At 36.1% G+C, this 274,089-nt stretch overlaps 2 protein-coding genes across 6 annotated transcripts; one reads left to right on the top strand and one right to left on the bottom strand.

The window, feature by feature from the left end:
- Window positions 1-59,485: 59,485 nt before the first annotated feature.
- PHF14 (PHD finger protein 14) lies at window positions 59,486-219,386 on the bottom strand. 5 transcript variants are annotated; one of them, XM_053938971.1, is made up of 19 exons: window positions 219,303-219,386; window positions 218,706-218,816; window positions 206,124-206,770; window positions 201,716-201,860; window positions 192,285-192,444; window positions 186,743-186,854; window positions 184,309-184,446; window positions 182,593-182,739; window positions 179,745-180,015; window positions 179,068-179,174; window positions 177,654-177,749; window positions 176,009-176,112; window positions 174,452-174,583; window positions 165,922-166,090; window positions 152,337-152,387; window positions 152,058-152,179; window positions 113,173-113,290; window positions 92,255-92,368; window positions 59,486-60,271 (listed from the first exon to the last, which is right to left on the bottom strand). In XM_053938971.1, coding segments are annotated over exons 1-19 (2,820 nt in total). In that variant the 5' UTR covers window positions 219,304-219,386; the 3' UTR covers window positions 59,486-60,196. The 5 variants fall into 5 exon arrangements, with proteins under 5 accessions (XP_053794946.1, XP_053794955.1, XP_053794929.1 ...); XM_053938963.1 differs by lacking the exon at window positions 219,303-219,386 and adding an exon at window positions 90,515-90,597 and having other exon boundaries at window positions 60,187-60,271; window positions 218,706-218,853; XM_053938980.1 differs by lacking the exon at window positions 92,255-92,368.
- Window positions 219,387-236,917: 17,531 nt separating this feature from the next.
- Window positions 236,918-240,886, top strand: NDUFA4 (NDUFA4 mitochondrial complex associated). Its single transcript, XM_053938999.1, has 4 exons — window positions 236,918-237,165; window positions 237,767-237,855; window positions 238,171-238,231; window positions 240,667-240,886. The coding sequence occupies exons 1-4, from the start codon at window positions 237,121-237,123 to the stop codon at window positions 240,721-240,723; spliced, it is 252 nt and encodes an 83-aa protein (XP_053794974.1). The 5' UTR covers window positions 236,918-237,120; the 3' UTR covers window positions 240,724-240,886.
- The last annotated feature ends 33,203 nt before the right edge of the window (window positions 240,887-274,089 follow it).

The following is a 274,089-nucleotide window of genomic DNA, read 5'->3' as shown; positions in this document are numbered from 1 at the left end:
AAGATTTAAACACAATTTTGAGAGACATTTCAGGATTTTCACAAGTAATTCCTACCTACATTTTCTCCTACTGGAACCCATAGAAAAACCACAGAAGTAGTGGTCTTGAATTCCCACCTAAAACCTAATAGAGGAATAGAGGAATTTTTAGATAATTTAAATGTGTTTAATTCAATACAGGCAAAAGTTTTGTTACCAGTTAAAAAACATCTGAGAGAAGAAAATTTAAATTCTCATTTAAATTTAGAGAATTAGTTGTGGTATAATAATGAAGATGATAGAGTCTTCACATTCAGTAAAGAAAATGTGGTGGGATTTTGGCAACTGTTTGCAAGACTTTTAGATTAATGGGAAAGAGTCATCTTTATTTTAAAAAGAATCCCAAAACATTAGAGAAAAGTATGATTTTCTAGTACAAGTGTGACAAAAGGGCATGAAGTGAAAGGTAAATCAAGAGACTTAGGTAAGCTTTGTAAATGTTTTAGCCTTCTAGTAATGTGAAAACCTACAATATTGAAGAATCTAAAAAATCTAGAAAGTCATCCTGCTGAAACAGTCATTCAGGATCTGCTTGGCATCACTACCAGTTTAGCTACGGAAAATGTCATCTCTAAATCTTCTGATTGGGTTTTTTGGTTTTGTTTTTTGTTTTTGTGGGTGGCTGGTTTTTTTGGTTGTTTTTTTGTGTTTGGTTGGTTTTTTGTTGTTGTTTGTTTGTTTGGTTTTTTTTGTTTTTTTTTTTTTTTTTTTTTTTTTTAATACAGGAAAGCTGGCTGTCTGTCCAAAAGCAGGTAATGACCAGGCAGATGAGCAAACACTTGCATTTTTTTATGGAGGTAGAATTGGGTTGGGTGTGCATGTTTGCCCGTTCATTTATTTTTCAGCAGAGGCTGAGGGTGTGTCATTTTGCTGACCTTCATTTGGGCAGTGCCCCTGGCTTTGGAGGGCATTTTCCATGGGGACATTCTGGTGAAGCATCTCTACATCCTTTTGTAAACAGGCATCTTTTCTAAGTCCTGCTTAAACAGAAAATTGGGAAGGCTAACTTCATGGCACATCTTAAATGGCATTGGGCATATGCCATTCCTCTTTCTGCTGTCAGGCAGCTCTGCTCTGGGACAGGACTGAGCCTCACGAGAGCACAGCAGTGTCAGGGTGACAGGTTGTTAACCCCAACCTGTGGCTGTACCCACACCCCTCACCCTTCCAGCCTGACCCTTCCAGCCTGGAGAACAAGCCATTGCTGGTACTGATATTCTGACCTGCCTTGGCAAGCTGATGCTGTTGGATGCTGCCTAATCCTGTTTGTCCTAGTTTGGTTAGGTAACAGCTCTTCTGGAAAGGGGGTGGGTGGACAGCGTGCTGGGCACAGCTCAGCTGCACTTGGCACTGAGGGAGGCAGCAGCACACCGGCTGCATGGACAAGAGCTCGAAGGATGTTATTATACCCCCAATCCCCCCAGCCTTCTTAAGGCTCTGCTGGGAGTCCCAGGACTGATTTGGACCCCTTCTAGGCAAGGGAAAAGTCCTTTGATTTGTAACTATGGTGAAGATAAAACTTAACCACAGGATCGTAATCCATGATCATAGCTCTTGTTGTTTTCCATTTTCAAAGAAATCTCATGTCAAGCAGTTCAATTACTAAACCTATTTGATTATCATTATGAATTGATGTATCTAAAAATATTTGTCTTTTCAGAGAAAATAAAATTTGGTACTTGTCCATTTACAGATGAGGGGTTAGAAGGTCCCACATATGTTCTAATGTTTTGTGGATTTTATTCAGAACCTAGCCCTTAAATTTATCAGAATTATATTCTGAAATTGAAATTATAAAATGAATGAGTTTTTTTTTTATTTTCAACAATACCCTTCAGAGTGTCATATAAATCTTTAAAATGGTGGAAAATTGTTTCTCAATTAGTTTTGTTTAGCTTACAAATAAAAAATATTTAATCACAATTTCAGTGTTACATTTCAAAACAAATATATTTTTTTATTCTCTGAATAATTATAATTAGAAAGCAAACCCTCTTTCTTACCTATACATAGCAAAATGTGACTTAATTCTCAGCTTGTTAACTCCTTCCAGTGCTGCTCCTTAAGATATCTATACGGAAATAGCAATATGATTTGAGCTCGTGACCAAAATTTAGTTAACAGTTCTGTAACTGGACAGTTCAGTTTGTTGGTGGTCCAGTACTGACAGATTATTTTTAATGCACTGCCTAATGAAGTCCCACAAAAACCTCTCCCAAGCTGAACCCAAAGTAATTTACACAACTTGTGCCATGTAAAAACTATGAAATTTTCCTCTAAGACAAAGGGTTACATATTGTGTCGTGCTTTCATGCTCTAACTGAATTCCCTTCACAGCTTTATTCCTGTGCCCCCATTGTGTCTTGGTGCTTGACACAAATGCCAGATTTCAGCCTTATGTGGAACTTTTCTGATTTGCACTGAGTGCTATCATAGCCTTAATTCTCTTTTGATGTGTCTTCTCACTCTTAAGATCGCAGTGAGACAACAATAGTTGCCAGTTGACAACTTACAAGTACATGAAGGCATACTGTCAAAAGTAAAAATATGCATATTGAAAATGTGGATTTTGAGGCTGAAGTCATTTTTTCCTCTCTTCCCGCAGCTAAAGAAGGAACTTAGAAACCTTGAGGATACCTAATTCTACATATTTTAATCATGACATTCTATTGTTGTTACTTTACATTTTTCTCTACTATTCCCTTTTTATACTAATTTTGTGTAAATTTTAATTGTAAAATCATAGTAAGGGCTCCCTCTTTTGTGTGTATAATCACAGAAGAGAGAAGTCTCTCTTTGAAGTCCTGACTGTGATATGACAATAAACAATCATTAACATAAGCCCAAATTCTCAATACCTATTATTTTTCCAAGAATTCTGGGGTGAAATCTTGGTGTACTAATTTGGAAATATTCTTAGGCTGTAACATCCCTAAAGAGTAAATAACCACAGGAATCAAACAAAATCTCTATTCCATGAGCAGCTCCATGGCAGGAGGCTATTCACATTTCCTGTTTCAGAGTGTTATTTTAAACACACACAGATGCTCTGATTTTAGTTACTTTATCTATAAACTATATCAACAACTTAAAGTCATGGGTAGTACAGGTACCCATGTACCTGTACTTGAGGTATGTTTAAAATAGTTTCTAAGAGGTGTCTAGCATCATCCATGTGTTAACAAAGCTGTGCTCAGGTAGCTATTCTGTATGCAAGGTCAGGAGTGACAGCTCCATTCATGTATCTTTGATACATGTTTTGGATCTCATTTTCAGTTTTGATATTCCACAAAATGAAATTGTCACAATTTGATATGATTTATACTGAGATAACAGAGATTAAAACACCCCATGTACTCAGTATTGAGGAAAATTACTTCTCAGCTACAGGCCTGCTCCTTTTCAGCCAGAGGGCTGAACCCATGTAACCTCCAATTTGGTTATCAGTCCCCAAAACATAAACTAACAGTTACTAATAAAGGCCCTGTGACCTACTAGCAAAGAATCAATTTCCCATACAGAGACTGACTCCCAAGATAGTCAGAAAAACTGGTAGGAAATGAAGTTCCGTTGATTCAGTCTTACCTGTTTTTAACAGAATTATGTTGGTGGCTTCCTTACTGCTTTGTTTCTTCAGTCTTCAGAATGAAGAATTCTGTAGCTCCATTTTTGTGAGAGGAAATTGGTGACACCAGGATTCACTCAGCCAAGGAAAGAAAAAAATAATTAGGTGGCAGTTTTGTGACTGCCTGAAGTTGAATTTAATGAACTGCAGCAAAAGCTTTCTGCAACATTAGAGCAGCAGCTGGAGCTAAATCCTACATTTCTGTCTTAAATGGCCTTCACTTACAAGTTGATGAGCAAAACATTAGTAGCAGTCATTTGTTCAGTTTTACAAAAATATAAAAGGAAGGTTTGCAGCACAAGTGAGAGGTTAATTATCAATCTCAAACTGAGTCTCCAATCCTATTGCAGAACTGCAGTGCTGAAGAAGCCAGGACAGAAGTCTAATGGCCTCAAGACTGCAAATGGGCTCCTTCAGAAAGGCAAAACATTATTTACATTAAAAATTGCCATAGTCCATCACTGTAACTGCATTCATTTTGAAATGAGCTGGTACTGTGGCTGACAAGACTTTCATCTGCCGCCTTAGATCAATGAAATGGCAGTAGAGTATGTTTCTCCAGAATACTTCATGGGTCTCATCAAAATGCTGTGCCATGACATATTAAAAATTGTCTTTATGTTTAACAAATTCTTATGGGCTATGAAGCTGTCTGCTATTATTTAAGGATTTATATACCAATAATAATATTATAGAGATTATTAGAAAATAATGTAAGTGATAATAACATTTATTATTACTTGATTTACATTGTTTAAAGCTTTTTATGTTCTATTTAAGCAGTTGTCAATTAACATGCAAAACATCCTAAGCAGCATCTGCTTAACTGTACTGAATTATGTGCATAACAAGAAATCACATATGCAGCAGGATTGAGAGGGATATTGGTTTGCTGGGGTTTTTTTTGTTTAGTTTTTGTTTTTCTTTTTTTTTTTTTTTTTTTTAGTAGGGTCACAGGACAATTAAATAAAAGTACACTAAATTGCTTCTAAAGAGGGAAAAATATTATTTTAAAGAATTCTCCAAATCACTGTATTTTGAAATTTCTTTTCAAAAAATCCTCCCAGATCTACCATTTACCATACAATTCCTAAGGACAAAGAAGTTCATTGGGGTCTCAGTTTCTCTGTGGAGAGTTTGCACAATAAATTGCTTGTGCATGTCTTCAAATCCTTGGATTTTTTCTTTTTTTGTTTTCGTTTTTTGGTTGGTTGGTTGGTTTGGGTTTTTTGTTTGTTTGTTTATGGGGGTTTGGTCGGTTGGTTTAATTTTGGAGTTTTCTTGTTGTTTTGCAGATGCTTTTTTTGTTTTGGGTGTGGTTTTTTTGGGGTGTGGGAGGGAGGAGAATCTTTCCCGTTGTTCTTTTCATCAACACTGTACACATGTATCTACATGGATACATAGATACATGGATGTATCTACACCCATGTGGGTTTTTATTATTTATTATTTATTCTGAAAGTCTTTTAACCCAGGTGAAATTGTTGCTAAGAACATCAACAGAGGAGAACAAGTCAGAATAGCAGGGAGGGTACCACATGTCTACATTTAATTTGCCTTTGTACAGTAGGACCATAGTTTTATAAAGATAACAGTAAGAAGCAGTTGTTCTGTGCAGAATAGTGTTTAAGACTCTAACATGATGATTGCAGACCTGGAGCTGGACTGAACTGGTTTTAGAGATAACAAAGAGATAGTGTCTAACATACACAAAAGACACCATATGTAGTAAATCGGGTGTAATATGGAACAACAGACCAATGCAGACAGAGCAAAGGTGTAAAAGGTTTTTGGCAGACACTTAAAAATGGCCCTAAACTGACCCTAGAGTGAGGATTAACACAAAAATCATATTCCTTACACTGAAAAGCTCCAGAGGCTGGAAATTCACTAACACCCCACCACTGCCACCAGTATGAAACCCCACCAATCTCAGCACCCAGAGGAGCAGTGGAGACGTCGCTAACACTGGGAGATAGGCACTAGGAGGTGTGTGTAAAAACATTTTAACTGCATTAACCTTCTTTTTTAAACAGTTAGATCTGGACTAGTAGTGGTTAGAGTGCTTCACTTCCAGTTACGCTAATAATTTTTTAGCTTTACCCATATAAGCAAGCAAGATTTTGAGTGTAACACTCTATAGCAGCAGAGAGAATTCTGGGGCAGATTGATGAGAAAAAAGGATAGATGACTTTTTGAGTTATATGAATAGAGATACATTATTCTTCTCTTGGTACAAGTTCTGAAAAGGAAATAGAAAACCTTGAAAGCTAGATACACTCTGGCTTCAAATCTTTAGAAAAATGTGTAGAAATTAAAGAAAAGGTTGTCATTACCTTGGAGGCATTTCTTGTTATTTTTAATTAAGAAATTCAAGCTAGTTTTGTAGGATAGTTTTATTTAGAACAGAAGCAAAAATCCTAAATTTAGTAAAACTGCACTATGTGCAAAGCAATGTGATTAAAGAAATGAATCAACAATTCATTTATACAAATGAACTATTATACAAAATATTTAAGTATTTATGAGCATGAATAAAATTTTTATCTGAACCATAATGGCAGAAGTTGTGTCACAAGGGTGACCAGTTGCACTAATTTTGTCCACCTAATATTCCAATGAGCTAGAAAACTGTTCCATGTGGACAGACAACTGGTTAATGCTAAAAAAATACTGACTGAGCAGACATGGTAAAGAAGCCTGTGGGCTAGTTATGGAAAGTATTAAAATTATGAGCAACTGGAACAAAAAAGTGCCTGAAATGAACTAAAAAGTCGCTAGAATTAACTGCAAAACACTGTAAGATAGAAGTAGGGGAAGAAAGAAAAGCAAGGGAAAATATGTCATAAAGCAATAAGCCACAGCAAAATCTGATATGATCAAGAACGTGACAAAGCATGTGCTGTGAGGCTTCCTCAAGAGCAGAGCAGAATTATTTCAAAAATACCTTACATTGCGATAGTTAATAGACAAATAGTGCCTTTAACTAGAGCTCAGCAAATGACAGGTGAAGACAGGGACAGAGTAAGCAAAGAATTGCTTAGCAGTTGTACAATGTCTTAAAAAACAACTTACTAGCAAAAGATGAGTGGAAAATTGAAATTAATCTTTAAAGAATAATAAAAAATGCAAAGCTTTCACAGCACCCTGGCAGGCTTTTTTTCTGCATTTACACTCTCAAGCCAAATATTATTTTTGTCAGGACTCCCTCGGCCAGCAGTTGTCCACCAGCCACTGTATCTGGCAGACTTCAGTGGCTTTAACTTTTATGATGGGGACCAATTTGTTTTTGAAATTGTGTCATCTCTTAGCATCTACTGCCCTTCTGGTTCCAGGGTGGTAGGTTAGAAGCAGATCTAAGGTAGGGTCTACAGGAGGTACCGTTGCCAGAAATCATAAAAGACAAGAAGCAGAGGAGCTGGTCGACCTTCATTTTCATCAGTGTGACTGTTCCCTGAGCAGTGAGGATCACAGCACACAGAGAAGCACCTGAAACATGCCTGCAAACCCCACAGCATGGAGAAAAGAGTCTTGACCTGAAGAGAGAGGAACAAGATTCTTATGAAAGGAGGATTTGAAGGAATGTAAAGGTCATCATGTAAATGAGGGGAAATATGAACAGTCTAAAACTCCAACAAATTCAGATATTCCATGTTCCTTCAGAATAAGGCAAGAAAAGCATGTAACTCAAGTGCATGTAGACAAAAACACACTTTGATATATGGTCAGATATATGGCCTTGAAGAGTGTCAGGGCAAATTTCAGCTCCAATATTCATGATTCTTACAATTAAAGCAGACCCCCTCCAGGCAGTAGAGAAAAGAAAGCAGTAGAAGTCCCATCTGGCAAAGTATTCAAAACAAACTGCCTACAGCAGCAGAACATTTGCAGAGACAAACAATCCTGCTGGCCAGGGAGGGCATCCAGTTCCTTTCCATTAGGGGGTGCAGTGCTGCTGGTAGGCCAGGTGGTCTGGGGTGACACCTTTGCAAAACTTGCCATCATGACAAATTGTTTTGCTTGCTTATACTTTCATTGATCTTTATGCTATTTAATATAGTTTTAAAGCTTCAGCTAAAATTGGATGCCATATATTTACTTTCTAATTAAAAAAAAAATCTGACAGTCCTTTGGTAAAAAGCCTTATGTTTTCAGTTGTAGGTCCATATCTTCATCTATAAGAGTCATGCAAATTTTCTGTAGACTTTGGTGCTGTAGTTGCACCTGGATGTCTTCTTTAGCAAAACAAATACCTATTTCATAATCTTTCAATAGCAAAGAGAATCAGGTTTCTGTTTCTTCTCCACAGAAAATCACTATATTGCTGCAAGATGAAATAGCTCAACTACCAGGTTTGGCTTCACCACCTATAACCAGAGCCTACAACATGACTTTCCAAAACCCTCTTTAACACAGGATTCTCATGCACTGGACTCCCAGGCAAAGTACCTCGAGGTAAAATTATGTCTGTAGCCATAAAACAGGTCCAATCAGTTTTGATTCCCAAAAGTTCCCCTATGGTTTAATGAGAACAGGGCCAAGGCACAAGGCTTGAGCACCAAGTTTTGTGTATGTGTACAGTGATATAGCTGTGTGAGCCCATGAAAAACAAACCACAGCCACAACAGTGGAACAATTTATAAGCAATCGTGTTGTTAGGAAAGGGTAAAACAATTAGGGAAAAGCAGCAAAGCTTATTTGCATAGCAGAGGGCCAGAGCAGCAACACAGCTCTTCTGGAAGCATGTAATAGCAAATGATTCAAAGGATAAAAAAAAGGCAGCTTCACTGAAGTGGGTATAAAAATAACTCACTGGTCAGCCTGACTCACCAAACTAGATGAGACATTTAGGTAAACATATAAACTTTACAAAACTTCCTAGCATTAAACTCACTAATTATTGCAATTTCTTCTGTTTCAAAAATAAAAACTGGAAAAAAAAGTCTGGGTACATGGCAAAACAACAGAAATTACAAAAGCAATGACAGGTTGTGAGGACCTTAAATGACTCAGGAGATCAATTAATAGACAAAATGTGAAATGAAGCAATACAAAATAATCTTTTTCACAGTATCTGCTTTGATCTTACAGCTTGCACTAGAAACAGCAGTTCCAGTGAGTACTGGGCTATGAAGAGCAGAGAGCTGCTACAGCATTATGAGATTGTGCAGCAGCAGCAAGAACAGCCAGGCAGAACAAGCTCCCACATTTGCATGTTTTTTTAATGCAATTCTAACAACTGTTGAAGAAACAACAAAAAACAGAAAGAAATGAGAGCATTCACAGAACATAGGCAAACAGGTGTGAAAACCCACAAGCATCTCCTCCCAGAGGCAATACCAGAGAATTTCAGATTCATTACAACGCAGTCCACGAAGAATGCTATGGTATCTTGACAGCAGTTTAATTTGAAGGCAATAAATGAAGTATTTATTTCAACTACAAGGGGAGAAATAGAAAAATATCAAGGTCATAGAGGATCTGATATGTCTGATTTCATATCATCAGTTGCAATTCTTAAAAGACTTAAAATTTTACAAATAAATGAAACATGCCTCCTTGGAATATACGTACAGTAACATAATATTGTAAATATTTTTTTTCTGCTCACTTTTACAGAAACATTACCCTTGCTATGTACAACAAACATTTGCACACCACCTTGTAAGTGAAGTGGCCATGGCCTGAATGCCAAGGATGGCTCACCCTGCAAGAGCTGGGAATTTCCCGGGCAATGCACAGATGGAGGCATTACAAGGCTTCTCGGGGCACTGAGGGGTGTTTTGTGCTGGCTAAAGGAGAGACAAAGGAGAAGTGCAGCTCTGTTAAGGCCAGATGTGCCATGTTAGTTGTTCTCAGTTCTGGAGAAGACACTAGTCCATGGGCCATCATTAATGCAGCTGTATCCACAAGGGTTCCAGAGGATGCTGTTAATGACTTAACTACTCAGGGAAATGCACCTATGCTTCTAGGTGTCACTGTGGTACTTGAGATGCTGCAAAACACAGACAGTCTGTTAATATTTTCTTAGAACTTCATATATAGAACTGTTTGACTTTTTGAAAATAACATGTTTATACTTCTGTGTGCTTTTTCAAGTACATGTTCTATGGAATTGCTTAGTTTCCTTTTAACCAGTCCAGTAAAACCAGGTGCCCCCATCTTTTTCACTGCTGTGAAGGTAACAACATCGGTTACTAAAATCCCATTGTGTAGACTCCCAATGTTCTTACCTTAGAAAAAGAACAAAGACTCAACAGTTTCAAACATTTTTCCGTCTTCCATTAAAAGCCCCCTGGTAGTCTGAGGTAAAAGCAATTTAATAAAGCCTCCTTCTGATGTTTACAGCTTTAAAAAGAAGAAAGGATTAACTTTGGAAAAGTTTAAAAGAACACGAAAACAAATTGGGGGCATGTTTTTCTGTCACTTTTGTGATGTCCTCTAAACACTTTCACATGTCATCAGACCAATTAGTCAAATGGAGACCTATCAGTGAAAAAACTGAGCCAGAATGACTTCATTATTTAGCAGGAATAGCACCTTTTCAAACAATACTATCCAACTTTCATTTCTTTGAATCAAAGAGGGACTTCAAACATGTTAGATTATCAGCAAAGAACCATAACTGACAAAAAAAAGTGATGGACCAACAAAAAAGATTAATCAAACAGAGGTGCAAATGAAAGAAATGAAGCTTTGGCAGATTTTTTTATTACAAACATTAGTCTTTGCATGTCCAAACACGAATGACAAACAACTTCACAACATTTTTCAAGTGCTAATTATCAAAAACTTTAGACTCCTGAAAAATTTACTGATAATTTAAAACTGATCTGCTTGTATATATATAGAGTTATGTGTGTGTGTATGTATATATGTGTGTGTGTGTGTGTGTGTGTGTGTGTGTGTGTTAAGACATGTATGTGTGTTACTGGAACTACCAGTGTGTTACATTGTCTTGGTACAAGACCAGGGAGGAAGAACAAAGTGTTGCACCAGAAACCTTCCTACAAATATAAGGTGGTTTTAGTTTGTGTATGTCCCACATCCATTGCTGGGGGCCTAGCTCTGGAAACCATACTAATAGTACCATTAATAAATTATAATAAATAACTATTACTATTAATGACAAGTGGATATAGGAGCAACTGCACACAGGGTACTGGCTATCTGAGTAAGGCACCAGTGAACCCAGACATACTTTTAAGCCCAAGATATAAGATAATTTTTGAATGTGTAAGGCCTGAACTTGGATATATGGATTGACAATATATTTTCAAAGTCTTCCCCTTTGATGTCCTGACTGTAACAACCACATTTTCACTCTTACAAAAAACCAGAGAGAATTCAACACCTACGAACCCCCAGGAGATATCCAGGTGTCCAGTGCTCTGCCTTGCATTTTTGAGGGGCTGAAAAAAGTAATGACACCCTCTGGATAAGTCTTTGTTGAAGTGAAAGATAATTATTACTTTTTAAGCTTAATATTATCCATTACGAGTTCTGTTTGTGTTTATAATTATTTTCCTCTTATCTTAAAAATCAAATAACATCTCTCTCAGAAATTAAAATACATTCACTACCAATAAAAGTAAGATCTCTTTTTACTATAAATGCTAAGCACAGTTCAACTCAGTGTGAAACCTCCCAAGAACAAAGGTGAACACATTCAAATGCATTACCAAGTTAAAGTGAAGAAGGAGACACCTCCCTTGGAACAAGTGGTTCCTGTGGTATCCTGGGAAGGTGAATTTTCCAAGTCCAGGCCAGTTAAACCTGTCCTTTACCAGAGGTTAGTCCTAGGAAAGTTAATGTTGGACCTGCAACAGAAACCCATGTACAGAAGAATAACTTTGATACCTTGTTTATAAAACCAGGTTCTGCCCTATTTTGACATTTGGAGTCTACAATTATTAACAATATTGCCAGAGGTTTTGTTACTCTTTCTTCACGCCAGTGCTCCTACAATGCGACAAATACTTCCAATTCACTCCTCAGTAACAGATGGGTATGAGAGCTCCTGCACTGAACACATGAATAATGAAGAAGGCATACTTTTTGGACCAGAACTACACAACTGAAGTGTCTCTCCTGCCCTCTGCTTCTTTCTGTGTTGATGTTATTCCTACTTTATTATTGTCCTTGCAAAGATTTTCTTTGGAGAGAACACTGGAATTAAATTACTTTACTTTTGGCTGGCTGCAAAACTGCTGTCAAGTAACCAGTGTCACCAATCTCCCTCACAAACTAGATAGTAGATAAGGTAAACTTTGCCCAGCTGATTTTGTCTAGCAGTGCTGATGCTGAAATATGCACTGGACTCATATAGGAGGAGAGAAGAGTATTTGGCAATAGGTATTAAAATGAAGAGACATTCTAGCCAGTGAGAGCTTATATGTTTTGAGAATGAAAAAAGATAGAAAATGAAAAAGGAAATGAACACATGGGTAATGTCAATATTTCATATTTGGTTATTGGATGGCCTCATTACCTGAAAAGTATTGAGTCTTTTATTGTGAAAACACCTTGGCTGGCTCTGAAAAATCTTATCTCTGTATCCATCACAATCTTTAGGTGATGAATATTTTGGAAATGACAAAATTACTTTTTTTTTTTTTTCCTGGCAAAGGACCCACCTAGTCTAACCTACTTTTTCCACCTAGACACAGTACCTGAGTTCTTGCAACCCATTCAGCATTCATCACCTTCAGCATCAATGGCAAGCTGTGGGTCTGGCAAGAGCAGGACAGTGTCTTTACTGGAGCATTGGGGAGCTCTTCATTTAATGACAGAGGAACTCTGCTGCTGTAACATCCTTCACTGGTAACTGTGGTAGGCAAGATGCAAAATAAAATAAAATAAAATAAAATAAAATAAAATAAAATAAAATAAAATAAAATAAAATAAAATAAAATAAAATAAAATAAAATAAAATAAAATAAAATAAAATAAAATAAAATAAAATAAAATAATAAGAAATAAAATAAAATAATAAGAAATGAAATGCAATATGAAATGAAATTAAGTCATTGGATAGGGAGAAGGAGGACATATCAGCTAGCTCTTTCCCTGTAAGAAGACTGCCTTTTGGAAAATCAAACAGGATGCACCATTCGGCAGATCCTGTAAGTTTTAAAGAATTGTGATTTTCCCCCGAGCCGGCGCTCCCGGCAGAGCGCCGCCAGCGCGGGGCCCTCTGTGCCTGCAGCAGGCGGGAGCGGCCAGCAGGCGGCGCTGCGCCGCTCCTGCCGGAAGCAGCGGCGCTGCCGCGTGCTGGAGATGCGCGTCCCGAAAATCCTGGCGAGACGCTGGCTGTGTAGCAGACGCAGAAATAAAATCAGGGCAGTGTGGAGATTTAAAGACCCGGATTACTGCACTGGGAAGGTCCCAGCAGAGACCAAAATTTGCTTTTTCTATTCCTTCTCTCATTTGCATCTCTTTGTATACAGCATTTCACTATTCACAACAGTACATCTGGCACATGCCTGCTCTGCCAAGGTATTCCCTGGCTTTAGCTGTCACCGCTGCCTCTGCCCCAGCCCTTTGTGCTGCTTTTTTGCTGATTTAGCACTCCTAGAAACATGGACATGGAAAATTGCAGGATATAGATCTCCCATCTGATATCAGATAAAGTTATGAATTCAGGGCTGAACAAAGGGGACTAATGACCTTTAAGTTCTTATTCATGCAGCCCCGTGTCTCTCTCACTGCCAGCATCTGCAGCTGAATCGTGACACATGGTAAAAGTCTGATGAACCCACAACAATTTTGAGGAAAAGTTTCAGTGCTATGAATAAGCTTTAAAAAGAAGCTGAAAGTAAAGTGATAAGACAGAAGGAAACAATACAATGACGTTTTCTGATGAGATGATTCAAAGCACGGTTCATGCTGCTGATGAAGAGCAGGTACAATCACATGCACCAATGTGATGTGCACACATGCAACATGTAAAGAAATGGAAGAAAGGAACAAGAACCAGAAGTTTAATAAATTTTTTGATCATTTTGGGGAAATGGAGTCATAAAGGCAAAAGCGAATCCTGGGTAAAAAGGCCAATCCTATGAAGGGAGTAGCATTCTTGCAGAAATTAAAATCTGCAGAGTGATTTTGTTGCTCTTACTCCCTGCAGAAGCTCAGCAAAGTGGACAAATGGTACAGGAAAGAAGCTTAGACACAACCATTTACTACACATATAACAGTGAGGCCTTTCAAAACAAGTGTCTAGGTTTCCATTAAATACCACATCTGTCTTTTGGGTGTTAGGAATGATACAAGTGAAAGACAATTGCTCCATTATACACTGATTTTTGCCCCCTTTGGATGAATTTTCAATGGAGTTTTATCAGAAATTCAGGGTGCCAATGCCATTTTCCACTTTATCTTAATGTTCCTCAGACCTCAGCTGAGTCACCACAGTTCTGAAGGATTAGAAGTCTCTAGCCCAATTCGTACAACATGAGGCAATTCTCTTCTGTTTCTTGCCTAAAAAGCTTATGGTATAACTACTGTGTACAGAAGTCAGGATTTTTTACACCCTCAAGTAGGCAACAGAGAATATATGCAGTAGCTTTTCTTTATTCCTATCCCTTCCTGGACAAAATTAACAGTCACCACTTGCTAAACTAGTTATATACTTTGCTGGATTATTTCAAAGGTGAAAAGAATTTAAAGATAATTAGAAAAAAGATAGAAACCAAAAAATAAATATTTCCTTAAAAATATTGCAGAGAGAATACAGAGGTGCTCAGATGGCTTGCAGGTCTAGAAATGAGTCCTGGTGGACAACACAGTGACCATGCCTCAGCTGCAGACCCTGGCAGAGAAGCCAGCTGCACATAGGGCTGCATTAGGAACAGCTTGAAGGAGGTTATTAGCCTACTCTTCTCAGCCCTGAATTGATCTCTACCAGCTTCTCAGAATCAGAACCTAAAGTAGTAAACAAGAATGGCCCCTGATTCCCTAATAGTAATAAAGAAACATATTCTTCTATTCTATTGCAATCTGCATGGACTAAACCAGATTATTATCATGATTACTGGTGTTTTTTGCTATCTGTATTAGGTAATTATATTGTCTTTACCTGTCATGAAGGGCTCAGCTTTCAAATATTTCATTAAAACCAATAAACAAATATTACAATTTTAAAAATTCTGTAAGTCTCTTGAGAATAAATTCAATATTACTCTTTTCACCCTTAAATATACATTCAGAAAATGCAGGGGATGTAATAGACTCATGTTAATCTTGCTGCTAGTAAAGCTGATTATAGCCATGATTAAGCTGTGATACTTATTTATGTGTCATGAATACTGATACTTCCATGTCTGAGCCTTCTCTGGATGAACGTACTTCTAGAAAAGGCAAGAGAGACCTTTTCCACATCATGTGTATACCCAGTACCTTACCCTTACCTCCCCACCATCCTCCTAATACATATTGCTTAATTTTTTTTTCTTTTAAAAGTCCTTGAAAATAAGCTGGACAGGGCTGAAAAGTCCTCTAAAAAGGAATGAACAGTCATTTTGGTAAAAACTCGTAGCTTCTTTGCACTGTTAAGCCACCTGGAGCTCCAAGGACAAAAAAGCTGTTCTGATGGTCAGCTTGTCAGCCCCTATCCATCCTGTGAACAAATAGCACATTGGAAAACTATTCCTTTGGCACTGGCTTAGCCTCTCTCTAAAGAGGAGACATAATAGAATATCATAAAAACACCCTCTCCCAACCTCTCCTGAAATATTGTACAATCAAAATCGACTTGCTTTTCCTTCGTAGCTCTCACTCTGTTTCACAGGACTCACAAAAGCATACTGATTATGAGTTGATTCTTCGTACTCCTTCTTTTCACCAGGTAATACCCTGTCTACAAGCAAGAGAATACAAGGCTTGGGTACACAGAGAAGCTGGTATGCAAGAAGCCAGAGGCTGCCATTTACAGTGCATTAGCCATTGCCTCATGGAAGGCCAGTTTGCACTAAAGATACCTTGAGGGCTTTACTTACTCCGCTTTGAAAACAGGCTGTGCTCCTCCAAGGGTTAGAGCAGACCATAGGTCTGAATCCTTCCTCAACTTACTGGACAAACTTACTCAGAAAGAGTAAATTCAATTTTTTTGAAATTGCCTGTGTGATTTTAATGATGGTGGTGCTCTGACATAACTTATCTTCAAAAATTGTTGCTTACAAGGATAGTAATCACACTAAGAAATTTTTTTTTTTCCTCAGAGGTGGCAGCAAGTATTTATATGGGGGAATAAAGTGTTTCTTTGTAGTTGACCATTTTGCTGTGTGTGTGCTATATCAGTGAACTCAACCAGACTTTCCAGAAACAGGAAAAATAAAATATCAGGTTTGCAGTAGAAATTCTCAGGGGGAGGATGCTTATCCTGTATATTGCTTAAGGATTCTACTGGATAAAATATGCTGCAGAACATGTAAGAATGTCGGGCTATTGCTTCAAATACTTCTTTCTTGTAATGAAAGCAGATGTCAAGGCAGAAAGGTGCTCTTAATGACATAGCAACAGCCATATAAACTCAAATACATATATATTTACACTTATTCCTTGGAAAGAAAAGAATCTCACCCTGAAGACATCCACAGAAAACCAGGCACCGAAAGCTCTCCTGCTTGTGGAGCTCTTTTTTCCCAGAGCCTCAGTGAGGATGGCTCTGTGACTATACTGTCTCCATTCTTTGGCTGGACTGTGATGAAACATTATTCTAAAAATTCTACTCATCACTCAGTTTCATAATACACAAGAAAAGATTAGAGAATCCATGATTTGTACAACATCCCCCACAAAAACAAACATCATGCAGACAGATACCCAAGTTTTCATTCTCTTTTTTAAAGCACTTCTTTTCTTACTGAGGTTAATTGAAAAAGTGAACCAGAGAAAACTACAGCTGCACTTCAGCATTACCTAAACAGTAGAAGAGGCAATTTTCCAGTATTAAAAAATGTATGTTTATTTACAAAACAGCACAAATCTAATTCCAAATGCAGCACACAAATCTATGTCAAACAATGGATGCTGACCATCAAAATGGAAAAAGAACAACAGGACAATAATAGGAAAAATTGGTATTTGTATTTAAAAAAAACTGTTACATCATATGTACTGAATCTGTCTTAGCAATATACAATAGACCAAAATAAAAGTCAGAAAACAAGGACACCTTTACCTAATGCTTGTAACTACCAGAGAATTTCCACAAGAGAGCAGCATCTACTTGAATTTGAGAAAGAAATGACATAGAACTGCTCTTTTCCCATCCTTTCCCCTCTTCCATTATTATTATTCCACTGCAAAATGATAATGAATGCAAACACACCCAGGCTGTTGGTAGGACAGCAGTCCCTGAATGTCAGGGAAATGCCATCTCACTCCAAGCTGACGAAGTAGAAGGTGGCCACATGAAACATGATAACTAATAAGAAATTTTATATTAAAAATTATAAAATATGGCTCACCATGAAGCTTCTAAAGAACATATTCATTTATAGTAAAGGGATATATTTTTGTTAATGGATCACAGATATATCATGGAACACTTAAATCCATCTTTAGGGATATGTATCTGAAAATATTTTGAGGTGGTAAGACTCATTATTGTTTCAAGAGCATTGGAAAAACTAAGCATGAGTAGAAAAAATTTTTTTTATCTTAATTTAATGGAAACAATGCTTTTTCCATTTTACTATGCTGGGAGTTTTACACTAGTAGCAGACAAAAGTATGAGTATTTCTATGACCTTTATTCCTAAAGAAAGAATTTTTAACCTCTTGGACATCAGAGGTTTTTTTCCCCTGAAAATTCTGGAAAAAATTTCCACGCTTTTATAGATGTCTTTAGCTGCATGCTTTCCACACTTCCATAAACCCTTTAATTCAGGTGAGAACATTACTGGTCTAAAGAAACAATCATAATGCCTCCAATGCCCAAGCAGAACTACAGAAATTCAGCTGTTACTCTGCAAAAAGAGGGACCAGAATTTTCCGTGTTAAAGCAGAAATAATTGCAGTAGCATTGAGGAAGAAAATAAATATTTTGGAGGACACATATCTGTTTAGGTTAAAAAACTTGATTAAAACTCTTCATTTAAGGAGGAGTTTGTGTGGAACACAGACACTTTAGCTGGTCCTGTTAAAGGGGCCATGACCAGCAGTAGGCTAAAATTCTTTCTATTTATAATTAAGAAGCCAAAATATCTGACTGCTCCCATTAGCATCTCCTGCCAGTGAATTCTTTGCTGAATGTGGTTTCCACCAGTATAACACTCTGTGAAAGGCAGGCCTCATTCAACAGAGATTTAGAAAATGCCAGGAGGCCAAAGAGAGAGAGAAAAAACACCAGGCACACACTTAAATTCAAGCAGTGCTTGGATGAGAAGGATATTTGTATAATTTTGAAAGTGATGTAGAAAACAGCTATCACAGATGTCAATTAACATTAAATCAGTTGCAAAACATCTACAGATATCACACAGGCTCTTCCTTCACTTCGCTGCATTCGGAAATCACAGTATTTCTCTTTATTTGGGCATGATGCTTGCTCTCCCCTCCCTCCTGTCCCTGCATCTGGGGAGACAAGCCTTCTGTTATACATGTCTTTCAGATTCTGTCTTTGATATTAACTTACAGAATAATGGAAAGAACTACGAAGGGACAATCATACAGGAAACAAAACAAGGATTTCTGATCTTTTTTTCCCCAAAAGTAGCAAAGAAATTATGCTACAAGAGGTGGGTCATCAATAAAGAAGAAGCCATCTGGATGGCTCTAGCTGTTTGACTAGCTTTTTGTCTTTCTGAGGCTAAGTCTCAGAACCTCAGAGACAACCCCATGAAAGAAATTTGTGGCAAGATTGATACTTGAGAAGAATGCCTGTCACATATAATCTTTTTCAAGAAACCAACCATGCAAACAACTGCAATTTGCATCTTCCAGTCTAGAGATTGCATTTAACTGTGCCAGAGCAGCTCATAAATGAACAAATAGTCTTAATGTATGATTTTGTTTTCTTGGTATATCCTAAATATTTTGGACTTCAGACTTCAGTAAATGCTCACTCTCCATCAGTCCAGGATCACTAATGTGACCCAGAGGACTCGTTAGTCCTCAGTTCTGTGGGTAATTAGGCTGTGTCAGTCTACCAAAGATAAAGAGCAGGAAAAAGAACCCAAAAAAACATTTACAAATAAGGCCTTTGGATACAACTGCATCAGAAACTGAGGGTTTTTTTTCCCTTATAATTGCAGGTTATTTAAAACAACAATGACAAGGATATAGCAATGATTCATGTAATATGTCTTCCTATTCCTTAAATCAATTCAAAGATGCAAAATTCAGCTGTTCTTCATGTGCAAAATAATAGGGTCCTAGAGATTTTTTTCTTTTCCATTAATCTTTATAAATGTAGTTTTATTAATATCTGATAAAGAAGCACCGTTTTTTATTAGCATCATTTAGATGTCCTTTTGTGCTAGAATGGTTTATCTGCAAATGTAATCTACTGCTCTTAGAAATCTTGTGGTTGGTGATGATCTCTGCTCCTCATAATCCTTCTTTTTGCTGAGAAGAGCTCCATCACAAATTCTAAGGAACTTTATATGAAGGGTTATAATGGTTTTGCAGTCATTAGTAGTTTATCTCGCTATGCTATTTTTTATAACAGACTGCAGGCATTTGCAAAAGATGTGAGTGCAAGAGAACTTTGTTAGTTCTTAGGAAATATATGAGGCTGGTAGGTCGAGACTCATTTCAGGACAATCTATGAACTGGACAGAGTATTGTAGGACAGCACTGTGTCTTTGACACTTATGAAATTGCATTTTAGGTAATGATACACTTCCCACCTGCCTAATATCTATTTTCCAATCAATTCCAATCTGCTTCCCAGGACAGTAAAAAGGTTTGTTTCTTCCTAACACATAGCTTTCTCTTACTCTTACCTTTCTTGCACATAATAGGCTGCAGACACATAATTTAACCATACCAGTGATCAATTTTAGTTTTTCTTTAAAAAAATTCTCCACTCACAGATTGTTATATAAGGAATAAAAATAAACAGCAAAGATGATAAGGGAAGCTCATAGGAGGAGTGTCTGAAGTCATGGTCTGTTTAGCCTGGAGAAGAGGAGACTGAGGGGAGATCTCATTGCAGTTACAACTTCCTCGTGAGGGGAAGACGAGGGGCAGGCATTGATTTCTTTTTTGTGGTGAGGACCCAAGAGAATGGCCTCAGGGGAGGTTTAGGTTGGATATCAGTAGAAGGTTCTTCACCCAGAGGGTGGTCACTGGCAGAGGCTCCTCAGGGAAGTGGTCACAGCACCAAGCCTCACAGAGTTCTAGAAGTGTTTGGACAACGCTCTCAGGCTCATGGTGTGATTCCCAGGATGTCCCGTGCAGGGCAAGGACAAATGGACTTTGATGATTGTAGTTCCCTTCCAACTCAGGATATTCTGTGATGATTCTATGATTCACAAATAACAGAAAGTTTTTATGACTGCATATTATAGAGTTTCAACTTAGCATAGTGTTCAAAACCTGGAAATATCACTACTTTATATAATACAAAAATACTCCATTAAACTTTTTTCAAGGGAGTCTCATCTGAGTCATTTATTCTTGTGACACTTTTGAAAGATAAGGACTTGAGGACACTAATTTTGGTCCTGTATTTTACACATTTTGACCGCTTTTTTTTAGGGGAGATGTAAAAAATGTGCCACATTATATAAAAAAGCATGGCACATTCCCGGGTTTGGACACAAATGACAAAGCATATTTTACATATTGTTCATGCATAATTTATATTATTTTGAGAAACTTGGTTCTTTTCCTTGATACAGCATAGCTAGGTTATATGAACCATAAAAGGAAACTTTAGTTATCATTCAAATACACTTGATGTCCTGCTAGGTGGGGACCTTATCTCTCTGTCCTCTTTGGCCTCTCAAGGTTAAAGTCCTGGGGATTCTGCCAGAAGGCAGGTGCTGGGCTGGCAGACGGTGTGGTGTGTCCTTTCAGTCGTGGGGGTGTTGTCCTTCACTTCTTCTGAAAGAAAAATCTTTTTAATAACTGTCAAACAAACTCTTTTTACTTGCCTTTTGCGACTGAACAAGGCAGTAATCCTGTAAGAGGCCAACAGTTCCTTTGGGATCCATTCCCACTCCGCCCTGCCCAAGGTGGTTCATGGTCTTTTGACCATCATGACTTTAACTTTTATTCTTCTTTATGAGGAATAGCAACAGAATTATGCTACGTTCTTGCTTCATCCCTTTGACAGAGTGAAGTATTCCCCCATTTGATCTAATACACTAAATTTTTGTGTTTCCTTACCTCCCATGCCACATTCCTGATCCGTGTATCTAACTGCTAATCCTAGCCAACGGCAAACAATGGTAACTCTGTCAGAAACTGGATTAGCAGCAAAGCTCTGAGCTTGGTTTGTAAGGAGATGCTGCCTAACTGATCTGCACACTTTCCCTGCCCTATTTAGTTTTTCAAGTGTGATACATGAGAACAAGAACAGATGTATGAGCTGCGCTGGAAGAACTGGAAGGGGCAACATCATACAAAAATCATGGTATTGTGTAAAAAGAAAAATTACGTGAAGAGACAGAATACAAAATATTTTAAATTATTGGAGAATCACTTTTTTTCTCTGCTTGTCAAAATTTTATATTTTTTATTCGATCTTACATGTCTGTTAGGGGACAGGGACTGCAAGGCACCATGGGGACTATGGCAAGACAGGAAAACACAGGACTGTCTTTGAAGTTTCAACTGTTTCATTTATAAGGGGCTTTCTTTACCATCATAGTGTTGTTTTTATGGAAAGGAAAAGAATTTCATGCCAAATGATTTATAGATGGAATTATTTCTACTTGCAGAAATGTGCATTTTTAAAGTGGATCTCTCTGATTTTCCCATTACATCTGCCATTTCAGTACAACTCCTGTCCTCTGTAACTAGACCTCTTGTTAGTATGGCAAGTAGCCTGAGAGCAATTTCTGTCTTTTTCCCACTATCTGCTCTCACCTCATTGATTTCTGCTTAAGGCAACAGAACTACCTCAGCTGTTAAAGACAGATGCTCAAATAATCAAATACCTAACCAGTTATACAAACTAATTTCATAAGCAATCATAATTTCCACCTCCTTTTCCAGAAACAAGAGGAAAAACGTATTTTCAAAATGGAAATGAAATTGCCTGGCCATGTGCATTTTCACTTTTCCAAAGTAATTATTAAACTGCTTAACTCTGGCAATTTCAAACCTCCTGCTGTGAGAAGCAGGTATAGAAAAAGGAAGAAAATTCTATTATGAGTTTCTAAAAGGACAGGCTTGAAGCAAAATCTGACTACAAAAGCCTGCATTCCCAGCTGATTCTAAGCCATGATGGCTGTGAGGCTGCATCTCCCTGATGCTGATCTGCCTACCACTGATACAATATGTACATCCAGAAGTGCCAATGGTATATAAAAGAGTGATTTCTGCAATGTTGAAACGAAATAAGTCTGGATACCAGAACTTCCTTTTTTTTTTTTTCTTTTTCTTTTTTCTTTTTAATAAGCACATTATAAGAAAAATTCTCATAAATAAAACAAATGAGAACTTAGTAAATAGGCCAACGGTCTCTCTTACATGGTATAATTATCATCTATCAGCAGCAAAAGAGAACATTGTTCAATTACAAAACAGTCCAAGAATTTGTAGGCACTTATTTCACAAGCCCCCAAATACTCCAGCATATTATCTCTTCTTATGGGTAAGGATTGGTGTAAGGAAGACTAAGTGTCTTACCTTTGGAGACAGAAGATGGTTCATAAAGACTAAGAAAAGACTGATTTTTCCTACTGTCTGAGATTTTTTTAATAGGGGCCATTTTCCCCTCTTCATTTTGCATTCTTTTTTAGCAAGTCTAGTTATCATCCTTTGGCTAACATTATATTGAGTCAAATTAAAATGAAATTAGATTGGACCTAAATATTTTTCTTACTTCTTTTTCAAAGATAAAAATTAAATTAGGAAGATACAGATACTGAAAATACAGGACAGAATTAACATCCTGAATTTCTTTATATCTCATAAGACAACGAACATAAAATATTAAAGATATGCTTAATTTTCTTTTACAATATATGTTTTGGTAAGTACATCTTGTCAGATTTACTTTCAAACAGGAAGTTCAACATGCTTGCAATATTCTCTACTGATTTACACGGGGCAGTGAAAACTACAGCCAAAGAAAGGACTTCTCTAAAGTCAGGATTTTGGCTCATACATAGACCAATTTCTGTTCAAATGTTCTTTGTGAATAATAAATCATGTGAATAGCATAATAAAAATGAGTCTTCCTCTGGAAGCACTTGTATACTATAATTTCTTTCAGAGAAAAATTAGTTTTCCCTTTGTGAATCTGGTAAAATAAAGAAAAATAGTTAATATTTCTCCCCATCCCCACATATTTTAAGGCTAGCAATTTTAGTTTTCATAATTGATGACTAGAAATATTTAATGAAAAACAGCTTCTTATTTCACAAGAACCATTTGGAAGATAAGCAAATCAGAACACTCTGCTGTAATCAGAATGATAAGGAGAACTGGCTCTGAAATTGTTTTTAAAAGGGAAGTCAATGAATAGCAGTGATCTTCCAGATATTCTCTTGAGAAAACACCACTGTACATTGTCAACACTGTATAAATCTACCCAATAGACACGGGGTAGCAGGAAGAAAGTAAAAAGCAATACCAACGTTACAGTCAATGTTGGAAGGAGAAACTAAAATTACTAGAGATATGGCAAAGCTCACCAAAATGCAACTAAAAACCTTGATTGCTTATAACAGAAAATTGAAAGAATGGGTACTATCACACTGGACACCAGGAATACCAAGGGCATTAGCTCCTTTTATGTTGCCATGGAAAAACTGTTTGTTGCTAAATTGTCATCTCTGTTAGTGGAGCATCACGTGCCATTTCTATAGAAAGCTAAAAAAAAAAAAAAAGAAAAAAAAAAAAAAAAAAGCAGCACTACAAAAAGGGTGAATATGCAAACTGTGGCAAAACCAGTTAGCTGCCAGCATGACTGCTGCATGACAGAGCTAGGAAGCCGCCCATAAACACCCAGTGGGTCTGGCTGAGCCACCAAGCACATTCATTTCTTGGAAAGACTGTGTAGATGTGAAATGTAATTCATCATTGCTGCCTGTTTCTCGGGAGAAGAGAAAGGAATCCAGGCCGGTAGGAAGCGGGGAAGGTGTGCAGAGGGACAAGCCCTGGAGACCTTCATGAGAAGTTAAACTGGACAGCTGGAACTGTGTTTTCTGTTTCCCTTTTTGTAACCTTCTCTTTCCTAACTTGTACTTTTCAAACTTAGACCTGTAGACCTAAAAAACTAATTTTTGATTTACAATTAAGCCTGCCTGGTGTTGGAGGCAGTGGACATAAGTCTGAAACCTACAAACTTCAGTGTTTCATACAGATGAAGCCAGAAGGAAGGAATGTGCTCTCTGCAGCCTTTGCTTTCTAATTGCAATGAAAGACTTTAGGGACCTGGCATGATGATTAGGAACAAGTGCACTCCAGCAAGCACAAACCAGCCCCTCCCTCTGCCATGATCAGAGAGCTGAGACAAATCCCATCGCTCTCAGGAAATCCTGAGGCATCACAGCAGCAGGGGCAGGCAAGATGATAATGAGTGGTGTAGAGAAGAGAAGGTGGCAGTTCCTTGTTAACAGAAAAGGGGAGAGATCGTAAACAAAAGGAAAACATGGAAAAATTCAAATCTGAAAATGATTTTTGTTTCTTCACACTGTGTTTTTAGGCAGACCTGTAGTTCAGGCAAACTTGTGTCACTGATTTTTGACATTAAAGGTGAAAAGGAGAGATTTGGGTAAATATGTTAGATCATTTTACAGCCACAAAAATAAGTTAATGGTATGAAAAGAAGAATGGAAAAGTTATTTTATTAGGATTATGTATTTATGAATCCTTCTGTTATTGAATTGCTTTGTTTGGGGTTTTTTGGTGTCAAATTGCAAAGTTCAACATTTATGAGCATGTAGTTACATGTAAAATTTTGCTGACTGTTATTAAATAAGCTGCTTTTAATCTTCCATATATATTCAAACTACACAGTCTTCCAAAGACAAATGCCTTAAAAATAAGTTCTCTAGTTTGTCACTTATCAATACAATTACTCTACTAAAAGACAAAAATAAAGGGGTAGGAATTAACTTGTCAGCCATACTATCTACAAATAACAATATACTTAGGAATATAATCAGGAAATAATATAGATTAATATTAATAGCATTAAAAATTAAATAAAACTCTATTATGATTTTTCAATAGTAATAGCATAAAAATATGAGAATTCTGATTTGGAAGATGGGTTTCTTAATAATGCAGTGTAAAAGTTAATACAAAGGCAAAACTGTCAGACTTCTGCATCAATATTTAAATTCCTCTTAAGAAGCATTACTGACTTCAGTAGTCAGTAGTAGCCACATTTTAATAATTTGACCAAATTATCTTTGGTTACGTAAATAATCTCAGAATTTGATATTATTCCTATTTTTTTTCAAAAATGTAAATATGTGACTTCAAATTAATGAACAGCTGTCATAACTCAGGTGTAAGAGGCTGAAAAGCGCAATACAGGATTGTGCCTCACAATTTTCATGAGTGTTCCCAACATTACTTGCATTTACAGGGAACAATGCTCTTGAAGAACAAGAGATTTGGCTTTACAAGCCAAAATTACCTGTAAAGCAATATCTGAAAAATTCTGAAGGACTCTTATAAACAACACAATCACTTTTTAAAGGCAGAACAGTGGATACTTTAAAAGGAATATATTTAAGATATAGATAGGTTTCTCAATCACTGGACCAGTCCTCAGTCATTAGGATATGAAAATAGGAATGGAAGCTGCAAGCATGTAATGAGCCTAGAGACCATTGCCACAGGTGCTTTGAAAAATACATAGGAAAAGACCTTAAAAAATAACAATAAATCTGGGAAGCATATTTTGTTTACATTCATTTATGGCTCCTAGGTTCTTGAAAACAGGTGGTGTGATAGACATCGAGTTGCATTTTATATAAAGGCTGACGAATTTTCTGGTCTTTACACCTGTTGTTCTGAAAGCAAAGAAATGAATTAAACACCATGTACATGTAAGAAGAACCTGTATTAATAACGGTATTTTATTTAACTCCTACTGATTAGTTGAACTAAGGAAACTGAATTCTGTAAAGAAAAAAGTATTAATTTAATATGTGTGAAGACCTTCATTTGTGGTTCTTCAGAGGAAAAATACATATAAAGGATGAAAGCAGTGATTCTATAAAAATGCTAGGATACAGAAAGATTTGCTGAATAATGTTCCATTACCTATGAAAGAAAAAGAATATTCCCTTCATGACACATACCCAGTGAATTAAATTACTTCCAGTAAAGGAGTCATACACAATACACAGTCCTGGACAATGCTGAATGCAAAGACTCATGACATAAATCAAGAAAAGATACTTGGTGAACAAGAGCATCCTAAAGATTAAAGAAAGACAGAAAGACACCTCTAGACAGACACTTCTAAAGAAGTGCTAGGAAAGATGGTGAAAGTTTGGAATTCAAATAAAATTATATGAAAACTTGTTTCAAAGGGAGAAAAGGTTTTTTGCTCAGGAGTTAGCAGGGCTCATTGAAAGAGCTTTAAACTAGATTTGAAAGAACAAAGGGATAAAATAAGGCTCACCAGAGATAAGCCTGGGGGCTGCACACCAATATTTGAGGGACAATATGCTAGCAAGGTCCTTTTCTCCTTCTCACTGTCCTGTGATATGTGATGAGAAAAGACTATTACTGGTTAAAAAGGATTCATTTTCTAATGAGGTAAAAACATACTGATAGGCTCAGCTGGGACAAATTTATGGAAAAATTAGTTCCCTCTTCATTACTTACTGTGATTATGCAAAACTTTGACTGTTACATAAAAGTGTGAAAACGAAAATAAGTTTATTTATTGACACTAAGAATTTCTATGTAAGGATAGGAGATTAAAATTGCAATTCCACCCCAAGCTTGTACATGAAATATCTTGTATTACTTTCCTTAAGTCAAAAGAGCCATTATCAGGAATGCAGCTCTTTGTGGGTAAGAGTGGCAGATGGTGCATAGGAGTAAGTGGTGAGCAATTTACAGTAAACAAATTCTTTATCTCTGACGGGTCATGGGGAGAACTAACATGGTCCCCAGTTCAATCAGGGAATTGTCTGGAAAACGGTGGCATTCAAATGTACTAATCATTGAAAAGAAAAACAAAGCCAACACAAAAGCTTTAGATTACCAAACTGAATCTTATATTTTCTACAGAAATTTGTCATTATTCTGGGAGTGACAGCATGATGCAATTTGTAAAGGTGCTCCAGTGTGCTCAGCATCTACTATTGAGAGCACTGTTACAGGCTTAGCATGACTGAAGCAGTCAAATTTAATCCAGGTGTTTATTGGCACACCACAGCCATTGTTAGTAGCTTTACAGATGGGCTATCATGTGCAAATAAGAATTTATAACAGCTTTAACCAGGAGTCTTGCAAGGTGGCACTCAGCACAGATCTGGGTTTTCCTTATCTTTTGAGAAGATGAGGAAACTTTTGTCAAAAAACACATCTATTTCTTGGAGTAAAGCAACCCTAGCTAAGGGTGTGCGAGTGAAGCACTTCTGGGATTTTTCATTTGCTGTTCAGACACAATGTATTCATGAGCCCATATTACCTGTGTCCATCTGCAGTGGAACTCTGAATGAATTGTGGCAGAACTATAGTTACCAAATGCATCTTCCCTGTGTTTTAAATTTGGACTCAAACTCTGTGCCTAGGTAACCAGTGCCACTAGCTGGGAGTGGAATATGTACGTGCTTTCTTAAGCAGATTATGGGTCTGCCAGGTTGCAAATGTTACAAAATGAAGTCTCAGTCTTTAAAGTAGAATTAGATAACTTTGCATAGAAAAATAATCTATTTATTTTTAAAATTAGATGTAATTACTCTGGAGATGTTTTTAGCTTGAAAGAGAAGTTGGTAATTCCATCAGTTATCTTCTCTGTAATTCCATTTATTTTTATGAAGGAACAATTCTAACGTTCATTGAATAGACACTAACAAACTAGAACACATTACTTCTCAGTTTATCTCATACACTTTTAAAAGTCTCAACTCTTCCTGGTAATAAAACAACCATCAAAGCTTTTGTAGAATGTAGTTAGCCATTTCCCCAGAAAAATTACAGTGCCTATCACTGGCATCAAGACCAAAAAAATCACTTGTCTTCCTTCCCCACCACCTTGAGCAATGAAAAGGTATGATGAGTTTTGAGTAAATAAATATTCAATCCAGTACTTGAATTCCAAGCATCAAAAAAACTGTCATCATCACTGATTTTCTCCATGTACAACAGTGACAGAAAAGAAAATTCAGCAGCAGGGTTGAAGAAATATCTTGGGTTTTAATCCTTTGGGTTTTTTCAAATCTGATGCAGTAAAAATCATCAATAAAATAACTCTCATTATACTGGTTGATTTTGAATCTGAGTTTTCCTGTACTGTTTCAGCCTGAACTGTCCTTTATCTGTGTTGTTTTTTCACATTAAAATATATAGATTTTTACATTTTTAACACTCCTTAACCACTTTGGATAATCCCACTTACGGCATTTTTAGCAAATTAAATTAAACTTATCCATCTGCATCTGTGCTTAAAATGAAGGCAATCATCATTGAGATTCATGTTTCAGACTAGGCTGACATACAGAGGTAATACTCTATGGACTTCAACACCTCCAGTGGTTGTGGAATAATACTGTGAGAAGCACCACTGTGAAACAGAATCTAAAAGCTGTGTCCTGGTACTCATTTAACTCAGCAGATCTTGAGTGCTTGAGTTCTTGTATGTGCAGTGCAACAAAAATATTGTCTTCAGAGAGGTCTGGAAGTCCTATCTCCATGGAAGTTTAATGTTTGTTTTCCAATGTCTGAATAACACAGCAATGCCGAAGAAAAAAAACAGTGCAAGATTTATTTTCCTTTTAACTAATACCTGCTCAAGAGAGGTTTGGAGGGTTTAAGACATTGCAAAATATGATCTTTGTTTTAAGTTACCAGAAATAAATGCAGGGCATCACGCAGAATTTAGATAAATTATTGCACTTTTGAATCACCTGCATATAACACAATTCTATATGCCTTCTGGGAAGTTATTCAATAGTTCTTTATGAAAATTGACTTACACTGTTTAAGGTTTTCTTGGTCTTTTGTCAGGTACTGATTTGGTATTTCCTGATATTACAAATTACAAAATAAATTATGTAAAACACTATGTGAAAAATAAAGCTAATTTTTATTGGAATAATTAATTAACTGCTAATTGGAAATAATTATCCAGTTGCATTCCATTCTTGGCTAGAAAGTACTAAATAACTTTGGGCAATTAACTAGAAAATATATGAAATCATTGTTTATTGAGGTCAAAGATGAGAAAAAAATAGGAAAAAACAGTGAAGGTTATTTAAATGAACAACCATTACTGATATACCAGATTCAGCCACACAGCTGTTGTTTTGAAAATTCTAGGAAAGTGATGAAATCTCTTCATATGACCTTTGCATCCCATAAAATAAAATAACATTTCTTTTTCTGACAGAACATTGTCCCTAACAATCTACACAGCAGTATTTCTATATATTTCTATATATTTATTTATATATATTTCTATAAGGAAATGCTTTTGTTTACACAACTTCAAGAGAATATGTAGGCAAACATTTCATCATTAGTGGGGTTTTTTTTACCATGATACACAACAACCCCTACTAGTGGTAGCACTGTTTGTGAAATACAAATTCTATTTTTTACATAAATATATTTATTCTGTGAGTTGGAATTATTGAAACATTATTCCAAATGAGATTTCTGTGTATTTTAAGTTCTGTAATTCCAGAAAAACACTGAATCACATTGCAAGAATGAAAGCAGGTAAGTTTACTTCAGATTATAGCTCTTGAATCCATAGATGTTTCACAGAGAAAGTTCTGTCATGCCCATCTATAACTTTTCTTTTTTTCCTAACAAAAAACATGATACATTTTCAGGTTCAAGAACATGAATTTCAAGATTTCTTTGCCTGTATCCTTCTTATTTTTTTTTCCTTTTTATTTCATTTTTGGGCACAGCAGCCAGGAATCTTTGCCACTTAATGAATGATCAAGGCCTTGTAAAATACTCCAGATTAGTTGCCATAGAAATGGAAGTGTTCAAATTACATCTTAAAACACTTGATTATGACATGCTTCCATTTTATACCCCTGTAGGTCAATTAAATTCTTCATGTGGGTTTTTTACTGAATAACAAACAATTTTCATTAGGCTTAGGTTTTTGCTTTTGTTCTTTTTTAGAGAGGATGTTCATAACACCCCTATAAGTAAATCTCTAAAAATGAATTCCTGTTGCTCTTTTTCCAGTTGTGTACTGTAGCTCAAAGCAGTTGCAAAATGCAAAATGCAAAGCAGTTCTGCTTCTCTCTCTCTCATACACACATATTCACATGAATATTTCTGCCTCTTTCTCAACAACTAGAGACCTATGCTATAAAAAGAAAAGAGGGATTCTGAAATGGCTTGTTATCAGAAGCAATCAGATGAACTTATTAATATTATTTATAATTGCTGCATTGTTGCCTGAGGAGCCAGTTGCCAAGGGAATTATTAAACCCACTGATTTCCACTTTTGTAGAGGATTTGAGAAAATTGCTTTTAAAGGAAACATCTTTCATTTTATCCACAAAGTAGGAAAAAAGCTAGAGTAGGCAGAACAAATAGGAATTCTTTAAGATATCTGATAGAAAATTCCCCTGAGTGGAAGCTTCAAATGGATACAATAAACCTTAATTTTTAGAGGGTTTTTTGGAATCCATATGCTTCAAGGGAAGAAGGATGAGGGGTTTGTGTCCCCATCTTGCTAATATGTCTAAAACAGAGTGCTAACAATAATCAGAGATATTGTAACTGGCTTTTCAGGAGGAATAGCAAAAAAAAAAAAAAAAATCAGTGTAAATGTGCTAATTCATTACTGACATACAAATGGTTAGAAATATAAAAGACAAAGTACACCATACCAGCATCTTTTAACATCCTCATTAAACTCTTGCCTGTGCATCCTCCGTGCTGTCCTCTATAGACTCCATGTGTGCTACACATTTGATTCAGGTTTTTTCTGAAGCTGCTCCTAAGGCACACAAACTGGCCCACACCAAGATTAAGTTTCTCTCAGTCTACTAAGAGCCAAGTTAGCAAAGAGCAGCTTCCAAAAGCACCCTTCGGTTAGAACAGCAGTCCCATCAGACACTGCTTGCAGTCACCATTTTGTCTTCATCCTCCTTTGTACTAAACATTAATGAATCCTTTCCTCAATTCTAGTCTCAATCCCACCTCTGACCCTGAGAAGGCACTACTGAATTAGGATTGGGTACCAAACTGTCTGGAACTGAACAAATGTCAGTTCTATTATTTTAGTGAAGGCACTCAATTTTGAAATACTCCATTAGCCCTAGAACACATGTCACAAGAAGCAAACAGTTTCAATGTAGTGCAACATTCATCCTTGTGTGCATCTAAATCCTATCAGCTACTGCCTCCAAAGGACCAGCTATTTTAGAAAGAGTAAATGATGAAGCAGAATATAAAAACACTGCAGACATGATTAGCAGTATGAACATTGCTGAGGAGGTTGAATCCAAGAATCAATGCATTCAGTAACAGGAACAAGCACAGAAAGGTAATTTTTTTCCCTTTGTAGCCTTTCTTCTATTTTCAGCATTCCTGCTTATCTTTCCACACTCTTTTCCAGTCTGTGGTTGACTTCCACTTCAGATCACCTTTTCTGCTTCAAAATTGGAGGTTCTAACATAAAGAGCTTTTGTTTGGTTTGGGAGGGGATTTGTTTATGAGCAGCTTAAAATTTTATTCCCATTTAAAATTCTAACTCTTCAAATTCTGACCATGTTTTGACCAGCAGTTGCCCTTCCTGAGAAGATATTTCACTCTGCTCCACCCAGATTTCCACATTCTAAAATGGAAGCAGGCTCTGCATCTCTACATTGAAACATTTGATTTTTGCCAAAAACTGATACCCTTTTCCTTTGTCTCATGGTTAGATATAATGACTTGAAGCATGGTCCAACATTAGGTCTCCTGGTGAATCATTTCCATACAAGAAAGTGGTATAATTTCTATCTGGAAACACCCAGTCTTAGCAGAAAACATGCAAAATAAGCCACAAGTATCTTTTCTTTAAATTGTGTACACTACTGAGTGATAACTATTATTAGCAACAACTGTGTGGAATTAATTAAAAAGTATTATAAGAGTGGATTTACTAATATGTAAATATATATTTTCATCACACCATAAAGTTGTCATCATATTTTATCGTTGAAACAGACAAAACCAGTTCAGGCAGGTTTGCAAATGTAACTTCTCTCATCTAGCTATTAATTTTTAAAATTTAAAAAACTGAAATGTCAATTATTTCATTTTGTTAAAACCGTTGCAATAAGCAGTAGGAGTATGTTAAAACATATTACTCAAGCCATCTTTGATGAATGCCATGTTAATCCACAAATATCTCATGTCTTATTCTATAATAATGGAATGGTTCGAGGACAACAAGGATTAAAGTTTAAAAAATGACTGCAAAAGCATTTGAAATTGTGGTAGAGTATAAAATATTTTGAAGTTATGATAAAATCATGAATTTTAACCTAAAGAATTATTATAACACAGAATATGCAGTATCACCAAAGGAGAAAAGATTAAGATATTATGCTTGACAGAAAACTTAATATTTTCACAAAGACTTGATAGTTTGTGAAAGTCAGTGAAACAAACACTGATATTCTTTGTCCTTTTGTAAATTAACATAGTATTAAAGATGTATTTATTTGCCTTCCTATCCTCTTCCTTATATCAGCATCACTGAAATGTAATGTAAAATCTTTGTTCCATATTATGAAGCATTAAGCAATAAAAGGATATAAAACTTCTCTGCTCTTCATTCCATAAATTACATAAAGAACATTTGCACCAAAAGGTAAGTTTGTATTAGTCCTAAGATGGATCATAACAGAGGAACTGTGCTGAAGCATGGATAAAAAATATCTATAAAGACCACAGGCAAAGTAGAAAATTTTTTCTGAAACCTTGAAGTGTGTAGAGACTTCCAGAGATCAATTTCACTATGTCCTAGCTTAGATCTACATGATGCAAAATCTTCATTATTGCTCTGAGATGGCCTCAGCAGTTTACAACATTTAGAAGCTTTTTAGTTTTAGCCGTAAAAAGTTTCTTTTTGCTCGTGGCTTAATGGCAAAAATGGTCCTTGGTAGCTGAAGACTTCAAAGAATATCCTTCTATGTATGTGCTGAACTTTCTTTCCTCTTATATATTTGAACTTTCTCTTTTTTCAAATTTTTGAAGCTGAAACCTCATTAAGAAAAGACAATTTAAGTACTTCAAAAAGACAAATGTTAAATAATTCTCACTGCTCTCAGAATCTTCTATTAACACAGTTATGATCTCTGATTGCTCAAAGCCAGATGTTTTCCAGTTGGATGAGGGTGAGCACAAAGCAGAATTTGATGTGACTAATTAATCTTAAGGAGAATATTTCTAAATCTTCCAAGATGCTGAGGGAACTATTTCAGTAATTTAAATAATTTCAACAATTCAATATATGAAACAACTTCTTTGCATCTGCTTCCCCTATAATATTTGACCTTTTTTATACAACTCTTTCTCCACTTCCAGTAACATCCCTCTACAGGGCAAAACACATACCTCATCAGGGCAGCACATGACTTACTTAAGTAGGATTTGTGTCACCACATTTCTGTTTTTGCCCCTATGTTGGGCTAGTGATATTTCTTGGCGATGAACATAATTTTCTTGGAAGTTTTTGATTTGAAATTTCTTTATCTGATAGGAAATTGTCAAATCACCTAGACAAAAGTTTCAATAGAAATATACTGGTTTTGCCCAAGACTGTGTAGGGAATGCTCTCAAAGTAAGAAAAGATAGTAAGCAGATTTGGGTTATTCAATTATTTTGTTTTTTCCACTGGATTATCAGAGAATGGATGTAAATTTTTCACAATTCAGACTTTTATTGAGGTTATTCAGATTATTCACTTTTGCCATTAACTGTCCTGGACAGTGAGTGACTTTTTCCTACCACCACCTGAAAAGACAAGTAAAGTTTCACACTGTTGTGGGACAGACTCAAACAATGAAGCCCACAGCAGGAACCATTGAACTCCTGTTTTCAGGTTGCTCCAAGCAATAATTGCTAATACCAACTATTGCAATTTCCTATTGGTCACTGGAGCAGTAAGCTCAATGCTTTGTTTTTTTGTCCTTTTCTCCAGCAACATGGACTAGAACTTTGTCATATTTCTAGCCAACAGCCCAGTGACTCTCATTCTGAGGTACATTTTGTGTAGCTAAGGCAAGTTTTTGTTTTCTACTTCCATCTGGCTAGAAAGTTTCATGAAATATTCATGCAATAGGAATTTGTTTCAAAGGCAGGCTACATGCCTTATTTCTGAGCCACTAATTTTAGCAGAAGCTGGAGTGCCATAAATGAAGCCTTCTGTGTATAAAAGCTCTGCCTTAAGATTATGCTATTTAAGAGTGCCATCTTTGTTGCTACAAAAGGAAAAGCAGTGACACTCCTTACAGTTATTTCTTATAAAATGGAATTTCCCTTATTGTCTCTCATTTTCTTTTGTTGTTTTTAGCCCACAGAGCAGAAAACCAGCATTATAGGTCATCTGAAACAGCTCTTTGTTAGGGAAAAAAATGCATAATCCTGAGTAAACAAGAACACCCTCTCTGTTTTTTCTGTTGAGCCTTTCACTGTATGCCAGCATGAAACCCAGAGGACAAGTGATGACTTTGCTGTACTTACTGTGTACACAAACTTATAGAGTTTCCTCTGTTACAGACCTTTTATAAAAGTTTAATTCCACCAAATTTCCTATGTTTATTTCCCATAGAGTGTAATCCAGGTTTGGAAAGAGTACAGATGTTACCTCTTCTATCACTTAATCTCAGTGGGTAAAATGCCAAAGACCAAAAAAGAAAACAGATGGGCGGAAAGCCTTTCAAATCTCAGACTGAACAGGCCTGTTTGTTGGAACCAGCTAAGAGAAAACTGTCTTGACCATTTTTAATTACATTTCAGATATTTTAGAGAATGAGCAAGGAGGAAATTAAAATACTCCTAAAAATTTTAAATTATTGATTTAAGAAAATTTAAGCAAATAATTACTGTAACAATAGTAAAGGCAATCTACAGGCCCTTATATCTTCCAACATTTTGCAGAAATACACTACATTTTTTATTCTGTCAACAATTATGGAATTTTTCCATATTCTGAAGAACAGGATTTATCCTGATAAGCTAGAGAAACATCCATTCTATTAAGTGAATGTTTTAGAGTGTCTTTTATGTAAGAGCCCTTGACCGCAATTAAAACAAACATGAAAATACTAGTTTCATAAAATATTTAAAACAACCTGTCTCTTAAAATGCATTGCTTACTATTTTCATCAAAGTAGCCCCAGAACACGCTGTGAACATAGAGGTTATAGCTCATTAGTTACAGCCGTTTGTGTGAGGCAGTCCATAAACACAGAAAAATACCTTCAAAAAACCCCTGACACTTTCTGATGGTACATGGCAGATTGCAGTATTTCATTTCAATAAAACACTGACTAAATTAACAATACACGTTCAGGCTTGGCAGTGTATGTTTTGTACATGCCAAGTTGAAGAGGAGATTTTAACAGACCTGTGCAAGCAGCTCCATCTAAAAAGTGTCTTACAGTGTGAGCTCACCAAGACACAAGCGGTGACTTTATGTGCACCTCTTGTCTTGCATAGCAGGCTCTGAAACTGCTTAGACTCTTTTAATGCTTTCTGACAGCATGATGATCTCCCTGGCAAGCACATTCCTGTGCTGCTTATCTTGTCAGCAGCGCTAAAGGGAGAAAGGTTTTCTGTTTCTTCCATCAGCTTCTAGTTGTTTTGCTGAAAAGTGAGGACTGCATCTGCTGGCTGGTACAACACCCGGCTCGGCAGCACGCGGGCTGTGGCAGGGAGAGCCGCTGGCACGGCTGCGGCTGGTAGGATCACGTTTTGTGGGCTTGAGGGGAAGTCACTGGTGACTTGCTGAGTACGACGATGAGCCTATAAATCAGTAAAATCCTCTTCAAATCTCTTTAAAAACTGAAAAAGTTTAATTCCCTAACAGAAGAATTAGGGCCACAGATGTTAGAAGACTGCCTCTGGGAATAACAGGGTTTTTTTCTCCTGGGCATCATGTAAACTTGCAACATCTCTTCAGCCTGGGCACTGCAGGTCTTTCTAATATGATTGCTCTTATCTCCCCCACATATCAGCAGCAAGCTTTTTAAAATGTATATACACAAAACTGATCTTCTACAGGGATTTCTTTGAAATCTGACACTTTTCCTGGAGGGTCATTGCACTGAAACAAAAGACACATACACAAATTCCTGCTGCTCCAGTTTGACAATGTTGTGCCCCTTCTGTGACTGCTGATTCTTTGTGATGTCTCTGAAACAGCACACATGGCATAGTTTGTGCCATAGCAGGCACTAAAACATGCAGGAAAACAAAACCCAGACCTACTCTAGAGCTTATTATGCTGACCTAAAAAGCCTCCTGCTATGTAGTTCTTACATTAAGATGTAACTTTTCAAAAATCATTCCTGCTGGGTTATAATATGCTTATTTTTTATTATTATTTTTTTAATCTCCCACTTGTCAGGGAAAAAGCCATGATGTGGATGTTGGAACATTATGAAAATGGATTCATAGGCCAAGTCTATCTGCCAGACTGTTCTTGCTAAATTCTGCAATGAGTGAGAGACTCAGCATGTAGCCAACAAAAACTGCTTCAAAAAAAGAAAATAAGAAAAAAAAAATCAAGAGAATAAGGGAGAGAAAACATTTCTGATATCTATTTAATGATCATGGGATTACATAAATATAAAATCCCCAGGGCCAAGACAAGGTCTTGATTCAAATGAGTATCCAGTCTGGTAAAGCCAAGACAAAGGGATTCATATCAGTCTCATGGTCTCCCCACTACAAACACCAGATGAGAGCAGGCCTGTGAACCATCAGCCCAGAAAAATGTTTCATCTTGTGTACTCACTGCCAGCATCCATGACTGCTAGAGCCTGGGCAAGGGTAGGAAAGGTAAGATACAGCCATAACTGTGTTCACAGTGTCAGCAAGGATCCACGTGACCTTAGACTGACTATAAAACCAGGGGTAGAAAGCCTTCTCTCCTAAAACTCACTGCACTCCTTTTACACTTCATTTATAGCTTTTCTGATGGGGTCGGTGAGCTTCATCTCTGAACCCTCCTCTCTTGCACAAGGGACCTGCTGCCTAGTGGCAGAGCACTCTGCAGCTCTCTGTCTCTCACAGCTGATTTTGTACTTCTCTTGTAGAACACTTTGGCAATCTATTCACTCTCCAAAACTGTATCAAAGCAATTAGTCCCTTCTTTTACTCCTTCTCACAGCAAAGGCTTTGGCATTACTGCATTGTCTCATCTAAGGCAAAATCCTGGTCTTACAGTGACTGCAAAGAGCTTTCTTAATTCTGAAAGTTGCTCTTGAAGCGTTACTAATTTGTCATCCATTTACCTTCAAGCAGCTAAATTTCTCTATCAAACACTACAGTACAAAGAAAAGTAGATTCTTAGATCAATCTTAAACAAGGAACAATAAATCCAGGGGTAGAACTGAGACTAGATTAAAAAACACTTTGGAAATTGAAACTGGACCAATGAGTTGGCAAAAGATCAACATAAATGCCCACTGGATCAATTTACAGGACACTGGCATGTGTACAAGAAGATTTATAATGCCTGCTGTGGCATAATTAATAAAGTATGCCTGGAGTAAAAAGTAAGATATAAAGAAGGGCCACTCCCTCACAGTTAGGTTGGAAATAAGCTGTGTAATATGCTGGAAACTGCAGAGTACATCTTCAAGCACAAATATTACGAAGTGAGGAGAAACTTTGCACTGCATTTGAGCTCTAAACCTCAGTGAAATTCTAATTAGACAAACCCTAATGTTCTAAATATTTTCATTCTGTGTCTTAAGTGCTGATTTGCATTTTAGCACAGCTTTTTGGGTTCTCTTTCTCCTCGTGAATTCCCTGTTCATAACTCTCCTTCTTCCATAAAAAGGAAACTGATTACTAATGATTTGCTAGCAATGTCACAGAGCTGCCCATTAGCCATTTTCCTCAATGGTAAGACACTTCCACAGACATGGCAATGTTAGGCCTTACTGAATGCCACCCAGGTGTAAGTCAGTCCTGTAACTAACAACAGTCCCTTTTCCATTTCCTGAAGATACTTAAGAGTAGAAGCTGGGAGAGAAACACAACAGTGTCACTAGCTGATTTTTTTTTTTACCCCAAAGTAAGGAACCTAAACCCAGAAGCATGAGTGACTGTGCCATTCCAAGATAAAGTAAGAAAACTGGGGTCACCACTCACAGAGAGTAGTAGTGGTATCACTGCTTTAAACCTACCACCAAGCCTTCCTTATGGCCCATAAGTTCTGCATTCTTTGTGTCCATTATCAGTGATTCATTCTTCTCCCTCAGCTTTGTTAACCTCCCTCTAGGTCTGAGATGACACCCAGACAATAGTACTACCTTTATCTTATCTCAGGGTTCCACTGTGGGGGCTTGTCTTACAGTCCAAGTTCCAGGTACCCAGGGAGGCATATTCAGAGGGGGCTGTGGTGGTCTTTGGTGATTGCTAATGCCATCTGTCTCATAACTTGGGGTGATCTTTGTTTGACTGGTGAGATGTGTGTGAGCAGTTGCTTCTTTACACTGCCACTGTGGGAATTTTTGTCTGGATGCATTACCCAGGATGTGCTAGCCAGACCTCACCTCCACCAGGTCTGGAGTTAGTGCCAGCCTGTGGCTCTATTCTATGCTTATCTCATGGCAAATTTCTTCTGGGACCTTAACAGTGCTTGAGACAGACCACTGTGGTCTTTATGTCCTCACACTCTGTGCAAGTTGTAAGCACTACTGTCATCTGCCATCCATCAACTGTGTCAGACAGGAAGACGAGGTATCAAGGTGGAAAGATACTTCTCTGCCACAGATCTTAGACACACCATGTTAAAAGACACTTAAATACAGACTTGTTTTATACTTCTTCTCATCATACTATTTTACCAGACTTCACTACATAAGCCCTCCATGCAGACCTTCAGAATATGTGACATTGTACCTCCACTGAGTTTTACGACTTCTTTATCTGTGTATACTCTGATAAAAAATGCTAAAATGTCTTATCAATGTGTCATTGAGCACTTGCCCCATTCCTCTGCCAGCAAGTTTCAGAGCAAGAAGACACAGCCTGGTGATCTGCCAGATGGGAGGCATGTTAGAGGAGCACCTACGTCTTTTCATTGCCCGGGGTCAGACTCCTCTCCCAGGACCACCACCAAGAGGTGAATGGTTACCCTAGGTTGTTCAATTCACAGTCACTCCACCACAGCACTCTAATTATTTCTCACATCCATCAGTTCAGTGGCATGTCAGAGAGTACAAGTACCTCCATACTCCAGATACATCACTAGCCTTTACCACCTCTTTGTTACAACTTCACCAAAATTATCCAGGATCATGCCTGAACTGCCTGTCTTGTGTATCATGAATTTGGTTTTGTGCAACTTGGTAAATGGCATAGAATTACCTCAAACCATTTTAATTCTACATTAATAAAGTTAGTGCTCATCTAGGACTAGGCTTTCAGGGTTCTTTTCGTATTTGTCTGTTCAATATAATATTCATTTTATTGACACTAGAGAATTTTTGTCATCATAATAATCTTCAAATGATTTTTTTATATCAAATAATCACTTTCTAAGAATTAAGTTGCCCACTTTTACTTTTTTTAATGTCCACTGACATCAACTTTTAATATATATTACTTACGATCAAGTATTCAAAGTTCTTTCATGTAGTCTCAAGCTAAAAGCCCTGAGCAGAGCTACTTATTCAGAGCATTTTGCACTGAGGGCATAGACAAAGTAGCATAAACTAATTCAAGTACTCAGAAGTGAGATGAAAATGCTTGTGATGACCTTTCACTTTGTACAATAATTTATCTAAAACAAATGTTCCTTTAATTTGCATTATAATGGCAATCACAGGAAATGACTGGCCAGCTCTCAGAAGTTTATCTGCAGTAATTAAACATTTTCTACCCCAGAATTTCGCATTTCATTGACGAAGCTAAAAATGCAATTCACTTCATCTGGAAATGCACTTCAAGAAGGTCAAAAAAGAAACTTGTGCCATTTCCTACACCTTCTATTAAAGATGTATCAAACTACCCATGAGGTAGATGTATCAAACTACCCTACTATTCATACTGAATATCATTGAACACGAATGGGCTCAATGACCTGTGCAAAATAAGGGTATTGAGCAACCTATTAGACATGCTGACAAAAACACAATATTTGGGTCATATTATACAACATAAAAACAATTACTTCAAAGTTACACTCAAAGATACAGCTTAAAACTGCAGACAACTTTTGTTCTTCAGGAGTCATTTTTCTAATACAGAGGGATAAATGAATTTTTGTTGGGTTACCATTACATTAAAACGTAGTCATGAAGTCTGCCTTATAGCATTGAACAGCCACAACCTACAAGCTGTATTTAGAATTTAGAAATAAAAGTGCCCACAACAATTATTGTTGTCTTTTTTTTTTCATTTTGCCCTTTTTTTTCCTATTCAAGAATATTCTGAGTATTTAAACCTTCCAATAAAGCTTTTTGCTTTTTTTTTTTTTTTCTGTATTGAATTTTCAGATTAAGCAGCAACCTGATATTAGGGAAAAATCTAGTTTTCTCATAATTTATGACAGAAACTTCATCAAAGAAAAAATTACCAAAAAACCCCCAAAGAAATGTTCTCCATTCTAATCAGGATCAGACAAGGTTTGGGACATGAACAGGCCCCACTCTACAAGAATTTTGCATTTAAGAATCTCTTTCATGCCCATATATCTCAACCTTTACCAATCTAACTGCTGAAGGACATACTAGAATGAATGAAAGCAAAAAGAGCAATCTCATTAAATGTTCCCAGCAGTTCCAAATAGTTATGAATTTTCCTATACAGCATCTGATAATTATATTAGCTTTCCAATAATGTAGTCAAATGTCTCTCATTACAACTAATTGAGAAAGTACAACAGATTACCCGATCTAACTGTTTTATGAAAAGAAAATCTTGTTTGGTCAGCTCTGCAAACTGTTGAATGTATTGACATACACAAGAAGTCACAAACATGTCAGGACTTACATTTCTGTGGGTTGGAATTCTGTTACTGGATAATTCTTCCTATATAAACTTCCAAAACTGACCTACAAAACGTTCACAAGGCTTTATATCCCAAATAATTATTTTATTACAATTTTAAATATTTCTAGTCAGCAACTCTAAATACATTGTTAATTTTCTGTAAGCAGCAAGCTCAGAAATTTTACTGGTACTCCTGATCCTTAAACTATCTCTGACCCTAAGGGCCACAGTTCTCATGACAGCCCCATTAGCTGCATACAAACATCTCTGACAAAACCTGCAGGCAACAGGATAAGGCACATTCAGAGCTGCACAGTCTTTACCACTGGCATTGAGGAGCATGGCATTGTGGAGGAAATCCACGTGAAACTTGTAGGGTTGGAAGCCAGTCTTGTTTCTCCCTAACAGAACAATAAAATTCACATTACTACTGTTATCATTATTACTGTGGTTATCCACCTAAGTAGAGCTATAGCTTGTGTGAAGCACTGGGGTGGTAGGACAGAGCTCACAGAACCTGCTGTGCTGGTTGGGGCAAAGCTGCCCTTTCAGCCTGGACATTGGGTGTTTCTGCTCAGCAGAGCATCAGCATTGTGAAATCCCATCAGAGCTATGAAGCCTATTTGGAGGCACACAGCTAATAGCCATTTAATTCTGAACTGCCGTATAGTCCTCAGCAGTTTATTTTTACATGATTAAAAAACAAATTGACAAAGAGAAGATGAGGCGATAAATGAATATGGGGGTTTAAAATGCCTATAATATGCCTTCACCCAGAGGCTCCAAACTCATAATCGTTTAAAACCAGGCACAGAGGGGAGTTGCAATTCCAGGTGGGATTCAATTATTCACGGTAGCATTTGGAGTCATAAGCATGACACCAAAGGCCTGCAACCAGAGAGAGTGTACAATTACTGCTCCAGCTCTGTTTTACACCATCTCCTGGACATTGCCCATGTGTTTCAGAGACTTCAGGGCTGGAGGCCACGAGTAGCATATGCTTCCTATTGCTTCACACACTTGTGCCTATGGGCTAGAGAGCAGTGGGGTCACTGTGCTCAGCTATTTGGTGCTGAAGCCCTACCCTTCATGTGTAGGGCAGCAGGAATATCTCTGAGCAGCTAAGTCCAAATATATCTCACTGTTTCAAGTACTTGGCAAAAAAGCTGTAAAAACTTTGCTTTCACCTGTGAAACAGGCTCCCATCTAATAAGCACAAAGCTACAATAATAGGATGCCCATAGTAATATCAATAACAATAACAATTATGTTGATAAAGGAGACAGTTCTGCAATAAATATTACAATGATTAATTTTTCAGAACTTTCAAATGGCCATTTCAGACCACTGTCTTTATATATTATGGATGCTGCATATATGTTATCATTGATTTTTTTTTTAACTTTGAGCTTTTGAAATATTTATGGCTTAAATCAGCAGCAGACACAAAATATGCATGGAATAATATAGCACTAGGGATATATTATCTGGTGCAACTGGTGATAATTTGAGCAGGGCTTCATAGAAAGAGGTACAATTATTAAAAGAGTGGCAAGACATGAAGACACCACAAACATAATCACACTCAGTGAGAAAAATATTTTGCAAAAGATCCAAAAGAATTTATTTTAAATCTAAATTAAGCCTTCCCTTCTACACATCATTCATTTCTGTCCTGATAGCAACTCTCCTACTTTCCTGATTAGTAAATAGAGCATGCAAAACAACAAGTTTATTTAGAAAGATGGGCAATGGGGAAGGATAACAGCCCTGCAATGAGGCAAAAAACTATAATTGTGTCATGTCTCCCTATTAAGGAACCACTGTTTGCCATCCTGGCTGCTTCCATACATGCACTACTTGGTTAATATCAAGTGCAAATATATCATTCCGCAATAATCAATACCCTAAGAAACTTAAACCTGGAATGGCTTTTCAGTGACTGGCTGGACACATCACTCAAAGTTCTTTTGTGTCTACACCCAATGTAAATGTTTTTCAAATTCTTGAGAGAAAATGGTAGTTACTTAAAGGTCAGGTAAGTAGAAAATTAATGAATATAGTTACGAGACCTGAAAACCATCTAAATGAAGCCGGAACAGAAAAGGTGGCCTACTAGAGCCATAGTAAGAACAGAGTTAAGCTTCACTACTAAATATGAAAAGTTACTGGGTCCCTCCCTTCTATGTTTTAAATAATTCAAGCCATTTGCAATGACCAAAACCAGCATTCAAAATGATGGAGTGTGTATCTGTGCACATGCATGTTTGTGATTCTGGGGGAGGAAAAAAGCTTGAAATAAAAAAAAATTACTTTGCTCTCTAATTTGGCATTTTCTCTAAGTTGGGCAGAGAGAGTCCCAGGAGTAGAACAGAACCTGCAACCAATAAAACTTCAACTAATACAAAAAGAAAATTTAAATTCTCCTTATCGTGAAAACAAGTGATTTAAGTGTTGGCAAATATAATTATTTATCAACAGTTGCATGGCTTCACAGAATGAAACCTATTTCAATGCTATTCTCAAAGAAACCTTATCCCTTTCTTTAATGCAAAGATGGGAATGAAAATGAGTACTGTACTGACTGATAAAGGGGAGCTATTGCTTTCCAATAAGGTAAATGGCACAAGCCCGATCCCAGAGTAATTTGGCATAAAACTGGTTTTCTGGGTAACATGAAAAGGACATTGTGTATGGAGTCTCTTCTCATTGATTCATTCCCTCTTTTCAGGCTCCGGTGCTGCTGAAACAGATTGTCTGCTCTAGCACAAACCCAAGTGACATCTGATTCACACACTGGCAGCCATTCAAGCCTATCTGGTCGAGCAGGCTTCCGTGAACTGGGGACTTCAGGTTTTTTCCACAGCGTTTATCAGCAGTTTTCATGCTGTTGAAATGATCTTGGCAGTGCTGCTCACAGTAATCCCTCACCCCTTAGTGCCACTGCTCTTTGCAAATGCAGCTCTCTGTACTTCTAGGTGTGTTATCTCAAAAGACTTCAGCCTAGGAAGGCTGTGCAAATGATCAGTTAAGTTGGGAGTCCTCAGACAATTTGGATGGTGTGCAAAATCAATGTCCTGTAAAAACTAATATAATTTTTTAAAACGCAATTAAAGTTAACTACCTGCCTGTTGAACCTGAGCATTTAAATCCCCCAAGGCTTTGGAGCCTGTAAATGGTCAAACACTTCAAGCATCACCTAAATATATTTCCTCTGGGTGTTAGCCATCTCCTAAGGTGCCAGGAGCCTCTTTGAGGGTTCAGCTGTCAAAGAAAACCCAATATGTTAAATGCATGTAAGTAAGATGAGCCACATGCTTAAACACCTGTTTGGGGTGATGGTCTGCAGAATAATGGAGCGATTTGTTGTATGTATGAGGGGAGAAATATAATTTATCTGCACCTACAATTGTGTCCAGAAGCTGGATAAAAAAAATGCCAAATGAAACAAATTGTGTTAACACCATGCCTCAAAATATCAGTGGGTTAGTGTCTTGCAACTTATTCCCTGAGGGAAGAAAAAGAACCAATTCATATCTATATATAACCATCAGCACATGGTACAGTGTTTTGCATCATGAATTAGATGCTGTCCAATAAGACTCATAAGAATAAAGCAAATTTAGAGCAAAAACAGAAACTCTAGGGAGTCCTGGAAGTAACTGAGGATGAAAGCATAGCCCATTCTGGGCATTTATTAAAGCATTTATCTATTTGATACATAAGCATCAGTTCTACAAAGCCAGGCTAAATCACTGCTACAACCAAGATGTAAGCAACCTTAAACAGGACCAGACAAACCCATTCAAAATTACAAAGGCTGGATGTAAAAAAATCCCCATGGGTCAGTGCCATGTCAGAAGGAGAGGAAGGATTTGATATGACTATGCTGAAAGATACTCATGCTCAATACACATCAAAGAACTTCACAATTCAGCATTTTGTATCAAAATGGCCAGAGCAAAAGAATGAAACCTGCTTGAAAAATATTTCTACAGATGTTCCTTGAATGCACATCGACAATTTTATGATCTCTTTAATAGCAAAAGAGCTGAAAGAAAAGAGGTAGAGTAAGTCCAGCCTTCAAAGTAGAAAATGCTTCCTTGTTAAACAAAAGATAGTACATACAAAAAGTCTCTTTGAAAATAACCCTTAAACTCATTAATATTGAGCCATTTAAAGATCAGTGAAATATGAAAAAGGTGATGGCAACGTTCTACCAATAAGAGGAATTAGGTAGCAAAATTCTATTTATTTTTCAATAAGGAATAATTTATTGCTAAGACTAAAAAATGAACAGAAAATAATTTTTATACCTACCAGTACAATTCTTGTGATCTTTCAAACATGTTCTTTAATGTGGTATTATTCCAGATATAAGACTCATTAGATTTGTCCTATTATCAATCATTATGGGCAGATCAATTGGTTTTTCCAACCTTTGAGAAGATACAGGGAAAAAAAAAAACCAAATATTTATCTTTATGCATAAAATACACATGATAATGTAGAGAACATTTTGGGAATGAGTTTGAGATCTGATATAGTAACACTTTGTATTATCTAGTAAATGTAACAAAATGAGTACCTATGGGTTACATAAAGAGCCGGTGTGACTGTGTGGTAAGGTGTCTTGCTATGTCAAGAGAACTCTTCAGCAGTTGCAACTACTTGAATTCGGCATTTTGGTATTGAAAAGAGAGTCTTTAGATGATGGAGAGATTATGAAAGCAAGTTCACTAAGTCCTTTCATTTCATCGATTGATTTACCAGACTTTTTGGCATGGAATCCAGCATTTCTTTGCTGTAATAGAAACATGCACCCTCTTGTCATCTTTGCAAAAACATAGCTTCTTAATCAAAGCCTTCTTTTACTTACTGTAGTAGTAATTTAAATTTGGAATTAAAATTGTCACATTTTATATTAACTCCGGATATGTTGACTTAAAGCCTGCCTCCAGTCTGAAACCAGAACACACTGCTATCCATCTGCATATACAGTATTTTTTTAACATTTCTAGTTTCTTCTTGCCTCACATAATCTCCTGGTATACTTACCTGTGGTAGTCTGTTATTTTACAATTTGTTCTTCTATAGTAGGTTTTAATATTCCTTGTTATAAGTTTGAAATGGTTCATTTTATGTACCCCATTTGGCTTCCTAATGGTTCAGTCCTGAGTTGTTTACCATAGTTTTCCCTGCCAAAATGTATGTCAATCCACATGTCAATCCACCTGTATACCTCCCTTGTTCCCTTGTCTTATCCCTGCCTGTCAAAGACAGCACACTCCTTTGGTTCTAGAATGTTCCCTGTCTTTCATCCCTTCCTCAGGGCAGAATTGGGTTGTAAGGTTTGGTCCCTCCCCATGTTGGCTTCTATTGGGGAGCCCTTACCCTGCACCCCTCCCCTAATGCCCTCCTATTGGTCAAAGGTTGTGTCCTCCCCGTGTTCCCCCCATCCCTATAAAAGTAGCCCCTTCAGGTTCAGATTTGTCACTTGCTCTGCCCCAACTTCGACATTGAACATTTGGAGATTCAGCCAAGTGTCCTTCCCTTATTCCTTTGCCTCAGTTTCCTCATGCTCTGTGCCTCTGCTGTGCTACCCACACCACAGCAATCACCGCCACCCGCAACAGTCTCGGCAGAGACTCGGGGGCGGCCACGCGTGTCTGCCCTGCGGCCGCAAGCGGGACAGCGACCAGCGAGCCTCCATCCCGTGGCCGCTGAGAGCCAGGTGCGGTTACTGTATGAAACAATAAATTGAAAATTATGTGATTTTGATGCTATTTAGTATAAAAGAACTTGGGCTATAAGGCATAATCACAGTGTGAACATAATCTAATTTAATACAACGTCCCCATTATGCAAATAGCTTTTTATTTTGTACTAAATGCATGATCCTGTGTAAAAACCCTCAGAAATTAATCATTAATCAATATGGAAAATTGCTTGGATTTTTTATATGTTATTCACTTAAAAACATTGTCTTGGAATGGGTTCAAATGCAAGCATACGTTTTCACCATTTAATAATCAAAACCTGACTACAGACTTTGTATATGAGTAATGTGGCTCTTCATGCTATGCTATTAAACAAACACCCAAGTGGTAAGCCAGAAGGCATCACTAGACTTGCATTCCTATTGCAGTTCCAGGTGTAATTACATTCTGCGTACATGTGTACATATTTACAGGATAACAGGCATTATGAGAATGTGGACTATAATTTACTAGTTTTTAATGGAAAATATTCTTTATTTGAGAGTTTGTTTCCAGTCAAGTTCTCTGTGAGAAACTTAGACCTCAGTGACGATAAGCTTCAGGGAAGTGGTACAGCAATTAGCAAGTACAAGAGCTAGTTCCATGGGGAATTCAGACATAAGAGCTTTCCTGCTGGGATAAATAGAGGCAGTATTGAAATCAAAATGTTTTGTTATAATACTTGAAGCTATTAAAATCAGTCTCTGCTGAATTCTCTCATATGGGAATGAAAATTCTTTTGTGTGTAGTGACTCGCAAAATTAAGAAACATCTAATGTCAAAATAGAAGCCTGAAGTAATTTTATGGAATAAAACTTTTAAAAAAATCAGAATCACATCAGGAAACAGGTACTGCAAATGTTTCCCCAACATTGCAAGCAAACAAAGTTTTCACATCTTCATAAAATTTATGTGGAATTTAAATGGACATTTGCTATATGCAACAAACAACTTGATGTTCATTTCTCATTACAGCAGTCCTATTATTGTATAGAGTGCCTATGGACAGGCATAGTAAAAATATGTAAATTTACCATTTACATACCAAAGAGAGTATGTTCTGCCTTTAACCATTATGCACCTGTTTGCTTACTTTGTATAATTAGCATAAAAATTGTGCTAAGTCATGTTTATTTACTTGCTTTGCTATAAGTTGAATCAACAGGTTAAATTAGGTTTTAGACAAGAAAAGAAATGGAAGCAGCAGTTTTTAAATATAGAAGAATTTTTCTGTGGCCATTGAACAGCTAGTACTATGCAGCGATCTTGAAAGACTGATTTGGCAATACAAATGTGCTTTGCATATCCTCTAAAGGACATACAAACCATTTCCTTCAATTAGAAAAGTTAAGTTGATAAACAGCAAGAATTTGTAATGTCTTTTTATGCTAAATGAAAATAATTGTAATTTGATTAGAGTTCTATCATAGTACAACTTCATTTTATGACATAAATGTCTAAACTATTTTTAATGGGAATTTTAATAGGTTGGATAAGTTGTAATGAAATACCTACTTTTTCTTACTATTAGAAGTCTACATTACCATCTCTGCAGGAGCAGAACACTAAAACTTTTCCCAAGTTCAGTGTCCCCAAAAAGACAATTGTATTAATAAACTAAGAACTTTCCTAGGTAAAGCCTATGAGAAGACATATGACTCACACCCTTCTGCCATGGTGATGTACTTACAAAGACATTGGAAATTAGCTTTTTGCAAAGGACATGGGCATAGAACAATTTAGAAAGACAAAATGGGACATCTGGTATAATAATTTGTCATATGAATGGCTTTGTTGCCTGCCATATCAACACAGGGTAACTCACTGGAGTTCTTGGTTTGATCATTCCCCTGTGTTTTTTTTTTTTTTTTTATCACAGCACCTTTCTTGACATCAGCATGTCCATTGTACTTTACTTCACCACAGATCTCTTTTCCCTCAAATTCACTGCTTCTATTACCTGTGCCCACATAACTTACCTCACTCTGGCAGAAGGGAAAAAATATACAGCCTCTTCCTCATGAGGTAATCAATAGTGCTTCAAAGATAAGCCAGCTAGCAAAGGCTTGTAAATGCATGTCACTTCTGTCTTCAACAGCCCTCAGTATGTGACATTTGCAATGCTTTTAGTTTCAATTGACCTGGCCCAAAGGAAAGACGTCAAAAAGCTTCTGATGAATTGGTGCTCCTGAAGTTACTGGAGGATTACCACCTTGTGCCACACTGCTTTCCTTGCATAAATACTACACCGTTACTCGTTATTAACATGTTATATACATCGTGGATGAACTGTCTAATAAATGATCATCTAAAGGTGAAATATTATTTTTTGTTATAAATTTATCCTTTTTTGTTTGTTTGTTTTACTTGGTATTAATCATTTGTTTCATCTATGGTGACAGATAAAATGGAGATGCAAAAATAATTACCTGATGGAAGTAAAACAAGAAAAGAACAAAGCAAGAAAAAGAAACCTTTAACTCTGTTCTCTTGCAAACTGGTCATAAACTCAGAAATACTAATCCCTCCCAAGGTTTATCTTGGAGACTGCCATGTATGTGTATCATCTTGCAAGTTTAAGCTAGTATGGTTTGTGATAAAGTCCAGAGGTCAGTGACTTTTCAAAAATACTGGTGGTCAGTAGAGCAGGACTCGAGCACAAAAGTATTGTGAAAAGTTCTTGAAGTCCTTATCACTGCCAGAGCTTAGTGACATTTAATTGTGTCAGCTTGAGCTCCACAAGCTCCACCTAAGTCTGTATATGTTTGAGTTGAAAATTTAAGGAGAGCAGAAAAATAGTTCAGAAACATCTGAACTCAAACCCCCAAATCTATTTCCATTATCAGGTATTTCTGAAGGCCTAAAAAAATGAATCAATAAACACAAATACCCAAATTGCTGGTGCACTCTGAAACGGAGTAATAAAATCTGCTATTAATTTTTAGAAGCAGGAAAGTTGCACTCTAAGTCATATTTTAGAAGGCAATATCTGTCTGAGCCCCAAGAGCCCTGGACACGCAGAGCCCAGGGCGGTGCCTGGCTTCTGCTCAAAGCTGGGCAGCTGAATGCACTGTGAAGCTCAGGGTCTTGCACTGGAAAGTGACATCTTCTCTCACATTCCCAGATGGAGAACAGATACTCTTGGACTTTAAAATGGAACTGTTTTATTACCTTCTCTATTTGCACATTCAAGCTGCTAAGCATATAAACATGAAGTACTTATCACAGACTCACAGAAAAATTGGGAAAAGCAGCTCAGGAGGTCTCTAGTTGAGCCTCCTGCTCAAAGATGGGTCAGCTTGAGATCAGACGAGTTTGTTCAGGACATTTTCTAATAAGGATGGAGACTGCACAAACTATAAAACTGAAAGAAAAAATATAGATTTTTTTTATATGTGTATATACAAATAATACTATATTTAATTGATACCTAGATTTAGAAAAGCAGTTGATCATTTTCAGAAAAGGCTTGAAAATCAGGTGTTAGGGGATACATATGCTAAACAGGCCTGTGATGCAAAATTAGAATTCATTGTAAAAGAGTCAAACAAAAGTGATGTTTGTCTCCTTGTGCCATAGATTAAACACTGCTCCTAAAAGCAAAGGAAAAACAATTTCTAAGTGAAATGTAATTCACAAATGTTATAATGACTTGACTTCTAATGGCACTTTGCTCCTGCTAAGAAAATACCTCTACTTAAAAAAATCAAGATCGTTAAAATGTACAAGTTCTTGTGGTACAAATTCAAAGGCACTGATACCAAAGCTGTTGCTTAATTGCTGCAACTCTCTAGCTCTTCATTGACACTTTGGGCAAACAGCAAATTGACTGGTCCATTTTTAGGGGCCATGATCATGAGGTGCGGGGGTATTTCTAATGATATGTTTGAAGTTTGTTCCTTCTGATTTGCGCCTCTGAGATTTCAAAATAGCAAAGATGCAGTTGTTTTCCTTGTTAAAAGGGTTATGTCTTCAGTCTTCTTTCATGCCTGAAAGAAGGTGAGTTTTGCCCTACTGCAAAACTCTGCTAATCTCTGATGGTTAACAAGCACTGGACAGCAAGACGGTAGGAAATAATTTCAGCCTCAGTGTCCTCTCAGAAAACACGTGGAACTATAATCTTTTGCAGTAAGGGAACCTAAATCAAGTGAGCCTGAATGATTTCAGCAATGGCAGCATGCCCAGACAAGGAAATCTTTGCAAAAAGGACAGTCCCAGGTTACAGGGCAGAAGCAGTGTGGCTGTTCAAAAAACTGTATTTAAATTGAGACCAACAAGAATGAGAGCTTTGTGTGTTTTTCCTTCTTAGTAAGACTCTACCTTTACTTGAGCTTCAACCAGTTTTGGGGTCTAATGTTACAGAGAATTATATCCCTGAACAAAAGTGGAAAGATAACAGGTCTGATGTCCACATCAAGAAACCATAACTTCCAAATCAGGTGTGGGCAGCAAAGTCTGACCAGATTGAGAATGGAATGATGAGATGACCAAATGTGGGTCTAAAGACATAGTTGCCAGTTATTAATGGAAAAACTGATAGTTCTGTTTAAAGGACTACTATTACTTCTGCCAAATTCTCTGCTGATGATGCCGGACTTTCACCATTAAATCAGTCCTGCTCTGGTATAGGTAATTCACAGCTATTGGTGCTCTGACCACCGTTGGACTCTGGCTGAGGTGCTGAGTTACCATACAGGTCAGCAGGCTGCCTTACATCCCATACACTCCCTGGTTCAGGATAACAAAGTATCAGTCATGACAGGGCCACAGCACTGCACCTTGCTCCAGCAGATCCAAGAGGAGTTACTGCCCACAGCCACCCAGGGAGACACTCCTGGGGCTGCAAAGAGCAAAGCTACTGAAGACCACCAGCCTAGTCCACTCCTCAGAAAACATCTGCAAGGCAGGAGTACCTGCATATAGGTGGCACTGAAGTTACTTAATAGATTTGGTTTGTCTCTGAAAATTTCTTCATTATGAATAACTGTGTAGGGATGACCTACAAAAAAACCCGAAAAGATTATTCTAAGAATCTTTCTTCACATCTGCACAGCTGCTATACAAGTGTGTGTCAATTACTGTGTGTAGCAACAAGCAAAGCAGTGTTTGCAAGCTCCCTCCTGGGAGATGAGCGGGTCATAAGAAATTTTGTAACTGCTTGGACCCAAGGCCAGTATTGACTGAGGGGAGGTCTGTCATTTGTGCTCCAGCGTGGCTGCAGCGGGTTGACTCTGGCTGGATGCCTGGTACCCACCAAAGCCTCTCTATCACTGCCCTCCACAGCTGGACAGGGGAGAGAAAATATCCCTGAACAAAGGGTTCATGAGCTGAGATAAGGATTGGGAGAGATCACTCAACAAATACCATCACTGGCAAAACAGACTAGAATTAATCTATTACTAACAAAATCAGAGCTGGATTAAGAGAAGTAAAATAAAACATTAAAAACACCTTCCTCCCACCCTTCCCAGCTCTACCTCCTACCCCAGTGGCACAAGGAGACAGGGAATGGGGGTTATGGTCAGTTCATCACCTGTGGTTTTGGCCTGATGCTCAGGGAGAGGAGTCATTCCCATGCTGCACTGTGGGTCCCTCCCATGGAAGACAGCTCTCCATGAAAACCTCTCCAATATGAGTTCATCTCACGAGCAACAGCTCCCTGTGACCTGCTGTGGCATGGGTCACTCTTCCATGGCATGCAGTCCTTCAAGGTCAGGATGCTCCAGCATGGGCTCCTCTCTCCAGAGGTCTCCCACAAGGTCACAGCCTCCTGTCAAATATCCACCCACTCTGGTGGGAGTCTCCTCCAGGGGCTGCAGGTGGATCTCTGTGTCCCTGTGGACTTCCATGGGCTGCAGAGGCACAGCTGTCTCACCATGGTCTCCACCACGGGCTGCAGAGAAATCCCAGCTCTGGTGTCTTGAGCACCTCCTGCCCCTCCTCCACTGATCTTCATATCAGCATTGTTGTTCTTCTCACATATTCTCACCCTGCTCTTCTCTGGCTGCAATTACAACTGTGCAATTTTTTTCTTTTTCTCCTTCCTAAATCTCTTCTCACAGAGGCTTTACCACCATTTCTAATTGGTCTAGCCTTGACCAGCAGCACATCCATCTTTGGAGTTGCCAGGGATTGGCTCTGTCTTACATGGAAGAAACTTCTGGCAGTTTCTCACAGAAAGCTACCCCTGTAGCCCCACCACCACCAAAACTTGGCTATGCAAAGCCAATTCAATGGCCTAGTAAATAACTCAACCATTCAGCAATGCAGTTCTGTATTCCCTTCTCTCTTAACAAAGGCCAAAAAAAAAAATACAGTTGAATATGTAGGGATGTGCTAAAAAAACATGATCCAAGCTATATCACTTCAGCCTGGCTTTTCAGGCTGCTGTCTTCTGTAATGAAAACAAAGCTTTGGGGAAGAGGAATCTTTTCTCTGTGCTGCTGTCCCATACTGCTGGCAGCTGCCTCACCCTGCTTCTCTGAAAGGTGACAATTCCCCTGGCTGGTCTAAAAAAGGTTTTATCTACAAGGAAGAAAAGGTACAAACTGTGGATATTCTCAGCTCAGTCAGACAGAAAGAGAAAAGTGTTTTCTAACCAGGCAAGAGCCTGGGAAGCAGTTGGGAAAGAATGTAAATAATTCTCTAATCTATCTTGTTATTCACATTGTTTATAGATATGCTCTGCCACTGTGCATCATTCACTGCACACCAATGGTGTGACATGTTTTTACTCTAAGACCAATGAAATCAGTCTTCTCGATGTTCTCTATAGAGCGGTGCATTTGAAATACATCAGAGTTCATTTTCTTTGCCTTCTGATCTGGAGTTCTCTGTTCCCGTCCTGCTCAACGGTGTCAACAAACAAAGAAACAGTTTTGTTTTGATCCCAAATCCTTAAAGTGGTAATCAATGGTGTGATTTCACACAGATTTACATAGGCAAGCTACTTAGCAATTAAAGACAATTCCATAACATGAACAATGCAGCTTAAAGGGGGAGGGTTAGCAATGCCATGTATCTATACTCTGCTTGGATTCAAAAAAGAGTCAAGATACTTTTATGGAACAAATGTGGGCCAAAAAAGGCATTTTTCACCTAACCACTTGGCATTAAGTTAGTAACTAAGAATGAATATTGCATTCCTCTTCAGGGACAAAACATTTCATAATACTGCAGGTGATTCAATATTTGAAAGAGTTTGATGTATGAAGATATAAAGACATTAAAAATTCAACCGATCCCTAAAATATTTAAGAAAAATGGTTATTTCATAATACATCTTTCACAGCAAGATGTTAAAATAGAAGTTTGGAGTTTGAGTAAAAAATATTCAGATACTGGTGACTGAAACAGTGATCCTTAAAATAAATACCAAGAAATTGCATTTTAACAACTAAAATGAAAATATCCTGAAATCTTTGTTCCGCGTATCTTTCTATACATCCTCTCTCCTTAGGTGCTAATTAGTGTTTCTTATTCCACAAGGGTTTTAAGCTCTTGCAGAATATTGTCTCATGTAGCCTTCCCAACTTCTGATGATTCAAGTTGCCTTTGTATTTTATTCTTTCCAAGCCACTGGAATTGGCTGCTTTTAACTCAATGCTATAGCCCAAATCTGCAGACTATCTCTTGCCAGAACTCCCACAGGTATCCCTCCCATGTACAGAAATGAAAGCTCTGACACTGATCTGGGGAAAACTTTTCAGATCAAAGTAGTAAGTAATTTGCCACAAGTTATTAGACTTGCTACATTGGTGCTTCTCCAGACTTCTTTTCTCCATTATGAGAATAAAGATGTTTCTCCCAAACTCCTTCCAATTATTCAGTCACAGGCCGAAAAAAAGATGATTTTTCTTGGTATCTCTCTCTGCAAATTTCATTTGATACAAATGGTATGATATCCACTGTAAAACCTGCACAACTTTATGCTGTAAAGTGATACACTTTGTTTTTCCAACAGAAACTCACAGAATATGTAGCAGAGCAGTGAAAACCCAATTTTTTTTTAGTTCTGTTTCCTTTTTTGTGACTTTGAACTGCTGGTGCCTTGCTAGAACATGACAGTCTGCACTGCTTTACCTGAAAGAATACATGAAATGAGGTGCTATCAGCTTGTTCTGACACACTTCTCTTCTACCATAAGATGGCAGACATAGTACATAAATTTTCAGTAATATACTGAAAATTACAATTATTAGGCCAATATGTATATGATGTTCCCTACTGTCCTTACTGGCATGAACCAGAGAAAAAGTGGTCTCACTGTACCATTATCTGCTACTGCATTCATGGCATGCTATTAGTTCATCACTGCAGCTCTTTCAAAACAACATGACTTGGCAAGAAAAATAAAATAATAAAAATTTGATCAGGCATAAAATTACTGTATTTTTGGTTAAAGTGCATGACAGTAGCACAATATAGGTAAGATACAGCTTTTGCTTTATTCAGCTGCTTTGTATGCTGTAGGTATAAATGAGACTTAAACCAAGCATCAAAACTAAACCTTTCAGACGTTAATGTGATGATAGCTGTGTTATTATGAGCCTAATGATATCTACTGCACACAAGAATACATAGGTATCATGCTGGGAAACCAATGATCTAGCTCTCATTCTGACTGCAGGCAAAGAATATCTCATCAAAGCTATAAATTTCATGACTCTGTTCCCAAATTTAAAACCCTTAAGGAAATGGCTTTCATGGTTCAACAGTTTTAAAGGGTTGCTCTTACTTGGCTTTGTAACAAGGAAATTAATAGTTCTTCCAAACAAATCAGAATTATGCCATAGCTCTGTGCATTTTCATGCTGTTGCCTTCAGCATTTCACTTCCTTCCCCAGATAACATCACTGCAGAATCCACACTGAATTCACCATGGGGAAACATTTATTACCTGCTATGATTTCACTCTATAGCCTTAGATATGTGATAGAAGTTGTTTGCACATTGTAAAAATTGTTTTCATTAGGTCATGTGAAACAGAGTCCGTTTCTAATCAATCTTCACTTTTTAGACTAAAACCAGGGTAAAACCTATCCAGCCTAATGTCAGGGAGAGTTAGTTTCTGCAGTGTGATGCAGAGCAACCAATCAAGAGCTAGCCTGCTTATGGGACTACAATAAGCACTGAAGTGAGATACTTCTCTGTCAGCATGGTTTTCTCCCTTCAAAAATTCCTACTGTGCAAATATTGAAGCTTCTGAGAGGGAATAATCATGTTAATTTTTTTTTTTTTAATTTACAGGTTTAGAAATGCTTTCTAATGAGCAGAAAATGAATATTGTATTAGGATTAGACACTGTATGTGACACTTTATGCACATAAAGCACGACAGTTTGTGCTGTTCAGGAGAAAGATCCGAAATGTGCACCAAATGTTCAGTGTAGCAATACATTTCAATGTATCATTAAGACAAAACCGAAATACTGTGGATTCTCATTAAGTCATAAGAAGTTACATATACACTGGAATTAAAATACCAAGATATATTTGCTTTTGTCCAGAATCCTTATGACTGCACAACATTTTAGATCCAAGTATTTCAATGCCAGTGAAGCAACAAACAGGAAAGTAACAGCACCTGTTTCAAAAGCAGCTTTGATTTTTTTAGCTCATGCCAATCTTTTGGAGCCCTATGTTTAATGTAGAAATACAGCATTCAGAGTAAGAATCCTTGCATGACAACAAAAATTAAAGACATTCATTTAATAACAAACTATTGCATGTATATCTACAATACAACAGAGGCCACAATCTCATAAATCAGAAATATTACCCTATGTAAAGAACTTTCACACCTCGAATTTTTGATACTCCCATGAGGGAGTGGAAAGGTTAGACATTTTTTTTTAAGAACAAAAATTATAGAGGAATTTGCTCTTCTTTGAGGATGAAGCGATTGTAATAGAAAACAGTGTTGGAGTCCAAAAAATTCTCTATATGCCACTGTTCCACAGGAGGGAAAAGAGCAAACATGGAGGACTGAACAAAAACCAACAGCAATCCAACATTAACTGTACAAAAACAGTGAATTTGCTTTAATATGAGGAAAATGACAGTTTCTCCTCAAGCACAGAAAACATAATTATCCCCTAAGCCACCCTAAATAGCTATCACTAATGCAATCCAGAAAACTGCAACTCCCAACTGGAGAGCATCATCACTGTCATGCATGAGAGGGATGCAGTGGGAAGTAAGTAGTTCTCCATCTAGACTTTCAGAGCAGCATGTAACTCTTAATATTAAATAACAGAATAGAGGGAAAGAGAAATAAAAAGGACATTATAACTGGCTGCTTGGGCACATGTGCAGAGGGGTGTCTGGATATATTTGCATACAAAGGATATACTGCTCCACAAAAGTGACTGCAATCAGCTGAATTAAAGCTGTCTGGAGTTTTGCTCTTCCCATCTCTAAGTTGAGAGCTTTTTAATCTGAGCCTTTTCAGATAAGCTTTGAACTTAATTCTGCAGGAGCTAGGATATTTTCAGTATCCAAGCTGGCTTGTGTTTGACTGCAGCCTTTAATAAAAGTCAGAATATTCTGCGTCAGGTTTACACCTTAATTCTGCTGAAGAGTAATACTCAGAAGTATCATGTCACAGCCATGTAGCAGTGCTGCAGCCATCTGCTTCACCCAGTGCATTGTATCAAAAAATCCTCTGGACACTGAGGAGAAAAAATATATAATGAAAGTGTATTTCATACTGATAGTTTGAAAACTCAAGAATACACAAAAAAATCAATTCAGCTGCAAATTTGAACTAGAACAGAATCAAAATAAACAAAGCTACCTATTTGATATAGCCTTTATCTGATCCATTTGATCTTTATCACTTAAACATTTCTCCCCCTTTGTTAAGTAAACATGTCTACAAATAAGTTATCAAAATCAGTTTCCTTCATTTTTCTGGCAGGGATGAAGATAGGACAACATTTCAATTCAGCCACATTTGTCTCAATCTCCACCACAGCTCATTATGGTAAAAGTACTGGTTATTATTTTTCAGTGAAAATGTCTAAATTCCCATGTTTCAATTTTGAAGTAAATAACCAAGAGACAGATTATCAACACTGACTGTAGACTTTTGGTGACGTACTTTGGAGTTAGCAAAAAATATGGCTTATATAATTATACTTTCACAATTGATTTTTGAAGAACTTACAAAAGATACGGAAATACTCCTTTAAAGCTCATTAGAGTAATGCATCAAATGGAAGCAAATGGTATCTTTCAATGTCTGAACTGTTGTTCTCACTCAGGTGTTCGAGAGCCAAGTAATGCATTTTCATACAAAACCTGAACAGTAAATAACCACCCATTTCTTCTCCCGCACCTGTACAGTGCTGGGGTGTCACAGAGCTTAGACTCCAGCAAAAGGACAAATGTGCTACCATGCACTGAAAGGAAATAAGATTATATAAAGATTCAAATATTTGACACAACTGAGGCCCTATCTGTTAATTTCAGGCAGGATAAACCCAAACACCAAGTGCATCACATGCAGGCTGAAAGGCCAAGGCATGTCCAGGCCAATTCATCTCAGTCAGTAACTCCCCCTGTCATTACGCCTCCTTTGTGTAACCCCTATGTAAAATTTCATTCTCTTACCTTTTTTTCTAAGTTACTAGTTCTGTCCTTGAAAGTTCAGAGGCCTTTCAGCCTGTTCCACTGGACACCCTGCCCCTTCTTCAGATCCTGATGAGCACTAAGCTCTGAGAACCATGATTTTTGGGTTAGTCTGAAAAAATGAAAAGCATTCCCTTTGTTTTCACCTACCTTGTGATCCTTCACGTCGCTGCACAGAGAACAGTCCCTAAGGTCCTGCATGCTAAAACTCTGCTTCTGTCTTTCCTAAATCTGTCTCTTCCACTGCAGTGAAGAGAAAATCATATTCCCCCGCTCCTCTCTGAGATGGCTACAGTGCTTGATCTGCCCCAAACTGACCAATGCTGAATTTATTTTATATGTTTGTTTGCATGATAGCTGCATTCGTTAAAATGAGATCTAGTGTTATTAAACTCTTGTAGAGTAATTGTGATTAAAATTTGTCCATGAGCTACACACATTTGAACCTCATAAACCAGGAAAGAATTCATAAAAGATACTGCTTAAACACAGGCATGTTGTTTTTAAAATATCTGAAAATATAATTTACACAGAAAGGATAAAATTTGGGATGGATACTATTTATAATCTAATTTAACACTCAATGAAAAAGTTAACAGTAAAAGTATAGCGGAGTGGGAAAAGAAGTGAATTTTTTTCAGCTGAAAATAATTTATTTCTCTAGAGTATGATAAACTTCACTGAAGGGATTCCAGTGAGTGTTGTTTTAAACCCAAGAGAGAATCAGTGAGATTGTTTATTTTTTCATTGCAATCTGTGAAACTATCAGACTATAAATCTACCTCTTGAGTTTCTTGTACTTTCCCATTTAGTGACCTGCACAGGCTAAAAAGCAAAGGTAAATTGGAAAACAAAATTAGGACTATAGAAAGAAGAGTTATTTTAGATATTTATTACTCACTTGAAGGTCTAATGACACAGAAAGAAGTTATTTTATTTTGTTAGAATGAAAAGAATGGCATGAGGGAATTAGACCTGGGTAAGATGGCCTAATCAAGACAAAAGCTTGACATTCATTAAAAGACAATGATCACATTAAAATGGAAAAGGTTTACATAAGGAAAAGTATAATGCAGCAAGAAACCGATTAAAAATCACAATACAAATGTAGAAGTAATCACTTCTGAAAATGTACCATACATATAAAAAAATTCTAGCCTCTACCTACTCCTCAGAAACATTTACTTTAATCACTGATCAGAAGAAATTTCAGAACTCCTTTAGTAGAACATATTTATTTAACTTTTAAGAATCAAAGCTCTTGCTCAGAAATACCAAAATACGTCTGAGTTATAACTATCCTTTAAGGATAACACTGTTCTGCAAAGTAAAACATAAAATTGCCCTATTTGCTTAGTAAATGCTACATGTGATGAATAACCCATCAGCTTTCCATAATGTGTTCAAAAAGCTTTCAGAATTTTATTGGTAAAGTACTCAGTTCTGATAATTCAGCTTTTAATGTAATCAAGAATATCACCAGGAGCTACTTAATTAATTCCCCAGTGCACCATGAATTTAATTTTCAATGACTTTATTGAGAACTTTTTTTCTTAATTTTACAATGAGAAACTATAACCACTGTTACACAACTTGCAAATATTTCAAACAAGACAGCAATCTCCTATTTTTTTGATTTTTTCTGTTCCAAATTCAGCTCCTGAGATGGATTTTCTGCTTCAGCTTCATTTTCATCTTCCTGTAAAAGAAAATGAAAACCTGAACATTAATCAATTTATTAAAAAAGTATACTTTTTTTCTGCTTATGCAGATGTATGGAATTTGGTACAGTCTTTTGCCTGACTAATGAGAATAAGCAAAAAGTCATTTATTGAAGTGATTGATTTTGCTCAAGTGTTGAAATAAAAATGATACAAAATTTAAACAAATCTAATTGCCTACATTTATAGCAGAAAAAAATTAATGAGTAAATATTTTACTGATCATTTTACTGGATAGTTACATGAAGAAATTATTAAATCACACGCAGATGACAATATATACAAACGCCTACAGCAGAAAGTATTACACACCTTTCCTTTGTTCTTGACCAGAGGTTCCCACTAAATAGATTTTGAATGCAAGAACTTTCATCACTGTACTAAAAATTACTTTTGAAAAGCATCTGCCATTGAAAAGTGTTTCATTTTTTTGTGACCAGATATGTTTACTTCACCATTTGATAAAAGACAATAAATTTAACTTCAGAGACACTTTATGTGCTGCAGCATCGTATTTTTGTCCCATCTAGCATATTTTCTTGACAGGTCTGCCAATTTTCCAATTACTTGTACCACCATATGTTATCTGAAGATCAGTCAGGTCTAAAATAGGAAACATGAGCATGTCAGGCAGCAGCATGCTTACAATATTCTACAGCTTCAGCTCCAAGAGTAAGGCTCATAATTCACTGTGGGTTCCTGTTCTGAAAAAATGAAGTGACATCATAATGCCTGTTTCCATAGGAATGGACACTATTTCGTGTCCTGTACAAAATCATGACTTCCAAAGTATAAATTATGGAAGAGTGAGAAAACTGCTTTATAAGGCAACTTGCAAGTCATCACATCATGAACAGTCCTTATCACAGCTTCAGAGTATGACCAGTTTTCTAGTCTGCATTTTAATTCAATTTACAGAGAATCTTCCACATTCCAATAACACAAAAAATAAATGAATAGATATTTTGGAATGAAGAAACATCCTGGCTGCTGTAATGGTACTCATCACAAGCCAACAGTTGAGAGAAAGGAAACACCAGGGACATTTAGGTGGGACCCAGTAACCCAGGAGATGTATTTTCCTGGTTTAAAAGAACTTTTTCATTCTTGTAGAAAAATAACTTTATTCTTTTGCATCCTAGCCCTTCGTTCACCATCAAAGCATGCTTTGTAACAATAACTGTAATATTTAGAGGTAGAAAATACATAGGAAGATTACATGGGCAGCACAAAATAGAATAGCAGTAGAAAATCTCATTTAAAAATGCGATCTCATAATATGTTATGTCCAACTGTAATAAAATGGAAAAGCTAGTTGTTCTATTAAAGTAGCAGATACTCCAGATACTCCATCATGCCTCTGAATCTTCCCCCTTTTCGGGACAGTCATATTTACATGACTGACTGCTAAAAGCTTTTTTTCTTCTCTTTCTGGACCGTCATCTCTTCAGTTACCTTTAAAACATGTAGTACTCCCTGTGGCTCTTTTCATTTAGCTGAGAAAACATGTCTGTGCATGTGTGTGAAACCAAACACTGAAGATCCATTGAAATTAGAAGTGTAGAATATATTAAAGAGAGTGAAATATATAGTATACATACAGAGGTCAAACTTCAAATAAAAACACACAGGGCAGAATCAGAAACAACAAAGGAGTAAGGTGTTACCAGGCTTACTGTTTACAGGTGACAAAGAGTATTGTGGAATAAAAAAATACTCACAGAAACTTTTGCCTGCTATGGAAAACCTGCCAGGTTATTTAATGAAGAATATGTTAATAAAAGAACAGCAAATCTACATATTTCTGAAGGTCCCTATCTACAGCAGTTGTATTCCAGCTGACCTCAGTGGCAACTAATTCACCTTCCTCGCACTCAATTTGACATCATTCTGATGTCCTGACTTGTGCTCCCTCATACAGGAATATAAACCCTACACTATCAATCTTTCCCAGAACTCTTCACATATTGCTTAGGGCTCCCCTCCTAATAGATGGAGCATGCAAATTTCAGAGCCAACAGGGCCATACCTTCAGTGAGGACCACAAGAAGGTTGAGGCACATTAGGCTCAATACTGAATATTGGCTTCCTGACTCTTTTGATGGAAAAAAAGGTTTTATCCAGTGAATGAGGTTTTCTTAGAAAATCTTCTGGCCTTCTGTAAATTTGAAATGTTTAATTCTGTGCTCAAAAGGTCATGCTTGCACTCTGGCAGAATTCCCAGGTTACAGCAGCAGCTGCAGTGATCAGTGTATTCTGAGATGCAGAAATGATGGCAGCTCCAGGATTTGCTTGGGTTGAATATTCCAGATGGAAGCACCAACTTTGGGATATTTTGCAGAAGTAATACTTTTCCTTTGTTGATTTCCCATTGCTTCAACCAAGTAAAACATTTTCAAACAGGTAAAATCTACCAGCAGAACATAAATTTGATTTATGTGGGCAGATTCCAATGCACAAGTCATCCAGATGCCTGGCTGATTTTTTTAATGTATTGGTTTCTTTGCATTTTTATGCCCAAAAACTGTCTGACTAGCATTGCACTGAACCATGCTCCACATAAAACATCTTAAATCTGTACAAGGGTTTTCACTCCATCTTGATTTCCAAGAACAGAAACACACCTCATTTGGAAATAGAAGTTTGGTATCTCTGAACACAGGTGTCTGCTGTACAAAGCTCAGAGTAATGGTGTTTGATTTTTCTCATAGCATGAACTAGCAAAGGGAGAAAACTTTTTCTTTGTTAGACCTGCCTTGAGCCAGATCAGTTCCCAGGCCTGTGCACTGCCACATGAACAAGAGTGCCAGCACAAACAAGATGGAAGAAAGGATTTTTGGGGAACACTGGAAAGTATGAACCACCAGTTTTGGCACTCATGTGGCTTTGTGCCAGAAAAGAAGTGACAGCAGAGGCCTCAGAATGGCAATGTCAGAATAATTTGGGACATGAACCTCTACAAATTATAAGAAGTGTTCTATTACTGCCAGTGTGCTTGGGGAAGATCTGAACTGGCAATTTAGATCACATATTAACCATACTACAAGATGTGAAAACTCACTATTCAGTCTGCTGACAATGCAAGATTTCTATGAAATGCTTTATCCTTTTTTTTTGTAGCTCAAGAGGCAGCCTGATGATTGCACACAGAATACTGAAATGGTTGGAGTTTCTAATGTCATTAATAATGTTTGAATTTTCATCTACATAGCCTATATAGCCTAATTATCAAGAAATTATGCAAAACAGAGTGCAGATTAAATATATTTAATATATTTGTTTTACCAATTACCACCAATCATTATCATTATTATGCTTTTAATTCTGATTAATAGCAAAGGAAAATTTTTTATTTTCATGTTATCTGTTAAAAACCAGTCTATGATGGCAGTGTGCAAAGTTTCTATTACCAGCAGCTACACAGCAGACAAAATACTGAATTCTGGTTTCTGCCCACAGAAATTCAGTTCACGTTATTTTTATTAATACCTCACATCTCTTTTTTATATTATTATTTATTTTTCTTCCAACCACCTATGACTCTAACATCTAGTGCTTTCTGCTCTAAAAATCCTAAAATCGAAGTAGATTTTCCTAGGAGATGTCACAAGTCAAACTTTTAAAGCAGTTCTTGCCATCGGATGCCAAATATCAAATTTGTCTCAGTATCTTTTGTGACTACAGACAACCACAGACTCAAATATCATACAGCAAATACACTCACCAGAAAGATGCCTCTGCACAGATCTGGTGACTTGTAATAGCCAAGGGAGGTGAATCCCTCAAGACTGTACTACTACTCCTACTGAAAAAGTGCACTCAACAGCCCAAAGATTATTTTAATATTGAAATAAATGAAGTTTACTAGTCCAGAATTTACAAAACCAACAGGGATAAGGAAAAGTACAAAGAGCATTACAAAGTGCTGCTAAACCCAACACTGAACTGAAATGCCAGCTCAGGAGCTCTTCAAGCCACCAATGACTGGAGACCTCATCTGCATCCTGATGACACTGATGGAGAGATGGACCTTCCACATTAGTTTTCCTACATGCTTTGCCCTGGCATCCCACCTTTTCTCTGATGGAAGCAAGGTACTGGATTAAAGGGTCCTTGGGGTGCTCTGCAGGTGTTTTCAAATGTCCCATGGACATCTCTTCTTTTACACTGCTTAGACTATACTTGGTAGCTGAGCATTTAAGAGTCACAGTGACAGAATAGGGCCAGGAATTTAGAAACAAGACCCTAAAATCTGCCACATAATTGTTTGATTTATTGAAATATTAAGCACTCAATAGTTTTTCTGAAGTTAATGAGAACACTTCGATATTTAGATATCTTTAGGTGACAAAAACTAACGGTAAGAGTCTGACTTTTAAATTCTATTTCTAAAGTTTTGAGCTGACAATTCAGAAAGACTGTGATACAATTTCATCTCATTTGAAAGCATGTTTAAGGTCAACCACATTATTCTCTGACCAAAGAATAATGGGTCTAACACAGAAAGTTAATTTAGTAGTAATTATTCCAGAATATTCCCCTGTAGACAAATTCTGGAATAAAAAAAAAAAAAAAAGAAAAGCCTAGAAATAGGGGTTTGAGTATCCCTTTCTCTTTTTACCCCTTCCAACCAATTTCCTTCAAAATGTCTGAGAATTTATTTTTCCTACATTAGTTAATAAAATGAAATCTGGAAAATGACAGTGAATTAGACAATTCTTAACACTACAGGAAATCTGACACTTCTGCAAATAGAACAGATCACACATTAATTAACTGTGCTAGGACACGCATCAATTCCCAGTTCTGTTCACTGCACCACACCTGTAATATCTGGAGTTGCATTACAATGTTGTGTATTTTGCCAACTGCAACTGATATTCTAAACTTAATAAACAGCTATATATTACAGGATTATGTAAAGAATCATCTGAATAATAAGAAAGTATGCAAACCAGAAAAATGCCCTGCTATAAGGAGGAATGGCTAAAGGGTTATCTCTGCTAGTACATACTCTAGAAATAGCATGTCAAAAGCACTCAGGACCAAATTCTGATACCAGTACTTTCTAGAGTATCTTAACCCAAAAGACCTGTAATATGACTAACAGAGTAAATTATTAAGGATGCCTAGGTGGCATTTCATGTCTTGCCTCACAAAATCTAGCTAGGAAAACACCAGTTGGAAGTAGGTAAAAATACTTTTAATACTCTTAAAAAATACATCAAGAAAAAAGGAATTTATTATATATTAGAGCTTTTGTTTGTGTATGCGAAAGTCTAGCTTCCAAAGTCACAGGCCAAATTTGGAACAAAATGAGTGTCAGGGAAAAACTGGGAGCTAAGATAGTCTCTGTTAAATCACCAAAAGGAAAGCACCCATCATAAAATTCAAAAGTTATTTTAATTCTAAAGCCTATATTATCTTCTTCAATAGTATTACTGACAACCCTTGCAATGAACAGTGGAGCAAAAATAGAGTACAAATGGAACAGTTCTTTACCAATGGATATTAGAAGCAAATATAAATTTCTTGTGATAGCTGACAGTTTTCTGTAACCACAGCTCTGCAGTGATAAGGCAGCTGTTTGTTTCCCAAGAAAAGGAGACCCTTGCTACATGGATCATTTTCATAGTGACAGCCTTGACAAGTTTGACATTTGCTTCATGAAGAATTCTAAAGCAGCCATCAAGAAAATGCCCCCTTTGGGACCACTGGATATCTGACAGTTGTACCTTTTAATGCTCATTGCCATTAATTCTTACTGTCAAAGCCCACCAAAGTCCTACAGCACAATCTCTGCTGATCTGGTACACTATAAAATGGAGGCTGTGAAGGGATTAACCATTACAATGTAAGCAAACATGACATCAATTAACTGGAAGCAGCTCTCCACTCCATTTTATTCAGGGAAAAGAGCAATGGTGCAGTGTTTCCTTACCAAGCAGTACCAACTGCTGAGCTCTAGGTGGCAATGCAAGACCAGCAGAACTACTTTTACACTGAAGCTCCTCTTTAAGAAGCTACAAGCAGCTGCATGTTTATCACAAACTCCTTCTTTTAACTCACACTGCTACAAGAACTTTAAAGTCTTTTTGAAATGTTTGTCAGTGTTCTGTATTTTCTATTTCCTTGTTGCTAATTCTGATTATACAGATAAATGTACCATCGCAAGAGCCCTTACAGTCAAATTTCATTTAACGCTTAGTACAGAAGTGGAATTTCATGCCAGATTTCAAATCTTCCATCTGTTCCTCTCCTTTTTAGGAGGCAACCATTCCACTGAGTGGTCCCTTTGGCTGACTGCCACTACAGTTGAGATCCTCTTCAGGGCAGGTGGTGCTTGAAACCCAACCATTGTTTTACAAGTTCAGCTGGCTCTCTTTGAAGAAAGTAGAGGAAAATGTATCCTCTTTAAGAATTTGAGTCTCTGAAGGTTCAGGTTTATGAACATTCAACTGCACCTATAAATGCTTAGATATCACAAACCTGCAACATCAACTAAGAAAGAGATGAAAAGCAGCTTTAACAGGACTGTACCGTGCCCACAGGGGACAAGTGGTCTTAATTTCCACTCCAGTGTGAGAGGGCACTTTAGTTTTCAAATCTGACACTGTCATGAATAAGATAATTTCTGAGGCAGATTTGTCCTTCAATTACAATAATTACATCTGTGCATATATAAATGCATACATGGACACCAAAATAGCACTTTCTACTTATGTAGCAACATAATAACTATTTTTATGAATTGTAAATTTAAAACAGAAAGTTCTGTTTTCTATATACTACTACATATATACTATATATGTATATAGTAGTAGTATAATATATATACTATATAGTATATATATAGTATATAGTGTATATATATACTATATATACTATATTCTGCAATACTACTACAGAATAATATTTCATAGCCTAGAAATGCATATTATAATTAAGATAATTTTAAATATTTATGGTTATACTCTCACCATATTTACATTATACATTTACTAAATTATAAGAAACAAACCTTATTCGTGTTTGTATTCTTTATGCTGGGAAATAAAATGGCTTCTTCTTACAGTAGTTACATAACAACAAAAGGTGCTCCGGCCAACAATAAGGAATGAATAGCTCTATTTCTTAGTACCATTTAATTAAAAAAAAAAAAAAAAAACAACTAAGAAGCACAAGTTTAATTTTTAAGAGCTCAATTGTTAGGCTATACATGTATCTTGGTAGGTACTAAATGACAGCTGAAGATTTCTTCATGCTTTAACTGCTTTCTCAAATAAGTTTGTGAAATATAATCTGCATATAATCTATATATGTATGTATAGCCCTTTATCAAGAGGTCTGAACATTCTTTGCTTCAAAAATCACTAACAACATTAAATGGAAAAGTATTAATGTACTTTAATATAAAAACTGACTTATACAAAAATGCTTCTGGAAGCTACTGTCAAGACAGGCTGCCCAAAGTTGAAGGCAGCTGAAAAACATCACTGTAAACATCACTGAAGAACACGTTTATGACAGAAAAAGACAGCACTACTATATGAAAAGAATAAATTTATCTCAATAACAGAGAAAATACAGACCCTAATGAAAATGTTTTAGGAAAAATGAGTGCATTGCATGCTTCTGACCAAAATTAATTAGCGTTTTAATGTTTTACATTGCCACCATAATTCTTTAAATGGTGCATTTATTTCATAGTAATAAACATTCGGTTCATTAGGTAAAGTTCAAAATCTGTGTTACTCGCTACATTTAACAACCTTTGGCCTTCTTCTTCTGTATTTCTTGATTCAGGTTTCCAAAGCATTGAATAAGCAATTGAGGAACACAATTAAATTTCATGACTCTGCATATTTAGGATTCTTATTTCATCGAAGACAAAGGGCAATTAATCTACCACTCTATACTGAATTTCAACTTTAGTGAGCCATGATAGATACTGAAATGAACTTACAGGAAATGCTTAATTAAATTACTGTAAAAAGCATAACTAAAGTTTTTTCCTTCTTTATGGCAAAAGAAAATGAACATTTAACTGGAAAAACCTACTGCAGTATTATAAATTTAATAACTTGGGAATTCATGAAAATATTGCTATAATGTGACAGATAGGAGGAATTCAGCAAGCTTTTTTCTTATTATTTCATCGGAACATTTCACCTGAGTACAGCCATGAAATTCTGTTCAGGTTCAAGGCATAAAAGCTGGAACTTTCAATTCAGTTAATATGATGACAGTGCCTTCATTTTTTCATTTATTTTCCAAAATGTGATATAAGTAAATGTTGTAGAAATTATTTTATATTTGCTGTAATACTGAACAATATTTAGTCACAATCCATGAAGTTGTCAACAAAACAGATAGAAATGAATGAAGCTGTAGAAGTAGATGAAGGCTAGACTGTGAGAGCAAACAGAATCTGTGCTACTTCTGAAGCAATTAAAAATGAAAAAGTCTTTTGCTTAAAAAAAAAACAAACAAAAACCCTCAAAATTCCTTTCAGCAGGTCCCCCACACACATACTGATATTGAAATTTGGAATCCAACAACTATAACTGAAACTGAACAAATGTTTCAATTATTTCAACAACTTCAATTAAATAAAATTCCCAAAAGAGCATTTTAGGACTAGATCTGTAGTATTGTATTAGCAGTCCCTTCCATCTCTCATGGAAGATCTACTCTTTTCCTACTGTCCTCATTAACTGAATCTGAATTAACATAAGCATTGCACACCTACCCAAAAGTCAAAATCATTGCTTTCCAAGATGTACAAACATACTTTTAATTTCACTATATAGAATCATAAAATTATTCCCTTCATCCATTTGGCCATGGACTTGAAACCTAACAAGACAAGAAATCTATGGCTTTAAAGGTTGGACTTCAGTTGGTTTGATGGCAAAGGAAGTGTTTGTTTTTCTATTTTGACTTTATTGCTCTATTTGAAGGATCCTGTTCTGAGCCTGTAATCATGCCTGAACAGTCCTTTCACACATAGTTTAGATCAGTTGCCTTAAAAGCATAAAGCGTGCACTAGTAATAAACACATAGTCAATTTGGAAACAAAGTTGTAAAATTTAATATGTCAAGGTTTTAACAGTTTCAGACTGATCAGTTTCTAAATAAAAAAAAAAAAAAAAGAAAGAAAGAAAAAAATAATGTATTAGATTTAAAAGTAGATTTCCTCAAACTCATTTCCTCTTTGCATTTCCAATTGAGGATTGAAAGCCAAATGTTATTTAATTCAGTGGGTATACTGAGGAATGTTTTGGTAATTTGTCATGACAGTGATATTGCTTCACTGTAATTTTTTGAAGTCAGAACCAAATGAAATTCTTTCAACTACAAATAATGCTATGTCCAACCATTTAATGCTTCAAATATCATCAAAAGGAACTTTACAAAAAAGTGCCCTGTAAAAGCAGCATCTGCCTTCAAACATACCCTGAAATCCTTCCAAAACCTTATAACACAAGGTTATAATTTAATATCTAACAATATTTATACACTTAATGGAAAAAAAAAATAGTTGCCTTTCAGAAAATTAGAATCAAATTGACAGACCTCATCGTGGTGCTGGTAGTCACTACAAATAGGGCTTCTTATATGTTCATTGTGCATTGCTTTCTGAAAAATTTGTAAGTCACTGTTTCACTAAACCACATCAAAGTCATCTTCTGGTTTGTCAACAGCTTGCTTCCTATCTCTGCCTACCCTCCAACAAATCACACATAACACTCTTAGAAGAGTGGGAGAAAAAATACTTTGATGTGATTCAATTACTGAAAAGCTATATTCCAAAAGATTCCCAAAGCTAGGGAAATTTGGCTATAACTAATTAATGTTTTGCATATTTATGAGAGAAGAGCTCATTACAGAGCTTACATTATAAATTGTTGTTTATGTACTTTTTCCTTGACAGTCTGAAGTCACTTAATATCTATCATGCATTGAAACTCCTTCTGAAGCTCACTAAACTCTGTGCCTCAGAAGGCTTTTTGTCTGCTGTTACATTACATCACAGTGTTTCCAAGACATAATATTCTTCACCATAGTATTCTTTACCATTAAGGGGCACAACTTGCAATCATACATGTATTGTTACATTTAACCCTTCTGATTACTGAACTGAGCACTACCATTGTCTGGGGCTACGTATGAGCTATGCTGCAGAATAATGCTTCTCTGGAATGGATACAGACCCTGAATCAAGCAGGGCATTTAAGAGGAAGCTGAGCTATTTTCAGATGTCTATGTTTTCCTGACATCCCAGTGCTGCCACTCAACCGTCTCTATAGAGTGTCTGTCTGTCATCTTATGGAGGGTCAGCTATGGCCCCATGGTGATGCTTGGTACTTGCTGCTCTCTTCTCTTGCTCAACAGCTGCTCCTGTACCTGTCTGTGTTACCTAACAACATCAAGCAAAAGCTTCCATCTGCATTCATTTTACTTGCAATCTATTTGATTTCCTTCACTGGCTTTTCTCTTTCTGCATATACAGGAGCTCCAGGAATTGGATATCATTATTCTAAGAATTAACAGCCACTAGCTATTTCCTTATTTTCTGTTTACTGATGATTTAAGATAAACTTACCATGTCTCCTTTACTCACAAAATTGAACAGGTAGTGTATTATAAAAAGGTTATGTAGAAAAAACAGGCTCATGTTCTTCTTTGGCAAATACCACTTAATATTTGAGACAACCCATTTTGCTGCTTCCTCTCTTCTACATGTAACTTAGATGACCAACAAATCAAGAACCACAGAAGCCTGTAGCACTGCTATTTAAATCAGCATTTAAATTTAGAAAAAAAGGTAACTTTACTACTTATTCTGCCAGTGTAACTTTTCAGTATGACTATTATCTGTAAGACTGTGAAGAAAATACAGCAAATACCATCTGCTTTAGCAGACAACAAATCAAGGATCTTATTTTTCCTACATTAACTGATGTTTCTCTTTGCCTGTCAGTACTCTCCTTGATGTCAGTGAAAGTTAGTAGCACTGATTACTTGTTACTTGAATTGGACTTACGTATTTTCAATTCATTTGCACTCAAGAAAACCTTTCAGGATGCAAGTTCTCAAAAGAACAAATAATGAAACATTTTGTTAGCTGTTGCTTCCCCTATCCACTGAAAATTCCACCAAATGATGCTTTTTAAAACCTAGATATAGAAAGGTCTCTAGGTGTCCTTCGAAGATTTTGCTGTTCAAAATGATAAATGGTAATACATAGATAAATTATTTATTTAGCTATAATATTAATAAATAATCAAAATCTGGCCAAGTCATAACATACCACATGCTATATGAACACATCAGAGGAGTTGGACCATGTAGAGTCTAAAATCAATTATGAAAACAAAACTAAAAAAGAACAAGAAGTAAAATATCAGGGAAGCTGAGTAGGTCAGGATAACAGCCATGTACATACATTAATCACATTTTGGTTCCAAGTATGGCTAATAAATGAAGAATGATTAAAAAGTGGCTATCAAAATGTATATAAAACTATTTCAAATAGAAATATTTTATATTTTTTATAAAACAAATAAATTGATTGTACAGAACAGACAAAAAAATCAGACACTTATTGCAGATATTATATCAAAACAATGCTGAGGCTTGAGTCAGTCTGTAGAGGTGTCCTTCTGAGTTGAGGTCAAGGGTGAAAACTCCCTGTGTAAGAAAAGCTGAGGAAACCCCTGGATTTCTGGAAAATATCAGTGAAGAAGAAGAAGAGATTGAGAAGTGGTACTTAACAAGTCCTCTAATCTAAAGGAGGGTCACTAACAGAAATCAGCATAAAGCTAAAGCCTGTGTCAATAGTAAATGGTCTGAGATTCAGATGAGGAATTTCTCAGCTGAAATCTCTGACATTTGTACCCCTACTATAATACTTGCTTGGCCTGGAGGGTGTGGAAATTGAACTGACTACTAGAATGTTAAAGAACTTATCCGTAAAATGTGAATACTTTCAATGTCAGGATGGAGCTCTATGCATGAAAAGATTTATGTAAGTGCTAAGTGCTGTCATTGTTATTACATTCAGTGAGTACAGAAGACTTTAAAAGAACTAATTTTTCTAGCACAGAACATCACCCGTTCTTTCTGAAGCCAGAAGAGAAGACATAAAATGAGTGTAGTTATTGCAAGAGTTTAAGTTCTGATGCTTATTTTTTGTTTCTAGAAAAAGTAAACAACCATCAACAGCAGGAATTTTATGATACATGCCATTTTATAATATGCAGCAACCTATGAAGTATATGAAAAACAGTTTTACTTCATAGAAACTTGTTTTTTTTGTCAGGAAATTATTTAATTGGAAAGATGCTTTGAGAGCAATCAGAAAGAAATACATAAAAAAGGTGTCTGGTTTGGAACAATGAATAGGGAATGGAGTCAAATTTTAAAATATAATGTAATAAGGAAGTAACTACCAAGTCAGTGCTAGTACATCAGCCAGTAGGATCAAATGAAGTTGATGTGTCTATTTGTCCTTCTCAGAAGGAGAGCACCTGCTTTCCAAGGAAGACCACATTCTAATGGAATTTAAGTGGTGGTTTGTCTTCTCTCTGTGAAAACTGTTCATCTTAAGTTAGGTAAGTTTTTTTACAGGAAAGTACTTTCATTTTTAGGCCACCTTGCATCATTTGACGATAATTGTTAAGACTGTGATCAAGAATTACATCCTTATGTGTAGAAACTTTTGGATATTTTTCTTCTGATTTTTGATTTTTAAAAAGTAGCATGTGTCATTAATGTCCTGTCTTGCACCTAGAATTCAAACTTTACTCAATGGAGAGTGGAAGTTTCACACATAATATTGCCTTCATCCAAGAACAGCAATCATTCATTTGACCTAGCAACATCACATTTTCAGACATGGTGAGCATTGTCTCTACTTATAACCCATTTTTTCTCTTGAAAATCTTTATTTCATTGAGAAAAAGAAAAGGCAGAATTTTCTCTCATATATTTAAAGCTTTAATTACAGAAAGATTGCTACTGATACTGCCCAACACGTTAAAGTACTTTCTCTGAACAGAACTGTCACTAATACAGTATTTAAATTTACAAAGTGATTTCCACATGAATGGGATTGTTCCAGGCCGAAAACATTTTTAATACCATAAGCAAACAAGAGATGAATGCACAAAATGAACTGTTTAACAGAGGTTTATGTACCCTCTTGTGCATTGTATTTGGAAATGAAGTCCTTAAACTCAGAGGCAGAGGATTCTCTGTGGATTAGAAGAGAGACATGCAGTCCTTTCAACAGCATCCTTTTATACAAAATTTGGCACTAACACCCTGTTTGCTTCAGCAAATGACTTCATGCTTTGTCCTTTTAATCCAATTTCCACCATAATATAGAATGAAGTGTTGTGAAAATACGAGAAGAGGATGCCTGGAAATTTATTGCATTAGAAATCTAACCCAGGTGGTAATCCAATCCCACACAGCACATTTCTCATTAACTGAGATGCCCGACCCACAGATGGCTTTATACAAACCAGCATTCTGCACTAGCTATGACTGGAAATAATTCTCACACATCAAGACACGACTCAACAAGGCAGGTAAGAGGCTAAGTCTGACAAGAAAAGGAACAGTCACTCTACTGAAAGCTACTATAATTGATTGTAACACTCATCCCAAGCTGAATAGCTCAGATTTGTAGGTTATTACAGCATTAGGTACTATGCTGGTGCAGCCCATGAGAGTATAAGCCCCCCTATTCAGCAAGAGCTTTGTCATTAGGTACTGTCTCCTCTCAGGTGAAAGCACCACGTGTACCTTAAACAGCCACTCCACACTAGGCAGGAGACCATTCAGAAAAACCTTATTCATAGTTTACCATCACAGAAAACAGTAATTTCCTAGACAATGAATATTGCTACTTTTGTCTTTTATTTCTTGAAGTGATTCTTTCCTGAAAAGGACAGATGCTTGCAGATGCCAGCAGCTTGCCATGTATGTGTCCTGGCCAGAAAACCAGCATTCCCATGTTCTCCTTGTAGAACCCTGGGTCCATTTGTGTCACAAAGGCAGCACAAGGCTGCTGCTCATTACTTGTGAATATGATGTCAGGGATTTAAATTAAAAAATAGAAACCAAACAATCTTTAAGAAACTTGAACATGATGGAAACATGCCACTAAGATATTCCCATCACAACAGTGCCACATATCTTTTTATCATAGCCAAACAAGTATATATGCATAGAGATGTTTGTCTTTAACACGTCTTGTGCAGAAGAAGGAAAAAGAAAATGGTGTATACCCATATTAAAAATTTCTATCATTTGTGAAGCAAACATTTTCTTAATGTAGTTTCTTTCAAATACGTCAATATTACACTCTTCTTCACGGAAAGGTAAATTTGTTCCTTAATAATTTCTGTAATTTTTCACAAAATGTAATGTCTTGTCTATAGAGGACATTTCAAAGTTAGGCTGGTAGAAGGAAAAAAAATGTGCAGGAAGGAGGAAGAATACGCAAAAACCCCAGAAAATACATTCCCTGGCGATATTCTTTCCAGCATGATTTGAACTGCAGTGTTCCTGCACTGGGTCTCAGTAATAAGCCAACCTTATTGCTTAATGAAAAGGATTTGTATCCCTGGCCTATGTAAAAATACAGGCTGTTTCTTTGATTCTCTTTTTCCTGTTGTTTCTCTGAGTAACTGAGGTGACAGCTAAGATTTTTATTTTGCCTGAATAGTTCATTAAATGCAACACAGCCCTTCCCTACTCCTTGGGTAAAGTCCCAAACATATTTTTTTCATTTTCAAGGTCTTATTCACTGATACAGATAATAAAAGGGAATTTTCTCCATGCCCAATTGGTTGTTTTGAATGGATAACTAGACAAAAGCTGATGAAAATAATGTCTCAATGTTGCTCCACTTTCTGCCCACAAACTGCTTTCTTAATATATGTAGAACTTCATACTTAGGTTACTTTCACCACCTTCAGGTTTGTTTCCTTTTAGCTTTCACAGCCTACTTCACAGAAGTATCATCTTTTAACCAAGAAAGTTGCTGGAGATGCTAAGGATAACACTTAAAATCTTAGTATAATTTTCTTTAGATACAAGCTCTTATTTCTTTTTTGCTGTTCTTCATCTACTTCCTTGAAAGAACATCTTCTCTTGGTAAAATAATAAGATAGACATAGCAGCTTTCCATTTATAAGTATGTTCAAGGTAGGGGACTGAGTAGATTTCCCTAGAAAGGAAATTTCTGGCAGTTTTTTTTGCTTTTTTAAGATTCAGAGTCATAATTTTTCCTCTAATCTTACATTTAAGAGTATTAAAGTGAAGAAACTGAAACAGGCACCAATCTCCCTCTCTCTCTCTAAAGAACTAAAAAGTATTCTGGGACTATGTTCCAACCAGACAACCACCACCCGTACAGACACAGTGACGTATTTTTGCTATCACTTTCAGAAGCCAGATATTAAAATATTTTAGAACTATCATCATATTAATGTTTCGTCACTCAGAAAAATTTCTTAGATTGCATAGGAATGAGGCCTATAGCCATGACATATATCATGAGATATGTAGCAAAGGAATTTCCATGAGATGTGCCACACCCAGCCCCTCTGATTGCTGAGGACTAGCTGGAAAGCACAGGTGTTTATTTTCTGCCAAATCTCTATACTCTTAATGCAACAGATTCTAACAGTGATAACAGCAGCTTTTGTCTCAAGTGTTAAGATATTTCCTTAGGAGTGCACCAGGTTGTGATCATATTTATATCAACTGAGATAATTTTTCTAACTAACTTCTATACATAAAATCATCTTGCTTTCACCATGCCAGATGCATGTTCCCCACTAATCCAAAAATATTAAATGCATAATTGAATTTAATTTGAAATTTCATTCCTTAGGGCATATGATTTCATAACCCATGGCAGGAAAGGATGAGAAGAGTCAATTAATAACAAAATGCCTGTCCAAACACAAGAAAGGCCAGACGTCCTCAAAAGCTTGCCTTGTGCTTTCTACATTAATGTAGAAATAAAAATATAAAAAATAAAGCCCTTCAAAATCAAGCAGTAGATACTCTGCAGTTAACAATTTTTTTTGTACCCTCTGAGAGGCATTCTCAAGGATATGTTGCTTAAGAAACTTTCACTTCAGAAAGCTGTAGGTGTATCTCTCCTGAACATGTCACTGAAATACCATTTTCAAATGCAAGACTGGCTGACTTGCTGAAAAAAATTAAGCCACGCGCTTGCAGGTAACTGGAATGCTGGTCATGAAAAGACCAATATGACCTCACTTCTGACACATGACAGCCTTCCTTAATGAAGTTATTTGGTGCCAGAAGATGTGAAGTGAGCTCCTCCAAAAGCATACTGAAGTTGCTGGAATACAGAAGCCACCACCAGTCAATCAAAGTTTAACATATTTTATGATTCTGGAGTTTGCTTGCCTCAGAAGGATTGATGTATGTTTGAAAAGAGTGAGGTACTAGGAGTCAGCGTGTCTGCTCCATCTGTATGAAGACATCACATTTGCTCTGCAAAGTACACAGCATCCCATGGCTCTGGAAGGGATGAAGACAACCAAGGACTTCTCAGGACTTTCATTTCAAAGCACAAAAAGCTGACTAGTAATGAAATCTGATGTCTGAAGATACCGAGTTTACCACAATGAGAAAAGCCTCTGCTATGTGCAACTATACATATTGGTAGCCTAATGCAGGTTTTGTCTGATGAACTTCTCCTACACTATCTAGAAACAATATTTTGAAAGATGCGCTGTGAATGCAAATTTGCCAGCATGGTTCTTCATAGCCAAAAGCCAAGTGGATGTGCTGGTCTAAATAAGTGTCTGATTTCCAAGAGCAGGATCCCACACTTCGATACAGCCATACCCTCGTATCGCATCTCCTTTATTCTGAACCAGAAAGCAGTGGAACCTACCAGTTAAAGCAGGTTCTTATCCTGCATGAAGGCAGCTGTTTGGATTGAAGTACTGTGTTATTTTGAGCCTCCTGATATGGCTGACCAGAGTTCAGTGTACATAAAAAGTATAATGTTAAAAAAAGCTTCCTAAGACCCAAACAAAGCATAACCAAAGGTATTCAATTCATTTCAATGCAGTTGGATATAGAACCACTGTTGATTTCAATGATTGTGAGTCAAATTCTTTGCTTTAAGCTCTCTGAAAATTTGGAAATTTGCTTTCACAGGATGCATTTGATGGACAGTAAAAGGAATTCCTAGAACATAACTCATCATCCTTATGTCCCACATTGATTTTAGGATGCAACAATGCAAAAATTCCCTAATACATATGCTACAAACATTCTGGCAAGAACAGTTGGCAAGCTGTTCTACAGAGTACCCATCCAAGAGTAAATTGCACTCTGTCTGCAAATAATCACAGAAGGTAAAAATTCAGAGTCTGTAGGAACTGGAAATGTTAACAGAAAAAAATTAAAATTGAAATTGCAAGTTTCTTTCAAGCTACTGATCATGCAGTATTAAACAAGCTTTACTGCCTTATCATAGCAATTAATTTTTGTTTCACATTAATGACATTCTTATCATGCCTGAGATACTAATGCAATTTGACAACAGCAAATACCATAAGATCACTTAGCTTATCCATGTCACTTGTGGGGACAAATTCACAGCTTTACATTAATGATTTTCCAAACATACTAACTGCTTCTAAAATGGACTGCTTCTGTGATTTTGTGATAGATTCATTCTCACATTGTCCTTTAATATCTGATTTCTAAAGAAAACAATTATCACATTTCTAGGCAGCAGTTCTAAACCAAAACATTGGGTATATCCCACAAAATTATATTTTGATGCTTCTTATTAAATACATGACCTTACTAAATCTCCCAGCTTACTTCATCATCAACGTGATGTGATACTAATTAGTGATTAAAGTTAAATTTATTGCTGTAAGAAAACACTTGGAATTCAAAGTAAAATTCTCACATACATCAGAAACAGTAAGACTTCATTTCAGCTTTCTGCTTGTTTGCAAAAAGCTGTGATGGATGCCTTGGGTCTTTTGTGATGGGACTGGCTTCAAAAAATGCAATGTCACTTTGGACCAGGTACCTTGGAGAGCACCTCTCTCAGAAGACTGCAAAACTACAGCTGGAATTAGGGAGATAGTAGCCATAAACGTGGGAGTTGCTGCTGCAGGACTTGGGAAAAGAACATTCACAAAGAAAGCACAAAACCTACACCACTCACCCTTCTACAGATTAGAGAAATATGGGATATGACACTTTAAAGTACTACAAATCAAATGGGTATAAAGAATAATAAAGGGACAGCTGCAAATTCCACAAAACAGATGCAGGGTTTCATCACATACAACTTTTCTCTTCTGTTGTTACTTCACTACAAATAGTACCAACACTTCCCTGCATTTTCTTGCTAAAGAAGCTGGAAGCAGAGCTGAAGATGTGGTGAGATACCATAGTATTTATAAGAACTGTAGTATTTGTGTATAGAATGCTTCATTACAAGTGTATTTTGGATTCTAAATTATTATATTATATTCTTATTAACCCAATTACTTTGCTATGTACATATTTAAACATAATTATATACTGTGATATGTACCTCTCCACTATTACTACATTTACTGCTAAGACTAATTTCAACTAAATTGAGAGTTCATTCAAATACACTTAGCATACACATATTTTGCATTTTTTCCCAGACCACATTACTATTGTACAAAACAGTAAAGTGCCAGAAATATCTTAAGTTTTCTGTAAGAATAAAATGGGCACCTTTAAATTGACACTAAACATGTGTCATAGTTTTCTAATGTCTTCTAAATAAAATATTTGCAGGATTAGTAGGAAGTTTTCTGCAAGCCTGTTTTAACTTTGACATGACCTTCATTTTTTTTTTGAAGTTTTCATATTCATACATATATGCCAATTGAAGACAGGGTTAAACTTGTCCAAAGCATTTTAATAAAATACTGAAGACCTCCTTTAATTTATGGCATATATATTTTCAAGAAGGAAAATGCTGATATTATCTTGGTTATAAGCTTGCTGCTGAAATGATTCAGATATTCTTTTCCTTTCGCACAGTATCAGCACAAAGCTCTTCTTTGCATGCAATGAATTATAGTTGACACTTCAAACCTATTCTATCAGTATCTTCTAGTTCAGAAAAATGAGAAAACATAAATATTTATTCTATGTATACAGAAGAGACACAAGACTCTGATAAAAATGATCCATTATGGAGAGATGAATAATTGTTACATGTGTCACACTTAGAACAGTAAAGGGCAAAAAATTTGCCACTTTTTAATATGAGGATTTGAGGTTATTGTGCAAATAAAAATGCAGTCATTTTATCATAGTGAGCTGATAAGTGTTTAGGCCTAGTGATTTTTGATGACATTCTCTTCATGACTCTATGGATGATGAAGCTGCTTGATTCAGATCCTTGGTCTGATTTGATAAAGCCTATTAATGAAGTGCTTTAACTGTGGAAAAATATTTACACAAACAAACTTCCATTTTCCTGAGACCCTGTGCTTATTAAATTCAATATATTTTGATTTAAATGAAAATAAAGTAACATTAATAAAGTAACATTAATTCAGTAAATAAAAAATAAGGAAGTTCTAAAGTTATAATAGACTGGAAAATTGGCTAAGACATTTTCTCGAAGTGTGATGTTTGTATTAAACAGTGAACTAGAAATCACAATTCACAGATGCAGACTTAGCAACCTGGAATCACAGCACGTCTGCAATACTGCATCTGAAAAGTTTTAATTTTTGGCACTATTTCCTGGCTTCATCACTACACATGGGCATTGGCAGGTTAACTTGTGACAATAAGAAATAAGGAACTACCATGGATAACAGCAAATATTTCTCTGGTCCAGTTTCTTGCCACATACAATGGCCCCAGAGAAGACTGCATGATGAAGGCATGAAGAAATCAAATTTACCCATATTAGTTTCCAAAATGCAATATTATTATATACAATATATAAAATAATTGAAATAAATGTTGATTTCAAATTTTCTCTGAGTTCTTAGTGCTTTTGCATGAGATCTTGAGGCAGGGATGGAGGGATCAAACGTATTTCACTCCACGGCAAAAGAGAGATCTTGCAGTCATGCTTGCGGTTGAGAAGGAAGTTTCCTCTACTTCATCTTTCCTATAGTAACAGGGTAATTGGATTTATTTTTTGGTAAGGTTTTAATGTTTTAAAGGTTTTTTTTAATATCTTGGTGACTCTGCAGACACTACAAGCTTTCTCAAGTAACACCATGACTTCAAAATTGGGTTATTTTTACTCTGCTGCTTATCAGGCTACAATATGAAAAATGGTGACTGTAGGATTATCTACACACTGAACAAAATCATCATCTTTGTCTCTATTCCCATTTCAAATATCACCCTTGAAACCACAAAGAGACTGTTAAAACAAGCAACATTTTGCAGAAAAAAACATCCAAAAGTTTGCACAGCATGCACACATGCACACAAATTATATTCTGAGGGTGAATCCATTTTTAAATGCTGACTTACTGAGATTTTTTTTTTCCCAGAGCTAAATATATAAACAAAAACTGTCAGAAAATTAGAATAAAAATAAGCATCTAAAATGTCTTAAAAATCTCTGCTCCTTCCCTTATGTTCTACTTCATGCACTTAGTATACTGTCTTCCATTTTGAGCATAGTATTTCATTATATCTTCTATAACTATATGTAATTATAGAACAACTACACCTTTATTTTGACTGATTTTTTACACTTCTCTGATGGGTTTTTTCTAAAGACCTGTGTTTGTGCTCCTAAACTCAGGACATTTATTTTCATAATACCCATGTGACCCTATGTGACCAATATTGGACTAACTGAATTTATCTATAGCTAGTGCTTATAGGCAGTGGACAAAAAGTTTACTGAAAATTTGGGGGAAACTGTAGTCAAGTACAATCAAAGGATTGGAAAATATACAGGGAATGGTTCTTGTCAGTTGTACAGACTTAAGGCAACTTCCTCCACTGGCAGCTCATTTTGGAATTTTGATTACAAGTCTCCCAAAGATTAGAAGCTACTACTTGAATTTTTTTTTTGGCTTTTAGATAGAATTCTCAGGTTATAATCCTAGATTTGAACTCTGAATCCTGGAATTATGGAATCATTTAAGTGGGAAAAATCTCTAAGATCCCTAAGTCCAACCATTGCCCTGCCAATGCCAAGTTCACTGGTAAACCATGTCCCTAAGTTCAAGAGCTACAAGTCTTTTAAATATCTCCAGAGATGGTACTAAGTTATACCCCTGAGGAACCTTTCTTTCAATACATTTTTTCTTAACACCCTATCTAAACCTCCCCTGGCACAACTTGAGGCTGCTTCTGGTCCTGTCCCTTGTTATCTGTGAGAAGAGACCAACCCCCACCTCAGTGCAGCCTCCTTTCAGGTGGTTGTAGAGAGTGTTAAGATCCCCCCAAGCTTCCTTTTCTCCAGATTAAACACCCCCAACTCATTGGCTGCTGCTCCCAAGACTTGTGCTCCAGACCCTTCCCAATTCCATTGCCTTCTCTGGACACTCTCCAGCACCTCAGTGTCTTACTTGTGGTGAAAGGCCCAAAACCGGACACAGGACTCGAGGTGTGGCCTCACCAGTGTCAAGTACAGGGGGACAGCCACTCTCCTGGTCCTGCTGGCCACAGTAACCCTGTTAAAATCCAGGATGTCACTGGCCTTCTTGGCCACCTGGGCACTCTGTTGGCTCATATTCAACTGCTATCACCAGCACTCTGAGACTCTTTTTCGCCTCTCTGCACCCAGCCTGTACCATTGCATTGGGTTGTTGTGACCAAGAGCAGGACACACATGGTTCCCTGTACCTTGATGAATCCAAATCAACACTGGTAGTTTTCCAACAAGCAAAGTGTGGATATGCCTCTGTCTACTAATAGTCTGAAAAGATTTCTCCTGATAACTATCAAAAAAACTTCACAAGGATGCAAGCAGATGCACCACCACTCTGTGTGAATTCCAGTCCTTGTGGTTCTTGATACCAAATAGGAGTCTAAATTTCCATGCAAAAATTGATCCCAATCTGCAGAAACAATCAGGATTTTAATTAATTACAATATTAGCTCTTAATTTTAGTCAATCTCCTGAACAACTCAAATATGACAAGCCTACTTTTGAGGGGTAAACTGGAATTCGGCTGTTAAATGGGAAAAAAAAGTGCTCCTTTTGAGTGGATAAGTACAGAAGAACTGGCTAATACAGTAAATCCAGAAACACTAGTGAGTATTTTGAAGATTATTTTCATTTCTTTTTTCCAGAGCACCCAAATGACAATGCAATCTCAGTGTCAGCCCTGGACCATTGAGCTGCATGTGCTGACACTGAAGAGGGAGCTCATGGTCCATAGCTATGCATGTCCTTCACCCCCATGGATATCACTCCATGATCTGCCAGAGCAGCCCACTGACCCAGCTCACTCATCTGCAGGTCCAACAAGAGCAGCAGGCAGTCTGTGAACACAGACTGCCCTTTCAGCAGCAACGTGGGCTTGGTCTGGTAGCCACTGAATTGCAGAGCCCATCTTGGCCATCCCCCTAGGTTAAAGCCTCTTTCAGGTGCCCTGAGAAGTCCTCTGCAAATATCTTCCTTGGTAAACACTGGCAGAACCTATGGAGTTTTAGGCAAATGCCTTTAGCCAGTTACATCATGCAGTAGGCATATCTCCATCTTTATTGTGCACATGCAGAACTACAGAATAATACAAAGTAGTCATTATGAGAGGACACAGAAGTATCTTGATTGACAGAAGTGTGTGTTGTTTTCTTGTGAGGATTCCAACCGCTTAAACAAGAATCTTACCAGAGTAAAACACCCTAGGACTGGCTAATGGAAAACAAGCTTTCCAAAGATACCACTCCTCATCACAGTCTAAGTCTCTCTGAATTTAACTATGTTTTCAGGAACATTCTCAGTTTCTAAGTAAAACAAAGACCATAGCTACAGCATAAAACATAGAATATGTAGTTCTGGGTATTCCAGGTCATCTAGAGATTTTGGAAGACGATGATAGCTATGTAGCCATACTTAAAAATTAAAAATTAATTCTAGGAAAACTGTTCACTTAAGCAGGATTTAGCAGGTCAATGACAGCTATTAAAGATAATAGTGTGTGTTAACCTACTTGGTAGTCTTTAAAAAATACATGCTTGAAGTTAATACAAATTTAGTTTTAAAATACTGTAAATTCAGGTAGATTAATGTATAAATGACTATCACAAAAATATACACCAATAGCAAAAAGATGTACTCTAACAAATAATGAATCACTGATCCTACTGCGCTGAAATATTTAGGCAATATGAATTCCTCAGTGTCTAAATATTCTGTTCAACAGTGAGAGAAATGTCAAGTAACAATAGTTTGGCAATGCAGCATTGGGACACTATTGGGATTGCACTGCAATTTAGAGATAACCCCGAAGCAACTGGGTAGGGAAAATCTATATAGCCTATGTTATTAATGACTACTGACTGACCTCTGCTTATCTTCACTACCTTAAGGACGACATTGGAATCTTTGACTCTGTTCAAGCTTTATTATCTCAAATCTAGCCTGTAATAACTTAAAAGGGTTCTGATTATATTTTCAACCTATCATATTAAAATAGAAAATTTCTGATATTATGTTCATCTACAAAAAGGATCACTGCTTTGTTCATGTAGTGCAGTGTGACCCTTAATATTTACACTGCATGCAATGACCAAATAATGTATTAGCCTAATTTTTCACTTAAATATTACAGGTAAGAGAGAAGACAACACATCTCTCCGGAAAGAAACAAAAAATAGAATATTAAGAGTATGTCCATAATACATTGAAGAGAAAAGCTAAACTTACTTTCCTCCAGGAAAGAACTTCCATTGTGTACCACACAGGCCACACAGGAAATGACAACAGTGGCTTATGTGACATTGAACCATGCCACATCATGGATATCTCAAAGCAACAGTCAAAGCTGACCAGATAGTGCATACAGGTCCACTGAAGCTCACTGGCATCAGTACAACCATCAAAATCCTCAGCAGGTGGAAAACAGCCCTAAACTTGAAATTCTTGCTATTTTCCCACGTACAGCTCACGTAATTCTAATTTTCCAATCAATTTTCCACTTTCTTCCTCTATTAAAAAAAAAAAGAATTATGATTTAAAGCACGTAATTGAAGCTGAAAACAAAGCTGTTCTTTCCTCTTAGAATGTAACAATTTGCTTAAAGCTCTGTAACATTTTAAAGGGGACAAATGTAACAACATGCTCATTTCAAACTGGATTTACAAAAATAAATTTTTTTTTGTAGCAAGCTGTTAAAGAAAACAATATGCCTCATAAAATATATAGTATCTATAATTTAATTGCTTCTTTCTATCCTATCAGTTTTAAAAATTGTTTCAGATTTTTTTTAAATAAAAAAGAATCAAGCATTATTTAAGGAAAGACTTTTTTCTCTTTGTAGGAATGCAATTCAAACTTATCTGTCTTCAGAATATGAATACAAATTTGTACAGAAGTGATCCTCAATGCCATTGCCTTCCTGCTTTCAATGCTGCTATTTTTCCAGAGAATATATCCACAGATCAATGACCCTTTCACGTGATCTGGAAATGCCAAAGAATAACACCTCAGGGAAAATACTGGTTTCACTTGAGTTAAAATATTAATTTTTACAACTGAAAGAAAGCAGGAATACTAAAATCTTTGAGAATGCCATTCATGGCAAATTAAAAAAACAAAAGGAATAGAGAACTAGTAATTGTTCACAAAAAATAATTTCAAACTAAAGCCACAGTAATATTAATGAATCTCACAGATTAATAAACTGCTCATTTGGCAGCATTCACTGTAGCACATTTCTGCACGTTTGGCCATTTTTTCTTACTGTTTATTAATTGCATCTACTTGGAATTGATGATCTCCAGGGTACTTATCAGTGCTTATCAAGACTGATGAATGCATCCCAGATGTTGGAGTCATGTGGAGGGTCTATCCATGCACAGGATCTCTGCTGAAATCCTGAATGTTTTCCTGCAGTGAACTTGCAGGCACTCCTGACAACAGAAATGCAGCTGACAGAGTAAATTCCAGAAGTGTTTCTCCTTTCCCCTCTATTACTGCATGAGAAAGACATTCTTACGCTGATGTGTAAGAATGTACACATGATGGGGTATTGCTTGCTGCCCTGAGGGGTCTTTCAATCCTTTTCTCTACCCCAAAGGAGACTTCAGTATCAGATTATAACACTTATTGAACTTTGATGGTGTGCTTTTCTCTGTAGTCCATGTGTACATAGGATTTCTGAATTCAATTTTTTGGGTATTGGGGGAAAAAACCTAATTCTAAATTTTTAGCATGCTTTTAAAATCTCTTTTAGAAATATGGATGAATGTCAGGCAATAAAGGAGAAAACTGCAGGGATTTTAATGGCATCTGCTTTGCTTATTACACAATAGATATTTTTGTCATCTATATATAAAGTATCTTTGTGAAAGCCTTTAAAACATGATTTCAAACCAATGAATGCCATTTTCTATTTGCCTTTAATTTTCTCCCAATAGTAAGTTCATCAGAGTGTAACAATTAACTAACTTAATTAAGCTAACTTAATTATGTTCTTTCATAGGTCAATATGTAGAGCTACTCAGATTAATAGCAGAGCTTGTAAAGTTAATCTTCTTGTATAATGCAAATGATGCCCACTCATGTATTAAATACCTTCCTGAGTAACAGATGATATAGGACTGAATGTATTTTAAAGAAGGGCAGAGACTGTGAAAAGGCTAAATAAAAAAATGTCTTGGATTTGTGGAAATTTTGAACAGATCTAATTCATTTTTTAAATTAATAATGTTCTTCTAAGAAGAACCCTCATTTCATAAGGCCATTTGCAGCTTAAATATACATAAATAAATTTTGACTTCAAATGCAGAACTGCATGACAGCATTTTCCAGACATCTTGCGACCTTTATATTTAGTTATTAAGAAGATTACATAAAACAGTCATGTGAAGAGATTAGCAGAAAAATATGAATTCCTAACTCCAGAGCATTTACATGCTTAACTGCATTTCCCGGTTTATTTTATGGAGGAACCACTTCAGTAGTCAAAGGTATTATGTTCCTTTTCTCAGTTCATTATTAATTCACTTTTAACACAGTTAGACTCCAAGGCTCTTCAGGCATGTGGCTTACCACTTTTGTTCTGAAATACTAACGGGAACTACAGTAAAAATAATAATTACTTGTACAAGCATGAAAAGGAAAATCAAATCTCTTGAGTGCCAAATGATCTGAAAAGGTGACTCAACTCCCTTGTTTTGATAAATGAGTCTGATGACTGGAAGACACACTATGACAAGAAAAGTTGGATTATGGGCCAAATCACCCATAAGTAATTCCATAAGGAATCAAATATCAGCCTTTTCTACAATGAATCTTAGATCCAAAAAATACTCAAAATGCATTTCAATCCCAGGTCTGTAATCTTCTGCTGTCACTCAGAGAAAACAAAGAGGAGGAGTGCAATAAACATTATGTAATGAACACCTTAGAGAATATTTACTGTGAAGAAGCATAAAGGAAAAGACCCCAGAAGTATGAAAACCTCCACTGCTCAGAAGCTTTAAAACCAGAAAGAAGTACTAAGAAATGCACTGGAGGGATCCATCCTATGTCTACCAGGATATGGATGACACAGATGATCCCATATGTTTTCTTCTCTGTTAAAGTATGTCATGTTTTTGGGGTTTTTTTTAGGTGGTGGTTTTGTCTGTTTGCAGATCTCAGTATAGCAGCAGGTTCAGAGTACAAAATAACTAGTAAGTTATCACTTATGATTTTTCATCAGGAAACAGACTTAGGTCCATACAGCATGAACATTTACAATTATTTTTCTGAGTGGGGAAGTTGCTCAGAAGTTAAACAAAAAAAAATAGTGGTCAAGACTAAATATGAGTCCAACTCACCCTACGTCAGTCACTATTTTTTTTTTTTTATTAGCAATGGGTCAGAAAGAATGCATTTATAGCAACAACTGTCTGACACAAATTTTCTATTAAATGCATTCAAGCCAGAAGCTACACAGAATAAAGGGAATATATGGTTAAGCCTATGAACTTTAGAAAAGAGTGCAGAGGCTTTTCACAAATGCAAGCATAAGAGCTGTGCATTTATACATACAGATAGATATACAAATATATTTTATCTAATACATTCTTGTGTGCTCTAAGAGTGCAAATCATCTCTCTACTTCTTGATGGTGCTGATTCTTCATGATGATTATTTTCTGAAATTAATTATGTCAATGATGGACAGTCAGTCATTGAATAGTCTAATAACAGCAGATGGAAAAAATTACCACATTAGCATTCTTACAAACTTTCCCATGGAATTACTTTCAATTCAATAATTTCAGAATATGTTAGATCATACTTTGTTTAAAAAGTAAAAACCTTACTGTAATAAAATACCATAAGGATGGACTGGACACACAGCTGATGAAATTTATAACTTTGGGTTTAAAAAAAAAAAATTAATTTCATACTAACTTGAAATGCCAAAGTGACTTGTTGGGAAAGGTTTTATCCCAAGATCAAGAAAGGAGCATAAATCAAGAAACAAAAGACAGTATCAGCTGCCAATTTTATTAACAGAAATTAAGTAACATTTCCTTCCCTCGTACAGGAAATAATACAGTTAAAACTGAATTCTACAATCCTTTTAGGATGCTTGTACCATACTTACAACTAATGGCAGATGACTTAAGTGTGTGACACATCTTTTTCTATCAAACAAATCACTATACCTTAGCTGTATATTACTTATGGAAAAATGTCTGTGCTCTAGCAAGATAAACTGGAAGCACTGAATGTCTAATAGTTCAGAAACAGGTTAGAGGGTACCTATCGTAATCCTTTAGCTAAGAACCACAAAGATTTGCACAGCTTTTATAGTTTGAATCCAGCACCCAAAAAGCACCACAGACATGGAGGCTATTCAGGTTCATATGCTTATGAACACATGATTTATATATTACCTTAAAGTGCTCCATGATTTATATGCGCTTTTTTTTGTAGGGGAAAGTAGGGGTTTGTTGGTTGTTGAATTCATTTTTCTATCCAAGAGAAAGGAGAGGACAGCTTTTCCTCTGTATCTGTACTGTTCTGGCAATGCAGACACTCAGAAAGATCAGCTCTGTTAGCCTCTAGGCTTACACTATTAAAACATGATTAATTAATTTGCCACAGGATTGGCAAAGGAAATTAATACACATAACTCATGTACTTCCATTTTACTTCTAATTAAACAAGAGAATATGCCTCTTATGAGACTCACATTTATGGGAACTGTCAAAACTAGTATTTTCTTACTTAGATAACAAACCACTGACACCATCATTCCCCACAGATTAAAGGGCTGCTTATGAGAAATGGTATCAAGAAGACAAAGCCCACCCATCTTGCTCTTTAGACACATGAAAAAGGCAAAGTAAAACTACTTCAGCAACAAATCTTCACTTACTTCAGCATCTCTGTATATCCATCAAAACCCAACTTAAGTACATGTACCAATGCAACTGCCAGATGCAAAGTGAAGCTGACCACAGAAAACAAAATAAGGGTCATGAAAGCTGATACACCAGCCTTTCAATCTTATTGAACAATTGCAGTGTTAATCAAGGAAGTGTATTCATACATTTAAAACATTTTAAAAGCTCTGCATATTAAATAATCACAACATCCAGAGAATTTCCTTTCATCCATTCAAGGTAAAGAATGCGCAGTATACAGAAAAAAGGGTATACTAATATAACAGTGATGTATATCTGAATTTTTAAAGTCTTGTGGGAAAAAAATCCTATCTTAAGTATTATTATTGGAGGAAAACTGCTGAAACTATATAAACTGCTTGGAAGGTCTAACAAAATTATACTGAAGTTAGGATGAGACAGGATCTATTCCCTTCCAAATGCACTGAGTTCTTATTTCAATGCCACTTTCCAAATCCAATTCTTAAAAAACCCCAAGAAATATATACAATATTAAGTTATCAATCACAACCTTATTTTAGGATGGACACTAATTAAAATTATTCAAGCATTCAAATATATACAACTTAAATTTTATAGAGGCCTGCACAGCTTTTGGAAAGACACAATAAAGTATCTTTCTAACTTCAAAGTCAGTTCAGTAAACTTACAACATGAAAGGTTTCTGCACGTGAAATACACTGATGAATACACACACTTTCCTGAATCCCTAACAGATGATTCAGGACACCTGTGAAATTCACAGAAAATTCACAATTGTCTAGATCTATACACTCAACATGCTAATTATTTCTGCAGTGGCTTTTGTCCTATGCCCCATAGTTGGACACTGTCCTGATCCAACACAGAGTTAAATCTAACATTAGAGCATCAGAAGTGGCTGGGAAGAAGGGCAGCAGTAAGAGGAGTGGATGCCATCCTACCTTCCTGTTGAGGAGAACTTAATATTCAACCATCATTTCTATTAGGAGGAATGACTAGACAAGCAAAACAAAACCTCATTTGATCAAATTACATCCCACAAATATCATCCTACTGATGACACACGTAATCGAGTATTAGATTCAGACTATGTTATCTAGGAAGACAACAAATTGTAAGCAGGAAAAAAAAGTGCTTTGTTCAAATTAATGTGTCAGCTCATGCGATTTTCCATACTTTCTCCTACAAGAAGTTGTGTGTCCTCACATTTGCAAGCCCAAGACTCTTTTTGAACACCACTTTCCACAACCTTCTCAAATTTTCTCCACCTTCCTGAAACCCTTCACTGTTAGCCACCTTGCCTTCTTTACTCTTTTCTCATTTTTCTCTATGCCACAGCTGCATTTGAGCTTTTCTTTAACAATTCTCACCAATACTGATGGTTTGAATTCAAATGAGACATAAATTACACAAATAATGCACCAGTCAGTAGTCAATTCCATGTATTAATTTATTAAGCAGATATTGAAACGTGTACTAGAAGACTTCAAACAAAATTAAAAGTAAAAATGCATTAGTTTAATTCAAGCTCTGCAAACACTTTTTGGTCCTCTTTTTTGGGGTGTAATTCACAAATGTTTGTTTATCATGCTGACTTACCCATGAGTAACTTAGGTGGGTTGTTTCATGGTGGGTTCTGAATTTGGAAATTCAGCATAATGGTGCTCCCCTCTCAAGGCTCCCTGCAAATCCAACCACAAAACTCTTTCTGACTCACCTCTCTCTCTTTTGTACAAACTGCAGTAAATATGATTGGAGAAAGTCTAATTCCTTTATAAACCACATGACCCCACATTCAGTAAAACAGCTTCAACGTGAACTATTACTGGACTGTTTGTAAAATTTGAAAGGTGTATTTCCATCTTTTGATTCTCTGAAGTTTCCTCTCCCTCACAATTGAGCTGCTTTTATTCCACAAAAGCAAAAACTGTATACCCATCTTCCTCTTAGTCACCTTTTACTAACTAACCATGTTTCATTCCTCTTTCTGCAGGACTTTTCCTCTCTTTTTATTTTTAAACATCATCTGTGCTCTCAATTTTAATTTCTCCAGTGGAGTGAGATAAGTTGAAAAAGCCGAGAATTAAGAGGCAGATCCTACGTCTCTCCACAGACTACAGGTTCCTTTGCTACTCAGGAATACGTAAGAAAGTATTACTAAAAGCTTGTACTACTCTATCCTCAGGACTGCTTAGATGTGATAACCTGACTTTCTATCTTGGAATATGTAGAGATATCCCAAAATAAGTGAATCTACTTGGTCTTATTCCAGGAGACACTCTTAAGAATTTTCCTGGCTTCATACTCTGGACCTTCCCTCTTCTTCAGACAAAGTGACAAGACTATCAGAGAAATGAAGATATTTATCTAAAGGCTGCACTAAACTAACAAACGGCATTGTGTTTCCTATGACTAGCACTTCATACTCTCCTTTGCTGTGAAAATTACACTCAAAAGAAATCTCAGGAAAAAAAGCAGCAAAGACTAGTCTTTATATACCTGGTACTTGACGTATTTTGAATATTAATAATACCAACTAAACTGTTTGAATAAGCCAAGATTAAGTGTTAAGGCTACTACAAAGAAGGACTTACATCTCACAGGAAAGGTTAATTTAGGGATAATAACGGTTCTCTGGGAAGATGATTTTCACCATGAAATGAAGTTATGAGTCTGAATCCTACAGACAACCTCTCCTCCAGCTATAGTGTACTATGACAGGGATGCAAAGCAGGATAGAAAACACTGTGAGTCATTTGACACCCTATGGAACTACCTTACAAGCACCTTTGCTTACAACAACAGGAAGTATGAATTTATGACTACATCACTACTACTACTAGTATATCACTTTTTGAAACCAAGAGAACAAAGAAAGGGCCAATCTCAGAAAGAGTCTTTCCATTGCACAAGACAGAAGTAAGACATATTGAAATTTTGTGAAGGATGTTAAAAGTTTGTATCTACCTACAGACCTATGTACAGATTCTATTTCTGACCCTTCAGTGTAATGAAATTTATTTAGCCAGAATCTAACAGTATCTCCTTTTACTGTCATGGTGTGATAGATAGGAACAATAAAAAAATTTCCTAGTTACTGACGGTAAAAAACAGTATTTAAAAAGTAGCATTTATTATGAAGTATACTTGTAGGTACCATTAATAATAGTCCTGAGTTTTAATTTGGTCTTGCATGCTGTTTATATGTTTATATAAGACTGAGCTCTAGCTTTAAAAAGTCTCTGTTGTTAGTAGTACAACACTAGGCATAAAAACCAGAGGCAAATGTGTATTCCCCAACAGTTAATCTTGGAAAAAAACAGACACAGAATGTCCTACCTCTTGTGGATGTTTCTGTGCCACCGATATCAGCTCTTCAGAGCTACTTCTTGAGGTAGAGGGTACCACGTTACCTGGGGCCTCTGAGACCACCTCATTTGACGGCTCGGAGTCCTGAGGGCAACAGACACAAACAGACCCCTCAGCAGCGTGTTGATGTGGCACGCCAAAAAAAATGAGACTTTTCAGAGGAACTGTGCTTTAAGCACAGAGAGAGAAATAAAAAATACTTGAGGCCTGAAACTACTCTTTTTATTCTGGGCAACTTATTTTGCCTGAGTCAAAAATATCTGTCATATATTTTCTCTTGAAATAATAATATTTTCTTCATTAGAGCATTTTAATACTTATTAAGTAGTTACAGCATTGCAGAGTTCTGAATAAGCATGGTTTTTTACCCATACCTACCCCTGCTCCTGAACTGCAAGGAAGGGAATATTACATTTTGTCCACTTATGGCAGATGGATGCTTCTGCAAAACAGCTGGAGCCATGCTAGAACAACGCCCAACAAATGTATTGTACCAGTCACTGCAAACCAATATAACACACAACCTAGTAAAGTTAAAGATGTTAGCAGAGTTTGCTATCTTTTAGTAAATTTAACATTACAGTAAAATAAAAAAAAAAAATCTTAAATACTTTACATTCTATTTTCCAAATTGCCTTGATTTTGTCACCCAACATGACTAAATAATTCAAAATAAAAAACACTTTAATACCTTCACTGCTTCACACAGAGGTTTTGATAACAGCATAGATTGAGACATTTTAATGGAGAGAAAAGATCCATTAGTTGGTACAATCTCTACTGTGCTTGTTGTAATGCTCATTACAGAAGGTACTTTAGATGTCATCACTTAGCAAGCAGAGTATGTGCTTTTGATATATCACTTTCTTTCTACATTCACTAATTGCAAGGAAATCAAGAATATACTTCTGGAAACTGCAAGCTGCAGAGCTCATTATTAAGTTTTCAAACATAACAACCTGTAAGAAGTAAATTAAAATTTTGTAATGATAATATTCATCAATTGCAGTTTAGCCCATTGCATGGAAAGGGAAAAAATGAACACTGGTCCAACAACCATTACTGAATCACACAGAGAATCACATCTGGTGAGACCAGATACTGTAAAAGAATTAACACATGGAGGGAGTTCCTAAAGACTATAAAGGGGAGAAAATACTTCTGTGCTTAAATATTTCTAATAATGACTTTTTACACCTTTCTCATTGCATCACCTCTCCACAACTTAGAAAAAGAATGCTCTGGGGCATTTTGTGACATGACACTTTAAAATTCAGGTTTAGTATGAGGAAGATACTTTAAGGAAAAAAACAGCTTTCAGAAAAAAATAGCTTTTACTGAAGACTAAAGAATACCATCAATTGAAATGCTAACAGTGAAGTCTAATTGCCATTGCACTGAACTGTTTTATGGGCATAATGCTGGATCTGTGGAACAAAAGAAAAAATGAGATATCTTGGAAGAGTATCAGCCAAACAGAGTGAGCTGCAAGGAGAAACATCTCTAGAATTCTGATAATAAAAGTCTGATTTCCCCCACACTATATATGCCACCAAAAGGAAATTTACATCATGTTCATCCTGAGAGCTCACTGGTTTCCCTGGACTTGTACAGGCAGACATCTTCTCTCTCAAAGGCCTACTCAGTTTGGTCCCAGTGAATTATGATGAGGATGTTTTTTCTTGTTTACTCAATTAGCCATGAGCTCACTCTGAGAATAGAACAGTACTGTTTTCTCCTTGAGAAAGTTAAATCAATGCCATTTATCAGCTCAATATGTTTCCAGAAGCTCTTCTGTGCTTCTTACAAAAAGAAAAGTAACAAACACATCTACTGGAAGAAAATTATACACTTGTCTGAATCCGTTGGTTCAGTGATTTTTCTCCTGAATTCTGTTTGCATTTTGTATCTGAACAAGCTTTTGTTATGCTGCTATTACCTGTGGCCAGATAATGCTGGCAACCATTTTCAGTTACTTGCTTTTTTTAAAGTAATAAACAGTGTTTTTCAAAAATTATCTGAGCAACTGCAATTTGGTAAGCTTACATTCGTTACAGTCCTTTGTCTCAACAGGTCCATAGATTCTTTTTTATATCAAATCTTGAGTATCTTCTACTCCAGCACTTGGCCATCCTTCTCCTAAGAACCAGCTGGCTAATTTAATACTTCTATTTTTAGAGAGATGGATGGAAACCTAATTTACTTTATTATTCAGAAACCAATCCAAGCAAATATGCCTCCCTTCCCAACTGCACTGTTTTTATTACCTCTTTTCACATTGTTAGCTGGTCAGAGCATGGTGCTAATAATGCCAAGGTCCTGGGTTTGATCCCAGTATGGGCCATTCACTTAAAGAGCTGAACTTGATGATCCTTGTGGGTCCCTTCCAATCCAGACTATTCTGCAGTTTAAATATGTAACACAGGCAATCTATGTTGTTCTGAACTATTTTGATAACATGTGAAATACAGCTTTCAGAAAGAGATATATTCAGTACGTGGAATGAGATCCTTTCATGGATGGTACCACAATAAAAATGCTGCAAGGTGGAAATGACAACTTTTACAGAGCTGCTTCCAGGTGTGTTATGAGTATGTGGCCAAGTGAGCAACACTGTTGGTTAGAATTCCTGGTACTTGTACTCTGGCAAGTAAAACAACCCGAAAGAGTATTAGCATCATTTACACTTGGAAAGGCAAAAAAACACTACCACTGACCTGAATAGATATTTTTACCAAGGAGGTGTTAAAAGGAAAAATGTACTTCAAAAATAATTAAAACTTATTGTCCTAAAGTCACTTTATTATTTTTTTCAAGGTCCTGCATGATGAAAACAATGACAATGGCATTATCATTGGTCTGTCAGCCTTAGCTGTAGCAGTGATGGACGTGGTGGTTTATGGACATATAATTAACACGGTAACCATTTTAGTACATGTCTTTTCTGGTGCTTAAGCCCCTCCCACTTCATTAACTCATTATTACATTTTCTACACTACACAGGAAAAATCACAAATCTGCATTTTCAAGTCAGACAAATCAATACATAGCTTTATAATGGATCACAGTATTTAGTTATATTAATTAATAAATTATGGGGGAAAGCCACTAAATGGTACTTCCAGTTTCCTTAAAATGTAGAAATACTTTGTGAAAATATAAGTGCATTATAAAAAAGAAATTTCCAAATTCTCAGTAATAAATTTTTTCCTGAAAAATGCCGATTTTGATCAAAGCTCCTCAGAACATGAACCTTCTTGTACTTACTAAACCTTGAAGAGGAAATGAAATGTGTAGACATTTTGCTATGTCTACGCAAGAAAGATATCCCTGCTTTTCATTATGGCTCTTTTCCTATGACCTAAATGTTCATTCAGTCTAAGATACCACAACTGCATAAGCCTGATCAATCTCTTTTCTTCAATAAATAATATTTTAATTATATGTTGACATAAATACATAACAAATCAGATATTCTAGTTCTGGGATGGAATCTGCTTACTAGTTTTTACAGCATTAAATTCTCTTCTTCCCTTCACTCCAATTGGTGTATTTACTCTTTGCAACTACCATATAGGAGCACACATTGTGCTTTTAGTTTTGTGCTTTTCTGTGCAGAAGGAACACTGACACAGTATGCTGAAAAATCAATAATGCATACAGAACAGATGTGGATTTCATCTGCAATGAAAGTGATAGATTTCAAAGGGAGGTGTTTATGTTTTATGCTATGCTGATGTTGTGGCTTAATTTAAGAATTTCACTATTCTCACATTTTGCTTTCCAAAAACCAGACCTTTAATTCCAGATTGAGACACATATACAGGTGTGCATGGTATCTGTAAATAGGACACAGATATATACAGACATGTGTAGTCTGTATTTACATACACAGGCAAAGCACACAGTGAACATCACAGTAGCAAAATGCTGTATTTACCAATCCATGTTGCAGTCAGCACAGATACTGACTTAACAAAATAGAAACCCGATATTGCTTCTTATTTTAAAGAAAATGAAAAACCAATGCATACTTTTATATTTTTTAACTATGTTTATAATACATTCCTAAAAAGCTCAAGAATTTCCATTTGAAACATGTTGATGGAAAAAGTGTCTTACAACAGTGCTTACACCAGCCTAACAGCCACTACGTTTTCTGCTATTGCTTCTTTAGAACAAAACTAAAATAGGATTGAAACAAATCCTTTATAGATGATTTCAAGCTGACAGGTTTGAATATATTATGTTAACTCTGCATCGTTTTTCATATATCATCCTTTTACCTTGGTCCAGTTGAGAATTACACAAGTCATAAATTAGCTTTAAACAAGTTTTGAATCAGTCTGGAACTAGTTTTCAAATTAAAGAGCTGTCAGTATATTACATCGTACTGTCATTTTATTACCCCAATCAATTCTGTGTGGCCTGAGGTAGAAAGAAAATGGATGCTGTCTTCATTTGCAAAGGGTTTATCTCTCACACCAGGCTGTGAAAACATGACTGCAGTAATGAATTGGACGCCAAAGTTACTAACAAAGACTTCTAACAGTAACAAAGTAGAAATACTTGTCCCCCTTTAGACTTACAAAAGTGAGGGGGGAAAAAAGGCCTTTCTGAAACATGAAGACAGCTTCTTACAGTTGAAGCACTATGGGATGAAATTAGCAAATTTTTATTCAAGTGCTGAAGTGCTCGTAGCCTCACAGAGTTGTCATTTCCAGTGCTGCACAGAAAAAGCCTTCCTGGGTCAGACACACAGTGCTTCTCCAGCCCAGACCATGGAACATCCCTCCAGCAGCTGAGAAACCACTCCTCCTGTTCTTATTCTTACACCCCAGGGGCATACTTTGAAAGTATTCACAACATCTTAGCCAGAATTTCAGAAAATCTGCTGCAGACAAGATTTCTGTAGCTCTCCACAGTTCACAGGTGACCAAAGCAAATCCCCAGGGAGAAACATACAGTTTATCTCAATCTACTCACATACAAGATCAGTCACTTTGCTGTTCCTCAGATTTTACCCTGTGTTAGTTAATGAAGCAAGAATATGGGCTTTAAACTTTTAAGTCATGCTCCACAGTTGTAAAATTTCCCTTTGTCTTTTATTATGCCTTTGTCATTCTCTTCATGCTGCTTTTATTCAACATCTGACAATCTCCTCTCTTCTTCTGCCCTCTCCAAAGATAGGAAATCACAAATGCAACCTCTAACATTGATGTGCTAACCTCCTATGCTGCCAGTCACAGAGGCAACACTGTTGTTATGTCCTTGGCTATTTTTTCTCTCTCTGGAGAAGGGGATGATGACTTCTATGTTTATACACTGTTAACACAACAAGGTCTCTTTCTCAGCTCACTGTGAAACCACCTCAGTTCAAGCAATAAACCTTAAACTGTCTCTAAAACCTCTGCCTTCTTTTAGAAACAGAAACAAAACAAAAACCTTTTACAATTATCTGTTTTTAAATTTAGAAATTAAATTATATTCTTTAGCCTCACACTAGTTTTACTTTTTTTCTTCAAACACATTTGCAATATGAAAGAATTAATAAGGGTACAATAAATACCCACCTGTTCCAATTTATTATCCCTTTATCTTCCAATAAATGACAGCACTGACAAAGTATACTTGCATCTTTGAAATCCACCCAGGTTTCCAAGTACAAAAGGTGAATTCCCACTTTAACTTTTGTTTTAAAATAAGCATGCTACTATTGTTAGTATTTTACTCGAAGTGTTTGATTAACCTATGAAAGGAAACAGGGTCATCTGTTTTCTCTGGATGCCTTCTTCAAATAGAAAAAAGAATTACATGTATTTAAAGTTAGAAAGAGCACTCTCAAATTTTTTTTTCATATCTATTCTTCTAACTTTATCACATGCAAATAGAAACAGAAAACAGAAGAACATTTTACTGTTTGAAGGTATTGTCATTCACTGACCTCTGGAACCTGAATTAGTTTCCCCTTTCTAGCTCATGTATTTTCTACATTCCCATTACTCAGTGTACTAATCCTACCTCTCGTGGGACTGAATTCTCCACCTTCTCAATCAAAGTCTCCTGGATTATTGTATTTCCTTTTTACTTTCTCACCATTCACTATTTCCCAACATTCAAAAGTTTTTATTTTAGCTACCCTTTCAATATCTGCCTTTTTTGACCCCAGAAGTCTTTGAACTGTATTAAAAATTATCTCTTAAAATGCTGTAATTAATAAAACCACATTAGAATACAAAAAAAGGAATTTAACTTCTAATTATAGCCACTCAAAACACTAAACTTATCCTGTGTGTATAAAATAAAGAAAACAACTTCTCTGTTATTGTCATGGATTAAGAGTACTGACCACAGATATAGCATGGCTTCAACTATTGGCAAAAATTTCTGTATGAACATGTTTATCATCACCAGGAATTTTTAGAATTTCTTCACTAAAGGGAAAAACCCAATATCTATCTTTTTGTGTGTGTGTGTGTGTGTGTGTTAAACGTCCTATGTCTTACATAATTTGGTAATTATTTGATGCACCAGAGCAACAGATTTTATATTAATATCCTTTTGCAGGATATTAATATACTGGCAAGATTGTTGTACTATGCTATCATCAGTGAATGTAAGAGTAATTCAGTACCTTCTCCCTTTCTTTGTCCACACTTCTTCTTTCCTATGTATTGTTCTGCTATTTTTTTTTGTATTGTGAATTAGGTTACATGCAGATACTATAGCCTGAAAAGTTATTTTTGTCCTCATTTTATACTTGATGGAGTTTATAGATGTTATTTTATTTAGTTCAAAAAGCTTTTTATGACAGCATAATTTATTACAGCTGGATCAGGATATTTCATTTTCCCTGTGCCTGTTTGGTACAGCTCTCATCTCTCCAATCCTTCTTTTCTACCATCCAAAAAAATAAAATCCCAAACCCAAACCTCAGGAGTTGCAAAACAAATTCTCAAGCACAGCACATTCAGAGCCACAGTAAGCGTGGACACTGATTTTGCAGCTGTTGTCTCTCACAGAGGTGATGTGCAGTTCACACACTCTAGGTGTATGTAACATTAATCTGGTGCATGTTTACTGGGGTATTACTCTGGGTACATGTTTCCTGGGTAGCTGCATGTATGTTAGATAGTATTGCAATTACTGACTTTGATATATTTCCAAAATTACAAGGTCACCTTACACCCAACATTTAAAACAACACTTTCTAAATAACAGATGTACAAGCTCATCTGGTATCACTCCTGGAGAGCAGTCTGCAGCTACAGTAACTCCATTAGTAAGGCTACATTTGGGGTTGCAGTTGTCTCCTTCCTTAAGCAAAGTTTTATTCCTTCAGAAACAATTGGGGCAGATCATAGCATCCATTCATACAGTCTCTCTAGAAGAAAGTTTTTCCCAGCTGTATTTCTTTTCAAGCCATGTTTAAATAGCTCCAAACTTTCTGTGTTTTTGGATTACTGAGGCAGTGACAACTCAGGAGCAAGGTACAGAAGAAAACTTACTTTCATCTCTTAGGGTCAAGCTGCACATTTGCACTATTTATGGTCAAAACAGTCTGCTTTAGTCTACTTCAGCAGCTTGGAAGAAAGCATACACAAAATTTGCTCACAATATTTGGTTAATTCTTGACTTGAATGAGAAGATTGAACACTTGAGAAGATCTCTGCTCCAAAAAGCAGCTGCTTTATTCTAACAAAAATAGAATGTAGCTCAAAAAAGGGTTTCTTTCAAGCACACAATCTTCAGATATTATGCATCAGCATGCAGAGTGTGTCTGTCAGATGTTGGAACAAAGCTTTAAATTGTACCATCTAACTTAATTCTCAAGATAGGGTCAGCACATTCATAGGGTTGTGGGGGGCGGGGTTCATCTTTGAGAAGTCCTTTAAGTAATATTTATTTAGCTCCTTACATCTTCATCAGCACTGATTCTTGCTTTTCAACTCCTTGAAGTCCAGATTTTCCCAACATAATGCAAAACAGGGTTATATTAAAATGTGCGATCACCAAAAGAATCACAAAATCGTCAAAGGCTACTTTTTAAATCAAGACTTGTTTTCATCTCTCCCCACTTCCAGAATTTTCTTCCAGTAACAAGATGAAAAAGAAAGGGAATAGAATAAAAATGAATATAAAAGAAAGGGACAGCTCAGATAGCTCAGTACATCGTTTTTTGCAGTCCAAGTTTATTACATAAGTTTTATAGCTCTCTAAATTAACTTTACGTGGGACCCACCTGTTTTTTCAGAAGTTTTCTATAAGCACTCTACCCTTCTCCAGGGGAAAGCTCTCAGTGTGTCCTCCAAATCTTCCTTTCCACTTTGATGCAATCCTATTTCTTAATTCACCCCATTCTCCCCTGTAAGGGTTTCTGTGTATTTTCCAAGTGGAATTTTCTCATTCTTATGAATGTGTGTGTGCTTACAGGTCTCCTTTTATGCTAAGGGTGCTTCTTGTAGTCCCATTGTTTTTGCCATCATGTTTCCTCACTCCTGTTCTTCCTATCCCTCTCTCTTCTTAAAAACTACCATAATTTATTTTCAGATGATAAAGCAGAAAATTAAAACATTAATTCAAAGCCATAAAAATATTTTTAAAGAATTAATTAACAGTAGCTTTCTATAAAAAGCTTTCTATAAAAATGTTTCCTACACACTCCAAGATCTCTCTAATATCTGAATGTGCCAAATTAAAAAAACTATCCTTTACATTCTTTGAGAAACTTCAAACAAATATCAGGAACCCTATTTTGTGGGTGCCCTTGATTTATTCATTCATGCTAGTCACTAGAATAACTATAGAAAATTTCCATTTAATTTATACTAGTAAACAGGGATACATACTCTTATTAATTAAAGTAGCCAGCTAAAACACTAGGATATTTTATGCTGGCACACTGAGCTGCACTGACAATGGGATGTTTACTAAAAAAGGGAATGAACAGCCCAGTTGACACAGTTTAAGATGTGACATTAATCAGCCATCTTTTGCTGACCTCTTAGGAACTGAAAGGTTACAACTACTGCTGCAGCTTTAAAACACCCTCATAAAGGCCTGGAAATTCCTTATTCCTCCCTAATTAAGAACACTGCAAATGATACATGGATAAGGCTAAATTCACACAAAATGTCAACTTTACTGCCTCATTCCTAGAAGCATATTTATATTTTCCCTATGGTGTTTTTTACCTTGAGATTACTTCTACCAGACAAAACTCCTTTCTTTTTCTCATCTGTACTAGAAAACATACAAGTCCCTTACTCTGAAATATGGTTCCTTAACACTGTAGATCAGATGTTTTCAGTTAAAAGCATATACTCCTTATTCAAACAGTCAAATGATAAAAATTTGATACCCTAGCAATACAGATCTGTGTATTAATTTTTAGGCTTTTGATCTTGAGACTACTAATACAAGATTTCCACAAATTATCTTATCAAAATAGGAATAAAACAACTCTTTCAGTACATGAAACTGAAACACAAATATACCTTTGATACAGTAAATGAAAGAGTCACTTCATACCAAAAAACTGTGGTGTGACAGGAGCAACTCTTTAGAGCAAAGCAGCTGGTGCTGAGGACCAGGCAGATGCAGAACACATATTTCAAAGATACAGCTAGTTTGGTCATGAAGACAGCATGCCCATTAGCAGTCAGAATACATCCTAGGCTTTAGTGCTCCTTGACAGAAACTCACTTTGCACACTCCTAAAACCACTCCATAGTATGAACCAAAGCAGAGCCACTGGCAACTGGGTGATTCTTTTCAAAAATGCATTTCTGACCTGAACCAAAATAAAATCCATCAAAATCAGTATACCAGAATGTAGAACCATTTAAGCTAGTAATAGGATTTTCCAAAATAACAGGGTATTTTAGATACCAGCTTTATTCAGAATTCCATACTGTTATCCTGGATCATCAACAGTCCCCCTTCCTCCTCCTGAGATTCACTGGAAGCTCTCTGGGGTTTAAGAACCGTCCCTACCTTTTTCCGTTTTAATTTTTCCCAAATTAAAAGAGAGAATATTTCCCAATATAAAAGAAAGAATCTAAGAGAGACAGACATATTTTATGCCTTCTTTTCAAACAATGGTTTGACTGCTGCCCTGAATTAACTGGTAAACACATCCATATCATAGGGAATATCTCAGCTCACTTCCCTCCTCCACTTAAGAGGTTTCAAAATAATATTCCCAAGGGAATGTCTAAACCATTTTACTGTTCTTTAGCTGAAGCTGGTTGTTTTGCATGGAGGGATGAGTCAGTGGGTAAAATGATTCATTGTCTATTAGCCAGTGTATCTATTGTCTTCTGACTATTTTACTATTTTTATATAAAGGAGCTTTTCAGTCTCTGTCTATGCTATACCCAAAAAGCACATAAACAACAGCAGGTCAATAGCTCATTCAGTGAGAGAATTATTAACAGATTAATAGACCACAGCTCCAAAATCTCAATCTTTTTGTATTTTCATAATTATCTTTAAATGTTAAGATTCTTGAAGATATCATTACATGAAAACAAACATTTTAAAGGCCTTCAAGAAGTTTCTTACCACCAGCAAGTTACAAAACAAAGTATATAGAACATCATTGTGTTTTGCAATTCCTCTGTCTTGTACAATACATTTAACTAAACAAGCAGTAGAAATATTACACAGTCGGAGAACGTGGTAGGGCAAATGCATATTCATGGGATACAAAATATGCTTGTAAATATTAGTACCTCATATGTATCCTTATTTATTGCATAAGTCTGGTTACAGATTCAATATTATTTATGTCAATGACTGCATAACTCTGCTGACACCCTTCTATTTCCAAAAATAAGTATGTGATGTGATTAACTCACTCGAAGTACACTTGTGGGTACCTTCCATAAATATGGAGTTATCTTGCTATTTTATCTTCTTTTTGACACTTTTCTTTGGCTATTTATATCACATCTGAAAGGATACCATCTGCCCTTCAGTCTTCATGAGACTAGTAGCTAGAAAAAATTTTGATATCTACAGATTTCAAGGTTTTCCACATATAAAATCTTTTGGTAATGTTTGTCACAGCTGAAATCTACTTAAGACTTTTCAAATATGCACAAAGATGTTTCAAACCACTGAACCAGATAATAATTTTCAATGCTTACCAAAGCCACATTTACTAAAAAATCTAAGATAAACTTAATTGCTACTAGAATTTAACAATGCACTATACATTTTAAAGGTTTTGTGAAAATCTTTTCAAAAGCCATCTTAAAATTCTATGTAATAGTCATGCATTTTCTTGGTAGAACTGATTGTAATGCTCTTGCAGTTATATTCTCACACAAGCTATCTGCTGAGCCAGTTTTAAGAGGATGGAACTTTTCTGCTACAGAATGCTAAAATCCAAGTGACGAGACACTCCTTTGCAGAGAAAGTGGCTGACACAGCACAAATTGGCAATATCCAGCTGTCTTCTGGGAAATGTGATTAAATGTGGCTACCACTAAGAGAATTTCTGTTTGAGAATGGCAACTGAACCTCACTTCCACTATCTAACATGATGACAAAAAGCAAATCTTGACTGTGCTAAAATTCATTGCTTGCCTAGCACTTCATAAAACGGCACTTTTTTTTTTTTTGTTTCCCCCCCCTCCTCCCTCTCTCTCCTCACTCAATATGATGCGATTTTGCCCAGCATTAGCAATTTATACTGATGAGTAACACGTTACTTAAAGTGACATATATGGTTACATTTCTTTGAAAGACTTGAAAATAAAATCAACCTTGAGAGTAAACATGAGCACTTAATTGGGTAACTATGATAATGTGTCGAAATCTTATACAGAGACTAACAATTAAAGATCTAATTCTTCTTCTGTCATATAGAATATTATTACAGGTGATGTGCTAAAATAACTTGCAGGGTAGTAAAGCTGGACTAATGAGAAATTAAAATATATAATTCTTCTTTAATTACATACCTTCTAGTTCTATGTGAAACATAAGACAAGAAATATATTTCTAGGTTAAGAAATTTATCTCAGAAATCTGGAAGAAACAGAACAGCACTTTGCAACATTAGGGTGCAACAGGATGCCACTAGCCTCTGGGCATACCTTCTTTGCACATCAGAACTCCTTATTTATGTCATTGCAAAGCACTCACCTTGCCATCTCCCGTTGACTATTTAATTTTTAATGAATATTTAAATTAAACAAGATTATGCACAATGGAAATGTGGGTTTTTTTTTTTAAATACTGCTTTCCTGGAACCCTAACTCATCTAACCCAAGAATTTAATCAAGACCCAAAAGGTTTAAAAATTCAAGTCAGTTACAAACTTTTAATTCATACTTTTTTTTCCAGACATTACCAAATTCAACACATTCTACTAACTAAGTGTAACAATCTAAATTTCCAAACTGATTATTAACTGAAAGTAGTGATGATCAATTACAATTTATTGCTAAATTTGTTTATGGCTCCACTGTCAGCATGAAGTCCCTAATTATCAATACCAAAAGAGTTCCTTATTTTAGGAACTCTAGAAGTAGGAAGAGAACTGTATTGACAAAATACATCTGAATGTACATCAGTGCTGTAAGCTAGGATGCTTTGGAAGCTACCATGAAGTAACTGTGACACATATATATCTCCCTTTGACTATGACTTCACTTGAAAAGGAATGCAAAATGGAGAAAATTTGCATTAGAAATAGTATTTCCGTGTCTTTTACATTTCAATATAGCATTTTCAATATGCAAAATTCACTGTCACAATGCATCCCAATATTGTACATATCTAGAAATCAAATTTCTAAAGCAAGAAAGAGAAAGCTTCCAGTTCTGTAAGGTGCAAGCAGCCTTGCTTCTTTTGACCTTCCTATACACTACTCCTCTTTCAACCTTCTCACAATCTTTGAGAATATGCATAGGTGCACACCAAAGAGGATGTATAAAACCTGTTTTGGTGTGCTACTCAGAGGTCAAAAACTGCTTTTGTTTCTTTATTCTCACATGCTGTGTTAGATAAACCCATATTCAGTAGCTTTATTTCAATCATGACACTAGCTCATTTCTGGATTTTTCCCAGTTGCAGCTAGCTTCCAGCACAGATTTCCTGCCACTCAGTACTACAGCAACAGGCAACGTAGGCTGTAATTTCATTTTGTCATGGCTTAGGAAAAGCAAGTCACGATTCAACAGCAGAGCTGTTACCCAGATAAACCATAACTGTAAGCAGATTTTGTTAGAAGCATAACCTAAAGAAGGTACAGAGTAGCAGCAGCATTTCGAACAGCTGCCCATGAAGAGATTTTGCTTCGTTATCCACTACTTTAGAGTAAGTAATATTTGTTATACATAAACTAGAGGTTTAGTCATTGAAATATTAGATTATGTGTGTTTAGATTACATGCATTAAAAATGTACAACCTCTATGCTGTTTATGATTTTTTTCCAGTATTATATTAATCAGGTACCTCTCAAATGTTCCACTGGCAATTGGACTTGGGTGTGCATTTTAACCAAAGCAATAGTTAATGAACAAGTTTGTTTCTAATTTCAGCCATCCAGCTTTTTACTTCAGTAACATATTTTTCATCCCAACAAAGCAAATGATCAAGACAACTTTTGAAAAGTACGACTACCTCAGTAATAATTTGATTTGTGCGATACAAAGCCTCATAAAAATAAATTTGCTTCATTTTTGTATTGTGTTTGTGTGGCAAGGTTTTGGCAACAGGGCGGGGGGCTGCAGGAGTGGCTTCTGTGAGAAGCTGCCAGAAGCTTCTCTTACATCTGATGGAGCCAACGCCACCTGGCTCCAAGAGGGACCCACTGCTGGTCAAGGCTGGGCCCATCAGCAACAGCAGTGGTGCATCAAGGATAATGTACTTAAGAAGCAGGAAATACCGGAACAACAGCACATGGAGAAAGGATTGAGAGGAACAGCTCTGCAGACACAAAAGTCAGTGCAGAACGAGGGGCAGGAGGTGCTCCTGGTGCCAGAGCTGGATTCCCCTGCAGCCCATGGTGCAGCCCCACACCAGAGCAGGTGGATGCCCAAAGAAGGCTGTGATCCTGTAGGAAGCCTGTGCTGGAGCAGGCTCCTGGCAGGAGCTGCGTCCCCATGGAGAGAGGAGCCCACTCTGGAGCAGGTGTGCTGGCAGGAATTATGCACCCACTGGAAGGAACAGTGATCCTGAAGCACCCTGTGGAGAGGGACACAAGCTGGATGGAGCAGCTTGTGAAGAACTACTGCTCTCACTCTAAGACAAAGAACATTGTGTGAAGTTTCAGCTTTGGAGAAAACTCTATATTGTTGGGTTGTTTATGAAAAAGAGCAAATGAAGGTATGCAGCAAGGGACTTCTTCATTCTTCTGCCTAACAAAAAATAGGGGGAAGAAAATGAACTTGTAAGCAAAAAAAATTCTTGGACCAAGTGCCATTAAAATAGCTCTTTTCTTTTTTTTGTTATTTTTTTACAAAAGAGTGTAATTTAAAACTGCAGAGCATATTTAAATCTCAATTTTCTAAGAACATGCCACTGGGAAAAGAGACATTTAGCAGGTTTATTTTAACTGCTGTTTTTTTGTCCAAGTTTAATGCAAAAAAAAAATTTATGTATTTCATTTGCACTCCTAACTGGCAATTTACTTTTACAATACTTTTTTGATCTATCCCAGTGTTATCTTTCAGAATCAGAAATTTGGTTTTGCATTTGAAACAACAATAATACATTTTAAAAAATAGCTCTATATTCCAATTTCTTTGTTCTTTAAATATCTGGCTGGTATTAGTCGCTCTATCATCTTTAAAAGAGACACTTTTCCAGACAATGTTTTTTCATGTGAAAGATAATGCTATATTGTATCGTTTATTTTCTGATACATTTTTTTTAGTACAGTTAAGCTGCACCCAAAAAGTACAAGCACTAGAAGCCCACGATGAAGATCTGGCAGTCAGCACCAGGAAATATTTGAACTGGTAAAATTGGTTTTGATGTGGAGAAGCAAAATACTAAAAGTAAGCATCTGCTCCACAAATATTTTCCAGTGCTTAACCATTTTTGTTGTTGTTGTTGTAGTTTGTTTTTTTTTTTTTTTTAAAACCTAAGCCTCCCACCTAGACTACGGGAATCTTCTGCCAACAAAGTGTATTGGAGTTTTTGGATTAATTTGGGGATTTACTACCAACTAACTTATTCACTATTCATAAATCAAGTCCCAACTTAAGTTAATTTCAAGGTTGATTATTTTTGGAACATTTTATGGTATAAATTATTCATTACATCGATGTATTATACCTGTTTGCCAGAAAATAACAGCGGCTGTGCCAACTCATTTTTTTTAAAATATGATACCTGGGAAGCAAATATTAAAACACATTTGGCAATACTTCAGCCAAGTGATATTGCAATACACTAAAATTTCACCCTTTTTTGGACCATCTTGGTAGTGAAACCCATTTCTGTGTCAAGTTCTTAAAACGGGGCATAAATGGTATAAGGACTTGTGTTAAATTTTCACATGGCCTTACATATTTGGTTTGTTTTCTCTTGTTCAATTTTAAGGAAATCACTCCAGTGACAATGTTTTACTGTTCCTCACAAACCTAGGAAGACAACAATGACTTCAAAATAACGAAATATTATCCAGTTGCTATATTAAAAACATCTTTCTTTCTATGTCACACAAGAAACCGAAGTGCTAGTTAAACTCTAGTCAAGAAACTCTAAAATATATAAATAAACACAAAAATGTCTAACTCTATCATTCTTTATGACCGTATCATAACATAGAGCATAATATTCACAGCTGTGGAAGACAAATACAGTTAGTGAATTCCACTATGTAATTTTTCTGTAAACTACCTTAAAATACTCCTAAGTTCTGGCTGAAAAATGTTGCATAGAAACGGAACATTTTTTCCTATTATATTATGTTCTGCTTGAAGCAGCAAGCAGATTTATTAGCAGTATTCTTTTATCAGTTTTCAGCTGCAATGCTGGGTGCCGTGATGGCAGTACATTTGCTTCTATGTTCTGTCCTCAAAAGAAGGTGTGACAATTTCTGTGATTTAAGGTGATGAAATGAGGGCCATCCTTTGTCAGAATATGTAACTGAAGCAAGTCTGAATTAATTCAAAAGACCTGTATAGATTTTTTTTTTTTTTTTTGTATTTTTTAAAATGTATTTTAGATACAACTATGTAAAATTGCATTCTACTGAATGATAAAATAAGTACATGTAAACCATATTTAGGGCATGATTAAGCACTATATTACTACTGCATGCCAACCTCATGTGTTCTATTCAAATATTATTTTCTTGTGTATACATACACACTATCTCCCACTTCAGCTCAAAGAATTCAGTATTTTTACAGGCTGGGCCAAGGGATCCAAGTTGGGCAAGAGTAAATGAGGAGAAAAAATTACTAAACATTTCAAGATGTTAATTTTGCCTAGCACTCATAGGAGCTTTGAAGTGAGACAAAGATAAAATTCAATTTGTTGGTAACAACTCAACTACTTCAAGCATAAGGTCAAACTTCCTTTATTCCCCAGTTCTGAAATCATTGTTTCAGTTGTCATGCCTTGCAAACCTTAAACACAAGACTTTCTGCTAATTCTCAACCCGAATTAATCCCTTTTAGTGACCCCCAACAGCTAAATCAGAAAAGGCAGGGGTCTTATGAAAGAAAATTAAAAAATCATAACATGAAGTGATTAAAGGCTGCAAAGTCACACATAGCCAAAAAAGCACTTAAAGCACTGCATGCCACCTCAACTTCGGTATTTCTTAAATTTTGAGAGGTTAACATTAGGTCTTTGGGTTCATTGTTTAATTTTCAACACACTTGTGTGAAACTGCATGTGTGAGGAAATGCTTCCCACATTTGGAGAAAAGTCATAGTGAAAAAGATAAAATTCCATAAACCATAATGAGATTGTCGCCTGCACAACACAGGAGTAGATCAGATACTACTGCAGTCCTCACAGACTTTCCTAATCACCAACCTTGTTTTTGATTAGAATAAAATTCCATGGACTATAAGAATTGAATTGTGCACTTTTTTCTTTTCATCTGACCAAATTTAAAGGTTTGAAATACATTTTACATATGAAAAATTCTTTTAAACTTAAAATATTATTTCAAACATTTAATAATGTAATATTACAGTGTCCAAATACATTTGCATATTTGCTGTGTGAAAGCAAAATATACCCTAAGAAATGCTTCTACCTGGCTAATAAGCAAAATTATCCATGATTTCTTTTGAACACTAAACGTGTACAAAAATATATTATTTGCCAGGGTTGGTGTGTTGTGTATTTGCAGCTCCAGAAAATATTTCCTGAGAGGCTTAGATGAGAATTCCGTGCTGACATGAATACTGACAATTTATTTCCACTGAAAAAATGCAGTACAGTAAAGAAATGAAATAGAAGAAACTAACAGATGTCTAGAGATGAGGCAGCTGATCCTGTAGCACTCAAATAATGACCTGACACATACACTCTGCAGTGTTTTGCAGAACAGATTACATGCAAAGATGAACAGATAGAAACTTAACTAGCATGGTCAGTGTAACCACCATGATAATATGTTTAAACTCCTTACTGCCTTGGTCCTTGCTAAAGTTTAAAATTGGAGGAGGTATTTTAAACAGTATTTTTTCACTGGAAGGCAATAGAAAGAAGCCCACATCTAATACTGAAGAGACCTCATAGTAAGATCTTATTGTACATAAATGAAAAATTGGTCATGCCACATTTATTCCTACCAAATATTATCATGTCATGATATTAAATTATTTGGTTTACATTCTATTTATCTTTCTTAAATTCAACTAGAACAAGTTGAAACAAGTGTCTGTATTAAGCCTGAATAGCACTAACAAAAACTACCAGGAAAATCATGATTTATAGTGCTGTTTGGCAGTCCTGAAAGTGCACTGTAATCCTTTTGCAGGGTGAATGGACAGTGTTATAGAAACGGAGACCTTATAAGTTTATTTCAGCTTTCATGTGATGTAACAAAATCTACAATGTTTTTGAGATGAGAGAGCTTGTCAGACCTTAGTAGTGAGCATCACCCATTCCAAAGAAGTGACAGCAAGTATTACCAGCAGAGAAGCTGTTGCCCTCATGCCCTACAGCAAAGTCACTGTCTGTCTATTATTTGACAGGCAGGGTAATATGGGAATATGCTACGTTGGTGGAAAAACTGACACAATTGCTGGAGAGTCCTGTGACTGGGATGAGCAAAATGGAAGTAGCATGTCCAATGTCTGTGCCAGATAACAATTTAAGTCATATGTTTATTACTGCTAAATTGCATGCCTTGTACTGCTGACACCTGCAAGTGCTTGGCAAAATCTGAAAATAAAATAGCATTATTTGCTGTCAGCAGAGTGCAACTTTTCTTTAACATCTAAAATTGAATTTCATAATTAGAAGTAAAAACTAATAGGCATTACAAGCTCAGCACTATGACCTCTCTTGTCATTGAAACAGTGTCATTTACCTACCAATTATTTTCAAGGCCCAACAGTGCTAATGGAAGATATATTGTTGGGGAATTTTAAAACATGTATTATAAGTGATTTAAACTGGACCAAAACAGATGAACGAAGTCAAAAAAATGAGAACTAAACAATAGTCTCCTTGGCCAAAGCAGAAAATTCAATCCCATTTTGCTACTATAATCCATACTAGTAACTTCCCTGTGACACATCAAAAATTGGATGCAGTGAGTGACTGAGAGACTGAAATCATCAGTAGCTCAGGCTTGCAATTCATCCACAGGTCAGGCAGAGTGCAGCAAATGACCCAACTTTGTCCACACTTGTTCACTTCTGAGCTCCGAGTACATATTTGAGAGACCACCCCCTCTGAGGAGAGGTAGAAAAAGCCTTATCATATCAGCTTCTCCTGGCTGTGAAAAATCACAGATATATAATACACAATCCTAAAGCCATGTAGAACAAAGAATTTGAAAATTATGAAGTACAAGACAAAGTCCTAGTCCTTTAAAAAATAGGTTCACATTATGGCTGAAAGGAGTTTAATTTGATACCATATTTTTTGAATTTATTACACTGCATAGTATAAAACAGAAAAAAACTACCAAAAAAGGCTTTGGGGAACATATAGGGCAATACAGCTTTATTAGAGTAATTTCTCTGCACAGCTCTCTAGAAAAGCTATGTGAAAGTGACTAAACAAAACCACAAGGAGTCCCCATAAGACAATTTTTTCAGTATCTTTCATATTCATTACATATTCACTCAAATCCAATTCCAATTGCCGGCACTTGAAAGTGCAAGAGACTTTATTTAAATTTACTCATTAAAAATCTTTATGAGTGAAAATCAGACACAAGAACATTTTTAAAATTTGCAATAATCACTAAGATTAACACAAAATGTGTAATCATTCTACTGAAAAATTTTGTTTACTCTTTAAAACACTCAATTTTTTCAACACATCTTAAAATTAACACACACCCTGCAAGAAGTGAAGTCCATCATAATTAATTTAACTCATAAAGTAACTAAAAAATTGTACCTGATACACAGTATACTAATCTCCAGGAAAACACAACTAGAAATTACAAACCCTTTGATTTTTCTGTTTACTTGCAAGTCAAGAATACAAGAGACACAAGATTTTAACTCATGTTATCAGAACCCCATTTTAGTTTAAGCAGGTGACAGAAATTCAATAACAGTTTGAATTCACTCTTGAAATGTCTCTTGCATGTAAGTGGTATTCAAGAAAGATTGCTTGATGTCCAAACTCTAGAGGACAGCTAATTTCCTGTATCTGTCTCCATACCTCCTTACAAAAGAACAATTTGATTAATCCCCCAGGGGGGAAGTGAGTAACATATTTTTGCAATTGGAAAGGGACACTAGCAAGCCAAAAAATGATGCCACTCCCTGAATGTTCTGTATATGCCAATCTTAAAAGTAAATGCATGACAGAGTTTAAGTATCCACGTACACTGACAAGTAACATATGAGAACATCTCATCACAGCCATGTCCCTCTGTATCCAAATACTGAGGCACTTGCTAGGTAAAGGATTCTGTGAAATACAAAGAAATTAGCAGTAACATGAAAAATCTTGAAGACTTTTAGAATACTCTTTTATTTTTACACTGAGGTATCAGATGCATTTATACACTTATGAGATGTATAAAATACACTTAGGAAATAAATTGGACAGTGTCTCTTCAGAGGTCATGGTGATGACAGAAAAGAATGCCAGTGCTAAAGAAGCTTCTGTGCAGACAAAGAAAGAATCAAAATCTTTATTTTTTGAAAAGTCAGTACTATAAAAGAATACTATTATTTTCTGTATCATTAAAGAGCTAATCCATGTCAAAAATCTAGTTTTACTATGTTATATTTGAACAAGGCATGCCAATCAATATAAGGTATTGATAACCTTCATATGAATTTTCAGGGAAAGAAAAAGGTTTAGTAATTCAAATCACCATCCTTTGTTTAGAGAACACATGCATTTTCTCTGTCCTTAGAAGTTTGTATTCTGCAGTACTCCTGAAATACTTTTTCTTGTCAATATTACCAGTGCTGATACAGTATCTGTACTCACACCTTTCTCACAGAGAGCATGTCAAAAACAAGCATTTAACTAGGATAGTAAAGTTTTCTTGTCATTCTTTCTTTACTGATTAAGAATATTTCTATTTTGCATACACTCTGGGTTTTTTAATACCGATTCTGAAGAGAATCAGAAATCTTTATTTTATGACCTTCTACCAGAGAAAACCTATGCACAGCATTTAATAAAAAACTTCAGACACTAAGTAAAACTCTGAAAACCAGAATACTTGAACTATTTTTAGGGTGCATTAACTTACTTTGGAGGATGTAGAGTCACATTCCTGACAAATCCATCCATAGCCAGTTTGTTTAGGAGACTTTTTCAAGGGAGGGTCTAGACAGCCAAAATGGTAGCAAAGCCTGCATTCATCACACCTGCAAGAGAAAAACAAAATACATATTTATATTAAATGGTACTTTTGTACTATTTTAGATTGAGCGTCCCTGCAATTCTCAGCAGAAGATTTCCTGATCCATTATCATAATAAAGAAAATCTCTTTCATATCAGGGGTAATTTTAAACAGCCACTTCAAATAGGTTCTGCTTAATCTGGAATATCCTGATGCAGACACTCATATATCACCTTTGTCATCATCTTATATAAATGACAACATTTGAAAGACTTGCAAATTAAGGAAGAAAATTGCTTAAATTTTTAAATACTTCAGTGTCATTCACTGCCCTTTTTTTCCCAGAAATTTTAACTTTTTCAGACAGTGACAATATTTATTTTTTATAGTTTTAAGACACTGTTTTGCACATGTGTTTTTTTAAGAAAAGCTTTGTGAAAAATTCACCCACATGTTAAATAACTCTAGTATAATTTACAGCTACGAATTACATTTTTAACACCAGGATGATGTGGTTGATGAACAAATGTACAAAAGTATTTTCTCATTCACACTGATTTTTCTAGAAAGGGCATTAATTTAAAAGGATTTCACTGTGATCTTTCACTTATAAAAGTGCTCTGTGTACACACAACAAATTTATGTTCTTCTTTAATAAGCCTCACATTAGTGTTTTGCACTATGCATTAGTCTACACAAAAAGCTCAAAACATACAGAATAGCTATTGTTAACTTACTTTTAATATACCACGAATAGAAAAAATGCTACAGTAGAACAAGTGTTTCATGAAGGGATTTTTAAATCAGAATAATAATAGGCTTAAAATGAGAAAGAGATTTTTTCAAAGCAAATTATAGACGTTTTCATATACCCTACTGAACTTCTCTTTATTTGCATATCCCCCTGTATTCCTTTGTATGAAAAGGAAAGCTTTTTTCAAATTTACTTTGCAACAGTCTCTTCATTAAACAGTCCTAAATGCTGAATTAAAGCCAATAACTGAAAAATAGGAAAGAGTATATGTTTAATAACTGAAAAATAGGAAAGAGTATATGTTTAAAAATCAAATATTTTAAAGAAATCCCCCCAGTCTCTTTCTCTGCTTTCCTGGCCACTCAATTTTTCCTCTACAGTATGTGTAAACACAAAAAGATCCAAAACTTGCAGTAATAGCATGGCACAGGCATCATCAGATCAAAGACAGAGGGATATCATTTATCAACAGAACAGACAGTGCATCGCAGAAAGAGGATTCAACTAACAGCACATACTGCTGCATTAATACAACAAAATGTTCATGTGACTTCTCCAAGGATTAGTCTCCCAATAAAAACAAGTAACTGTTTTCAATTATGATTGTTTAATTTCAGTGAATACTTTTGTCCTCGCTGCCAAGGCTGTGCTTGCTAGCAGTCACAGGTAACACACGAGCACTGGCTGTTTCCTGCTAAATAGAAATTAAAAACAATAATCTGACTATCCACAGGATTCAACACTGGACTGACATGGTTTTGATACTGTTTTGAAAATGAGATATACCATATTGCAATATATATCCTTAGGATTGCTTAGCGGTGACGCAATCTAACTCCAACACTCCAACTCTAACACTTAAAATAGAAAACCACCCTCGGTTTTTAAAGACAGAAGAGTATTAATGTTGAAATATATAACTTAAAATCAGGAATACATGTAGCTTTATTTCCTGTGAAAGGTGTATTAAAATAATAAAAAGGTTGAGAATGGGAAATGGGATAGGTCACACTCCTAAATCCCAACAGTGTATGTGACCTTCAGCGAAAGATGAAGCCTCCTCTGAACCTCAGTGTTCTCATCTGTAAAGGAGTATATTTTTACTAACTTATTTCTATATCTGGAATCTTATGCATGTAAGGGCTTGCACTTGAGCAGTGCTTATCAGAACTCCCTTAATGTAAACTTAAGGATCCTCTTAAGTAACTGAAAATAAAGAAACATACTATTCTGACTGACTTAGAGTATTTTCAGAGTTTAATCCTAAAATCTAAATATTATTTAAACAGCATCAGTTTAGATTTTTTTTTTAATTAATTGCTTTATATGTTTCTATGTTCAAAAGAAAACATTTCCTCTTTAAAATTACACTTTGGCATCTCTTACATTTTTACTATTTTTTATCTAGAATGTGGCACTTCCTGAGTGCACTTCCAGCCATGTTTCCTCAGAGTATGCTGAGGGAATTCGCAAAGCGGGGTTGAAATAACCACGACATTGTGAAATTAAATATGGATCTTGAGGCACCATTCTAAAGCGCAATGTTTTTAATATTTATTGTCATCAATTTCTATCACTTCAGACTGTTTAGTTTGGTAGAAGAAAATTTGCATTTTCCTAGAATGAGTTAAAAATATCTATATGAAAGTATTCAGATACTAATAACTTCTATCCTCGTCTGCACAGCTGAGGAAATGCAAATAAGTATTTTCAGATATCAAAACATAAAAAGCTGCATGGTGATAAAAGAGTAAGTATACCAAATATTTTTAAATGCTTGCTTCCTACTGCTTTTTACTGGAATATGAATTCCATATTGGAAAACAGAAATACACTGATTCTGAAGTTCCCAGTGCATGATGCTAGGAAAATGGATGAATATCACTGTACCTTGGTTAAAGATGATGCTCTAGCTGTCTGGCAATCATTGCTGAGACTGACTGGGGACAAAATGTGAAGTTTACACACATCACAGTGAAAAAAAATTGGCATTCTTAATTCCTAATTTCAAAAGCTAACATTGCACCTAAGATAAAATGGCAATAATAAAACAAGATTAATCCCTCAAGTGTATACTATTAGCTGTGTTCTTTTGTCTAGCAACATAAAAATGATAGAAATCCCACTGTCACATTCAGAAAATGAGAAAGTGACACAAAATACAGCATATTTTTGACTTAGTTATAGAGAATGAAATTGTTGGGTCACAAAAGATGTCATGCTGCCAGTCTCGCAGGCTGTCAGTAAATGCACTCACAGACCCATCACATTCCGGGCATTTACAGAGCGAAGGAGTCATGTGGCACCATCATTTACAAGTATCATCCGCTCCCATCCTGAAGATGGCTTAATAGCACAAACAGAACTGTTCGGATAGGGAGGGGGCCAAGGGAAAGAAGCCACTTCCTCCATATTACAGGCTGTTGAAATTTTTACCCTTGTGCATTCAAGGTCACATGTTCAAACTTAAACTAGCAAGTATCTTCCTGCTATTTGTGGACAACTATTTTTATGGTGAAGCATATGATTTACAAAAGCCATTAAATGGTGGGCCATCTTCAGCACCCTCATTAGCTGCTGCAGTGAAAACTTTGTGGAAATAAAAGCAGAGCTCCACACATAGACAAGCTAACCTAACCTCCTAAATTACCTCTAGCTGACAGGTAATTGCTTACTATCACTGTTATAACAAGTCTGAAATTACTTTATGCATCAAAATTAAAAATCACTGTGTTCCTCATTCCAGCAATTAACGAGGATAGATACATGCCCACTAAATATGGAGAAAATGAAGTGTGAAGAAGAAAGGTGAATTCTGAAGCAGTTATGATAAAAAAAGTTTAAAAACCCCCAAACAAACATTTTTTACTTATAGAAGTATAGAATGGTCAGCTACATCTTCACCGCAAGAAAGCTTGATTAGGCATTTCCATACCTGAAATACTTTTACTTTGTTCTTTAATAGAGTGATCTCCATCTGCTCTTGTCCTTGGATTGTTTTTATTAGTTTTTTTAGCAGTACAGCTGGCTGTGCTCAAGCCCTATCGTGTTCATAATTAACTAATTATGCTCTAATCAATAGTGCAGATACTGATTTTACAATGTAAATGAGATAAATGAGATAATGGCTGGGGTCAATCTCATTTTATTTACAAAGCTCAGCACACACATCCATTTTCATTACATTGCATCTACCTGCACAGGAGGGTGTCTTATCAGTTGGCCTGCAGAAGTCTTCCCGCAAGCACTGGGGAAAAAGACCTGTGCTTTTACAGAGGAGTAGCGAATGCAAAACCCGCCTGTCACCGGCACATTTGTAAGTCACTGGTTAATATCATTGAAAACCACAAAGAGCTGATTCAGCCAGAGCGAAGAAACCTATTTTGCATTCACGAGACAGCATCACCCATCTATAGCTGTAAAAGTAATTACCGACATGTCCCTGAAACACAACATTAATAAGCTAATCTTTAAATACAACTTTCCAAATATGCTTCAGAGACTACAGAAAAATCTCACTTATGTACGCATCATTGCACACCGCCTGCAGTGTCGTGCCAAAAGGTACCATGGCGAACAAAATACAAAATTGCAAGATAAATATACTGCTCCCAATTTGTCACAAGAGCTTGGAAAGATTTACTTTAATGGAAAAAAAAGATATAAAACCTTGATACATATCTCACCATTAAAAGTAGAGAATTTGTCATATGAGCCTTACTCTGACAAACTCGGAATTAGTCAGAAAAAAATGAGAAGGAAGCTAATCCAGAATTTTAAACTCAAAGGGAAGTGCAGTGGGATGCATGTACACGCACCCACTTGCTGAATGCATATAACATAATGGCTACTCCAGCACCTGCATAGATTTAACTACTGATAAGCATCATCCTTTGCTGGCTTGTTTTGGACCCCATTTCTGACTAAAGGCTCATAACACCTTAGGAAGACACATCTGAGGAACAGCCGTTTCTTCTCAGACACTGATCTCTCTACCCTTTAATCCCTCAGTGTCCAAGTGCTGAGTCACTCCAGAACTGCAAACAGACAGAGACATGACTTGGAGTTCATTTTAAATTGCAGCACATTCTTGATTTCAGATGAGCAACTTAAAACCAGCCATGACCATTTAAGTCACTGGCAACACTTGGTTTCTTATTAGCAGCTGTATGACACACAACAGGAAGGAGCACATAAGCATTCCAAAAAAGCCAGAGTAAATCAATGTAGCTCAAGTGAATTCAAACTCTAGAAACAAAATTAATGACTTCAGCCTGGAGCAGCTGAGGAGTGCTCCTGTGACACTCTATACTGCAACCAGACCACAGGAGTGATAAATTCTGGATGACAGGAATGAACAGTGTGGTGGGTTGCAGCAGCAACTTTACATGTCACGTCAAAGACGGCACTTTCCTGTGCCCTTATTTAAACAGTAAAATTCAAGATCTAATGGTGAAATAAATGTATAGCCCTCCATTTAGTGCACTGTTATTAATGCTGTCCAAAAAGTACATTTATTCTAGTTACTGAGTGAGGAGCCCAAAACTGTAGCATCTTTTCATTATAGAATATGGGGATAACACTCATATTTTGCTTCTGACATTTCCTGGAACAAAGTGAAAATAAGCAAAAGCATGACTTTGTATCTTACCCTACCATTCTATACCAAAACTCTTTGATTCTGCCCAATTAATTCCAAAACAACTTCCTTTCATTTTGCTGTGGTATGTCACAGTCAAACATAAACCATAAGTGATGCAGTACTATATTTTCTGAAATATAAGATCTAGATCCTTATCAACTCCTTTGTCTTTAGACAAAAAATTTACAAAATAGTAAAACCCTATTAGGTATAAAATGGAAGAAGTTGATTCTCCTCTTCCTGATTGCTACACTTTTTCCCTTGCCTATAAATGGCCTAACAACTAAACATTGGTGGTCATCTTGCTGTTTCTGGTCTACAGAACAGTTTTAAGAAGTCTTCTCACATGGGCCAGTCAAGCTTTAGGTGACTTTACTACAAGGAGTGTGACATATTTCTGCAGTAAAGTTCTTACGTGACTGCATATGCATAAATTGTTGATTAGAAAACCAGGATATAGTCCGAGTATATCTCTTCATACAGGTACACAGGTACTTGTTATCCTGAAAGGCTCTCTATCTTCACAGATGCTAAAAGTTCACCCACATTAAACTGTAAGGAACTTCACCCAATTTCAAAGTTAGATCTATCTTTGCAGTCAGTCCTGCATTGAGTGGTGGCTGTAACAGATGTCCTTCAGAGACTTCGGCAACCCACATCTTTCTGGATTCTAATATTTTCAAAATTTTCATAATTTTGATTTAGGTAAATGAAATACTATTTTCTGGGAAGGATAATGCTATGGTGTTACACTAAGTAATAAAGCAATTTTGCAATTTCTATTATGCCAGGTACAATGCAAGTACACAAAAGGAGATCTCTTATTTACATAGTTTATAATGGAAGATGACGGAGTAGACTATCACTCTCTTCTGTTATGCCTGGAAGAGAGAGGCCATAGCTATTGTGAAAGGTGAGAGATTATACCAGATAAGGGATGATTATTGTATTTTTTTTTTATATCTACCTACTGCTGATGAAGACCATGTATGGCAAGATGGACACAGCCTGACAGAGCGTGATGAGCTTACCGATCAGCTAGGAGTAGTTTCATGATAAGGTATCTAAGTGCTTTTGGATATGGGAAATTGTCTGATCTCCTGTTTACTTAAATTTATGCCCAATCTCAAGGGCATTAATAAAAACAAATAGCATTTATCAATTATACCACAAAACAGCAAAAGAAAACAAGCATTAATCTAGCAGACATCTGTGTAGCTATATTTATTATGTTAAACCCAAAACTACCGCCTAACTCATTTAACTGATTAAAATAATTATTTTAATACTAAATCAAACACCCCCCTTATATCCAAAAACCTAACACTGATTATTCATGGGTAAGGAAGAATCTGAAAGGGCTATCGTTGTATAGCATTCTAATGTAACCAAGATTTTTTCTGAATAGTCCACAAATCATTTGGTTTATTAAACTTAAGTTTGCATATACAAAATTAATTCTAAGAATGCTAAAAATAAACTTTATTTACTATGCCTGTATGTGAACAGCTTTCTTTCAGCAGGAAATTAACTTTTCTCTCTCTCAGTACTGCAAAACTACTGAACACATGGCTTTGTGAAATTAGTTTGTAAAATTCATTAATGGCCAACATATATAAGTGGAATATAATGATATGAACACTACTTCAAATGTGCTTGCTTTTGTTAATGTACAGCTACTGTATAGAACTTCTATTTACAGTATTTTAATGTTTAAACAAAGAATTTCTATGAAGACAATGACTCAAAGACAATAAATAGACAATGCATTAAAGTAATGCTACACCAATTACAGACACTGCAAAAGTCCTTTGACAAACTGAAATGTGTAAAATTTAAGAAGGTATTACCAAATGCTGCATTTGCTATATTCTAGTAATTTTCATCTTAGTGCCACTCTCAGGTGCTCAGACTATTAACCCTACTGAATGGTGTACTGTTTATGAACCACTAGGAAAGTCCATTATAGTTCTAAATATTGCCATCAAACATCTTTCAAAAGGTGAAACATCAAGTGCTAGCATCTGGCTTTCAACCTAATGCTATGGAGGAGAGAGAGAGAGAAAAGGGAGAACAAAATTCTACAAGGAAGTTGTACTGGGGAAAAACATAAAAAATAAAGCAGGAATTCAACTTAGGTTTTCAAGCATGCCCAGGAAAATATCAACAACACTTTAAACAGTATTTAACACACATTAGGCTGTCATTAAAATCCTCCAATGGCAGAGATTACAGACGTTCCCTAACAAACACCTCTAGTACAAGTATTCTTATTATTAGAAAAAAAAACCTTTCTATTGGCTAAATAATTTTGATAAAATGTAGCTTATTTTTGGTCTGATCAACTTTGAAGAACATTTTTTTTCCCTTCTTTGTAGCAACTTACTTCTTTATAATTTTTATATTAATTTAGGCTTTTTAAGCAGATTTCCCACCTTCACTAAATTAAAGAAATATTACTATTTTAAGCTATTTTTATTCATGTCTCCTGTGGTCTTCTTATCATCCAGTTCAGTTTGCTTTGGACCTTCTCTGTTTACCACAGTGGTCAGGATATGCTGGCTGAGACTTTTCAAAGGGTGACATATTGCTCTTCTGAATATTCAGGAGTACTTCAATCTGTTAAATGCAACACCTCTGTCTGTATCAGGTTTGATGAGTTTGATCAATGTGCTGTGATCTGTGATCCAGAGTCCCCCATGATTTTTTTTTTTCTGAAGTCACTCCTGATATCATAATCACCCAATCAACAGTGATTTGCCTTTTCCTTTCTGCACAGCATGCTTTTCTGAATACTTTCTTAAAATTTTCTTTTAAATTCTAACACTACTCCCTCACATCTTACTGTCATCATCTGCAAATGTAACCAAACACTTTATTTCAGTACCTAATATCCTAAAGCAAAAATTAACAAAAATATTGTAATACTGAATCCAGGAGAGCTTGGCTGGAACCCAGTGAGCTGAGTATCATTTCACAGTGAGTCCATGGTAGCTGTTTTACTTTCCTGATCAGCTACATATTTTATTGCAGCTTAATTAACAGAACCCCTAACTTATTTAAAGGAATGTCACACACAGAAGTATTTTGGAAATCTTACTAAAGCCAAGATAAGCCACATTTATCATTCTCTCCTATCCACAATACCTAGATTGTTTTTATTTAATAAACGATCATAAATCACAGTAAACATTACTTTTTCTTTTTTTTTTTAATAAACTCAGCATGATGTATGGGCAAACTTTTTTTCCCCCTCTTGCTTACACAGCACTTGGACACAACCTTTTACTTTCAGAATACTGCACAAGTGGTCAATAAACTTGGGTCTTTTCTTCCTAGAAAGGATTCATGGATCCTTAAAGATCAAATTCCTGCATTAGGGTCTTACTTCCTACTGCAAATCTCTTTATTTTTAAGCTGTCTTGTGTGTACTTGCCAAAACAGAGTAATAAGCATTTCTGATAGTTCCACCAAAAATCTTAACTCTGAGATTCTCCCACCCCCTTTTTAAAATGAAACGACGTGTTAGACATCAGGTTAATTTTATTTAATATAATATTCAAACATGAAATGCCCTGGTAAGATATGACTTGTAGATAAGTACACATAAATTTCGATATTCTCCTATTACTTATTACAGCATTTAATTTCTTTTTTAAGTTTAAAAAATACTTTCAAATGGAAACGTGCCTTTATAGATGACAAAACCCACCATATCTTAAGAAATTCAAAGATTATAGGTCATAAAGTTACAAGTGTGATTGCATTTGAGCAGAATTTTTCCGAGCAAGTTCAAGATGAAAACGATGAAGATGTCAACACTCTGATACTGTAGATTTAAGAACTGGATCTGTACCGTTTGAAGATCAAAATACTATGTGTGCATCTACCAGGGTATATACGGACGGAGACGAAGATCTCAGCTGTCACGCTGTGTGATCAATTCTTCATTCCTTCCCCAACTTACAAAACAATTTCATGTTTGTATTGGGAGGAGATAAGCTTGTCCTGAACACTGCCAGAGAAGTAAGCCAAATGAAACAAATGCCTGCACATACTCAATTTTTTCTTATTTTTAAAAATATTTTCAGAAAGAAGGATAGGTATAGTTCTGTTCACTCGAGTGTCTGAAGTCAGAAACAATTAATTCATACTAATAAGCATAAAATCAATTTTTCCATGGCAAATCTATTCCTTCAGAATAGTAAGTCTCAAGTGTTTTACAGATCTCATTATCACTGAACATTTATTTTTTTTTTTTGGAAACAATCCTTTTTACAGTAAGGTCTATGTACAACACAGTGTTCTATATAGAAATGTTCTTATTAAACTGTAAATAAGTAGAGTGACAGGCAGATGGCAAACTGTTGCTTATTTCTTTCAGTATCACCATAGAGGAACACACAGTATTTAAGTCCCACAGGCTTCTGTCACTCTTCAATGAATCCAAGCATTGTATAACATCATTTGCCAACGAAGCACAAGGGAAAGAGACATTACTTAATAGGACAATCCTGACAAGACATTTATCCGGGATTTTTCAACGATGCACATACAAAATGTTCCTGAATAGTGCAAAAAAATGCAGGCAAATTAACTACCTTGTCAGTCCAAATAACAAACCAATCAATTACATTCTATCCAAGCCTGACAAGCAAACTCAATGTTTTGTCATAATAAGCTTATAGTTGAGACAAGGTAGCTGTTCTCCTTTACTTTAGGTATTCTATTGAGAGCTTTATCCACATTTAAAAATCCTATTATAAAAGGTTTCCACGATTGCCTCCGAGGATGAGTTGTGGCAGAGTTGTGTCTCATGAAGGGTATCTACACAGTAAAGTGATAAGAAAAAAATATTAACATTGAAAGATCATAGCAGCTCTCCTCTGTCTTATGAAACATTTTAACATGACACTAAATTTAATCAATGTGTATGCTCAGATCCAAATACTTAGACACCCACACCAATTTTTCAAGAGTCTCTAAGTGTCAAAACATTAAATGGAGTTAAGTATAGCATCCTTATAACTTTTTCTCAATACAGCTCAAAGGACAAAGGCAGTCCACCACAAGACAAAGAAAATAATTTTCTTTTTTTTTAATCATGAAAGCAACAATTTAATACAAGTAAGCTTGATTGTGAAACTAGCATTTTACTCAGATTTGCAACCCACAGAAATGCAGCTATGAGACTGACTACAAGCACAAACATCGGTACTATATTATAATGTTAAAAAATGCTTGTTTCATAGAATAGCATTTGAAAGAAAACAAGTCTTAGGATTTAGGAAGGACTAAGTACGGGAGGGTTTCTTTCAAAATGCATTGTAATAATTCAGTACACAAAAGGCTTTAGTCACTTCTGCAGAAATGTCTGAGCCAATAATTCCAAAGCCTTCACAACTTTTTCTTTTCCTACCCATACTTCCTGTCTTTTGACACTCATGACATACACACTTTTCAAGAACGCTTTTTAAAAAATCATTGCAATTTTAAAGTGCTGATTCTATAAATTTAAATTTTTTAAAGTACTTTCCATACAGCAAATTAATGTGTCTTAGAGCATTGTAAGATTTACATTAGGCAAACATCTATGTGTTCTTTAAGCTGAGCAGATACTTTTTGAACGAATGACCTATAAAAAGTCTCCATCACCACATCTGGTGGTTTGTTGTTTATTTTTTTTTTATTTGAAATTTATTTAAGTAGAATTGCAAATAAAAAAGAAACTGCTGTCACACTTTGATAAAATGTAACAGTCTGATGAACAGGAGCCATCTTGTTGCCACATGTTCAAACAAAAATTCTTTGCAACTGAATTTTAGTTTTGAGTATAAGGATTTTGAGTCTCAGAATTAGAGGGACAGCAAGAAGTAACATATGAAAATCCACTCCAAATTCTCACTTCATCTCTTACTTCAGACATGATTAAAATTTTAAATTGGGTGTCTTGAACTGCAATCTAGTGCAATTTTGAACTTTTTAAGAAAACTGGAAAAAATTTAGCTGCAAGATAGAAATACTCTTCATAGTCATCTCATTACAATCCTCTTCCCTTACTGAGTGCAACTAGTTTTGTTCTGACAGCCTCAGTGGGTGAGGCTGACATGGGTGCACACTGAAATGCAGAAGCTTAAAGGGTAGCATCAGAAAAAATCAAGATAAACTGAAGGTCTCTGTGCCACCTCTACCCTCTCAGAGCAATGTCAGTAGCTACAGCTGTACCATTTCAGTCAGGTCAGCAGAATGTGACAGGCTGTCCCATCTGGGCTAGTAAGATTTGGGCAGGAATACAGCAATCCATACTTTAAATACAAGGGGTTTTATTTTGGTTTCTCAAAATGAGTGAATGAGTATGTTAATATGTGCATACACACATGTGTAGATGTATCTACATATAACTGTTCTATATAAATTTCTATTTATAAATTATTTTTATATAAAAATTTTGTCCATGTAAACATATTTTTATATATAAAAACAGCTTCACAGCCGAACCAATAAAATAATCAGTTAAATTTTAATACGCTCATAAATCAAAGTAATGAAGTACAAACAAGGTTCTCAGAGGAAACCTGTAACGACTGAGAAAAGATCCTTTTATTTTGTAGCACTTCAGGTAAGGCTGTAAGAACACAGACATCAAGTAGGAAGTGTAAGTAACCTACACCTGCACTAGTTATTCTGATAACATGTCTTTGTATTACATTTTTATTGGTAACAACACATTAAGAAATTTAAAAGGATATTAGAATATTTACTCATATATTAAAGGGAAATTATTTTTTTAAATGGTTGGATAATTTTTCCATTTCTACTCTATTAAGAATTTAACTTGACATCATTTATTTTACACGTTCTAGGGTTATCTTCACCCCACTCATGTATGAAGTATTATTAATTAAGGAATCACTACTGGCTTTATTTAAACAAGTGAAAGATTTTTTTTTTTGTTCTAGCAAGTGAAATATTGGTAAAAGACAAAGGAATATGAATGTATAAATACAATAGGTTGTAATTATTGTAGTTAATTGTATTATTGGAATTTTACAGCAAACTCGTCTAATAACTGACTACTGCCCTGAGAACACCTGCACTGATGACATTTCTCCTGCTCTAGTCTCTCCTTCTGCTCTTCTTCCATCCCTACACACCATCTGCCAGCCCTTCCTCAACCAAAGAACTGCCCTCGTTCCTGTATATCCACTCAAATTTCTACTGACTGAAGTACCCAGAGTTGTCTGCAATTGCTGAACTTGTATTTACAGCCTCACTTAGGAAAAGGATATAATGAGCACAACAATCTGAAAAAAGGATAGTGAACAAAACTGAACAGCATTCCTCTCTTACCAGCAGATGCAACAAATATTAAGAAAGAAAAAAGCATCACAGATAATGCCATAATAGATGCTTTGAACAGGAAGGTTCTCAATTGCATATTTGGTCCTTTAGAAGAGCTGTTCTCTCCCAGCCATCCTTCCAGGACAAAAAGTTATTATAAAAGCACTTTCCTTCAAATTTTGGTACAAAGAGGAAGAAACACAAGAACTTCTCTCCTCCCTAACCACACATGGTTATCATGTTTCCTCAGTTAAGTAAACATTATGTCAAGGGCAGGTGTCTAAGATCTATGTGCAGATTTCCTTTTCAAAAGACTGTAGGACAAGAAACCCTACAAGTTATTGCAATAGTTTTTACTCTTCATTTGTGTAACAGATATAGAAAATTAAAAATCACAGACAAACTTAATGCTTATGTCAGCAGTTTTGATCCTGGTTCTTTTTTAGCCATTTTAATACTTGCCTTCATCAGGTTAAATAGCTGTTGTAAGGGCAATGTTTCTGGCTGCTAAGTGGGCACAAGGAAAAATACATTTTCAACCACAGTGTAAAATCAGTATATATTCAAGGGTCTGAAGGCAAGAAGCTGCTTTAGTGTACCTTAGCAATTCTGCAAAATTAGGACTCTCCCACCAGGTTAAGTCTGCTAAGACTAAAGAAGAATTTGGGGTATTTGCAAATAACTTTTATGAGGTAAAGATGGTAAGTAATATGCATTTTTAAAATTCAGGCTATTCATCTCAGAAATTAATCTGTACCCAGCAGCTCTATTAAGTGGATGACTGAGCTCTTCAGAGGGGAAAAAAACCCCAAATCAGACCCCGAAAGAAATGAGCAGCAATTCTAGACATTGCTAATTACTTCAATTTTCTCAGTATTGATCAAGTTATAAATATTAATAAATGCTTCCTGAACAGTTACAGATTTATATCTGCTAATATACACACTGATTAGCCTGTAAAACAGTTATCTGCAGGACAAAAGATCACAGCATCTGAGGTACCAATGGAACAGAAAAGCCCTGCTTTGTCTTAGTAACTGTCACATGGTAACATAAATAACATTTAGAGCTGGTCACTGCATAAACATGTTGACTGTCTTGATTTACATAATTCTATTCTCCAAGCACTTCTATGCCCACTTCAAAACAAGAAAACATTTTCAAACTACTTCAGAAGAAAACTGAAACCATTTCACATATATGACACCAATATTTTATTTAATCTTTTGTATAGGATATGTCATTTTCCTTCATTCTGTACTGTCTTTGTGAATACAAGCTTTTGAGAATCCATGAATAATACACAGTCAATACGCTCAATACTCTACATGAAACCCAGCTTTCTCTTTTAAATGACTGCATTTACAGACCTTGTCACAACAAGGTCCCTGATGTTATCGAAGCAATTTCAAGATACTTTAATCATTGGCAAAACTCAGTGACTTGACAAGAGAAATTTGGGCCAGAAGACTTCAATGGCTTGAAAGGAAGGTTATTGAGTGATGTAATTTCGTTTGGATGGGACTGATTCCAATTGATCTGTTTTTGCAATGCATATCTTGCCTCTGCAGCTGTCTCTATCTGATTCAGTGCTTAAACTGCAAGGAGTGACTATCCCTTTCCACTTAAAGCAAAACTCTTCCTTCCTCCTGCTATTATTTTGAACGAGCATGAGGAGCCCATTTTTGAGTTTAATCTCTGTACTCACTGAAAAAAAAATGCATTCAACTGAATGCCAATCCATGGATTCAACTGAGTCTTGTGACTGCCATCATATATATTATGTAAGTAGAAAAACAGATCCTAGTGCATTATGCTTATCATTGAGTTAGGGTTTGTATAACACAAGTGCATATGGCAGTACAAAATAATTCTCAATCCCAACTGCACAATATCATGTTATCTACACTGTATTAGACTGTATTTTCAGTTGAGTACTAACATTCAAAAGAAAAAAAAAACCTGCTTGGTATGCACTAAGCATAATAATTAATAAATGATTATGTTATATATGAAATCAAGTATGGTTTTCCAATTTTAACATGAGGAACCTCACAATTTAAGTTAATTTTAAACTGCATAAAACCTAGGGGGGAAAAAGCCAAATATAGGGAGTTACAAAGCTTTGAGAGGAGTATTGATGAATAATGTAATCATCATTATATGCTAATGAAACTGAATCGGGATGTGTCACTAGATGTTGCCAGCAATATGTAGCTGACAGGTCAACTAAGTTGCCCTTTATTCACCCAGCTTTAGTCTCATGCTGTCTGTGCACACAAAACACGCTTGACTAACAAAACATGCAACTTGCTGGATTAGACATAAATGTGAACTTTCCTCTGATGATTTAATGAGGAATGAAAATGGAGTTAAAGATCAGCTGCCAGTCCTTCACTGCCTTCCCAACTTCTTGTATCACAGAAGATGAGAGTTCTGCTGAATTTTACTTTTTATGTCTAATCTATATACTTCCAGAGTTCAAGAGCTTTCGGGTGTCTATAGCAGCAGCAACATTCAGGCCACTCTGAATGCACACCAGACATGCCTGCAGAAACACTTCCAGAGAAAACACAACTGACCCTCAGTACCAATCACTTTGCCTGCCTGATCCCAGGGCTTCAGTTCTGTTGACAGTAATTGATACAAAGTACCTTATCTGTAAAATTACTTGTTCCAAAACCAGTAAGTAATTATGACTTCATCTATCAGTAAACTCAAAAGCATAAACTCAATAAATATATATCTTTATACATTTTGTACATTTTATATATCACACAGCTTTGTTTTGAGTACTGTCACTCACTGTAACTTTCCCTGTTAATGTGAGAACTGTGTACCCCTTCTTAAGTACTGTATAAATATACTAACATACCATTAATCTTACAGATCAAATATTTTATTGGAAATAAAAATTTAAACTTTCTTTAAATACAGAACTTGCTTATTACTGCTATTATTTATATACCATACTTTGAGAAACATTTTAACTAGCAGAGCTATATAATACACTAGATTATAATATTCATTTGAAATAAAAAAACCCAAATAGAGTCTTTTAAAATAAAAAAAATGGTGTAAAGGATATTTTTTCCATTTGAATATACAAAAGAAAGTCTTAAGTTGTTATTATTATATAACACTGTTATAATATTGTTTCTTTTTACAGACAAGTAGATTAAGTATTTTATTGGGCTGCCTCTTTATCAGCGGGTATGGATGAATTCTGCCAGAAAAATCTAAATTTCACTTCACTGTTTCAGTTTCAACACTGGACAGTCAACACCACAGTCACTGGACTGCACAGTTTTCATACTGTTTTCAGTGAAAATACAGACTTCAGCCTTTAAGTTAGCCATCAGTTATCGATAGCTTATTGATATCTGTGAAGCATTTAGAAGAACCTTCTGTGTGACTTCCGTATGTTAAAATCTAAGCATGACTATCACAAACACTACAAAACAAGCCAAAGTAGGAATTCTGGTTTCTTGCTCTGCTGCCCTACCAAGCACAAATCTAAACACAGATTCAGAGCTAGGAGATGGGCAATTTTTCCCTCCTTTCAAAGAAAATTATTCTTCAAGATATTTATAAGGGTTTTTTCCTCTCAAAACTCCCACTCCCAAAAACCTTAAAACTTTAACAGTTCTACTGTGAGACATTCAAAGTCTCTACAGGATCACAGGGAACCTCTTAACCAAGCTGTATATCACAGTCCAGGTCAAAACCTGTGATGCACCTGCTTCTATGCTTAAGAAATCAATTATGATCCAGTTTTATTTATAAATTAGATTTGAAATATTAATGGCACTAGTGACACTTTGACTTACTGGAACATTGAGTCCAGAAAACGAAGTAAGGTGTAAGTACAATCTCTTACCACTGCTATGGATTAAAATTACTTCTCCATAAGGAAGACTACAAAAAGCTGTATCATGGTTTTGGAAGAGGAAATGTTGGCTTGTCAAAGGCACTGCCAGGCTGAATCTTGCAGGAAGTTGTCATGAGAGGAAAGGCTGCCCACTGAAAGGGGTATGATTTTTAAAAGGAAATTTACTCAGAGCTCAGAGAAATAAAGCAGAAGGGGCCATGTACGTGATGCCTTTGAGCTCAATGCATCAGCAAGCATGGTGAAAACTTGGCCTCAGACCTCCATGCCTACCAGTGTGACATGGGATAGAGAAGGACAGCCAAGAGCAGGAAAGCAGCAATTAAGGGTCTAGTCCATCTGGATACATGCCAGTCCACAGGAATTATTCGATGTTACTGAAACAGGTGTTTGTTCTCTGTCAGATGTAGGAATTCCCTTCGATCTGCTCTGAGCATGAGGGGGAGAATCCTACATGGACACAGATAAAAGATGAAAGGCGCTCAACAGTCAGACTCCTGTGTAAGATCTAAGAAACACCATTAAATCCAAGGCAGGACTCTGAAAACTAAAAATGCTAAGATGAGCCCATCTTAAAGAGGTGAGACATGCACAGTAGAAAACAATCGTAAGTAGTACCTAGGAAGTCATGGGTTGGTCAGCCTTGTTCCTGTACTGGGACAAGGGATCCATTGTCAAACACATGAAAGTAACTGAGAGCACTCAGCAAAAATTTAATAAGGGGAGAGGGATTGCTCATATTTGAAATGATGAATGACATGCTCTGTGAAAGAGGGAAGAGCAATAGCTGCAACACACCAAAAGGCGTCCAGTATAAGGCTTTTCTATCAGTCTGGTACAGCATTTTCTTTATCAAGTTATAAACAAGGCTGGCTGAATAGGTTGAAAGCCAGCTGGAGTCAAACGACAGAAGGCAATAGCTTGATTTCTAGATACTGTCCAGTAACAAAGTACCCCAGGGAGCCAGAGGGGAGAGAACTGGTACATCAGGCACAGCATCGCCAGCCAGGCAAGGGAGGGAATTGTCCCATTCTGCTCTGCACTCACTTTGAGTGCTGGGGGCAGTTTTGGGTGCCACAATTCATAAGAAAGACATTAAGAAAGACAGTGCCCAAAGGAAGACAATGAAGATGGTGAAGGGCCTTGAGCAGAAGCCCTGAGGGGCTGAGGTCACTTGGTCAGTTCAGCCTGGAGAAGAGGAGACTGAGGGGGGGACCTCACTGCAGTTACAACTTCCTCATGAGGGAAGAGGAGGGGCAGGCACTGATCTCCTCTCTGGTGACCCGTGACAGAACCCAAGGGAATGGCCTGGAGTTGTGTCAGGGGAGGTTTAAGTTACATATTATAAAAACATTCTTCACCCAGAGGGTGGCTGAGCACTGGAACAGGCTCCCCAGGGAAGTGGTCACAACACCAAACCCAGCAGAGTTCAAAAAGTGTAGACAATACCCTCGGGCCCCTGGTGTGATTCTTGGGGGTGGTCCTGTGAAGGGCTGGGATTGAACCTGACGATCCTTGAGACTCCCTTCCAACTCAGCATATTCTGGTTTTGATTTTGATTTTGGTTTTGAAATTTGATTTTGGGGCGCACAGTGCTACCAAACTCTCCTTAGCTGAGAGAGGGAGGGCTCTCATGACAAGGGCTCACAGCCACAACTTGCAGCTTAGGAAGTTTAGAGGCGACATCAGCAGATGCCTTTTCAGTACAAGAAATTCCACAGGGGTACTTATGCCTCAGCTTTGTGGGAACAAACAGATAAGAAGCTATGGTAATTTGCTCTTGATATCCTAAAAGCTTTCATTTCCAGTATTAGAAAGCATTGCCAATTCCTGTGGTCAGGATGGGAAGCCACAATGCTAAATAAAATTCTGTGATGCCCAGTGCGTGGGTAAGTAGCAGATTTCTGTCAGTTATAAGGGATAAAAAATGTCCTTCCCAGCCCTCTTACAGACAGTATCTCACTGTATGTAAGGCAATAGTGCACTCAAAGAGGTGTCAGAAACTGATTTATAATCAGTCGTGTGCACAAATAGTAAAATATTGTGTCCTTGATGCCATCTTAAAATTCAATGGTATTACTCATATTAAAGGTCCTTTTCTAAAGACTGACAGGTGATTTCATATTCTACTGAAACCTAGACACTATAAACACTTCACAAAATAAAAGCCAGAAGAGGTTAAGTTTTTTAAGTGGTAGCATATCTAAAGTATTTTGATAGCCATCCAAAAAATCCAACCAACCAACCAAAACAAAAACAAAGCAAAAAAATGAACCAAACAAAAAGCCAAAAACCGCTCAGAAAACTGGTATTATTCATTTATATTTACAACTCCATAATAAAATCTTTACACATAAAGTGGCCTAAGGAAAAATTTCACAGATAGGTTTACAAACAAAATAAAGAGTAAGAAAACAAAAGTAGGGAAAATGTAGTGCGTTCACTTGAAAAGTTCATACAAATACCTGGATTTTAAAATAAGCATCTTAACAGTGGACTTTTTTTAATGGCCATAAAGTTTCTCAAGTTGATTGACAGATGTAGAAAAGCTTCACTTACAAAGCAAACATTTCATACAGTCCATTATAATTTCATAGTTAATTTTTAGTCTTCAGTATTAAACTTTCTAAAAAGATAACAGATCTGTAAGTATTTCTGAAATCCACAAAAAAAGGAATTATGACTTTCTTTCAAACTACTCCTAACGCGTGCAAAATTTAGTAATAGTTTTTTCCAAAGGAAGCAAGAAGTTAACCAATAGGTATAAACAATGGATGCATTTGCATTATATCATAATCAAGCTATATACTCAAAGCACTGTAGAGCACTCCTGAAAAGGACTATTTAGACAATATATTTAGAACACATTTTTATAACACAGTTCATCTATACCATGGCTGAATGCATGCAAATAAAATTCAGACGTAATACATAAATATTAAAAGCAACTACAAAGAAAAATTGCATTATATATAAAAATCTATTAATTAATAGCATTTAACACCATGCCAGAAGTTTGGGAACAGTGTATTAAGATGATGTTCTGTTTATGAAACTCTATGATAAGTATTAAATAAATCACTTCCAAAATAACTAAAAACGTTCAGTGAAATAAAATAACAAGTCCCTTGTGCTTACCACACCCTTGTAACATGCTTACTTAAGATTTTTCTCAAATAATATAAAAAAGGACCCTTAAGAAAATTATTTCATCATGACAAAAAATGAAAGTCAAGTAAAAGATTAGGCAGACTTTTTGCAATGTCATTATCACACACACAACTGTATTGTTGAATATTACTTTCAGCAGGTCCACCAATAACCTAGTCTAGATAAAGCATGAAACATGAAGCTTGTTTCAACTGTATCAAGAGATAAAACTACCTCTGTAGATAGGAAAATTATCATTTATTTGGACATGCATATTCTTATTATATTATGTCTTGGCAGTAAAATCTATATGAAACAAACCTAAACCAAATGAAACCAGTAGGAAGAAGGAATGTCTCGCCCTGTACCATGCCGGGCATAAGGTGAATCAAATTATTCCATTTGATATTTAATTTTACCATTTTCCTAAACTTTTGTTACTGCTGTTGTTGGGCACTTTCAGTCAGATCAGTAACACTGGTTCCCTCTAAAAAATGTCAGATCTTTAGTCCACGCAGAAATTAAACAACTTTTAAAAGCAATTAAGAGCACGCTTAAATGCATTTCAAACAATGCATCTATATAAATTTCTATCTTTAAAACTTGTATTTGGGAGAAAGATACAAAATAAAACAATATTATTTATCACCCTGTATGACTTTGGAACTATAGAGTAGATTTAGCCTTTTGTCTTATTAGTGGTCATAGTCACTCTGAAATGCCTTGTTCCCTTATATTCCTTTTCACTATTTTTTCCTCACTAGAAGAAAATAACACAGAATGTGACTCTATCAACCCATTAGAATGACAGGGAGACAAAAGGTAAAAATGACAGAAACAAAGAAGTTGAAGAACTTGATTTCAGAATACTACAAAGTGCTTGAATCTGACTATAATTTACTAATTTCTGAAATAACTCCTTTCCTACTTGTATTTGGAGAACAGAGGAAAACAGAAAAAATGAAAATATTCCAAACTATTCAGCTACTTTATTTTTTAATTAATAGGTCAAGATAGATAAACAACAGCATGTAACATCAAGGAAAATACCTAACAAAACATGGAACTTCAGAATAAAACTCCTTTTTAATGAAGGGTTGTGGATTAATTAATTAATTAAGTTGTATACCAACATTTTTCTGCATTTAGAATAAAGAGTTTTAAAGTATACAAAATAAATAGATTGGAACTGTAACTATATAAGTAATGCTAATTATGCTTTAGCCTTGTTTCTTAATTAATGATTACCATTCATACCTTTTTCTTTTTTACTAAATACATCTTTGCTACTATTGCAAATGTTTTGATTATAATTTTGCAATCATAATAAATATCTTCTGCTACCTATAACAATGAAGTAGTGAAAATTTATTAAGATGTCATTTTCCAGTCACCCTTTTCAGCAACACTGACTTGTCCTGACCATAGCAAACTTCTAATTTTCACATAGGATTCCAATCCACAATTATCCCTCCCTGGTTCTTTAAACAGTTTCAGTATCCCCCCCTCCTCTGACTATTATCCACGTGGTCTTCTTGTTTCAGTGTCATTCTCTAATCAGTCCAACTTCGCACAAGTCCTGAAGCTTGAATAGTCTGGATTTTGTTGCCTCTGCACACTATTTAAATTCTATTTTTTTTACATTTACCATCCAAATTCAGGTTCTTTTCCAGTCCTAGTCCCACCATGATCTCTGTACTGGGCTGTACCAGACAACCACAGCTCTAAGGTCTGTCTGTCTGTAACCCAAGGCCCTGTTTCATACAGCACATCTGCAGGATTTTGGCTTAGCTTTACTGAAGAAACAAATGTATAGTACAAATGCTAAACTCTGGTAGAACTTCATCATGTCTGTTGATATGAAATGGTGCAGAGTAGCGACTCAAGAAATAAAAAAAAAACAAAACAAAACAAACCCATGACCATTAAACGCTCTGAGAATACAGAGGAGAATCTGAGGATGGCAATTCAGTTAGATAAGGATCAGCCTGGTCCAACCAAGGAGCAGCAGAGGCTGAAATATCTTTACCTTACCAAAGACTGCCTGACCAGCAAAGATACATCAGACATCAGCACTGGGTGAGATATTAATACTGAAGCTTAGCCTAGCAAAATGTTACTCTTCCCCACAAGTGACTGCTGTAGATTCTGGAGTTCTGCATATCCTGCTTGCATCTCCCTGTCAGTGACAAAAGATGACCCAAAAGAAGGGGAGTCACACACCTCTGCACATTCACTGCCCCATTTTACTCTTCTCATCTAGTGCAGCATTACCAGTCATTGATACTGTCCTTAACATCTTTCTTCTCAATCCACATTTCTGTTCCCTGCAAGTCTTGTAGCAACTCCAGCTGTAGGGATAAGTACACTCAAATAGCCCACAGCACACTCTAAGCACAACAACAAATGATCTAAAACCTGCCATACCATGACTCTATTAGTTATGAGGAAACTATTTCTCTCACAACATACTTCAAAGCTTCTCTTTTCTCAGATTTCATCAAACTGACATGAATAAATTTCTTCTCTGTCCTTGGGAAAGAAAGGGAGGTCTTTGCCAAAATTCAATTTACTGATCAAAGACTTCAATTCACTTTCCTTCTTAAAGGTATGGGGTGAGGGACACCTGGGCAGACAGGACATTTACTCAAATCTCATCTTAAAAATTTTGCCTGAAAACATCCAGCCTAAAAGATACACAGGAGACATTAAGAATTCTGAGTCCAAGTGATTAAAGTTTTACAAATTTTTCCAAGTTTTAAAATAAGAAACTGAAAATGGGGTCTGGTACCACAGTTATTACCACTGCCCAGTGTAGCTAACTTTCATCTGTATCAATGCTAGTTAAAAAATTCCAGAGAGTGGAATTTTGTTAAGTTCCAGTCACAGACATTTTGCTTGATCATTTTCCCCATTTCTCCTTTTGCTGTCTGTGAGTCAGTATTTCATAACACAGTCATTGTACAGAATACTGTATAGAATACACATAATCCATCATTCTTGATGGAATTGAGTGGTTAGATTTCCCTGCTTCAGAAATAGAAATCATAGTATGAATTTGAAATAAATAACTTGAAGCTAACATTCTAAAAGAAGAACCAAACTTTCATAAAAAACTGCTCCTGAAAAAAAAGCAAACATATTTTAGCTCATTCACCAATGACTTCTATAATTAATTCCAGATTTTTTCCCTTGTTGACAAAGACACAGAAAGCCTCAAATACAAGGACCAACAGAAGCTGAAGCACTGCTTTTCCCAAAGGTCTGGGGGCCAAGACAGAAGGAATTCTTTTGCCTCTTTCGCCATTTGTATAAACAATGACCTATTGTATATGTCCCACAAAATAGCAAAATTAAAAATAACACATGACTCTAATAACACTCACAATTCTGGGGCTGGCAGAAAATATAAATACACTCAAGCTACTGAAAAAGACAACTTCAGCAATATTAAATATTTTTCCTTCTCTTCAACTTACTCATTAAACATATGTATTAAGCTCTTTGTCAACTCATAAATTTTGTTTATGGTGACTAATGTTATGTTTTGAACCTTATCAATTTAACTTCTAAAACCCACCAGCTTCACATGAACTTTTCTACATGTAACTGTCAGAGGAAACCTACTTCAAAAATCTGTTGGATGGATTAATCTATACTGAAAATACTGTGCTGCTTAATTTCAGAGTTTTATCAATTTTCATAACAAAAAAAATTAATTATCCACCCATAGATATGCTTTATACAAATTTGAATACAAAAATGAAGGAAGCATGGTAATTTTTTTGAGGCATCTTGTCAAACAGTGAAATTAGTTTTGAATTAAATATTAAGGTATTTTTATAATGGGAATGAGACAGTAAGAACTTAATAGCTCTTATTCAACTTAAATAGAATTAAGTACATATAATATTACATGAAGTTTCAAAATAAGTCTTTTGAAGTTTTCAATATAAAAGTATTTTAAGCTAAAACCTTCTGAGTTTTTTATAGTAAGCAGACCAACAGCTTAACTAATAATTATTATATACTGAATAAAAAAGCCTGAAGATAGATATAAGCTTTTACCAACAGTGTGAGAGGCCACAACAGTTTTGGTGTAGATTAGAAATCAACATCACAAACTGTTCAGTTCAAGTCTCCAAGGAACTAGGAGAAGAAAAAACCTTGCTGTTAGTACTCTTCCATCATTTCACAGAAAGCCAGCTCCTGTGTTCCCAATTTTGTTTGGAATTAAGAAAGTGGAAATCTTAATTTTCAGCGTGTGTAAAAACTGCACCCACTACCCTACTTTGTGGGCTACTCCAAAACCCACGACAAGGGAGGCAAAGGATAACTTAAAGGTTGACAATCTTCCTGCCCTCATGTTCTCCATGCCCCAAGAGGGACCTTATCCTTCTAAATGCAACACCACTAGATTTTCCCTCCTCACACCTCTAAATCCTTTTTAGCTAAGTGTGGAGTTTTAGTTGTGACATTATTTATGGTTTTCTGGGGTTGGCAGAATTGGTAAAGAGCCTGTTGAGTTTTGTGAGTTTTTAGGTGTCTCAGTCTGTTGCCAGGTTAAGTGATACAGTTCTTTTAATGCAATTTGACAGGTGACCCCAGAAAGCTACTGTTAGGGTGATATTCTAATGTCGTGAATTCACAAGTGCGTTTAAAAAAATGCACTTTTCAAAGAGAGCAAAGGAAGGGATTGGAATTGTGGATGTCTTATCTGAACTTACATAGTGGAACCTCTCACTAAAATGTAACTTCCAGTGGAGAAATGTAAGCCCAGCATTGATAGTTCTCCAGAATACTGCCCAATGAACTCAGCTTTTAAACTACAACTACAAACTACAGCTATGACATGACTTTCCCAAGACATGAATTTAATAAGCAAAATTACTTTCTTGTTCTTCAGTAGTGTTCTTAATGCTTGCTATATTGACTACAAGAAGATGTTTCTTTTATAACAAACTAAATTTTACCTGTTATATAAAATAGAAGAATTTTTTAAATGGTTTACTTTGAAGAACAATAAATATATTTTTTCTTTTGACTCAGCACTGGTGGAACCACACCAAGAACACTGCATCCAATTCTGGGGTCCCCAGTAGAAAAAACGTAAAGGAGTTACTGGAGTACGTCCAAAAAAGGGACTATGAAGATGACTGACTGGAGTGACTGTCATACAAGAATAGGCTAAGGCCAGAGATTATTTAGTTTGGAGAAGAGAAGACTCAGCAAGAATCTTCTCAGGGTATAAATTCCTGTAAGGGGAAGGAAAGAGAGCCAGACTAGCCAGAGCTAGTGGTGCCCAGTGAAAGGTAAAAACTGAAATAAAGGAGATTGTTAAATATAATTTTTTTTTTTTTTCACTCTGAGGAAGAACAAACAACAGAACAAGCTCTCCAGAGAGGTTGCAGAGACTCCATCCTTGGAGATATTCAAAACTCAACCAGATACTGCCCTGAATAACCTGCTGACTTATTTTGATTTAGGGGGTTCAGACTAGACCAGCTCCAGAAGTCTTTTCCAATCTCAAGCATTCTGTGACTTTGTTTTTAATGAAAGCAGAAATTATTTAGAAAGCCTTTCAAATTTGAAGAAAATTAAAGTCCTGCAGTTTACTTATTATTCTTTAATGTGAAAAACTAAGATTACCACTAGAGTTTTAAAAGCCCACTGGTTTTCTTATCTCTTTTTCACAGCAAGTGTTATTAAAAGAACTGTCAGTAGATACTAGCAGACAGGCTGTTTTTATGTAAATTTAAACAATTTTTACTATGACAAAGTAGCACTTTTATTTTTCCTCTTTTCATCTGCTCTGCATTGTCAGACATTAAATTGCTGCTTTTGCAGTTTTTACATACCTGTAGTTGCACATTCTCTCCAAAATGTAGAGAAACTTTAAATAAATATTACTGTTCTCATCACTCAATAAGACTACTAAAGCTAGCACTACTGATTTTATTCATGCAACCTTAATTTCTTAACAGATATTACATTTTCTTTCAAAAGAGACTATTTTAAGTGTTTTAGCCTCAAGTAATTTTTTTTAACATCCCTCCACAAACTCACACACACTGCAGCAGTTACAAGCTTCATCAAGCACCATTCTCAAGTACCTTAACTCTTCCTCTTCTCAATTCCTGCACCATGAAACGTTAACACAGAACATGCACTGCAAGGAAGTTGTCCCCAGCAGGGTCTAGAATGGATCTCTTCAGCTCTTTGTTCACTACTTCAAGGTTTACAGAATTTGAAAACTGGTTTCTCCTCTATTCATTATTCATTTATTCTCTGCCTACTTAGCCCTTCCTTTCATTTCCTTTCTCATTTCCTTTTCTCAGTTTCCCAGAAGTTCTGTCTTGAGCAGCATTCCCATATTTTCCCCTTTTTCTCAAAATATTTGAAGAATACAAATAATTTAAATAGAAATATAATTTAAATATCCTAAATGTCTCAAAACCAATTGAGGTTCTCAAATAAAAATTTCTATGGACTTGCACAGATTCCTGCCAATTAAACCAGCAGATGGAATATTCTATTCCATCTACTTAGTGTCAAGTTCAATAAGCATTTATAAAGCATGCTTCAACTCCAGAAGATTCTTCCACAAACTGCCTTGTGTAGTCAGAGTTTCTATACAAGTCAAAGGACAGACAATTCAGAAATGCATATATATTTTGCTCCCTCAGAAATAGCCCTACAAAGGAAATGAGAATCAAATTCACAATTACAATGGACCTCGCAATTTCATAAAGACAGTTTAAAGATGAAATTTTTTGTTTCTTTTATTTGCCTTTCTCCAGGCATAAACCACAAGTCTATGCTTGCACTTGGTTGTGCTAATGAGCATGCTCTCAGTTAGATGCAGAAATGCAGGCATGAATCCCACCCATTAACTTTATGTTTTATTCACGTGGATCATTGAACAGAGATGGGAATACCTAAATTATAAAAGTCCATATTGAAAGGTCCAAAGAGACTTCCATTTTGAGTCCTGGGAAGGCTTAATACAGGCATACTTACAGAATAAAAGATTTAACTCCTCTCCTCTATTTCCCTAGGCAGCAACATCAGCACAAGGCGTAATTTGTCTCTGACTTTTACTAACAAGAACACTTTAAAAAGCTATTCAAATTTATGAGATTTTTAAACCCAAGGATAAACTCTGGCCACAGTTTACACTGAAGTGAGCACTTTAATCCATACAATATTTTCTTACCAAATTATAATCAAGTTTCTGCTGTGTAATTTTGGTGCTGCTATTGCTAGCTTTTATTGCTATATTAAATTGTTAGCAAACAGCTAAGGGCTGCCAGAACAATTTCATAACATCTATTTCATTTTTAATAGTCCTTTGTATGAAACAGCTCTGAAATTATTGTTTACATTTTATGGTCAAATAAATGCCAACAAATTCTATTGTTTAGCTTACTGCCATTAGGATTTTTGCAATTATTTTAGTCTTTATTACAACAATATTTTTTAGAATTTAATAATTTAACTATCAGTCCACTACTATCACTGAATTATATTTGTTTTTACTTCTATCTTCTCATGCTAAAACTGATTGATTCTTCAACTTTTAAGTAAATATTGATACCATTTTCACCTTTGGCTATCACTACAATTTCAGCTTCCTCTCAAAAACAAACTCCTCAAAACCGGTTTAGCGTATGCAGGATGCTGAAGCTTTTATGAAATCCTGAAGTGCTATCAGATGCCATGCAGTTTTTCCTAGACACGCACTACTTTTAAAATCCAAATGTACACATTAGTTTTCAGGAAAAGGAGAGAGTCAGTTGCTAGTGTTTCACTTTTAGCTACAAATATTTAAATTACAATAAACAGAAGTTCTCTTCCCAGAAGTTAAGACTATTTTGAATTTGCCAAAGCCAGCATGCCTTTTTGGTCAACCATTAAATAATGTGACAGAAAATATATTCCAACATACACATTTTCTTCCAAGTAAGTTACTGTATATACAAAATTCTATGTTTATTTTCAGTGACTGCAAAGTCACAGAAAATAAACATAGATGCCCCCTCATGGAAACAGAATAACTTTCAATGACAAGAACCACCATCCAACACATTGAAATTGGATTGGAGAAGGATAAAATAAATGAGGTGCCAAGAAAACTTCACACATCCTTAATAAAAAAAAAGCAAAAGCTGTGGTTTTCAAAAATAAAATTGTATACTGTGCTAGAAACAAGCAAGGCTTTTCATCAGCTCTGAAACATGAAATAGAAAGCTGCCAAAGGATGCATGAACCACACTTTAGACAAGTAATTCTTCTGTCCAAGTATTTTTACATGTATTACTTTAGATGCAGACAAGCTCCTGTACAGCATGAAAGGAGAGCAGCTTTGTTTCCTCATTCAATAAAATTTTATCCTTTTCCAAGTGACAAGTGTTGACCCTTCATTGTATCATGCCTGCTCATGGTTTGCTCCCTTCTACAATCACTTCTAGCAATATACATCAAAAATGACAAGCAGAAATAAGTGTACTGCATGTGCTGTGTTATATAGCTGATGTGTAAGATTTCTGTGACTGTTAATTAGGAAGCATATTTTACTGAATTAGCATACTTGGTATATAATTATTGCAAATCAGCAACATAAATTAATCTTACAGATCAATGTGTTCACTATTTATGCTGGAGATAAGTGTATTTATTTTCCCCCAAAATCTATACAATCTAATGTCAGAAACAATGTTTCTTTAAAGGGCTTTTGGTTTTGACTTTAAAGCAGAGATTTCTGTATTAGAATTCAAATGCTTGGCCACCGTCCCTCTACTTTTCTAACTTAACTTTTGTTTCTTTTTAATAAGAAAGGAAAAAGTCAGCAAAACAAAATGTCAACATTAAATCATTTCACAGCATTCTGTGTCAGAAATGTAATGGAAAACGTGCACATCATGGGAAAGGTTACTGTTCTTCCAGAACATCTTTTCATTTGGTTCAGGGCTCATCCCTCTACATAACTGTGCAGGCACTACCGATGGTTGTTCTCCCTGGGCTTAATTTGGCAGTTGAAGGATTGTGGCATTTTCAGGAAACCACAGGGCAGTGATTTTAGTGGTTATCCATCTGAAAGTGATGCTATGATTTAGAATAATTACTCTGTTTATGTGCAATGGTAAAAGTCAGTTACTACACCATATTCCAATGTCAGCTTACACTTTACTGACTATTTCCCTAATACAACATCACTTCAGATATCCAAGGGATCTGTCCAAGTCAGAATTAGTGGGATTTAGTGTTCCTGTTCCTTAGCAGTAAGTGCATGTGCAGGAGAGTAACACTGCTGTACTTTAACTGATAATTGGGTAAGGAAAGGAGCAGGAGGGAATGGGATGAACTCAGCTAGTTAATCAAAGCACTGCACATTAAGATACGCTTGACCTTTGCATTGTTACAACCAGTGATATGAAAAAGAAAAATATATTAGTCTTCGTTAAAAGCTTTTTCATATTCTTGAAGAAATCATAAGCTTTACTTTTCTTTTCTTGCATATCCTTTCCACATCCTTTCTTCTGAAAAGTAAGTGAATTTTTAGGCCTTTTTCAAGATGAAATCTGTGATATACTTAAATATTTATCTGTAACTTTGTAACTTTAGTTAAGACAGCATGGCAAAATTCTTTAACTGCTTGTTTCTCATTTCCACAAGACAATATTCAAAAAACATTTCTTCAAGTGATAAGAATTAAAAAATCCATTCAAGGGTAAATGTTTAGGAAAAAATCTCAAGAAGAATGACATTGTTACGAGGTAATGAAGTACTGCCTGGAATATTCAGCGATACTGAATTCCAATCTTAATACAGAATCTTGTCTTTGGCATTTTAAATGGCTTGAAGCAAATCAGATGCAAAAATTTAATTTCATTAAGATGAGAATGTTAAGGAATGACACGAAGTGTAAGTAACAGTTATAGTCTCAGCTCTTGTAAAGGATATTCAGTTTTATTAATTCAAAGCAAAGCAAAACCTGAATCCAACCTTGTAGATGGCATAGATGAAAGAAACGAAAATTAATTGAAAAAACCCACAAAAAATTAAAAATTATGCAAAAAAAAAAAGGAAAAAAATATTATCAAGGCAAGAAAATAAATGCAAAATATATAGCTCTATTTTACCAAATCCTAAATTTTGCATACAGAAAAAAATATTAATTTTGTCATAGACATTAGTCTGTATTATTCGATCTGTAACTTCAGTGATCACACTAGCAGGGAACTATGGTAAGACAAGTAGATCAAATCTAGTGAACATCAAAATCATGCTGAAGTACAGGAAATAAATTCTATAATTTTATTCCTTTTCCCGAAAACCAGATATTTTATAAGAAGAGTGATATTCATGTTACACTTCTCAAATTATCTATTTAGATGTTATTACATGCAAATTATTTCAGCTATTTCAAAATAAAGTTCAATATTAAAACTGGCTTTCTCTTGTTACTTACACTGCCAAAAAAACAGTGTTTACCAAATATATTCCAACGTTACCACTAAATGGGTTTTTTTGTTTGTTTTAGTTTTTTTTAAACTGTTTAAAAGTATGTTCTCCAGTAAGAAGCTTTGCAATAGCTCAGCCTTTAGCACAATTAAGCTAAAAAGAACAATAATATCCCAAATACATGTAGGTTATCCACAGCCTCTCAGAGAATACTACTATATGTAAAATTCTTTATTTACACACAAATTAGCAAAAAAACTGTATGCAACTGTGCTCCATTGATTTATTAATGAAATTATTGTCAGTAATGCATTTAATACCATACAAGGGTATTATATGCCACATTAATAATGTGAAGAATAGCTCTGGTCAACACTGAGAAAAGTGACTCAAGATCCTTAAGCTCACTGTACCTCTAGCTGCTTTTGATGTACAGGCTTCTTTGGTAATGCAAAAAACCCCAAAACACACAAACCTCATGCTCTCACACTGTTACAGGACAAATTAGTTTTGAATAGATGTAGATGAAGTTTTGCACCTAAACTGCAGGTCACTTACTATCAAAACCCTTCACAGATTAACTAACTACAGATCAAAAACTTGTAGAAGTATTGGGCAGCAGTAACAAAAATGGTAAAAAATGCAAGTGGAACAGTAAACATTACTCTTTGGCATAGTAAGATTTTCTTCTCAAATAGCCATAATTTACACTACAGTTCTGTGAAGAGGTATTTAATTCAGAAAACTGACTGCAGAGATGCTCACTTGACACTAATTATGACAAGTCAAAACTGATGCTGCAACACAGCATTTAAATGGTTATTGTCTCCTGACGTGGTCTTCTACCACATCATTTTATTACCTGGACATAAAAATTCTCATGTCATAAACTTCATAACTATAAATTTCAGTCTTGTGGCTTCAACAGCAATGGCTTGGTTTAGCAATGCAAAACAACTGAATTGGTAATGAATTTGACATTTGCTTTCTGAGTATGCTGTACTATGAAATATTCTGACGTGATAAGCTCGCTGCACTGAAAGTGACTGAAGCAGGTTGGCCAGAATGAAGAAGTCAGTGACACGTTTGAATGTCAACAGAATTGAATTATTTGATGCAATCTGATGTAACAAAAAAAATCATAAGAATGCCCACAAAAATAAGAAGCTACTGACCCCATCCAGGTAGATATTTTTGCAGTCATAACGTATTACTGGTAACCAGACAGGGAAATAATTTGATATGTCACAAGTCTCTCCTCTTCCATCACAAACTGTGATTTCAAAATCTGCATCTTCTTTCATGAAATAATTTTAATCTTCAAAAAAAAACCACCTCATTCAGTGACTGCTTTATCTAAAGAGGTCACTCATTACTTATAGCCAAGAACCTCTATATTGTATTTTTTTATTTTGTAAATTATTATAAATCCTAGTAGTTATAGAATACAAAAAAAAAAAAAAAAGAGCAAAGGTCTCTGATACATATATTTCCTAGGGCATGCAGAAAAATAATAAATAAATCCTGAGATACCTAGCTGTCTGGGGAACAGATTACAACTGCAAAATATAGCTTCAAGCTGTAATTTACGAACCCATGATTGCAGTAGATACTTGATCAAGCAGCTGTAACTGAACAGAAAAAAAGGATAACTATGTATTAAAAGTTCAATAATGAAAAAATGGTAAAATACTCTTTGTTAGTGGAAAACGAAGTAAACCTATAGAAAGTTTCTCTTATTTACAAGTGGTTATCTTGTTGCATGTTTCTGAAGCTCATGACCCTGATACAGAAGCTTTATGGATCAACATGCTTCAAATATCAATACTACTAACTTTGGACAATTATATACCTGAAGAGTATAAACTTCTACTGTTCACTAACCTTCTACAAACTAAAGCCCAGTATGAACTACAAGAAGGTTTGACAGATCAATAAACAGCCCAGAAAAGAATGGGGAAAAAAAAACATTGGGGAATGCTCACACTGCACTCTCCTATTCACTTCTAAGAGGAACACTAACACACCTCACCAAATATCACAATAATGCTTCCAACAGGGTTTTAGAACTTTTGTAACACTGAAGAAAGACAAATATCCATTTTTCTTCTATTCTTCCCAGTGTATTAACAGGAAATGTCATTAAATAACCTTCCCCCCACCAAAAAAAAAAAAAAAAAAAAAACCACAAACCTTTTGTGGAGTGTGTGGCGGGGAATCACTTTCTGATTTTATAGCAGCCTTTGCCGATCCTGCATTTGATCAGAAAGCATGGCAGGCCAGATAACTTCTTATGCAGTTTTGCTCTCCTTTGCAAAACAAAGGCTCAGTGCTAAACTTTACAGAAAAATTACATTGGGTACTTCTGTGCTATTTCCCAGCCTGAATTTCTTAATTCTGATAACAGAATTGAATGGTAACCTGAGCTTCTATTCTTTAGATGGTTTAAATTTCCCTAAGAGTTAAGCAGCAAAACAATCAAGGGAAAATAGTAGCCTGGGCTTCAGTTCAGGTTTTGCTGTCTCATTTCAGGAAAATAACAGACAAGCGTACTAAAGAAATCCAGCAGGTACCAGGTAAATAAACTGATGCCTAATCAACAGAAAACCCAAGGGGTCTGCCATGCACTTTTTGCAAATGTTCCAGGCATGAGTACCTTCAGGCAGCTGGATAGCCCAAAACCAAATGCACCTAGCAGTCTGCTTCTAGAGAAGCCCTGAATTACAACTGTACAAGTTTTATTACCAAACCTATGCCTGACTTGTAGGCACTTGGTTAGAGAGCTTCACAATGACTACAGTTTTTTTTTTTAATGTCTGCCCTAGCATATGAATTTATAGAAAGTAAAATGCAATGCAATTTCAGTTTGAATAAAGTCCTCTGTGAAAAAAATGAACGTTTGTCACTGTATGCACTATCCTTCTATCTAGAATAAAAAATAAACTTTTCAGAAGGCAATACAATGATGAATACAATGATGCAAAAAATGATCTAACAGGTAACTAAAGCAATCAGAAAAGTTAACTCACAGAATTAATCCCAGTAAATTATAGAGCAGAAATAAATGAAACAACTGAATGTTACGTTTTCTTTCATTCTCTTAGTTCATTCCAATAAAATAATGTATTTGTAATCCTCTGTAACACATAAGATTGCTGCAAATTGTGGCTTAACTAACATTTTCCGTGTGGCTAATCCCTACATTAGTGGTCCTGAAATTCTACTGTAAATAATAGGCTTTCAATCACTATCATGGACTGTTAATTTTGTTGCAGTGCATTTAAAGTAATGAATAATTAATGTACTTGTTCCGGAATAAACTTTGGCTCATGAAGAGATTCAAAACTAACAGCTGAACAAGTAGGGAAGAAATCCTTAACTTTAAGTTTGGCATGCCCCTTTGCATGGAAATGTAAGAAATAAAGAAGCGAAGCTAAACCTATACAAGACAAATACAATTAAGGAAATCTGGTGAGAGACATTTTTGGACAGAAGATCTCCAGAGGATTCAAAACAGACTGTCTAGAACACACTTTCTGTCAAAAGCAGAATTAAAGTGACCACTGTGTGCAGCTAAGCATGCAATCCTTTATACAGTATAAATTATCATCCTAAACTTGATACATACATTTGTAGCACCAGAATTACAGATGTCACATACCTTTAAAAGATTTTTCAGTTATAGTATGATTGGATAACTCATACTGTAGTCAACTTAATAGTAAATTTTCCTCCATAGTTTTTTTATTTAGTAAATACGACGCTGCATATATTTTCTTTTCTTTCCTTTCCTTCTCCTCACCTTCCCTGTCTGCCTTGATACAGTGACTGTATGTGCAGCACATTAAACTGCTTGAAAAGTGAGAGTATACTGAGAAAATTAAGCACTTTTATATTTAGATTATTTCCTAGTAAATATATGCATCAAAAATAAATACTACACACATTCTTGATAATTTGCTTTGTAGACTTATGTTTTTTAAATATTTTATAACCAGCATTCAAACCTATGTTTTCAACAAATTCTATTTTCTATTCTTTCAAATACATGACCTTCATCTTTTATACCTTCTCTGTAATGTTGAAGTCATAATTTTGCCTCAGTTACTGCAAATCAAATAAAATGGAAAATTCTAACTTAACTGACAATACAGCAGAAAAACTCAATACAGAAAACTACAAAAGAATGTACTACAATATGCTTGCTCTAAATTGCTGAATGAAGAAGTTGAATGTTTTTCAGAGATTTCTTTAGCCTGACTTTGGCCCATAGAAGAACAATACCTCTATTCTGCTTTTCTCAAATCTACTACTGAGATGTCAATTTTATCTAATGCACTACATTCCAAAATATTACCCAAGCATATCTTAAAGCAAACAACAGATACTGTATTTATTTTTTTTTTAATAGCAGCAGTTGAAAACTGAATTATTTTTAGAGAAGAGGTTGCTTCTTCAGAAGTACAGTCATTTAGAAGTCCGCCCTTGAAAGTTTTAAACTGGATTAGCTTGTGGATTCTTCTTTGGAAAACTGTTCTACACATTAAAATTACTTCAGTTTATCTTAATTTGTCATTTTACCAAAGCAGATTATACAGTAATACTATGCTAGAAGCACTTCATCTGTACAATGCTGCAATATGGAGGGCAGGTTCTCCCTGCCCTCCATATTCACCACATTCAGCCACCTGAAAGACACTTCTTTATCTATGTTTCTACTCAATATGACATTCTAAAGAGATGACATTCCAAAGAGAACTATTAAGGAGCTATTTTTAAAGATTTGCATCAGTGAATTACAGTGTCATTTAAAAAAAAAAAAAAAAAAAGAACAAAACCAAAACAGGAGGTACTTACGAATAAAGCAATTCCTCTGCAAGATCTATCATTCTAAGCAATTCATGCAAGACTGTAATTAAGCACTCAGGAAACCTTTTAAATGTCTAAATTATATATGACTTCAAATGATTCACAAAATGAAAACAGAAGCATCATATCTAAATGCTTTCTGAAACAAACAGCAGAGGTCAGCTCTAAAAACAAACGGAACCTTTATTTTCTGAGTTTCTTGGAAAATTTACCTCTCCTCTCTTTTTAAAAAGTTCTGTGTCTTCATGCCTGCCCCATATCAAACCTCTGTCAAATATAAAGTACTTTAACACCTCCATATTTTACTACTCTTTCTCTCAAAACTCAATGAGAGGTAATTTGAGTAAAAAGATACTCAAAATAAACACTTTCCTCTAATTACAGTTATAGCTCTCTCATTTATAATGACACTTACAGATCCAACTTTGCTTCATTTGAGTATGTGGTTTCAATTAACTTTTCACTGTTAGATCTGTAAATTTTGACTATGCCACTAATTATTCTTGTAAAAGATAAAAATTGCAGGTTTACTTAGTTCAATGGAATTTACATGGACATGTATAGAAGAATTTACAAGATAAATTCACTGTAATTTCTAAAAATAAAAAAAAAAAAGCCATCACATAAGGATCACAAGAATGAGCCTTTCCAGTGGACAAAACCACAAAATCTAAACTTTCAGTTCTAGTGCACGCTATTATATTGAAAGAGCCTATCTATATTATCTGACATTCCTGATTAAATAAGCACTATCTTGACATGTCTATAATACATACATATGCTAAACTATTAACAGAAATAAAAGCAACATGTTTTAGACAAAAGCTTATAATTAAAGACACCCTAATTTTTATCACTATATTCACTAAGGTATAATTCAGTCAGTTAGTAAAGCATTATAATTCATCAGAATGAAATGCACTTTTTAATGATAAATCCTTCCGTAGTTACTTATTGGTTTTAAACCATATGAACAATAGATTAAGTGAAGCCAGTGAACATATAGCAAATAATCCCTTAACCATCCAATGCTACCCAGAAGCACCTGAAACTGCAACTAAAAAAAAATTCCAAGAGTCATACAGTAAGAACTAGTTAGATTATATTTTTTGCCCCAGATTCATTCCTAAATAAATTATTATTATAAATTATAAATTTCTGCTGCATTTTTTGAAATATGAAAAAATCCATTATCTTTCTCTAATCCTCACTCAGACAGCAACTCTGGAGTAAGGGCCAAATAAACTTTAGAAGAACCTACAATTTTCAAAAGCAAATTGTCCAAGTGTCAAGTAACCAGCCCTATTTGTAGTAACAGACAGCAGAAAAAGACAGAAGGCTCTTCAAGACTATTCCCTAAATCTTCAGTTTGACCGGTTGCATACTTCTGCTTAACTCAGTGATGAACTTTTATATTCAGAAAAATCCCTTGTATAACATAACCACAATCCCCCTTTTCTTAGTTACAGATGGGTTAGAAAGAGGCAAAATTAAATCCAGTAATTTTAGTGAAGACCAAAGATAATAATAAAGATCTAAGAAATTTTGGGCTTTACTACAGATAGTGCCAAACAAACAGATATTGAAAAAATACTTTGTTTTCCTGCCTTAACATGTCTTGCTTCCAAGGAGTCCTATAAACTTGCATTTAAAACACTATTTCTACCACCACAAAGAAGTCCTGCATGATGGAACAAGGAGGAAAAAGCACCAGGGCAGGCAGAGTGTCACTCACATCACTTTGTGACAAAGCAATAGAAAAGAAGCTTCCGAAAACTTTCTCTGACATAGCAATGCTCTGTTGATCACTCCTCTACACATCTTAGACTGCAGAGTTAACATAATTTAGTAATTATCAAAAGTAAGCCTCCACAGCTCTTTAGAAGCAGTGGTAATCTAAACTAGATAAAGTTGAAGCTATTTATAGGAATTATCCGAAGAAAAGCAAGTTTGAAATTTAATTATTTAAAAAAATAATATGGCAAATAAGAAGATCTAAGGAAATATTTTCAGAGAATTATGAACAAAGGATTAGAACATAACAAACTTCTCCTATGCAGGAGTACTGTACAGTTTCTTGGCCTAACTATGAGTGTGATTTTTAAGAGAACCTGTTGGGTTTTGGCATGTAATATGTTTATTTCTGGCCCATCTAAATTACTAGTAAAATCTTTTTCTGTGGTAAACAAGACATAACAGTAATTTTCTACCATTATTTTTTAATCGCAACTTAAGTATACAGCTCCTCATGGCATTTCTCATCTTATTTATGTCCTCCAGTGTGGTATTTTTAACATTTCCAAAGAACAGCCTGAAGAAAAAAACTAATTCACTGCCTTTTTCACAGTAAAACACAGCATGTGTTTTACCAGGATTCCTTCCCACAACAAAACATTCTTCCTGTATCTTTTATTTCTTGCAAACTATAGGGCTTAAGAAAGCCCTTTACCTTGTCATGGGCAGATAAAAACCTGCTGCCACCAGTCCTCATCAGTGTAACTGCATGAGCAATCCTGTAACACCCCGCTCTGTTTCACAGTCTGGTTCTGAGCAGGATCTAATATTACCCTGCAGTAGTGGCTTGTCTATATATGAGAGTCACAGTTACTGATGAGCTTGTACAGGGACTCTGCCTCCAATTTGGAAATACAAATACACTCTGGCACACAACCTTGAGATTTTATCAACTTCTATGGTAAATTATATGCTGTGGTTGATACTAAGACCAGCTATTCTAAGTATGTACGAGGCATCTGTACCTGTGACACATCCTGATTATACAGCTATGTGTTGCTTGTCTATGTCATCAGTGACTCTGATCTTTCTTGTAACTCTGACTCCCAGAAATAAACTAAAACACTTATTTTGGAGTATTCCTTCCAGCTAAAAGCAACAATTATATCTGACCTAAAGAGAAGAACTTGTCTAAAAAATCTCATTGAAGCATACCGTACCTAAGTACAATACACTTTTTTAAATCTGAACTCATAAGATCATCTTAATGAAATCTCTGTAGATGCATTTAAAACCCACTTTCTGATTAATAAGGTCCATGATTCTTCCTTCAAAAATTGTGAACAGTTTTTACAGCTTTGCAAAAATACTACAATGTGAGCTATAAAAAATCTGCAGAAGTTGTGGTCAATGGTAGCTATTTAATAGCAGCTATTCTATACTTTAATTAGATTTCTACACCTACTAAAACATCATTCAATGGTCTTTTTATCATTTCTGTTTCAGATAAGAAACATGATTATCAAAACCCTTCATGATCTGCATTAATGGAGGTAGCATTAAAGCATAAATTCTTCACAATCCACATTTCATCTCATAAAATTGTTGATTATTTTAATTAAATTACTTTTAGGTTGCTCATGTAGCTTTAATATCATTAAAATGTTGTTTTATCTTTCTGACCTGCTCTAAAATATTGACAAATCACCCTGATGAGAGCAAATTAATCCTAGTGTGTTAGAAAACCAGATTATCTTAGTTACATAAATAGAAATATTTTTGGCAGATCAATAAGTGAATCAAGTCAGTATTTCTGATGTAATGTTACTCTGAAATAAGGGGAGGAAATTTATTGTGTTTTCAAAAAGTACATTTTCTTCATTTTATTCCTGACAAAGTGATAAAGATGGGAGTTTAACTTCTCATAAGATCAGAGTATCAAACCTACCTGACTAGATTTTCATTGTCTCCAGTGCCTTTGCAGGTAGCACACTCAGTCCTTAAATCCTCTGACTTGGGCTTCTTTTGCAGCACAGACTGCCGTTGCCTTCTTTCTCTGGGAATACGTTCCTGTCACAGCAGAAGGCAAAAAGAAAGGAATGGGGGGGAAAGGAGGGAAGGAAAGCAAATATTTTCAATTATGGCATGGAAAGTAACACTTTAGCCCAAAGTTTAATTTTTTGTGAAACTGTTAAAAAAACAAACAAACAAAGCACTATATTCCAACCTCAGGTTTTTCTTCTTCAGGCACAAAGCTTCGTTTTCTTCCTCTAGTTCTCTAGAAGAGAATATATTTAAAATTCAATGTTAGGTAACAGAATGCTTTTGCTATTTATCTATTATTGCTAACAACAAAAACGTATAGCAGGAAATAATTTCAATCATTACCTACAGAATCACTGCCAGTATTGGGACAATAGCTTCACATTTTGAATATAAATCTACAGAACTAGCCAAAAAGTAAATATAAATACTTGAGTATGTTAAATCTTATTTTTAAAAAGACTGCCACTAGATTTAAAAATCTCTTACAGACTTTGCACAAACTTCCCAAAACTAGTAATTTCAAAACTGGTATGAACAGTGTATTAAAATAAATTGTTGAGCACTAAAATGTGCTCCATTTATAAGCCAAGTGGTAAGATTAAAAGGAAATAAATTAAAGAATTTTACCAAAACAAGAATGCAAAATAATTTACAGATTTTGAGGAGTAACAAGAATTAAAACTTTCAAACTGAAGCTTAGTATAATGGGTATATGGCAAATGCTCATAAAGCTGTAGCATATAACAACATATGACTGGTACACAACAGGTGTTTCTGATTATTCTACACAAGAATTAGAAATTTTTTCAGTATTGTAGTTGGCCAAAAAAGTATAAATACCAACAGCGTGGAGGACAAGGGGTATCCATGGACTGTACCAGTGAGTACCAAAGGTTTACAAGCACCTTTTAAGTTACTACATAAAAACCTGCATGAGTTCAGGTTCAGTCACTACATTTTATCTTTGAAACAGCATTATTAACCTGCTTGTGAGATATAACTGCCACAAACTGACAATATCACTCTTTCCTTCTTGTATAAACAGGAAAGTTTATTAGAAGGGATGTGGAAGAAAGTAAGAAACATCAGAGACTATTCCAGTAACCCAAAATATCTGACACACAGACACTAATAACATAAATACATTAAAAAAACATGATAATGCTTGTTCTTATGGGAAAAAATCACCACATTAGGAAGTAATTTATCATATGATAAAGAAAAGCAGTGCCTACTTTATGGTTTCTTAAAACTTTATTTGAAGCAGCTGGTGTTCACTTCCGAAAAAGTAAACAAACGCTCATAAAAAAAATCTTAGACCAGTTTAGAAGCACAAGCAATGATAAACTCAATCCAAAGAAGCTAACAGTATAATGCTTCTCCTGTTTGGGTGCTCTTTGAAGGCGATTTATACTAGCCTCAAATTAAAGACAGCTCTCTATTTTAAACTGTTTTACAGATTTAAATACTGCTACACGGCAAATAAACCTTCCACTTCAACATATCTATACCTTTATACTTCTGCAGATTTTGATCTGTGTATGTTAATAACATTCTGTTTGGGAAGATTTTTAGACATGATTTAACACTGTAGTAGCAATGAATGTAGTGGAATGGAAAATGCTAGTCTATTTCATGGCTCTTTGGAATACTTTAATTGTCATAAGGATTCTCTTTCACATTTCCCTAAGGGTGATTTATAAAAACAGTAAAACCTTATCCATTTAATATGTATCAATATTTACTATACATTTACTAATTGAGGTGTTCTACATTCCACAAGCCATACAGTAGCACCAACATTTGGAAAAAAATATTTACTACATATAACTGAATTTATCAGTGTAATATTAGAGTTATTAATGTAACATGGACTATATGTCAACTATGTTACACAATTCAAGGTCACTGCAAGTTAAAACTAGACAAAAAAAATTTTGATCAGACACCAGCACACTAACTGCCAATTTTGCTACTTTCAGCCTCAGAAATTAGTCCTAAGAACATTTACACACTTGGACAATTTTAAGCTATGGAGGCCCTCCTGAATGCAGCTGTGCAAAGATTACACAGAAGTAGGTATAATGGTGCATGCCAATAAAGGCAGTATTAGGGTCCTCACTCTTCATGTTTAAGCAGCAAGAGACAAAAAGCACATGCCTTGCACCATCAGAGTAATGCTATCTTGAAAACTTATACATAATTTGGAAATCTAGGTAATAATCACATTACTTTTGACTATAAATAGAAAGTATGACAAATTAATAACTCAATTTTAAGCAATAATGAAACATATTTAAACTTCAGCAAAATGGAGACATAAAGTTTATAATTAATTTAGTCACTTTTGCCAAGAAAATGTTGGTTTTCACCCGTCTGCTATATAATGTGTGACACATATGACAAGGAATGTCACATTAAATTATACTTTCATTATTCTTTCATTAGCTTTCTAAACCTTCAAACATACTTGTGTTTATTCAATAATCACTAGAAAACAAAGATTAAAATCAACATCTTAGCACACATATTTGTAGATATTTTATATGCTTTTAAAATAGCAATTTTACAGTTCTTTTTCTAAACGTACCTCCACAGTTAAACATATTTTCAATGCCTCTGTTCAGATCATTTTACTATTGCCAGCATTCAACATGAAAAATAAGATCAAATTAACAACTAAAAATTTAATATTGTTTGATTTTCAGCAACGGCCCTCCAGTAATTTGACATTTGTAATTTTACACATGTTGTCACTAAAGTTACCTTACAGGTTAACAGGAAAGAATCAGGTAAATCTGGATTACTTTGTTCAATATTATTCATTGCTGTTTGCCTCAAAGTACTGTATTTTAAATTGCTTTGAATAATTTCTGTCATTAGCAGGCTCAGAATGAAAATATAAAATATTAACACTGCATGTACTTGCCATAAACAATTTAAGATTTGTTATTTATAAGTAGCTCAAGGAGCCTTGCTATTAAATGGCATATATTACAGCTGAGATAAACTTGTTCATATTCAAAACTTATGATGTTAATCCAGCAGAAGATGCCCATAAAGAGAGTGATTTTTTTTTTAATCAATATACCAGAAATTCAATACTACAGAGATATCTTCAACTGAGGATTGCCCTATATCATAAAATGAAGCAAGACAATTTTGTGAAATTTGTCCCAGCATTTCCAAAGTGTTCAAATAGTAAGTCAGGAAAGCAAATGCTGTAAAACTTCTACCATTTCAGATGGACAACTCAGTCCAGCTCAAAACAGAGCAAGGTGTGGATTAGAGAGATACAACCCACACATGGCAACTGTGACAAGATGACGGTTCAGAACAAGATTACTAATTTCAAAAAAAAGTACTGAACAATGAAAAGTGGCTCAAAATATGTACGTATAAAATTTTCTTCATGTAGACATAAAAGGTTTCTATGAAAAATTATTTCAAATGTTGACATTTAATGACTGCTGACTAGTAAGTCTTTGGTTGTGTCTCATCCTAAGTTCTGTGTTTACACAGCTTTGGAATTCATTCAGTGGGCACTCCAGTAAGGGCAAAGTGTGCAATGTGCTCAGACATTTCCCTTATTAGTAACAGCCAGACTCCAGTCATTGAGCTCTGGAGCCCACAGCATCAGAATGGAATGCAGCTCTGCTTACTACACAGGCAACTGAGGATTTAAAATTAGATGCCTATAGCTAAGGGCTGATTCTATATAACCGTAACTGCCCCAAAAACTCAGAAAAACATGCCACGGTCATAACAACTGCAGACTCTATTTTTCATTTTACTCCTTTCACAATTATGGTAGTGAAATAATACAAATAGAGGAATGACACTAAAACCAGTTGAATTAATAAAATTTGACCTCCTGAAACAGTACCACAATACCAAATATTTCTATTCCTCCCCTTCTCTAGTGACTTCTTAACTTCTTCTTCTCTAGTCGCACCTCCCAACGTTTCAAGTTTTCCATGTGTTCCCCAACTAACGTGAGAACCTTTTCCATACTCAAACAGCATCCTTCCCTTTCAGCTGCTCTAAAAAACACTTCAGCACTTAATTATCTTAGGCATACATAGCTCTCAATCAAATATTGCAATAATGGGTTTACCAATTACTAAAGGCAATGCTACTACAGTAGAAGGCAAGTGAATAACTTATTTTCATTGGAAAATCAAGTTAAAAGCTGTAATTATTTGAAATAAACAGATTTAGCTACTGCATCACAAAGAACATACCTTACACTGAACTGAAAGAGAAAAATAGTACCTTATTTTATTAGCAATACAACCCAAAGTAATCTGAGCAGACCAAGAAAGGTCAAGAAATTAAAATTAAGATGCCAGCATGAAACAGAATTATTTTTAAACAAGAACAAAAGAAACACTTTGATAAAAAAAGTTAAAAATTGCAAAAGATAAAATAGATTAAATTCTTCCTATTAGTCTTTTTTAGCACAACATTTTGAGTGGAAAGACACACCTGATCAAATAAACTTCTAATTAAACTCTTTAAGATACTGTAAGATTATTTTCCTTGGGTAAAGAAACTGAGCTGTTTGATTCAATGAGATCATCCAGATGAAAGCAAGCCATCTTTTCCAAGAATATCTTACCAAAGGTTTACCCTTCATAGCAATTTTAATGCCTGTCCTCTGAAAAGAGCAATTCTCTGAATAAATGAAACCAAAATATTAGCAATGTCCTCTTTTGTCTTCTAGTTCAAGGCGTACTATCTGTGGAGGTTAGAGAACAATCCCACAATATGCTTAATATAAGGCATACCCCATTTCACTTATTTCAGTTATTTCATTAACTTCTGATTTTTCATTTAATAGTTGGAAAAGATAATATCCTACCTCTCTTGCTTATTGTTTTAAAAATTCACACAAAACATTACAAGAGTCCCTAGAGAGAAGCAGTGGTGGGCCTCACATGCAAACAGCTATCAAATCTGGAAAGAAAGAGCAGCAGGAAAATACCCAGCATTGGATCGTTCCTGTCTAATCTAATTTGTAATGATCTAAGTTGACAGTTTCTACCATACCCCATAAAATACGTATCATTTTATAATACAGAATGCAAGAAATAAAACACAATTAAGAAAGAAGGTTAGAGAAAGCCTTGGGGAAAAAAAAAATTTAAAAAAATAGGAGAACTAGAGCATACACTTCCACAGCCAAGGGAAAGCTAAATAAAAAATTGTTTTCTTTCAGCCATCGTGTTTTGTGTTACAGAAGTATCCATATAAGCTGTGCAGTGTTCTCCTGTTACAGAGTGGAAACTTGCATGTTGGCATAGGGAATTAAAAAGAATCATGACTTAAATGGCTAAAAAACCAGAATACCAACACAATAAATTAATAATGAATGATGAAGTCATAAATTATACAATGTGACATAGATCAAATGAATGATGGATATGGGGTGATGCATGAGAGCAAATGGAGAACTCAAGACAATTTAAAAAAAAACAACATTAAACACTGTTCAAAATGGAATGAAAATATGTTGAGGGAAAATGTGATCAACAATGGGCTCAAACCTAAAAGTACAAGAAGAAGAAAGACTGAAGTGGCAGTCTCCATTTTGACCTTGGAAAAGCCAGAAGTGAATGCTTACATCTTGTATTTTTGTTTATAAGCAACAGGACAACAATACAAAACACATAAAATGAAGAAGATTAGGTAATGCATTGACTAAAAGCTTTTGAATATTCTCAGAAAAATAAATTCTATGCACCAGACAAATGAAAGTCATCTGTAAAGAACAAATAAAGCCTAGGATGAACACTATATAGTCGTTGAAAGAAAACAGAATGTTTGCAAAAGGAAACAAAGCAGCAAAGCTGCAGAGGAAACAGTCTGTTTGGCATCACTAACAGATGACACAAGTTGACATGGTAGCTTCCAGGTGGGAAAGCACAATGGTGAACAGGACAGAATAGGTGCCCACATGACCCAAAACCACTACTGTCTACCCAAAACCACAGCTGTCACCAAACCTTATTGTTATGTTTCACTGTTTATGCTTTAAACCAGTTAATCCAAATACTGCTATAGAAGCAATAGAAGGCAGAATGTTCCCTTGGAGCACTTTTGCTTTGCCAGTTTGAAGAAAAAACCCAAAATGATTGATCCAGAACTTGTAAACCAACCAAAACGAGAGAGTTGATTCCCGAAAGTCAGAAGTATATGCTCCTCGTGAGCTTTTTTCTGGAGTGATCCTAGAGGATAAAAGTGTATACTGTCACCTATTTAATTTCTTGTTTTTCACAAGAAGATACAGAGGAGTTAATGATTTTAACAATACACAGAAAAGAATATGAAATACTGAAAGCAACTGTGGTCAGTAGCAAGGGTTCAAGTCCAGTCCATATAAAGTGAACTAGCATGGTTCTGGGATTTGATCTTCTCTGTCACAGCTTTTCAGAAGATCTGTGGTGAATTCTGCGTTTTTTCAAAACATTCCTCCAGAAAGAAAATATAAATGTAGCAGGCGTTGAAGTACAATGATATTTTAGATATATCTGACTTTCAAAACCATTGGTATTGTAGTAATTTCTTTCCTCTGCAGAAAGTCTGCAGCAGTTGATTTGTGTGTAATTGTTGTAATTTTAAGAGGGCAAAATGTGAAGAGCTTTAGGTGCTTTGATTTTTGGAGATCTATAAACTTCACATTTCTTGTCAGAAACAACAGCACATATTGACTTATATTTTCCTGCCAGACCTGTGGCTACAGTGACTACTTGAAAAAGATACATAGCTGTCTTTTACACATGCCGATAGGCACAGTGAAGAGGATCAGTACAACACCCATGGTTTAATTCTGGATCCTATCTAAATTCTTCAGACATTTTCATTTCTATCTTATGTCAAGTTGTAGCTGACACACTAACATTAATGATATACTTCTAAAGTTGTTTTTTTTTTTTTATCTTTTATCAAACTACGGTTCATAAATATCACACATGTCAAAAACCTCCAAACCTCAACTATCCCACTTATGAAGCCTTTATCATATACTGCTACAGATAATCCAAAGACCAAAAAAGAAAAAAAAAAAAAATCAGTAAACATCAGAATGCTATATAGTCATTCCAAACAAAGAGGTCAATGCAGGGGAATTACATTACTACAGAACAGAGGATAACTCTGATATGAAACACAAGCAAAACAGAACACTCTCAGAAAATGGAATTGGGGAAACTTTCACTAAAGCAAAAAATGAAATCAGTGCACTAACTATCCATAGCATGCATAAAACAAACCACAAAAGCCTGTGAAAAAAAGCCACACACGTAAAAACTGCACAGATAATATGTTTATCCTGATAGGGAATAAAATTCCATGACCATTTTGCCAAGATAGCAATTTTTAATTCATGTTGTCATCTGTTCCTTATGAAAAGGAAATTATGAAACCAGTTGCAGAAAAAAATCCTTTTGACTCCCTCTGCTTTGTTAAAAGGCAGAAGAAATGTCCAATTGATGGCACCACATAGACATAAAATAATTTCAAATAAAGGTAGGGACTGCCATGTAGACACCAGATGGCATACTTGTTCAATACAGATCAAAGCGAGTATCTTAAATGGTATATATCGTTACTATTCAAAAAATCTCTGAAATAATTATTAAATTTTCCAGAAAAATGACAGTAATAAAAAGGGAAGTGTCAGACAAAAAGAAACAGCAGTAAATCCAAAGAAACAAGTCAACCATGAAGTTTAATTACATAGAAATACAATTTTTCTCTATTTTTAGCTTCCATTTTCTTGAGAACTTTTTTCCTAGAAAATCAAAAAAGTTTGCAACATTCCTGCTGTCAAGCAAAACTATCACTGAGTCTATCAATTAATTTGTAACTACTGTTTCTCAGACTTAAACAAGTGACAGAATTTGAGAAAGAGCAGGATTGACTTCTATCCTTTTTAATACTAATTTTCTCCAAAGCACATGTTTAGAGAACTGAAACAGAAGCGGGAAGAAGAGGAAGCCAGTAAGGCTCAGTTTTCAGGTGTTGCTGAAACAAGTGATTCTTTCCTGGAAAACTCAACTTACAACTCGTTTGCAGAAGTGATAGATACGCCGGTTACCTTTACTTAGATATCAGTACTGACACCATTGGAATACCATTTGGAATATATTCCTTTCTCTATGCCTTTGCTGCATGAAGAAGAAGTGATCTTTCATCTGCAGGTCTTCTTTTTCTTCTTGCTTTCTTAAAAATCAAACCAACCAACTAAAACAATCCCCAAATTCCAAACAAAACAAAACAAAGAAGGAAAAAAATGTAAAACTGATACACTCCCTTTGCTTCAAGCATTGTGGAAGAGCTAGCTATTGCTTCACTGCATTCTGAATTTGACCTGAAGCCAAAAGAGAGTCCTGTATTATCATGTATCCATGTATTTGGCAAGCTGAAATTATTAGTTTATACATTTGTGACGTCATGATGTCATTGACTCAGCTGAGCTTTTCTATTAATTGATAAAGAAAACAAACTTATTTTATAATGTTCATTATAATGAAAACTTTAAGTTTCAGAAAGTTGACTGACTACTGATTTTTTTTTTTCTAGAGCATTTATGTTCAGTTGACAGCAATTAATCTTTAAATTCTGTATGTCAAAACCATAACTAACACAGACTTTTTACTGCTAAATAGAAAAATTACTGTGTGTTTCTCTGGATTATATACAATGCAATTACAGAAAAAAGATTTCCAGGTTTCAAACTGAAAAAATAAGTTTGATATCAGAACATCAGAATACTTAATTTACGGGCTTCAAAAATGAAGTTCCCAAAATTCTTTTATTTCACCTTTATAACAATGGGTAGATAGCTGCTTCTCAATAAAAAGGAATAAAAAATGGAATTTCCACAAAAACTAGCCACACAAAAAAACCACTCTAACATGCTCATTAAGAGTACCAGGATCTGACAGCATTTATTGGAAGACGGAATATTCAACAACACAAACACTACTTAACTTCAAAGGATACACCAAGCATCCCTTCCACTCTTGGAGCACACAGCTAGCCCGAGCAGCAAAAATTGCTTTAGATGATGTTGTATGCATTTGACATACAGGAGCTGCATCATACTTCCAGACAACAGCATACATAGTAGGCAAAGCACAGGTTATGAAATCTTTAAAAATATGCTTAAGTTCATTTCTTCAAAAGGACAGAGGAAAAACCCTTATTTTGCAAAAGTAAGACACTAGACTAACAAAACTATTTTAGCAATGACATATTTGATAAAAAAAATAATCTGTGTATTTTTTTTTATTCTAGGATAGTAAATGAAGTCGAGAGATTTTTAAAAGCTGTGTTTTTATAATATGGATCACCTCAAATAGATTCTGAAAATCTGAACATAGCTGAGCAGAGTAAAACCATTAATCTCTCAATTTACTCCCAAGAAATGCTATTTGCATTTGCTATTTGCATCTCTTTAAAGTATTTTCCAAATAAACAATCTATTCTATAACCTTTATGGGGGAAAAAGTGTAAGAAAGGGTACAGCTTAGAAAAACAAATGTTAAAAAACATATTCAGATTTATAAGAAATATAAGGCAGGTGCTAACAGATATCTGGTTTATGCAATTAGTTATTGATTTCTATTAGTTATTTGCTAATCATTAGCTATTGATTTCTGTGAAATTATTTAGCAGCAGAAATAATGATCTGTGATGCTTATCAGTGTGAAATTGGAATTATAAAGATAACAGATTTTAAATAAACCTAGTTTAAAAAGCTATGCACTGAAATGCAAAAAGTCTTTACAAAGACTTGAAATGTATAAAACATAAACAATTCATTAAATTCTGTCTGCAAATGCAGCCGTTATACAAAAGAATTAAGTATAAAACCTAATGTCTTGTTTATTTACATTCATTTTTCATTTGTACAGAGTAGAAGTATGGAATGTTTAAATTTACCCTTGTATATTCACTTACATGGTCATAGGAAGCTCAAAATCAGAAAGGTCTTCTTGTAAACTTAAGTTACATTTTAATGCACAATATGATAGCTGCTGTCTCCAAAACAGTAGAGTGCAAATGGCTGGACTTTGTCTTCCCACAAACAGAAACACAGCCAAGGCAGAGATTTTTAATGCTTTCTTTGCCTCCATCTTCAACAGCAACAACAGGCTAAGGGGGTCCCAGTGCCCTCAGCAGAATACCATGACTTCGAGAAAGCTAAATTCCCAGTCAACCCAGAATTTGTGTGGGATTCACTGCTCCAGCTGGATCCCTGTAAGTGTATGGGGCCTGATGGGGCTTCATTAGAGAGTACTTAACTGTCTGATGTCATTACAAAAGGTCTTTAGATGATTTTTGAGTGGTCCTGGGAAACCAAGAGGTCCCATTTGACTGGAAGCTGGCAAATGTCCCAGCCTTCAAGAAGGGCAAGAAGGATCCTGGAAACTACAGGCCTGTCATTCTCACTTCAATGACTGGCAAAATTATGGAGAAGATTATTCTGGGAGATACTGAAAAACTCTCATAGGACAACAAAGTCATCAGTCAGAGCCACCATAACTTCATGAGGGGAAAGTTCATCTTGTCAAACTTGATTTCCTTAGGTTATAGTGAACGGAGTGACATCAGACTGGTGACCTGTCACTAGTGGGGTTCTGCAACACTCCATATTAGGCCCAATTCTTCTCAGCATCTTCATAAACCACTTGGACACAGGACTTGAAGATATACTAAGAAGGCTTGCCAATGATACTAAATTGGGAGGAGCTGCTCAAAGGCAGAGAGGCCCTGCAGTGGGTCCTAAATGAGAGATCTGGGCAATTGCCAGATCTCTCATTGAACTGTATCAAGCTTAAAAAGGGCAAGGGCTGGAATCTGCACCTGGGACTTTTGAGGTAACCCTCAAAGTAGGGACAGACTGGGGAATGAGAGGCTGGAGAACAGTGCCACAGAAAGGGACCTGGGGGTCCTGGTCAATGGCAAGTTGAACATGAATCAGCAGTGCCTTGGCAGCAGGAGGGCCAAGTCTGTCCTGGGATGCATCAGGCACAGCATCGCCAGCCGGGCGAGGAGGGGACTGTCCCACTCTGCTCTGAGCTGGGGCAACCTCACCTTGAGTGCTGGGGGCAGTTTTGGGTGCCACAATATAAAAAATATCTGAAGCTATTATAGCTATCAGAAAAAGTTCAAAGGAGGACTACAAAGATGGCAAAATGCCTAGAGGGGAAGACATGCAAGGAGTGGCTTGTTCAGCCTGGAGAAGAGACTGAGGGGAGACCTCATTGGAGTCTCCATCTTCCTCACATGGGGAAGAGGAGGGGCAGGCAGTGATCTCTTCTCTCTAGTGACCAGTGACAGGATCCAAGGGAATGGCCTGAAGTTGGGTGAGGGGAGGTTTAAGTTGGATATTAGGAAAAGGTTTTTCACCCAGAGGGTGGTTGGGCTCTGGCACAGCTCCCCAGGGAAGTGGTCACAGGGAGCTCAAAGACTTTTCAGTGTCTCATGCTCTGCCAAGGAGGTGTGGATATTCTCAGCTCAGTCAGAGAGAAAGAGAAAGGTTTTCTAACCAGGCAAGAGCCTGGGAAACAGTTGGGAAAGAATGTAAATAATTCTCTAATCTATCTTGTTATTCACATTGTTTATAGATATGCTCTGCCACTGTGCATCATTCACTGCACACCAATGGTGTGACATATTTTCACTCTAAGACCAATGAAATCAGTCTTCTCGATGTTCTATATATATAAAGCAGTACATTTGAAATAAATCAGAGCTCATTTTCTTTGCCTTCTGATTTGGAGTTCTCTGTTCCCGTCCTGCTCAACAGCGACAGGGAGGAGCTGCACAAAAAGCTGCAAGGGAGCACAGCCATGACAGCCTGACTGAACTGACTAAAGGGATATTCTACACCATAGAACATCATGCTCAGTATATAAACTGGGGGAGTTACCCAGAAGGGAGGAACACTCAGCGGTCAATGCTTCTCTTTTACAGAGAAGCCCTGCTCACAGGGCAGCAAAGATGTTATCTTTTAAATCTGTGTGTTGAAGAAAAGCAGAGAACTGGAGAGAACTGAAACAAAGACAGAAAATTCAAGCAGAGGAACAAAAATCTTTCTTAGACTGGTAGCAGTATTTTTCCACAGCGCAACACCATACAGTGACAACACAGTATGCCACTGAAAGTCAATTAATCTCTTTATTACATACTATAATGTGTGTACATGTATTATGTAACACATGAAGCACCAAATTACCACAGCATGAGCGGAACACTTCAGAGCAATCAGACTTGTTTCCATTTTGCACTGAAGAACCTTAGCAGTTATTACATTGGCTTTAGAACAAATCAATCTTTTATTCCTATGGATTTCTGTACAATGCCTTATATTACTCCTTTTTTTATTACAACTATGAATGTCCTTCCTGCAATAATTTTAGTTCTCTATAGTGCCGGAATCATGATTCTCCACACCCTAAGAGCACTACATTAGGTATAAAAAGAGAGAAGAGAAAGGAAGAAAAATGGGAGATGAGATACAAAGGGTTCAGTAAGAAGAACACCAGTCTTCTTTCTGTGTGAACACAAGCATAACACCCGTAAGTTCAACTTACACAGGCAGCTGTATGATTCTGTGAGCTCTTAAGCATAAGGAAGAAGGGTACTTTCCCTCAATGAGGAAAATAAAGAAGTTTCTCAAAATTTAATTTTGGATTACTCATACTCCTAATAGTTTGAGCTAAATTAATCAGCTTGGCTTGAGTCATTCTTAAAGTTCTGAGTCACAGACCGGGAAAGGGAAAGGGAAACCATTAGGTAAATTTGGCCCAAAATTAAAACAAACATTTAAGACTGGGTCAGTGAAATACTTGCTTAATCCTATCAGTGTACATTAAGTATGGTATCTGCTAATATAAACATAAAATGTCTACAAAGCTTTGTGAAGAAAATAAAGTTGTGCTGCCTGAGAGATGAAGTTTATCTAACTCTAATGTGAGAGGTTGTAATATTTCCTGATACTAAGAAATATATTGGAAGATGAACCCCTTATGTCTGAAGGGATATGGGAAGACTGCTCATCCTGTAACCTGGACCTAAATGCCCTTTGATATTTTTATGTTCTTTTTCTAGGTGGTATGACACATCACATATGAAAAGCCTTGTTTTCTGAACAAGTAGGACAGCAAGACTTAAGGAAAAGTGCACAGTGATTAATAAAAAAGTACTTCCTTCAAAGGAAGGAAAGATGCTAAATATATCATCAGTACAGGAAGCAAGAAGTTTTGCTTGTCTTCTCAAAATTCTATCTACCGCAAAAGTTTAAGAAAAATACATTGACTAGTAAGACTAGGAAGCCAAACTGAAATAACAGGGTCTTGTGACAGTCGTAAAATGTGCAGTCAGCAGGTTGCCTGTAGATATGGAAATTGCTAATTATTTTACAGCTATAATTCAATATGTTTAAACCTACCCTAACAAATGTCCTTACTACTACAGTGAAGAACAGCTATTAAGGCTAAGTTTAAGTACAATCTGAATTTTTTCTTAAGCTTGTACAGCTCTTCAGTTAAGTACTGTGTTTCCCAGCTTTCTATTTTAGCAAATCAAGATCTACAACTAAAAAAGCACTAAAATGGGAAAATGGAATATATAACAAAACTAGAATATCAATCTAATTGAAATCCCTCAATTCAAAATGTCCACAATGTAGGCAATCTGAAACAGTATTATTATGATATGAGCCTCAACACATCAACTCCACCATCATTTACCGTGTTTCTGATTGGAATTTTCTTCGGTTCTGTTGGCACATCCTGAGGAACAAATTTCACTGGTTCCTTAATTTGCCTCCTTGATCTTTTGGTCCCATCTGGTAAGGTTTCCATGGCGATATCAGCCTCCATATCACTGCTACCTGCCTGGTCACACTCTGAGCATTGCCTGCAAAGCAGAAGATTTTCTTTTTAAGACTGCAGTGACAAGAGCAGAAAAAGAAACATATTGAAGTGTTTGTGTTTAAGATAAATTCAAAAGTCAAAAGTCAAGAAATCAAATGGACATCTAAAATGTACATTTTAAGCAACTAAGCAAAACACAAGTAAGATGTTCTTATTTTCCTGACAGTATTTCACTTTGAAAACCAAGATTCTGAAAGTAGGAATTAATCTTCAGGAAAAATGCCCCCTATTTCATCATTTTCATTCTACCACATCTTCATTTTTAAAGCTGCCCACTGATCTCTAACCTATTAATTACTGTAGCTGCTGCTGCAGGCTAATTATAGAATTACAGAGTGGTTTGGATTGGAAGAGATCTTAAAGATCTCTTCCCACTCCCCTGCCATGGGCAGGGGTACCCTCCACAAGACCAGACTGTTAATCTTCACAATGACATACTGCTGAATTCATTCCAAAGAGAGCATGCTTTAGTAGCAGGGATTTGGAGGACATGTTTGTTATGAAAATAAATTTTAATATGTATTTCCTAAGGGAGTGAGTTTTAAATCTGAAAAAAATTACAAATACAGAAGCTAGAGGCATGTATTAACAGACCTGGAACACTACATTGAAAAAAAATGCCTATTCAGTTTCTGAAAAAAGTACAAAATCACCATCAGAACTTCAAAAATTAAGAGATGCTAAAGTAATGCTATTAACAAGCTCTGTGACAGAATTAACAAGATAGGAATTCATCAGGATTTGTTTTTATTTACAAAAAATCATCTTATACAAAGTCATAAATGTGGATGCTCAGTAAAAGTATGTTAATGAAAACATAAACATTATACTTACTGGAAGACCCAGTTTAATAACTTCTCACACTACACTTCCAATTCAAAAAACTACAAGTCCATTCAAATAAAGTCCAATTCACCACTTTTCTCCTATTTTTTAAAATAATACAACCAAAAAAAACCAACATAATGTTGTGCTATTAATTGACATTAACAGGGATTAGCATTAAAATTAGCACATTAAAATTATCTAAACGATAGAGTAAATTTGCTTTGGAAGGCAACAAAACAAAAACCCCATGTATTTAATGATTTGAAGTTAAATTTTAATACACATTTGCAACAAGAACGCATATCCATCCTGTATAAACAAAAGCACAACGTCAGGTACACATGTTGTGTTTGAGCCTATTTGTTGCAATTCACACATTCAACAGGAATAGTTCTCCTGTGAACTTCAATGCAGGGTAACACAATACCACATCCATCAACTTTCCATGTTTTCTAATTCTTTCACATTAATCCAAGCAGTATGATCTCAGATCTCTCCTAGCTATACCAAAAGACACCGGGAGTTATCATGGTTTGCTACACAGACTGGTGGCTACCAAGTCAGAATAGAGGGAAACTAGTCATGGATTGGTTAACAGATCAGTGTAATCCTGACTAACTCAAGATCTTTCTCATTTAACTTTTCCATATGTAAATTTTAGCTAATTGTGGCTACATTATAATGTTAAAAAGATTCATCATCTTTTATCTCAAAAGAACTTAAGACAGGGTGAATAAGACAGATGAGAGCACTTGGAATATTTGCTGGTCTAAAAAGCAGAAGAACAGGGTAGATTGCAGGAAAAGTAACAGTTTCTCCCCTCTCTCATGTAAGTATGGAGTCTTTATGAAAAGACTTCCAAACAAGGAAGCCAGTTTATACACTTTTCAAACAGTTTTGGACCAGCTTACGAGAATATAGTCCTGTGTTCTTCCTCCTTGTCCTGGTTACAGAGAAAAGGGAGATGGAGTTTTCAGCACTGTTTAATTCCATACCACACACATCATCACTGGGGCCATGGGTTCGGCAGGAAGAGCCGAGCACCAAAAACTGAAAATCTGCCATCTTGCTTGGATCTCTCCAGAGAGAAGGTGCTGGGATAAGCTGGCCCCAGCCCCCTCTCTGCCATTGCTGGTCCCCTGTTTCCTTCCAAACCCCCACCTGAGCTGGTGCTGTAGAAGCAGCTGGATGGAGCCCAAAACCCTGGCCAGAGCTGGTGGCGTGGTGCCAGTGCAGGGTGTGTGGGACCGAGTCAAGCTGGGCAAACACTGCCAAACACGCCGAGCACAGCGTCTGGGAAAACCAGCGGGAAGCACAACACCAGAAATCTGGCTTCTGAGTTTCAGCCTAGCTCTTTGCTGCTTTCTCTACACTAGGGCAGGGGAAGGCTAAGCTGCAAGGGCTCTCCTCAGCTTGAAGTCTTTGTCCAGCAACACTATTTTTGGGAAACATTTTTTTTTTGCTCCCAGAGGTGAATACCTTTTCGTGGGTAAAACATTCTCTCTCTCATATACCTTTTGCATTTAATACTGCTGTGGTTATTGTGACTTTAGTAAAACTCTCCCCATTGCTCCTCCATTATCAGAAGGGGTGGGGGAAAAGGGAGTACCTTACTTGAAGTTTTGTTCTCTGTGCTTGATAAACTTGTTCTTGTGTTTGACTCACTCCCCTTTACAAGCCTCAGTTTGCTACACACACAGTACTTAACATCTCTAGGCCTTAAGACACTAGACTACAGAAAAATATAAGGTACAATAGCTTTCACAGTGCTACGTTTTACAGTTACATGTTTACATAAATTTGTGTGAATATACACACACAAATATGTATTCACATGCACTTAAGTAAATAAGGGCACACAGACCAAACTACTATTATTTTAAGACTTTATGGAGAAAGACACTCCAATGATGGAGAGACAAGCTTTAAGTAACAATATTCCACAAAATCTTGCATGTCTGCTTAGCTGTAAGTTACTTTGAGTTACTTTATTTCCATAAGATGCGTTGTTCTTAAAGCTGACCAACCTACAGCTTTAAGGTGAATTTCTATTTAGTAAGCATCAGAGAGCATGGCCCTCCATAATACTGCAGCATCAGTCATGTACTGGAATTTATGTACTAGAAAGCACAATTGAAAGTAATTACTATGATCTACTTATGCAGATGTAAGCAGTATCTACAAAAATGTAAAAAAATTCTATGAGCAATTCTTACAAAGCATTTATTTTTCCCATTATTATGGTTAAAATATGTGCCATGTATAAATTATAAAAAAGGCCTTCATAATTTAAGAGCTGCTCTAAAAATGACACTGTTATAAGAGAAACAAATAGTCATAGGGTTTTACAAAAATATTTGGAGTGGGGAATCCAGTTTCTTGGATCTACCACCCTGCATGTATGATTTAAATAATTCCTGTTCTTTATCTCTCTGTTACTACAAGGGAAAGACACAATTTTTCTGCTACCTAGGCTCAGACAATTCTATAGAAAATACCCATGCAGATCACTAAAGTCCTGAAGTTTCACTATTATCCCATTTAAATATGTACGTGAAGTATTGTAACTTTTATGTTACTGAGGAAGACATGAAACATCTTGACCAAAAGAGGAGGTACTGCATTCAAGTTACTTAAATTCTGTTTTTAAGAACAAGCTTGCTCTGAAACAGGTTAGACAAGTGTGAAAGCAGTCAAAAATGAAAAGCAATCTAAATTACAAAAAATCTAGATGTAGAAAAGAGAAGCAAAATCATACTGTGATGGGGGTGAGAGTGTTGTGTGAATCACATAACAAAACTTCACAAATATATCAAAGGTAAAGGGGGAAAAGAGTTATAAACATGAACTTACAAGCAACCTCTTGATTTACCAGAATAGGCTCTACTGTTATAGTCAACCATGTCTCATCATCCCTAATACAAAACCGACAAGCTTCAACTACAAAGCAGTTTGTCTGTTAGCTCCCACAGAGCCACAGAAAAGCTATTACAGATACACACTCCTTTGACTTGGAAACAATCTCTTTACAGCTCTTCTTATAGTTTATTTCAACATGGTTCTTGAATTTAAAGTACTCTTCCCATTCTGCTGTTTAATCCCAATATAGTCATAGAAAACAGTCACATGACTTCTTTTTGGCTGTGCCACAGTCATGCTCACTTAATTTCAGCTCTTCAAGGACAAGCAGTAACAGAGAACCTGTCACAGCAGGTCACCTTTAGAACTACTGCAACAATCTTTGACTACCTCTAAATTAGCAAGCATTGCTATGCAGCATAAACAAAACAGCAGGAGAAATGGTGCCAAAGATTCAGCTTTCAGTACACAGGTTTTGTTTTGCTTTTAGTCTAGACTTGCCTAATCTAGACCCACAGGGAAAATCAGTAGCAGGCAATAATATGCCTCCTTCTAAAATGTGCCTACTGCTAAAATTACTGGAAGTTTTTGTTCCATCAAGAACTCTCAGTACTGATTCGAAATCTCTTATCCATATAGAAAGTCTTTGATTAAGCACTAACAACCTACAGAAGAAAAAAAAACTTGTGTGATTTTGTTGTGTTTTCAATCTAATTTGGTACAAAAATCAGAGATAACTTCCCACCTCACAAACACCTTGTTAACTCAGTAGCAGTGAGTTGGAAAAGAGTGTATTCAAATTGCTTAGCAAATAACACTACAGTGCTTCCAGAAAACAGTTTTGTCCTTTGTGTTTAAAAAGGAAAACAAGCAGGGCTTGTTTTCATAAGGAAGACACAGGTCTCACAGACATGCATTCTGAAAAATCACCTCTCACAATGTTTACAAAGAATTAAGCAACGCTGAACTCAAGAAACATGGACCACAGCTTCATGATGACACCTTGGCTCTATAAATTACACATGTAAATGATGTACTGGAGGTGGAATAAACCCAGGGCTGCTTTTATTCTGGAGATAAAAGATAGTATATATGAAACTAATACAGTTGTCAAAAAGCTTCAAAGAGCACTTACAGAGTGTAAAGTAACAGAGTTCAAAAAAAAAAAAGAAAATTTGCCATTTGGAACAATCCAAACATCCTTCAATTAGGACAAGTGACAAATACATTAAAATGTATATGTCATATTCCACACAAGTTTACAATATTTAATAATTTTATATCATTATCCAGTGTCTCAGGATAAAGAGGTGCTGGATCAGTACTGAATGAACGAGGTCAGGAATATGAATGAATGTCCAGACACTGCATGAGTATTCATGTTGTGTCAGGAACTCTACAGCTCACTCTGTCCTGTGGCCAATACTCCCCACAGCAGTCACCACTAAAATAACTTGGCCCTCTAGAACAAAAAGAAAACCAAACAACATTAATACAACCATTGTTTGTCCATCTCGGTCCCCAGTATTTCACATGCTACCAGAAGTTATCACTGTTTTTCAGCAATCTCATTCCAATAGAAGAAGCTAAACCTTGTTGGTAGCTGCCAAGTATTTTCTTAATGAAAATGTCAATATTTTACAATTAGATTTTGATTCATTATATTGTCTGCCAGCACTTGTGCATTGCTTTAGTACCAGTTAAGATCATTTGCTATCAGGAAAATACATCCAGAATGGCCAGGAGCATAAAAGCACACAAGCTGTCAGCAAGAATGGTAAGACTTAGCATTATGATAACATGCTAATTAAAAAAAAATATTTAATTGTTTAAGCAATATGATTACTAAGAAATTGAAAATTGCAAATTTTTAAATGAATGTAAACCACAGCATTTCATTGTATGGTTACAACTTCTGATCTAGGAGTTGGACTCAATCCTGCCATCTCAGGATATTCTATGATTCTACTTTGAAAGTACAACTTCAAAACAAGCATAAATTAAAGCTTTAATGTATCATTATATGAAATAGTTCCTACACTCTTCATCTCAAATACATCTGAAATGAGGACAGGCTTTCAACTTACTATGGTACAAACTGATGTGTAAGATGTTATAACTGTTACCTTGAAGAAAGTTCTTAGGCCTCTGAAAAAGAAAATTTCTAGTGTTAAGTATTTTAAACTAGTTCAGCTAGTAAGCCATGAAACACTGGTGCTCACCAGGTCTAAATTCTTACTATGGTTTCCCTAAGACCAAAACTGTTAACTCATTTTAAATTTTACAAACACTGAGAGAACAAAATATAATTTGTACTTTCTTCAACTAATTGGCTTTTTGAAGAAAAGTATTATTAAGAAATATATTATGTATTTTTAAATACATAATATATTTAATTTTTTCTCTTACTATTAACATATAACACTGGATTTAATTTAACAATTTCAAAAGCCCTTTTGGTAAACTGTAATTTAAACTACTAAATGCTGAGCATGAAATGGACAAAAAATATAACTAGAAATTAGTCTGTGTAGCATCACACACATAACCTGAATCACCTGATATCCTCAAACACAATATAAAAGATGAAGTTTATGGAATAAACTCATGTTAAAGTACTCATTGCTTAAATAAACATATATTGGCAAAATACATGATTGCAATCATAAAAATTTTTGCAAGGGCTCAAGTTAGCTATTCTGAGTAAAATTAGCAGTGATAATGGAACAGAAAGAAAAAAAAACAAGACACAATTATTTTTAATTATTTTTAATTGTTTTTTAAATTATTTTAAATTGTTTCTTGATTACTATTTTAAAAAAGAACTAAACTCAATGTTTTTTAGCCACTCTTAAATAAAGTCATTCAACCTACCTAGTGTTTCAAGGGATTTCCCACTATAACAATTTTCTTTTATTTTCTGCTATGTTCCTATAACATCCTATACAAGTATCTGAAAAGTACATGGCCCCCATCTAAAAAAAATATGCACTTTTTTTCATATCTAAATCAAAGATAAAAATTGTATTCAAAACAGCAGGGGAGGAAAAACCTGCTGAACTCCAACTTAGATTAAGGGTCTGTTCTGTATGCTCTCTACTGATCCTGAAAAGACTACATAAAGGAATGTTCAATGATGAAAAGAATGCAATCAATGCAGCTCAATTTGTCTGCTATCATCTTACACTCCAGAATATGCCTGAGCTAATTAGAAGTAAAAGCCAAGTTTGTGATCTGAGATATAACTGAAGCATGAAATTCACAACAAAGCTAAGTTATAGCTTTGAAATGAAAGAGCTTTGCTACCTAACCTGACCTATCCCGCCTTTAACACCTACTGAGAATTAGTCTTATATCTTTTGGACTAATAGTTTTTAGCGAGCCTTTTCAACTTTGTTAAAAGTAGAATAAAAATCAACTCTCCTGTGTAAATGAAGAAGCGACCTAATTTTTTTTTTTTTAAAAAGCTTCCACATAAAATAACTGCTTGGCAAATTTGACTAAAGAGATCAGAAGTCTAACAACACACTACATTAAATAATTAAAGGAAAATTAAGTTCAGGAAAGTATTAGTGATAGTGAAAACCTTTTTGAGATTTTCATCTCTTAAATGAAATCGCTATTAATTAGCTATGCAAATTTACTGAGGTAAATCCAGGTTTTGTCACAATAAGATATAAAAAAGAGAAGCCTCCCATTTCATGTACTGGCTATCTTGTTCTGCACACAATCTTCAAAACTAAGCAAAAAGATGGCAGAAGTAAATGCTTTATGCAAGTTCTTAAATAAAAAAATTAGAGTTATATGAAGAGAAACAGACAGTAATCTTTTTCTGTTAAAACAGTTTTATTGTTTTAGAAGCAATTCTTATACTATTCTGATTTGGTACCTTAACATTTAGAAAATGTGATGAATGACTCCTCAAGATGCTATACTCTAACTTCTTGCCAGCTACAAAGTGTTTCTGAGTTTGTTATAACACACTTCAGAGCAGCTTAAACATGCAGACTGCTAACACTACAGAGCAGAGCAAGCTAATCTTATGACAGTTTGGGAATCATAATCTCTGCCACCTTATCACTCCTCCATTGCACAACTTAGCTTTTGTTCTGCTCTATTAGCATGAAAGAACTTTAATTCGTGGAAATTTAACTGCAGTAAGTACAGTTATGAACATCTGTCATTGTACATTTGAGTCCTAAGACAGCAGTAAACCCAACACTTACCATATTGCAATAAACAGAGCTATTACTTACAAGTTTATTTAAATATCACAAGTATTTGCCTGAAGATCTGCACAGCGAGTTGCTTATTCTGAATCCTAACATAAACAGAAAACCAAGTCTTTCATTTCCTGAAAGTATTAGCCCATAATTTCCTACTGCTATTATACTGCCCTAATACAACCACAGATGAATTCAAAACCCAAGAAAATTACAGCTATAACCTATTTTTACACAGTGGCTAATGATGAGAAGATCTTTATAATTTCTTTTTTTTAACCTTGAAACATCACTGCTAATAACCTGAAAATAAAAACAACTGCTCAAACTTCATTAAAGCAATGTCTAATCCACTCAGAATTTGCAAGTCTGTTCACATTTACATCCTACTTTAAGTACAAGAGCACAGGATAACACATTAACTGTGTTCTTACCAATAACTGTTCTTAGTCTTCCTTGGCATCCTCGTAAGAGGCGGATCTAAGCAACCAAGATGATAATGAAGTTTGCAAGTGTCACACAGTAGCAGTAGGTGTTGATCATGGTTCTTCTTGCAAATTCCACAACTTTTCATGCACGTAGCAGAAAAACATTATAATTACATACTCATAAAGAATAAACTATATACCCCAGCACATTCCCCAGTTTCAATACAAACATGTGGCAACTTCAATTTGAATATATCATTTAAGTGCATAATTACTTTTTGGAGCAATTTTTGAGGAGATTTTTTAAGGAGCTTCCAGCTATGTACAGTAAAAGCATAAAAGGCTCCTAGTAAGAGATAGCAAAAAATGGCTTTCAATTAAATTTTTGAGGACTTCTAACAAGTTAGTAATCACTCAATACTTCAACAAAATACACGAGTGTCAAGTGAAAAAAAAATACAACAAATGCTTAAACCGAAAATTATGCTGCTAGTGCCAATCTTGATAATCAATCAGACACTTATGCAGGTAACCACTTTGAAACAGGTCTATGTTGCTGCTATGCTGGGCAATGTTACTCATTAGAAATTACACTTCCTTTTTATTATTATTTTAGTGTAATTGAAATTTTAGTTATTTTGAAAAGATAGGTGTTCACTGATTGCACTACATGGGAGGAACTGAGTGTATTTGAATAAAACAGAATTGGTGAAGCATGACTCCAATCATTTTTGTACATCAAAATTGCCAAATCCTCAGCCCACTGCCACATCTTCAAGATTTCTACCTCTTGCAGCACTTAAATTAACTTTTGCTTGTGTAAAAATCATCCTCTTCCCTTAGTCTTCTAGCTGGGCAAGACACTACTTGCTCTGGTTGGATGTCTGACTGCTGCCCTCTAGATAATCAATAGACCATGTCACTCCTCAGCTGTGGTGAGAAAAGGAGATCCTAGATGACATGCATGAATTTTGCACAGTCACAGTCTGGGATCCTAGTTTGTGTCCCACTATTGCATTTAATAAAAACCCAGTCAGTAGCTTCACAGCTTACAGAAGAGGAGAAAAGTTGGATCTACGACAGAGTAAGTGAACACATTTCATAACCTTGGGAATTAATAAAAAATAGAAGTAGGGAAATTTAGCACGAGCAAAAATTGAGAATTCTTATATGACAAGTGTTTTGTGCATCCAGGAATTGTGACTGAACAGCATCATCACTGTTCTCAAAATCATCCACTCAGATGACTGCATTCAAAGAACAAAGTGCAGTTAGTTTTCACATAAAAAAAACAAAGGACTCTTCTACTTCAGATGCAAGGAGTTAATTTTATCCTTAAAGCACTGCTGTCAAATTAGCAAAAACACCCAAACTTTAGTCATGTGTGGTAGGGTGAAGAAGTGACCATTATTCAACTTAGTCTTCAAAAATAAGTAAAAAGTATAGACAACTTTAAAGCATTTTTTAAATTAAAAACTGAAGCAAACAATTTTCTCAGAACGCTTTTCTGAAACTATAAATGACTAGATACTGTATCTATTCCGTCAAAATTTAATTACTTGCCTATAAAGTACTGCTGGAAGTGTAGATGCCTTTTGCGTTCCTCCTTCCTTTTTACTTGGTTTCCTTTCCTTAGGAGCCCGTAAAATTGCTGGTATGTTCAATTTCTGTTGGATTTGAAGAAATGCAATACACATAAGTCTTGACACTTTTAAAGAATATTTCTCTAATCTCAATGCATGAAGAACAAGACACATAATGAGTGGGAGATTGCTTAGCTAACTATTTTACAGACTACACATTTATCCCAGTATGATTCTGTATATATATAAATATATATATATAAAGTAGTCTTACAGTCATTTCTTCAAGTCAGCAAGAAACATATAGAAAAACTAGCTTTTAGAATTTTTCTTCAAGCTTCCAATATAGGGATGGAAAAGGATCCATTTCTCTAGGAAGCTGAAACAAGCAATGGCAGATTCATGGAAGTGGCAGAATACTGAGGTAGTTTATTTTCCCCAGCATCGCAGCTACACTGGTGCTCGACAGGTTAATTAGAAAAATTATCTTATTGGACCAAGCCCTTCACAAAGCAGATGAGACTCTTGTTGGGTTTCTACTATCTGCAGTGTGCTGGCTTCTCAGACAGCAACCATCTATCAAAGTCATTTCTCAGCAGCCCCATGGGTGTGCATCTGTTCAGCCAACTGGAAAAAAATGTCATGCAAGCTGTGTAAATGATTTCTGCTCAGCTTTTCTTTCTTTTTTTCCAAACTGAGTAACATTTGCATCAGGAAATATATTTGCGAATACTTACTCAAAGGAAGGAAAAATAATCTTGGTTTAAAAGATATGTTGTGCAAGAATTCTTCTTTGCAAGTAGGAGAGGTAGGCAGACAAATGGAACTAGTAAAAGGTTGCATATCTTAGGAACCATTACTGCATAAAGAAAGTGTAAGGCTCGTTTTTGAAACAGCAGCACAAACTCAACAGTAACAATGGGCGTACCAAAATTGTGAATAATTGTATGTCTGCATTTCCACAATGAAGAGTTTCTTCAATCTTAAATCTTAACTGGAAATCATTGCAATTTCCCTCTCAAATCCAAAATGTCCACTGACATTTAATATCTCTGACATAAACACATATGAAAACACTGCAAAAAATCTTCACTTCTCTTTTTTCCTGTATCAATGGGAACAAAGATAATAGCTGGCAACAGGAAGTAACCCAAATCTTCTGTTGTCCTAGATATTTATATTCATTTGATCAAAATATTCTCCTCTGCCCAGTTACACACCATTACATTCATACTGCACTTAAAAGTATTTTTATCTTACAAAAGCCATAAAGAGTGAAACCTACAGTAACTAAAGACAACTGGAGACAAAAACAGTAGGATTAACTCATGCTTCATGCTAAGGTTCATCACAAATGACAGGTCAATCACTTATACCAAATGAAAGAATTTTGCGAACAAGCACACTATTACAACAACAAAATTAAGCTATGCGCTCCTAGCAGGTGGTTTGCAGAAGTCTAGGTACTTCAATCAAGAAGCATTATCCCCTGAGTAAAGCCTGGGTCTGATCTAATCAAATAAATTTCTTCGGCCATAGAAGTGGCAGAAACTAAAAGGCCTTTTCTTGGAAAACCTGTTCTTCTGGGTTTTTTTTCTGTAAAGGGGGGCAAGGAACCAACCAACCTGTCCAATGATTCTACCCAGCAGAGCCCAAATTCCTTGCCCCTCATTTCGCAGTTTTCCATTCATATTCTGCAGCTCTTCCAAGGACTCACACAGCTGAAAATTTAAAGAAAAAAAATAGGCAACAGGAATGAAAATCCATTAAGAGTTATTAAGTAAAATTTACTCAGCCTCTTAGTTATCAAGGGTGCATTAATTTATTATGGGATTAGAAAAACAATGAAACACATATCAATATAGCTGAGATCAGTAAAACCATTCATTAATTTAACAGAAGCAAAACAAGAACCCAGAGCAACCACTTGTTTTGTAAAGACCTGAAGTATTTCAGCATGGACATAAGGTTTCATAAAGTCAAATGGAAAGCAAAACTAAAACACAGGAACATCTTATATGTGATGTCCACACTACTTAGGCAGCAAGATTGTAACAAGCGAGCATATAAATGAATCAAAATTCTCTTCTACCACACCACAGAAAGAGAAAATTTAAAACTAAAGGCTGTAAGAAAAAAAAAAAAAAAAAAAAAAAAAGTGTTTCTTTTTCTTCTGGAAGGAATTGTTAGGTTGTGTATTTTGGGAAGAAACTCTTAATTTGGTTAAAAGCCTCGGGCACAATTTATTTTCCCTTTATCATCTCTGGGCAGTTCACAAGGATCTGCTGCTACATTTTCCATATGTTCTCACTTAAAACACATACCAAACAGTTTAGGAATTAATAGTAACACCATTTTTTGTCATCATTAACTATCACTTAATAGGCTGCTGAATTCAGCAAGAACTGCAGCATGTCATCTGTCACAAAAGGTACAGTATATCTATGTTTCAAAAATGCAGAAAGTTTTTTTTTAATCATAATGATGAGTTAATAAAAAATTACATTAGCAATATTTTGGGACAGCAAAGCCATCATTTATGGGTATCAAATTTGTTATACCCTAAAAAGCATGCAGAGGACACTGTGGATGTTTCAATACTGGTTATTTCTGTCTGAAAAATTAGTCAACTCATTAAACCTAAGCCCTACTGGCCTGCAGTTGACATAAATAAATAAATAACACTCTTGAGTATCATAGATGGCCAGTTATTGAGTTATCAGTTACAAGCAGAGAATCATGCAGGTTCAAACAGGTCCATTTGCAATTTGTTTCTGGAGCTCTCAGTAGGGCCAGTTAAAGAACTTGTGTCCAGTCAACATACCACATTTTAGAAATTGATATTACTTGTATGGGAGAAGACAGACTACTGAATATTTTTAAAAGAAAAAATACGTCTTTAAATATTACTTTTAAAAGATCAATAGTTTGCATCTTACATTTTCCTCTGAATTTTTTTCCATGGAAAGAAAAATTCTATCGAAGTTAATAGCAGCAATACTAAAATGGTACAAGGGTTTATCACCCCTTTTTCTTTACCTTATTATACTCCACATGAAGCTTTTCTTGCTCATTTTCTAACTTATCTTTGATGTTCTTCTGTTCAGCCATATTCTCCTGAATTTGAATCATGCGCATATTTCTCTCTATTTAAAAGAAAACTGTATTATTTCCTATTCTTAAATATACATTTTCAAGTTTTATGCACTAAAAAAAAGTGATGCAATCTAAAGTAAAAAACTATAACAATACAAAGACACAAAACTATGGTCTAGAGGTTTAATAGACACACTGAGTAGAACGAATAGTCATAACATTTGTATTTTGCTGCATAGATATTGTAGTTGTTTAAAAGATTAATTTTGATCAGCATCTAGCAAAGAGTAAAAAGTCATGCTATTCCACATAGAAATGGAGGAGAAATTAAGGAAAAAATATTATACCAGAAGTTACCTAATCCCTTCTTAAAGACAGTTTAGTCTCTGTTTATATTTGAAAGATTTTGTTATTTTCTGAAGTGTCTTAAAAAAACTTTCTCTGTAAACAGAGACTCCAAGCAATAATATACCTGACCTAAAATTAAGTCATAATCCACATTTATCTACTATAAATAATTAAATAGAACTAAAATAAAAAAGCCAATGAAACAGCATAGCACAAAGCAGCACAATGGTACCTTTTCATTGAGAAAAAAAATAAGCCATTTTCACCCTTACCAAGGTAATAATTCACAAAGTCAGCAGTGAGAGCTGGTTGTTTATGTTTTCTTCTTCCATCAACACTGGAACTTGTATCTGAAGTATCCACTGGAAAAATATCTGTGCTAATTCCCATCAGCTCAGCTTTGCGCATGAGCTTCCGTATGGCCGAAGCGCTGCTCGTGAGCGGCCGCGGCAGCTTCTCCCTGGGAACCCAGGCCTGGGGCCTGGTGGTGCGTGCCAGCTCTGCCTTGGCACGATACTGCTGGAGCCTGGCATTGATTCGAGCCTGCAATGAAGAATTCCACAAATTAAAAACATCAAGGAACGATTCAAAATTAGTTTTGAGTTGTAATTTGGAACACATCTGCATTTTATTTTCATTTTAAAAGCTGTACAATCTAATCGATACCATTTTCAGTCCGGAACTCTGCAACTCAAGAAACAGATGTTGATACAGACATTCCATTTTACTTCAAAGTGCACACACAAATGACACTATCCTTTCAATAGGTTTTGGAGCTATGTAAACATTTCTTGATGAGATTTCCCCATTGATGAAAGCAACAGATGACTGCCGGCTTTGAGACAACCCCTTCTAATAATGATAATTTTATGGGACTGTGAAAACTCACTACTGGTAGAAGCTTTGGTTGACCTACCACATATGCATTTAGATACACATTAAATTGATATTTATGTGAGCAACAGAAGTTGATGAAGAGTGTTTGTACCATATTTACCATACTTTTGCACAACTCCTTTCTCAATGCCACTTCTCTTTATAAATGTTAATCTTGCTGATTATAATTTGTCAAGAAACAACCCAAACAGAAGTGAAGCAGACAAGAGAAGCTCGCAATGTATATTGTTGATGACATCTGTATATTTGTGACCATCTGGGAGATCTACCCCAGAAGATCAAGCTGTTACTGACAGTTGGAAAACGCTGTCTTGAGGGAACTCTATGAAGTGGCAATTCTGGCAGAAACTGACATCAACATACAAATCTTCAGAGGCAAAACTCCAGCTGACTATCAGCTAGAAGCTGTTTACCTGCTGCACAAAGAAGAAACTAAACTAATGTGACTGCCTCACCATATGGTGTAAGATACTCCTGAGACAAAAGCAAAAGGTGTGCATATACATACACACTATGGTTAAGGAACATCTCTGATTTCAAACAGAATCATTGAAGGTAGTACTGCAGACAGTTTAACAGATTACCTTACTAGGTCTTGAACATGAATGACCAAGAAACAAAGCAAATATAGCTTACAGACCAGCTCTGACCCCAATGGCTTTTTTCTTGGACCCATAGCAGCAGGCAACAGGTCCACCTACAGTCACTGCTGTACAATACCAAAGCCACCAACAGTGAAAACATGTGGTTGTACAAAACGTATGCAAGTCATCATACTTGTATCAAGGTGCCCATGACACCACACCAAGTAACTCCACCTGTAGTTTTCAAAAGTCATTCTTCAGTTTCAAAAAATTTAATCTAAATAATTTAGATTAAAAAATCGCAGGGTCTTGGTTTGGGTAAAACAGGAGAGAGAAAGGGAAATGCTGGGAATTTACCAGCATTATCAGCACTGCTTAATACATGCCCAAAAAACAGATCTAATAAGCCCTGCTGGATCCAAACTGATATTGCAAAACCAGCACTTACCATTCTATTGGGCAGTGTTCATCTTATTATAATGTCTCCACTACACAGGTGCATTTTACATAACTGAGAGCAGAGTATATTCAGCAAGAATTATGAAACCAGTCAAGCTACATGAAGTTCAATACCCCATAAAATATTTTATTCACAATCCTTCTACAGTACGAATTTGCTCTTGCTCATTCTCAACAGCACAGGTAATTTTAAACTAATATTCTCCTATTCAAAGATCTCTGAAGAACTGGAAAGGCAAGATTTTTTAAAATAACAAGTTTGATAATATGAAACAGTATTTTCTTATCATTACACTATAATTCTCACTTCAGAAAAAAAGGAGATAGTCCTCTCCCATAAATTATTTCCATTATTTACAGCATCTGCTGCTTTCTACAAATAAATCAGGCAGGTTTTTTGTTTAGGTAACAAGCTGCTTTTCTGCACAGGTGTGATTTTTCCATGGAGTGCAGTTCAGTCTAAGCAATGAAGCAAACTATGCTAGAAATTGCTCAGAATCAGAAAAAATAAATAAAGGACACACATTGAAACATGAAAGTATGCAGATACCCTCAGAGCGATAGAAACCTTTGTATCAACAGGACTTTTATCAGTTGAGCTTCTGCAATAACTAAGTTTTAAATGGATCTGTCACTAGACAGGGATATAAACTTGCCTAAGGCTTTCAGACAACTCCCACGCAGTAGCAGAGACTCACTTCTTTGCATACATTTTTTTTTTTCCTAGGAAGTCTTTACTATCAAACACCTGGCACACAGAATTCCACTTAGACCTATAAAATTGGAAATTTAGACAGAAATAGAAATGCCTAATTTTTTCTGGCCTTTTTTCTTCAGAATCTTGAAGAAAATGTTAAACAAAATCTATGAATTACAATGAATAAGTAATTACCAATTTTTAACCTCCAAACCAAAGTAATATTTTTCAATTCAGACAAGCACAGATATTTGATATTTATTGAAATAGATATATAAAATATTATGAGATATAATTATATCATATATAGAGATAATTATTCTTAGAGACCAAACCCTACAAACAGTTCAGTGCGCTGGTAAATGGCCATGCACTATTCCACATTTGATTTTCTACTATAATAACACTTTTACCTTCTCTTAATTTCCGTCTTATTTAACGTGGATTATTAATACAGCGGCATTTGTGTCACGAATACAATACCTGAGCTTCTGGTGAAAGCTGCTTTTCTCTTTCCTGCAAGGACATTTTACAGTAAGATTGTAAAGCCAAGTAGTTCTTCCGCTTCCATTTTCTGTCTAACCTGTCTGCATGCTGTTTACAATAAGCAAAAAAAGGGTCAGCTATATCCTGTTTCAGAAAAAACAAAGGGGAAGGAATGAAAATAGAGTGAGACAAAGTAAGGCCAAAGGGCTCTGAACAGCACAAACATTCTGGCTTAATAATTCTGAATACTATCAAAGGCAATATATTTAGTTTCTCTAATGTTTTTCCAACCATTTTGGTGGCTATACCCTCACATGATTTATCATCTCTCAGATGATTTTTTCCCATTTTTTATTCCATTATATCTGCACACTATCATGGTTAGGTTTATAGCAACTTTTAGCATCCGCAAATCTTGCGGGCAGACTACAAATATCTGATCCAGGAGGGGCCATGGTTTGAGAAATACATTTCATTGCCTTTGTACTTTCAAAAGTGTACAAACAACATCATAAATCTACAGACTAAGAAAAACTTAAAGCAGTCTTCATAAGTAATACAAATATTAATAAATTACCTGCCTATCAAATTTCCCTTTATTCCACTTAGAAAACACAGACTAATAAAATTTACTCTGACTTTCCTTACAAGCAGATTTTTTTTTAAATTTAGATTTTCACAGTGTGAGACAGCTTACTTCAAAAATTAGCCATGCCCTAAAATGAGATTGTGTGAGACCTTGATTAAAAATTTGACTGCAGACAACATGTAACAAAATTTTAAGGTGGAAAGGCAAGACATACACATGTCCAGAAGGAATTCACGTAGGGCATTTAAAGACTCAACTTTACACATGATCTATTAAGAACAATAACAATGAGGCAATGTGCTATCTTCCTATTTATCGGTCCAACAGAAGAAAGTATTTTGTGATTCCTTCATGAATCCCTTAGTGGTCCACTGTTTTCAGAAACAAAAGTGTCAAGATTGACAGTGAAAGTAATGTTTGTTTTTGTGTAACCTGTGCTACTTCCTAAGGCAAAAAAACTATATTGTGTAGCCATGAACATGACAGGCTTAATCCAAATGATACGTATCAGGGTGAAATTGGACAACCTAAACTTACACCATAAAAATGAATGTAGGAACTTAAAATCTGAATTGCTTTAGATCATATTACAGGGAAAAAGCTGTTAAGAAAAGATATTAAGAAATTATCAGGAGGTTATAAATACTTGCTTTTCATTGTGATTCCAAAGATTTATGTTACCACAAGGAAAGTCATATCTATGTAATACCATTTGAAGTAAATACTAGAAAACACACATGCAAAAGTGGCATCAGAAATGCTTTTAATTTCTCAAGTTTCCTATTTGGTATGAAACAGAGATTCCTGTACTACACAAACAGCTAGGTAAGTATGTCACCCTATGTGAAGTTCAGGAAATAGAATTCCTGTCTGTATTGACTGACAGTCTGTTAAGCCAACTTCCGTGCTAACTTTCTCTATCTTTTTTTCCAGTCAGCTTCAAAAGATATTCAGAGTTTGACAATTTGGTGAAGGGCTCTCCCTGTACAGTTTCTTTACCCAGCTTAGGCCTTGTAACCTACTTAAAAACTTTTTTCAGGACCCGTGAACAAAAAAGATACCATTTCAGGTCATCTCCATAAGCTTTCATTAGAGGTCTTTTACTCTATCCTTTCCATGCCTACCTCTTCTGCTGCTGCTTCTGAGAGGAGGCCTTCCTTCTGAGCACAGGTCACATGGAAATAAGCCCTGCACATTCCAGCATCACAACTAATGCATACACCAGTTCTGGCAAAACGAGGATCTTCACAAAAGCTGCATTCCTTCAAAAGACAAATGGAAAAGGTCACAGTAAATATTTCGGGCGCACTTTGACTAATATTTGATAATTTATGTAAAATATAATAATACATACATACATACATACACACACACACATATATATATATATATAAAATTTATGCCACATAAACCAAACTGGTAGGTGACTCCTGTGTGGTACAGAAACCAAGTATGTTCCCAATGGTATGACACTACTTAAAGCTTCCTGCTTTCTCAACTCCCACTCTTAATTTCATTTTCAACAACGGTAAAGTGCTTAAATAATTTAAACAGTATATTGGATGAGTTTTTATATAAACCTCCATGTATTGCATAGTTGTTTAGCAAAACAACTAAATACCATCAAAGTAATTCAAATACAATTATTTTTATAAACATGGTATAAAAAAAGCACCACTCCTCAGTAAATGTTCAACAAGTTCAGAGGACAAACAACAATAAAAGAACAGCGCTTTCAATGACTACAAATCATAGATAATTATGTACATGTCCTTTGATAAGCAATGACCGAGGAGTAAACATGTGACAGTGCTAAAACAAATACTCAAAAATCATAAATATCAGTAAAAAAGATCGCGATTCACTTAATTAAGTAACTATGGCTTCAGATATGTGCATTCTAGGCACAGTCACTTGCAAAACAATAAACTGACATCCCCTAATACGACCTGGAAAAAAACAATTAAGTTATTTTTCAGTCAGATAAATTCCTCAGTCTCCTTCACCACAATTTCAAACCAAATCCCTGTGCCAGCAATCTAGAGAAATGAGCAGATAAGCAGGAAATGGGAACATGCCCTGCTTGAGCAGTGCTGCTATCCAGTGCATAAAGATGAGCTAAAATTATACAGGCATGCATTTCCTACTTGCTGAATAGAGAGCAAAGCTGTCTATCACCTAGAGAAAATATCTCCATGCAGAAAGTTAAACAACAGAACAGAATGGTAAGGAAAACTCAGTGACTGAAGAATCTCAAAACATCACATATGCTACACTAGAAGGGCACCCTTTAGCTGTGTAGCTGCAACACCTAACAGATAAGAAATTAAATGAAAAACCCTATTATATTAAGCTGGTTTTGAAGGGGGAATGTAGCAAAATAAGCTGTTAACTTCCACATTTAATATAGCAAACACATTTATTTACATCTTTCCAACAGTAATGAGTCTTCTTCACCTGTACAGGTCACTTTCACCTTACTCACAGCAAGACAAGATGCCCAAATTCTTTACCCTGATCCTATACATTACTCACATTATTAAAAAAAAAAAAAAAAGAGTATGATTAATTTCAACAACAAATTTCAATTTGCAGGGTCTGGTGTGTTTGCCCCAACCTTTTACAAACATTTCTGAACAAGGCTAAATGCCTCAGCAGGCTCCTGATACAGATATGTTGTACATGGGCAACCCAAATCTTTTAATCTGTTTTATGTATTATATGCATTTGTATGTGCATTTTGCATTCATTGTATGTGCACTACATATCTTCATTCAGTATTCTATTTAACAAATAGAAAAAATTCAAGAAAATGAAAGTGACTTGGCAGAAATGAAGCTTTAGAGCTGCAGACTTAGAACCAACCACCTTCCCTCACGTTGGCCTTATAGACATGGCTTCTCCACACTGTCTCCATTAACCATACAAACAGTATTTAGCAAACTAGTGAGTGCTGTCCTCTGCCCACTGCAGTGGTTTTCTGCATGGTTTGTTCATGATTACTTCTGATGTGGACTGAAAATATTTACATGTAAAACAATTTTAACTTTAAAACCATATATCAGTTCACTTTGAGGGTCCTATGTTGCTGTGGATTTTGGTTAACACTGCTTTGGAACAGCCTGTTGTATGCATACTAGCTTCCATATGAACTCTAAAGCAATTCTTACTTAATGTACATCTGCCCCTTTCTTAATCAACTTAACCTCTCATTTCTCATCTTATGAATCCTCCTCACTTCCCATTCACATTTTGTCAATCTGCCACTGACTTCAAAAGAAATTAGTACCTCTGTAAAAAATCAGGGAAACTGGGCAAAAACAGTGACAGACTTTATGGAGAAAAGTGCTAAGGGAACAGATAGAAAGATGGAGGGAAGAGCAGGTAGGTTGTAGGTATAACAATCATTAACAAACTTTATCTCATTTTTAGTCCTTAACCACACTACAAAATTGCTGTAAATAAGAAAAATAAAGTTGGGAAGATGCATTTTATTCTATTACATGCAAAAATATAAAATACAGCCACTTGTTGCCACTGCATCTCTTCTAAACTTACCTTTGCACCATACTTGGAATAATTCATTTCTGTTAGTGTTACTGGCCGCAGCTTGTCAATATCTCCAAATGCCACTCCTGGAACATAGAGTGCACAAACAATGTGGACCCACCTAAAACAGCGGACAAAATTAGGTTACTATTATCAACATTTTGATCCAATATTATACTCACCATTTTCTGATTTCAAGGTGCCTTGTAAATGTTGCAGATGCTAGCTGAAACACTTGAAGGAAAGTACATTAAAAGCAGGGAGAGAGTGCCTATTTGGAATTCAAGAGCTCAGACACTGAACCATGGAGTAAGGCCTTTCAAAGGCACTGGGATTGCTCTGCCTGTCTGGATCAAGGGCTGGGCTACCACCACCTTTGTGTTCTAATGGCTCTCCCAAGGGCTCCACACACTGTTCAAGGAACATCAAAGGTGTATGAAGATTTTGATATTACTTATAAAGCTAAAGCAGACAGGTATTTTCATGATGTGGCAGGGGGCAGGAAGGGAATGAAAAAAATTATACAGGTAGTCACAGCAAGTTACTGAGCTCTGAGCATATAGCTATGAAGCACTTAAAACACAGCATCAGTCAGACTTTGCACTGTTAGTTACACCTGTTAGTATCACCAAAGCTAATATTGTTTTAAGCAACATCAAGATGACTTGCATTCATGAATAAACACATCTGGGTAGTTTAACAGAAAGGCCTATCTGAAACTCTAAAAAACAGACTTAGTTTACTTAGTTGTTCCCTTCTTCACTGGCCATAAAAAAACTAGAGTAAGAGGTCTAAATCTTCAGCACTGAGGAGCAGAAAATGAATCTGGACCTTAGAGTATAGTTATCAAATGCCACACAATGGTAAAGGCTTCAACCTCAAGACTGCTCTTGACAGGCACCTTCCTAACCTCCTGAAGCTCTCAGCTACCCAAAACCAGCCTTGCATCAGAAGACAAATTTTCCTCTTCTTCTTCTTCTTCCATTGTTCTCGTAATTTGGTATTACGATTTGGTAAACTTTCTAAAAGATCCAGCTCTCACTGTCACAAACCATCATTTAGCAACAAACTCAAAATCTGTTCTGCAAAACATGCATGACTCAAACTAACTGAGAAAAACTACAGCAAATAATCTTACTGTTTTATCAAAATTCAGGAAGTATTTGCTACTCCTTGCCAAGTCACCAGGTGGAAAAAAACTGTGACAGACAGAGGGTCAAGATTGCTGGTTTTTTTTTTATTTTAAGATATTTAAGAAAATGGCCTTTCAATTGCAGAGATTGTAGCTAACACTTTGAACCTATAAAGTCCCACATGATATATAATACAACTAGAGATTTCAGACATAACTGAGCTGAATAGCCTGCTTGAGTCTCAGCAAGTGTGTTAATTCAGCACTTTACAATCCTCCAGTCATTATTGTTTAACAGTAGATGTAACACTAGTGAAGACTAAATCTCTCTTCTGTTCTAATCAAATAATAGAATCTACTCCCTATATTCAAGAAGACTCATGATGATGTGAGAAACACTTCTTCCCTTGTCTCTTTTACCAGGGATTCAGTACAGACCTGTTAACACCAGCTAAAATCCACACCTACGCTGCTGTGTTCTTTTTCTCAATCTTCTACCACTGTTTAGCCTATCTCTTATCCCTCCTCTTTCCTTTGTATGTCAACTTAAAAAATGCAGTTATACCAGAGCAATAACATCCTGGATTCAAGTGCACTTAATTCAGCTACTGTTATTAACTAGCTGCTTACAGATGAGAGAAACTGAAGTTTATGGTTATACTATTCAGGAGCTCCATGTAGCCCTGGTTTCCCAAAGCAGCACACTTCTCTTCAATGGTCCTTAGACCTACAAGGCTGGAATTTATCACACTCAGATTTATTAAGTTTCATGTCACTTATGAATCATATATCCCAAGAGAAATTCCAAAAAAAGCAAAATATGAAAGGTTCAGTAGCAAGCTCAAAAGTACATCTATATTTCAGTCAAAATTTACGAAAGAAAACAATGATCTTTCAATTCACAAAACTGGTGGATGGACTATTTACTTACCATTTTCCCCCAAAGAGTCCAAGATATTAACTGGATAACAGAAAAATCCCAGTAACAGTAAGAAACTACTTAAAAGTCATTAAATCACTTCACTCTGTAAGAAATTTCCCAGTAAATCTAACAAGCCACAACATTGACTGATCCATTGTGTCATATCTGACAGTATTCTTTTCACTTGTGTATTTAAAACCAAGTATTTATCCTATGGTTAAATCATTCAGCTTTGGGATGCTAAGTAGTGAATTCCTTTTAAAACATATAAACTTAAAGCAATCAGAATAATGTATATATCACAAATATACATTTATATGCAAGAACTGCATTGTTTTGCCTCCACAAATTTTACTAATGTTCTTCACATCCACACAATTATTTGGTCACAGCACTGTTACTATAGGAAGAAGCAAAGAAAATTTAAAGATGAGTTACAACAACCTTGTCTTTAAACAATGTAGTACAAATATGGGAGCCTGCTAGCTGCCAGAGAACAAGCTGAGACACTCAAGTGTTCTGCCAAACTTCTTGCTGCTCAGAAAGGGAGTAAACCTTGTCAGTGGTTTTATTACAGCAGAAACAGTCCAGCATGCCAGCACAACCCTGTAACTTAATACAAAGTTACGTGCAAAAAACCAGACTCTTCTCATTAGTATATGAAAAGTACGTCATCTGTCTGACTCTCCAGAAAACCAGTGGAGGCACAATCTATCCCTGCAGGGGAGCAATGGAGCACCTGGTACCACCTCTGCCCTTCCATACTATATCCAGGAGTGGCAATAGCTTGGCCTAAATCATTACCATACTTTTATGTAAAAAACGCATATGTATGTGCTTAAAGGCACATTTTGGTAAACATTATGATTTACTAAACTAAATATCTCATTGACATAAGCATATTGTACTTGTTTTTAAAAGGAAGTTAAAAAAAAAAGGCAAAATATGACACAGAACGAGACCTGTAACCTTGAGATAAATAGAGTTCTTGTTTGTAAACAAAAACATCAAAATTCTGTAGGGCTTCTTTTCTATACTCTTCCTTTAAATTAAGGTGTGTAATACAGAACAAATTTTTATAAACAGAAGTTACATATCTCCACAATTATTACTCTTAACAAAAATCCAAGGTCTGGTTGGAGATTTTTGATAGTAAGTTTTAATACAGCCTACTAAACATACTCTCTGAAGTTCAATATAAAGATACACATCTACAAGCAGCTGCTTTCTCAATTTAATTTGCACAGTTTTTTCATGCTCCACTGGTGTATTTAATGCTGCTGCACTCTGTAGGAGTTTATCTATGATAAACCCAACAGCTGGCTGCTTGCTTCATACTGACCTTCTCAAAATGTTTTAGTACATGTCACCCAAGTATTGCAGTACTACAGATTTAAACTGCCATTTCTGTGTGATTGGCACACAAGTGCCTCATTTCTTTAACCACCTATATGTGAACTCAGACCTGAATCTTTATTAAAAAACATACACAAGTCAGTCAAGTTCACAGCTGAAGCAGCTTCAGCTGCTTTTAATACCAGTTCTAAATATTTTCCTGCTCATTTATTTAGCTGCACATGTTTTAGAAGCTTGTAATTAAGACAAATTGGGTAATCAAAGAAGAATAATCTTCCTTGTTACTTTACCATCCATTTAGCTTGGAGCAATGATGACAGATGTTGATTAGGAAGGAAGAAAAACTCCATACTGAAACAAGGACAGAATTTATATTTTTAGATAATAGCATTCTGAGAAGTGAAATTTCATAACTTCACATTTATACTTGTGAAACTGAAAGATTAATGTGAGAAGGCTTCTGCTGAGAAATTAAGCACCTCATTATTCTAATGATTCACCTTCCATGTATAAAGAGAGAAATTATTCCAGTTCAATTATGAAGAGAAACTGACTAGGTTTGGTTTGTGTGATTTTCCCCACTGATGCATATGGAAAATTTATTTTTAAAAGGTGGCAAGGGGATGAAGAGTGATGGGGTAAAGGAATCTGTTACTCAGTAGTCTCTTCCTGCTAATACATCAAGAAAAGCACTGAATTGGATTACAGTTAACTGAGTACAATGGAAACATAACGGACACTGTCCCAAGACCCTACCCCTAGTCTATAGTGCCCCCCTACCCTTGAGAGTGCAAATTTATAAATAATAATAAAAAGAGACTACAGAAATTTTCACATATTAATAATGTTAACTAGCAAATAGCAATTGGTATTTGTTTTTTCTAGTACATAACCTCTTCATCTGGGAGAATAAACTTATCCAGGATAGCAATATCATATTATCCAGCAAATAAAGACACAATAACAATAATAAAATATTGTGATAAAGCCCATTGTCACCAAGGCAGGTCTGTGCTTCTGCACAGACAACCAATGTAACAAAGAAAATACTTCCAGGTTAACTAAAAGCATACCACCACTTCACAAGAAAAAATGCAAGCAATTATTAAAATGTTGACTTATAATTTCTACTAGGATAATATGGAAAGTCATATATATAGGGCTTAAATTGTTTGCAGAACACAGCAATAAATAGGTTGAAATAAAATTTGCCAGGTGATAAAGGGTCTTACATTTCCTGTTACACAACTGACTTACAGTCTTTAAAAGTAATTGTCTTGCATATACAAGCATTATTATCAAAACAGAAAACAACTGGAAAAGCACAATTTGCTTAGTTGTGTAAAGGCTTTAAAAGGAAAATGTACATACACTCTTAAACCTACTACAGACCAGAAACAAAGATCTGAACCCTAAAAGTATTAAAAAAAGCACTCATACCTCCAAAGTTCAAAATTATTCACTACAAACCTTGACTCATTTGTGTAACTTTTTTTTAAAGCTTATGAAAAGCCCAGCACCTGAAAACTTTGCTTTTTGCCACACACCTGTAATTTATAAAACCACAAAGTGTATGAGAAAAACCTTAATTTTCATGGTCTATTAAAAAAAAAAAAAAAAAAAAGAAGCAAACAAAACCATGAAACCATGCAGCAAAACCTAGTAGCATTAAGCATAAACCAGACATCACTGACAATGCAGCTTTTGCCTTTAGTATAGATAATTAGTTATCATTAATATGTACATCTTAATTTATTTTCAAATGTGACAGAAATTGAAGACATCATGAGAATTAATCAGCTTATTCTCAAATTAGACGTGAATTCAATACTAAAAAGAAGTAAAGAATATTCTCAAAAATCAAGAATATAATGTTAATAATTCTAAAAAATCATAATATACAAGGTCTGTCTAAATACCTTTAGCCCATCTTCAATATAATTTTGTTATGCTACTTTTTCCCATTACCTAGCATTACTGACCCAGTCCTTTGCTCTAGTAAAATAAAAACATGCAGTTTTCCTCCCACTTACATCCTACTTGAAAGTCAATAGACTTGAGCAGAGTCTCTACACAGAAAAAATTCAATCTTTTAAAAGTAAGATGACATCAAATTCAAAACATCACTTATTCAGTCTTACCTGCCTGCATCAGTCTCCTTGAAGATTCCATCCTGGTTGGGACACAATTCACAGCTAGGTGTAACACCACATTTGCATGCATCACAAAACCAAGGCTCTGTGGAATTTTCTGAAGCAGAACTCATGATAGAGTCACTCTCTCCATCAACACCATAGCAACCTACACACAGGACAAATGGAAGATCAATACAAGAAGAGACAATTGTAGAAGCAGCCACTTGCCACCTATGACTTCAGAAGGAAACCTACACATACACAGATTCAGAGGATGGTTAGTGCAAAATTTACATTTTAAAGTGAGTTTAATTCTAAAAAATCACCTGTTTTATGTCATTAGTCACCTGTTTTATGTGATTGTATTAGATTACAACTGAAAAACAAGACGAAAAAGACTGTTTTACTTATTCTTCTAGCTACACTTGGTGATCTTTCAGACTATGCATTAAGAAGAAAAGCAAGAAAACAAGACTTGAAGCAACCAAAGACTAAAAAAAACTCAATACATTTTTTTTGAGTAAAGAAATATATTTCAAGATAAAGGCAAAAAGCTCTTCTCCCTGAAAATGAACATTTTTTGGAGGGAAGGGAAGAGTGTTTGGGTTTTCTTCTAGAGGTTCACTATGTCAGTAGAATCCAGTCAATAAATATGCACTCCACTTTTCCACTTTGCATTCAGCACGCAAATCAACTACAAAAGAATATACACATGAAATAAAAAACACTGTTTACATACTTTATGCGTTGTAGAACTGACCTTAAGAACCTTTGTGCAACTTCAAAACCAAAGTATAGTTTGCGGAGCACAAACTGACAATTCTGAGACACCACACTGGTGATTGATGAAATATATATATATATATATATATATATATTTTTTTTTTTTTTTAAGCAGTCTCATTTGTACCTGGTTGTAAATTATAGCTAGGCTCAATCATTCAGTTTCTCTATTCCTCTTCAGTACAACTAGGGTACTCTTTATGATTTCTAAGGCACCTATGCATGCTTAATTACCACCAATTTAGGAAATGAGTGTCTTTAAAGTGATTTGTTATCTAAATTTTGGACAAGAGAAGGAGTTGTATTAGTGCTACTGCAAATGACAAAAAGGAAAATACTAAAGCTAATCACCACAAAACTGTTTTTTTTCATATCCCACATTTTGAACATTTAGCTGCTATTTAATAAGAGAAAAAAAAATAATTGTTAACACTTAAAACAAAATAAAGACTTCACTAAAAAATTAAATTCAGCCATTTATCAAATGCAGCAATCAAGTCAAAATTTGTGCTTTCAGAGCCGTAAAATTACTCAATTCTGCAATTAAATAGCAATATGATTTTTTACGTTGTTTCATTACCCACTGGCTGTAACAAAATAGCAACAGTGCTCCAACTACCCTTCTGACAGAAACAGAGGTCTGCATAATATACTGAAACCACATTCAGAAAATAAGCAACACTGCAGGAAAAACTTAAGAAACGTGGTCTTCCATTACAGAATGAGCCTCATCAATAAGAATTATAATGAGATGACAGAATGTTTCTTTTCATAATAAAAAGTGTCCTAAAATGAAAGGACAAGTAATGTGCTGAAGTGCATTCACAGACAAATTTCATTAGGGATATACAAGATCATATAGCTCATGCATAGAGTCACTCCATTTTCCTTATAATGTAGCATCAGTTTAAAGCAACAATCCACAAAGTAATTTTTTTTATTTTAATAACATAATTTTGAATAGATGCCAGCAAATCTCTTTTCAGCAATAACAGTAATGTACAAACACACAGCCCATTGATATCATACAGCTGATGAATAACATTTTAGTAATTCCTTTTGACTTCAAAACATACTAACATTTTCTTAAAAGTACTTACTAAAAATTTCTTAACATTACAGATGCAGTAATACTCTCCTCAATCCACACAGCAAAATAAAATCAGTTTCTTTCAAACACTGATGCTTCTTCACCAACTGAAAGTAATTAGATTTGCTTTTCTAGCCTAAGTGCCATCAGTCTACTAAAATTAGAATGATAACCTCCTCAAATTGTCTTACCTTCATTCTGAAATAGTTGCTTTATAATACTTATCAGTCATTTATACCTGATTGTTTTTTATACTTCCTCCTAGAAAATGACACAAATGTGCTGCAAGTATTTCTATCCTTATCACATGTGTTGGCATTAAACATTATTTCTATAACAATACAAATACATATCCTTTTCCAAAGTGGGGAAAAAGAAAAAAGGTCCATATTTTTAACACAATTTTTTTGCCCCAATTTGTATATAAATCTTAGTGACAGCTTTAAAGAGTTTAAGATCTCTGACAGATAAGGAGGCATTTACTCTTTTACCTAACTGGTGTTTAGTAAGCTAAACACCACACTGTTACAAAAGGGGCGGTCTTTAGCTGGAGAAAACAGACTAGATTACCATTAATCATTGCTGACAAAAACATCAAAACAATCTGGTCCACCACAAAGCTGAAGAAAAGGAAGTCTAGCCTGTAAGACTGCTGCTGACCTGGTGTACAGTGCCAAATAAAGCTGCTGAATCAAAGCTGCAATACAAAACCTGTTGGCTCTGAAGCTAGGTTTCACACAAGATACTTTGTAATTGTTCTTAACTGATTTGTTTTTAGAGCCAATTTCAGCAGACTCCAAAGTCTAAATAAATCATGAATATATCATTTTAGAACCTTTAAAAATGCTGAGTACAACAAAGGTTCAACTTACTACTACCTGCCTTATTTTGCTATGTTGAAAAAATATTTTGTTCCAAATAACAAAAATATTTAGAAGTATTATTTTCATTACTTTAAAATGCATAGATATGCAGATCCACAGCTGCTACTTGGTAAATCATTCCATCCTACTATTAAGTGGTTATACTGAAGATAATTTAAAATTGATCAATCCAACTATTCTGAATGAATTACTGGGAATTGCTCGTGTTGGAACAGAAAGCAACTTAAGGGCTCATTTAGTAAAAGCAGCAGGAGGTAATCTTCAGGTTCCCTCTAAAAGTACCCCAATTGTACAGACAGTGTGACTACATCAGGCCTGAAAGGACAACAGGGGAAGGATACAGAACCTGTAAAGGACATGTTTGGTTCCAAGTATTATCACTGCACCTCTGACCTATTTGGCATTAAGTCAACCAGCTGCCCCTTTGACTAGAAAATATGATGAAGAACATCAAGTAACACTTTGCTTAAAATGTATGCTGCCTTTCCTTAACATTCACAAAAATTCTGAAGTCTGGGTGTTCAGAACGCCCCTAAGAGCTCCTTTTTAACTTAAGTTCATTAAATCCTCATGTATGTATACTCTTAGATTTCTGTATCATAACTCTATTTCTGACACCTCTTTGAACACCATTAACACTAAACAATAAAACCAGTTTAGTATAATACTAACCCATGAATTTAAATACATGAAATTCAAGAAGATAAAATTTTCACACCACTTACTGTTCCATTAATGCCATCTATATATTACGATTACAGCCAAGCTGTCTGTTGAATGTATGCCATTAGATACAGAAAACAAACTTTTTTATTCCCTGATTTTGATACCATTTTACTCTGCCAATAGCTTATATTTTCATGTGATTGTCAATAAAAATAAATTGCACACACTTTAAAATAGTTACATTAAAATAATTGTTCTGAAATTTATACCACTGAGAGAAAGAGGAACAGAGACCTAACTCTTTTCATGGCTGCAGCTGGTCCTCTGTTTCTCTGGGAAGGTAATTTTTTGCCAAACAGGATACCTGCATGCACCAACTACATCTATATGTACTCTGAAACACAAACTAGATGGTAAACCCTATGTTTGTAAAATTAAATGTTGTGAGATCACAGCATTCAAAATATATTTCAATCAATTTTTAATTGGACCAAAGTATAAAATAAATATATTAATAATTTAATGCATCATAAATTCAGAACAGTATTTTTATTTAGTAAATGGAGAGTACTAAAGTACATGATTTTGAAAAATGGATTTTTATACCAGACAGCAGCAGACCACAGTAAGGGGCAAAATTAAAATGCAAAAATATTTTACTACACTGTAGAGCATATGGCAACTACACTATTTACTTTTAGCAAGAGAATTTTTGACATAATCGTAATAATCATAATCTCTGACATATACTTCAAAATACAGTAAGAAACTAAGATAGGAGATGGAACTGCTCAAAAAATGTAGAACTTTTCTCATTTAACTCACAGCAACTAACCCAAGGACAACAACTGGCAAGCAAGCTACCTACACTTGTGGCACATGCTACCATGTGTGCCAGACATCTTCATCAGACACACTGTAATCAAGACGTCAAAAAAACTGACAACACAGTTGGGGGTGTCCTGTTATTACAAGATCTTAGCAGAAATGCATTTATCCAAAATGACAGACTGGCGTCTAAAGAAGACTTTTATAAAAAATGACAATTATCTTCATACAGAAGTAAAAATTCTGAAAAGCAACTCTACAAATTCAGTAAGAAAGACTTTTTCCCCTTTTTTTGTTGGGGGGGAAAGGGAGGATGTGACAGGGATAGGCTGATATGTGAAATGAGGACACATTTTTAATTGATGGACTTATTAATTAATTACAGGCTTTTCAAACTAACAGATGAATGCATTGTGTAAGAGTGGGTATGAAATTGGCATTACGCGTATGCAGTTTTAAAGGCAGTTACAATTCAAACCAGTTATTTACTCCACTAACCACAGATTTTTGGACACGTGTCTTCAGTGCAAAGACAGCTTTTGGACAAGTGATAGAGGCCATGCAAGAACCTCACACAGTAAACAGTTGCATTAGAAAGTAAACTGAATTTCTCACAATCTCAGAACTCATCAGTAAGTCAAGTAAAGGTATTTATTAAGGGTCCATGACTTTAGGTCTGAATAAAAACTCCACTCCTCTCTAATTCCTGGCCATGTTGCTTCTTCCATGTGAGCTCTGACAGAGTTGCTCCCAGATGAGTTATCATCCCTCTTTTTCCGTGGAAGACCTTATGCAACAGCTCATTAATGCAAGCAAGCAATCCAACAGGAATATAAGTCACAACTGAACAGGCAGCTGCTGCACCAGGTCCTCAAAAGGAAAAGGTGGTAGTATCAAATACCCAGGAGGGAGCCCTGGTGTCCAGAAGAAGTGAGTTTGACTCAGAGGAGTATTTTCTCAGCTAATGAATAACTTCACATTAAAACTGAGATAGCTGTCATAGAAAAACCTCTCTCAGTCACCAGAAAGATTCTGTGGACAGAAATTTCCACTTGAACAGAGCACCAAGGCGTAAGTCAAGGGTGTAGAACCCTCTCCCAGTGAAGAAAACAGTAGTCAATGAGGAGAAAATAAAGTCTTCAGAGGAAGAACAAATAATATCATCATTAGGTGGGACCCTAGGAAGGAGTGCACTCCTTCCACATAATTATTTACCATGCTACAGAGAAGACAAGAAAAGAAAACAGGCTCATTCATAATACCACTTGACATTGCACATAAAATCTATGAAGAAAACCCCTGTGGTATCCACCATGCTTTGGGCATTTCGGAATAAATCAGATTGCAAGAAATGGGCATATTACTCTTCCTAAGTGCAGGTAAACATCACTGCATTGATTTCTATGCAACTCATAAGTAGGAAACACTTCCTTCAATACTGTGCTCTGAAAAACTCAAAAGCTCAAATATTAGAACAAATTTCTGGACACAACATAATATCTGCAGCCACAGCAATATACCTACTAAAGGAAACCTGAAAAAAATAAAACCAAATTCTTGGATTTCAATGGGTTTACAAAACACATTCGCTCATTACTGGAACTTATTTTTCAAACTACCAAGCAGCTGCATATGAGAATACAAACGACTATAAATACAGTCTATGTCTATGATCTAGGTATACATTTCCAAAGTAGAGATCAAAGCCAATGCTATTAAGAGTAAACCTTGCTTCGATTAACATTAAAAAAATAATTCTCAAAGTTGCAAGCCATGTTTATTATATGATAATATAGTAATTACCTGTTCAACTACTTTTCAATTTAGTTTGGAAATCAGCTGAATTGAATGCTTAGGCAAACAGGACCAAAAAGTAACTGTTGCACTGCATTTTGGTTTTGACTGCAACTTCTTAATTATAGGCGGTTGTCTTCATGTATTACTTGTGCATTCAGAAGTAAATAGTCAGTCAGTGACCACTGGGCAGGAGTGCAGAAATCTCCAAGTCATTGAACATATGTGTATATATAAGATCACCAGATCAAACTAAAGCTTCAAAGGTTCATTTTTTTTTTTTTTTGTAACTGTTCTGCTTTTATCTGGGGTGGAATTAATTTTCCTCACAGCATCGGACATGTGGCTATGTTTTGGATTTCTGCTGAACACAGTCATGATAATGCAGAGATGTTTTTGTTACTGCTGAGCAGGATGTGTGCAGAGCCAAAGCCTCTTCTATTTCCCCTACTGCCACACCAGCAAAGAAGCTGGGGGCGTGTGGCAGGTTGGGAGGAAACACAGCTAGGACAGATGACCCCAACTGACCAAAGGGATATTCCAGACCATGTGACATCACGCTCAGCATACAAAGTGAGGGAAGAAAGACGTTTAGGGTGATGGTGCTCCTCTTCCCAAGTAATCATTACATGTGATGGAGCCCTGCTCTCCTGGAGATGGCTGAACATCTGCCTGACCAAGGGATGCAGTGAATTAATTGCTTTGCTTGTGTGCATGGTTTTTGCTTTCCCTATTAAACTGTCTTTAATTCAACTGACAAGTTTACCAGCTTTTACCCTTCGCATTCTCTCCTGATCCTTCTGGTGGTAGAGGGAGCGAATGGCTGTGTTGGGCTTGGTGGTTGACACAGGTTTAAACACAACAGTAATATTTTTATTTGCTGCAAGCAATTATTTTAAAAAATTACTGAAAAAAGCTCAGATTTAAAACAGCACTTGCCCTTACTTATCATTATAAAATATCCAAGTACAGAAATATCCAAGTACAGAAAAATATCCAAGTACAGCAAAATAACTGTCCATTTCTATTGAAACTATATTCATACATACTTAGCAATGAAACATACACGTAAAGTGTCAAGTAAAACTGCAAATTGTTCAGCTTCAAATTGTTGCTGCGGAAATTTACATTTATATCACAGTCATCAATTACTTTCACATTCACAGCTTGCTTATTTTTCTCTAAGACTTCATCTGTTCAAACAGAACTTCATAAGTACTTCATACACACTTTCAAGTATTTACTATTAAAAGGAATTGCAAAGAGCTAACTAAACATTGAACCATGAATGTGAAAAATTACCCAACATCTATAGTCAATTACCTGGTACACACTGTAGAACTTATCAGAAGAAACTAACAAATTAAGTATTTTGAATTAATACATTTTACTTTGTTGCAATGACAACAAAAGAAACACACACATTGCACTCTTTGTATCAGTGGAACTACAGGGAATCTTTGCCTGGAACACTGTAAAAAGAATAGCAGCAATTACTTTTTAAACAGATTTTGAACTACTAAAATTCAAGTGACTTTTGAACTATGGAACTACTCTCCTTTAGAGGAAAGCCAGCTATAATCTTATTTTTGTAGGGACAGAAGTTTAGTAAACTAAGTAAAATGAGGACATGATCTTCTGGGGATTTTTAAAGTACTCCTCTTGAATAAAATAAATAATTTGCTATAATTTCATTCTAAAGTGGCAGAGGATCATTCTTCTATCACAATCATTCTTCACTTTAGCAATCATTAAATAAATCTTATGGAAAAAATTTTAGGGAGCTCCACAGCTTTAGAGTTTGGATGTATTGACTGGATGTAATGTCTGGGGAATTCTAAAGCATGCATTTATAACTATCAGCAAAAGATGCGTTCCTTCTGAGTTAATATTAGACTGTACTAGGGGGAAAATAAGATCTATCATGATTCTATAAAACTAACTTTTTGATACTGCATTTCAAATCAAATATATTCTCTACACATTACTTTCCAAAAAACTTCATGGATACAGAAGAACGAATTCTGCAAGAAACATAAATTTAGGAGCCTAACATTTCTAGAAGGCAGTAAGATCTGACTAATGCCCTCAAAGGCACTTGGAGTGTGATCCAGCTCATCATAAATTAGGTTAACTAATCTGCTCTCTAAGTAACATTGACAGTCTGGATTAGTTCTTCTAAAGACCACAACAGGTTCAAGAGCTGAAAGTACACACGGACACACAGTGTAAGGAAGGCATGTGAACAACAGGACAGAAATTCCATCCTCAGTTCCCTAAGTGATGTCAAACAAAGAACTGAACTACATCCCAATGCAAGAAAAATACTGTTTTGAAACAGTTTTCTACCTTGTATGAGAAAACTGAAGCGTGAGTATGGGATTTATAAAACCACTTCCTACCTAGAAAGACATTCTAAACAGCTCAAAAAAAATTTAAATTAAGAGACTCACATTAAATAAATGCCTGGTATGCTTCTGAAAAATGAAAGCCTATTTTCTTTTTATTTTAAGAAGTAGTTTAATATAATTTTCCTGGGAAAACCTAAAAAAAGGGGGTGAAGTCCTAAAATAGTACAGGATATGAGGAAAAAAGCCCCAACCTGGTTAACAGAGAAAAAAAGGTTTTGTTTTTTAAAAAAAGAGGTGTGCCTCTCTGTGTTAGTATTTCCCTTACCTTCCAAACTCAAGAGAAAGACCAACAACACACAATACAGTCTCATCTTCCATGTAAAGCTGTTAAAATTCCATACATTCACCTAAATTATTATTCTAGAGTACTTCTGTAAAACCAGATCACCTACATTTATTATGCACACATAGTCCTGATTTTGAAGGAATTAGCAAAACAACAACTTGATTGTGTTCTAACTTCAAAATTCTCCTGTTTTAAAATGTCAGTGAAAATTATGAAGAAGTTCAAGACTAGCTGTTTTCACTTATAAATGCATGCCATGGAAAATACCTTTCTTCTTCCCCTTCTCTCTGCTGTTTTGGTACAGCCAAAATATAGGTGAAATAACCTTTCCTTTTAGAAGGTCTCCTATTCTCATTATCTTGTATCTCAATTATGCAATCAAATTCATATACTGAAATAGGTAAGACAAAACAATTAATAGAATATCCTAAAGTGAAAATACAGTGTATAGCGCCAATATTTGCAGACTGTCATTCACTACATCAGTATCTGTAGACTGTCCCATCCCACAGGTTCCTATATTTGCTTTGTCGAAGTAGAAGATGGTTGTTACATCACTAAAAAAAATCAATGCAGTATGTCAAAAAAATACCCACCAGCATTGAAAGGTGTTGTTTCAAGAAAGTAAGTCAAAATTTTATTAAAAGCAAAGCATATGCTTTCCTCCTGTAATAAATAACGAAGTGTTGTATTACCTTCATGCACTGTTATTCCACAGTTGTCACACTGGATTATTTCATCAGCATCTTCACTGTTATCTCCAAGACAAACGCAACAAATCAAAATATGGTCCATTTTCTGGGAACTCCAATTTTGAGACTTCTCAAGGATCAATGAGTCCTAATATTGAAAAATGGAGACACATGGATTATGCCAGGAACTTCAATTTTATTTAAAGCAAGTAGAAGATCTGTTATTTGCTCAAATTTTGAACTACAATCAAAAAACCATGGAACATTATTTTCATAAGGCTAGAAGCTTCTTTGTTGTCAAAATGCTCAAACACTTCCTCCATGAATACAAGAGCTGGTATGCATGGATGTAAATGCAACCTATAGACCTGTTAAGATCCAGAGGTCAGAGGAGAGTCAAGACAAAAATCTCAACACAGAATCCTCAAGACAGAACCATATGTCTTTGAATCATTTATGTTCTACAAAACAGAATACTTAAGAAGCCATTTAAAATCAAAATTTAAAAAAAAGACCAAAGGTGACCTTCAAATGTATTAACATTCAGAAAAGTTGCTTCATCTTCTTAAAATTTAAAAAATCACATGGCTCTGAAAAATCCAAGAATACACAGCTAATACAAGTCTGCCAAGTTTTCACTTACATAAAATATAACAAATTATCAACTCTGTATGGTTTTGTTCTAATGCAAATTTATGTGTATCTGTGCAAAACCATACGATTTATTAAAACTATATGTTCTTCTGATTATATAGAGGAGTAAGGATTTGCCCTGTTCTGGTAACCTACAATATGAACCACAGCTCTTAAACAGATTGTGGGTTTTCATGGGGAATTTTTCTAAGAAAACACAGAGAAGTGCTTCATAGACCAAAGTTATATGTAAAATTAGTTTTCTTAAAATAAACACTGTTTTCTTACTATTACCTTTGTGAGATAGGGCCACTGTCTCTTCTGCAGTTTCATGGCCTCCATACATATTCATTTATTTTTATACTAGAGCTACCTTTATTTTATATATTTATATGTTTATTTTATACTAGAGCTACCTTTATTGGTAATATGAAGGCATATAAGGAAGTATGAAAATTAGCACAACAGTGAAAAATAACCATTATGGTACAAAGAAACAGGAGTAGTTTCAAAGCTAAGAGGCTGAGAGTTCAAAGGTACCATTCAAAATGTGCAAAAATAGTCCAAAACTGCTGCGTCATCAAAAAAAATAGGGTGAAAGATGCTCTCTCAAACATTTCTTTCTAATTCCAACTCACCATTTACAAAATACAGCACCAAAACTATGCCTAAGGGGACAGGAGCCCATGTAGAAGTAGAAAAGAACATTCACAGAGTTGCACTGCTTACACAAAGGCAACTAATTGTGAAAAGTAGAAGAGTCTGCTATGGAGTTCAGACTTACAGAGCATCTCTTCCAACATCCTCCTTTTAGGACAAAGCATTTTGAAGAAAGCAATAAACTTGGACATCACTGCAGCCCAACATTACTCAAAATACCCATGTTTAGCTTATCATTCACATTGCAGATAGGAAAATGGCAGTGGATGCTCCCTAACTTTGGCAGATTAACTGTGCTATGGCACAGATTTCTCTGATGCATGTCACAACTCTACAGAGATCAGCTTTTTCTGACAGTACCTTTCATTTAAACTGTTATTTAGCTTCACTGAGAGAAGTTTAAAAGACACTGGTAATCTCTACTGTTATAGAAGCCGAAGGTCTGGTAATTAAAAAAAAAACAAACCCAAAAAAACACCAAAGTATTACTTTAAATTAAGAAACAGCAATGCATTGTAAAAACACTGAAATAACACTAGCTGTCTAGGCAGTGGTAACATAAGCAAACATGGACCAAAAACCCAAACAAACAAGCAGTCATGAAAGGGCATAAAATTTTTGTTCTATTGTTAGGATCCCCAACCATTAAGGCTCACCTCATGTGAAGACAGCTACCAGGTCAAACAAAGCAACTGAGCAATGTATTTTTTTATGCAGGCATGGAGAGGGAGTGATCTGGAAAGTGTGCTGCTCTCCTCTGCTTTTAGTCTATGTAAGCACCTGAGAGACTCATCCAAAACATGGAAATTTTTACATATAACAGTAACTGCTGCAACTCCTGAACAAGTCCTGTTCCCTACTGAAGTGGGAGAAACTATTTCAGCTGTATCACTATGTAACTCCCATTTCTGTGGTGTTAATGAAAAAAGTGAGCATTTCAAGCTACATGCCCATAGACTTTTAATTTTAAAGGGAAAAAATTAAAAATACAATGACTACCTCATTGAGAATAGAAGAGTCCTATAAAGAGGTAATAATTATAAAAACAGAAAAGCACCATTTACCTACCAATGATGCTTGACCTCAGGAAAGAAAGCTAACTTTGTATTCTGTGCATAATACAATTGAAATGCACACATTATTTCATTACAGCACCTGTTAAAACAATGTATATGCAGACCTCAAAATACTTTTGTAAAATATAAACAAATAAAAACCACAGGGAAACAAGAACCAAACAACCCCTCCCCAACACCCTCCGCAGTTTCCATCCTCCAAAAATAAGTGAAGGAAAGAAAGAAAGAATGCATACAGAGGACACTACAGTATGTTCAGAACTAATTACCTGGACATTCTTTCCTAAATTTACTATGGATTTGAACATCTAAGAACTCAGTTTTCTAAGAACTCTGTTTCTGCAGTGTGATGTGATTCTCCTAGATGTATCTGCTAGACAAGATTTTTTTTACACTTTTTCTGTTTTTACTAATTCAAAATATGGTAGCAGTGGAGAGCATATTGTTAAAATACAGTATATTGAGTATCAGAAATCTGAAAATTACAGTCAATAATTCAGTCTACAGATACTTTTGCAAATCTTCTTGACAAAGACCTAGTCATAAACAGTACAGCACTTTACACATTTACAAAATCATAATATGAACTTCAAATTTTCAATTTTGATTTTATGTTCTGATCACTGTTCTAAATCTAAGGCAAGAACAGAATAAGATATTAATGATACTAAGAAGCTTCAAAGAAGATACATCAGAGACAGCTCTGAGTTTCTGAAACAGGTCTGTTTTTCCAAGCCAATGGAAATTAGACTGAAGTATATATCACTAAGAATGCAGCTGCACATCTCCATTCTGATATAAGAAGCAACTCTGAAAGAAAACTGCCTCTCTGTGTTACAAGTTCTGATCATTAGTATTGGTAGAGTACTTTCAGCTCCTGAGCCAAGAAAAGGCAGGTAATAATACCAGAATCACAGAGCCTGACAAGGAAAGAAGATGCCTATACAAAAAGTTAAAAGAAAAAAAAAAAACCAAACAAATCATGCCTTTTTTTTAAATCCCAATTATTACTAGTAGCTAAAACAGCACAGTTCACTTGCAATAATATATAAATATAAATATATATATATATATATATATAAAATACCTATCAAATTATCTAAACTGGACCTAATCCAAATATTGTTTAGTTCCCTGTCACTTCACACATTTAAACAAAGTTTAAAGGGAACAGTAGAACTTTTAATAATGTCATATCACTACCACTTCTCAAATGTTATGTTGACATTGTGATTATTATATCCCGAAAACCGAATATAGATTTTATAGCAATTCTTTTGATTTTCTTCTGAATTTTGCTATTGCAGAACATGAAGGCAGCCACAGTGACAACCTGGTATCTTAATTTTTCCCCAGGCACAATCTTCAAGGCAACTGTAATTGTGAATAGGGGAAAAAAGGTTACCTTATTAAAAACTTTTATATATAATATTCACATTCTGCAATCAGAAGATATTTAATATAATAATCATAGTACCCAAATACTTTTAGTATGGCAAGAAGTTAGTTCATTTGTGACTATTATAAGCAAATCCAACATAAATTATCATAATTATTCTATTTTATTTTAAACCTAGTGTGCATTTAAGTTTTTTTACTGAAAATTCTCCCATAAGTGAACTCTGTTCAGACTTTAATGTTTGTCGTAAAGAATAATGCCTCATTCGTCTATTTTATGATTATGTCACAGATGCTTTTAACTTTCATAACATTATAGATATACAACATTTATACTAAAACAGAACTACAAGTCTCACTAACATATGTTGGTTTGCATACTGCATACTATTAGTTTTAGTACTAATCCAATCTCTGTAAAGCCAAGAGAAGTCCCACTATTGACTTTAGTGGCATTAGATTGGTCAAATGGTCCAAGGTTATTTAATATGCAGTGCCTATTTATCATAATTTTTTCTGCTTCACTTACTATTGTGTGAACACAAGACCAGCCAATCAGGTTAACTTTTAATATTAACAAAAGAGCTACTGGGGAGTAGTTTCCATTTGTCAACAGATATATTATAGAAAGTTGGTTGCACTACCTCATTACTCTTGCTTTGTGAAAGAGCCAGGCTATCATTTGTCAATTCCTCATCATCTGCATTATTCCTGTTAAGAACTTTACTCTTCTTCTTCTTGGATCCTCCATCGCTAGCCGTGCTGCTATTATCTTCTTCATTAGCTTCCTCATCATTGTCATCCTCATCACTTCCACTCCCGTCATCTTCATCATCTTCATTATCTCCATCACTCCCCTCTTTCTTCAGTGCATTCTTTCCTTTTCTTTTCTCAGCAGTAGGCCGCCAGTCATTGTCATCTTCACTGTCATAGTCATCCATATCATTTAGCTCTTCCATTGATACAAAATCCAGCAGAGGTCGGTTCCTGCGCAAATTCCATTTTTTTGGTTCATTTGTTTGCTCATCAGCCACAGCATCAGGTTCAGCTGCTTTCTCCTTCTCTTTCTTCTTTTTTGGCTTTTCTTCTTCATCTTCTTGCTCTTTCTTTTCAGTTTTAATTACCTCTTTGTCTGTTGTTGGCACTTCTTCAGTGGAGGCTTTCAGCTGTTGCTCTTCTACTTTCTCTTCTGCCGGTTCCTCCTCCAAGATATTTTCTTCTGATTCAGTACAGGAACCTTCACCACTGTCCTTAGATGCATCTTCACTCCCATGACCACTTCCTTCAGAATCTGTTGAGCATATGAAAATTTAAAAAAAGTTCCGACACAAATGTACCCCCAAAAATAAAATCTCTTGAAGCAAGTTGTTAAACAAAAGAATGATGCATGTTCCTCCCTCATAAGGTATTCCACCTATTTTTTCAGCTGGTGTCCAAATATTGCTATTTCGAGTGCTATGTTGAGAATCTGTTAAACATGAGTGCATTTTAAGATGCCAAAAAGAAAAAGATGGTAGAACTTATTAAATGAGCATTATATGCTCCTTTGAACTGCAGCTCATATTAACAAAAAGCAGTAGTAGAGAGTAATTTCCATGTGAAGTCACATCTTAAAGCATATTCCAGTTTATAATTTCTGGAGGAGTTTTCTATATCTTCAAAATAAAATAGCTATCCAATAGAAGAGTTTTAAAATTACAAAATGAAGAGTTTACATAGCTAGTACTAATAATAATATGGATAATCCCACACCTTCATTTTTAATACATCTTTGTTTTTCTGGGTTTGAGGGCTCTTTTAATTTCCAAGGTTAGTTCACTTATTAATCCCACATAAACTATGCCTCACTCAGCATTGCAGCTGCACTACACTGCATTAACCTTACACTACTCATACCTTACATACTACTTTTCAGTATTTCATTAATTAACACATGCCAACATGAGCAACAGAAAAGAATAAAGATTTCTATATAAAAAAGAGATTTTTACTATAAAGCACATGCAAATAATATTGAAAAATGACATGTGAACTTGTTAAACTTAATAAACAGCATCTACCTTGCTATCTCTCATCTTCTATGAACCTATTGCTTTTCATTTATGGTATTGTTTTAATGATGGAAAACTCAGAAATTTTTTTTAAATTTTAAAAAGAAAATATAGTTTCTTGATCCAATGCAGAGATCAATTAGGCAATGGCTACAGTTTTCAGTTTGCTCAAAGCCATCACCAATGTCATACAGATGCAAAAATGAAACATGTTGATGCTCACCAATAAAAAAAAAAAAATCTTAATTGCTTTAGTTAGAACCCAAAAATCTCCACCACTCAGTATCACCTTACACAGAGAATTTTTCTGCACACTCAGCTCTGTATAAATCCAAATAAACAGACACTGAGGTAGGTGTGCACAGTGTGTCATTTCATATGGCATTTTTTACCACCCTAAAGAACCTTGCAAATGACTGCTAGTTATTACTTTAATATAATGGTCAGTTTTACTGTGTATACCTGCATGTGGAAGCGTTCGGTGAGATTATATAACTATTGACAAAAAAGGTCCATAAGTGCTACTATTACTGATTAAGTCATCAAAGCTACCCATCCTCTTACGAGCTAATAGAAACTAAAAGTTTCCAACATATGTTCTAACATTTAGAGATCCAGAAAAAAACACAAGGTTTTTTTACAGTCTTTGACAAAAACATAATTCAGTGACTTCTTCACATCTCTTAGCCTTTAATTATAGTAATCAAAGTACAAGATAATTAGCTGAAGTTTTGAAAAAGTAGAATATGAGTTAGGTATACACAAGAAATAAAACCAGTATTAACTAACATGCAATCCAAAAGAATTGTTTTCAAGTTACAATAATTTCTTTGGCTACAGAATCACAGGATGGGTAAGGACCACAGTGAGTCATCCCAGAGCACACTGCCCAGGATTGTATGCAGACAGTTCTTGAAAATCTCCAGTGAGGAAGACTGCACAAAATCTCTGAACGATTTGTCCCAGTGCTTGGTCACCTGCACACTAAAGAAGTTTTTCCTTAGATTGAAGCGGAACTTCCTGTGCATCAGTTTCTGCCTGCTGCCTCTTGTCCTATTGCTTGGCCCTGAAAAGAGTCTGGTCCATCCTCAACATCCTCCTTTCAGATACTGATAGACAGGGATGTAGTCCCCTCTCAGTCATCTCTTCTTAAGGATGAACAGGCCTAGTTGTCTCAGCCTTTCCTTGTTGAGAGAGAGTACCTCCACAGAAAGACCACAAAAATGGTGAGAAGGCTACAACACTCCATGAAGACAGGCTCAAAGAGTTGGGGTGGATCAGCATGGACAAGGCTCCAGGGAGAACAGAGCTTATGAGATTTTTTTACCAAGGCCTGTGGTGACAGAAAAAGGGAAACCAGTTTTAAACTGAAAGAGGGTAGGGTTTAGACTGGACACAAGAAACCTTTCAATGAGCATGGTGAGACACTGGAATAGGCTATCCAGGGAAGTTGTAGGTGCCACATCACTGAAAACATTCAAGGCTGGGTAGAATAGGGTTTTAGACAATCTGGTCTAGTGAAAGAAGTTTCTGACCAAGGCAGGGGGTTGACTCAGATTATCTTGAACAGTCTTTTGATCATGGGTTAGTTTATAGGATACCAGGCCTGGCAACATACAGGGTACACCAGATACAAAGAGGAGGGAAAAGGATCTTTGCATAGGAGTTAGCAGGGCTCACTGAAAGACTAAATTACATTTGAAGGGGGAAAGGAATAAACCTGAGTTCCTTAGAGATATGCCTGAGGGCAGCACATGTTGTTTGGGGGACAACATGCTAGAAAGGTCCTTTGGTCTGTCACCTCAGTGGAAGTAGGGAATGGAGATCCGTGCAGCTGTAAAGACACAAGGGTTATTATGTGTTAGAAAACATAGATGTGACTGAAAATGGTCATGGTAAGACTTAGGGCTTGTTCCCCCAAAAAGCTGGAGAGATCAACAGCCCAGCTGAAGTGCCTCTACACCAATGTACACAGCACAGGGAACAAACAGGAGGAGCAAAAAGCCACTGAGCAGCAGTAAAACTATGACATAGTTGCTCGCATGTAGACATGAGAAAACATGGACAGCCAGAATGTTGGGCTGGATGGCTATAAACCCTTCAGAAGGAACAGGCAAGGAAGGAGAGGTGGTGGGATAGCCCCATACATTAGGGAGTGTTTTGATTGTCTAGAGTGTAATGACAATATGGTTGTTTAAGGAAAAGACTCAGGGGAAAGTCCAACAAGGCAATAGTGGTGGAAGTCCGTTAAAGACCACCCAACCAGGACGAAAAGGAAAGTGAAATAGTCTGTAAGCAGTCTATAGTCTCACAACCACTAGACCTCATTTTCACAGTGGTCTTGAAGTTACCAGACACCTGATGAAAACAGTACAGCAGAGAGGAACTGGTCCAGAATGTTCCTGGAGTGTGTGGAAGATAACTGCCTGACACAGACAACAAGGGAGGCTACTAGCAAAGACTCCCCACAGGACCTGTTATTTGTGATCACAAAAGGCCTTGTGGGTGATGTGATGACTGGAGGGTGTTCTGGGCAGAACAAACTTGAAACAATAATTTTCAATTCTCAGACAAGCAAGCAAGGGGGTCAGCAGAACTTCAATCCTGGACTTTCAGAGATGATGCCCTGTTGAGAGGCTTGGTCTGCAGAGTCTCTTGGGAGACAGTCCAGGAAGGCTGGACATTCTTCAAGGAAATCTTAAAAGCATAGGAACAGGCCATTCCTACGTGCTGAAAGACAAGCCAGCAGAGAGAAAAACTAATGTGCCTGAACAGAGAGCTGAGATCTTTAACTGGAACTCAGAAGAACAAGGAGAATTTAAGGCTTTTGGAAGAAGGGGCAGGCAACTCAAGAGGACTACAGGGATGATGTGAAGAAAATTTTTTTGCAGGGAGAAAATCAGAAGGACCAAAGACCAACTAGAACTTAATCTGAGTACTGTCATAAAAGATAATAGATACATAATCAACAAAACACAGGGTAAAGACAATTTCCACCAGTTACTGAATGAGGAAGGAAACAGTGCCAAAGGATGAGTAAAAGGCTGCGGTACTTAATGCCTTCTTTGCCTCAGTCTTTAACAGCAAGACCCATTGTTCTCTGGGTAGCCATCCCCTTAAACTAGAAGACAGACACAGGGAGCACAATGAAGCACATAATCCAAGGGGAAATGGTCAGTGATCTGCTACATCTCTCAGACACACACAGGTCTGTGGGCCCAAATGAGCCACATTCAATCATTTACCAGCAATCCTGGCTAACCAGGGAGGTTCCATATGATTAGAAGTTAAAAAAAACCTATCTACAAGAAGTGTCAGGAGTATCCAGGAGTATCCCAGGAGTATCCAGGGAACTCCAGTCAGTCCTGCCAGCCTGACCCTGGAAGGTCATGGAACAGATCATCTTGAATGCCATCAAGATGCTGGAGCACAACAGACTGGGGCAGAGGGGTTGGAAAGCAGCTCAGTGAAAAAGGGTGTGGGGTGCTGGTTGACATCTTGCTGAACAAGACCCAGCACGTGCCCAAGTGGCCAAGAAAGCCAATGGCATCCTAGTCTGTGAAGCCAGTAGGACCAGGGCAGCGGCTGTCCCCCTGTACTTGGCAGGCACTGGTGAGACCACACCTCAAATCCTGTGTCCAGTTCTGAACTCCTCACTTCAAGAAAGACACTGACATGCTGGAGTGTGTCCAGAGAAGGACAATGGAGCTGGTGAAAGGTCTGGAGCAGAAGTCTGGCAAAAAGGAGGTTCAAGAAAGACCTTATCACTCTCTACAACCACCCGAAAGGAGGGCACAGCAAGGGGTGGGTCAGTCTCTCCTCCCATGTAACAAGTGATAGAACAAGATGAAACAGCTTCAAGTTGCAACAAGGGTAGATTAAGTTGCCTATTAGGAAAGACTTCACAAAAAAAGGTTGCTCCTCAGGGAAGTAGTTAAGTCACCACCCCTAGAGATATTTAAAAGATGTGTAGATGTGGCACTTAGGGACACGATTTAGTGGTGGGCTTGGCAGTGCTAGGATAACAGTCGGACTCTACCTTAAAAGGTCTTTTCCAGAGTACACAATTCTAAAATTCTGTGATACTTGCCAGTTCCCATAAACATTTTACAAGTAATTCCTAAAGCTATACTCTCATACTAGACATATCACAGATTATATGCCATATGTATACTGAAAGCAAAATGTATTTTGTGTCTCATTTCACAGGTGCCAAGTGTCTATGTACACAATTTGTCTTACTGTAAATAAGGTAATACAAGATTTTACCATGTTGAAATTAACTGAAATTTTTAACTTAGCTTTCATTATTTCCCCACCATAAATCTATGACAGACATTTATTTTGATGCTTTAACTGTGCTGATGCATTTCTAAATAGTCTTAGACTTCTTGCCAATTTAAGCTTTCATTTTGTGTTGGAGGGAATCTTGGTATAGTTTGATCTCTAACAGCACTCTAATTTACTAACATTGATTCTTGTACATCAACACTACACAATGCAATAATTTAAAGCAGAGAGCAAATAAACACTATTTTCACTCACTTCTCTCCTTCAATTTCTCTTGCCTTCTGCCTGCACATTTTGCTTTCTACTCTCCTTTATACAATCATATACACACCAGAGATACCTATAGTAAAAGATCTCTCTCCTCGATCTGAATGCATCCACTGTGATAGGTGTTTTTCTACAAAGACCTATTCTGTGATAACAGCAATTTTTGCAGGTCTTCTTCTATCAGCTGCATTTTTACTAAGGAAGAGGCTGCAGTATAAAATTTTCTCCTTGAAAGAAATGCTTAAAGAATGGCTCTTTCAAATTGGCAACCATATCATGTCATTCCCTATAGGAGAGAAGTACAGCTACTCTAAGTGAAAGATGGGGCCAGATATACCATCAAATAGTGAAGAATACAGAGTTGAACTGAGGACAAATAAGAAAGATAACAGTTGGGAGAAAGACATCATTTATTCCTCTATACCTTGTATCTTTAGCTCTACTAAGCACAACAGCAGGTGGCACTCAAATCTAAAGAGGATAATTCTGAAAAGAACAGAACCTTATGCTACAGAATTAACATACAAAAAAAAAATGTACTAAAGAAACACTCCACTCAGCTGTGGAGTCTTGTATAATATGCATGAGACACAAGACTTCAGGGTAAACGTACTGAAATCATTACATGAGTCAACAAAAAAAATCCTCCCAGGGTTTTTTGCAGGACCGTTTTACAAACAAATTTAAATATGACACCCCACAATTTCTAGGTTTTTTTCAATATTCTAAGAAAATATATGTATACAGAGAGCAAGTGCTACACTCCAAAAGTACCTGGCCAACCACTCACAGGAGACAGTCTGGTTCTTCAATGCAGTATTTAGCTTAATAAGCAGCCCTTTGAAAAAACAGCTTTATAGATTGTTTTAAGTGAACTCTCTAAAGGATAAGCTGGTTAAAGGCAATCATGGACTCAATTTTGGACTTGCCTCTTCTACTAACAAAGCTTAACAAATTCCAAATACTAGACAAGAAGCATTTGGAATAATTTTAGAAAAATTTTTTATTTGCACCAAATCCTATCTGGTTGAGTCTTTCTGAAGTGCTCAAAGCTACCTACAATGAATATAATCAAGGATCCTGGAACACTGAAAAGCTGAGCATGCAACACAGAAAGCAACTACCAAGTTATCACTGCTAAAAAATATTATTCAATAATAATCTAGCCATCATGTGACAAATAGCCTACAGTGGCCTTATACCTTCTTTTTGAGACCAGTAACAAAAACCAGGATGCAGGTGAGGTTAATGTCACTCAACCACCACCATCTTATTTATTAGTCCTTTACCCTCTTTTTCCCCCCACCACAAGGCAAACAGGCCTTTGACAATATTACGTGAAATTACCTAGTGATCTCTGCTAAAGCACCATGTTAAGCATCATGCACAATCCCTCACCCAGGGTGCCTGCATCCTGATGGATGGGAAACTGTAGAAAGCACTACTGAAAGTGTTTGTCAACAGCCTCTGGCCATAAATTTCCTTACAGAAGAACAGCTCCAGTACCACAAAAAATCCTTGGCACATGTGCTATACCAACATGCAAAAGAAGCTGTACTTCCTACACATCTGATCTAGATATCACAGATAAAGACTCCATAATACCTTAAGGAAATGCTTAAACTAACTAGAAAGCTACAGTATTAATAAATGGATGTAAAAAAAGAGGCAGGAAAACCTAGGTCATGTACAGAAAATAAGAATTTTTAAATTACAAAAGGCAAAGCTGTGTAACTGGCAAAATTGTGACCACATTTTTCTATTAGACACAGCGGTCCATTATGCTGTGATCAATAAAACTATAAGCAAGAACTAAAGGCTTAATACCTCACTTGCAACGTAATTCCAAGAAATCTAACACACCAGTTAGATATATGCCCCTGGCTTTCTTTGCTATTTTGCTGCATATGATGATTAAACACTGGTAGACTACTGGCAATTCGACATCGGTGGTGCTGGCAGTTAAAAAAATTGAACTGTCCAAAACAACATGATTAAGAACACACCAAACCAATATAGATTAAGATGCTACAGCTCAAGGGAGAAACTTTCTTCTCAAATAATGTTTTGAAAAGAAGTATCTAATATGTATTAACTGCAGATAGAGACTGGGCAGAGCAGGAGATGAAACTGACAACTGATTTCACAATTACACATTTCAGAAAACAAGTACTTAGTTTAATAGAAAAAATGATGGAAAGGGAACAAAGGAAAGTCATTTAGTAAGCAGCTTCCTCACTTTTACACTAGCAATAATTATGTCATATGACATTTCAGTAGATATCTATTCAAGGTGCAAAACCACTTAAAACTAAAGATTGCCAATTTTGACTTGAGTCATTAGGAAGTGCCTCATTTACAAAGTTAGAACACTGAAGGCTGGGTTCTAAAAGAACTTGGGTGCCCTACCAATTGCTTGTCAGCAAACACCTGGAATAACAGAAATCCCAGTGCTTACAACAAAAAGTTGAAAATCTTGTCTGTGACTCCAAAGTTTTACTTAGGGTGGCAGACACCTGTGCAGACAGACGTTTTACCTGGGATGAAGATACTCCAACAGAACATAATGCTGGTATTTTCCATTTTCTCAATTAGAAAAAGCCCTTGTGAATTTCAGTCTCAGGAAGTACACATTAATATGGAAATATATGATAATTTACTAATGATTAACTAACCAACATTTTCTTTTACCTTCCCTGTCTATTGAAAGAACTTCACTCTTGCCTAATATTTAAGTTTAGTCTAAAAAAAACCAAGTGTATTTGTTTCTGCATCAAGATTTCAGTACTGTCAAACACTACAGTATTTTGATCCTTCACAAACACTTCTTTATATTACAATATTCTGTATAGGAAAGCAAAAGTGTAATCTCCATTGTGCTAAGAGGAAACAAATTACATAAAGATAATAATATTTCCAATTTTTTATTTCTAGATCAAGACATAGGTTTTTAAGAATAGATAATATATGCATTTATGTAGATCATTACTTGTTTTAAACAGATCTTCTACTGACTTCAAGAATAGTAAATAATATATATGTATGTCAGGCTTCACACTCAACACCAAAAAAAAAAAAAAAAAGAATGTATGTGAAAATTTGAGTCAATAAGACTAGTAGCAGAAGTAGTGACAGGAATGAGCTCTTCAAAGGCAGCATTCATTCTTTTCTCCTTTGCTACACTGCAACAGGAACCAGTCCTTAAATTCACATGTGATTCCTGTTCAGGAACCACTACATTCCTCTGTGTGATTACAATTTCAGTACAGGCATTGACAAAACTGACTTAGTTCACCAATGAGAAAGAAGAAAAGTGGTAAATTCTTGCTTTGGAGTCCTGCTGGGAATTACTCTAAACCTGTACTCTGATTTCTGACATCAGTGTATCTCCAGCTGCTCCCATTACAGAAAAAACCTGAACATAAGGACTCTCCAAAGCATGCTTTAGTTAAGTTAAAAGCAAAACTTCAAATAACTGATGTGTATTGTGAAAGATACTATTAAAAGCCTTAAGTTGAGAATATTACAGCATGTACAGCATCATCATTTCAAGTCACATGTTTGTACACTCTGACTCCAAAGGGACAGTTTTTTTGATTGATCTCACATTAAGATTACATGACAGTCTTTCTCATGGAACAATTTTTTCAAGATGTTTATAAAAGCCAGAAGAATACAGTACTTTAGAATATGGCATCACTAACAGAAACAGAGAAGCCATTAAAAATTATTTTGTTCAGTATAAACATAATGAAAATCCCAGAAGCTTGAAAACTATTTACATTAAGCAAGTTTACAAGAATGTAACAGTTCTAAAATCAATTTCTCTAAAGAGATGTCAGAATGTTGAGATCTTTTAAGCAGAAAAGGCAACTGACTGCTGGGATGACCTAAATCCAAAAGAAAAGAAATTAATTACAATGAAAGTAAAAGTCCACGTTGCCTGTGGATTTTTTTTGTGGAAATAGAGGTTAGGTGATTTGAAATATATTTTATAATGAAAAAATGTACCAAGGTGCCAGGACTCTGAAAATAAAAATTCAGAAATGCCAGCTGCTTCCTAAAAGCACTTAATAGCAACTTCTCAAATCCTTACTGCATTGCATATTTCCAGAAATCTGGCAGAACAATGACGGTATGTTAAAGTTTGGGCGTTCTAGGTTCAGCCCCCATATATTTGCACAGCATCATCTACTAGTACATACCACTGGACATCCTGAAGCTCACACATATGGACATAACACAGTCATCAGGGAGAAAACAACTTCAGAATTCTTTTAACTCCATATTTAAATAATCCTTTAACCTAATTTTCTGATTTGTTTTGTTATTTTAAACACCTATACATGCATTTGTGACTGAAATAAACATAAGTCATGGAGCTGTGGAATTACCATACTAGAATTTATGCTCATACTCAATGCAAACCGGTTCTTACTTCTGACACACTTACTTCCTTTTGTAAGCAAATTATACAATGTCATTTTGAATTCAAGCAAATACTAAATACTAATTTGCAACAGACTGCTCATGGAGAGTCATGTGTGTGTGTGTGTGTGTGTGTGTGTGTGTGTATATATGGGGGGGTGTGTGTGTAAGAAAATCCCTTTATTTAATCACTTCTTCCAGCCAAATTGAAATGAACTAAGTGCAAACAAATTTTACAGCATCTTATAAGAGCTCCATTTTAAACTGGTACGGATGTTCTGATTCAGATTTCCTGCAACTATTCATTTAAACTTGTATTACATGTAAGAAACTCTTACTTGTAATAACTTTCTATTCCCCAACTTCTCCAAACCCTCACAAATTCCTTTTTCCACACTGAAAATCTTCATCTAAAGTATAAGATGTCAAATTCTTTTGCTGTTTCAAGGTGCTATTAAACAGAACATTAATTTCTCCTACAAATGATAGATATAAGTTTGGAAATGCTAAAACAACACTTCATGAGATACAGGAACATAAAACAGCAATTAGAAAAAAAAACATTTTAAGTAGAACTTGGATTTTTCCATATGCTTGTTTCAATTCAGTTGGATATTTAAAGGAAAATCCATTCAACTTCCTCAAAAAGAAATTGATTTTGAAATTCAAGGCTAGATACTGACCAGCCCCCTCTGGTATATATACAATGTCCTAAAAGTCAAAAAGGATAGCAATTACAAATGAATCTTCTGCACTCAGAAAATGTTGAGTCAGAAAACTGCATTCATTATTTTTAATAAATGACTGTCTTTTGACTAACTAATATACTGCTTTGAATTATGGGTTCATCACCCATACTCCCTTTCCAATCCTCATCTTCCCTTAAATCCTGCCTACATTATTGTTCCAAAACAGGGAGATTTTCTTTGGTAATTAAAAATCATTTCCATCTATGGCAAATTATATCCTTATTCAAAAGAAAGGATCACAAAAAGCCTCAGAACACAATTAAAAGAGTAGACTAAACAAGCCCCCAAAAGTCTTAAAATGAAATTGGTAAGATGACATCAGTTTTACTCTCTTAAGCCACTGCAGCCTGCTCTGTCAGAACAACCAAGGGAAATATGTCTAAGTCTAGGGGAAGAGGCACTGAGAAGAACAAAACCAACCACCCAAACCAAACAAGGAGCATTAGGGCAGATTTAAAACCTGACATTGGGTAAATTACTGTTAAGCTTTTTAAGTTCATCAATACAGAGGAACTTGCCAAATGTTAAAGAATAAGCCTTTAAATGGGAATACTTTTGCACTGTACATTCACATAAAACATACACCAGCATCCCCAGTGCAGAAATAACAAAGTCAAGTTATTTGATAAGCTGTCATAATGCTTCCCTCACATCTTATATATCCTGCATCTTCTTGTTTATTTCCCTCAGCATACACCACAGAACATCCAATGTGCAGTTTATTGACCAACATGGTCCTATCCCTTCTTCTCCTTTCCTTCAATATACTTGAGTTTACTAATTCTATTTTGGCCGTCTTGTCTATTTTTAGTTTCTGTGAATGTTCACTGCAGACACAGGAATCTGCACATACAGAAAAGACTGCAAAGCAACAACACTCTGTATTAAGGACTTCCTTCTAATAAGAAATGTGTACACTTTTCCATATATTTCTATCTGAATGGACACCTTAAGTTTGTCTATTGTAAAATACAATAAAAACCAGAACAGATTATCTTTCTGCTTTAGGTTCCTACTCACCAAGTAGAATTAACCTTGAGAAAAAGTCAAGTTCAAAAGTCCAAAACAAACTATTATCCAGGCTTGTCCAAAACAAAATGCTTTGGATTCTTATTTCAATACTAAATACAGTGAATATTCCAAAAATTATCCCTACACTGAAGAACTCAACAGCAATAAATACAGTTAAGGCAGTCTGCACGAAAGCTACTCAAATGTTTCTACCAAAACTTGCTTCACAATCGTGAGGTTTCTGTCGTAAAAAAATAATCACAACTGATGTATTGAGTCCCAGTTATCCAATCAAGTTACTCCCTTCAAGGGGCTCCAAGTCCCAGCAGACTCAACTGCAAGCATTCTGCCTCCTATATAATATTAAATGAGCAACCATAAACCAAAAATGAGATAATTCTGAACCGAGGAGATGAGAAAGCATATTTACCTGAAGCATCTCCAACTTTAAAATCACTGTCATCAGAGCTATCATAATCTAAAGCTTCCAGCAGCGAAGCTGCCAAAGGCTTCACCTGTCTCCTCTTCGAACTGCGGTCCACTGCAGGGAAAAAAACAGTGTTGTTACTGGCTGGCATAAAGAGAACTCAGCACCGCTAAGGGCATTTAAATTACAAGGCAGCACGGGCGCGACACACAGGGGCAGTCCCGAGAGCAGCCGGCAGATGCAGCCGCACCGGGGTCCCGGGGACACCCGCTCTCACAGGTGAGGCAGGGCAGGGTCCGCCCTGCCGGCGGAGCGCTGGTGCTCCCTGCAGGCGCCGGGAACCGCACGGCACCGCGCACGGCGGGCTGCCCGCAGCCCCGGCAGGGCTACGCGGGCGCTGGGCCCCCGGAGCAGCCAGCATCCCCCGAGGACGCGCCTCGGCGCGATCCGCCAGGGACCAGACGCAGGGGGACGCGCAGCCGGGACCGTGGGACGCCCAAGGGACGGCGATGCGCCCGCTCCCCCGGGGGCGGGGGCGCTCCGCGGGCACAGCGGCACCCCCGCGGGGCAGGGCCGGCAGAACCGCTGCGGATCACTTACTAAAGCCTGCGCGGGTGGGCGGCGGGCGGGCAGGGGCCCTCGGGTGCAGCGCCGCCGAGCCCCGGGCCCCTTCCCCAGACAATGGGCACGGCGGCGACCCGGATGCAGACCCGCGCCCGCCCCGCCGCCCGCCCCGCCGCGCAGGCGCCGCCCGGGCGCGTGCGCACGGCGAGGGGAAGCCGGGGAGCGGCGCTGCGCGGCCTGGCGGGGCGGCTGCGGCGGGGCCGCTGTGCGCCGCGCTGGTCGCACACTGTCGGAGCAGAACCGCTCATTCTCAGGGTTGTGCCTGTAAAAAACAGCCCTAAAAACCACTCCGGCATTTTTCCATTTCCCCTTGTGGAAACGAAAAAGCGTTACAAAGCTATTCTCATTTAACCCCTGCTCGAAGAGCTGAGTTTCTCGTGGACTCTATTGCATAGTCAAGCTCATTCCTGCACTTTTGAAGAACAGCAATCCAGTGCATTGGGGGAAAAAAAAAGATAGGAAGAGATGTTCAAGGCCAGGTTGGATGGATGGGGCACTAAGCAACCTGGTCTATTTGAAGGTGTCCTAGCCCGTGGTTGGAACTAGGTGACCTTCAATGTGCCTTCAACCCCAAACCATTCTGTGATTCTGTGACAATAGAAATCCCAGGGATTATTGTTTGACCACATCACATGAGTCTGGGAGCTCAAAAGCACAAAACCTAATGGTGGGATGGACAGCAAAGACAGCAGTGCTGGCCCATTGCCGTTGCAAGAGTCCCAGCTTTGCCTCTGTTGCCAGGGCTGTCCCTGGCCCCTGCATGCACACTTTCTAGAGTTCCCTTCACCTCTCTCTCCCACACCACCAAAATGAGCCACCTGCACAAAAGTTTTAAAAGAATTGATGCTCTGGCACACAGGTATGACTTTCAGAGGTTGAGGATTGAGAATAGCGCTAAACAGGAAAGCTTCCAAACGGATTGTAAGGGCTTGAAAATTGGAAAATGTGTGTTTAAGGATGGATAAATATAGGGCCAAACTCATTCTGTGGTTGTACGGAAAATCACACTATGAAAAGCCAGCGTCCATAAAGGAGACACAGCAGTCCTGCAACTTTGTGAAAAACAGCAATCACTTGGTTTTTAAAATTTTAAAAGTTTATTAGTAATAAAATAGTTATAAAAAATAGTAATAAAATTAGAGTAATAAAAATTTGGACAATGAGGATTAGGACACTACAAGACAATAAAAAGCAAAGAATTACGTACGTCCAGATGTTTTTGGGCATTAAGCTGCCAAAAACATGCCTTGCGAACAAAGGAATAACCCTTAAAACAATAACCTGTTGCATATTCATACATCTCATATATGATGCATAAATTCCTTGCAAATTAAGATTTTTTCTGGTTTTTGTCAACTTCTTCCCCTTAATCCTGGTGGTTCCATATAGGCAGAGAGAAGGTGGAAGAATGTTTGTCTTTTCCGATAAGGAGGCAATAACTCTTTATGTGCCCTGTCGCTGTTATCTATGTGCAAAGAGTTTCTTGCTTATCTTATCCCTGTTCTTGAACTAATAAAAAAAATCTTACATTGCAGAGTTTCTATTTTAACATTATATTATAATCTAAAACTATATTTAACACACTACTTAAGAGAATTAACACAGCATAACTTTCTAAGATTACACATATAGTATTCATTTTAATATTTGCGAAAAGCCAATCATAAATTATGCATTTTTCACAACTTTATTCAAATAAAGGGAGAGAGTCCACTGGGTTACACAAGCCTGCAGGATTTTCTCTCTTGGGGTTTCAGAGGGCGCAGCCTCCTTTTATCCTGAACACCCGGCCGCATGTTGCCCTGTTCCTTTCCCATTGGCTGAGGTACTAGGGAGGTGCAGCCTTCCCGAACTGCCTACCACATATTCCCCCCTTGAACCTGTCTGTCATTTTACCCCAAAGTTCAGAAGTTCAGGTTTGTGCAGAACCACCTCTCTGTTACAGGAGTAAAACTGGGCTCTGTAACAAACCTGCTGCCCAAAATTCAGAAACTCTCACTTGTCTGTTCCAGGAGCCAAGCTGGCTGGGCTCTGTAACAAATCTGTGCTTGAAGTTAGTAGAGACATTAAGACCCATTTCAAAGATGTTAACAACCATACCTTCACCCATGGAATTGTTTGTAAAGGGGTTAGCACACATTTTCCCTATCACGGTGAAGAGTGGAGGGGACGTAAAGTTTGGCAAGTATATGTTCTGTGGCTGGAGCCTGGGCTACATTTAGCATAGTGCTGCATGTACCAGAGCCAAAACTCTTCCTGGCATTGCAAAGATGGATAGCTTGTTGGTGGTATACAAGTTTTTAAATATAGCACAGAGATGGCTGGTTAGTATATGATATAATTTTGCAGCTGAAATACTTTCAACAGTAATATTCTGTGTTCCTGATTTTGAGTATTTTGGAAGAACAGAAGATTCCAAAGGTAAGTTTGAATTCTGTTTTAATTCTGTGCTTGAATTTCCTGGGGTTTTTGTAGCGTCTTACCACATCCATAGCTGATGTGTTCACACTGCTCCTGTTTCCTCCATCAATTCTTTGGCTACCCAGGAGGTGTGCCTGCAAAGTGAATTATTTTCCTGGATCTGATTTTGCCAGCCCTACCCAAATTTGCTATTGGGCCATGAACTTTAGTATTTTCTTCCAAACTCTGATCAGCTTCCCTGTTCCCTGAGGAGTGGTATATGTGAGCTTTTCACTCCGTGGGTGGTTTTTTTTTTTTTTTTCTCCTTTTGACTGGCAATCCCTATCCTACTATTTCCCTTCACACACTATTTCAGTCTTAAAAGACAAGTAGCAGGGCTCAGATCCTTTCGTTGAGACTCTGCAAATCCATGATAACGTGTGCAGCAGTACGTTCTGCTGAACCTCCTCCCTACCACTGGACAAGCCCCTGCTCTTGTCCCATATGCAGTGATAGGCAGGACAGCCCAAATCACATATAACAGGAAAGAACAGTAAAAAGAATTGCCTCCAAATCTGGCCCAGATAAAAGCTCAGGCTGAGCAGTGCAGACAGCTTCAACGAATGAGAGCTTTCAGCACAGACAGTGGGAGAGGAGCACCCTGTAGAACAATGGAGGAATTTATGAATCCTTTAAATAAGAATGTCAAAGCAGATGTATGAACTGTGCCTTTCAGTTCAGCCCTCTGGGACAGGCTGCAATGCTAGAATTATTCCAGTCTCTATGGACATATTTCTGGCAGGAATAGGTGATCAAACAAAGTTAATGAATGGCTGCCTGCCCCTGCTCCTCATAGCATCTCACATTCCTCAACTCTCCTTTCTTCTTTTCTCTTTTGTACTCTATCCCATGACTTAAACCCTCTCAGCCCTTCTGTCTTACTTTTTCTTGTCTCAAATATTTTTCCCCCCTCCAAAGGCACATTCACACTTTCATTTCTGAAAATAACATGTGTTATAGGTAAAAATTGCCCCAGCCAAATTAAAAAGAACAAAACCAATTTTATTATAGCGATCAAATTCTATCTGAGCCAGCCACAAAGAAAAGAATAGTGCTGAGCCTGGGATCGGCGCTGGGTGAGACACAGGTCCGACCGCTCTAGCAGAGGGTCTCCTGTGCTTCACACCATCCGTCCTGCGCGAGCCGTTTTTATACAGTTTATTTTGCTTGAGCCCGGGATTTCGGTGATCAGCCTTTTCTTTCCATTCAAAGTCCCACATATTCATAGTCTCTTTTCTCTGGGTTGAATAATTCGAGGTCTGGGAAGCGATGTACATCGGTGATTGAGTTACGGGAACCCAGCATTGAGATGCATCTTCCGGAGGTTCCAGTGATCCCATCTCGGGTAGTTGTCAGGACAATCATCGCTTGGGTGTTCCTAGATTATCTAGAGAAACGGCCCATCTCCAAGCGAGCCACATGTATTAACTTGCAAATGAACCTTATCAGCAATGGTTTCAACATATGTGAGGCAACCCCCTTGCCCTGGCTCGCCTGCTTTATGTCTGTATTTTAATAATATAAAACTTCTACCCATATATCACTTTATAGGCGCGAATTATACATACTACACTTAACAACATGTATGCACTCTTTGTTATCTTCTGTAGTCAGCTTGCATACTTGCCCTCATTCCTCAAAAGGAAAAAAACCCTCATCAATAAAATGAAAAGAACTGTGAAGTGCCTAAAAATTATTCACTGTTTCTCTAAAGTTCTGGGCACTGCAAAGATAGGGCTTACCAACAAATGCAGTAATTAGAAGTAAATAAAACATACAGCACAGAAATTAAGTAGAACTACCAGTTTATCTTTTGTTCATCATTTTTTGGAAGTTTCTGGCTATTAAAACATCTATTAAAAGGTAATTCCCCCTTTGTAGATGCTAGTGAAGTCAGATTATTTCAAGTAAGGGAAAAAGAAGAGAGAATTCATGCACCCAATGAAACAAACATTCAGAATGTCTGATCTTCTTATTTCTGCAAGGCCTTTGTCAGTGTTCTGGTTTGAAAGCAAAACCACTGAGAGACCCCAAGTCAGAAATACAGTTTATTGGGAAAAGGGAAAAGAAACAAAATACATGCAGTAATACAAAAAGAGGACTACTGACAAAGTCAGAATACAACCTGACACCTCTTTGTCCAGCATATTGGTAGCAGTCCAAATTGGAGTGGCTGCAGTCCTTTTGGAGTGGCAGATGTGGTTTCTGTTGGAGCAGTGATCCTGTAGAAAAGGTGCAGTCGTCCAGTGGAAACCCTAGCTGTGTCCTCTTGGAAACCTGTGGGATGCCTCTCTGCCCAAAAATCTCAGAATATATCTAGGTGGGAATGCTTAGCTCCTCCCCCCTGGGCAGAGCATCTCACAATGGGCTGATGTCATTCTGAGTCATGTGGTGGGTCCTTGATCACCTGTTAAACAGAAACGGGTCCTGGAGGGAGTTATCTCTGAGTCATGTAGCAAGACATTGATGGGCCCATTATCAGGAGATAAGGAAAACTGCCCAGAAGACAACTGCTCCACAGATGGTAATAGAAAAACATCCTGCTTCTCAGTCTCGGACAGTCAGTCTCAATAGCAAACCACGGATGTTGAAATGTTCACTTGCCTTTTTGGTAGAAGAAATGTGGTATTATTGGCACACTGCTGGGAGCTGGGCACTGTACTGACATTGCTATATCAATTAAATGGATTTTAACTGTTGTCAGTTTAGCACCCCTTCAAGTACTACCCTCATGCACATACAAAAAAAAATCTTAAAAGGTAATTTTTAGTGGAAAATTGTGAAGAGCTGAAATAGTATATCTAGTATGAAAATGTCATGGGAGCTCCATCACTAACATAATACCTAAAAAAAATGCCTATAAATATTTCAGTATTTCAGGTCATGGCAAACACATCAGGTCTTTGAATTATCTCAGCATTCTAGTGGGTTGTCTTCAGGCTGAGCCTTCAGTATGCAGCCTGTTGCAAGAGTAGGTGTCTGAATCTCCATTTCAGTGCTGCTGTTCAACTGCTGGAGAAGGAGAGAAAACAATATCTTCTGCATGTACTTTTGCCTTAAGAAAAAAGGAATCTTTGTTTTGGCTCAATAAAGACCATTTTAGAAGGACTTACACAATAGCAAGTCAGCAGAAAATACAGTCACACTCAAATTATTCTTAGTTTAATGAAATTGGTGAGTTTTCAAAGGAAAAAGTGCAATATTTTCCTCAAGTAGGGAATAAACTCAAGAGTAAGTCTGTTTTTAATTTATCCGCTAACTGTAAAAATGGAGAATAATAGTATGAAATCTTGTATCTATTTTTTTTTTCCTTTCAGGGAGCAGACAGTTAAAGCCATGACCTACCTGTCTGAATCCAAATGGCAGACTCTTTTTTTGTCTGTCCAAACATCACCATGCTTAGTATGGAGACTGACCTCTTCAAATATCTTTCCAAAGAGAAATCTTACAGCTTTTACACTTTAACTGTGCCATTACAGCAAACTCTTTCAGTGATCTCTTTTGTCTAGTATAATATGGTAAAATATAAAGAGGAAAAGACTGGATCGGATGTTCTTGCTTTTTAAATTACAAAGGGGAGAAAATTCAGTATGAACAGTCTCTGAACAATAACACTTTGAAATAAAGTGCAGACTGCCACAGGTCTACTTCAGTCAAACACTGCCAGGAAAAGTTCCCATCAGACATTGAGAAATTTCTTGCATTCCTCAGAAATGCTCAGCCTTAGTCAATTAATTATGGGGGGGTTTTGATTACATGTTACACATGTTGTAAAAGAGTCTAGGAAAAGTGAAAAAAAACAGTAAAAACCACCAGTCTTCAGCAGAAGAGCTTTCTGAACTGTATAGATATATTTGCATACATATTCCCACCATTACCCTGGCTGTATATGCCTGCCTACTTAGCCACTGTGAGACCACCCCCTGTCACTCATACCCATAGAGAGGACATCATCCTCAACTCAAACCTCACTGCAGATTCTGCCACTGAAATCATGCCTGAAACATTCAATGTAAAACACACCTCACATGCAGCTTTCCTATGTGCCCATTCAGCTAAAATTCTTGTCTATGCTCATCTCCCTTCTCATTTCCATCAATCTTCTCTTTCTCTGGCTTTCAAAAATGCAGTCTGATGTTGCCATATCTATTGTAATGATTCTCCTCAGCTTCTACCACGTTCCTTTTCCATTTTTATTTTTCAGGTGAATGTGCCTCTGCTACATCGGTCAAAAACGTCTTGAGTTTGATTTCAGTACACTTCACAGATCACTCTTTCTTTCATCTGCCATTTCTTTACAGCAGATGAAATTTGCCATACAAATTTGTTTAACACAGTATATTGGCCTCTACTTTGCTGTTGAAATTTGTGGGCTTTCTTCTAGTCATTCTTCATACTTAAAATGTGTTCGAGTTTCTTGATCCTTTTGTAGTTTGTCCATTTAGTGGTCTCTAACGGGTCTTTCTTCTAAGAACTTGTCCATTCTCCCTTGTAACCCATGTAGAGTTCTTTAATACCTCAATATTATTACACAGAATTCCACACATCTACTACCTTCTGTATGAAAACATTGTTTTGTTTGCTTTGAGCCTGGCTCATGTTCTACTATACCTCTCAAGTCATCTCTTTCCCAAGCTAAAGAATCCCGGCCAACACAGTCAATTCTGTGTCTGAGATAGACTTCACTTCCTCCAATGTCTCTTGTTTTCCTTCCATGAACTTTTGCCATCTATATAGACAGCCTTTTGGTAGTGAGAGGAGAGCACTGGAAAGCAGGCAAATAGTGCATTTATTCAGTTTAATAGAAATGCTTTCTCTTTTGTTCTCTATTTCTCTATTTCTTCCATGTGATTTTTAAGATTCTTTTTTCTCGGGTCATGAAGGGAACATTGACTACACGGAAATGACACTTCCATAAAACTATCATGATCCCAAGGTCTTGTTCCTAAGTCAAAGCAGCCAATTCAGAGTTCACCATTTTACGTGCAAAGCTAGGATTTCTTGTCTTCAGAAGCATAGGTTTCTTTACATAATCTATACTGCATTTCATTTTCTTTGCCTTTCTCTCTATTGAATTTCATCTGCTGTTTTATTTACTGTCCAGTCAAGTAAGAATTTACACCATTAGTAGCTGAACCACTTTATACCTGAACTCTTTTAGAATTTTTGTGATAGTGCTGGTTTCTATGTATTTTATCAGATCATTTTATCTTTTATTATTTTATCTAGCTGTTTCCACAATAACTTCAAATTCAGACAGATTGTCCACTGAGCCCTCTCCACCCAGAGGACTGCACTTTAGCATGGGAACATCATAATTTCTTTTTCGTAAGAAATACTGATGGAGAAATTAATCTAAGTACATTTTATACAAACTATGTGCTGGCACAATGAATGCTGGGTTTTTTTTTTTTCTGTTTCAAATATATCTTATTACTAATTTTAATGCTTTTACCTTGTTGATTCTCAAATTATTTTTCAATTCTGAAAAATTGATCATATTTTGACATTTAATAAATTAAAGCTTATGATTCTTTTCATGTTCTTGTTTTAAATACAATTTGAAGGAGTCCTTCCTGTTCACAGTAGTCTCCCTAACTTTGCTGAAAAGCGATTTCAGCTTCCTTTTATATTTCCTCTTTCATTTCCATAAGTGGTAAACACAAATGCTGTGATTCCAGTATAGTGTCATCCAGTAGCTTACATGCCCATCAGAATTTTACTCCTTAGACCAGCCTTGGAAAAGGGAATTGGAAGCACAATACGTAAAGATTGAGATAAGAACAATTTAAATTTACAATTTAAAGGTTGAGATAAGAACAATTTACTGGAAACAACAATGAAACAAGAAAATGAACCATGGAGCCCAAGCCAACCACACCATATTCTCCCAACCTGGAAGTGAGACCCTTCCCCAGTCTCCAGAAAATTATGTGAGCTGTTCTAGAATAACCTTCAGGTCCTAGCCATACCTCCTCCTGGCTACTTCAAAAAGTAACCCTGGCAAACATGCTGTCATAGAAACCTGAGTCTTTAGCTTCCTTGTTTGCTTAAATGTTCTTCCCTTTTGTCAGTAGTACTAGTACACCAGAGCCACTTAAACTGTCCCAGCAGATCTTAGGAGCCTTTGCAGACTCCCCAAGGGTGTTTGCCAGCTGGTAGTCACTGTGCAAACCTGAAAGTCTCATGGGATCCCAAACCTAGCTATCCGTAAGTGCCATGACAGACTGTTTTGCCAATACAACCTTTCTCTTCCCCACTGTTGGAGAAAGAAGTTACGTGCAATATAAGTAAAAAATGTCATTCCATTCTTTTTTAATATTCAAGACTTACTCCCTCTTAACAAGATATGAAAAATGTGAACATAAGCCAGTGATTCCCACTGATTTCAGTGGGCTCTGGCTCAGGCTTTTAATGACGCTGACTGATACACTTTTTCCAGATGTAGTCTTTCATCCATCAAACCATTCTGTTGTTCTGAGGAAATCTGGGATGTAAAGAACATCTGCCACAATGAACATAAAAAGCACAGACCTGCTGTTACTAATGGGAAGTATTCTAAGGGCTTGGATTAAAAAAAAAAAGTTAATTAATTTTACAAGAATAATTACTTTGAATGTGAGTGCCAATGGCCCTTCTCACATAAAGCTTTTCCAATACAATCTTGTTTTGGTCTTGCTGAGGACAAAAAGTGCTTCAGTTGTTCTGACAAAAATCTTTGTGAATTGCTATAAAATAAATTCTACTGAAGGGGTTTCTATAGCTTCCTTTTAAATTGTATTTAGTTATTATCTGTAAACAAAGAAGCTGATTGGCTTGGATTTGTATGATAAATTATAATGAAACAATAAACCCTCTAAGCAATCAAGAAAGGAAATAACTGCTTTTAATGTCCTCTGTTAAAATGTAATTGTGACATTTAGGAATCAATTTGCTGCTTTTTCTAATATTCATTATATCACTCATTAACACAATGTTTAGCAAACACAGAAGATGTCTTTTACTATAACATTTTTAGCACCTAATAGATTCTAATCTCTTTTTAATCGGGTTTTGTCAAATTGTGTAGGTTTTTTTTCTTGAAAATTTTTATTTTAAGAATTTGAACTGATTTAAGATCCAATTTATTGCAGAAAAGACAATCAGTCATGCTAGAGCTCCCCATCATCTAGACATATATACAGTTTCCTTTGTCTTTTAAAAAGGAAAAGCAATCACCAAGACATGTCTTTGTTAAGGTTCCCTGCTGGCGGCATATGGCAAAGTTACTGGCACCTTGCCTGGAAAATGCAGCAAGAACTGGTAGATCTGATCCCATTCTGGGGCTGGGGAGAAAATAGATTACCATGAAGGCCACTCTTACAGCCTGCAACCATCTATTGCTTGGCAAGAAGCACAAGTTCCTGAAAACAGATCTGGGAAGGTGAAAGAGAAAGAGATTTTACCCTCCTAAGTGACGGCAGAGCCCCTAGGACAGTCTATGCTAGACCAGGACCTTCAGAAGTCTCTATGTAATTCTGTTTTATGCAGTACTGTGAAATAAAACTCTCAAGGTGTAAATGTTTAAGAAATAATAGCATATAAATATGTACAAATATTTAAGAAATAATACTCTAATAATAATTGCAACAATTTTATTATAAATAATAATATTTTTACAGGTTGGTCTCAAGTTTTTATTGAGAACTGGGACGAAATCCTGCAGCTGCAGAACTTCTGAAAATAACTCCAGATTTTCTTCCATACTATCATATCGCTTGAATCAGACATTAAGAGTGACAACCCATTTGATGTAAAAAATAGACTTATTTTTTCTTATTTGAAACTAGGTTGGCAGTATGCAGTTTTCAAGGGTTTACTAGTATTCAATGGAGGGGGAAACTACTATAATTGTGATGGTTTATAAAGCAGAAATCCTGAAGAGACTTGAATGTCTCCAGTCTCAAACTTGGACAAGACTTCAAGCAATAAGAATCTACTCCATTCTTCCATGAAGATACTTTTATGCTAAATAGCATTCTATAGCAAAGATAATTTTTATGCTATACAATTTAGTACCATGACAATTATAGGGAATGGAATTGATTTCCAGATTGCTTTAATTATTTCTCAGACTTGAGAAATGCTGTAAAAATTAAAATAGAAAGGTTCTTTTCAATTACACTGCCATGATTAATACTTAAAAAAAAAAAAAAAGCCAGAAAGATGTCTTCTTAGTCCCAATGATGGCAGGGTGCAGTTTCATATGAAGTCTGCCATCTTCCATTGTCACAACACAACCCCATCACACCCTCCCATTCACTTATACCAAATTTTGCAATTATCAAGCTATATACTGAGCCAGTTTCTGATCTGACAGAAACCTACCCTACCAAGAAGCCCTGTAGTTCCAAGACCAAGTGATCCAGTGCAAGCCAGGGGCAGGGACACAGGGAGAACATGACGGAGAGAGGGAAGCAGCCATGAGTGCCCAGCTCAAGAGCAGCCCATGTCAGGTCAGGTGACACAGCTGCTGGAAGCTCCATGGGCAGACCAGTCGGGCCTGGAGTGAGACAACATGACCCCATCACCCCCTCCCATTCACTTCTCCTGCTTGTTTTCTGCAATTACGTCCTTTACACTCGCAACTAGCACTGACCTGGAATTGGTGCAGATAAAACTTTTTTTAATCTCTTTTGCACAGCCTATGTGAACTGGTGCTGAAACATGAGCACCCAAGGTCAAAGGATGGATAAAACTATCTCCAAGTAGCACCTTCACTTTACTGTGAATTAACACAACTGTGTTACTTTGGCCTAAGTGGTTCATTACACCCTTTACTGTCCCATTTAATAAAAGCATACCTCTCTGTATTCTCACTATTATTTATTTGTATTCTGCGACTCAAGGTGGCTCTAAAGAAAAATGATTTGTGGAATCCACAATTCAGATTCTTTTCTGTTGCTCTTCAAATGACTCTTATTTCTCTTCCAGATTCTGTAGTCATGAAACTGTATACCAGCAGATCAATCTAAAAAACTACAACCTTGGAAATCATTCTACCTCCCCTTGCAAATCAAATAGGAGAGCAGAGAGGTAGAGACATGGAGCAAAAATTCCTACCATACTGATTTGTTTCTTTAAAAATGCAAAGTGGATTACTTCTTTTAAGACTCATTGCACTGGAATGTTCTGATTTTAAAATCACAAGTTATTTAAATTTGGCCAACTTTTAATGAACGCATGATTGGCACAACAAACAAATATATTGAATTCTGTTAGGATTGGTGCTTGGCACCAGTCGATGGTGGATGGGAACTGACTGTCACCATCAGTTTATCATCTTACTCTAAGACTTCCCTACCTCCTCTCCGTGAGGTCTCACGGGGAGCTCCTCACAGCACTGACTCCTTTCGCATGACTGGCTGACTTCTTCCTGTCCCTTGCACAACTACCTGACCCTTACTCCTCACAGCCCTGCCAACTGACTCCAACTCCCCTCTCAACCACCCAATCCACTCTTTTATAACACCCATCCTTATTGGACACAGCTGTGACATATTAAGGGCAAGGCTGTTCCTACTCTTTGGTAATTAGTACAGCTGCAACTCTTCAGGGGCAAGATTGCCTTCAGCACTATCTCTATTCTCCTACAATCCATCCTCCCGCAGAATTCAAGTTTGATTAGACAGATTGTTCTTGTAAGGACTTACTTATTTTAGTTTAAAAAAAAATAGTTCATTTCCAGACTGGCCTCTTGCAGAACTTTTTTTTAATTAGTAATAATTCTGCTGTGAAGAGGTTGTGTAAATATATCCCTATATTTTTGACAAGGTTATTACTTTTCAGAGCTCCAGCATTTTAAATTATACTTGCAGAAGATATCAGTTTTAAAATTTATTAATTTCATCTGCATCTGTTCTGCATTCCACAGAGAAAAGACAAAGAGTATTGGATGCTTGAATACTTCAGGAGTACTACATGTGTTTGTTAAGACAGCTCTTTCACATAAGTGCTATGGTTCAGCTTATGTCTCCTTAAACAGGATGGCAGCCTGAAAGAGGTGTTTCTTTAGGGCAAGTCCCAAAATGGAAAACAGATGGGCAAAGACAGCATCAATGGAGTAACATCTCAAAGTATACAAGCCTGTAAGTTTGTCAGAGAAATACATTAGTGAAAGACAGGAGTCAACTGTTTTGGATCACATATGTTTTGAAACCAGCAAGTAAACAAACAAAATATTCTGTTGTCTTTAATCTGATTTCTTGTGTAATGCAAGGAGAAAACAGCCTTTCACAGAAAAAAAGGAAAGTATGCTATGAAACTCCTTTTTAGTTAAATATGCTAACTCTTATGTTCTGCCAGTTCCCAAAGAAAAATTTTGATGTCTTAGTACATATAAGAAGAAATATCAAGACATGCTGTAGTTTTCCCCTTCACATAATTTTCATTTCAGTCAGGAGTCTGCTGTTCAAATAAAATAAATTCCTGCTCAGAAGTCTGATTACAGTTATATATTTCATGCAATCACACAATGTGAATCTTACAGATATGCTGTATACATTATTCAAAGGAGAAGGATGAGCTCACTCTCACATCAAAGCACGTTATTATCCTTTTCCCATAAATATAATAATACAATTTCCTACATTGAAATGAAGCTGTATTTAAAGAAAGGATAGCATGGGAATACTACTTTTCGATAAGTGGTACATCACACAATTTTTAACCAAGTAGGAATTTCAAAAAAGAGTAAGTAAAACCCAAGAATAACCACAACAATTACTTTCATGCACTTTTTTATAAAGCTTTTGTGATTTATTAAGGAGAGATATTGAGATACTTTGTATTCTTAAGATCAAAACATTGAGTTTTATACTAATCTAGACAAAGGCATAGACAAAAAATGTCATCCTTCAAAACATGTGGATGCAGCACTTTAATCTGCATCCAGGCTGAAACATGGTCTATCTCCCTTCTCCCTAATAGAGAGAGTACAGCATATTTATTTTTTATTTACCCAGAGATAAACTGGATTTCTTGTTTCGCTATGCTAGAAATTATTTGCATAAAGTACTAATGATTCAAACAAATATGATAATTTGAGATATTGAAAAAGGACAATGGTTAGAATTTCTTTACAAGAACTTGTCACTGCCCTCCCATGCCAATTTTGTTTATGTCCAAATTATACTTCATCTGGCAAAGCCACAAAAAGGTTTATACCATTGCTAACACACCAATTGCTTATCCCCAGTTATATGCCATGTCTGCAAAATCAGGCCACTTACAAAACTCATCAGCCGTTGCAGTGATGTCATAGCCCTCATAGGAGGAACCCCAAAACTAATGTTTTTGCACAGCATGAACCACGTGAAAATAGCAAGAAACAGGTATTATTAGATGTTCTGTAGAAGCACTCCGAGTCTTCCCAGGTTCATTTCAGGATACTGCAGATATCTTGGGCTTGCTCTGAAGGGTAATGTAAGCATGAGCTTTACCCAGAAACACCTTTTCAAATGCAACTGAAGTCTATCCCTGTGCATCAGCTTTTACCTCCAGTGATTTTGGCAAAGGCCAAATATGACATCATGAAAGAGTGATTTAACCTAGTTCTACCTTAGATTGCTTCTGGGAACCACCCATATCTTTCTACTGATTTCAGAAGCACAACTTGCTTAAACTAAACTCCTAACTTTTGCCTTTCTAAACTTCTGTGGAATGTACTATGCATTGTCATTCACTGAAACACATGAAAACACACTCCGCACCCATCCTTTTCGGATGGCTCTGTGTTACCCAACAGTGCCAGGATCTGCAACATGATCCAAAGACTCCTAAAGTAATCAATAATAATTCTGTCATCAGTATTAGCAGCTGGAATGCTGTATCTCTTCTTGCTGCAATGCATAAAACATACTGGATTTCTCAACTACCTGAAAAACATTCTTTTGCAATTTCTATACAGTAATCCTTTCTACTTCGCAAAATCCTTTCTACTTCTACTACTACTAACCTTCTAAACACTACAGCAGAAAAGAGAGGCAAATAATGGACATGAATAACATCCTTACTTTAAAAATAGCATTATCTCTCCCTTTCATAAATCACAAGAATCCCTTGTTACCCTGTCCATAAAGAAAACAAAAGCATACAGCTCTTGTTAGTGGCAGACAGATGAGATTTTTCTGCAGCCTAGGTTTGTGGAAAATAGCTTGATCAGAATTACGTCTCATCCTATCCTCTAAAGGCGCTATCACAGTCGTAAATGAGAACAAGTTTTGGCTTATTAAAACTGTTAGATTTGGGAGCCTTATTCTTTCTACAAATTGTGACTCCATTAAAATACTGGCTTTCTCCATGGCATTAAAAAATACAGAAAAATAAATTAGAATACAAAATCTATTTATTCTTTTCTAACTGTATAATCCTTTGTTGGCACAGCTTTTGCAGATAGTCCCACTGCAATAAGACAATACTTTATAAACACGAATAGTTTTCATGTTTCTTTATTATTACTATATTGTTCTATTTAATATATGGAATGTGTATGGAATGTAAGATCTCATGTATCATTCCTGTTGCACAGTCAGTTATACTTTGTGTATGCGTGTATGTGTGTGTGTGTGTGTGTCTATTTCTACATTTCAGAAGCTGCCTGTAAGCACTTTGCTCTGTTCCCAGATTGTCTGCTTGAGTCACTCCTGTGGCAGCTGCAGCAGTTTCTCCTAAGCAGCAATACATCCTGGAAAGGGCTGTCAAGACCAAACTATTATTTTATGGCAAAGGAGAACAGCTTTAATCAAAGAGCAAACTCTGATCAAATTTTTATAAATCATTAGCCAATAGCTGAAGAAAGATTATAGTTTTTATTAGTGTCACTCTAGCTGTCATGACAGACCTGGAAGTCCAGGACTTGTCTCAGACGGTATAGATTCCCAGCATTTAACAATAACCAAAACAAAACAAAAAACCCCAAACAAGCAAACAAAACCAAACCAAACCAAAATAAAAATCTGAGATGTGAGTACATTTTGCTAAAACTATGTGCAAACAAAAGATTAACCAAAGGTTAGCTTAAGTTTTGAACATCAGAGCAGACGACTCATAAGAACTATCGATTTCTTCTCCAACATATGTAAAAGAAATTACACGGAATGGTCCTGAACTATTGTTCAAGCATGTTTCTCTTTACTCCATAGCAGAAACTAAAAAAGCATACTTAAGCCTTCTGTATGAAGATGAAAGATCAAAAGCCTTGAGACTATTACAGGAATTAGAAACAGAAGCAGCTTTAATTTATCTCCAGTAAGCTGCTGCTGAATAGTTGAAGCAGCATCTAGTTAAAAATAGTTTCAGGTACCAGTCCTGCTTACATTTTTAGTGAAGATTTTGAATTTCTATTGGTCCATTAAACTCATATTTTATTTATGGTGTCCAGATAGTTTTGTAAATCAAACACAAGAGCAGCTTACAGGAAAATACCATTTATGAATGCAATTGCATAAAAGAGATTATCTATAAAACGGCACTGGATCAACGTAGTTTTTAGGGGGACAGTAATTTCTTGCAGTCTTCTGGTCACAGTCAAGCCATCCAGTTGGATGAAAGTTGTGTGGGGCCTGTATTTCTGCATCCGAAGTTTTGGCAGATTATATAACTTAAAACAAACTATATTTTAAATACAAACACCAGCTGTTTTCATTTGCTATTTTGAACCAAGAAAGTAAGCAGGAACAGGGACCACAATTCATTTCATTTTAAGTATTTGATTATTGGCTATTATGTTTTTGCCCCATCCTTTATTGTGTATAAATCATTGTGGAAAAAAAATATACTGAAAAGCATATAAAAATCATGATGTCTTTCCTAAAAATATGTGCCCAAGACATAGCCTAGTGGAAATAATGCACCTCTGATGATCTTCCCTTAGCAGTGTAGAAACAGGATACATGTAGTCTCCAAATTTTCTCACTTAGCCATACATTGGTTGTGCATAAGGAAGCAGACTCTTTCAGTCTGAGCAGAGCTTTGCTGAGCAGCCCCACATGGTTTCTGGCTATCCATCTAGCCTTTGGTTGCTCCCTGGTTTTCCTGCAGCAGCTGCCACGGCTGCCACACACCTTCCCAGCGGTCCCGATGCCACAGGGAGCAGGCAGGCGCCTCTCGGCAAGGCCGCGGTGGGCTCTGCCCCGTGCCTCTGAGGCAGCAGCTCTTGCGCGATGTGAGGGCAGCACCAAGAAAAGTCCTGGTGGACAGCAAGCTGTCCCTGAGGCAGCAGCGTGCCCATGTGGCTAAGGAGACCAGCGGCATCCTGGCGTGCATTAGGAAGAGCATTGCCAGCAGGTTGAGGAAGATGATCCTGCCCCTCTATTCAGCCCTGGTGAAGGCTGCACCTGGAATGCTGTGTCCAGTTCTGGGCTCCTCAGTAAAAGACAGGTAGCTCCTGGAATGGGTCCTGTGGAGGGTTAATGAGGACAATTAGGGGAGCACCTCTCTTAAGAGGAAAGGCTGGGAGAGCTGGGCCTGTTCAGCCTCAAAATGGAATGACTGAAAGGGAACTTAATTGATATCCATAACGGATATCAAGAGGATGGAGCCAGGCTCTCCTTGGTAGTGCCAAGCAATGGGACGTAAAGCGACGGGAAGAAACTGATGCACAGGAAGTTCCACATGAATGCGAGAAAAAACTTCTTTACTGTACAGGTGACCGCACACTGGAATAGACTGTCCAGAGTGGTTGTGGAGTCTCTTTCACGAGAAATATTCCAGAACCGTCGAGATGCAATCCTGTGCCATGTGCTCTAGGGCAGGTAGGTTGCACCAGATGACCCACTGAGGTCCCTTCCAACCCGGCCCGTTCTGTGATAGGGCCGGCAGGCTGGCGACGCTCCGCGCCGGGAGACCGCGGCTCCCAGACCCTGCCCGCCGCGGGCAGGCGGAGCGCAGGCGCTGCCCGGGCGCAGGCGCTGCCCGTGCGGCAGGGGCCAAGGTGGGGCGGCGCTGCCCGGCTGCCCGGGGTGCCCGGGCCTGTGCCTGCGGCCACCCGCGGTCCCGGCGCGGCCGGCGAGACGGGGCCGCGCTAACGCGGGGCTCACGCAGGCCGGGGAGCGTGGCGGGGCCGGCGCGGGGCGGCGCGACGGGGCGGCGGCCGGCGCGGGGCGGCGGAGGGCGAGCAGGCGAACGCCAGAGCTGCTACATCCGGGCTGCGGCGGCGGCACCTGCCGCCGCGGGGGCCTCGGTGACATTGGGGCTCGGCGGCTGAAGGGGGAGGCAGCGCTGCGGAGCCTGCAGGGAGAGAGATCTTCGCCTGCACTCGCCGCCACCAAATCATCACCACCCCGGCACCGCCGCCATGGTGCTACAAACCATCCTCACCCACGCAAAGAAGCACCCGGCCGTGAGTACCTGAGCCCGAGTACCCGGCCCTGCACCCGCCCTTCTCTGCCGTCGCTCGGTGTCCCGGTCGCCTCCTCCTCTCCCATCCGTCTCTTGGCATTCCTGTCCGTGCTGGGCCCCTGGACCGCCCGGAGCTGGTCGAGCAGACACGACCAGGTCCCTTTTTCCCTCCGGTTTCTGCGGCCTTGCTCATGCTGCAGGGCTCTAGGTGGCCCTTCCGTTTTTCTTGCCCACCAGTTTACCCCCACGCTAGCCCTCCCATGTTTCTGGTTTTATAATCCGAGTACAGACGGTAGGGGCCCCGTTTTGGCAGTGAAGGGACGGTTGTCTGTCGCAGAAACGCGACGTAACGGAATTTTTGGTTTGGTTTTGGTCTCTGGATGCAGGACTATTTTTTTCATACCTGTCTTTCTGCTAGTTTCTCAATGATTCCAGGGATATCCCACAAACATGGAACTTAGGCCAGGGGTTTAGACGGCCACATGTTTGTAAAGGCAAAGATTGTTCTTTGGCTTGCCATAGCTGACATCAGAAGTGTTATGTATCAATACTGATTTGTTGTATTGCAGGATGATATTTAATTTTTTGTATTGTTATTCCAGTTGATCCCTCTGTTTGTGATCATTGGATCTGGAGGTGTTGGTGCAAGCCTGTATCTTATGCGTTTGGCAATGTTCAACCCTGATGTTAGGTATGTATTTAGTAATCCCTGTGCCAGTCCTCTTGCTGTATATGTTAAACTCTATTGCCTTGGTTTTTATGTTTCTGGAGGCCTTAATGTCTTCATCCAGTATCACCTGACATTAGGTGTGTGAAGCTTTCCTTGATTTGGAGATCTCTTTGTTTACCATGATATTTAGAGACTGCTGACAAAGGATAGTGCCTTTTTCTGTGGAAACTTGCTTGGATGGATTACTCAATAATAACCACAGTACTTTTTTTTTTTTTTTTTTTAATTTTGAAGATAGTGTTAATATTCTCTCACATCTTGCATTTCTCTCAATAGCTGGGACAAGAAAAATAACCCAGAACCTTGGAACAAAATGGCTCCCAATGACCAGTATAAGGTAAAATGAGAAATACAGATTTTAGGAAACATCGTATTAGAGGTGTAGCCTACTGCTTTAGGATGTTTGATTATATGGGAAAGTAGTTGGATGAATGATGTATTCCTTTTGTGCAGCATTTGATTGTCTCTAGAGCTCTGAGCAGAGATGGCTGAGTTTGAGGTTTAAAACTCTCCTAATGGTGGTTGATAATGGGGTGAAAAGAGTCTGTGTGAAAGCAGTCGTATTTATTGCACTGTAAGGAAAAGAGCAACTCTAAGTGAGAGGAAGAATTTACTGGCTCATAGTACTCAGAAATAAACTACAGGGAGAAGGACAAAACCCCAGAAGATCTGAACTAAGCTCTAAGCTGTTGGCCTTTTCTCATGAGAGGCAGGAAAATGTCAGTGTTTAATGTAAACATGATTTCAGGTCTGCAGTTGACTTTTTGAAAACAAAACAATATTATAAATAACTGGATACAATAGAAATGTTCTTTTAGCTGATATTCAACTAATTTCATTGAACTAATGAGGAAGCATGCAAAGATATCTAAAACATTTGGTAGTTTTCAGGAGTCCTAAAATTGTAGACTCGTTTGTGTTGGAAAAGACTGCCAAGATTGAGTTCAGCCTTCGACTGAACACCATGTTGTCAATTAGACCATAGCACTAAGTGCCATGTCCAGTCATTTCTTCCACACTTCCAGAGATGGTGACTCCATCCCCACGCACGACAATCTGTTTCAATCTGTGGCAATCCTTACAGTGAAGAAATTCTTCCTGAGGTCCAATGTGAACGTCCCCTGATGCAGCTTGAGGTTGTGTCCTCTTGTGCTGTTGCTGGTTACCTGGGAGAAGAGGCCAGCCTGGCTACATCCTCTTTTCAGGGAGTTGTAGAGAGTGACGGCCTCCCCTGAGCTTCCTGTTCTCCAGGCTGAACAATAGCTCCCTCAGACGCTTCTCATATGACTTACTCTCTATACCCTTCACCAGCTTCATTGTCCTTCTCTGGACATGAATCATGTTTTAATCATGCTATTACAGAAGTGCTATTTTAGTAGATTGCTGTTAAGCATATTTTAAGATTATTTTCAAGCTACAAAAAAAACAAACCTACTGTGTTTTCAAAGCTAGTATCTGGTTTGGTACCATATACTACTATCCAATCATTGAAATAAGTAGAAAAACCCCACACTTCCAAAATAAAACAGATTGCGGTTCCCTTAAAAGTCCAAGAAGAACATTTCATTCTTTGTTTTCATTGCCAGTTCTGGAATGTTGCTGGTTTGTAAATACCCAAACTCAGCAAATCCTGCATAGTGCACGGCACAAATTCTTTTAAAGAGTGCATGACTTGTGTAGCATTCCCCTTCTGCCTTAACATGCAAACACAACCTCAGGGTTTGCCATATTTGGGTGTGAGAATCACTGGGGACATTTTTTCCAAATCTGCCTTGTGGGAAATGAAAAGGACATACATTCTAATTTGAGGATGACTCTTTAGTAAAATGTTCTTGTTATACAAGTCTTAGCTTTTGATGGGATTTTTTTTTCTATTGTAAACTTCTCTTTGTCCTATTAACTTCCTCAGTCTTTTTCCAAAGAAAAGAGTTGACAACCTGAGCATTACTGTCGGAGTTGCAGAGAAAGCTGTAATTTGAATGTGCTGTAGGCTGTTGTGTTTTCTTTAAGAAAGCTAAAAAAGTTAAAAATTGGATGTAACTAAAAATAATCAAACTGATAGTTATGTGCTTTTAATCTTTTTGGTTTTTTAAGAAAAATTTGCTATCACATGCTTGGTGTCAAGTCAGGCTGGGATGCCAAAATACGCAGTTAGTGTGTAAACTCATTGTCTTCCATCACCTTTTGGGTTGTTCTGGATTGCTTGTAACAGGATCCAATTATAATAGTAAAAACTGAGCATGTGAGAGGATCTGTTCTGACTTCAATTTCTCCTTGTTATCCTTTGCAGTTCTAGATGCAGCTACCTAAACCAAACTTGGCTTTTGTAGCACTGCTCTAAATGTTCTTTTGTGCCACTGTCTGTTCACAGACACTGTGCTTTGTGCCACATGGCAAGCTGGCTTTTGCCTTCAGTATTCAGGAGACATCAATTTTGAGCAAAATGGATAAACTCATCAGTAAAAAGTAAAAAGTTCCTCTGAATGGACTTCTAATTCTGGGAGTTAAGAAGAGACACTGTTGGTTTTCTTTAGTGGAAGACATGACCACTCATTTTAAATGCAGAACTTCTAATACTGGGTGTAGAATTAATATTAAAAAGTTACTGTTTATCAAAAATTTTTATTTATTTATTTATTAGTGCCCAGTTCACAGACTCAAAATATTATTTCAGTTTCCTGGCGTAAGTTCAATGATGCATATTTTTAATAAATACCAGGGAAAATGTGTAGTCAAGCTTCTTAATTAATATTCTTTCCTTCTCTTTCCTAGTTGTTCTCGGTTAATATGGACTACAGTAGACTCAAAAAGGACCGTCCTGATTTCTAAAAACACAGTAATGTCCATAAGCTGCACAGAAAGGTCTTCCGGAAGCTGTTCGCACAAGTGTCATGCTTAATCATCCAGGAAATAATTAAATTTGCCTCACACGGCACCAGGTTATGCGTTTGAAACTGTTTTGACGAGGCTTAATAAACATTTAAAACTTGAAGTGTCTGCTTTTTCATTTTGCAAAATGACAATATCCTCCTATTAACAGTTTCTGCTGTATGGTTTGTCAATAAGCAAAAGCCAATTCATGTTTACTCGACAAGAAAGCAAAGTTGTTGTGATGGGCCTTACGCTCAGCGTGTTGATCTCAGAAAAATAACTGCATGCTCATGCAGTTATACCAAACTTCAAAAACCTAAAAGCAAGTATTTATATGTATGTATATATATTTTTTTAATATACCTGAATTTATCTACTTGTCACTTTAAGAAGTTTTGATTGCAGAAAAATCAATGCCAACAAGTCATTATCCATCAGGGAGGGAGCAGATGTTGCCATATGTTGCTGGAGGGAAGGAAAAAAACAAACTGAGCTCTCCAAAAGGTTTTGTTTCTTTTCTTTCTTTTTTCTCTTCAAGTTAAGCAGGTTTTTTTTAATAAACAGAAAGACAACTTTCAATATTAAAAAAATTAAATTCTATAAACATTGTCAAGATTTCCTGTGGATCACAGATTTAAGGAAGGGAAGCACATAGCAGAAGAGGGTACAGGTTTTGGGAAATAACTAGCTATTTATGTAAGAACAAAAATACGTTTTAGAAAGGGCAAAATCTTACACTTTAGTACTTGGCTGAGTATTGCTATTGACTTAGTCTTGCTATGGGAAGACTAAAAGAAAATATCTTTGCAAGTCTGTAACTTATGGTAGGTTCTTTGTGCTTTACTGTGAACATCTGGCACTTCTTTGGATAAGGGGTATTAATTCTGGGCTATCTGACAGAGTACAGCTGTTCTTATCTTGATACTCTGCTTAAAGTTGACTCCAAGAATGTAGATAACTATAGCAACTACTACAAGTAATAAAGTCAAATCAAGCAGCAAGAACTTGGAGAAGAAAATTATTCTGTGGTAATTGGAAAATAACGGATATTTACAAAGACTTCATATTTTATATGGAACAACCTTGTAGGTAAAATTACATCGTTTATTTGGTAGAAGTTCAGATTATCCTTTTATTATGTACTGAACTGGTGGATTCACTCATAATTTTCATTTGCTTGAGAGGCTCTCATGAAGTCTGAATAAGAAAATGTGTATTATGACATGAGACATAATTACAGTGGTGGGCAAAGCCTGTAGGTGTCCTTGGGGAATGGTTCCTCTCTGGATCCAAATAGAACTGTTCCAACACCTCTGTTCAATTTTGAAAGTATGTTGTGTAAAAACAGAACTGTGTTTTATAACTTGGTAGCTGGCAGTTCATTTGAATTTTATCTCTTCAAATACAGATTCTCTGGACATTAAAAAAGACCAATATCCAGGAAGTAAACCCGATTTGTAGGTGAGACGGGGTTATTCCTTTTGTGCACAGCTGACAAAAGCATAGGCTCATGTCTTAATAAAGGCACTTCAATGTATATTTCAAATATATTTAACAAGTGCTTAAGCTATTTAAATATTTAAATACAGATAGACTAGAAAACAAAAGGCAATTTATTCAATGTTACTTGTCTTTGCCCATTACAGCATACTTGCTCCTAAAAATACCTAAAACTTAAGATTTTCTAAGTTTAATTATTCTAGAAGTTATTGTCCTGAGGGGACACCTTCTCCTTTTTCTTTAGGGATATTCTTCTATACTATGTTAAATGTAGTGGGCAATAGTCATCATTATTTACCAAACTTAAAAGTAATAAATATCATAAGAACCCCTTCCCTTCCCTTCCCTTCCCTTCCCTTCCCTTCCCTTCCCTTCCCTTCCCTTCCCTTCCCTTCCCTTCCCTTCCCTTCCCTTCCCTTCCCTTCCCTTCCCTTCCCTTCCCTTCCCTTCCCTTCCCTTCCCTTCCCTTCCCTTCCCTTCCCTTCCCTTCCCTTCCTTCCCTTCCCTTCCCTTCCCTTCCCTTCCCTTCCTTCCCTTCCCTTCCCTTCCCTTCCCTTCCCTTCCCTTCCCTTCCCTTCCCTTCCCTTCCCTTCCCTTCCCTTCCCTTCCCTTCCCTTCCCTTCCCTTCCCTTCCCTTCCCTTCCCTTTTGTAGGGTATTGCTGAAAGAGAGCCAGCTTGGCAATACTTTATCTGTATTAAAATATTCAAGGATCTTTAGAGCTGCTTCTTTAAAACAATCACTTACCTCTTTCTTCAGGAAGCCAAAGATAGAATTCCCTGAAGGCAGCATGAAGAAGTGACTGCAGTTTGGATTCTTAGGATTACATCTTATATTTACTTTTGGCTATTAACTTTTATGAAACAATGAAATCCCATCATTAGTAGGAAAAGTGAAATCCTTCATTAATGCCATGTCTTGTGATTTTGTTTGAGCAGATGTTGTGTTTCTGAAAAAGGCTGATATTCTGCTGTCTTAGATTTCAACTGAGATGGATACAGCCACTTGATTTTGCTTGTGGCACATTTTTTGGAATGGTGATTGTGGACCTGGTCTTCATGTCCTTTTCATGAGCCACATACAGAAGAGTCCTCTCTTATTTTTGCATTAAAGCATTGTGCATGCTACAGCCTTGTGCTTGCATCAGATTTCTGTTAACAGAGTTATTCTGTGCCTCCTTATCAGTGTACCTGATTATGCAGCAGGGTGATTAAATCTGAAATTAATTCTGCCCATCCAGGATAGAAAGATTTACAGGTTTCTGTTGTTCTAGCACATGAACACACATTCTATACAGCATGTTCATTTTTTTTTATTTGCCTGCAGTAAGGAAAGCTCCTTGTGGGTATAAAATATCTAGCTGCCTCTAAGAAATTAGAAGGGTTTGCCTGATATTAAAAGAATAATTTAAACTTCTTGTGGGATTTATAGGCAAATGTCATCTGAAGAATACATTTCAGATCTGTTTTCAACCTCTGCCTTACCTTTAAAGTTAGTTTGGTGCATGACTATTGAATGACCTTTAAAATAAAGAAATGTATGTTAAATGCTGATTTGCTAGTAATACTTTGTCAGGAAGAAAGTTTGAGAGGTTATTACAGGAATTTTAGAAATGTATTTTGAATGAGCTAATTGAAAAAAATTAGAGATGTGCAAGTGCAGACTGAGTTATTGTTTCTATGGAAGCAACTGGATGAGCTGTAGAACCATTTCTTCAGTACAAAGTGAAGCACAACAGGTCTGTTACAACTACAGAAAAGAGGTGTTCATTAGCATTGTTGCCACAGTAGGGTTTTTTAATATTACTTAATAGAAAACTTACTTTTCAGTCCTCTCTCTTGAATCCAGAAGTTGGTTGACTTGATGTTCTTGTGATCCATTCACTTTTCCTTAGAAGTGGTCTTGACATCAGTATTTAGCCATTAGAAGTTTCTGTGAAGCTCAAATAATTTAATATCCTTCTCTGATCTTTAGCCTTCTTAAGACTGTCTCTGGACACTGTGATGATGGCATATTTCTCAAATGTGTGCTGATTCTGGTGCTGTGAAGTTTGGAAGAAATTTGTTGGGTTTGGGGCTTTTTTCCAAGAATTTCAAAGTGCTAGTATCTGTGGTTGGTCAGGCTTAACACTTTCTAAGTAAGGATGACATGAGCCAGTACAGTGCAAGAAGATACAAACCTCTTCCGTTCTTGAGAAGCAAATCCATTTTTAGCATCCAGAATAATGTTTATCTGAACTAGAAAAATAATTTGCATTTTTTGTTTTTCTCCTTTTTGAAAGTTTAATTTAAATGAAAAAATAAAGTAATGTTTAGACTTTCTAAACTTACATAATTCTTACAGTTACAAGGTGAAGAATCTAGGAGATCACCAGACTTCAATTTTCTTTTCTGTTTTCAGTCAGAATCAGTGATGCTTTAGGTAATGTGAAATGTGAACATGAGTATGCAAGTAAAGGCAAGAAAAATGTATTCAAACTTTTGATAGTTTACTATCAGCATTCACCTGACATTCATTTGCTACTAGAATTGACACAAGACTGGCAAGTGGAACTCCTGCAAGAGACAGCAAGTTCTGAAGATGATCAGAAAATAGTTTATTAACACATGGCAATGCATACATTACAAAGAAGAAAAGAAATTCTGCTGGTAATATTCATGGGTATTGTCAATGCTTTATAACAGTCACCTAAAATAATATTTCTAGGGTCATTAATTTGAATTACTTTGGACAAAATAATGCACTACACCATTTACAGTTCATCACTATAATGTAAAGACAACTTTACAAGAGAACTGCACAAGCCATAATCCAATAGACAAATTTATAGACTTGTTTTTTTCACATTGGAAGCAAGCTAACTATGAACATGAAATGTTTTCTAATTTTAGTTTCTCTACTGCAGGCAAATGAAACAAACTGCTGAGAAGGTAATGAAAACAGATTACTTAATGGTGAAAAATTTGAGTGCCTTTCTTTTTCTACCAGTGGTGCCACTGCTGGAATTTAATGGAGTGGCACCAGTGTATCTGAATGAAGATTTTGATCCCAGCTGTTTAAAAATAGGGTTGAATCTAATAAGATTTCCTCAGTACTGATAGCTTTTTTGCCCCCCTACACTGAGACCAGAAAGATAGAACTCGTTATTAACACAAAGAAAGTGGAATTTCATCCCAGTTTCAAACTTCCTGCTCTAGTTCCATGATGATTTATTTCAGATGTTATCTTCATGTTAAGTCAAACAAATTTAACTTCCTAACTTTTTTTGAAGATTAAGGGAGAAAATTTCAGCCCAGCAATAAAGATAATGTGCTTAAAATGACCAAGGATCATTGAAGCTTTTTTTTTTTTTTTAATTTTCTTGTGAAAGTCTTTATAAAAGCCCAGGTAAGTTCAGGAAGTATTCCAGGAGGAAAAAAAAGAGTAACAGACATGTGATGGAATAGACAGATGGAGCTGCATCAGGTTTTACATTAATTACAGTAAGTTCTTGGATTTAGTGCAGGAGTTTTCTTAGTTTATGTCCTTCAATTTCTGCATACATATGGCAATGCAGAAGTTGTTTATTACACCAGCCATGACTGCTTGGCCTATTAGGATGCAGTGAGAATTATTAGGCTGAGAGTAAAGACAAAAGCATGATATTCCAATGGGTTTAAATTACTGCACAAAATAATAAAGCAGTAGCAGAATAACTGCAGAAGAAGGTCTGGTGCACTGTCTTCGAATTTAGATTACTAATGACAAGTTTGTATTAGTGCCATAGTGTGAAATAAAAATAAAAAACAATTTTATGGGTCATTTTGAAAATAACGTTCTTTCTTTCTGCATTGCCTCATAGAAGCACAGTTTCTAAAATTACTTGTTCCAACAATGTTCCAACAATGTAAAATACATTGTTCCAACAATGTAAAATAAACATGTGAACTGTGTCTGAACTGTATGTATTTTAGTTTATGCTTTCTTATAATGACTTAATTCTCAGTAACCATTTATATTAGTTTAAGCTCAAAGTATTTTATGTCTCAACCTATGTTATTGTTTCTGAACAAAACTTGTCTTACGCTTTCAAATGGAAAAGGGTTTCAGAAGATCTTTAATCTTAAATCTAATTTTATTTTTATGTATGAAAATTAAAACCTGCATCACCAGAGAGAGTTTTTCAGCAGATTGTTACTCAAAGCATTGGAACAAACACCCTCTCACTTTTTCTGTAATGAAGCGTAGCAAAGCAGGCAGTTGAGTATGACTTTCCCCAAAATAAGGAGAGATAAAATTTCCAGGAGCTGTTTTATGCTGGTGGCACAACACCTAAATATGAAAGTACTCTTTTTCACGAATGGATGGGTGGATTCTGAAGAATGGCTACCTGACCTCCTTTTTACCCAGGTCCCTGGCAATTGTTTGCTTTTGTCAATCCCTGGCAGAGGGGAATAAGGTCAGGAGTTGACTAATGGCCCAGACTACAACAGCTGAGTACTTAAAAGTGATCTAGACTGCCAAGCAGTGTTTACAGAATGAGGATAAAAAAGGTGACTCAAGCCTTTTCTGTTTCCCATATCAAAGCAAATCTTTCACAGCTGGCCTGGTAGCTGGAGCAGAGTTGAGTTTTTACAAATTCTACAATTTATTAACCTGCACTTGGGCTGATAATGCATAGAGAACCATGGGCAAAGTTAAAATGAGATCCTCAAATTTAGAGTATTTTGCCAAATAACTGTTTCGACCACAGAGCACAGTATGCAGTGGTCAGGCAGTAGACATGATTTATATTGTACCTAGCAGTAGACCTCCTAATCCTGAAGTGTAGGTGCTTGCCCCAGCAGTTGGATGAGTCATGTAGCTGCATTTACTACCTCATGGAGCTTCAACAGTCTGCTTCAGGAACAGTGGAGCTCTTCTGAATGAAGCTTAATACTCCATTATCTACCTGTGTGCACATCAAATGCAAAATAAACAGTCCAGTAGTGTATCTGAAATTCTATTTGGATGTGTTTTACTGTTTCTCAGTCATTACAGAGAACTTTTATGTGAAAGAAGAATGAGCTTTTGGAGACCCTAGAAAGAGAGATTTGTTACATCCAAAGCAAGGAGAATGGAGAGACAGAAACAAGCACCCTACTCACTCAGGCATAGGAAAGCAGAGGATGTAAAATGTGCAATAGAAGTATAATGAATTTCTCCATTACAAATTATTGTCACAGGGAAATGTTTTTGTACATGAATTCTGACATAGAAAATTGGATGGATTTTTTTGTTTGTATGTTGCATTTATTGAAAATGAGAAAAGCTCAGCGACAGCAGTATATGAATGTATATAGGTATATTGCTTAAGGTCTCCATTTTTCTTCTCTTCAGTCTTTATTCTCTCATCTTCTCCTCAGCTAGATAGCCAGGGTTTCTGCTTACTACCCTGAGAAATCCACTTCACTCATATATCTTCCTCCTGTCGTGAGCTTTCCTTCTGTGAGGCTATGCTATTTCCTGACAAGCTGGAATCACTGGCTACTTTTGCATTAAAAAGAAATAGCACCTTTCTCCATCAACATCTCATTACAGCTGTGTCACAAATTTCTGAGTAAGCAGAAAAGTTAAGTGATCCAAGTAAAACTTTTTAGAATTTTCAATACAAAACTCACTTGACACCAGAATATTTACCAACAAATGGATGATCTGATGGAAGCCTGATCTCTCTGAAAAAGAAGAGATCTCATATTGTGGGCAGAACAATATCACTGTATATTAAATAGATAAAACATTGTCACCTCTTTCAAGATTGTACATGTTATTTGGTAGTATAAAACGAAATAAATTTAGTGCCATGTACAGAAAGAACATAGTAAATATTCAACTTAAAAATGGTAAAGGACACAAAAGTATTTGTATTTTGTATTGTTTTGTTTTCTACTGAAAGACTGCTAATACCAAGTAGAAATCTTTGTAGATCCAGAAGGGACGCATATGGTGTTACTTGTCTCAAACCAGATTTTGTATTATTGCACGAGGTACCTGTTGAAATTAAAAGACAGTTCCCCATCAGCTACAGCAGGCTTTGTATTAAGAGCCTGTTGACTATTTTAGGTTCTGTGAGGAAGGAAGGCATGTCCATGATGACATTTTCATATGTCACTGTAGTCAAATGAAATTTTTTGATTGTTTACAATGAGATCAGCATTTCCCTTTAGGACTGGATTTTCAGTAGGGTTTGGTGGTGATACAGTCGATTTTCTTCATAGTAGCTAGTATGAAGCTGTGTGTTGGATCTGTGCTGAAAACTATATTGATAAGGATGTTTTAGCTGTGGCTGAGCAGGGCTTGCTCAGTCAAGGCCTTTCCTGCTCCTCATCCCACCAGCAAGCTGAGGGTGCACAAGTAATTGGGAGGGGACAGAGCTGGGACACCTGATCTGAACTGACCAAAGGACTATTCGACACCATATGGCATCACACCCAGCATGTAAGGCTTGGGAAGAAGGAGTGGAATGTTCAGAATGATAGTGTTTATCTTCCCAAGTAATAACAATTACTCCAGGTGTGCTGGAGCCCAGCTCTCGTGGCATGGTTGAATACCTACCTGCCCAAGGAAGCAGTGAATTAATTCCTTCTTTGTGACTTCTGTTCTACCTATTAAGCTGTCTGTATCTCAACCTATGAGGTTTTTTTTGTTTTCACTCTTCTGGTTCTCTCTCCCATCCCACCAAGGGAAAATGAGAGAGATGTGGAACTTGGTTGCCAGCCGGGTTTAAACCCATGATAGGTAGAGATTGTTCATAAAAGCTGCTTTACAAATCCAGGATGTCAAAGAGGACTCTTAGAGCTACTTCATATATTTACTATTTTGTACAGGCACACAAATACATTTAACGTTAGCAAGTTCAGTTGTCACATAATTTTTTGTCTCAGTGACTTTAATTCTGTAGAATGCATACTATTTTGCATTTTATCTCTGTCTCCTAAACCAAATAAACCATGCATTTTTAAAGCAATCTTCACTATATTAATTTTCTTAGGACTAATTAATGCATGCAACTTCCAACAGAGAAGAAAAATTAACTTGTGATTTCTAGTGAGAGGTGTACTTGGATGTTCTGGCTAATGCTGTCAATTAAAGGACCACACAGCTTGCTTTCAAGTACACCCTAAGCCTTAAGAAACTTGTTCAGCAAACTCCTGTGCCCCACAGCAGTGTGACTTTGGGCAAACAAGCCTGTTTTTCACGCTAGTAGCAGTCGAGCCACAGCACATGGCATCTGTTCAAGCCAGCAGAGATACCTCACACTGCTGTAAGGCCATGGCTGCTGGTGTCCAGGCTTTCTGAGAGCCATCTCAATTAGTGCAGTGCAGCACTGCCCTCTGTCTTGTGAATTTATGTGATCTGGAATATACTTTATGATTTTAAAGGGCAAGACTGAGGGACTTAGACCGTTTCATGAAAAAAGAACCATGGGAATTCTGTGTTTTTGTGCTTGCAAACTACAAAATGTAAACAGGACAAAGAACATTCATAAGAAGTAAGTGATTTTTGTTTTTGTACAGCTGTGAGTATAAGTACTTTCTACCAAAATGTGCACATATATGTACACAATGCATGTTTTATATAGAGATATAGAACACACACATGAAATATTTTTTAATATTTGCCTTTCAGGTGATATGTTCCATATTAATTAATATAGTGACATTCACACAGCCACTAAAGAGCTTACATACCTTGTGATAATTAAATGACATATGGTCTTCTCTACTTCCATGAGCATGGTGTGTCCTTTTGCAGCTGAATCTCTACAGGGTCATCAGTCCTTAAAGGAGAGTCCCTCATGTTGGGGAAGCAGAAGGCAGGATTTCTTGGCTGAGCTCTGTGTTGCCGGGGCTGGAAGTGGTCCACTGAGCACTGCGCTGCGCCAGCCCTTCAAGCCCTTCCAGCTGCACCTACATCTGTGCATCATTACAGCAGCAGAGGCTACTGCACTCACCCAGTGGCTGTTTGTGAGCAGCTCTCTTGCCATTTTATTGCCTGGAAAGGAAAATTTCTCTTTATCTTCTCTCCACTGAGCTCCCAGTTGTGTGAGGTGCAATGACAGTGATTATGCTCATAATGCATTACAGGCGATAAGCCTATTTCTTAGCGTGTTTTAATATTCCATGTTGGTATTCCAGCATACTTGGAAAGCAAATCTTGATGGAGTTTATTAATATTTATCCATTCTTGCATGAAGTTCATGATTTTTTTAAGTAAAGGAAGACTCTTTATCAACATTCTTTTAGACACAATTTTGCTATTCTGTGGAAATGTTTTTCATTTTGCTATAAAAGGTGCTTACTTCAGAGCTGATCTATTTCACACAAAATTTTAGGGTGTGGTGATGTTATGTTATAAATGGAAAAGCTTTATTATGAAACCTTAGTTTCTTGAAGTGAATATTTTCTATGAACCGTCAATGCAGGTGTAAGCATAGATTAATCTATACAATTTTTAAGGAGATTTTACTTAATAGTAAAAAGCCATATATCTAGGTATTTAGGAGGTTAACAGTTGTAGCAAAAATAGCACATTCAGTGCACTGGGATGACATAAATTTGAAAGGGTTTGTATTGTGGCTAAAGGATAGAGTAAAATTTACTGTTGCTTTAAATGGGGCCAAGATTTCTTTCTGAGTTATTTAAAAATCATTAGTGGAAGCTTTTGCAAATTGAACTAGTGTTTGCTTAATCATTGAGTTTTCAGTAGAGAAACATTTATGAAACACGCATGAGATGTCTGATTCTTGGCATGAAGAGTCCTGGCTGCTTTTTTTGCTGCAAATCATCTCAGCCTTGGCAAAACAGGAGTAACAAGCTTTAAACAGATTAATAGTTTATCTGATTTAGTGATCATCTTGCCTTAGGATAGAGTTAAAACCATCAGAATCCTTTCTTGATCTTACTCAGAAAGCATACACTGAGAAGGGAGAAAGCTGCTTTTAGTGCAGATGTGCTATCACTGAAATTAATGCTGTTGGGTGTTACTGTGGTTTGCTTTACTTACTGGTTGCTCTAGGATAGCCCTATTTTTGCAAATAAGTATCTATATAGTATATATACATGTATGTGTGATGTTTTATCTTGCAATAGATTTTGAATATAATAAATATTACAAAGGAGAACTTTGAAATCATGCTTTTTTACCATTATCTTTTTGTTGTTGTTGTTTGGTTGGTGGGGGTTTTAATTGTTTTTATATTCACAAATAAGACCTGTTTAAGAAAAAATAACACATGCAGTCTAGAGGGAAATGTCCAGTTCTGACAATCTCAATCTCAATTTTTGTATGATTTTTTTAGTTGTTAATTGTTCTTTGAATGCACTTGTGGTCCTTGAGATCAAAGAGTTAGAGGGCATGTATTTTTAGTCAGCTGCTAAAATCTCCTTAATTTTCTTCCTTTTTATGTAGTGCACTATGCAGTTTTAGAAATTCCACACTCTAGCAGCAGCTATAAATCTTTATCCCTGTGTTTATTCAATCTGTTATTCAAAAACTCAATGTTAAACATTTGCACTATGGCAGCTCCAGGATCCAATGCATAGCCCTACTACTAGACTGACCTTTCCAAAAGAGTATACAGTCTGAATAAATAAGATAGAAAAGAGCTGGAGAAAGAGTGCACATTAATCTACAAATACAAAAATAAAAGTGTCAATTTTGTGCAACAGCACACAACCATTCTTTTATTGAATTGATTGCTTCACTTTCATTTGCTTTCATTTATTGAGCCTGCCATATGGCCACACTTTTTTCTTCACAGCCAGTGATATTATCTGCTTTTCTGTGCCAGTGTCCTAGCCCTTGAGGTTGTTTATCCCTGAAAAAAGAGAAGATCAAACTTGTAATCCACTGCAGCAATAGTTTTCCAGACTCAATCAGATTTCTCCTTAATCTCCTTGACAAGCACGAGTGTAGCTTCCTCTGCCTGAAGAAAAGCTTAGAGTTCACCAAATCTCTGGTTCCCAGCATGGATGGTTATAATTCTCACTTTTGAACTCTGACAGCTGAAAACACCAAGTTGGTCCAATTCATTTTAACATTGGCACTGATAAACATTGTAAAATTACCTCAACCCTAAACTCAGCATTGTGGACATACTGTGAGTAAAAAGAATAGGAAAAATAAACAGATTATATATAGAGGCAAGTGTTGTGAGGGGAAGCGGGGGGAGGAAGGGAGAAATGAGTATTTTATTATTTCATACTTAATTTTAAGCAATTTCTTAATTACCAGACAACAAAAATCCAGCTGATAGCACAGATGTTGAAAAAGGTTTCTAGACCTGCAGAGAAATAAAAAGAGATTCTATTTAAGAAACTGGGACTGTGAAGAGCACTTTTGCATGGAGGTTATGCTCAGCACCAACCCTACACAGTCCTGTACAAAGCTCATATAGATTTCCTTTTTTAGTGCTGCATAATTTCTTATCCCAAGCAACTCCTTCTGTGAGGAAAAAGTAAAGTATATCCAATGGAGTACAAAATGTTCAGGCAATAACCAAAACTGCATTGTTATGTTACAGAGAAAGCCAGTTACTATTGCAGAAACAGAAAAAATTCCTAGACCTTGAATATGAAGTTGTAAAAATGTCTGCTGGCGAAGAAAATGTTCAAAACATTTCTTCTAGTATCTGTACCATTTACAAAGTATAAACTGGAGTAGCTAATAAATTGTGGGTAAAGCTGAGAATTATTTGTCAAGGGTCCAACAGACATAGGAAGTTGACTATTTTTCCACTAACCTTATGTACCTTAAACAAGGTACATAAAACCAAAGTCACTATAAGACATGTAATTGCATGCAGATAGTCTTTGCCCTTATCCACTGTTGGAAGGGGGAGCTGAGGAGAAAACTGCATGATAAGCAGAACTGTTGGATACCTGGCCAGGCTCAAGGGCTTGCTTTCCATTTCCAGGGGCTGTCAAGGTGGGAAAAAGTGTGATAAATTTCTATTCAATGACTCTTTCTCTTTGTAAGAGAAATGGAAAATCTGAAAGCTTCATGGTGAGTTTTTATTCCTTTAAATGAAACCCCAAGAATTGTATATTGAATTAAAATTAAGCAGTGATTTTAGGTATACTTGTTCCTGATAAACTTAAGGCAATATTAAACTTAAACTTCTGTTAATTTATTGCAGTATTTTAAAGCATGCCATTTTATACTATGCATAGGGCAAAACACAACACAGGATAACACTAGTACACAAACTTACAAAATTGTCAGAAGTGTGTTGTTTTAGCTGTGATTCAAACAGAAATACTTAGATTCTAAAAATAACTGTGCTCTTTTTTTAATAGCAGTTGCACTAAAATTAATACCGATACTAAATACCGATTCATATAAGTCAATTTATTAAGGAACTCAATAATTTTGGTTTTTTTTTTTTTGTTTCCAGAACTTATTGATATTTGTTTCTTGACTATATGAGTATCCTGTGAACCATATCTGTCTGGGTCAGTTTTTGTGTGCATGCCTTAGCACCACTGAGTTTACTATATGTTTACACAGTTTAGTGTGGCTCAATAAAACACTATGCAGCTTAAAATTTTCAGACTTGTGGATCTACTAAATACCTACAAGGTCAGTCCAATCAGTGAAAGGAATTAACTTTATTAATTTCACATCTGATATTAGGAATAGCATTTATGAAAATGGCGAATGGATTCTGTTAACATCCTTTTTAGAATGCTATGCAAAAATATGTACACATATATTGCCATCAATGAATACACTGTGTATACAACATTTGGGGCCCTGGATATGTGCAATTAACTGAGGTTCAGGTGAACCTTGCTTCTAGAAATGGATAGGGCAAGTAGAATTTTGTCTGAAGGAATAGGATGACATTAAATAAAACAAGTTCCTAACTCCGTCATAAGAAATGTCCTTTTTTCTTTTTTATATTTCATACTTGAGATAACACAACTTTCCATCCTCTGTATCTTGGTTTTGTCTCAGTGCAATTTCCATTCCCTGCCTACCACACCAAATGCCCACACTGCCCAGATACACTCTGACCTTTCTTTTGATAAGCCTAACACAGATCTAGAGGAATATGAGTGTTCTGAAGCATCAGCATTAAAGGTTTGGAGGTACTTTAAGGCCCTTAATGGCTCCTGTCTTGTAGTTTAAAACCAAATAGGGGCAGGCATATTCTTCTGACATGAAGGAGACTGAGAATGAGCTAAAAATGGGGTGATGAGCCCAATGGTCTTCAGCATCTTAGATGTACTTACACTATCAAAAGAACTTTAATAATGATATATTCTAAATGGATTTGCTTAACTCAAGTTAGCTGACTTGCACTGAAACATTGGGAATTTTACTTAGCAGCTTGTATTAAAATTAATAGTGAAGTTACGGTTCTCACTTAGTTTTCTGACCAAGTTAAAGCATAGTTGCTTTTTCGCCAGTGCAATTTCAGCAGTTTGACTTGTTCTGAGAATATTTTGAATAACCACATAATTAGACCAAGATGGACAACTTTTAAATTTAAAAGCCTAACTTATATAAAATGAAACATTTCTCTTGCTGTGAGATAAATGCTTAAAAATTACTTTAAGAACTGACTATAGTGGACTAGAAATAGAGCAAATTTATCTGCCTAGCAAGAATGAATAAAAAGAAACACTTCACAGTTTTTGAACCCACTTTAACAAAGAAAATTACATGTTTTCAGGTTGTCACATTCTGAGGCATGTAGTTCTGGGGTAACACATTTTACTGCATTTAGTATGTAAATTGAGCCAAACAGTTTTGTAGTAGTGCTTAATGATAAGGAATGATGAGGAAAAAATAAGGTGATTTGGGAAATGATTTAGTCAGTAAGAAGCAAAATGAGTACAAATGGAAATAAATGTCAGAATGAAACTAACTCAAGAGGAAACACTACAGTTTATAGATAAACTTCTTTGCTTAGTGACGGCTGTGGAGATAAACTGATGGTTTTGTCACTATCCATCTGCACCAATTAGAGCATCTTTTTACCAAAGCTTTTACCACACTACATAAGCACCCTTGTTAGAAGATGAAAAATTACAGAAAAATAAAGTCCAGAAGAAATGCTTTCTGTTTGTTAGTTTGTTTACTTATTTAAATGACAAATTGAGAAGTGGGGAAGAGAAGCCAGCTACTTCAAATTTAGCTGTTATAGATATATATTAAGTATATTGCATCAAGAGAGAAATAACTGAGACATGAGATCCAATATATGCAAAACAATATGCACAGCTTTGCTTATGTGACTAGCCTCTCTGTAACCAAAATGTGCACCCTTAAACCAATAGGCAAGTTCTTTGCTTGCGTATGTTTTCACAGGATCAAACCCTTGAAGTGTAGCTACTGTGCAGCAAGTTCCAACTACAAATTTCATGTAACTGTTTGACAAAGAATGTCTTTTGCCATGAAGCACAATGTATTTTGTGAATCCTATCATTCAGTACATAAATCCTATCAGCAAATCAGCAGTGCCCCAAGAATTTGTAGAGGTTTGTGGTGAATTACAGGTTAGGGACAGGGTTATTGAGTATGGAAACATTGAAATGGCTGAAACTCTTTGTGCTGTTCACCCAAAACTGTCTTCTCTAACTGCCTATCAATGCACCCTCCACAAGAGACTTTTAGCACTTTATCTGTGTCACACACTACACCACTTAACTATTAACTGGCATTAATAAGATGTCTTCCTAGGAAAGCTCAGAAAACGAAGGATGAAGGATATATTTGAGTAATAATGTAATGTTCAGGGTTTTTTCTGCTTCCACATGTCTGAGCAGCCAACCAAGAGAATTTAGTTTCACTGCAGTCTCTTCCAACTATTTTACATGTGAATTTTGCAGTGCAGTCATTTAGTGGCACAGGAAACTCTGCTGGCTTGGATTGCTTTGTTATCCTAGAAAAGTCAGTCGTCTTCTGTGCAAATTTTTGTAGGAGCATTGGAGCTCATGATGTTTTCATTAAAGAGCAGAGCATCTGAGCAAACAACAGCATAGCAGTCATGGTCTTCTTCTGTATTTGCATTTTCCTCAGTGTCATACTTACCTCTCTTCCACTGAGGAATCACAACTGTTCTCTGAAGGTTTCCTGTTCTCTGAAGGCTTCCAGCTGATAGCTACAGATTTCTCAGATGGGCTGTTAGAGAGAGTTGTTAGGGACAAGAGCAGGCAGAGATGAGGAGAACAGAAGATGGACACTTAGGCTGTTTTTATGCTTCCTTTGCTAGCTCTGTACTGGGATCAACATTACTTCATTCCATGTTGCAGTCAGATGTGGGCATCGCACTGCAGAATTCCCATTGCCCTGCATTCAGAATCTCTGATTCTGGACTTCCTGGTGGCCATGGTTCTGTCTCCTCTCAGTTATCATAGTAAAGGCTGACATTTATTTTTCAAGATTTGTACCCTGTAGTTTTTCACCCCAATTTGTTCTTTTTACGATTATTTCCTGTCATTAAAAAAATTTCCCCACCAATTTTCCCAATCCCATCCCTATAATCCATTGTAACATTAAGACAAATATGCTTAGAACTAATTCACCAATTTATATTTTTTCTTCATTATTTTTCTATTTCCTCAAAGTTCAAGATATATATGTATAATATGCATATATATTTTAGAACTGACCACTGACTGTAATACCACAGTAACAAACACTTAAGCAATAGCTTATAAGAGCTCTAAAATACTTCCAATTCTCTATAAACAACATAAAACAAAAGAACACTTACCCAGTTCTGCAGCACCAATAGAGTAAACAGTACTACTGCAGGAAATATCTGTCATGGTTGACAGGTGACATCAAAAAAGAATATTTGAAGGAAAGACAAAGCAAAATTCCTTGATGAATTATTCTTTATTTTTTAAAAAACTGTCATAAAATTCTGGTGACACACTATGGTAATATTATTTCAATTGTTTTCATATATTTGAGTCTAACCATAGTAGTCATTAATGTCATTAATTAAATTTTCAAAGCTTTGCATGCGGTAGAGTCCCAGTAATCTTGTTAAAAGCAATGAGAGCAGTATTTCTAAATCCCAAGCAACTCCTTGGAAGTTCAGTAATTATGTCAGATAGCCTCATCATGAGGATGATCATACTGGAACACATTAAGGAGACAGTGGCAGCTTCATCATCAATCTCAGCATTTTGGAAGGAAGAAAGGAAATAAGTCAGAGCTGCAGTATATAGATGAATTTCCAAGTCCTATATGAGTAGATAGATGTTCTGTATATAGTGATATTAAAGCTTTTCTTATATTTCACATAACAAATTGTGCAATGATTTGAAAAAAAAACCCTGTTTAATACAGCTGTCTTTCCAGAAATTGCTTTAGTATCTATTTAGCTCTCAGAAAGCATGAAGCAGCTATAATAGTAGTAATAGTAGAAGTAAAAATATTAATAATAGTAAAGCAAACTTGCCACTCAAAAGTTTTCTCCTTTTTTTCTTTAATTCAGTATTTATCTCAAAAGATTTTTATGTCAAACAAAAGGATCAGCCTGACTCTGTTAAGATTGATGTCATGAACTAGGGAGAAGGAGGTGTGGAAAAGGTTACAGTCAGGAGCTCTGCAGTGAGGAGAGGAGATGGAGAATTTGTTTTTGGGAAAACATCTTCTTTTCTGTAATACAATTCTCTGCTAACTGTTAGAAATTACTTTTTCTGTGAATCTGAAAGTACCCCATTGAAATCCCCTTATTCCAGGAACATTTTATTTGTTTGCTATACACTAGTAACAAATGTTCGCATTTAAATAAAAAGCTCCCTAATACTTTTGAACTTTCACGTGCATGAATAAACACAATAAAATCAAGTTATTTTGTGGGTCGTAGAATTATTAATAAGTCATTTCCTATGGTTTTTAATGTTGTCCCCTAACTCTTCCAAGAAAAGTGAGCCTAAGTTTTCCATCATCTCATGACATGCACCAGGAGCACGTGCTGTGGGTAGCCAGGGTCCTAGATGTGTGCTTGTGTGGCCATCTGTCAGATTCCAGCCACAGTCAATAACTGTCTCCTTCTGCCTGAATTCCTGTCTCCCTTACATCAGAGATGTTTGTTTGGGTCTCGTCTCCATGAAGCAGACAGGTTTCATGATGTCTGTAGTAATCTAATAATTGTAGAAACTTAAACCAGTCTTCATTCTTGTAAAACTGGTTCAACAGATCTACATGTTAGTAGAGAAGAAGAGATGGGCGGATAAAGAAACGAAGTCTTATTTTGCATAAGAAACCTTTTGTTTCATTTCTGAAGTTGGATTAGAAAAACAAGCACAATCAATTACCAGACAGATTTTATTTATTTCGGCACAGTTTAAGTTGAATCAAGCATAATAGTACTTCTTAAGCACTGGAAGAATAACAAAATGCTTCTCAGCAGTGGGGAGAGTCTAATAGTTTTGGATTTTAAAGTAGCAATAGTAATAAGAGCATATTGCTGTGTGAAATTTGTTGTACTGGAGGATAGCTTGATTTTTCACAGAGTTTCTGTCCCAATGGACCTTTACTTGGAGTCATTTGTCATTCATTCAGCTTTCAGGAGCTGGTGTAGCATTATACTGCTCATAATCTATTAGCTGTTGTCCTGGAGACCCCTGATTCTAATTGAATCATGATGCTATCTGTGAGGCATCAGACCAATATATTTTGAAGAGTTTTGTCAGAGAAAAAGAGTTCCTACATCAGCAAAATGTTCTTTATTGTATTCTGATGAATCATTGCTACCAAGTGTTCTATTTCGTGTCAAAATAGTACTGAATTAATTGATCTTTTGATTATTTTGATTCCTTTACCAAAATATCAATGTTTAGTCTGTGCCCAAACTACAAATAGACATTTTTTTTGTTGTCCTTGTTTAGGGAATTTACTGATTAATTTTTTTGCACAAAGGTCTCCTCTCTTAAGTACAACATAAAATATACCCAATGTGGCGTCTTTCCGGATGAAGGACTCCAGAATGTCATTCTCAAAGCAGCTCAGAGCTTTTGATCCTTATAAACTCCTCCTTATTTACAGAAATAATGAAAAACATAGGGGAAAAGTTCAATTTAAATCTGGAATTAGACACCCACCTTGCTACAACCTCTTTTCGCGTAGTCAATGAAAGGTCTTAACAAACATGTGTGGTAATACCATGATCAGGTAGTTTTTAACTCCCTAAGCCCACTCATAAACTTAGTAAGTGCTATTGGGTGAAATTCAATGCTGGATTGAATTTCAAATGGATTTGAAAGAGAATCATTGTACTCCTTCATGCTTTTCATCAAATACAGAGGTTGTAGAGATTGCACAATATAAATGTGAAGTCTACTTAACAAAAAAAAAAAAAAGCAATGCTTCTTTGTATTGAAGCTTCTATGAAAAAATATTATTTTAACAGTCTATAATAAGTTGGAAAGAAACAGGTATTTTCAAGCAAGTGCAGAGCTCAATAGCAGTTAAATATATTGGAATTCCACAAGGCCGTCATAATTCCCTGCACAATTTTTAGCTCAGATTCAGGCATCCTACACTATATGTGCATGTCCAGTCTGACACACACACCATAACAAAACCATCAGCTCTCAAGTTACACTCAAAAAATGTGATGTGCAGACCACATCCACAGCACCATTCTCTCACTGTTATCCTTGCCCTACATTTATCCAAATATGCAGCTACAACTCTTCACTCTTTTTCAGAAAGAGGAAGGCTTTGTGCCCAGAAGATTTATAATCTATATAAAATACATGTGAGGGATAAGAAATTACATTTAACAAGGACAGTAATTTGTCCTACTGCTCACATTATTATTGACATTTAATATGAATGTTGTCATAGTTTTTTAATACTCAGATGATAAGTAGGCTGGTGTTTTTTGGTCTTCTAGAAGAAATAATTCTACATATACAGGCAAGGAAACATTGAGCAGCTTAGAAACATTGAGCAGCTCTGAGACAAACTAACTCAGGAAGCCTATAAGCATTAGAAGCAGGAAAACTTAATAGAAAAATAAAGATGAAAGTAAAAATGAAGTTTTACTCAAAGGCTCTCACATATCTTGTAAGTGTTAATTAGTGTGAATAGATGTGTGAGTAGTTGCCCTCATTTTCAGTTCTTGTGTGTATGGTATTATATATTTGAGCTTTAACAGAAAATTGCTTTTGAAATCACAATCATCAAAAATATACCTGGCAAGAGAAAATTTTGGGATTGCATCCAGCATGTATTTTGAGTGTCAAAGGAACAAGCAACTTAATTCATTTTTGTGGTCCATTCTCCAAACATTCATGTCCAATCACTAGCCTGTGGCTTAACGTGGTATAAACTCTTTTCTTTGTCTGAGTACATTGTGCGATTTTCCTCTTTGCCAAGGTTATTATAGTAGGACAAATGCTGTAAAGCCATAAGGACATACAAGGTAAGTCATAAGTCTGGGCCAACAAAGCCAAGACTTGGCCTTGCCTTTGTCAGAGGTTGTAAATTTGACAACATTGACCTACACAATTGGGCACAGCTATTATTTAACTCAAATACATCTCCTGAATGCTCTGCAGGGGACCACTGGCTAAAGCTGTTTTTTTCTGGCAAATTTTTTGAAACGAGGCAGCATTTCTATTATTCTTTTAAAGGTAGTGTAAGGTGCAGCCAGACTGAAATTCACACTGAAGCTCGCAGCTGTGCAGACATAAACCCAGAGACATTTCAATAATTTTAACATTATGATTGTGATTATTCTGCACCAGTGAATAGTATTACTCTAAGTATGCTCCCAAAATCCTGTTTATAGGCAAAACCATGGGGTGTTTTCTGCTGAAAATTTCTAATGGAGAAAAAGGAACATCAGCAGTCAAATAATAAAAAATCCAAGTAGATATCTTGTTTATTCTTGGTGTAATTGGTCCCCTGTAGTGTTGCTAATAAAAAAATGACAGCCAGAAAGCAAGTGAAAAAACAGAACATCCACCCTTTTCTTTGCAGCAGCTTTCAGGAGGCCCTAGGCTTAGATGATGAATGGTTGCTAAGTGAGAAAAGAGATTTTCTTTAAAAGACCAAGCCTTCCTTTAAGCTTTTATTTGATATTCAGACAGAAACACTATGTGCAAGTTATAACAAAAAAAGTCATTTAAGCACTAATATATTTATAGGCAGGAGGGAAAAAAATGATAAATATGTAAATACCCTGCCACTAATTAAAATTAGGAATTTACTTTCCTGTCGTGTTCAGGGCTGCTATGTGACAAGACTTATTAATTAATACAATGCATCAAACAGTATGGATACCAGTAGAATTTTGTCCTACTTGAGAAATACAACATGTGATTTTATCAAGGCTTCTTATATATATAGTTACATAAAACTATTTAATAAAGGAATTACTAGAAATAAAACTGAATAAGGGCAAAGTTTTCATGTTATAATTCTGGAAGAAACATAAGAACACTTAGGAGTCTTGGATTGCTTCTGATGGCTTAGAAACCTGGTGGCTGCCTCATTATTCTCTTAAGAGAAAGTTACTGAAATAAGGCTTCACGCAAAGAAGGGTGTTTTCTAGAAAACTTGTTATAAGCTTAAAATATTGTTTAGCAAAATGAAAAATGAGTTGCTTAGACCATATATCCAGCAGACATTGACAAGTCTAATTTTTCTGATTATCTCTTCAATAAATCTTAATTTTAGAAGAAAACTGCCGTTTCAAAGTATTTTTTAGCTAGCAGAGCAATAAAGAGGATGACAGAATTCCTATTCCATAAATCATATTGCAGAATATATATCCAGCTCAAAAAGTATGTCTTCAGCAATATTTTTCTGATCCTCTTTCAAATGGATGAATCCTTTAAAGACTTTCTTATATCTTGTAATCATCTAATGGTTTGCCTGTGTTCAATAATTCCTATCAATACTGATACCTCTCAGACCAGGCTTTTTTTCCCTGAACATTTATGATATTTTGTTTTTTTTAAAAAAGTCTGGGGCATGACTTAACTGTCTGCTATCTACCATAACTCATTCCGGGAAACCTGTAGATGAGACTATAGCTGAATCTTAAATGCCTTTATTACTGTTTTCTTGACATTTTCAGCCTAAGATGAAGTCCAGTGTAACCACACTGTTGGAGATATCACTCTTATTTACCTCATTTTGAGGGCAGTTGCTGACATTATTTCATCAGCCTCACACATACCACAGTAATGAAACAGCCTCTTATTTTCTTTCTGCATTAAAAAACCACCAAAAGCAAACAAACAAATCATGAAAAATTCATGAAGTTAGTTTGCACAAAAATACAATACTTGCAGTACCAGGATTTGTTTTCAGTATAAATGGGTTCTGGTTGTTTATCTAATCTGAGTCCTTATCTTACTTACATCACGTATTTGAGCACCCACAGGTAAAAATTTAAGATTTGAATATCTTTGAAGTAGCTGTATCTTGTGACCATTTCGTAAATAAAAAACCCCCCAAAAGAATCAAGGTATCTTCACAACACTCAAAGTGACACCATGACCAGATCTGGTTACCAAAACATCAGCCAATGTACTTAAATAGTGCATTTTCTTTCTTTTGTTCCTTGAAATTATTTTTATGCTAATATTCTGCTATACATTAGACTAGATTTCTGATAAATATTGCCTGGATATCAAGATTGCTTGTATGCCCCCTTTAGTTACCTCTTATCTCATGGACATTTACCTTACATGGAATTTAATGAATACTCTGGGGGAACTGATCCTTTGGAGCAGGACTGATGATATAAAAAGTATGGTTGTAGCTTAACTGTACTTTTGGATTACTTCTATATTTGCCTGAAACTGCTTTTTATGAGTGATTCAATTCTAAGATTTAAGACTAGAAAAGAAAATTCCTTACTTATTAGTAGAAATATGGAAATCACCTTTGGCTTGCATCCAAGTTGACATGTTAATAAATATTAAAGCTAAAAAAAAATTAAGAATTCTGATTTAATAAATTCTAAATGGCATAGCATCTTTACACCCAGGTTTTGTCCTGTGCCTTGAGGAATATTAATATGACATATTATGTAGGGTTATTTTGTACTGTCAACTTTTAAAATATACTGGTTTGTGACATATTATGTCCATGGAAAAGTATGATAGCTTTGAATCAGAGAATTACTTAAGAATATTGTTTGACTCTGACGGCACACCTAGCTTCAATGTTACTATTTTGGTTGCAAAATTATTTTATAAAAATTATTTTACAAAAGTTAGGCACAATTTTGTCATAAATACATGCATTTTGTAACACATAAATGCAAGAATCATTTCTATTTAGGCTTAACTCCAAAGTGAAGAGTCAAAGCCAATCTTTTTTCACAAGTAATAGCATGCTGCATTCATCCTAGAAGCTGATGCACAACCTAAGAAACCCTTAATAATGGAAATGACAATAAATAAATGTCAGCTTGCATACTTATAAGAGGAGATTCAACTTGGTACTGTACCAGGAATACTATACCTTTGAGAAGGTATCTCAACTGCAACATCACAGTGTTGGTGTTGCAGTTCTCCAAGAGTGCAAATTGTAAGGGAATTTCAATTGTTCTGCTAGTTTGAAAGTTCTTCTTCAATCTCCTTTAAATAAGCCTATCTGCATTTTCACATTCTATTTCCTGAATATTATTTTTCTGTAATATCTGTTTATATGCTGTTTGCTTAACCTGTTTATTTGCTTTATAAACGTAAAGAAATAAACCACACTTTTCATTTCCTCTTTTTGTCTTCTGTAATTCTCTATTTCTCATCTGTATGGTACCTATGCATATAATTTGCAACTGGCTTTTTTCTATACAAACAAGTAATGATTAATATAAATGAGCTCAGATCGATTCAGATACAATAGGGGCTGGAAAGTGATGGTTGATGCAAACAGGAAAGGGGATTAGCATTGTTCTTGCTGCATGATGAATTGCACTACATCATGCATTAAAACAATGAATTGTCCTTCAGGATAGCAAAGACATTAGCAAACAACATGATGGCAAATATACAGTCTTTTATCTGATGGAGACAGTATTCCTCACAGAAGATGCTAAGGCTGGAGGAACATCAGCAGGATTTTTGGAATCTGGCTACATGGAGGCAGAACAGCTGCTTGGTCTATGAAACATACTGCCTGAAGTAAACCTTTCACAGTGAGCTCTCTTGCTGCCTTTTTTTTAACAGTTGTTTTTTAATGATCATCATCATCATCACTATCTTCCTCAGATGAGTGAAAGTCCAATCAAGTCAGTCAAGGGTGGAGATGGGAAAAAAAAAGCAGTAATTGTCTGGTGCCCGTCTCACAGAGGAAGCCCCTTGAACCTCACTGGCAATGTCACAGCACTAGCATGTGCTAGTCCATAAGCACTGGGCCTTTGGTTTGTAGACAAAATTTTCTACTGCTATGTCAGTTGTCTTGCCTTAAATAATAACTTCTTCATATGCAAGACAGTATTTTGCAAAATGGGCTATGTTACTACAGCAGCTTGCCTTTAAAGTGTTTTTTCTTGGAGTTATTTTATTAAATTTCCTTTTTATGAATATATCACTCTGCATGAACATTGCAAATTACATTTGTATTGATGAATAGCTGATGAGCATATTTAATTGGCAAAATGTACCTCCAGAACAAATGCAAGAATAGAATAAAGTAAACAAAGTCTTTCACCTTTAACTACTGTTTCCAGTGATCTGGTGGTCTGTGTACAGGAAAAATACTTGTGTTATTACCTCACAGTCAGTCAGACTCCTCCTGGGGCATTACACTGCAGATCTAATTGTGTCACTCTCACCATTATGGAGAGTTCAAGCAGCTTCATTTTTATTTATACAAGCTATGATGAACTTGTTCATCAGTGGGTGTTCAGAACTTTGTCAGAAATTTAAGTTCACATGCAAATGTAGGGGATCAAGACTTCACACGATGAGAAATGTAAAACATGGTTGGAAGTGCACAGTTTTCACTTTACATAAAAATAGTACCCAACACCCTACAACAATTTTAAACCTCGTTCCTTTATTCCTTCTGAACAGATAATTAACTTTGGTGTTAGGTAGTTTTTTGCCCAATCAAAAATAATCATCCCAATCAACTCTAATGACATTATGTTTGAAATAGGAATATTTTGCTTGATCAGCTACAGGGTATTAAAAAAATGTATTTCCTGCTAGGATAGACTGAATTAGTTCTTGTTCACTTGCTTAATTTCAAGGGAAACTCTAAGGAAACAGGCACTAATTTTCATTTAATTGGAATGCCAATATTTACAACTCTGTACTATTTAAACATTTCAAATTTCAGCAGTAATTTTCAAATTTTCATAATTACTTACATTGTTTAAGACAGATATTGAATATTTTTTCATATGGCTCTGTCTCTACCAGAGGGGTTTTTTAGGTGAAAACATACTTTCAGAAATGTTTGAAATGTTTGAAATGTGATTGAGTGATACTTCAAAAAATTTCAAAGTTCTCTCTAATAAATCTGATTTGTCATATGCATATGAAACCCACAAAGAATGACAAAAATTACCATATTGAATCCCTGTAATGCACAATCTACTCCAATACTTATCCTGCAGCTGCCAGATGTGGAGTGGTTTTAAAATCCTATGTTTAATACTCAAACCTTCTTCTTCACTATGGATATCTCTTTGGATTGAGGAATCCAGGGTTGGTCCTGACTTTCCTCCTCTACTTTGAAGTCATTTACTTTTATCTGTCTTGCCTGAGACAGCTGTTCCATTTCACTGATAGATGTTATGTCACCTTACAGCTATCTTGGGCTTCTTTCACTTTATGAAGACTGTTTTCATCTACACATTTTCATTTCAACTCTTGTCTTCTTATATAAATGATGAGCTCTTTAAAAACGTACTACTGTAATCTGTTGGCGCAGATCAAGCAGTGTCTTCAATCCACAAATGAAACTGGTGTGTGGGTTGTGGTTATCTCAACTCTATTCTATTCTAGACATCAGAATCATAAACTTTGACATTTCATAGAGGAAATGAAATGGTCTTATATTTTATCTGGCATAACTCTACCCTCATTTGTTTCAATTGCCTCAAATTACACTGGCAATATATACTGTTTGTAGGAAGGCCAGTTATATCAAAGATAATAATAAAAATATGTTTCCTTCAGACTGAACTGCATTTTCAATTTGATTGATTTTCAAAATAGAGCAGCAGTAGATGTAGTATATTAATCTGCACAATTTAAGCCTTAATGGGCTAGGAAACATGCTTTTACATTAATATGATTTAAACCTAAAGTACAGCAGTTCTATTAAAAATAAATCACCTTCTGCATGGATGTCTGAATAATCAAAGCATTTTTACAACTAGAATTGCTTTTTCTTTGCTTAAATGGCAAAGACCATCCTGAAGAGTCTGACACAGGAATTTCAAGCTGCAGTCAATAATGAAACCCATATATAAAAGATGAGGCATAAAGCAAGTGCTCTAAGTTTCCTTAAGGTTTTTCTGTTCTCAAAAAATATAAAGCAAACAACATGAATTAGTGGGATTTGTCCTTTCTCACACCCATCATGCTGCTGCTCATGCAGATGCCCAGCTCGGAGCAGGGTTGGCCCACAACTGCCATGCTCGGTGTATGCGCACATCTCCTGCTCTGTGTCTGTGCAAGGGCCTTCCCACGTGGCCTTTCATTTCCCCTGTTTTCCTCTCTCCTTGCCCAAGATCCAGTTTGAACCTGCTGGTTTTCTCGGTCTGCTGTAGTTACAGGTCTTTTCCTTTCTGCAGGGGTATGAAAGCTTTTCCAAGGGCCGTGGCAGAAACCTGAGGAAGGGTGATCCCATTCACCAGGTTGCCAAAGTCATGGGTGACAGAGAAGACTGTAAGCAAGAGCAACAGGAGGGAGGAGAGCAAATATGAACTGGGCACTGGAGTTTCATTTTGGATACATCATAAATTTTCATTACTTTTTTTTGATATGGCTTTTGTGAAGATAAAAATAGGAAAATTGCTGCTGTGGTGAATAGTACAAAGCAGTGAAAGATAACGGTGAGACTTGGTTTCCAGCAATCAATGGAAAAAAACCAAACTGGAAGCTTATCTTAATTTGGCACTGATTTTAACTGCATGCATCAGAGAAACTAAAGAAATATTGAACTTCATTTTATGAACACAAATCTACTCTTTATTAACATCACTGCATGGGGAAGTAGAACAGTGAAGTGCTGATGTTGATGTAGTAGTATATTTTTGGTGTCTTATTGGAGGGTTATTTTCCTACTTCAGTAATAACTATTTTTATTATATAATTTATTCTTTATTTAAATTGAGCTCATAAGAACAGGTATATATTTTATGAGAGCAACTTTTACTAATATATAAATTATATTGAATTTTTTTCCTTTCATATGGACTTAAAAGTGGCAGTTTTATAATGCTTTGCCTTTACTGAACCTAAAATACTTGTCTTCCACTTCTAGAGTGTGATGAATATAGCTGTGGCCTGAAGTATACCTAAGTATACCTAAGAATGCTCTAAGTGGATATGACAAGCTCTAAATATTCAATAAGCATCTTCATTATAAAACTCTACAGAGAAAAAAAGATGTTAAGACAACAATGCTGAAGTTATAAAGCCAAGTGTTTGCAAGTAAAGACACTCCAGTGTGCAGTGGGATTTATTCCCCTTTCAGCTGTTAGTCACTTATTAAGCAATTGAGTAGTCCCCTTTTCTAACAGTCATTAGTGATGTTATGATATATTGCTTTAGCAGTCTCTGGAAATTTAAATATTTAGTAATAAATGGAACACAGTTCAGTCATATACACTGCTAATACTAATTCTAGACATTTAGCCAATTGTTCAACTAAAGTGATAGTGGTTTTGCACCTCAATTAGGTGCCATTTTAACCACAAGAAAGAAAATAGATTCAATTAAGGAGTATTCAGTAATCAGGAGACTATCTTGATTCATGAATGACATCTGAATGTGGATTTGAAGCTTTGTACCAAGAGCAAGCAAACACACCCAGAAAAAAAAACTGTTCCAGAGTACTCACATCTAGCAATTAATGAAAGATCAATTTTATGTTCAGGACATGGAGAGTGTTCAAAAATTCTTATGAATATGGCTTTTTAATATTTAGTTTCTAAATTTAACTATTAGATAACCTTTTCATCTTCAGAAGCATTAAATCATTAGGAGCTCCTTTGCCAGGACCTGGCACTAAAATGCTTCAGAAACAGTTAATGTGGCAATAATTGTCACTGTAATTCCATGAATAAAAGACTGTAAGTCAGTGAGAAAATAGGATTTCCAAGTTATCTTCTGGCTACTCAGATACTGTGAGCATCTTGAAGAGATGTAAATCCAGTCATTTGATCTCCAGCCCACACAGGCTAAGCCCTGGGGAAGGAATCTACCTGGGAGATATTTGTGATTAGCTTGTTAAACAAGAAATGCTAGAGGTGGCCTGTAGTTGTGTTTATTGTTCTTTAAATTCTGTTCCTTCACTCCTTGCATGGATTAGAGCTTGGAAATAACAGAAGAGTTGAGACTTTCTGCTACTTTCTGCTAATACATTTATCATGTTTTGGTTATATGACTGCTATCCCTAGTCTGAAAATTCCTTATTATAAGACAAAGAAGATATGGACAAGTAATCAATTTCTTCTTAATGACCCTGTGTGGTAAATGACAGCTATCTTAAGTGTTACATGTAAATAAATGTGCAGAAATAAGTGGGAGGCTTAGGATTTTCATAGGTAAAATATGGAAAGGACATAGTCTGAAAACCAAAGAAACAGGGTTTATTTTATAATAAATGTGATAAAATAAATTATTTAGACTGGGACAGGGTATTTTCTAATGAAGCCTCATTAGCAATGTATTATATAGCCACACTGAGATTGAGGATCCAGTCCTACAAGTGACTGAGCAGTGATAATTAATCTGCATTTTCTCTGGCTCAGGCCAATTGTTTTCTTAGGCAGTAATTAATGAAAGATCTATTTGGGACTCATGAGCTTTTAATACAACAGTGAGTAGGTATTCCACCTTAGGGTGTAGCACAGATGACTAAAATTAATTTGCTTTAACAGACAGCACCTAGTCTCAATAAAAACATTTCAAATGGAATTACATTTTAGCCTATGCATTTAGAGAACTCCTTACACTTTCATAGGATGCCAGATAACTACAATGTTTCCAGGACATCAATCAGATTTGGATTAGGACTATTGGATCAGCAGTCATTATCTTTATCTGTGTTCGGGGCATAAAATTATGGTTGAACATAGCACAACATTTTAATTGCTTAAAAGCTCAATGCATGCTTAACATTAGTCACAAAATTTACATGGGAAAATTTTTTGCTTGTTCGTGGCAGGATAATTTCCTGCAGCATAGTTTTCTTTGTCTCTTGGAACATACTAATGCTATCCAGTTAATTTTTGTCATTAAACCCTGAAGCTTTTACTGAAAAGAAAAAATTATAATTCTATCCCTTACACAGAATTGAAAATTTGCAAACCTAAGATTAGGTAGAACACATTAGCATGTGCACAAGTACTTAATTACATTAGTGATGCAAATGTTTTGCAATACTGTGGTTTTGTAAACAAAATAATCTTGTTATTATGGAGAATTTGCAATGTGAAGGAGGCTCAGACGCTATGAGAACTGAAACACACTACCATGTTAATGTCTGAAACAAAGGTTTCTTAAAAATCCATTGAATTCCCAAAACAGTACTTTTAAAAAAATCACTGTTTATTTTTGCATAGTAAATTTTGTAAAAAAATCTATTTAATTTTATTCTTGTTTTGTATGGATTACTTCAACTTCAGTTGAATAATTACTTTAACAGTAATATATTCAAGTGTAGCAATTTTTTCCCAGCTAAGCTCTAGGATATTCTAAATCCCCAACAATCAAAGCCACGTGCAAATAGAGGGATAATTTCACACCTTCAACACTACAACTAAGGGTATGTATTCATACATTTACTTTGCAAAATATTAGAAAATAAATTATGTGACATGAAGTATGTTGCAATGAATAGCTATAATTTTTAGGAAATAGGGGATCATTTCACATTTACACCTGGTAGATTATAGTCTGCATCTTGAAAATTGATGCATACATGTCTAAAATATTTACTTTATTTTCTATTAGGCTGAAGGTATTTACTAAGTTTCTTATCTTAACATTAAAGTGTTGATTATAATTTGTTATTCATAATATGTTTTTTCCTTTCCTTTCTTTGGCCATATTTCCTGAAAGTCTCCATACTTTCATTGAATTCCTTGTGAATCTGAGTTGAACAAAGGTAACAGATTTAACTGAAAAATATTTTTATTACTCAAATATAAGTAATTTTGCTTGATTATCAAATAAGAGGATCTGAATGTAATTCTTCTTTGGTGACCTTTAAAGGTTAGCATTGTTTTTTGCCAAAGGCATCCATCCCAGTTTCACAGCTATCAATACCTTTTGCCAGGGCACAGCGAGGGCCGGCTGAGAGAGCCAGCAGCAAGTCATGATGTGAGAGGCATTTGTGCCGTGGAACATGTAAGACACTGGGGAGAATATTTAAAATTAGTTAGATTGCAAAATCACATTCATGGAAATTGGGGTGCACTAAGATATTTTAACTGCTTCTGTTAGCCTCATTCCCCTTCCCTGTGTGACCAAGTTGTGCATGGAAAAAAGACAATGTATTATGTAAAAAATAATGTAAAATTGATTAAGCCATCATTAGATTTTTACATAAAGCAGAAGATGCACATTCAGCACTTTTTAAACATGAAACAGTGATTTTGAAAACTAACCCTCTATTGTTTACAGCAGAACTTAAAGCATTATTTTTTAGTTTCTGGAAGGAAAGGACTTCAAACCATTGCACAATTCTGTTTTTCCTCATTTGGCTGTGAGCTTGAAAGCTGTGACCCATTTAGGCTGAGTTTCAGCATTTCAAACATGTGCCCAGGGAAAGCTAGTATTTCACTGTATTTTTGCAAGAAATATGTTAGGATGCCCAGAACCTTAATTGGCACTGTTTATCACTTTAAATCTAAAAAACCTGAATTTTTTCTGAAGGGATAACAAGCCTGGATTTGTGTCCAGAAATGCTCTAGAACTTCCAGCAATTCATGGCATCTCTGGTATAGCATATCATGAGGGTACCGGCTCTGGAACATTTATTGGTAAGATAGTGTAAAGTTTTATGAGGAATCTAGCCATTGCAAGACAATGTTTATGTTTATGTTCAATAAATAAAGAAATAAATTCAGCTAAGATTGTTATTTCAAAGCAATCTCCTTTTTTTTTTTTTTTCCTTTTTCCCCCAAGGATTTGCTCTTTGCTTTCTTGGTATTTTCATGTTGCATCAAAGGAGGTAGAAGATATAATAGGCCATAGAATATTTTATAATGGAAAAAGATAACCTAAGGTGCTCTCACTCTCAAGTTTCCTTATATGTTTCTGTACATGTAGCTGTAGATGCATCTATATCTATATCATCTATATCTATATATAGACGTACATATATGCACACATGCAGTGCCAGATCCTCAGCAGATGAAAACAACAGTTATACAACCTGATTTGTCACAGGATGAGTATGTGTCTGGTAAGGACATATACAGGGCCATGAGTATAAATAATAAAAGTTAAACAATACTCTTCTATTTCTGTATTAAAATGTAAATATACATGTGCATTTGTATAGACATGCAGACATACATAAATATGTATATCTACAAATATTCAAGAGACTGCTTTGCAGCTATCTGTCCATTTGTCTATGTAATTTCAAGCAATCCTGTAATACCGTGATGCTTTAGTACCATGAAGCTCATTTCATATTCCGTCAGTCCCTCTGAAAATGATGAAGTGAGATCATTTACCCCATTCTTGTTAATGGGCTGGGCTTTTTACTCTTGCTACAACAAAATGAGAGAATAGCTTGGCAAACTCATATCCATTACAACATCAGATGTACTGCAGTGATATTAGTCAGATCATGTTTAATATTTGTGCTAAAAAAGAAAAATATTCTATCATTTGACAAAGTCTGAAATGAGAAAAGTTGACGTATTTTCTTTCTGTTCTGCAAAGGCTCAGGTTCTGACTGAAAGTAAGCCTGACCTCCAAATTTAATATATTTTTATAAATACTGCAAAGTTCAAGAATGCTTAGGCACATATGGCCTTACCTGGGACTGTGTAAGTCTGAAAATACTTACCTATAGCATGAGGTTATAATTAATGACACTTTGCGGGCATCCAAATACCTCAAAGTCTTCTGCAAAATTTAATTAATACAACAACCTGGAGAAGTAGTCATGGGAGATAAAAGGATTTTTTCACATGAATTGAAATGCAGCTGTCCTTGGACTGGCATGTAGCAGCTGTTTAACAGGAGGTGGAAGCACAGATTAAGGCTGAAGATGAGCTGAAATCAAGAGGAAATTTCTGTAATAAACGTATAGAATTGAAGGTTAGTTGAAGGTGGACATTAGGTTGAATCCTCTGTTGACTGTGTTATGATTTCATATGTGTGGCTTATGATAACTGTATTTTGTTGTAGTTTGATTAGAAAAACAGACAACTAATAGATACCTTCTATCTACTTAGAAGGACATATAATTAATTAAATTAATCAAATGCAAATGAAATTTTATTTTGATAAGAATTGTGCACTTAACAGGTACTTCTGATTTCCCTAATGTGAGAAAAGAATCACAAATCAGAATAAATCTATTCCATTAGTTTTGCAAAAGTCTCTTAAGGATGCGTGAAGGAGCAGAATCAATATGTATTTAAAATAAAGCTGTCATCTTAGTGCTCAAATAATAAGATGTCAATAAAGAAGATGAGGTGAATTCCTATCATAAGATCACTATTGATAGAGGTATCTTAAACATTTTGGAGGCCTTGTTTGCAGTAGTGACTGGAGGTCTTTGGGCAGGTAAATGTGTTCACAGAACAATTCTCCATAATATGCAATTTGGAATGATGAACATGTGTGTAGGAGTTATCAGAATCATGCCTCTATATAGAATAGTCTCTTTCCAGAGTTTCTGGCAGTGAAAGATGGCTTGTCATTATGAAAAGACTGTGAAGAACCACAGTTTTCTCAGAGTTAGAGACCCTCCTTCCATAGCACTGGGGAACCTTTGGAGGTTTACAAGATATCCAGGCCCACAGCCTGCACCTTTGGATGACTCTGCCCAGGAGCTGGCTTTATTAAAGCATCCACTGTAATTCACTTCCATTATTGTCACATTAAAGACTTAGAAGCTAAAACAAATTCCATAACTCTCCATTTTCTGCTGTTGAAGTTCATACAATATTAATATATTAAATATAATTTCTTCAAATGACTTGTGATAAAGGCAGTCAGTGATACTCCCTCCCCTGGGTTAGTTTCTTAGTTTAAAGAGACATGCTGCTGCAGAGCTTTAGTGGCAATAGTATTTTGACAAACTGCTATAAAATAAGAAAAAGTCCTGCTTTCCAGTATTAATCCATCAGGAATCTGTTAGGGATTCATCTTGTCTAAAATATTCATAGGCAGCAAAATGTCCTGAATGCCCTACAGAATTTGTGCAGAGTCAGGCAGGTGATTGATAGTGAAGTTCTGTTCCGAGTCACTCACAGTATGTAACTCTATTTGTCTTGCCAAACACTAAAGAGCAACCAGCTCATAAAATGTAAAGGTAACGGGGCTCATATTTTCCCCAATTTAAGAAAGAACCTGGTGTCTCCACTTCACTGTACATGACTGGAACTAATTTCCATTAAATCAAAGGGGAAAGGCACTGTGCTCCTAGCAGAGAACAT

This window comes from Vidua chalybeata, chromosome 1 (genome assembly GCF_026979565.1).
Source record: "Vidua chalybeata isolate OUT-0048 chromosome 1, bVidCha1 merged haplotype, whole genome shotgun sequence".
NCBI classification, from domain to species: domain Eukaryota; kingdom Metazoa; phylum Chordata; class Aves; order Passeriformes; family Viduidae; genus Vidua; species Vidua chalybeata.
The sequence above is the reverse complement of the archived record's forward strand: the minus strand, read 5'-3'. Positions and strand labels throughout refer to the sequence as shown.

Coding starts and splice junctions, on each gene's coding strand:
- PHF14 (XM_053938954.1), bottom strand. CDS start 218,853: ATGCCAGCCAGTAACAACACTGTTTTTTTCCCTGCAGTGGACCGCAGT. Junction 184,447..186,742: donor ATTCCAAGTATGGTGCAAAG/GTAAGTTTAGAA, acceptor TGTCTTTTGAAG/GAATGCAGCTTTTGTGAAGA. Junction 166,091..174,451: donor AAGACTAAGAACAGTTATTG/GTAAGAACACAG, acceptor TCTGCTTTGCAG/GCAATGCTCAGAGTGTGACC.
- NDUFA4 (XM_053938999.1), top strand. CDS start 237,121: ATGGTGCTACAAACCATCCTCACCCACGCAAAGAAGCACCCGGCC. Junction 237,166..237,766: donor ACGCAAAGAAGCACCCGGCC/GTGAGTACCTGA, acceptor TTGTTATTCCAG/TTGATCCCTCTGTTTGTGAT. Junction 237,856..238,170: donor ATGTTCAACCCTGATGTTAG/GTATGTATTTAG, acceptor TTCTCTCAATAG/CTGGGACAAGAAAAATAACC.